The sequence below is a fragment of the Rhinichthys klamathensis genome, unplaced genomic scaffold (genome assembly GCF_029890125.1).
Source record: "Rhinichthys klamathensis goyatoka isolate OS25496 unplaced genomic scaffold, OSU_Roscu_1.1 h1tg000068l_1, whole genome shotgun sequence".
In the NCBI taxonomy this organism is placed as follows: Eukaryota; Metazoa; Chordata; class Actinopteri; order Cypriniformes; family Leuciscidae; genus Rhinichthys; species Rhinichthys klamathensis.
Window position 1 is genome coordinate 5,079,967 of NW_026606611.1, and position 288,358 is coordinate 5,368,324.

At 40.1% G+C, this 288,358-nt stretch overlaps 4 protein-coding genes and 2 long non-coding RNA genes across 10 annotated transcripts; 1 reads left to right on the forward strand and 5 right to left on the reverse strand.

Annotated features, from left to right (window-relative positions):
* Window positions 1-801: 801 nt before the first annotated feature.
* On the reverse strand, window positions 802-21,627 carry LOC130084842 (matrin-3-like). 2 transcript variants are annotated; one of them, XM_056250343.1, is made up of 21 exons: window positions 21,515-21,627; window positions 16,584-17,480; window positions 16,060-16,121; window positions 13,432-13,470; window positions 13,221-13,324; window positions 12,677-12,735; window positions 12,398-12,514; window positions 12,182-12,307; window positions 11,934-12,095; window positions 11,719-11,843; window positions 11,071-11,635; window positions 8,395-8,515; window positions 8,188-8,207; window positions 7,952-8,074; window positions 7,050-7,178; window positions 6,841-6,963; window positions 6,639-6,769; window positions 6,238-6,535; window positions 1,682-1,820; window positions 1,310-1,425; window positions 802-1,126 (listed from the first exon to the last, which is right to left on the reverse strand). In XM_056250343.1, exons 2-21 carry the CDS (start codon window positions 17,349-17,351, stop codon window positions 1,073-1,075), a joined length of 3,381 nt encoding a protein of 1,126 aa, XP_056106318.1. In that variant the 5' UTR covers window positions 17,352-17,480; window positions 21,515-21,627; the 3' UTR covers window positions 802-1,072. The 2 variants fall into 2 exon arrangements, with proteins under 2 accessions (XP_056106318.1, XP_056106319.1); XM_056250344.1 differs by having other exon boundaries at window positions 16,584-17,482; window positions 21,519-21,585.
* Window positions 21,628-30,651: 9,024 nt separating this feature from the next.
* On the reverse strand, window positions 30,652-66,641 carry LOC130084843 (matrin-3-like). Of its 2 annotated transcripts, XM_056250345.1 has the most exons (21): window positions 66,519-66,640; window positions 59,025-59,858; window positions 58,501-58,562; window positions 57,427-57,465; window positions 57,172-57,275; window positions 55,481-55,539; window positions 55,164-55,286; window positions 54,901-55,026; window positions 54,644-54,808; window positions 53,821-53,945; window positions 53,155-53,737; window positions 50,198-50,318; window positions 47,965-47,984; window positions 47,729-47,851; window positions 47,318-47,446; window positions 47,118-47,240; window positions 46,900-47,030; window positions 46,504-46,801; window positions 31,566-31,704; window positions 31,175-31,290; window positions 30,652-30,991 (listed from the first exon to the last, which is right to left on the reverse strand). In XM_056250345.1, exons 2-21 carry the CDS (start codon window positions 59,724-59,726, stop codon window positions 30,938-30,940), a joined length of 3,342 nt encoding a protein of 1,113 aa, XP_056106320.1. In that variant the 5' UTR covers window positions 59,727-59,858; window positions 66,519-66,640; the 3' UTR covers window positions 30,652-30,937. The 2 variants fall into 2 exon arrangements, 1 of the variants encoding a protein (XP_056106320.1); XR_008807070.1 differs by lacking the exon at window positions 30,652-30,991 and having other exon boundaries at window positions 46,904-47,030; window positions 66,519-66,641.
* A 3,873-nt stretch (window positions 66,642-70,514) lies between these two features.
* LOC130084720 (uncharacterized) lies at window positions 70,515-74,112 on the reverse strand. Of its 2 annotated transcripts, XR_008807059.1 has the most exons (3): window positions 73,981-74,112; window positions 70,805-70,893; window positions 70,515-70,714 (listed from the first exon to the last, which is right to left on the reverse strand). It is a non-coding gene; the product is annotated as an uncharacterized LOC130084720 (long non-coding RNA). The 2 variants fall into 2 exon arrangements; XR_008807058.1 differs by lacking the exon at window positions 73,981-74,112 and having other exon boundaries at window positions 70,805-70,905.
* A 2,408-nt stretch (window positions 74,113-76,520) lies between these two features.
* On the reverse strand, window positions 76,521-78,144 carry si:rp71-1d10.8 (uncharacterized). The gene has a single exon (XM_056250419.1). It carries the CDS (start codon window positions 78,129-78,131, stop codon window positions 76,521-76,523), a length of 1,611 nt encoding a protein of 536 aa, XP_056106394.1. The 5' UTR covers window positions 78,132-78,144.
* A 9,705-nt stretch (window positions 78,145-87,849) lies between these two features.
* On the reverse strand, window positions 87,850-228,403 carry htr4 (5-hydroxytryptamine receptor 4). Of its 2 annotated transcripts, XM_056250347.1 has the most exons (8): window positions 228,168-228,403; window positions 201,198-201,279; window positions 175,386-175,499; window positions 170,021-170,221; window positions 150,071-150,224; window positions 139,455-140,011; window positions 120,387-120,471; window positions 88,105-88,207 (listed from the first exon to the last, which is right to left on the reverse strand). In XM_056250347.1, exons 1-7 carry the CDS (start codon window positions 228,241-228,243, stop codon window positions 120,408-120,410), a joined length of 1,248 nt encoding a protein of 415 aa, XP_056106322.1. In that variant the 5' UTR covers window positions 228,244-228,403; the 3' UTR covers window positions 88,105-88,207; window positions 120,387-120,407. The 2 variants fall into 2 exon arrangements, with proteins under 2 accessions (XP_056106321.1, XP_056106322.1); XM_056250346.1 differs by lacking the exon at window positions 120,387-120,471 and having other exon boundaries at window positions 87,850-88,207.
* Window positions 99,886-106,105, forward strand: LOC130084846 (uncharacterized). The gene is made up of 3 exons (XR_008807071.1): window positions 99,886-100,087; window positions 105,397-105,488; window positions 106,038-106,105. It is a non-coding gene; the product is annotated as an uncharacterized LOC130084846 (long non-coding RNA).
* Window positions 228,404-288,358: the final 59,955 nt, after the last annotated feature.

Genomic DNA, 288,358 nt, shown 5'->3' on the forward strand with positions numbered 1-288,358 from the left:
CACCCCTCTAATCACATGACTCTCAGGAAGTAGAATACTTTTTGGCGGCAAACTATTTACAAGCAGAGTAAATATCACTCCTTAATTCACCCTTTTTTCAATGTTTTAGAATGAATAATTTATGTGGTGAAGCATAACATGTCCACATTTATAATGGAAACTGATAATTGTTTGTTATTTTGAAAATATGGTTAACAAACAGGTTAAAAATCGTCCTCAGTGATCACTGCGCACTAGCTTGTTGTTCATCACCACATCAAATTGTTCGCATGTATCTGTCTGGAAATTGCTCTGTTGTCTGCTGTAGAAAAGTACCAACGCTACAGGGCACATCGTGATGCAGACCCTGAAATAAGGCAGATATACCTCAATAAAGAGAAGAAGAGGTGGATAAACATAATTGTAGAAAATAGCTAAGGACCCCTTTTAGTTTCTGTCCGCCTCTGACTGGCCTAATGTTTGAAGAAGTTCTAAATAGGAGAACAATTGACCATTATCTCTAAATAGTGTTGTTTTAATTTTCCCCAAAGCAGAAGCATACCCATACACATGTAGAATAGTACATGAAAAAAAAAAAAAAAAAACCCACCTGGGGCAGAAGTGATCAGGGATTAGGGGCATTTCAATTTAAACCCAATGCACGGGGTCCATGAATAGCGGACATTCACTCATATGTATGCCGTTTTACTGTAAAATGCTAGGTAACTGATTAATTCAATAAACAAAGGGGCCATGAATATATTCTCCTTTCACAGAATACAAAATAAACAAAGAAGAATGATTAAAAACAGTCAGGCAGAGTATGAGGAATGCTGGAAGTTTAATAAAAGAAAGAAAAAACAAAAACAGTACTAGCAATTAAGGCATAAAATGTGTTCAACTTCACATCTAATTTGCTATGACTGAACAGCTAGGAATTGCTTATGAATGCACCAGCTTTCATTACTACATTAAAAGAAGCAATGCCTCAGTCTAATAATTTTTTTAGAAAAAAATCAAACATACTGAAAAAAAGAAAACGCGATCACAGGGACATAATAGACATATTAACAGATGTTCCAGCGTCAATGGTTCATTTCTTCGTCCCGTTACTCTGTGCTTTGGCTTTCTCCTTTTCCAAATATTTCTGATAAGAAGAAAAGAACATGTATGTTTCAAAAACATATACTGAACAACAACAAAAATGTCAATGTAATAATGCTAATATTTACTAATAAAAAAGTGAATCCTCAAAATGTAAAGCATAAAGATCTCAATCCTGCTCTGACATCATTGATCAAGGACAGATGAAGGACAAAAGAAATGTCACCTTAAGTTTATCGTAGTGTGCTTGGCTACTGCAGTGAATTTTCTTAGCAGTGTCCTCATTAGAGTAAAACAGGAAGCAGATTCTGCAGTAGTACCCCATCTTCACAAACTCCACACCTGAAACAGGACAAATGAGATTCATTAATGAGACTTCTTACAATAACGAAATAACGATAATGAAATATTTCCTTAGTCGGGGTTCATAGCTTTTTATAATACATTTATGGTTTGGTTTAAAGCATTTTATAGCAAGCCAAACTGATTTAGTGTCATATATGTCCAAGAAGCTGAAGAAAATTCATATAAAACACTAAATTAATAGCTTGGTTGTGTCAAACTTCTTATTTCTTAGCAAAAAACAAAGTCATCTTACCCACTGGGACATTAGGATCATATGGCTCTAGAGTAGAATGGCTAGTTTCAAGCTTTAATTCAGATGGTGCTGTTGTAATGGTCTTTTCCTCGGTCTTCACACTCTTCTCTGAAGCAACAGTTTCTTCATCTTCAGCCTCCTGGTCAAAGGATACATCAAGCAAAGCAGTGGTTCGATCAAGTATATCCTGATAGCAGTGAGAAAGCATTTTTTTTTTTTTTTTAAGTACAATTTTTGTCTACTGCTTGGGGAACTTGTCTGGGCTGAACTCTAGATTAACATTCATCACAATTCTGAGCTCATGCGAGTCACTTAAAAGATTGTACATACCTGACGTTTTCAAGACAGTTGCAAAAGGTAGAAGGACAGTGATGTGTCAGAACTCACAAGTATTACAATGACAGCTCTTAGTCCAGGTGATGTGTGCACTTTTTCATAAAAGCATGAAACTTGGTACTCTTGTACAGTTTGGGGCCCTGAACATTTTCAGAAATGGAGCCATCGCAAAAACGCCTCGTGGTAAACATGGCAGCCATTTTACCTTCCACCATAACCAAATTATGTATTTTGTATCATATCTCCTGAATCAAACATAAGATGATGTCTACCCCTATGTTTTGATGGTCAAGGATTACAATGATACCATATAAAACATCAAACTGTTCAGGTGAATAGTTAATGGTGAATTCAGGGACGTGAGAAGGAAATCACAGTATCTGAGAACCTGGGCTAGACTTTATAATATCATGTCTGTTGCATGCATGTTGTGTAGAGTTTAAAAAGCTTGATCCTTTGGTTCATTAACCTTGATAATACAGTGACTGTAAAGAGTAGAATATTCAATATGATCTTAGCAAAATAGCTCAAAAAGAATGTGTCAAACACAAAGATTTACTTAAAAAAAAATCTATTTCAGAAACACGTTTGTTTGATTGTTTTTGAACCTATTCTTCAATGTCTCATCTACATTGACACAGAGCTGTGCACTTTAATGGGGTTTTTTTTGCATTTGCAATGCCCCCGGCAGCCTTTCTTGCAGCCACAACTTAAGAGTTCAAGGATGGACGGCTTGCCTGTGGAAGAGTTGAGCACAACGTTCTCCGATTGCTTGGGTCAATCAAACCCCAGTCTGTTGGAGATGGCATGTTTGGTGCCACCTCAAGTGCTTGTCCCCAACAGTGTCCTCCTTGGTACACTGCTCATTTGAGGTGCTGCACTTTGTTAAGAAAGACTACACGCCCACGCAAATACGCATTCATACGCATGTGTTGCCGTTTTCACAGATTCACGTTTTTGAAGTTTACGCAGAGATGAGAACGGTATCATTTTCAAAACTCATTTTCAAGAGCTTGCACTTTGAAACCCATTTCAGAGTTTTGCGTTCTCGGGCCACCAGGGCCCCGTTGTCGTGTGGATGAACGGCTGGACTGTCACAGCCAGTGAAGGCATGGATCACAGTAAGGGTCTTGAATTTTTCAGGACCCAGAGACTTGGCAATCTTATGGGCAGGTATGTATCTGAAGTTCTTGCCAGACCCAAATACCACCCACAACTCCTCAATGTCCAGCTCTGACACATTTGCAATGGCTAGAACCACAACAGTTGGTCCACAGTGCGCAGGGTGATCTTTTTAAATCCTTTTCTTGCAGCATCCGCCACATGGAGTGGCATCCTTGTACGTGCCTCTTCATGTGTGCAAGGGGCAATCTGATCTGATTCTTGTGGGTGAGGTGATTGGGTCTGCATGTCTAAACAACTTGTTTGGTAGTCGGCATTTCCACATTTCCTGAACAAAGTAAAAGAGTTCCGTTTTGTTTTTATCCACTCTCATGAAGCCTTTCCAGTTGGTTTGTTAACTTGTTTTTTTTCCCATCCACTCTTGTTCTTGTCCCCTTTCCCCTTTTCTGGGACTTTAAGCTGTTAATTTCATAGCAGTCCCATACACTCTGTTGACTCTTTCAAGTTTTTCTTTAATATGAGGTATGAAGATCTTAGCTATGTCTTGTTTCAGCATGTTGATGACTACATCTACAGTAGTATTTAGACATTACTGTCTGGGGCACTTTTTATTGAGGCACTGTCTAGGGCACTGCTCATACTGTTTTCTAGGCAGATCAGCCTTGTTTACCAAGCGTAGTCCACCATGAAGTGAGAGTGATTGGAGGCTAGGCCTGATTTTCGTTTTTGAAGACGTTTTCTAGGTTCCCATCACGGGTCTGACAGGCAATATAGAGTCTGGAAAACAGTGAAGTGTAATTTTTCACTGAGTTTTGTCTTGGTCTGTCCTCTTATCTGAGCCGTTTTAAAAAGAGGGAGCTTATTCCTCTTCAAAGGGGCGGTGATGGGTTTCGTTCCCTGCATCCTCTGCAACAAAGAGTTTGTACTGGTCTTGCCCATCCTCTCTGCAACCCGAACAGCATCCACAACAGCTTGGTCTGCAAATTCTCTTGAGTTTAGCTTCAGAAGGTTGTTGCTGTCCTCTGCGAAGGGGTTTCCCATTCCCATCACATCAACCAGAGACACCCTTACTGCTGAACTCCATGGCATTCTCAAACTCATCACTTATGCTGGGTACACACTACAAAATATTCAGGGTGATTTTGGACCAATTTCTCCCCTTCCCGACATACCAGATTAAGTACAGATTATCTTGATGGTTCTACAGATATTCTTATCAGATTTTCCTGTGGTGTGAGGTGTGTTAAGAGTGACTGAATCTGCTCGTCTGCCATGTTTGTTTACTTTAAAGTCACGTTTGATGCGAGATATTTTACGAGATTTTCCCGTGTTCACAGGTGGGACTCTGTTGTCTGTGAATGGAATCTGTTAGTGTGTGGTGTGCTTACCGACACTCCACACACTAGAGGAACAAGAATTATCCATTTATGATTTTTTTTATCATCATGTTTGTGGTCTCTCACATTTTGAAAATATGAAATTTTAAAAATCTTTTTTTTGGGGCGGCAGTGGCTCAGTGGTTCATGTGGGTTGTCTACAAACCGGAAGGTTGGTGGTTCAATCCTCGGTTCCACCTGACCAAGTGTCGAGGTGTCCATGAGCAAGCCACCTAACCCCAGCTGCTCCCGACGAGCTGGATGGCGCCTTGCATGGCTGCCGTCGCCCGTCGGTGTATGAATGAGTAAGTGAATGGGTGAATGTGAGGCAAATTGTAAAGCGCTTTGGTGGCCATTGGGTCTGTGAAAGCGCTATATAAATGCAGTCCATTTACCATTTTTACCATTTTTAGTGTGGCCCCAGCTTCAATTGATATTCTCAGATACTGCGATTTCATTGTAATCCTTCTTACGTCAGTGAATTCACCATTAACTATTCACCTGAACAGTTTATGATGTTGTATATCATTGTATCATTGACCATCAAAACATAGGGGTAGACATCACATTTTCCATGTTATCATGTTTGGTTCAGGAGATATAATACAAAATACATAATTCAGTTATGGCAGAAAGCAAAATGGCCGCCACGAGGTATTTTTGCGATGGCTCCATTTCTGAAAATGTTCAGGGCCCCAAACTGTATGTGTGTACCAATTTTCATGCTTTTATGAAAAAGTGAACATAATTTTCCCTGTTAAAAGTGAACATAATTTTGTTCATAATATCACCTGGACTCTCTGTATACAAGCAAAACATGAGGGCTTGTATCATAAATAAATTAAAAACTCTGCTCACTCTTTTGTATCCTCTTTGTTTTTTATATTGCCTGCGCATAAATTTGCTGGCTTCAGCAGCAGATCAACCTATTAATAAACGCGTAATTGCTTACTTTAATGTCGTCTGTGTTTACTTCCGTATGACAGCATGCTGCGTGACGTCTTTTTATCGTACTTTTGCGCATACGGGTGATCTGTTCACACTGGAATCTGATATTGGCCACATTTAAACAATGTGAAAAAAAAAAGGATCTGAGCAATAAATAGGAATTGAGCACTAAGGCTCACAGTATGAAAGTTTTAATCTCCAAAAACAACCTCCCATGTTGTTTGACAAGTTGTAATCAGATTTAAGGCAGACTCATAATACAACAAGAGTGACGCAGTTTTAAAACACTCCATCCAGTAGACTCCATAGAATATCAAATTAATTTATACGTTTCTCCACCACATTCCTCTCGGTCTGTGGTGCTTCTGGTTGTAGCGCAAACATTTGTGCCAGAGCACTGGAGCCGTCACTAGAAACAACTTTTCACACCCTTATATCTGGACAACTTTCTTTTCTAATGAAAATAAAGATAAAATGTCTTCTTTTGTGTTCCAAAAAAAAAAAAAAAGTCAAAGGTTTGAAAGAACATAAGGGTGAGTAAGTGATGGTAGACTTTCATATTTAAGTAAATGAGAGAATGGGAATTTTTCTTAGAAAAAATTCTTAGTATCAGCAGTTGAAATCATTTTGGAAAATTCTGATATTCTGATTTCATATTCCGGTTTCAAAATGGCAGTGTTGTTTTGAAACAAACCAATGTTGCTAACAACACTAATGTAAGCATGCTACCCTCATCCAATTCATGATACGAACAAAAATAATGAAGTCACTCACAGGTTCAGTCTCCATATTCTGGAGCTCTGATGTGTCTTCGCTTTGTTTCTCCTCTGACTCTTTCTTCTCCTCAGGAACAATTTCTGCTGAAACATTTTGGCTTTCCTTCTCTTCATGACTCTCCATCTCCTTAGCTTTATCAGCGACAGGCTCGTCCACTTTGATCTTCTTGACAGAAGGTTCTTCCTCTTTTTTGTCCTTACTTTTCCCAGAGGAGTTCCTCTGGGCCTCATCCTCTCCGGAGCGTTCTCTCTTGAGTGTCCGTTTATCCTCGGTCTCTGGGCTTGGAGGTCTTTGTCTGTGAGAAGATAATATTATCAAACAGATTCCATGTAACATTCTTTGGAAATCCATTTTATTATTTCCCATTCCAAAAAAAAAAGGCTGAATGTCCAACTGACCCACGTTTGAGCTGCTTATATTTCCTGCTCACGTAGACAACCAGTCGTTTGCCTTCAAATTTAGGTCGATTTTCTTTGTAGGCCTCTGCCATTTTCTCAGCATCTTCCCCTCTTTCCATCTCAATGAAGCACTGAGCAAACATACAAATATAATTTATTTTGTCCTTGTAAATCCAATAGAAAGTACAATTTTTATAATTACCTCATTGCGCAATGGATTCAGAAAATATCTTCTGATGTTTCCAAATGGTTCTGCGATTTTAAGAAGTGATGCATCTGAGCCTTTGAAGGGTGGAACATTACCAATGTAGATGACTCTGCCACTCTGTAGATGTTGCACAGATATAGGCGTTAGATTTAGCTTTTAGATTCACATTTTATTCATGGTGAGTTAATAAGCCCAAATCTTACCTGGATGGTTGCATAGGTGTGTGAATGAAAAACCTTCACAGGTTTTCCGCACACAGATGGTAAGACATTTCCACTGTAGAAACTAACCATTGCTCTGGCCTCTTGTTCATTGGAGAACTCCAGAAATGCCTAACACAGAGCACAACCACAACACTTTAAGGAAAAATCTCTAAGAATTTCTTATTTACAACAGACAGACATGTTCTCTCCAGCTAAATGGCAATTAAATAAATGCAGCTTGTCAATGGATAATAAACATTTTATACATACATTATTAAATGGTCTAGCATAGGGTTGGGTATTGTTTAAATTTTAACGATTCCGATTTTGCTTATTGATTCAGATTCTAATTGATTCCTAATTTTGATTCAAAAAATTTTTTTTTTACATCATTTACATTTATTCTAAGTCATATTGCAATACATTTCATTGCGTCTGAATACCATGAAAAAAAATTAACAGGCTAAAGAGCACTCACACAAGGAACTTTTGCCTATGGTTTAAAAATACCATAAAAACAACTACCGGTAGCCAAATTAATATAAATTTCAAGCATTATTAAAGACAAGTAAACACTCAGTAATTTAAAAATAAAATAAATAAATATAAAAACAAATAAAAACAACTGAACAAAGACACAATTGAAATAAACTGTTTTAAGGTTTTCAGGTATAGAAACTGTAATCAAATGTAAAATAACTGCACTTCATGAATTAAATAAACAGTATACATTACAAATATAGTTACACATGTTATTCAGTCTTTTGTTGTTTGATTAACGTTATTATAGAGAAGGCAGCAGCAATAGTCTAGCATCAGAAATCTGTGTGGATAGCTACAGTAAAGCTGCAGTGAGTGAAGCTGTCTGAACTACCAAGAACAGAATATCTGAGAGCTGTTACCTCAGGCCTCACGTCTAAGACCAGGTGCCGCACCACTTTACCAAATGGCTTGGCAAGATTAAGGATTTCATCTAGATAACCGTAGCCACGTTTAAATCCAACGACATTCACAACTCTCAATCCCTACAATTCCAAAACACACATTAATATTTAATCCAATCAATAAATTAATGCACAGAGATTAGTTGTAAACTATTTGAAAACATTTTAAAGTGACAAAGTAATAAGTGACTTACTCCACTATCCTTGGAGCTTCCTGAAACATTAAAGATGAAATGAGGCATTAATAAATGGACTGACTTTGGTTAAAAAAAAAGCCAGAGAACACTGACATTGTAGTTTATCAACAATATGATAATCTTTTATTATTATTATTTAACACTGTCAACTCAGTCCAAAGAAGGATCACTGCTAAAGCCATTGACATTGCTCAAGGACATTACCTGATGTGTTTGTAGCGTTGGACTTTGAGTCTTGTCTCTCGCCTTCCTCCTCCTCTCCTAGCTCATCAAGAGTAACAAACTCATCCATATTCTCAGGAAAGTCAGTTTCAGTTTGACTGTCCTAGAAGCAGATACAGATAGTCAGCAGATCTGCATGTCAAAATAGTGAACATGCAATTTATATTAAAGGAGTAGTTAGAAGTAGCTCCAAAGATGACAAAAGAACACCAGAAAAGTGGTCCATACGACTGTACAGCTTCAGAAGACTTGGAATATAGCAGCTTATGGAATATAAAAAAAGTTTTTTGTTAACTAAGTTATTGTAACATACACAGTGAAAAATTGCAAATGGGTCATGTCATTTGACAAAGACAGTATATGGTTTTTATATAATGTTTTTTATAGAAAAAACTATAAAAAATAAATAAAATAAAAACAGTAAAATGACATTCCCAGAGGCCTCCACATTACATTTTAAAGTAAAGGCAGAATTTGGTAGTTCAAGAAGATTGATATATTAATGTAATATTGGTTGGTGCCTGTAAAATATACAGGCACCAATATGCCATCCTGTAAAACCACAGTGGCCAGTTTTTGACCATACATTTAATGTCCTCTGGTCACTGTATGCTTTCGTTGTGTGGAAAAGATTCATGAGCACATTCTGCTTTTGCACTGTTTACATGAGGGTGAGTAAATGATAAATGATAATTTAAAGTTTTCAGTGAACTATGACTATCCGCGGATCGTCTGTATGGGCAGGTGGGTCAGAGCCCCACCAAAATATTCATCCAAACATAGACCTCTATATAATAAATTATGAATGTGTTCAGCATTCTGCAAAAAAATATTATTATTATTATTTTCTTGACTATTTTAAGTCATAAAGTGAGCAGGATATAATACAATGTAGTGCATGGATTCGGCAGGCATGTATTTATGATACTAGGAGGGGCAGCCGGTCTCGGAGCCCTCCCTAGCCCTACAGCGCCCTACAAATTTCCAATGTAAATCTGTGGTGAAAACTGGAACTGCACTCTCATATACCCCTTTTCCACCAACAAGAACCGGGTGCTGGTTCAGAGCCAGAGCTGGTTCGGAGTTGGTTCGACTGACAAGCTTACTAAGAACCGGTTTGCCTTTCCACCGGCTAGAGAGCCACAACAGAGCCAGATCTTACATCACTGCGTACGTCTCATGTTGCCCAGCAACGCTAGTGCGGTAGCGCCAAACACAAACACGCCAGGCTTGTTCGAGATGCATCGGCTTCTCGCAGATCGATCGCCGCATGACATCAAAGCACTACGAAAGCGATCCAAAAGCACAAGGAGTCGTATGATCTCCAAACACTCCCGCAGCTCCGATCGGTCCGCGCCGCTCCGATGCATCTCGAACAAGCCATCAACAATAACGGACGTTGCGTTACTATGGATGCTCATGGGTTTGCAAAAATACATCGGAATCCAACGCGTTTGTGCAGCTCGCCGTAACTTACATAGATGGATATTATAATCAAGCTGCTATTAGCTCGACTAGCTGCTATTTAAAAATGGCGGTCACAAGTTTCTATTCGTCTTGTTGGTCACGGTAACCCTGCCCCCAGCCCCTGACGCAAGCGGTTCTTACTTGGCTCTGTTCTAGACCAGCAATGATTTGGTGCTACTTAAGAACCACTTTTCCTGGTTCGGAGCTGGTGCTTTGCGTGTGGAAAAACAAAGAACCGAATTGAAACTAGGCTCTGGCTCCGAACCAGCACCAGCTCTGCCTTGGTGGAAAAGGGGTATTAGAGAGCCATTGGGGCAGATTTCTGGCTGCCCCGCTTATTTTCACGTGATCTTACGTAAACCTTGCTCTATCTATCTTGCTCTAAGACCAAGACGCTATCAGTCCGCTTCAGCTATGTGTCTGCATCTGGTCAGTAACTAGTTGACAAGTCTGTTTTTATGTGGAGTAGCGTATCAACTTAATGAAAGTATAATCCCTTTAGTTTGAACATGCTCATGTGAATATATTTTATATTCAGTAGTTCTGTTGTGTTTGTTTTATGTTTGTTTTTAGAATCGACATGACTTTGTTTCCCTCACTGGAATTTAACTGCCTCCAGAGGTAGCCGAAAACGCATTCGAGTGGATTGCTTTTGTAGTGTAGACGCTCATGTGGTCGAATATGTTCGAACAGCCACAAAAGACCGCCTACTGACCTAATGCGTAAACATTTCGGTAAGCGCACTAGCTAGACGGGATTTAAACTTTGTCGGCTGGAGACCCAAGTTTGGTTTGAAGACAAAAAACGTACCAAGCACAATGTTCTGCACCATTCCTGGTTTCTAACACACACTCACGGCGTTCAGTGTGGTCTTGCGTCTCGGAGCAGAAACGAAATCTGCTGCTCTCCGTATTTTTTTCTGTATTCTCTGTGTTAATATGTAAACCTTATTTCATCAATTAGATCAAAAGATCTGAAAAATTCCATACATTTACCCACCCATAGTAAAAGTACACTGTTAAAATACACTGTTGTTAGGAATAATTTAGTTCATAGGCCTATTATTTATTTCGGTGATCGGCCAATACTGCTTCCAGTGATTTGTAATCGGTGATCGCCTGATCGGTGCACCCTTAGAAAGGTTTGAGCAGAGGCATTTCAGATGATGTGCTAATGTGCAAAAGATCCTACCTGCTCTTCATTGTCCTCTTCAGCACCCTCATCTTCAGGTTGGTCATCATTCTGTTCCTGAGGGTCTTTAGGAAGCTCATCTGTGTTCTCCTGCTCAGCCTCAGATGTCGTTGGTTCCTCCAGTGGAGTCTCTTCCTGTTTTTCACCAGAGTCTTTTTGGTTTTCTGTGGTCTCTTCGCTGGATTCATTTCTGGCTTGCTGCGCTTCAGGGTCCTCCTCATCCTCTATGTTGGCGTCATCAATATCTGGTGCTTGTTCACTGGTTTGCTCTGGATCACATGATAGGTCGACATCATCTGCAGAGGGATCTTCATCAAAACCCTCTTCGTCTCCATCACGTGCTTCCATAACATCAGCTTCATCTCCTGCCCTGTCTCCCAGGGCCTCTACTTCCTCAGGCTTTGGTTCCTCTTCTTTGTCATTAGAGCTCTCTCTGGCTTTGGAAGTAGAGGACCTTTGATTCTTTGATGAAGGTTTATCACCAGTTCTGCTGGTGACACTGCTGCTACCGCTGCTCTTACGGGCTGGTTCTTCCCTTCCTTGGTCGCCCTTTCCTGGTGGGACCCTGGAACATCATGTATAGCACATTTGGTTTTGTTTTCTTACTAATTATATCATTGGTTTCTCTGGATAGAAAGGACAACTTACGTTAGAGTCTTATACTTTGTGCAGATGTTCAGTCGAATAGATCTTCCATTGATAGTCAAAGGATTGACAGTGTAGTACTTCACCAACATCTCTGCATCCTCAGCATTGCCCATTTGAACAAATGCCTGTTTTAAAAATGGTCAAAACATACATTTTAAAAAAGTATGTCCTGGAAATGAATGTATGTTCTGGAAATTGCTGCATATGTAACTTGCCTCATCATTAAGAAAGAGATGTTTCTCAACAGTGCCAAATCTACGAGATATTGTGAGGAGCTCCATTTTCTTGTCACTGCCTCGTGGTAAATTGGAGAAAAACACCACCTGGCTGACTCCTCTCTTAACAGGCCTAGTGTCTCTGCCTGGCCTTCCACTTTTCTGTATTGATAAAGCAAATAAGCCTAATTGAGCCATTTTAACTTATTTATACTTAACTTATTTTTTAAAGATTTTTTTCATCTTACCTCAATTGCCATTAGTTCCTTTGACAAATAAATGTGTATCTCTTTCCCATGCAAAATGGCTGGTTTTCGCTGATAATAATTAGCCATGGCCAAAGCCTCCTCGTGAGTCTGCAGCTCTAGGAAAGCCTTTGAGAGAGAGAGAAAGAACGATTTACTTAATTACATTGTCATGACTTTTGATCTTGAATGACTGTTCATACATGCACAGACACTAACCTTGTTTTTCAGTATTAGATGCTCACAGATGGTGCCAAAGGGTTTTGCCAAGTCAAACAGGCTGTTTGTTGACATCGGTTTTCTTTCGTATTTTGCCACGACCACCCTACTTCTTATCTAAAATAAAAATATTTATGAGTGCAAGCACCAAGATATCATCCACTCAAACAAAAGATCCCATACTGAAAAGGACATCCTAAACATATAAAATATACTAATATTTTAATTGCAGAACTGCAATTTGAACAAAAACAGATAATGCATTCAGTGCATTATTACCTTGGGTGCCGCTGCATATGATGTCATTTTACTTGTCATTCCCACACTGGAATCAGAACCTAAAAAAGTTGTTTAAAAATTGTGTGACTGATTTGAATTAAGCAGCTAAACAATAAGACACAGGAAACTAACAGTGTTAATGTTGCAAAGTTCTTCAATTATGAAATGAATACAATTTCAGCTAAAAAACAGCTCTAAAAAGACTATAGTGTCATCATTATTCAGCTCAATTTAGTTCAATAACACTGTCAATGTTGCAGACTTCACAAGAAAAGTGTTCATCATCTTCAAGTTACTTTTACAAGTTAACACAGTGCACCTTTAAAGATGACAGAAACACTTCTTAGAATACTGAATTAACTGGAATCTTTATTCATCATTTATGACTATTATTTATTGCTTTAGGGGTAAAACTTATTTTACAGGGAAAAATGTTACTTAGTGCACCTTTAATCAAAGTCACTAGTAAAACCCTACATTCAAACAAAAGATCCACTTGTAGAAAGACAGCAGACCAGACTACATCCTCTCACGGATTTATTACCCCAGCTGGAGCTCATCCCTGTTCTCTGTAGACCACCACCAACTGGAGCTGGTCCCAGCAATCCATCCGAACGACTCTTTGAGTCCATGGAAAGGGATGTCGACCTGAGAGGAATTCATTTTTAATATGCTTTTCTATACAGATGCTTGTAATAAGCAGGATGTATCATACTTATGAAAGCCCTATTTAAAAAAAAAAACTAGTAACATACATGCGACTAGAGGGCATTTGAGGATCCCAGTCCGGGTACCTATAAAACAACAGGAATGAGTTTTCAGTTGTTTTTGAATGACTGAGCTCTAAATGACACGAATGAAAAACAGCACAAAATAGCAACCATGTCTAGAAGTCCAACATAGTACATTTGTAATGCACTAGGATTACAGGCTGTCAAATACTATAATCAAATAATTATTATTTTCTTACGAGGTGAGGTTAGCATTTAATCAAATTGGTCATGTTCTTTATTTTTGCTTTTCAACTGAAGCTTCATGTTAGCAATAAAGGTAAAATTCTATAGAGGTGAATGGGAGACGACAGCAATCTAAACTGTTGTATTCCCATTTGCTCCAATAGAAAAAGAAAAATTGCATGATAGCGTTTCCACAACTTTCCACAAAGGGTTAAAATACTGAGATATTGATTACGTTGATCAGAAGAGAGCAAGATGTCAAGATTTCTGTCAATCCTTCAGCCATTGTATTAGAAACAACATTGTAGCTGCGTTAATTCATTTTCTACCATTTACTGCCAAGATAATTCAACAAAGTATAGCATTATAAATGACTGTGTATAAAAAAACAAAAAAACAACAACATTATATATATATATATATATATATATATATACATATATATATATATATATGAAAAACTTGACAAGATTTGCAATATTGATAATTGTTGAAACGCGTCATTGCAGTCTAAAATATATATGAAAAACCTTACTAGATTTGCAATATTGATAATTGTTGAAACGCGTCATCGCAGTCTGTGAAAAGGGTCCATTAAACCACTATGAATTATTTTGAGGGCTCCACTTTGATTGTTTCATGGTGATAATCTGGATTTCTTCATATTTTTTTACTAAAAGGTTTTATTCACCCAAAAATAAATTCTGTCATCATTTTGTTGGTGGAATGCTGTCACTCCAATAAAAGTGAATATGTAGAAGAACAAATGGGGTTTTATATAAGCTCCATAATATCTGTGTGTGAGGAATTTAAGAAGGCTTCAAATATAGCACACAAGTAATACAGGCCAATTTATGACAGGGGCGTAGGAGCAATTTTGAACCTGGGGGGGACAGTAAATGCTAGGGTGGGGGATGCTTTGCATATAAATTTTGTAAAAAAAAAACAATTTATGGGCTTATTTATTGACTTATGGGAACAGACTGTATTACTTAGTTAGGTTCTAAGCAGTGATTAAATTGGGATTTATTATGTGGGCTCTCCCTAGGGGGGTCCGGGGGTATGCTCCCCCGGGAATTTTTTTTGAAAAATAAACCATTAAATGGCACTTTCTGGAGAGTTTTGTGCAAAGAAATTGAGAAAATGAGTCTTACATGATATGTGAAAAACTGCAAGGTTAAGAGCATATACTTTGCATTGTTGTAGTATCAACAGGTATTAGGACATTTAGCATTTACATTACTGTTAATCAGTCATGTACTGATTAACTAAAAATTAATAACTCAAATAAATGGTTGATTTAATTTCCATTAACCACCTAGCTTACCCCCCAAGGATTGAAAAATAAAATCAATCTATCCTTGTGGAAAGGTTCCTTGGTAGCTAAAAGTAGGTCTAGCAAGTCTTATATTTCTGTAATTTACACAGATCAAAAACAAATATGCTGCCTGAATAGATTGCTAGTTTATTTTGAGTAGCCAGCTAGCAGTTCTCTTGGCAGTTTGCTAATAATCCGGTGTCTGAAGTAAAATGCTCAAAACATCTCCTGAGAAAAATCACATGGCCAACCTAGTCTTGGTTATTTCATTTAGATTTAGTCTTATTTTCCTTACCTTGTCATTCAAGGCCAGGCCACTTTATGTACATTTCTGGAACTTTTGCACGCTTCCACATCCCGCGCAACTAGGATCTCCTAGGAACACTCATTATATATCGCTGCGTACATTTATCCGTTTCACCTAGATGCGCATGCGCGAGCGGTGCGCGATCATGGTCGACTGACAACGAGATTAGCAGCTGAAGAATTCGGCCGTTTTTTAAAATTGAATTATGTATTTAAAAGTTGCCGAATGTATTCATTTGGAGACTCCGAAATCGGCAGAGATAGGCAGGCAATGCAAAACAAAATCTTACATTGGGAAATAGTGGGGGGGACAAAACTTCGATTTTGAAATGTGGGGGGGACATGTCCCCCCCACGTATAATGGCTCCTACGCCCCTGATTTATGATGCTGCTTTTGCAAGCTAGACAGCAGTGGAAAATGCTTCTGGTTATCACCATGAACTGAGCAGTCTCCACTGGATAATGTCTGATCCATAGTGGAACTGCACCTACTGAAGGCCAAGTTTAGGCTTGTTTCTAAATTACTATCAAGAGGGTTTTCCATTGAAGCTTATTTCAGCAACTAAATAAAAAATAAAGCTAATTGCTAATTAGCAAATAATAATTGCATGATATAAACTCGTAATTGTAAGTTACAAGGTCAGAATTGCGTGATATACAATTGCGAGTTTATATCTCTGTTGCGAGAAAGTAAATAAAAAATAGCATTTACCTTTTAATTTTTTTTATTCCGTGGTGGAAACAAGCTTCCATAGTTTAACATCTGAACAATCAGTTCACCAGTTTTCACAAAGTCTACTTACATTTGCAGAAGGAGTTTGCGGTTTTCGGAGTGACGAATCCCAGTCGTGTGTTGAGTCCATTCCTTAAACACAAGGAAGGGTGAAAAAAATATCCTTAATAAATATACATGACCTTTATGTAACAGTAATTAGCTGTGAAATCTAAAGCAATTCAAAGCCTTGACATACTGAATAGAAGAGCTAACTTGACAAGCTACCCTTCCTGGCTATGAATGCAATCTACAAATGAGTACTGTAATTGATCTAAAAAAAGGACAAAAAAGAAGAAGTTCTAGATACTAACTGTCCTAACTGGAACCAAGCATAAAGAACAAGTCAGAAATACAGCTAACAACAGTGTATACTATAAGCGTCCAATGAGATTTAGGGCCATTTTCTCTTACACAAAATTGATACTGAGCAAAACTAAGAGGTGCTGATTTAAATGCAACAAATGATGTTTAAAGATGGTCTTCTGAACAAGTAGGACTCAAGAAAAGGAAGTGAAGTGTGTGTGCAGGAGCCAAATAGCTTGAATTACTCACCATGACAGAGTGCACATCAAAATCACAAAGGGAGCACACATGGGGAAACATGAGGGGCATGACTCCCAAGAAATCCTGCACTTTTCTCTGAGACGGGGAGCCCATTCTTCTCTGCATGAACATGTCGTCAGATGTTGATGATGTTGACATGCCAAGGTTGCGGTAGGAGTCACGGGAAAGCTCAGAATATTGGCGGTCTCTGCCGCTACCACTCCTGTAATCTAACATGTCGTACCCTCGACCAGATGTTTCTTGCATGGAAGTATAACCGAAGTCACCTTGTGAGCGGCTTTGAGCCTGCCCACTGGGACGGTCCAACCTTCCACCCTGCATGTCGCCCCAATCGTCTCGGCCGCCTCTGTATGAAGTTTCTGAAGAAAGACTTGGCAGATCGCTAGCAATGTGGCGGCCAGCTTCCATCTTGCGGTTCTTAAGTTGCATGATAAGATGGGGCAAGGTCTCCACACTGATGTTCTCCTCTGGAACCTGTGCTAGTGCGTCCAGATCAGTCGGTGACAGACCTAGGCTGGCGAACAGTTTCATGGTATTGCTAATGTGGCTACCTGCTCGGCGGTGCAGCTGAGAGTCGTGGTCTTTTCCCTCCCCTCCACCCAGACCAGACATGCCACTATGTGACTGGGAAGACGAGCCGTAGGGGTCCGAGTGCGACTCACCCATACTAAAGTTCAAAGTCTCAGCGGCAGCCAAAAGCCCACGGCCAACAGCAAAGCCTTTCTGAGCATCAGAACCGGTCAATTTCTGGGACATGTCTTTGAAATGGTGGTGCTTTGGGCGAGTGGAAGAAGAGAAGAACAAAGTGAATCAAAAAGTCCCCAGAAAAACAATCCGTCAATTTAAGCCTGGATCGAGAAAAGAAGCTCCTCCAGAATGAAACAGCTCTGCAGAAACACAATGGAGCAATGATTTCTAGCATGCTCACAAAATGGTTAGCAGTGGCATAGGAAAGCAAGACAGTGAGCTCCACAAATCCATACAATGCAAGTAACAGAAGTAAAACGTTTTTACAATGACAGAGGTACAAATGGTACGCTGACCAAATAGACCATAAAATGAAGATTTACAAGTACCATGAAGAGCAATAAGTATAATTTACTAAGAAAGTTCAATAGAGCTTTGAAGGGGGGAAAAAACGTCAATCAAATTTAGATCCTTAAAATGTGTATGGGAAAGACAGGGAAAGGATTGCAGTTTCTTGGTCAGGAGAGAACCAAAGAGAGGTAATGTGCATGTCTTTATGTTGTACTGTATGACCAAAAAAACAAAAAAACAAAAAACAGAAATCAATGAGCAAAAAATTTAGTGAAATAAAGCTAATCAACGTTAATGCTTAACTGCATAAATAATTTGGCATCAAGGCGTCTTGACAACAGACAAACCAATAGTCGGGCTCAAGTAAAACATAAGGGTGCAAAGAGAGCACATGGTTATCTGAACAAGATTAGCATCTTCATCCAAAGAAAAGTGAAATTTTATACATTAACTGTGACTTGAAACTGTGGTGGTCATAATGGAAAAGACTATATCAAAATGGTCAAAAATAGAAAGAATATAGACAATCGTGTCACACTTGACAAGCTACTAATTTGTACTATTTTATTCAGATGGAAACAAATGATGCAAAAGTTTGCCATCGCTGTTTTTGGATAATATTGTTTTCGGAAAGCTGAAATAACGTTCTAAGAAAAGTGTATAAAATGGGCTGCCATGCAGACCGTGCCAGTACCATAAAGTAAAAAAAAAAAACACATTTAAAAGGTTATCAAATAATGAAAATGTTATAAAAGTTTAAAAAAATAAAACCGAATTACTTAACATAGAAAAGTTTTGAAGGACATTATGAACAAGTTTCACATGGACAGGAACCATCAAAATAGTAGGCACTATATTGGTGAAAAAATATAAAAACAAAATTACTAAGCAACAGAATTTAACATACCTTTAAACCGAACTCACTACTAGTGCAAAACGCAACCTTTAATAGAAATAATTATATGTTTTACTCCTAGTTATAAAAAGCAATACAGTTCCATATCACTGCATAGCACCCACTGGAGATTGTTGCTTTTTTGCATACTGTTTTTATCTTCGAATTGAAGAACATCACATAAACACAGTTAAAAAAGACTTTAAAAAATCCCAAAAGGAAAAATGCTTCTGGAACCAAGGCCGCTGAAAAATTCCACATTCCAAAAATGAAAAGTGGAAAGAGTCCATTGTACAAGTGGGTCTAGTCGTCATGCCTACGGACTGTTGGATAAACTTCTGATGTACAAGGGGCACAAAAAAAGGGAAACAATTCGGGGGTTTAGTCGTCATCCGATTGGTTGAATTCTACAGGATTTCCAGGAGACTTGCAATGCGTTCTTTAATGGTCTGCCTGGAAACAAAGCCATTGTGACGCCAAGCCCCCTCAAGGAAGAAGAAAGCCTTCATGTTTACAACTGTGACAATGAGCGCTTATCAGGATCAACTAAAGGCTGGATTTTCAAAAGTATGTGAAGTGCATGGCATATACTCTTTAAAAGACATCCAAGAGTTTGAGGCACTTAGTTGAAAAGAAGAGATATTTTAACACTTGCCGATGGGATATGGGAAGAGTATTATTTTCCAAGCCTGATTTGAAATTGTCAGAACAAAGTCTACAGATGTTTCCAACCAACTTAGGTGTTTTTCAAACAGGTCTCTTGATGAGCCATTTGGGCAGTAAATTTGAACAAAGTTCTTGAAAGTATGATTTATTGGTCGCATGCTGGTCTGTTATTGTATGAACATCAACTTTCCATGTTCACACCCCTAAACATGACGCAAAACAAAACAAACTGCAATTGGTTGCTGCTTGTCAGTCAGGCCTCTTGGCTGGTCTTTGGCCAATAAAAGTTGCAAAGTCCCTTTCAAGGAAAGTCTGTTTATTTGGCAGCCATATTTGCAAAGCCTCTGAAATTGCAGTTTCTCCCATTCATAAATAATATGAGTGAATAGTCTTTCTAAATCTATAGTCTTTGATGGAGTCCAGACCTTCTGTCGTCAGTCTGAACGTTTGGCTGTGTGAGACTAACATTTCAAAATCCTTAAGTTTAAAATATTCTGTGCAGTAATGAAATACAAATTGATGTCAAGACCAGAAAGGATGGTGGAAGAGTATAAACACTATGATGCAAGGCATTAATGTAACTACAGCAGATACAACTTTAAAATGTTTTATGGCGTAACTTGCAGAATGACAACTCTGTATCGAGAAGACTGATTACGTTAGTTTGAAATTATATGCATTAGTAAAGAAAAGATATCGGAACAGTGCAAGTCAGAGCTAACAACATGAATCCATGATATTATGAATCTGTATTATGCAGAAATATGAATTTAAAGGGGTCATATAATGGTACATGCACTTTTACAAGTTGATTGTACTGAAATGTGAGTTGGCAGTGCCTGTACACAACCATCATATAATGATAAAAATCCATCCAGTGTTTTTGTTTTAATCTCCTTATATGTTTTCCCCTGCCTCAAATTGAGCCGTTCGATTTTTTGACGTCACACGCTCGGAAGCCCCTCCCACGATTGTTGATTGACAGCATCGTTTCAACACAGACCCGCCCTCGCTCGTGAGCGAGCTGTCAATCATAGTCTGCGCAGACTGCGCGGTCATTGTTGATATGCTGGAGCACTGTCTATGAGCAGAATGGCGTCTAAGCGATTGTGGTGTTCTGTTCTTGGGTGCAATAACGAACACAGCAGTCATTTTAATGTTCCTAAATCCGAACCGCTGAAGACGCAGTGGCTGAGTTTGTTTTCGAAGGGAATATTCCCCACGAGCAACGTCAATGCTTTCATATTTGCGCGATTCATTTCTCACCAGACTGCTTTATAAACGAGGGTCAGTATGAGCTGGTTTTGCTAAGAAGCTGCTCATGAAAAAAGGATCGGTACCAGCTATTCGTGTTCCTGCTGAACCTCTAGAACAACTGAAGTGAGTGTAACGTTTTATTAAACTATATTAATATTTATATTAATCTTTGCAAATCGCTAGCTGCACGCTTCACATTGAATGCGTCTAAGGTTTACACTCAGGGTACATTACAGCATGTTTTCTATGTATGATGTTCTCAATATAATTCATAATCCCACGTTTATACTGAACAACGCGTTATGATTATTGTGTTACAAACGTGTACACACAGAACAGAGAGGCGGGGTGAGCAAAGCTCATTATCATTTAAAGTCACATGCACTGAAACGGCGTGCTGAAAACAGAGCTGTTTTTGACCAGGTAAAATAAGTGTTTTCTTACAATACTAATGAGAATTTTTAATTAAAGTATATTACAAACTTTTAATTTAGACCCTAAAGAATCATACTAGCTTGTACAAAAATGGCATTACATGACCCCTTTAACAGCATAAAATGTTTTTGTAGAGATTGCAATACTATCTAGTTTCAGTGCAGACGAAGAAAATTCAGGAAATATATTAATAACATAAGTCTTCCAAATGCTTAAGAAACATCCCACATCACATAAACACGACGTTTTTTTTTTTTTTTTTACAGCTTTAAATAAGGTTAGTGTCCGCTGAGCGTGAATCCGAGGGTAACTGATACGATAACATCTCACTTACGAACAATCAGATTAACGTTACATTAATTGCAAGTGTAAAACTTTATTTAGGCGAATATGTCTGACACATGGACGATTAAATCCAAGAAAATAGCCGCTTTAAACGCAACACATTGACGAAGTGTGATGAAAAGAACTAAGAAAATACCACGGGACTAAAAATGTGCACAAGGCCTAAACAGCAACCGTTCAGTTATCTAAAATATAAATTCTGTAGATCGGGTGTATTAGTCAGTAAGTTACTTAAAACAAGTGATAACATTATATCCTTTATTCGAATGCAACGAGTAGCTACTTACATTTTTTCTTCTTCTTCTCAACCTTCGGGATGAAGTCCTTTACGTCGCACGAGTAAAATGAGACCAAGCGCTCTGGCAACCGCGCACAACGTAAAACAGGAAACGATTACGAAACAAAATTTCACTTCCGAGGTGAATTTCAAAATAAAAGCACTAATAATAAAATAGGTGTTTGTCAATGCTCTTAGGTGATGCAAACAGCCTTGACTTGCCCCTGAAGAAAACAAGCTCTTATATGGTTCACACTTGCAAATAATAGGCTACATTCTACAAAGCTGGCAAAAATAAATCCCAAAATGAAAACCCATGTTGGTGGGTCAAAGTTATAAATAAATGTTTTAAGATATAGCCTACTGCCAAAATCCCATACTGTGGGGAGGGGATTTGTTTTTTTCAAAGCCACAGCTTTGACTACATTTTTGCTTTATTTATTTATTTATTTACGTTATTTATTGGGGTATAATTTATAGGCCTATTGCTGTAAAATGATATGATACTAAAATCACCCTAATTGTTTTGCTGTTGAGGAATAAAGCTCTGACCTGTGATGACGACACTCAGTGGTGGCTTGTGAACAATATTCTATGTGGGGCTGTTTGTACGGGGGTCTGGGGTTTCTCCAGAAAATTTTGAATTTTGTAGATGTGATTTCCTGCATTCCGGTGCATTTTAGGCCATGTCCCTTGCCTACCAATAAAAGAACTCAAACCAGTATGACCACAAAATCCTCATTTATTAATTTCCAAGGCATCCAGGATAATTTTGTAACATTTTCCCAGCTCTTCTTCATTCATCCTTGCACTGGTGATATAGCCCCTGATTTCGCCTCATAAAGCCCCAGAACCAGTAGAGGACCAGTGAGGGATACACCAGCAGCCGTCTGCAACAGATTAAAGTTGGAACATGAGCATTTTATGCAATTTTCTCCTTTTCACCTTCACAACTAGTTCAAAAGATCCACTTCATACATATTAATCATGGTAATTGATTTGTTTTAGATATACCAAGTGATGAAAGCTTCCACCAAACATGAGGGAGAGGAGGACTAGTCTCTTATCAGGCTTCACAGCAGAAGTAGTTCAGATTTCAAAGTTGACAGTGACAAAGAGCACCACCCAGTCCCATGTGGATCAGAATTTGCTGTTCCTCTTGGACCAAGGTCTAAAGGACGGTACATTGACAAATGATGTATAGATGTATCAACTCTGAATAAATAACGTCAGGGTTGACAGGTCACAGAAAGAAAGAAAAAAAATCAACCCAAAGCTGGCTCAAAACCCACCCAAAAGGAATGACAACTAGCCCAATTTACTCTGATGTTAAATTTCAGCACTTTGCATGATAAATTATTTAAACCTATATGAATATGAATAACATTGTCACAAAGTTATGCTGACAGGCCATCCATAAAATGCTGTCTAGTTTTTGTTTAAAAACGTGTTGTCATTTCACTTCCCAAACACCCCCATGTCCGTCTAAACCCGTAAGACTTTCGTTCATCTTCAGAACACAAATTTATTATTATTATTTTTACATTTGACAGATTTCTGTCCATCCATTAGTTTTCTATTTGAACACAAAATAAGATATTTTGAAGAATAACCAGTATTTTTTTTCCTATCTATGGAAGTCAATGGCTACCGTCAACTGTCTGGTTACCAACATTCTTCAAAATATCTTATTTTGGGTTCAACAGGTTTGGAACAACATAAGGGTGAGTAAATAATGACAGTATTTATAATTTATAATAATTTCATTATTGGATGAAGTGAACTAACCCTTTAACGGTATACGGAACTACCACTTTGGAGTTTCAATAAGTTTATAAAGAGATCAGAAAACCAATCCAAATGAATTGAGCGGTTTAATACACATTTTCTGAAAATATACATTTGCTTTATATGATGAACAGATTTAATTTTGGCTTTTTAATTCACATGAAAACATTCATCATTAACCATTCATTAACCATAACATTCATTAACCATAACACATCAGTTATGGTTAACAAAAGCTCAAGCATGTTCACTTGACGTGCAAGAACCAGTGAGGTTCATTCTCATGTGTTATGCAGCACATTTAAGCTTTGCAAGAACCAATGAGGTTTGTTTTCACACGTCAAGCAAGTATGGTTAAATCTGTTCATCATATAAGGCAATCGTGTCTCTTCAGAAAATTCGAACTAAACCGCACAATTAATAGGATTAGTTTGACGATCTCTTTATGAACTTTTTGAAGCATCAAAGTGGTAGTTGCATGGACTGTCAATGGAGGGACAGAAACCTCTCAGATTTGATTCAAATATCATTTGTGTTCCGAAGATGAACGAAAGTCTTGCGGCTTTGGAACGACATGAGGGTGAGTAAATGATGACAGAATTGTATTTTTTGGGTGAATTTACCCTTTAAAATGGCAGTGTACCAAAGAGAGTCTCAAAAACATGGTTTGAAACCGCCTGTACCCTGTGTCACAAATAAGTAACAAATCCTGTCAACATGCGGCTTTTCCTATAATCCCTATATTGCTCTGAGGGCATTTTAAAAGTGCAGTATGGAATATTGACAGCTAGTGGTTGAAATTCAAAATATTGGAGAGGGTTGTTTCTCCTGCCACTCCATCTTAGACTCTACACTCACGCTGGCCAGATTGAGGACACGCAACAGGAGCGTGACAAGCCTTACACTAAGTTGATGAGTTAATTTCTCTGCGTTTTAATATGCCTCTGGACATAGAGCTTTTTAAGTAGGGTAGGATCTGCAAAAAGGTCACAATTGCTGTCCCTTCCAATGACGATCACTGCTTTTCCTTCTTACCACATAAAGTGAGACTATTGGATAACACTGCAACAGTGTGCTTACTCTGAACAGAAAGGGACACTAAGGAGACCACATCATGCCTGTAGGGAGGTAACATTTGGAGTTACACATATGGATTGACCATTAGAGCTACATATGGAAGGTATCGGTGGTAGATCCAGCCAAGCCAGGGTGGAGTCAATACCGGGCATAGCGGCTCTGCCAAGGGAAAGACATGGGCTCGCCGACAGGGAATACAAATGTGGGATCACCCGTAGGAGAATTACAACACATAGGCACCTAGTCTAGCACAGGGGCTGACCTACTGGGCATACACACGAGTGCTAGACCTAGCGCCAGACGCCTCCCCCACATTCCGTCCTTAGAGGGGAATGCCGCTGCAAACAAGACACCAAACGAGTCCCCTCACTTAACTAGCTACTTGTAGCCAGTACACGGGAGGACACAGGCTCTACATGGAGATTGTAAAACCTTGCAAACGTGTTAGGTGTCACCCAGCCCGCAGCTCAAATAATGTCTGCCAGCGAGGAGGCAACACTCCGAGTGGAGTGAGCTCTCACCCCAAGGAGGCACAGCTGGTCTTGAGCCTGATATACCAAGACTATGGCATCCACTGTCCAGTGGGCCAACCTCTGCTTGAAGACAGCCTTTCCCTTCTGCTGGCCTCCATAGCAGACAAATACCTGGTCAGAGGTTCTGAAGCTCTGTGTGCGACCCACGTACATGTGCAAAACGGGACAAAGCAGAGCAAGGGCTGGGTCTGCCTCCTCCAGGAGCAGCGTTTGCAAGTTCACCCCCTGGTCTCTAAAAGGGAGTGGTGGGTCGAGGTCTCAGGATTATCGAGAGCTAGCCGGCCCGAATTCTAGGAACGATTTGTCGACCGAAAAAGCCTGCAGGTCCCCCCACCCTCTTGACAGAAGCAAGCGCAGTCAGGAGCGCTGTCTTGAGTGACAGGATCTTAAGCTCTGCTGACTGTAGAGGCTCAAAGGGATCTCTCTGCAGGGATGACAAGACCAAGAAGAGGTCACAAGAGGGTACAAGGTGAACCTAATGATCAGGTCGTTCTCATAGAGGGTGCTCTCGCTGAAGTGATTGTGTCTACCACTCCCGGGGGTAGATCACTTAAGTCCTCCATGTGCCATAAGGTGCCTCGTCTCTGAGAAAGCAGGTCTTTCCTCAGAGGAATCCGCCAGGGAGAGGATGTCGTGAGGAACATCAGTTCTGAGAACCAGGTCCGGTTGGGCCTAGGGCTGCACAATTAATCACAATTTTGATTTGGCTGTAAAGGCTGCGATTATTTTTTATGCGCAGCTTGTCATTGATGTACGGCTCTGTAAACGTTGCTCTATCTGAAAGCACTGGGAGTTTGAGTCACTTATAACATGCATTTGAAAAAGCAACACGCGTCAAACATCTTTCCAAACATGAGAAGCATTTATGAACCTCTTGTCCAACAAAAGACAACATTTAATAATATGCTTTTACTCCAAACTTACTTCATAATAACAGTTGAGCATCCTTCTGTGAGATGATGTGGCTTCTTACAAAGAATAAGGCAGTCATGTGTTTATTAGTCATGTTTAATCAAAGCATTTTTCAATCTTCTGTTTGTAGGAAAGATGTAAAATGTTTCTCCCAGCCTTAGGGGGGAGCTGTGTTCTGTGAGTGTTTCACTGTGTGAGTGAGCCTTTCTTCACTGGGTGGAGCTGTTTTTTTAATTCAGTTCTATTTTCCTTGTGAAAAGGTAAGGAGGGTTTTCACTGTTCTCTGTTACATCTATTTAATTTCTTTAATTATATTGGCCATCCCTGTAATTTGAAGAAATATATTACTGTTAAAGATGTTAACTAACATATATGTGCAGTTATTTGCGATGGATGGTTTTGTATTTCTGATATTATTTAATGGGTTGTAAATTCCATGTGGTGGAGTATATATTTCTGTGTATTGTATGGTGTTTAACGTTTGTCGGAGTATTTTGAGTTTTGTTCTTTGTATTTTGGGTGTATGTGACATTTGACATTAATTGTCATATGCGGAAAGTTATTTTTCCAATCTTTGTGAACCCCCGTGATTTGAGTGTTAATATAACTGCAGCTAAGGCTATGCTGTTTCGTTTTATAGTTTTGTATGCATTTTTATTTTTGATATTGGTTACTAACAGTTCTATTTTCCTTGTGAAAAGATGTTGCTGTGTGCTGCATAGTGGCTGATGCAGATAAAGAACGCATAATAAAGCTTCACTACTGTGACGACCACGATATCTGTGTCCTCCTCATTCAATCATCATCCAAACACAACGCAGAGACATTTGGGGGAGCACACAGACGGAAAGGGTTACATGTTTATTCAGCTATAGCGATAGTATGATGCCCGATAGGGATTTCCTGGAATGATGTGTTTTATCGTACCTCTGTGGTGGGGCATATTAAGCGTGTCTGCGTGAGAGTGCCCTCTGGCGTTCAGATGGAGCAGAATTTACTACCGATCAGCCGCGCTGAACTGACAAGCTGACCTACCCTGAACCCTGACCTAATGTTTGCTGAATGGACCGGCTCCATCACGTCCTTCGCCAGTAGGACTGTGATCTCCACACGCAGGGCAGGGGCATCTTGGTCTGCCACTGAGGTGAACCGGACGCAGCTGAACCTGGGGGGATGCCGGGCAAACTGAATTGCACAACCGAGTCTGATAGTACGAAGGAGCCAGTGAGATGGGCTGGGAAGCACTAGACAGGCTTTCAGCCGCTGTACAAGCGGGAACTGCCAACGTACCCGCAGTGGGGCAGCGCGGTGGAGAAAATTTGGGTACCGCGAACATATAAAAAAGCTAAAGAAAATAACGTCAGAAAAGAAATTTGACTCAACAAAAGATTCTCTGCCCAGCCCTCCTCTGGGGGAAGGAGCGATGCGTTCACTGTCTCCCAAAGAGCTGCTTCCTCCATCTTTGGGTCTCCCATCTCAGGGGCGCCACTTTGCCTGGCGCTTAGAGAGCCTGGGAGGGGCAGGGATGGGCGGCATCGCTTTCCTGTGACCTAGGTGGACTAAGTCGCCGAAGAGGGAGAGATGGGGTAGTCGAGAAAGCGAACTTTGTTGGTCTCCCTCATTTCAGCCAGGTTCAGCCAGAGATGGCATTCCTGGATCACGTGTGGACATAGTCTGCACAAGGGACCATGCAGTGACTTCCGGTGTCCATAGGGCGAGGTCCATCGCTGTGTGCAGGTCGTACATCAACTCTGGGTCAGAACTACCCTTGTGAACTACCATTTGAATGCCTTGGCCTGATATGCTTGCAGAAAGGCTATGGCGTGCATGAAGGAGGCAGCCTGTCTAGCGGCGCTGCTAGAAGAGTGGGGGGGGGGGGGGGCGCGGGGATTGACCCCACTGTGATCCTCAGGTCACCCTGAATAGCAGAGGGGACTCTTTCTCAGCACCGGAATGATCATCTTCCAGCAGTGGGTACGACACCTCAGCACGCTTTCAGCTCAGACACGTGAGGTAGCGATCGTGACTGCCAGGTGGGGACAGGTACACAATACTCCATTAGCTGTGCTGGAATGAATCCAGAGGAAAAGCTCTTTTCAATAGCGAGGTCAGAGTTCACCAAACTTGAACTTTGGAACGGTCTGACACACTCGTATGTGTATGAATGGAAGTCAATGGAACAAAAAGTGTAGTGTGAAACACTCTCAAAAATACATCTTGCAGATGCATCACTGTAATAATGTTTGTCTGTATTATGTAACTTACGTCACCTTAATAAAAAATGTTCAGTAAATTTAGCATTGAGGGATATTTCAAAGCACCATCATTTTGACAAATAACAAATACTGTATTTATCGGTTTTAGAAACGTTCAAGTAAATACTGCTTAATAGGGATAAGAAGTAAAAAGGGGAGGCAATTACATTTTAAAGCATCCGTGTGAAAGGAACATGAGGATTTGGGGAGAAAAACAAGAGATTCATAGTGCATTCCAGTGAATAATTTGTGGGATATATCGTAAATTAAATGGGAAGAGCAGACCACAAATGTGCAGTATATATATATAGTCTTTTTTCATACTTTTATAGTGGAATAAAAAATAATAATAATAAAAAACCTAAAGGAAACCAATGCAGTGACTGTAGAGAGCTCTTGCCACAGATATTCTTGTGATTCCATATCATATTAAATACCGAGCTTGATGTCCGAAAATAAAACATGAAGGGAAATTTACTGCTCCTTCAGTCAACCTGCTGATAAGGATTATTTGTAGGTCAACCTTATTGTTTGAAATGATTTGTTTCAGTCTTTTTGAGTGGAGGTTCCCCAAACTGGAAGTGCCTCCCATAATTCAAAATGCAGTAGGCTTGTCAGGAAAAAAGTGGATAGAAGTTTACCCAACTATGTTGACTTCTGCTTATGAGAACTCCGTAAATGTGTAAAAGGTCCATATGTCACGTTACATTTTCCTCAGAAAAGCCCTTCCTTCAGAATGATTTTTTCCCCCCACAAATGTTTGTAAATGCCAGGCTACATGGCTAGGTGCTTGATTTTGTACACCTGTGGCAACGGGTCTGATTAAAACACCTGAATTCAATTAATAAGAGGTATGTCCCAACACACAAGGTTTGTCAGATGTTCTCCTGCTTAGTGGTAGGATACACAAAATATTCACCAAGGAGGCCATTGTGAGTCAGTGGAGTCTGAGAAGGGCAGGAACTTTCTGGCCATATTGGAACAAATAGCAAAACATGACCCAATAGTGAAGAAAAAACAGTCGAGCAGAAATGCTAAATAATACACAAGTATGGCAAAAATCAATCTAGCAGTGTTTGGCGGTGTTGGTTCGATAAAATATCATCCAAGAAATAAAAAAAGTGAAGCATTCAGTGTTCTAGTGAAAAAAAGAACAAATTTCACTGGGCCTGAGATGAACAGCCATGTCTGATGAGTGACCTAGTGACCTGGGAAAACTCAGAATTCAGCTGTTCAAAGGCAAAGCATTGCCTACAGAGAGAATGAGAATGTGAAGCTACGTCACGCCTCAATATGCCGGGGTGGCGGCACCATCTTAAGAGGGTCGCTCTGCTACTGCAATAAATTCCGATACCTTTTTTGTTTTGGCCTTGAAATTAAATATTCACTCTTCATGGTATTGTTTACAGGGAAGACAAGCTAGTTTATTGCATTACATGATAACTTTGTTTTTAATCGCATTTTTTATCATTGTAAATATTCACTTTTCCTCATGGCTAGAGGGAAATCAGAGATTGCAGGTCACATTCAGATGACAGACACCGACACATGGTTTTCTTCAGCATTTAATTCAACAGATGACAACCAAAATCAAATCCCAAGAAGCTTGTAAACAGTTTTGTAGTGGCTGTTTTTCACAATTACAAACTCCAAGAGTCATACTAGCAAAGATAATGTTAAACCAAACGAAATACAAAACTTTTTTATAAACACTCAGGAATGTGAATATTTTATTGAGTGATAGGCAGTGGGTTTAATCAGTAACACTAATAGATTTGCTTTTCTGCATCTTCTTGTCACTCTCCTCAACCTGCTTCCCTTAGTGTATTTACACTAGCGAAAAAACATTACATTGCTCAGTTTTCTCCCTGAACGATGACTATAGCAGTCCAGCTCTATGTATCAGGAATGAACTATGGAGACATTTTTTTTTTACAATCACAACAGAAAACTCGCTAGCAGAAAGGCAGCGTGATCCTCCTAATATAGTTACCCAGAACTCAACATGACGTCAGCTTCACAGTCTCTATTGAGAAAACAGTTAAATGAATAATGAATGTTCGTGTGATGGTTTTTATATTGTAGAGCAGAATGGTGTTGTCCAATCTATGCAAAACAGTTATTCAGTACTAAATGATTTTCAGGCTTTTGTGCAGTGCCACATTTAATTTATTACCACCTATCTTAGGGCACTACACAAGAGTCTACAAATTATGGCTAATGTTTTGCTGCTAAGCTCTTATTTATTCTGATAGAATTTTCACATGCCATCCAAAAAAAAAAAAAAAAAAAAACATTGGATGGGACCAAAGTGATCAAGGGTTTGGGGCATTTAAATAATAGCCAAAAGAAACACTCACAATATGCCCGTTATGTCAAAAGGCCTTGTAGAATTTTATGAGATCTTATATTATAGGGCAGAGAAATTGATTAGGACAAAACTCAAATTTGTGCAGTTTTACTGTAAAATGCTAGGTAACAATGATTAATTACATTAAACAAAGGGGCCATGAATATATTCTCCTTTCACAAAATACAAAAGAAAAAAAGAAAAATGATTAAAAACAGTCAGGCAGAGTATGAGGAATGCTGGAAGTTTAATAAAAGAAAGGAAAAACAAAAACAGTAGTAGTAGCAATTTAGGTGGAAAATGTTAAACTTCACATCTAAATCGCTATGACTGAACAGCTAGGAATTGCTTATGAATGCACCAGCTTTCATAACTACATTAAAAGAAGCAATACCTCAGTCTAATATTTTTTTTAGGAAAAAATTAACCATACTGAACAAAAGAGCTGAACACAAGAAAACAAAAAAGACAGGGACATAATGGACATATTAACAGATGTTCCAGCGTCAATGGTTCATTTCTTCGTCCCGTTACTCTGTGCTTTGGCTTTCTCCTTTTCCAAATATTTCTGATAAGAAGAAAACAACATGTATGTTTCAAAAACATATACTGAACAACAACAAAAATGTCAATGTAATAATGCTAATATTTACTAATAAAAAAGTGAATCCTCAAAATGTAAAGCATAAAGATCTCAATCCTGCTCTGACATCATTGATCAAGGACAGATGAAGGACAAAAGAAATGTCACCTTAAGTTTATCGTAGTGTGCTTGGCTACTGCAGTGAATTTTCTTAGCAGTGTCCTCATTAGAGTAAAACAGGAAGCAGATTCTGCAGTAGTACCCCATCTTCACAAACTCCACACCTGAAACAGGACAAATGAGATTCATTAATGAGACTTCTTACAATAACGAAATAATGATAATGAAATATTTCCTTAGTCGGGGTTCATAGCTTTAGTCGGGGTCCATAGCTTTTTATAATACATTTATGGTTCGGTTTAAAGCATTTTATAGCAAGCCAAACTGATTTAGTGTCATATCTGTCCAAGAAGCTGAAGAAAACTCATACAAAACACTAAATTAATAGCTTGGTTGTGTCAAACTTCTTATTTCTTAGCAAAAAACAAAGTCATCTTACCCACTGGGACATTAGGATCATATGGCTCTAGAGTAGAATGGCTAGTTTCAAGCTTTAATTCAGATGGTGCTGTTGTAATGGTCTTTTCCTCAGTCTTCACACTCTTCTCTGAAGCAACAGTTTCTTCATCTTCAGCCTCCTGGTCAAAGGATACATCAAGCAAAGCAGTGGTTCGATCAAGTATGTCCTGTAAGCAGTGAGAAAGCATTAAAAAAAAAAAAAAAAACCAAAAAACAAGTATAATCTTTTGTCTACTGCTTGGGGAACTTGTCTGGGCTGAATTCACTCTGATTCTCCTAAAACAACCTACCACATCGTTTGACAAGTTGTAATCAGATATAATGTGCACTGTCATAAGGTAACGAGAGTGACGTAAGTTCTAAAACACTCCATCTTGTAGACTTCATAGAATATCAAATTAATTTATACGTTTGTATCTCCCATGAAGTTTCTTCATCACATTTCTCTCACTGTGGTTCGCATGTCGCAAATCACAATGTACATAAACACCTAAAAGTGCTGAATGAAAAGTTAACTTGTTCAATGTTTGCTGGGTTGTGAATGGCACACATATCATATTTCGGATGCTGGAGTATTTATTAATTTTGCCAGAGAGCCTTGGAGCTGTAGCCAGAAACAACTTTTCATGCGCTTATATCCGGACAACCTTCTTTTCTACTGAAGACAAAAGAAGATAAAATACCTTCTTTTGTGTTCCACGGAAGAAAATGTCATACAGGTATGGAAGAACATGAGGGTGAATAAATGATGACAATATAGATTTTTCAGTGAATGACGGAATGGGAATTTTTCTTCTGAAAATGTAATTGAATCATTAGTTAAAATTAGGGATGCACCGATACCAGTATCGGCTCGATACTGCCCTCGTGTACTCGTACTCATTAAAATGCTCCAATACCGAAAACTGATACCACGCAGTGTTTGTACAATACAGTGTTTGTGTCCAGACAAAGAAACACAGACAACAGAACAAACAGAGATATGAAGATTATTGTGTGCCGTTTGGACAAGTCTGTTAGCGCTGTTGCGTGTGCGATAAAGATGCCTATGAAGTAACTGTATCTAATAGAATATTAAGCATAAATTCAATATTTAGTCCTGTATAGCTGCTGTGCACAAGCTGATAAGTTTGGTGACTGTGAGCTACATTTGCATGCTGGATAGAAATTATGGCTAGCCAACAAATCTCTAGCTTTAATTTTGACCATGGCTGTAATTCCATAGTTTGGTGAAAATCTGTCAGTAAAGCATCTATACACATCTTCATGTTTCTTAACCAAAAACTGATGTATTCTTGTTTCCAAAAAGACAACAGAAACAAACAAAAGAGACAGTAGAAAAACCCTGCGCTTCCACAGCTGATCAAAGGAAGTTATGCTCCCTACTTGCTTAAATTCTACATCCTCTAAACATCACCATCCTATTCAAGGCTATACACTCCTGGCCTCTAATTGTATTCTATTGTTAGAAACAATTACAATCAATGAGACTTATCCATAGATACAGTAGCATAGCAATTCTTCTTCTTTCTGAGATTGATCAGTTGTGTCACTGTCTCAATCAGCTTTCAACAAGAGACAGACCTTTGTGATGGGTCTATCAAGCTCACTTGTCTTAGTCTTAACTTGAACTCTTCGTACAAATCCATGTTCATCGTGTATTGCTTTGGTAATTCTTCCCATTACCCATTTCTAGGTGCTGATTCATCTACAAGGCTTATAATTTCAGAATATTTTCATCCATTTTTGACGTCCTTGAAGCTCTGGTTTCAAAAAGGTATTCTTTAATCCATCTTTCAAAAGAGGTCGGCCATGTGTTGCACCCATTTCTAAGGGTGGGTGGCAAAGAAGGTTTTACCTTCATCAACAGCAAGTAGTCAGGTGTGAGAGATTCTAGATCATTTGGATCATAGTTATGGGTCGACTGTTCAAGACAGCTTCTACTTCACAGGGAAATGTTTAAAAATCCTCCTCATCTAGGTTGTGAACCTTCAAAGTGGCATTGAGAATTTTCTTAACAGAATGGATTATACACTCCCATACAGTTCCGTGGTGACATTCAGCCGGAGGATTGAACATCCATGTGATGCCACGTTGAAGCAAGGTGTTCTCTATTCTGCCGTGCAAAGGCAAAAGACCGTAACTTCGTGTTTGGTCAAAAATTAGTTTTTTATATTTTTGGCACATTCAAGACCCCCTTTATCATGTGGATAAGTATCTTGAGTCAATTCCGTCGTTTTTTCGAGAAAATAATGGGTTGTCTTAACAGTAACTTCCAAAAGCCCGTGAGAAACCAAGGCAGAACACCGTAACACCAGTTACCGCTCTTTGGCTTTGTTTTGGAACGCTCATTTTGAGTTACGGTACTCAGCCTTTGTTTAGCCGCGCGTCAATATGAAGTTACGGTGCTGGCGTTCTATCAAATAATGCTGCCTTTCAGATTGTACGGTGTTCTGCCTTTGTTTTGCTCTCCATTAAAATTGAAATTACGATATAGCTTTGTACAGCTGCCATCAGTCCCTGTAACTTCTGATGTCCTCAGAGCTTTGTCCAGCACAAATGCGGTCAGAACATTTAGTATGGTCTGAACCCGCTCCATCGACAAACGTGCGATAGGCTATCCATCGCGAATGATATATGCAGAGTTGACAGAAAAAAATGTTACAGACGCCGTAGCAGGTGAATACAACAAAGAACTAAAGCCCCGCCTCACCCAGATCGGGTACCGGACCTGGTTGAAACAATCATGCATCTAGCTGGCAGAGTGCCAAAACTTTGCCGGCGCCTTCAGCTCCGCCCTGAACACAGTCGGGCCGACGCGGGACTAATATGTCACAGGGAGTGATAATAATGAAGCAACAACGGTATATTGGTGCATACAACATAATGAAGCAAGAATTGCTGGTGCATACAACATCAGACAAGCTGTTACAAGCGGGTTGTACCTACAATCACACTGTCCGGAATAAATCCGCAGACAGCTGAAACCACCGCTACTGAAAAGACGCAGAACACAGAAGGTTGTGCTATAAATGCATTAGTCGTCTAGGTAGTCCAGAGCGCGCTACCCACCGAGTCTCAAGATGGAAAGCACTGCGTTCGTACTTCGTACTTTTCGTGAACGTACGAGGAGCATGACACCTTCGAACACGAATATACTATAAACGAGTCCTCGAATGTGCGCGAGGACCTGTTTTATCGTGATCATTTTGAACGCTCGTTTATCAAGTCTTATTATACTTGAACACGAATATACTATAAACGAGTCCTCGAATGTGCGCGAGGACCTGTTTTATCGTGATCATTTTGAACGCTCGTTTATCAAGTCTTATGCCACTCGGTACCAATTGAAGATCTTACCGCTATGGAGGTATTTTGCCATGTCTCATGTATTAATAATGCCACCAGAATGCAACCAAAGCACAGGGTAGCAATAAGTAGATGTCTATAAGTGTAAATCATACAAAATAAATGCCATGATCACTAGATTTGATACAGGTGTTACTATAATGATTTTGTTAATGGTGATCAGCAACCAAATATTGATAATGTCAAGTTACTGCCTTTTGACTTGGCATGACTTCTCACTTTTTGCTGACAATGCAAAGGCAGAGTGTCCAGTAACTTTAAAATAGTGGTCAAAAGTCAAGTTTGAGCTCAAGATTTTTTTATGTAGATAATTTTCATTACTAAAACATCTAATTGCCAGATTTACAGTGTCCTACCTATAATTAATTTGGAGGGACAACTGAAAATCTTTAAAGTCATTTTTCTCAGTTCCACACTCTGAGTTAAGGTCTTTCTCATTATTTTTTAATTTTGTAATATTTTGTAACTATTGATGTAATATTAACCCTTACTAGACAGAACTTACTAAATGTTATTTTAAGGCTATTGTTGTTATCATAGAAATGTTTGTATAGAGTGATAAAAGCCAAAATGGTCAATAAATTAGAAGTTAAGGTATTTTGCCTTTGTATGACCCATTATTGTTTTGCAGATAATGCAAAGGCAGAATACAGTAACTTCCGAATAAGGGTCAAAGGTCAAGTTTGAGCTAATTTTTTTTAATGTAGATAAATATATTCATTATGACAACTACTTGGCAAATTTTCATTGTCCTACCTATCATACAATTGGCTGGACAACAAAAAAACTTTAAAGTCATTTTTCTCAGTTTCACACTCTGGTGAGTTAAGGTATTTTGCCTTTGTAGGGCAGTATTCTGCCGTGCAAAGGCAAAAGACCGTAACTTCGTTTTTGGTCGAAAATGAGTTGATATTTTTGGCACATTCAAGACCTCCTTTATCACGTGGATAAGTATCTTGAGTCAATACCGTTGTTTTTTCGAGAAAATAATGGTTTGTCTTAACCGTAACATCCAAAAGCCCATGAGAAACCAAGGCAGAACACCGTAAAACCAGTTACGGCTCTTTGGCATATTGAGTTACGGCACTCTGCCTTTGTTTAGCCGCGCGTCAATATGAAGTTACGGTGTAGGCGTTCTATCAAATAATGCTGCCTATCAGATTATACGGTGTTCTGCCTTTGTTTTATTCTCCATTAAAATTGAAATTACGATGTAGCCTGTGTACTTTGTACAGCTACCATCCGTCCCTGTAACTTCTGATGTCCTCAGAGCTTTGTCCTGCACTAATGCGGTCAGAACATTTAGTATGCTCTTAACCCGCTCCATCGACAAACGTGCGATATCGATCGCGAAGAATATATGCAGAGTTGACAGAAAAATGTTACACGTGCCGAAACAGGTGAATACAACAAAGAACTAAAGCCCCGCCTCACCCAGTTCGGGTACCGGACCTAGTTGAAACAACCATGCATCTAGCTGGCAGAGTGCCAAAACTTCGCCGGCGCCTTCAGCTCCGCCTTGAACACGGTCGAGCCGACGCGGGACTAATATATCACAGAGTGATAATAATGAAGCAAAAAGGGTATATTGGCGCATACAACATAATGAAGCAATTAGTGCTGGTGCATACAACATCAGAACAGCTGTTAAAAGCATGCATACAAAACACAGCGTCCGGAATAAATCCGCGGGACGAGCGAAGTGCACGCACAATAATAGGGCAGACAGCTGAAACCAACGCATACTGAAAAGACGCAGAACACAGAAGGTTGTGCTATAAATGCATTAAGGCTTCATTATACTTCTGCGTCAACTCCACGGCGTAGCTACGGCGTCACTCCTACGGCGTCGTGGCCGTTTTATGGTTCTGCGTCAGGTTGCGTTGCATCGCGGTGCATTTCAACGCCAGAACGCTAGGGTGGTGTGTGCTTTGCGAATCTCTTTGCTAGTTTGTTTTGGTTCCGTGCGCCGGTTCCGCTTTCGTTTCCATTACCCTTCAAATTGCGCGAATTGAAATTGCGAATTGAAAATACGCATTTCGCAAAAACTCCCGTTTATCGCAAAAAAAGATTTTACTCGCATGAGGAGGTTTTTCAGGCAATTTGAAAAAGGAATATTTTGAATATATTTGAGTATAATATTTGGAAACAGGTTTTGCGCATTTACAGTCACCTGCCTTAGAAGACGCGGTGTGTTTGGGGTCCGTGTCCGCAAATAATAATAATAATCATAATTATAACATTTATTAGGCTACATATGTAGAAGACGCTTTTATCCAAAAAAGGAACAAAGCAATTCGTCACATCTCATTCAAAATACAGGTTGGACAATAATAATAGGCAGGGCTAAGATTATCACAAATAAACACAAGCTTTGACGCATATCCAAGTGTGTGTGCAGAGTGCGGAGCGCGCACTGGATGGCAGGGAGGCTCGGGCGCGAACACTTGCGTTTTCCTATCAGCGGTGGAAACTACTTAAAATACTCAATCATTTCTGGTCATACAGAAAATAATAATACATTATTCGCAACTTCTTTTATTTGCGTAAACTCACAATAACAACAAAACGTTTTGCTTTTGTAAAATAAAATAAAACAATCAGGCGCGCTTTCATGGTCTCCGTGAACTGAAGCGCGAGAACTGAAACAAAAATAGCCTATGTAGGCTATTGAAATGTCCACTTTAAAACGAACAAATTCGAATCGAAAGCTAATACCTTCTGATTATGTAATCCGTATGAAAGGTGCATTTCTGTCTAAAGGTGCATCCGGAGATGGAGATATGTTTTTAGCCGACATTGATTTAGAAAACAATAGTTTATTAATAAACAATTAAAATGCCTCGTTATTTTTTCAGAAACATTTATTATAACCTATATCTCACCTATAAATCACCTTTCTGTAGGCTCTGTGGTTATGGCTCTTCTCATTCAGCACTCCGGGAAAAATATTATTTCCAGGTTCTAATTTGGCCTTAGAAAACCAGTAAAATCTAAATTTTTTCTATATTAATTTGTGAATATTTTAAATGTTTAATAAAGGGGCAAAAAAATCATAAACAATTAGGCCTATCTGAAAATTCGTTGATATTTTTTTTTTTCAGCATTTGGTGTACAGTTCAAATTTAAATTTTGGTGTTCAACTTTGCGTTTCAAAAATACAACAACCGTTCATTTTTCGTTTTGCAATTACGGGTTAAATAAGGTAAAACGAATGGATTCATAAAATTCATAAAAGAAACAATAATTACAGGAATAGCCTACTGGACTCTAAACCTCAAAGAAATGCCACAATCAAGACCTCGGAGCTGAAATGAGGGAGAACTCCGTGTCTTTCCCTGTCATTAATTAATGCCATTAATGCGTCTCCTTCCATTAATAATAATAATGTCTAGTGCGGTGGCTACCAACGTCCGTTGCCATGATTTTTGGAATGATTATGGAAAAAAAGACGTTTAGTCGCATAACATCGATCATTTGGCAATAGTTTTTTATCGACATTTAGAAAAAAAGGCAAAAGTTTTGCGCAAATCTGTAATGGAAACGCGCGTAATGGCGAGCGAAAGAGAGAGAATGTTGTTGCAGCTGGAACTAATCGACGTTGAACAACAAATTATTTTATTGCAAATGTTTAATCGCAGAAGTGATTTAAAGCTGCTGTCCGTAGCTTTTTTTGGGTTAAAAATTATCCAAAATACATATTTGATAAAATACATAACCAGCCAGTGTTCAAAACTATCTGCTTGCCTTAGCTCGATGCAAAACGGTAAGCTTGTAATAATGTTTTTAATTTTAGTGGTACTGGTGGATTTCCGCGGGAGATTCGAGCATGTCTTTGCGTCATTACGTCACATCTGTACACATAAAGAAGGAGTCTCGGCTAGTATAAGCTATATTGCGCGTGAGGATGTTGGAGGTAGAGATTTATAGCCTTTTCTCACAGCACTTGATATAATTAAACTTATCAATTTGATGGCGGATCCAGAAAGGTTCAAACGACGATCATCATCAGTGACAACTAGAGACTCACCCGCTGTAACATGCAAAAGACTTCGTTCGGACTTCGGAGTGGCTACAGAAAGAGAAGAGACTGCAACCGGACCCATGCGAAAACAAGGATAATATCGGAAGGACATTACATGATGTAGTCACGCAATGCTTGCTGACGTTGTTAACATTAACAATTTGAGAACATAGTATAGCTACTTTGCACGGTTTTGCGTGAAATGATAATTTATAAGCAATTGTTAGATTTAATCAGCGCGATTTACTGCAATGTCAGAACCAGAACAAAAGTGAATGTTTCTTACTAGTTCAGATGACATTTCCCGGTGAAAATTGTTATGTTGGTCATACTTCCAAAAAGAATAATCTGTGATTCTGAATGACAATATCCACATCGGCGCGGTGACTGACAGCTGCACACTCTCCTCAAACATTGTGTTCATCCGCGCTGTGCCGTGCCGAGGGTGTTGAACTACAACCCACGTAAAGTTGATAATTCCGCGAATGACTGCAATTGCAGATTTCGAACAGAGATGGCGACAAAGAGGAAAAATGCCGGACTGCAGCTTTAATCGTTCCTCAACGTGATACATCGTTGAAACAAACTGCGCACTTTAAAAATGGCGGTATAGCGGGAGGGGGAAACCGGAAAAGCTACACTCCCGAAATGATGTATAATCTGACCAATCACAGCCCTTGCGGTCTGCGTCGCCTCGACGCGTAGTTACAATTTTTTGGAGGTGCACGTCGAGCTACGGCGGAGGGGTCGGAGAGGGGTTCGCGGCGACGCAGAGGGCTCTGCGGGGGTACGCCGTCGATTCGACGCAGAAGCATAAAACAGGCTTTAGTCGTCTAAGTAGTCCAGAACGCGCTCCCTACTAGGGGTGGGCGATATCTCGATATTTAAAATATATCGAGATATTTTTTAAACACGATATGGATTTTGACATATCGTATATATCGATATATTGTTTATTTTTAATCCTGATTTCGCCACTTTGCTTGTTTGCCTTCTCTGTGCTGTGCTCGCCCCCGCCTCCTTGCTTTTGTTCCCCCTCACCTCGCGTGTTGTCTCATTCAAAAATTGTCTCATCCGCAACCAGCCCGGAGGCTACAGAACTCCGAGTGTGTCTGCGCGCGAGCGACAGAGCACGAGAGAAACCGAGTGTGAGCATTAATTGCATTAGTAAATTGGTAGCCTACATACTACAATATATAATTACTATATAAGAGGCATGGAAGTTCGATTAATGGACTCCAGTAATCAGAAGGCTACTACAAACGTCTTGTTTTAAACTATTGCAGGGCTCGAATTTCGGCGCGGGTATTGCGCATAATTCTAATCATTCCCGCAGGTCTCCCATTTATAATGCGGGAAATTCCCGCAATCGTAATCCACACAGATTATAAAATCAAATCATTCTTTTAACAACTATCTGCCAGACGCAATTTCACAAACAGCGTGAGTGTTCAGCGGTGCCGCGTCTTCTTTCTCTTCTCTCATAATGTGTTGTGCAAGGCAAGCATCAAGCGCTGCGGCCATAACATACACTCGCGTTTAGGAGTCGGGACATGATGGATATTCACTCGCACAATCGGGCCAGCAGTGCATCGTGACTGAAGTTTACCATTTGCACGTCTTTTTAAGTCTTACCAGTTTAAACATTCAAGCGATTTTAAACTAATCAGTGCTCGCGCGCTCTCTGAGAGATTATTTTCTATGCGCACATTCATAGAAAATCCGCCTTAAGAACAGCTGGCCAGTAACAAAAGTTATTTTTCGCGGATTATATTGCTTTAACACGCAAAATTGTCAATTTCGGTCGTCGTGAGTATACTCTAAACATATAATGAACACAGGATCCGTGCACTAGCTCTTAAAGTGACGGCAGCCATATATGTCTGTCATTAATTTTGTTGTCAATACAACAAAAGATAGCTTTAAATTAAAGGAATCAGGATTAATAACCTATGCATTTAATTTATTCAGGACTAAAATACTACTGTGTTATTTTCCATTTGATTACTTTATTCAGTTTCTGTATATGAATCACGTGATTAATAATGATGACGAAATTCAGGCCCTGTGCTTAATTTTTCTCATTTGGTTACATTCTGTTATGGAAAATTAATTTTCTATTGATTGTAGGCCTATATTTTGAGTTGTATTCACATCCATTTTCCTGTAAAGATATCGAGATATATATCGAATATCGAGATATAGCAAAATATATCGAGATATATTTTTTGCTCCATATCGCCCAGCCCTATTGAGTCCACAGGGGTAAAGCACTGCATATTAGGCTACTTTTCGTGAACGGATCGTGACACCTTCGAACACGAATCTCGGTAAACGCCTGTGAAAGTATGCGTCTTTCAGATCCACCGCTATAAACCAGTCTCCGGGTCGAATGTGCGCGAGGATCTGTTTTATCGTGATCATTACATTACATTATAACGCGTGTTTAGCAAGTCTTATGCCACTCGGACTCGGTACCACTTGAAGATAGTCTTTACCGCTATGGAGGTATTTTGTCATGTCTAATGTATTAATAGGGCCACCAGAATGCAACCAAAGCACAATAACTAGAAGGCTATAGGTAATTGTAAATCATACAAAATAAATGCCATGATCACTAGATTTTATACAGGTGTTACTATAATGATTTTGTTAATGGTGATCAGCAACCAAATATTGATAATGTGGAAGTTACTGCCTTTTGCCTTGGCATGACTTCTCACTTTTTGCTGACAATACAAAGGCAGAGTACAGTAACTTTAAAATAGTGGTCAAAAGTCAAGTTTGAGCTAAACATTTTGTTATGTAGATAATTTGCATTACTTAAACATCTAATTGCCAGATTTTCAGTGTCCTACCTATAATTAATTTGGCGGGACAACTAAAAATCTTTAAAGTCATTTTTCTCAGTCCCACACTCTAGCGAGTTAAGGTCTTTTGCCTTTGTAGGGCAGTATTGTGGAATTGTTCCATTCTTGAAATGACCTTTTGAGTTCTCGATCAGCACCAGTAAAATTAGTTCCATTGTCAGAGCACATTTCCATAACTTGACCCCTCCTTCCTATGAAGCATTGAAATGCATTGATAAATGAGTCTGTATGCAAGGATGTTGCTACCTCTATGCGAATAGCTCTAAAGGCCAGGCAAGTTAAGATGACACCATAGCTTTTAACTGTAGTCCTTCCACGCTTGACCTCAAATGGACCAAAGCAGTCAACTCCACACCTGGTGAATGCTGGTTCATCTAAAAGAACTCCATTTCAGGGTAAATCTGCCATAATTTGTTGACCTGTAACACCAGGATTCTTCTTATCAAAGAATTGGCATTGGGAATCCGGAACATTTGGCACAATCTAGATAGAATACAGTTGCGCCTAGGGATGCTCCGATCGATCGGCCGGAGATCGGTATCGGCCGATCATCACATTTTATGACTCGATCGGTACTCACTCAACTTGGCCGATCTCACAAACCGATCACAATTTGATGATGTCAAAACGTGAGGAGGTAGCCTATATGATGCGTGGGGACTTAAATGATTTGGCAGTCATGTCATCGCCGGTGTGGAATTAGGCTGCTATGACGTGTCGAGAAACAATGAAATTTTTTTGCTATTTGCCGTGTATGTTTCAAAGGAATCTCACATGGAGGATCATTGTCCTCCAGAGAGAGCGCCTTTTTGAAGAGTATGCTTCGCTCGCTCAGTCCACAGCGCCACTCGCTCAGAACGCCGCAGTGACATGCTGGTTAGAAAATATGTTAAATAAGTTGGGCTGCCCGTGCACGACTAAAGTTTTTCTAGTCGACTAGTAGTAGTTCATTTAAGCCATTAGTCTAATTGCATATCTATATTAATTTAATTAATTTATATATGGGAGAAAATACTAAACCATAATGAGCGTTATCGTAATATTGCCTATATTCCGCATATCAAGCGCATGCATAAAGCTTACCACAAAGAACCGGCAAAAGTAATGTTTATGCAGCATGATACATTTAAACTTTTTTTTAATAAACTGCAAAGATACAGTTGGCGATGTTGACGCCATCTTCGCATAGTGAACGCGCGTGCTCATAGAGAGAAATGCACACTTCATACGGATTAGCCTAAGCAGAGAGTAGCCCATTTATTATCGATTTAAATAGTTTTTTTTTTTTAAGTAGACATTTCAAGCCTGAACTATACGTTCTCAGGTATGTGAGGCAAGTTGAGGTTCGGTTCACTTATGAGACGCGCTCCAGTTCACGTGCTGGCGTGTCCGTGTCCTGATTATATTGTCTGCTATATTTCGCTTATTATTTATTAAATCCAGGCAAATGGTTGATGAAACATAGTTTGAAATTAAGATGCAATTTTTACAAAACGAAATTCACTTTAAAGAATGGCTTTCTACAAAACAAAACTTAATTAAGTGGTCAAAATCATGTCTGACCCATTCCAAATGTTTTCCGATATATTGGGCATCTTATGATCCTATCTTACTCATCTCATGCGGTTCCCTTTTAATATAATCAACATATGACTTTTTTAAAAAAAAAAGAACACTATATTAGCCTACTATAAAACATAAATATGAAACGTATATTTATGTTTTTAAGTTATATTTAAACGTCACACCACTCCGCTTTTCTCATGTGTGTGGCCTATATATGCATGTGTGCATGCATATGGGGGAGGGGTGCGATTTTCGAATAATAAGCGAATAATACCCAATCTTCGAATATTATTTTTGCTTGAAATGCCCATCCCTTCTAATGAGTAGCATCAAACTACTCCAATTTGTTCTAATTAAATTAATAATTAATCTAATTAAATTAATTTTGTCCTGCTTAGACTTGTATTAGACCAGGTTTAAGTTACATCAGACTCTCTATTTTAGGTATTTAAATGTTTATTTTGTCCTCCAAAGTTTACTATTGGACAATGTTTAATTAAACCTTGTGGGCTGCATCAGACTGCTCCATTTTGTTTGTATTTATCTTTGTCTTATATTAAGCATCGGGATCGGTATCGGCCGATCACCATGACAAGAAATCGGCAATCGGTATCGGCTGCAAAAATCCTGATCGGAGCATCCCTAGTTGCGCCCACTATGTTTCTTTGTGGATTTCTTGCAGAATTAGCGCTGATATTCTGTGATCCTTTGGTAAAACGGCTGTAAGCTTGGCTTCCATGGGCATGGATGCACAACAGAGTCTTCCGCCAACACGGAGAATTCCGTCTTGAAGTACTGGACATAGCTTGCATGTTTAACGTGTCAAACTGGCGATCAAAGACTTTGGTCAGATTTTGGCCAAGGATCAGAGTGATCTTCTAGGATTCACACAATTTGTCTCAGACAACCAAATCGTGGCCAAAATCGAACAGCACGAACACGGCTTTACTCAGAACATACGAGCAATAAAAATAACAGAATAATAACAGAAGCACATTTACACATTTTAAAAAGGCACACGTTTAGTAAGATTTTTGGATCAAAATATCCAAAAACCACTAGAACAATGTTATATATTTTGTTGATTTGTGTACAAAACATATTTTTTTTATGGATGGGCTTTTTTTCAAAAATATTGCATTCGAAAATTCGGGCTCATAAATCGAATGTTCATTTGTAGTCTTCAGTTTGTTTTTCCTTTTACACAAATACAAACATATATGAGCTGAAAAAAAAAAAAATTACATTTACATTTGTATACGGCAGTATGTTGTGACTTATATCAGTTTTGTTACACGAATTCGCAGTAAATATTACATTATATATACACTTTTATGCCGATGTTTATTTTAAACTCTCCCTTTTTCTTTTTTTGGTCTCCTCTGACAAAATCTTTGCTTTCTTCGCTTTGTTCCGAGTAGCTGTTGATTCAGCCCTGACGACAACATACAGACGCCGGCAATCAAACGCGAGTTGAGCTCTCACGTTAGAATTTGAGGAAGTTGGGGTGGTGGGGGAAGTGACGTATGCCGTAAAGCGGTCGAATTTTGTAGTTCTTTTTGTGCTCGGGTTCCTACCCGAAACCCGAAGTTACATAGTGCTAGTAAAAGCGATACAGACACCTTCAGGCTTCGGCAAACGTGTCATTCAACCTATTGTAAGTCGATGTACCATCTCAATGGGTTTTGGTAATATATTATAAAGGTTGAAAAGTTCCACAGTGTGCCTTTAAATGACGTTTAACTAGAAAGACGTTATTTTTAAGTTTAAGTTTACGTCACCAAAATACTGTTTAGCAATATACACAACAAGCTTACTATATATCTTAAGGTTTTCTTTTAGTTGAAAACATCAAATAATATGTGTAAACAAAAAATATGAAGAACAAAAGCATTTAAGCTCAAGCAGCGCGATTGAAAAAAAAAAGCTCATAAAGCAGACTGTGCAGTTATTGTACAGAACGTACATATGCACTCGAGTCAGCATATGGTTATGTGTTTATATTGTTTCACATTCATGTTGATAAAAACAATATCATCCACATGTTTGAGTGAGAAAACGCGCTGCGCTGACAGACGTTGGAGAGAGACAGATAACGGTGTGCTAAGCGAAGTTTCTAACAGCACTTTGCTTTTTCTGTTCTTAAACCTGTCTCCCTCAACGAAACTTAAAGGAAGCATTTGTCTCAAAATCATTTTGCTATCAGAAGTTATCATCCCGGATCACGATTCCCTCGGGTTACAGCTGCACTTACCTGCAGTCGTTAATGCAGTGATAGACAGCTGTCTTTCCTCAGTCGACTGGTGTTTAGATTTCATGTAATTTCTCATTGTGGAGTTGCATTATAACAACTTTCATCACACTCAAATGTATCTAATATGATAAAACAGCACTGCGTTAACCCACATACTCATGACCGGAAGAAGCCGAGTCAGCGGCATAGTAAAAGCTCCACTGCCTTCGAGCCGTGTGTCGTGCTTGCCTCTCATTAGCAATCGCTCCAGCGGCCTCTTTCCGCTCCAACGGCTTTTGTAATGTTAATAAATCTTTAAAACATTACCGGTCATCCATGAATATGATTTCTGCACGAGTCCTGTCGTATTTTCCACCGGCTGTAGAGGTGAAGACAACAACTCCATGATTCCGCGAAATCAAGGCGTCAGCAAGCTATGGCTTTGTTTTGAATAAATTACCTCTAGTGGCCTAAAAATTACATAGTTTGCCTTAACCAGGCATAATTAAAAGAATAGTTCACCCAAAAATGTAAATTGTCATTCTAAACCCGTGAGACTTACATTCAGAGACTTACTTATTGATGAAATCGGAGAACTTTTTATCCTTCATTGACAGCTTCGCAACTGACACTTTGACGCTTCAAAACGTCCATAAAGAGATAAACTAATCCATATGAATTGAGAGGTTTAGTCCAAAAATTTCTGAAGAGAAACGATGTGCACATCTACGATCCCTATTTGACATTGTGACTATTGCAGATGCACACATCACAATGTCGATACTGAAACAATATATCGTGCTGAAACAATATAACGTCTTGCCCTACATATGAAAAAAATAATGAAGTCACTCACAGGTTCAGTCTCCATATTCTGGAGCTCTGATGTGTCTTCGCTTTGTTTCTCCTCTGACTCTTTCTTCTCCTCAGGAACAATTTCTGCTGAAACCTTTTGGCTTTCCTTCTCTTCATGACTCTCCATCTCCTTAGCTTTATCAGCGACAGGCTCGTCCACTTTGATCTTCTTGACAGAAGGTTCTTCCTCTTTTTTGTCCTTACTTTTCCCAGAGGAGTTCCTCTGGGCCTCATCCTCTCCAGAGCGTTCTCTCTTGAGTGTCCGTTTATCCTCGGTCTCTGGGCTTGGAGGTCTTTGTCTGTGAGAAGATAATATCATCTCAAACAGATGCCATGTAACATTCTTTGGAAAGCATTATTTTCCCAAGAAAAAAATAATCTTAAATGTCCAACTGACCCACGTTTGAGCTGCTTAAATTTCCTGCTCACGTAGACAACCAGTCGTTTGCCTTCAAATTTAGGTCGCTTTTCCTTGTAGGCCTCTGCCATTTTCTCAGCATCTTCCCCTCTTTCCATCTCAATGAAGCACTGAGCAAACATACAAATATCATAAACACCAAATCATTTATTATTGCCTTGTAAATCCATCAGTAATCGTTCTATTTTTACAATTACCTCATTGCGTAATCGATTCAGATAATATTTCCTGATTTTTCCAAATGGTTCTGCGATTTTTAGAAGTGTTGCATCTGACCCTTTGAAGGTTGGAACATTACCAACGTAGAGGACTTTGCCACTCTGTAGAAGTTGCACAGATATAGGCGTTAGATTCACATACATTTTATTCATGGTGAGTTAATAAGCCCAAGTCTTACCTGGATGGTTGGATAGGTGTGTGAATGATAAACTCTCACAGGTTTTCCACACACAGATGGTAAGGCATTCCTGGCGTAGAAACTAACCATTGCTCTGGCCTCTTTTTCTTTGGAGAACTGCAGAAAGGCCTAAAACAGAGCACAATACATTTAAGGAAAAAAAATTCTTACACTTCAGGCCTGAGAATCTCTGAGAATTTCTGATTTACAATGGACAGAACGCCACGAAAACATGTTCCCTCCAACCAAATGGCAATGAATTCATAAACGCAGCTTGCCAATGAATAATAAACATTTATACATACATTCTTAAATGGTCTAGCATCAGAAATCTGTGTGGATAGCTACAGTAAAGCTGCAGTGAGTGAAGCTGTCTGAACTACCAAGAACAGAATATCTGAGAGCTGTTACCTCAGGCCTCACGTCTAAGACCAGGTGCCGCACCACTTTACCAAATGGCTTGGCAAGAGCAAGGATTTCATCTTTATAACCGTGGCCACGTTTAAATCCAACGACATTTATAACTCTAAATCCCTATAATTAGAACACACACATAATTATTCAACACAATCAATAAATAAATTAACAGACATTAGTTGTAAACTATTTTAATACATTGTAAAGTGCCCAAGAAGTTAGAGACTTACTCTACTATCCTTGGAGCTTCCTGAAACATACAAGATGAAATAAGTCATTTTAACGGACTGACTTGGGGGGGGGGGGGGGGGGCATGCTTAATCAACAGCTATTTAGAGAATACACAACCATTTAAAAGTTTGGGGTCGGTAGGATTTTTTGGTGTTTTTGACAGAAGTCTCATTCTCACCAAGTCTGCATTTATTTGATCAAAAATACAGTAAAAATAGTAATATTGTGAAATAGTTATAATTTAAAACATTTTTAAATGTAATTTATTCCTGTGATGGCAGAGCTGAATTTTCAGCCTCATTACTCCAGTCTTCAGTGTCAAATGATCCTTCAGAAATCATTCTAATATGACGATTTGCTGATCAAGAAACATTTCTTATTATCAATGTAAAAAAAAAAATCGTTCTGCCTAATATTTTTGTGGAAACCATTAAACATTTTTTGTCAGGATTCTGATAAATAATGTTCAAAAGAACAGCATTTATCTGAAATCAATTTGTTTTGTAACAATGCAAAAGTCTTTACTGCCACTTCTGAACATTGATTTAATGTGTCTTTGTTGAATAAATGCATTCATTTAAAAAAAAAAAAAATCCCAAACTTTTAAATGATAACATTTAGGGATGCTCAGACCAGAATTTTGCAGCCGATACCGATTTATTTGTCATCATAATGGGCCGATACCGATCCCATTCATTCACACTTTATATAAAGTAATAATTAAGCTCTCTGTTGAATGTCAGTGTTTTTTTTTTTTTCAGATAAATAATACCACAGACGTCATTTACAGTAATGCTATAGATCAGGGATGGGGAACATCGGTCCTGGAGGGCCGTTGTCCTGCAGAGTTTAGCTCCAACCCTAAAAATAAAATAAAAACTCTCCTGCCTGTACCCTTAGTAATCCTGAAGACATTGATTAGCTTGTTCAGGGTTGTTTGATTAGGGTTGGAACTAAACTCTGCAGGACAACAGCCCTCCAGGACCGTCCAGGACCATTCCCCATCCCTACTATAGATTCTTGTTTTAATTGAGAATTTAAAAAAAATAAGCACAGCAAATATTAATTTTGCAATGAAATTTTAAAAGGCCTTTAAAAATATGGCTTATGCAAAACACTATCCATATTAGGATATTCTGGCTTATTAAAGAGCCTACAAGATTTAATGTCAAACTGAACATAACTACAACCCATAAGGTGTAGTAAAATATTGTCCAATATGTGACTGAGGACAAAAACAAATAGAAACACTGCTACTCCTAAATGAACAAAATGAGTAGTCTGATTAAATGATCAGGAATATTATTCAGCAAGTGCTGAGTATGTGTCATTCCTTCCTACATCCTATTTAAGTAGGTGAGGCAGGATTCTCTTTATAAATTCCAGCTTTTCTGTATTTTGGGGAGACAGTCCATTCCTTTTTTAATCCAAAACATATGCGGGTGCGCTGAATAGTCGCTCACCATTAACACTCCAGCACTAAACATCAAGCACCAGAAATAAAAATACAACATAAACTGCATAAAGTAATCAAATGTACAAAAACTGCATAATCTTCACAAGTGATTTAGTTAAGAGCAATGAGAGACTGTTTGATTAACATGAATGGCAAGGACGGCAACAGCTTTATTAGCCAGCTTTTTTTAACTTTAACACCAAATGCACCGTCTACATTCACTAAAGACATAAACAAAGATACTTGCAAAGATGGACATTTTGAAACACAAGTGTGTGTATTTGACCGTTCAAGCCTAGTAAGATAAGTACAGCAGATAGGCAGATTTATGTGCGCGCATTCCAGGTGTGCGCTGACTGCGCTCACACATATCGAATGAGCACTGAGCAGCGGTTTCAAATCACTTGTTCTTACATCACGACGCTAAAGTCTGACGTCATAAATTTGCAATCGGATGGTGAGATCAGCCTATTTTAGTGTCTCCCAATTGAGAATGTGATTATCGGCCGATACCAATCTGCGGCCGATTGATCGGAGCATCCCTAGTAACATATCATATGACAACATATGGTAATGCAAACATTTGATTAATTTTTGGGTGTCATCCTCCGTTCTTGCTACAGTTATAGATATCAAAACCAGAGGGCGTAGTAGTTTTCACAGAAAATATGACTAACCATTTTTTTTTTATTATTTAACACTGTCGACGAAATCCAAAGAAGAGAGCCTTGTCATGGATCACTGCTAAACCAACTGACATTGCTCAAGGGCATTACCTGATGTGTATTTAGCTTTGGACTTTGAGTCATTTCTCTTAGTGTCCTCCTCCTCCACTAGCTCATCAAGAGTAACAAACTCATCCATGTTCTCAGGAAAGTCAGTTTCAGTTTGACCCTCCTAGAAGCGGATACAGAAATAAAATAGTGAACATGTAATTTACAGTTGTAATCAAAATTATTCAACCCCCATTGCAAATCAGGTTTATTAGCAAAATTTACAGATGTACGGCTGTTTGCAATGAACAAATCAAACAAAATGAATTGAGGTAGCTCAACAAAACTAATGTTTCAAGTGGTTTTCCTAAATTCAACTGAAAACCCAACTTTTAATGACTTCTGCAGTCTCAAAATGATTCAACCCCCTGAATAGAATCCCTCACAACAGCACAAATGTGCTAAACAGGTGTTGTCTCAAGCACACCTGATGCAACTAATCAAGGGCTTCATTAGTTGCACCAGGTGTGCTTGAGCTAGAACACATGAAATACCTGAACTGGCTAGGTTAGTTGAGTGTCACGTTTGACTGCATGTTAGAAATATGGATTAGTCAAAAGAATGGTACAAAGGGTTAAGAGAAGATATCACTTCCCTTCACAAACAAGGAACAGGATACAAAAAGATAGTAAAGGCACACTAAAGGTTCCTAGAGACACCGTTGGAAGTTCAAAGTTAAAGGAACAGTGGTTACACTACCTGGATGGGACAGAAAAAGTAAGCTATCAATGGCTGCAAACAGATTTCTGAGAAGGCAGGTTCAGAAAAACCCTTGAGTGACTGCAAAAGACCTGAAGCAAGACTTGGTGGCAACAGACACTAAGGTTTCAGGTTGCACAGAAAGGCACGTACTAAACGCATGCGTTTTCCATGCCGGAACTCCAAGACGTTCACCACTATTGACCCAAAAGCTCAAGAAAAGTCAGCTCCAATTTGCTCAAAATCAAATAAATAAGCCACATAAGTTTTGGGATTATGTTCTGTGGAGCGATGAAACAAAACTTTTCGAAAAGAACACTGTCTACAGTTAAGCATGGTGGGCTCGGTGATGCTCTGGGGCATGTGGAAGGCAAGATGGATTCAGTGAAGTATCAGGAAATCCTAGGAGAAAACATCATGCTGTTAGTGAGGAATCTGAAGCTTGGGCGTCATTGGACCTTCCAACAGGACAATGATCCCAAGCATACCTCAAATTTCACCAAGGCTTGGTTGCAGAAGAAGTCCGGGAAGATTCTACAGTGACACAGTCACCTGACATGAACCCCATTGAAGATCTCTTGTGGGATTTAAAGAAGGTGGTTGCAGCACGCAAACCCAAGAATATTACTGAACTGGAGGCCATTGCTCATGAGGAATGGGCTAAGATTCCTCAGAAACGCTGCCAGAAGCTTGTGTCTGGTTATACATCTTGTTTGCAGTAGTTCATAACAGCAATGTTCTACTAAGTACCAAAGATCATTGCCATGACTTGGACTTACTTAGATCACCCCTTCCTGTTGGGCATATCGGGGTCTCTCCACCTTTGAAAGTTCTCTGCCAGCACTTAAGCTTTGTCCCAGGATACGCTGGCAAGATTGAGAACATTGATAAAGGTTTGATGCCAGGTGGTGCGCTTGGCCCCCGGGGGGCACCAGTTTATTGCCATCCAGGGAAAGTGATGTCGTTGCATCCGTAGAATATGCCATGGCTAGACTGAGTTGTCGTTGCATGATTGTGACTTGAAGGCTGTTGGAATTTCCGTGCCGCAAGACTTCTTCGTTGGGGATACGATCAATGTACCGGATCTTGAGAATCCGCCAGAGACATCGCTGGCGGAATGTGTTTATCCTCCGGACAGTGTTCGCCGTTAGCTTCCACGTTTTGCATGCGTAGATTACAGTCGGGACGACAAGAGAGGTGTATAGTAGTAACTTGATCTTGAGGGATATTGAAGTTTAAGTCCAGATGTGCTGGAGGCGACGGAACACGGCCGAAGCTTTCCCAATTTGGCACCGGACATCTGTCTTGGTAGGTGATTTTTTTTCGCTGTCTCCAGTTGTGTCGCTTCACGACGTTGTTAGCTGGCACACGTGCAGGTCCGGTCTTCATGATCTCCAATTTTTCTGTGCTGATACGCAGGCCGATTTTACTGGCTTTGTGGGGAAGTCTCTTAGTTGAGTCTTGGAGACAAGTTTCATCATCGGCGAACAGCACAATGTTGTTGGCAAAATCTAGATCTGTCAGGCGATTTTGGTCCGTCCAAGGGATGCCTGCTCCAATATGCGCAGTTGCTGCCTTCATGACAAAGATTGGTTGAATTGCCATGAAGGGGTTGAATAATTTTGAGACTGCAGAAGTCATTAAATGTTATATTTTCAGATGGATTTGGGGATGCCACTTGAAACATTTGTTGTGTTGAGCCATTTCAATTACTTTTGTTTGATTTGTTCATTGCAAATAGCTGAAAGTGTGTACATTTTGCCATGTGGGTTGAATAATTTCGATTACAACTGTATATTAAAACTCTAAAGAAGGCAAAACAGCACCAGAAAAGTAGTCTATGAGATTATACAACTTCAGAAGACTTGGATTAAAGCGGTTTATGAAATATATTTTTTTTTTACATAAAATATGATATAAATGATAAAAATTCTAAGTTACCGTACCACGAACAGTGGAAAAACCTTATATTTACATATATTCTATTAGCAGACGCTTTTATCCAAAGTGACTTACAATTGAGGAATACGACAAGCGATTTATCTATAGAAGCAATAAACACGAGAAGTGCTATTAACAAAAAGTTGTATGCTTTCATAGTGTGGAAAAGATCTGCATGCACATTCTTCAAAATATCTCCTGTGTTCATGAGGGGTGAGTAAATGTTAACACAGAATATACTTTTTTTAGTAAACTATTCCTTTAAGAAAGGATTGCTCAGTGGCATTTCAGATGATGTGCTAATGTGCAAAATATCCTACCTGCTCTTCATTGTCCTCTTCAGCACCCTCATCTTCAGGTTGATCACCATTCTGTTCCTCAAGGTCTTTAGGAAGCTCATCTGTGTTCTCCTGCTCAGCCTCAGATGTCGTTGGTTCCTCCAGTGGAGTCTCTTCCTGTTTTTCACCAGAGTCTTTTTGGTTTTCTGTGGTCTCGTCTTTTTGGTTTTCTGTGGTCTCATCGCTGGATCCATTTCTGGCTTGCTGCGCTTCAGGGTCCTCCTCATCCTCTATGTTGGTGTCATCAATATCTGGTGCTTGTTCACTGGTTTGCTCTGGATCACATGATAGGTCGACATCATCTGCAGAGGGATCTTCATCACACCCGTCTTCGTCACGTGCTTCCATAACATCAGCTTCATCTCCTGACCCGTCGCCCAGGGCCTCTACTTCCTTAGGCTTTGGTTCCTCTTCTTTTTTATAAGAGCGCTCTTTGGCTTTGGAAGTAGAGGACCTTCGATTCTTTGATGAAGGTTTATCACCAGTTCTGCTGGTGGCACTGCTGCTACCGCTGCTCTTACGGGCTGGTTCTTCCCTTCCTTGGTCATCCTTTCCTGGTGGGTCCCTGGAACATCATGTATAGCACATTTGGTTTAGTTTTCTTTCTAAATATATCATTGGTTTCTCTGGATAGTAAGGACAACTTACGTTAGAGTTTTATACTTTGTGCAGATGTTCAGTCGAATAGATCTTCCATTGACAGTCAAAGGATTGACAGTGTAGTACTTCACCAACATCTCTGCATCCTCAGCATTGCCCATTTGAACATATGCCTGTTTTTTTGTTTTTTTAAAGAGAAGAAATATGAGCTATGTCAAATATCTGCAATATATTTGAGTTGTCTATAGACTGTGTAATTTGATTAGTTTCACAATCCCTTCATTTTTAGCAATTTTCAAGTATTTTAGATTGTAAAAGCATCCCCTTTTGAAACTTCACTAGAGTTTGTAAGCTCGATTAATTTCTGAATACCAGCTTAAAGTTTTAATTAATCATTTCAACATTCTGATTTGTTAGCGTCACTCAAAATAAGTTCATAAAAGTCTCTGCATGACAAAAGCAAAAAAAAAGTTAAAGTATGTAGATGATTACTGCCATCTATTATAATATACTGTTATATTGGCACATTAATAAATTATTATTATTTAAATATTATTCTTTGTCTTCATTAAACAGAGCAGTGAACAAAACAGCATGGAAAATGCCTGGATTACAAGACATTTACTGTATTTAACATGATTCCTGTAGCTCAAATAGTAGAGTGAGGCTGTAAAATTATGGTTCCTTAGATAGTGATAGTGTAAATTAATTTATATAAATATAATAATAATTATTCACCCTTTAGTCTATTGAAGATTATTTTATTATTATTATTATTATTATTGAGGTAATAAAATAATATAAAGAGATCCATGAAACAGGACATATTTTAAAAATACATGTTCTGAAAATTGCTGCATATGTAACTTACCCCTTTATCTACAAATAAATGTTTCTCAACAGTGCCAAATCGACGAGCTATTTTGAGGAGCTCCATTTTCTTGTCACTTTCCCGTGGCAAATGATAGAAAAACACCACCTGGCTGACATCTTTCTTCTCTCTGGTTCTAGTGTCTCTGACCGGCCTTCCACTTTTCTGTATTGATAAAGCAAATAAGCTTAATGGATCTGATTGCTTGATTTGCTTAACTTTTAACAAAAGGAGAGGAGGAAGGCAATTAATCTTACCTTAATTGCAATCAGTTCCTTTGACAAATAAACTTGTATCTCTTTCCCATGCAAAATGGCTGGTTTTCGCTTGTAATAATTAGCCATGGCCAAAGCCTCCTCATGAGTCTGCAGCTCCAGGAAAGCCTTTGAAAAAATTAAACAAATAATGAATAAATAAAACAGACTTAATGGCATGATTTACTCAAAATATACCAATTATGGGCATTCTTATTCCAAATTGCGAATGGCTGCTCATTACATACACACTACACAGGCAATACCTTGTTCATGTTCTTCAATACTAGATGCTTACAGATGGTGCCAAAGGGTTTTGCCAAGTCAAACAGGCTGTTTGTTAACTTCGGTTTCCTTTCGTATTTTAACACGATCACCCTACTTTTTATCTAAAACAAAACAAAAAAACATGAGTGCAAACACCAAGATATAGCCATCCACTCAAACAAAAGATCACATACTGAAAAGGACATCCTGATTATATAAAATTAAAAAAATATTTTTAATTGAGGGTGCATTTTCAATGCAACATTACTGATGGACCATTTATAACAAAAACAGATAACTTTCAGTGCATTATTACCTTGGGTGCCGTTGAATATGATGTAATTTTACTTGTCATTCCCAGACTGGAATCAGACCCTAAAAAAGTTGTTTAAAAATTGTGAGACTGATTTAAATTAGCCAATGCGTCAAGTCAAGTGAATCACGTTTATTTATATAGAGCTATACAACACAGATTGTTGGAAAGCAGCTTCACAGTAAGAAACGGAAAAATAACAGCGTTAATGTTGCAAAGTTCTTCATTATGAAACTAATAGGCCTACAATTTTAAAAAACTGTCCTGTCCATACAGATCAATTTAGTTGGATGCTGATTCAATTTAGGTTAATAACACGGTCAATGTTGCAAAGTCACAAGAAAAGTGTCCGTCATCTTCAAGTTACCTGTACAAGTTCTTTGTTAAAGCTGCTGTAGGTAACTGTTGTAAATTTTTTTTTTTTTTTTTTACATATTTGTTAAACTGTCATTATGTCCTGACAGTAGCATGAGACAGATAATCTGTGAAAAAATCAAGCTCCTCTGGCTCCTCCCAGCGGTCCTATTGCCATTTGCAGAAATACACGCTCCCAGTCAGAAACGACCAATCAGAGCCAGGAGGAATGTCTTAGCAGTGTCAATCACGCTTGTGTACACGCTGATCACACCCCTCTCTTGCACAGCGCGTACCGTCGTTCAAACTCAAGATTGCCGGTGTGCCGCAGCTGTGCTAATGGCGGAGAAACAACCTAAACTGCCAATTTCTCGAGTGACACCTTCTCATAAAACAAAGACGGGTAAAAGGAAAAAGACCGATGACGATAAACAAGCGAAAAAGAAAGAATTAGACAGAGCCCATTGACTCGGTGTCAAAACTCTAGCCGCGTAACATGTAGATCAAATTTCACGCACTGTGCAAAGCAACAATTGAAACCTGCTAATTCACTGGCTTGTCATGTTGCTGAAATATTGTACTAGCAAACCTTATCTAGCATTAGGCCTTCATATCGCTAGAATAATTACTTACATACTGTTAGGTTAGTTACCGTTATATTATCTTACTAGCTATTTATAACTTATAGAAAGGGCGCAACGTTATAAAGTTACATTACATGTATTGCAAAATATGTAATGATTTGAGGAACAAGTTTGTAGTCAAAGTATGGGCAGGCCTTAGTCAATGTAAAGTATATTGTTGATGTTTCGTCCCTACTAGTGAATGTGCCATAACTGGTTATCCGCCGTCAAAGGTGGCCCTGCTTACTAGCCTGCCCGTTCACGGCAGGCTCCGCTGTGGGGGAGGAGCTGTGGAGGGAGGGCTGTAGCGCAGCAGAGAGCAAGGGGGTGGGACCTGTAAGTTGTGCTTGTTCAAATTTTCAGGCTTATAAGTCAACGTTTTCTCAAAACTCCTACTGCAGCTTTAACACAGTGCACCTTTAAAGAAACTTATTAGGATATTCATGTGATTGGAATCTTAATTAAAATTAATTTTGACTATTATTTATTGATTTAGGGGTTCAACTTTCACAGAAGAAAAAATGATTCTTAGTGCAACTTTAACCAAAAAGAATTGACCAAACCACTAGTGAAACCCACAGGAAGATAAATGCATTCCACACTGCTCTAAACAAGACAGAGTTCAGTTGTTCTATGAAAGTGGATTACTGCTTCAACAAAAAGATTAACTTTTAGAAAAATAGCAGACCAGACTACATCCTCTCACAGATTTATTACCCCAGCTGGAGCTCATCCCTGTTCTCTGTAGACCACCACCAATTGAATCTGCTCCCAGCAATCTATCCGAACGACTCTTTGTGTCCAAGGAAAGGGATGTCGACCTGAGAGGAATACATTTTTTAATGTGCTTTTCTATACAGAAACTTGTAAAAAGTAGGATGTATCATACTTAACAGAGCAGTATGTATATATATATATATATATATATATATATAAAAGCAAAAAAAAAAAAAAAAAAAACTAGTAACATACGTGCGACTAGAGGGCATTTGAGGATCCCAGTCCGGGTACCTATAAAACAACAGGGATGAGTTTTCACATGTTTTTAAATTACAGAAATGTAAATGTTGAACAAATGCACAACAAATTCATTTTTCAAAAACTGATACAGCTTCTTTATTTTTGCTTTACAACTGAACCTTCATGTTATAAATAGGTTAAAGACTGTTTAACCCACTTAGAACACCTAGAAGGTTCATAAAAGAATAGATTCATTAGCTTTATGGACCCTTTTCACATTTCTGGGGTTCTCAGAAGCAGAAGTTGTCATATTTGGGTAAACCTCTATAGTGGTGAATGGGAGACGACAATCAATATTTTAGTATTTCCATTTGCTCTAACAACAAAAATAAATAGATAATCCATGATAGCATTTTAAAAACTTTTCAAAAGAGGTAAAAATTAGATAGTCATATTATTGTCATATTATGTAATCAATGTCAATTAGAAGCAACATTGTAGCAGCGTTAATTCATTTTTTTGCCATTTACAAGTATCGGGTTAAATGTGTATTAATTAAAAAAAATAATAATAATAATGAAAAACTTTACTAGATTTGAAATATTGATAAATATGAAACCCTGGAAACACATCGCAGTCTGAATTCTTCTGTGGGCTCCACTTTGAATGTTTCATGGTGATAATCTGGATTTCTTCTTTTAACTAGACAGAATTTTAATTTTTGGGTGAAAAATATTTTTATCATTTTTAAAAGTGGAATGCTGTCACCAATAAAAGTGAATATGCAGAAAAACAAATGAGATTTTACAAAAATTCCTCTTCCACAGCTATTATGCAGCTTAAAGAAGGCATCAAATATAGTGAACAAGTCATAAGTTTATGATGCTGCTTTTTCAAGCTAGACAGCAGTAGTAAATGCTTCTGGTTATCACCATGAACTGAGCAGTCTCCACTGGATAATGTCTGATCCAAAAGATCCATAGTGGAACTGCACCTACTGTAGGCCAAGTTTAGGCTTGTTTCTAAATGACTATCAGAGGGTTTTCAACATCTGAACAAACAGTTCACACAAAGGAGTCTACTTACATTTGCAGAAGGAGTTTGCGGTTTTCGGAGTGACGAATCCCAGTCGTGTGTTGAGTCCATTCCTTTACAAACACAGGGAAGGGTGAAAAATATCCTTAATAACAATAATAATAATAAAAAACACCCTCTATGTTACAGTGAAATCTAAAGCAATTCAAAGCCTTGACATACTGGATAGAAGAGCTAACTTGACAAGCTACCCTTCCTGACTATGAATGCAATCTACAAATGAGTACTGTAATTGATCTAAAATGAGTTCTTTATACTAACTGCCTTAACTGGAACCAAGCATAAAGAACAAGTCAGAAATACAGCTAACAACAGTGTATACTATAAGCGTCCAATGAGATTAAGGGCCATTTTATCTTTTAGGGCTATTTTATCAAATTTAATACTATGCAAAACTATGAGGTGTTGATTTAAATGCAAAAAATTATGTTTAAAGAGGTTCTTCTTCAACAAGCAGGATTCAAGAAGAGGAAGTGAAGTGTGTGTGCAGAAGGCAACCAGCATGAATTACTCACCATGACAGAGTGCACATCAAAATCACAAAGAGAGCACACATGGGGAAACATGAGGGGCATGACTCCCAAGAAATCCTGCACTTTTCTCTGAGACGGGGAGCCCATTCTTCTCTGCATGAACATGTCGTCAGATGGCGATGACGCTGACATGCCAAGGTTGCGGTAGGAGTCATGGGAAAGCTCCGAATATTGGCGGTCTCTGCCGCTACCGCTCCTGTAATCTAACATGTCGTACCCTCGACCAGATGTTTCTTGCATGGAAGTATAACCGAAGTCACCTTGTGAGAGGCTTTGTGCCTGCCCACTGGAACGGTCCAATCTTCCGCCCTGCATGTCGCCCCAGCTGGCTTCCATCTTGCGGTTCTTAAGCAGCATGAGAAGATGGGGCAAGGTCTCCATGCATAAGTTTTCCTCTGGAACCTCTGCCAGTGCATCCAGATCAGTCGATGACAGACCTAGGCTGGCGAACAGTTGAACGGTATTGATGTGGCTGCCCGCTCGGCGGTGCAGCGGAGAGTCATGGTCTTTTCCCTCCCCTCCAACCAGACCAGACCGGGACCGAGATCGGGACCGGGACGAGGAGCCGTAGGGGTCCGAGTGCGACTCACCCATACTAAAGTTCAAAGTCTCAGCGCCAGCCAAAAGCCCACGGCCAACAGCAAAGCCTTTCTGAGCATTAGCACCAGTCCGTTTCCGGGACATGGCCTGGAAATGGTGGCGCTTTGGGCGAGTGGAAAAAGAGAGGAACAAAGCGAATCAAAAAGTCCCCAAAAAGACAATCCGTCAATTTAAGCCTGGATCGAGAAAAAGAAGCTCCTCCAGAATGAAACAGCTCTGCAGAAACACAATGGAGCAATGATTTCTAGCATGCTCACAAAATGGTTAGCAGTGGCATAGGAAAGCAAGACTTTCCTGCATTATATACATTTATATATATGCAGGAAAGAGAGGGAAAGCATTGCAGTTTCTTGTTCAGGAGAGAACCAGGGAGAGATATTATTCATGACTCTAAGTTGTATTATATGCCCAGTGCTAAATTTGTAAATGAATAATTGCTGGATCAAAAACAGCAATTAAAAGGCGCTGTGACCGACACCAACCATATAACTTCAGTTTACCCAGAACATACAATAATGTCACTAAACTGTGACAGCACAACTGTAAAAGCATCGTTCACAAGTTTCTGCATGGCCCTAACTATAGCCTAGTGTATTATTCTGTCAAGGCACGTAGGCTATATCGCTACATTGAGATCAAAAAGGTCAGAGCCTTTTCCTTTAAATCGATTTCTGATTCTGACTGATCTATCTCGTTGCTTGTGTCTCCCGCTATCCTAATTAGTATTAGCAGCAATTCCACATTCGGGATCTCTTTTAATTAGAAACACCATCAGCTTTACTTGTGGATATGTAAAATGAAAGTATGAATAATTCATCAGGTATACACTCTCTTCAAACTTTATGCTACTCTCCAAAGTTTGCGCTTTACTGTGTGCAAAACAATAAGTAGTAAGCATCAACCACCAATGAGAGTGATTTGAACTTAAGAAAGCTGATCAAAAATATATGCTGAGGTCCAATAGCAAAACATAACCTCCAAATACATCTGCATTAACTCGCTCGGTCTCTCACATGCACACACTGTCACCATGAAATGTACTCGTGTATGCTGGATCGTTTAAACCCAAATGCTGGAACGCAAATATCCAAAATCTTGACATTTTCTGTAACAGGACCCAGTTCAAATTAAGCACTGTATATGACCAAAAACCTGTAATCCATTAACTAATATATATATATATATATATATATATATATATATATATATATATATATATATATATATATATATATATATATATACACACACACAAGTGTTTTTAGGGCTATCTGACACATGGCTCCAAACAAATGCACTTCCAGTCCAGTCCTGCATTTATCTTCTTTATTTGTCTCAGTTCTGATGCTCAAACACATTGCAATCACAAGTTAGCATGTCCTTACATGATCTGGACACGGTCAAAAATTGTTTGCTTCCCTCATTCATTACAGCTAACGTCTATTGCTCTCTGGTTACCTATATACCAAGTTAAACCCATACTCCAGCCAGTGTTTCCCAGTGGAACTAAAACAGACATTGAAATAGAGCATAATGGCTCTTACAACACATATTATCTGTTGTGAAGATATTTACACATCTTTATAATCTTAGGCTAGATTTGAACAAATGTGAGTACTTTCTAATCTCCTCGCACAATCTCTCATTCATGTAGAAATCCATTGTTGTTGTTGTAGCTTACAATGCACGTGTTTCTGTTGCTGAATTTAGAACTGCATAGTAGGACTTGAACTAATGATTATTTTTCAATAGATTAATCTACATTGCGACAGTATCAAACATGGCGTTGTCCATAAAACCGTGATTTTTTACCACGATATAACCTATAACAGCATTAAATGTTTTGTAACCGGTTGCAGAGAGTACGTTTGAGCAGTGTGACTCGCCGTTTGTAACAACGCCTGGTTTTCAGTATGCTCAGGAGCCGCAATCATTGAGAAGGGTATAACTGCAGCCTGGAGATCTCCAAATAGGGGTGGGAACTCCAAAACGGGGTGGAACCTCCAAAATAGGGCGTGGCTTCCTCTCATTTGCAGTTCAGTGCAAACTCAGCCCAACAGCCGATTCTACAGTGCTGATTTCCTACACAATGCTATGCTACAACAAATTCCAAACCCTAAACATACCCTACACCTAGTCTCGCGTAGCCAGACCTTCAGACTGACGGCAGAAGGTCTGGACTCTATCGCAGCTTTTCTTGACACAGGACCGCCCAAGCAGACGTTTGACTGACATGTAATGCAACCAATCACAGTTTGTTTTGTTCCGCGTCATGTTTAGGGGCGTGAAAATATAATGTCTATGTCTTTACAATAACAGACCGGCTTGCATCTAATAAACGATCAATTGAAGAACGTGTAAGTTTTCTGCAACAATGGAGCCGCAAACTTTACATACTTTTGAAAATCCAGCGTTTAGTTGATCCTGGTAAGCGCTCGTTGTCAAGTTGTAAACACAACGGCGTTCTTCTTCCACGAGGGGTTTTGCAGTCACGTGGCATTTATTTCCAGGCGGACTGTTAAAGAACGCGATACACATGTCTCCCGGACATCCTGTAGAATTCAACCAATCAGATCGCGACTTCGAAACTCCTGAAGAGTTTCCAGAGAAGTGTGCCATATGCATCAGACGTTCAGCCAACGGTCCGTGGGCGTGACGTCTGAGACTGGGCCACAAAATCACCTCCATTCAAAATGTTTAACAAACACTCTTCTTGTTCGGGCTTCAGTTTGCAAATGCCGGGAATATTCTCCACAACAGAGCAAATTGCATCCCGTGTCTCCATATCCACGGTCGTTTTCGATTTCCCTAACCTAAAATACAATCTTAAACTCGACGCTTAGCGTCTACGTCACGGCTCTCAGCCCGCCCTCTGTTCGTTGATTGGCCGGCTGTTTTCAAGCCGGAGGAAAACTGAGAGAATGGTCACTATTTTAGACTGAGTACAGAAGCGAACTGAAATTGAGCAGTAGGGATGCACCGATCCGATACTCAGTATCGGTATCGGCTCCGATACTGCCATTTTTGCCGGATCGGGTATCGATCAGACGAGGCCGATCCAAATCCGATATTGTGCGTATACTATTCTGTGGTATTGTTAAGCCCCACAAAAGGCACAAAAACATTCTAAAGTACCATAAAGGTTTCGAGCACTCTATTATAAGTGTTCTGAAGCCATTATGTGAGATAGAAATTAATATTTAAGTAATTCAATTCAAGATCACGTAAACTTTTCCCTCCGCTGTGGCTGTCAGTCATTCTCCATTCACATTCAAACAGCGCGTCGAGTTCGGTTACAGTCAACGATGAAACTCTCTTCAAGATGATTCAATGTTAATAATATTATTATACTTGATCTGTAGATAAAGGTCTATGGTTTCGCATAAAACAACTTTATCTTACTGGACTTTATTGCTGTAACTTAATCATGTTACTTTCTACCGGGTGTCGGTTAGATCTAAACACTAGAGTACAGTCAGAGCACTATAATTGTTCTTCACGCGCACAGTAACTGAAATTTAAAACTGTTAAAAGAAAAGGCTCAATAAACTATTGCATAGATAGATACTGTATAATACACTAAGCATCAATATGTATTTCCTTTGTGCTTTGAACTTTTCAATGCGGGCTCGACGCGCTGCGCGCTGTGACTCCCTGTGGCTTCAAGCGCATCATTCTGCGCTCGGTATGCGCATAAGCGCTTTGTGCCGCACAGTATTGGAGCCTTTTATATCATAATGCAGTGACGCAATAAAATATTATTAATAGCCTTTCTTGTTCTGTCCTATCTATCATATGTTGTTGCCTCATTAAACAGCTGTGCTATACATTTAAAACATGTCTCAATTTTATAGTAGCCTAGGCTATCTAAAATAATTTATCTTTTTGATTTTTGTTTATCTTGTTTTTCATGAATGTATTTTACAACAATACAAAGAGCAATGTGTATTATCCACTAATCTAGTTTATAATAGCATTTTTGTCATAGATTATGATCATATATTTTTTTGATTTGTTGTTTTTCTTTATAATGAAGTTGTCTGTATTAAGTAGATTGTGTTTAACACACAAAAGAGTGATTATCAGTTCAACACACAGAGTTATAAAAATTCTACTTGATTTAAAAAAAAAACTGCGCTGGTATCGGATCGGTATCTGTATCGGTCAATACTCAGAATTTTTGGTATCGGATCGATTCTGAAAAAGATGGTATCGGTGCATCCCTATTGAGCGGAAGTACGAAGTCTGACGTAGTCAGGCTAAAACACAACAGGAATTATATGAATGATTATACCAATTTTTTTGAAGCACGAAAAAGTGCATCCATCCATCAAAAAAGGAATCTATACGGTTCCAGAGTAAAGGCCTTCTGAAGCGAAGCAATGTGTTTTTGTAAATGTCAAAAAGAAATGTCAGAGAAGCTTGAGTTTGTTGCCCAGCCCTATTTGTTTGAATCGCGAGAGTCGTCAACTCTCACCTGCTTACGCTACTCTACATCATGCGTCGGGTCAGAGGTTCCTCTTCCGCCGGAACTCGACTCTCTCATGAACGCATGGAGCGCTCTTACCGGAAGCTAGTAATTACAGTTTAAAGTTATAATTATGGATATTATTTCTTACAAAAACATATTGCTTTGCTTCAGAAGGCCTTTATTAACCCCCTGGAGCTTTATGAATTACTTTTATGATGGATGCGCTTTCTTGGGCTTCAAAAAATTGGTATCATTCACTGCCATTATAAAGCTTGGAAGAGCCAGGATATTTTTAAATATAACTCTGATTGTATTTGTCTGAAAGAAGAATGTACACCTAGGTTGGCTTTAGGGTGAGTAAATCATGAGATACTTTTCATTTTTGGGTGAACTATTCCTTTAAGGCAGGGGTCTCAAACTCAAATTAACTGGGGGCCGCTAGAGGTAGAGTCTGGGTCAGGCTGGGCCGCATCAAGTATTCCACAAAAAAATAGTATTCAAGTATTCCAAAAAAGGAGCACAACTGATCCAATCTTCTCAATATTTATTAACGTTTCTTCTGAACAGTTCCTCTGAATTTGAACATTCCTTTCTGTACATGATTGGTTCTTCATGAGCTGTCCTTCTGACAGTTGAAGTTCATTTTACAAACTTTCTTTGTCTATAACACATATTTGTGATATTTATATTTGCTTATGTCCTTTTTATTTTCTTTATACAACACATTAATGATATTGAATGTTTTTTTTGGAAGGCACATTTCCTTTTATTATACTTAGAAAAACAATTATTGCTTTTGAAATACAAATATTTGCAGTCATGTCTGCCCGTCTTATTGAATTCTTTGTATAGTGTCTCAAATTACTGACTGCACAAATCAAAGCAAACCTTCTTATGAACCTGTTGGACACATATTACAAGCTCAAAGTGATTATTCTCACATTGTTTTAGAGCAGGGTCTCTCTCCAACACGTCGCTCGCGAGCTACCAGTAGCTCGTGGCCTGATTGGTGTTAGCTCGACAAGGGGCCGTTCACATATCGCGCTCACATATTTTGCGCGCTCAAGTTCGTAATTTCAAATGTAGGCGCGCGGCAAGCGCGCTCATAATTGAAGCGACGCGCTCATTTTTTCCAGGCGCAGTATGTTTGTACTTCGCGGTTGTCTATGACAACTATTGACAACAAACCCTCCGTAAGCTGTCACGAGACTATCTGTGGTAGCTCATAAGGGATACATTTTTTTTTTTTTTTTTTTTCGCGGCACACGCAACGACGGGCCGCACTAACATTAAACTTTAATGTCAAGTAGGGGGCCACAAAATATCACCCCGCGGGCCGCAAATGGCCCGCGGGCCGCGAGTTTGAGACCCCTGCTTTAAGGTAACTAAAGAGATGAACAGGCGTATTTTTATAATGCATTACATCATATTTAAAGTAATTATTGAGGAATTGTTGTATGTTAAGAGAATTGCATTACTAAAAAAAAACTTTTTTTGCATGGATCGGACATAGGCAGGATGTCAATAGGGTTCATTTCCCAAAGCCAAATATGGTAGCAAGTTTCGCCTTTACTGAGTTATGTATATATTTTTTTCTTCTTCTATTTGACTATATTTTTAAATGTTATTTATTTCTGTGATATGGCAAAGCTGAATTTTCAGCAACCATAACTGCAGTCTTCAATTATAAAATGCCCTTCGTAATCTTTAATCAAATTAACGTCCACTCCATCTAGCAATCCCATCTTTGATTACGCGTTTACTGGCGCTGTCACTTACATGACATCACAGCAACAACAAACTACAACTATCAAAAAACAACAACAACAACAACAACAACAACAACAACAACAACAACAAACAAGTTCAGCCTACACTTTTTCTTGCTACATAAGCCGTTTGAATCGGATCTACGTCACAATAGGGAAAGAAAACACTATCGCAACTTCCGTTTTGGAGCATTCTGTGCAGTAATTAAATGCAAACTAATGACATCGTGAAAGGATATAATGCAGAATATTGGAAAGGAACCTTCCAACGCTTAAGAAATATCCCACATCAGATAAACACGAAGTTATTTTTTACAGCCTTAAATAAGTGTCCGCTGAGCGTGAATCCGAGGTTAACTGATACGACAACATTCATCTCACTTAGGACAATCAGATAACATTAATCGCAAATTGGTGTAACTTTACTAAGGCGAACATGAAGCACGTTCTTAAATCTAAGAAAACAGACAAGTTAAACGCAACTCATGGACGAAGGTTGATGATAAAAACTAAGAAAAAGAAAGCAAGCCACGGGCCTAAATGTGAACGACAATGCCGGGTTTATTATAGTCTGTACTTAAAACACAAGTGATATAATTGTATATATTATTCTAATGCAGTGTGTTGTGTGCTTACATTTTCTTCTTTTTCTTCTTCCCGATCCAAAACTTCGGGTTGAAGTCCTTTACGTCGCACGAAATGAAACGCTCAGTCAACAGAATCACGTGAAGTTGGAAACGACTACGAAACAGGATTTTACTTCCCACTCCGAGATGAATTTCAAAATAAAAGCACTAATAATAATAATCCAGAGCTGTGTCCTAAAGTCGTTCCCTATGCCCTTAAATAGGACATTATTTGAGAGGACAGCCATTTGTATTGGTGTCCGAACCAATACTATATAGTGGACTTTATCAAGTGCACTCATTCAATCCCATAATGTACTGCAACTACAACCGATGTACACTCAACCGGCAGTTTGCATCACACCGGTTCACACGACAAAAAAAATAAAAAATAAAATAAACTCTTGGATTAACGCAACAACAAAAAAAGAAGCTATGTGATCAACAAAAGTTTATGATACTTACACGTTTTGTCCATCAAGATCATTTTCAAAGATTAACATAACGTACATAAGGAGCTGTTAAAGCGGATTGACTCTGAGTTTACCTGTTCGTTCGGCGTGATGACGTTTATTCTCCTCGACAGCCTAGTGCATGAAAAAAAAACACTTGATAGCAACCGACCCCTCACGGTGAAGTTAATAAGGTTTGGTGTTTGTCTGGAAAACAAAGAGTTTGATTTTGTTATTCATTTCTTGTTATGTTTTGGAATGTTTTTCATTCATAAATCCAGATGGTTTCAATCAGAGCCGTTAAATATGAGAGTTGCGACACACTTTGATCTCGCCGCGCCACGCGGTCACGTGGTTTATGTAGCTCTCAATAGTTCCAAACAAATCCGCGTTGCCAATGATTTTAAAGCGGGGCAGACAGCAGCAGCTGTATTTGCAGCAATTATCGGTAAATATTGACGCATAATGTACATTGATTTTTACGTTGACACTTAAATGGCTTGCATATAATAACATATTTTTTCTGGGGAGTAGCAGAAACTAGTGATGGCAAGATGAGGCTTCCTGAACCACTGAGACCTCGCAGGCCATTGCTTCAACCAAAGGTTCATTACTCGAAGCTTCATTCAGCATTGCTCACTAGTGACACCTAGCTATTGTGCAAAGAAATTGCAGGCAAATTAATTCATTCTGAACCAATGACCCGCCCCCCTCCCGCAATGTTTTATTTATTTATCTTCTTCTAAATATGAGTTAATGTCTCTGTAACCTTTCATTTGCAATAATAAAGAGATCTGTGCAGACATTTTTCCATTGCCTGGGTATGAAATGAAACGTGTATATTTCTCTGTCTGCATTGTACAGAGACTGTCACACACACAGTTAATTAATTATTCCAAAAAATATTGGATAGGGACAGTATGAACAACAAAAGTGACTGTGTTGAGTGCAGTGCTTATGGTGGAGGGACTCGAGGAAGTGTAATAAAGTAAACTGCAGTAAACACTGCAGTTTGTGGTGGATGGAGGAAGGATTGCAATAGATTTTTATTGAGAAAATGAATTTTTTGAAGTGTTGGGGTCTAGACAATTCCTCTTCTTGGACAAAACCTCACCAGCCTTGGAAAAATATCCTTTCACAAGGAACAGAGGATGCAGGGGAACATAAAATGTCAGTGCCAGCGGGTATAAATGAAGATACTGATGCTTCTGTTGAGCCCAGACAGGGGAGGATTTCCTCTTTCTTGCTGGCTCCATTACCATGAAAAAGGAAGATGTCATAAAAAGCAAACAAATCCAAAAGGGCAATCCAAATTAAAAAGCAGTCCAGTCCAGATCCAAGAATCTAAGCTACCAAAAATCCAAAGCAATCCAAATAATCTTATCTAATTAATATAACAAGACTATAATATAGCTACAATAATTAATAATAACAATTATTCATTATTATTAACAATTATTCTAACCTGATATAGTGTAATAATATACAGCCCTAACACATATATGACACAATAACAACAATGAGATTTCTCTAACTCTGACTCAGACACACTACACCTGCTTCTACTACTCCTGCAACAGCCACAAGGTGGCGCGAGTTTCGAACCCCCTTTATCCAGAAGCGACACTCAGACCGAACCGATGACGTATGCACACAAACCGAGGCCTCGTTTGTCATTAGTCACGTGATTTTCACGTTAACAACACAAGCCTCGAATCGCGGCTTCATCTGGCACGCCCATTTTTTCTCGACACAAGCTCCGATGCCTCGGTTCAAATGTCACATCACTAGCAGAAACGGCATTAATACGTTTTTGTGTTTATTGTTGGAGGGAAATGGGGTGCTCCCATAACGTAGAATACATTTACAGCACAGCAACGACCATTTGCAGCAAATTTCTGTAAATATGATGGAGAGACGGCATTAACGCTAACAAGTGTGGTCAGTTGAAATGAAAATGGAGATATGGTTACTGATACTGACTGGAATAATTCATAACATTAACGTTATTGTTAACGGGATTCATTTAAGTATACATTTGCATACTGTACACAGTACATAGTATGCATGTATTTGTGTGTGTTCTGATGAATGGTTTGAAAGGATGAAGGGGTACATTAGCCATACTAAAATTAATCCTATAACGTTAATGTTAGATCGTATTTATAGTTGTTTCACTCAGTAACCATCTCTCCAGTTACACGCACATGTGTATAGCCACACACACACACACACACACACAATACACATATATATATATTGTGTGTGTGTGTATGCATACTCTACCAACCAATGTTTTGAATCAGTAGGCTAAGATTTTTAATGTTTTTAAAATAAGTCATCTCTTCTGCTTACCAAAGCTGCATATTTGATTAAAAATACACATTTAAAAAAAAGAGACAATTTAAAATAACTATTTTCTATTTTAATATATTTTAAAATCTAATTTATTCTTGTGATCAAAGCTGAATTTTCAGCATCATAACTCCAGTCTTCAGTGTCACATGATCATTCAGAAATCACTCTAATATGTGGATTTGATGCTCAAAAAACATTCATTATTATTATCAATGCTGAAAACAGTTGCGTACAATTTATTTCAGGATTTTTTTATGAATAGAAAGTTCAAAAGAAGTGTTTATTTGAAATAGGATCTTTTGTAACATTATAAATGTCTTTACTTTAACTTTTGATCAATTTAATTCATCCTGAATAAAAGTATTGATTTATTTTATTTATTTCCCCCAAAAAATAAAATAGCAATTCCTACTCACCCCAAAATTTTGAACGGTAGTGTTTAATGTTACAAAAGCTTTCTATTTCAGATAAATGCTGTTCTTTTGAACTTTCTATGCATTATATAATCCTGAAATAAAAATGTAAATAACTTTTTTCAACATGGATAATAATGACAAATGTTTCTTGAGCATCAAATCATCATATTATACTGATTTCTGAATGATCATGTGAAACTGAAGACTGGAGTAATGATGCTGAAAATTCAGCTTTGATCACATGAATAAATTGCACTAATAATAATAATAATAAATTATATATATACCGTATATATATATATATATATACACACACATGTATATACATACTCGCATAGAAACAGTTGTTTTAAATTGCAATAATATTTCACAATATTACTGTTTTTTTCTTGTATTTCTAATCAAATAAATGCAACTTTGGTGAGCAGAAGAGACTTCTTTTAAAAACATTAAAAATCTTACCGATCCAAAACTTTTGACTGGTAGTGTATATACACATTGTTCTTGAAACTTTTATGTCAATAAAGCCATTTGAATTAAATTTATTTTTTTGTGTTTTGAATTTTGGAGGGAAGGGGGACTGCTCCCATAAGGTATAATACATTTCCAGTATTTACTGTATATATTTTTCTTATGCTTCTATGGTCATAATTAATAACATCCTTATGTTATGTTAAAATACATTCACATAAACCTGCACAACAAGCAAATATCAATTAAAGCTCAGTTTAAATCAAGAAAGAAGTTTGGTCAACAGTAAAAAATATACAAGGCAACCAATTGCATTCAACAAAACATTTAATTATATATTATATCTAGGGAGAGGGTAGGTAAGTTTTCCTTGAATCTTCTGTCTTCAAAGAAACTTGTTCGACTTCCTACAGGGAGAGAACGATGGCAGAAAGCCGGCCAGAAAAGGAATACAAGTGTTCACAATAGCCATTACATTCTGTCCCCGAAGCTGATGACCTGGAGACCTGCTGGTGAATCGAGAATCAGTCAAATGCTTAGCCATACACTGATAAATAACAAAAGCATTCAAACTTCACGCAATAAGTAATACTAGTTACTTGTATTTGTGTGTGAGAGCATTCCCCTGCCAGAAGCAGAGTGTGTTATAGGCCCCAGAGGAGACCGGGTCTTGAAGAAAAGCCTGTTGCTGTTGGAGAGAAACGGTGATAAAGTTAATACATTGAAGGACAGATTAAATACACATTTAAAGCCTATGTTTCCTAAACATTTTCATGAGGTTGAGAGTACACACCTACTGTTAGGTCAATACCTACTTGGACATTTATGATTTCTGTTATTTTGACTCTACTCCTGTACATAATTTGAAATTAAATGAGAACAAAAATATCTATATCTATATACAAACCACTATTGTTATTCAAATTGCTATTCTTACACAACACCATTATGGAAGAAGATGGATGATTATTTTGCTCATCTTACAAATTGTGCAAATTAGGGAAAATATAATTTTATATTTGTATTGCATTATGATACCATATAAAGCTCAGCCATACATTCTGCTTTTCTATGATGTTCAGGATTTTTTATACTGTCATAGAGGTGGAAATTCATTTTCACGTTTTAGCATTGAGGTATTATTTGTGGGGGTGCTGCTGTACTTATTTGCTTTAGATGTATTTCTAATATTCTGACCACCTCATGTATGTAAATAGTAGGGGTGCACGAATCAGAAAATGTCACAATTCGATTCGATACCGATTTTTTGTCTCAAGATTCGATTCAAAATCGATTTTCGATTCAAAAACGATTCTCGATTCAAAAAACGATTCGCAGTATATAAATGTAGTTTACTTTTTCCTATGTGATTGATTGTAGTAGACACAATTTAAAAGAAAACAAAACAAATTAAATGTAGTTTGATATTACTTTATGTCTTAATACAAAAATAAAAACTTTTGCAACTAAAAAGTGCAAAGTGCCAAGCTTTGGCCAGCTTTCAAATACATTTAATTCAAGTTTAAAATAAAACTTAAATAAAAAGCTTTTACATTTAGCTTTAAAGTGCTAGTCAGATCAAACAAACAATTATGCTAAATGTGGTTTAAGGACTAGGCCTACTTCAGCTACCAGGCTGACTGTTGAAATGTGAACTCGACTGGGCACATTGAACTTCCTAAAAATATAAACTAATGTCATAGAACCCTTGCGAAATAATTTTAAATAGATTTTAAAAAGCCACCGCTACTGGTAACATCTATGGTTAGATTGATTTGTTTAGATCCAGTGAAGTCGTTCATAGGCGTAATTTTTCGGGTATCTCCAGTTAACTAGCAGAACATTCATTTAGTTCGCTATTAAATAAGAGATCTGTTGTTTTTGAAATCAAGCTGAGCGCTGACAGCGCTCGTTGCCGCTGCTATCAGTGTCATGGATACAGTGTTCTCTGTGGCTCGCGCAGTCTTCACTCGGGCGCGCTTCATATCGCCGTTGTGATTCCGGTGAAATCTCAAAATAAAATGCACACAAACGTGAAGAACATATTCGGTTTTGATGAGAGAGAGAAAACTATACGAGGGCGGTTTAGAACCCGTAACCTCTGACACGCTTGGCAAAAGATCTACAGACCATTAAGAACTCAAACATAATCTGCGGATCGATGCATTTATTTACGGGTTGAGCAGAGAGGCTGCACAGTTTGACCAGCGGGCGGCAAGAACTTGCAATGTAACTATTTATCAGACCGGCCCTCGCAGCCTCGAAACACTACCGAACCACCGGTAAAAGTCCCGACTCACCCGATTGCCACTTCGCCCGTGCACGCAGGGCCGGATTAAGAATTCAGAGGGCCCTGGGCACAATGTCTTGTAGGCCCCCCCCTTAGGCAGGCCAAATGTAGTTTGTCCAAGGACATTTTAATTTGGCATTAACTGTATTACTGACTTAAAAGGAACTTTTTTGTACATATTACTTCATAAATGATCTGTGTTTCCCATAGGATTTTATAAAACTATGTTGGGTGGAACTCTATCCCTCTAGGGGGGTTCGGGGGCATGCTCCCCCGCAAGAATTTTTTTTACATTTTAAGGTTAAATGCATCAATCTGGTGCACTTTGAGAGCTCACAATTAAGAGCTTCAACCGGCTTTAACCCATGAACTGTGCACATTGAACAAAGAAAAAGCATTGACTTACCTGGACATTAAAGAGGGCTCAAACATCTTTTTAGTTATGATATAGAGTCTCAGTCTGCATTACATTATCACTGGTGTTTTAGGATGCCAAACAATTATTATAATAATGATTTATATAATTATTCCTATGACGTAAAATCATATACCTCCTATAAATGTAGCCTAAAAGTATTTTGCATTACATTACACAGTATAGGAAAAGTACAATACTTTTGTCCTAATTTCTTTAATTGCCAGAAATAAACCCTTGAGCTTTCATTTTGGAGAAAACACCAGATCACCATGCTGATCGCGTGAGCAAAGCGCGCACTTCTATTTAAATCACGCAGCACAAACAGAATGCCTAGGCTACTTAAAGTATTTTGCTGTTTTATAACGGCACGAAGCAATATCACAGTTTCAATTTGACTTCGTTGGCAAAATATAACGCTAAACAGTCGAGACCTTTATGTTAGGCAACCGTAGGCAACTGCTTCTCCATCACTTCAAATTTCAGAGCGTCAAGTCACGCGACGCGAGTCGACATGATAGCTCGCTCTCGCTCACTGCGCAGGAATACAGACGCTGTTTTTGACGCGATTTAACATTATATTTTGATCGAATGGGTTGCAAAAATATGCATATAATTAGGAAAGTGAGGACTGCGTTTATAACGTGATCTAACATAATATTTGACGGTGCGCAGGGCCCCTTAGATGTCATGTGCCCCTGGGCAAGTGACCAGTTGCCCTAATGGTTAATCCGGCCCTGCGTGCACGCCATAAAAAAATAAAAAAAATGAATCGATTTTTGGAATTCTATGAATCGATTCTGAATCGGTAAAGATTGAATCGCGATTCAAATGTGAATCGATTTTTTTGCACACCCCTAGTAAATAGGGTTAACATCACATTTAACTATGACCTCTCTGACTAACGTTAGTGAAGTGTTGGTCACGTAAGCTAGCTGCAATTATCTATTATCTTCCAATAAACATCATTCAACTAAAGTTGGCTACATAAATTAAAACTACTGACTAGACTCATGAGAGCACGGCTAATGCGTTCAAATATAAAAAATACAGTCATTTCATGAACTTACCAGCGAGCGTACTTCGGAAACACTGAAAATGAATGGGGTTCAGTGCTGGAACTATCGGCTGCTCCACGACACGCGTTACTTCCGCATTCCAAAGTTCCTATGGCGGTCTATGGGAGTGTCGCAACTCTGTTTTTCAACGGCTCTGGTTTCAATCTAAACCCAATTTTTTAAAATCAGTGGATGAATGAACTCTTGCGCAAATCTTTAAAATTTGTTAAAAAACAGACAGCCCTTAAATTGATTTATCTTTTGGATACATTTAGATTAATTTAAAAAGCCCCTTTTGATTTAATTTAATTTTGTATTTATTTTTATTTAATTATTTGTTTGTTCTATTGTGATTTTTCTGTTTTTGTATGCTCAACCTAAGGCTGAACAATAGCGGTTATATTCAGAGATTTGATAATGTACCTCGTTTGTTTGTTGTTGAAGCATACACAAATTAATAAAAAAAAAACTTAACAACCGCCTTTTTCAAGACACAACACTAGATTAAAAAAATCAAGAGTGGGGTAATACTGATGTATTTTATATCGGATAAATCGTGAACATGTCTTGAGCTTTTGTTCACCACATACCTTATTTCAGCCATTTAACCAAAAACCCATTGATTTGGTGAACTGGTTTCATAAATCGGGTCTCCCCAAACTTGTCTGTTAATGATTATCCTAAGTAGCCTATATATACAAATGATATTAATTTAAAATAGGTCTCTACCATAATGTGTACGATAACACATTAGTGCATAACCAATTGGATGTCATTTCTTGATTAACTGTTAATTAATAAGTAACAATAATAGCCTATAAAGTGAACATCATTAATTTGTTTTATATATAACTGAAATATTTGGACGTTTATCACTTAATTTAAGACATATAATTACATTAAAGATGATTGGGAATAGCCTATAGGCTATGTAAGGTAAATGCAAATGTGTGTATAAACTAAGCTACCACCAGGCAATCGCTTATCTGTTTGCTATATATAAGCCAACTAATTCAGACATAAATGGACATCATGATGAAAAGTAACGTAGATCATAAGTAATCAGGTGGTAAAGAGAGTAATTTGAACCAATATGGGATCGCCTGGGGTCCTAAAGAAGACCCGATTTGTCACTACACAAAGTGCTAAAATGCTAAATCGTTTCCTTGTTTTGGCCTACAAAGTGATGTCATACATGCACTGTGAAGGTCATGTCAAACCCATGTCTCGCCAGAAGATGGCGCCCGCGGCTAAATCATCCATCCAGTCATTTTCCAAGCTGTTGATCTGGCTACAGTGTAATATCATAGAGGTGTAAATTAATTTTTAATTGATTATTACATTGTTTATACATAGTTTCCATGACAGAGTTAAAGATACAACTTTTAATCTTACCACTGGAGCTGTCAGTTTGCCTAGTTTCACGATTATTAAACAGCAAGCACAAACTATGCAAACGTAGCAGCCCTTTGGCACACTTATTGTCTAAATTCACTCACTCGTTTTCATTCACTCATTCAGTCTTGACCTGCCCCTGAATAAAACAAGCTTGTATATGGTTCACACTGGCAAATAATACAATTCTACAAAACTGGGAAAATAAATCCCAATATGAAAACCCATATATGCTGGAGTTGGAACAACAGGTGCTTAAACAAATATATATTTCCCATGTGGGGAGGATTTTTTTCCAGCCATTACATTTTAGCCTTTTATTTATGCATGTTATTTATTAGGGTTTAATTTATATTGCTATAATTTATGATACTAAAATCACCCTAAATTGTTTTGATGTTGAGGAATGATACTGACCTGTGATGATGTCAATATTCTGAGCAAAGCTGTCAGTTTATATGATTAGCTTGATCTGACTGAGGCATCCACACAGCAGTTGTGCTCTGTAAAGAGCTTTTTGAGAATAATCTATCTTCTTTTAAGGACAATCGAAATGACAGCATCCTACGATTGGTTTTTCAGGTGAGGATATCGGTCAACCAAGGGGTCATCATTGCTTGTAAATAGTTTGCACCCAGATGTGACCGAACGAGTGTTGCATACAATATACCACCCATTTGGACCACATTCTGTGTACGTGTGCAGAGATACAATAACCAACAGGTCTCGTGGATATGGTTGTGTAACCTTTGAACACCGTGATACAGAAAATGCCTTGGCCTAGAGGCTCTGAAATGTTCTGATCTCATGGGCAAACCAGTGCGCATCATGAGGGGCCAAGACATGACTAATAAGATCCTAGCAAAGGGCAAATAAAGCAGCTCCCATGACAAATATGTTGAAGAAATAGACTGGACCAAACTAATTGAGCAATCACAGGGAAGAAGGGTTGCAAATACTAGTACAATACTTAGTCAATTTAATTTATTTAATTATAAACAAATGAAAACAAGGCTGAGACACAGTCCATTCGATGGGTCATTCTGTCTTAAAAGCTGATATCTAATTTTCACAGGACAAGAGTTTTATTTTAACACCACTAATCTGTGATTAATTTTTTCTTGTTCTAAAATCATGCTCGGTTTCCATGCTTCAGTTTATTGATCATCACCATCTACATCATAAACCCATTCATATATCCCATCCTCGTCTACACAAGACTCATGGTAGCAGGCCTTACAGTTGCTGCATCGGATCCATGCTTCAGAAGCTTTCGGATCATCATCTGCGCCGTGTTTTACGAGGCAGCCCCTGCAGGAAGTAGTTTTAAATGGTTTTTGATTTAAATGTTCATTATAAAGAATGTGTTCTGTGTCTCTGTGGAAATGTGGTATTGTCTTGGCTCTGGGTGTCTTCGTAGCCCTGCTACATTTTTGTATGACCACAAAGTCTTTGAATGAATTCACTTCAACAGCTGAAGGCTCACCAGAGCCGCTTTCTGTGCTGCAATGTGCAGCGTCTTCAGTGGGCGGCTCATGCTCAATGAAGGCCAACTCATTCAATGGGAACATCCCCGTTGTCCTGAACCCATCCTGGGCTCTTTCCACAGTTGCAGTTGTCTTCCACGCTTCCGTGAAAACAGAACAATAATGTGCTCTGGGTAACTTCATGCCTGCACATTGCGGACTCCACTTGCGACTCACTTCACACCAGTTGTGTTTGAGACTCCTAAACAGACCTCTGTTTTCCAGTTGCAGTGCAGGATAGCATATGACTTCCACGTTGTTTTGTTTCATTAGATTGAAAAAGCCAAGGTTGAATACGTGGCTGCTTTGGCCATCGAGGAGCAGAAGGTGGGGTCTGGTTTCATCTTTTGGGAGCTGTGCCACAAACATTTCGCCCCACTCAACAAACAGTTCTGCTGTTATCCAGCCATTATTCGACGCTCTAATGCAAACGTTTTCCATGGATTCGTTCAACCACTCACTTCTCACCCCATTTTCTTTTAAAATGATAAGCGGAGGAGCAAATGCACCACTGGCATTGAATGCTGCTAGTACCGTGGTGGCAGTTTCCTCTTCCTCCTCAGCTCTGATCTGAAAGCAGGGCTCTTCTCCTTCCCCGACATTTTGCTGAGAGGAGAAGTCGTCTTGTAGTCCTGATAAATCACACTTCCAAATACGTGAGGGGACGTCTTTAATTCTCAAGGCATCAAGGGTGATTTTGTACATTTTAAACCATTTCCCCAGCTCTTCTTCATTCATCCTTGTCGCTGGTGATATGGCCCCTGGTTTCTTTATTTTCAGCCCTGGGTTTCGCTTTATAAAGCCCTCGTACCAGTGATAGCCCGCCTTTTGCTTCTCTTCTGAAAACCCACGGATGCCATTTATCTTGGCAAACTCAAAAGCAAGAGACTGAACATCAGACCTCCTCAACGGGAAGCCTCTCTGTGAAAGCAAGGTGAGAAGACGCACTAACTCCTGCTCAGATTCAACAGGGATGAATGGCTTTCTTCCAGACGCATGCTCCGATCCCTCAACAAGCCCTTTCACGCGTCTTTGAAGGGTTGTTTTTGGCACGTTCCACTTCCTTGCGAGCAATCGCAGCGCAGGCCTCCCTGACCCGACCTGCTCTTTATATTCCTCTATTGCAGCTTTCATTTGGTCCTCTCTCCACTGATTCATCTTCAGCCCTTTTCTTCCTTTATGCTCTCCTTCATCTTGCTGTTTTCTCTGCAGTTTTCCTGACTTCTTTGGGTCAGGTGCCATTTTTCTATAAAAAGATAAAAGCCAGAATGTTGTTGAATAAGGTCTAATATTCTGGCCCGACTACTCCAATTAATTTATTCATTAGCACATATAGTATACACACAGTATCTATCTATCTATCTATCTATCTATATATATATAGAGGCTATATATATGCAGTATACACACAGTGTATTGTATGTTTCTAAACAATTTCTTACTCTAGTTATACCTAGAAGGTAAGAATATGTGTTAGTGCGATTTTGATAGATCATTTGATGGTTTTACTGGCACAGTATGCTGACACATTCATTATAATGACAACAATACAATCATGTAAAGATGTCAATCAGACATGTTAATGAAACATTTTCCCTTTATATAGATTTTAGACATTTAAAAGTCATACATTTAGTATTTTATATCAAAACAATTGTTATAATAATTGCCCCAAACAGTCTCATATTGTAATGTGACGAGACTGCTTCCAGATAAAGCTGCAATTTATATGTTCAAATTCAAACTTCAACCAGTGTAAGATAAACATTAGATATCATATTAGCATCCGGTTTCACCTAGCATTGCTACAGTGGGACTATTAGAAAACATCGGGCTTGTGACATAATTGGTCATGTAGGATGACGAACGATCATATTTTCAAGTGTCCCACATTAATAGACAGCTAATGTCCCACTTTACCAAACGCCTAAGCTAAGCTAAATGGGTCACTACTCTAAACATCCTTACAAATAATATTATGCGACTTTTTTTGTTAAATAGTCCATTAAATCATTATTTTGAAAGAAAAGCACACAATGCAATATTTTATGAATTATTGCTATTTTCATGAAAATTATTTTAGGCAGAGCATTTGTCTTACCATGTGCTTGTTGCGATCGTTTGTTGAAGCTTGACCACGCCCACCACACAGTGATGTCAGGCCAACGAAAACAGCACATTGCACATTTGGGGTAATTATTCATGATTGTTTAAATATGATTGGCTCCTGGTATTTAAAGAGCACGCCAGTGTGAAATGTATTAGACCCACTTTACCTGATATCTGCAAATGCAAAGATTTGGTTTTCTGCAGGACCTTTTTTTTTTTTTTTTTTTTTTTTTTTTTTTTGCAGTCACTACAAACCGGATTGCATTCAAGGTAGTTATGACGTATACCCTTATTAACGAGGATGGAAAGGCCATACAAAAGGTTTCTAAATGGCACAATCAATTTACAGGCCCTGAAATTTCTTAGTTACATACTATTTACCAGACACTTTTTATTCAAAGTATCTCATACTGCATCTCAAGTGCATGAACAATCCCATTAGAACAACCTGTGGTAAGTGCATTATTACAGGAATAATGATGAAAAAAGATGAAATGATGTAGGCCTAAAACAAAAATTAATAGTAGCCTATACAAATAATAGTAAAATAACAATGGATTAGGAGGATTAACATTCATGAATCATATCCTCATATACATTTCAAACACTGTCTATATGAAACATTATAAGGGTTAAATTCCATACACTATATCCTAGAGAGTTTAAAAAAAAAAAACATTGCTTAATGTTCCTTGAACTTTGCCTGCATGTGCTTTTTTAAAATGACACATTTCACTCTAATGCTGACCTTTTACTCTACTTTGAACTTTGTATTCTCTGCTGACCTTTTACATCATTGACCCAAACTGTAAGGACAAGTAAATTGCCACAATATCAGACAATACAATGTCTAAAGTACAAGCCAATTAATGCGACATCTATACATTAAGATAATTATTGATGCATGTGTGAGACTTTTATATTTTATTGATCCAAGTGTAAAATAATTAGAGCGGTTTCACTCCCAGGATGTTTATTATTAGGGGTTAGAAAGCAAATACTGTCATCTTGAGATCATCTGAGATGTAAAAATGTCAGTAATTTGAACTGAAAAGAAAAATTAATGCTACATTAAAAACCTGTTAATTGGTTAACCATAAGTTACCTTATCATACACAATAAAACATATATATTATTTGCATGTTTGTTTATTTGAAATGATGTTTTATATTGATAATCTGTCATGTTTCTTGTAAAGCCTCTGTTACTGAACTTGAAGTCATCACGTAGGCTGAACCAGCAGAGGGCAGTGTAACACTTTATAATATAGCGGTCAGGTGATGACATATGATATTACGTATAAAGTTCGGTTAGTTTTTGAGAATACTTTTAAATTGGCCACTCTATGTTAAGATATATGCAGCTCTGCACACTTTCTCATTGATTTACCCATCCTATAAGGTCCGTCCTGTGATGCTTTTAAACAGTATTGAAGGGGTTCACTTAAATTCTGGAAGGTAGGAAGGTTGCAGAATGTACAGTAATGCAGGCTACATAAAACATCTAATGGTACAAAATGTATACAAACATTTGACATGCAAGTAGTTCTTCTCATCTGCACTTTTGTGAAAAAAATCAGGTGGAGAGGACTAAACGGGTCTATCCTTCATCATCGGTAACACTTAATAAGGTTCATAGTTAACATTTGTTAAATGTATTAACTAACATGAACTAATAATGAGCAATACATTTGTTACAGTATTTATTAATCTTATAATGTTATAAAAATACAGCTGTTCATTGTTTGTTCATGTTAGTTCACACACAGTGCATTACTAATGTTAACAAATACAACCTTTGATTTTAATAATAGCCTATTAGTAAATGTTGAAATTAATATTAACTAAGATTAATAAATGCTGAAGAAGTATTGCTCATTCTTAGTTCATATTAACTAAGTTAACTATAATGAACTTTATTGTAAAGAGTTACCCCTTCATCCCATCTCTTTCTGCAGATCTGGGACATGCATAATCTCTCGGTCTTCTTTATAAAATTAATTTTGTTTATCTGATGTCATGTTTATATGCATATTCATGGATAAATTCATTCATTATACATAATGACTGATTGTGCCGCCTAGGAGTTCATCCCAGGTTTCCACTTCAACAGAGTCAACTTTAAACTATATTTATGATGGTGATTATTGACTTGTTCTATCAACTAAAAAGTGACTAAAAAGAAAGATAATGAATATTCAAAATAGAGGCAGTGGGACTGAATGAATAGGTAACAATTTTTTGACTCAACCTTGCAAATGACAGAGCACTTATAAACATAACAGTTAGTACAGCAATTCAACATCTAACTTTATGTCAAGTTCAATATCACATTTATGAACCTTTTACATCCCTCCCCCAAAAAGTAAAGCAAAAATCCAGACTCCTGTCCCGCCATATTTAGAAAAGCGGTCCATCAATATGTGCTTCTCTATGATTCTTAAATTCATAGATTTGTTCCCTCCAGTCTTGAACATTCGGTTACATCCCTGCTTTGATCTTTATTACCCAGCAGTCTGAAGGACTCATCCGCCGTAAGTGACTTACTGTAAGTCTCTCTCATGGAAAATCAATTAAATAAATAAATACTGTGCATTAGGTTAGAAATCAGCGTGAGAACAGCTTTGAAAGCCACTTCCCAGGAGAAGGCCACTTTACTTGCAAAATTGATGGTGTGCATTCCACATTTTCAGAGATATTTCGGGATAAATGTGAAGATTTTTCACTTTTTCTCTCCCCTTTTCATTCTCACGATTTGCTTATTGCTGCTTATGCGCACGTTTAAGGTACACATGTTTGTGAACAGTTTTCCAGCACCGAAAGTGTGTGCTGTATGAACTGATGTCTTTCCAGTGACTGATGCGGCCTGGGCAAGACAGAAAAGAAAAGCACCATTTGATGTATCAAACAGCAGCCCCATAAAAGCGAGATATGAAGAAAAACCGCTGTGTCTCACAGAATCTGAAAGCATTTCAAGCTCAGGTCAAAGTTATAAACCTTTGAGAGGATAACAACCACCTATTCAGTTTCCATTGCCTGCGTGCCTTGCTGCGTAAGCCTTATGAGTTACTCTTAGGGGAAATACCGCTTTTATCCCAAAAGGACTGAAAAGCATGCAATACTCATATGAAAAGTCCTTTAAGTCCGCCCGCATGTAGTTTGCCTAAAACAAGGCTAACCGTCGACATTCCTTTGTAAATCATCTCATTACAGGGCTTCTCAACACACCTCAGTCTACCTCCGGTGACTTTTTCAACTCTTCAGTCAGTGCAAGACGTCAGATTTAAAACTCGGGCTTAAGGCCTAAATTTCTCCCCGCATTTAAAGGTTAGATTCATTATTAGCATCCCACGAGGGACACGAAAGCTTCAAATATGCAAAAAGGCCAACGCGAATGAGCAGAGGTCCCACAAGCACATTAAGCGGGAGGAAAATAAGCAAAATAACCTCATAGCTAAGTTGCATTAAAAATTGAAGAGCTGAAAAGCAAACTGAGAGCTTCACACGGAATTGCTAGGCTGTGTGTTTGAGTGCTAATTGCTATGTTCGATTTCCCACAGGCCGGTCGGCCGGCGCTCCGCTTAGACTTTGATTAAGCCAGAGCTCACCAAGCACAAAGGCCATTATCACACTTGACATTTGAGTTGTGTAAATGAAGCATTTTGAGAATTTCACCTAAAAAAAAAAAACGCAAAAAGTCTGTTCTCCAAGGCTGATGAGGGAGCACTTAACTCAGCAAGTCACTCCAAAATGCAATCAGGGGAAAAGACATTCCTCAGCCCTTCAGATAACTCCCTCAGTATGGCTCCCGTGATCAACCGCAAAGCACGGGTCGCACGGATTTAGTGATGATGGCCGCGATGATGTTTTTAAGACCACGCTTGAGTTATCGACCCGACTGCGTCACTATTACTTCGTCAAAGTCTGAGAAAAGTTCTACGAGTCCGAAAGCTTCTTGCACCCAATTTAAATTTGACAGCACACCGACTTGGAAACGTTGACGCATGCTCTTAAAAATATACATAGACGCCATAATGCCACGGTGAGAGTTCAATGAACGTGACTCAGGAGAGCATGGGGAGAGCTTTTAAAGCAGTTTATGGTCCATCAAATTGGTAAAGGGAAACGAGCTCTGGCATGGGTAGGTGAGTGTGGAGCTGTACGCTCTGTTGGGAGTAAACTTGAGCAGTCTGCTGCACCTCATTACTGCCAGTCTGTTGTTTTTCACATTGATGAATTATTAAATGCTGGGCTTCCATCTCTCAACAAGAAAGGTGGAGAATGTAAGCATCTTAATGGGGTATGACAGAGAGAATGAGGATATTCAAGAAAACACAAAACACAGGATTAATAACATCTCGTATTAATTATCATTTTATTTAGAGCTGTCACATAGCAACAGAAAAAGTAATACACATAGCTCCCTGAAAGAGAAGCCTTACATGAAAATATCAATCTTAAATCCACCGAAATAAATACTGAGTTTACAAAAGTTCTACAACTTCTTGGGAGATTCACAACACATTCATGCTTAGCACTTCTGCCTTCAGGGCTCTGAGGTGTTCGATTACGCTTCACATGTGAGGTTGCCGGCCAGGGAATTATTTCCGATGAAATCCTGATTGGAATGACTACCCTGAAGGTTTGGGGAGAAGGTTCTGAATGTTATTTATGTCATATCTGACACGCATCTTTTGGCCCGCTCATTTAGAAGCAATAACTCATGGCTCATATAGTAGTGTTAATCCTTACATATCCATCGGTGCTACTTTTCATAACTCGAGCGAAATCTTTTTCAGCTCACGGTCATGGTTCCTAAGCTTCAAACATCACCAAATCTCCATCTTTAAACAACATAATGACATCCAAAGAAAGGAAATTGTGCAAGCTGTTCACCGCTGTCACCAACAAAAAAAACAACAAAAAAACGCTTATTGTTAAATAAGCTTTGAATCAAAGGGTGCTACATAATCGAAAGTGTACTAATGAAATGAAATCAATAATTTGGACTTTATAACTCATCAAAGCCCTGCAGTTGGCTGGGGAAATCCTTTGATTGTACATTATAACCTCTTACAAAGGACTATTTTCAACCACAACCAGCATTTATTGGTGTTTTACTTGCACAGTTTCACTGCGAATCACAATGCTCTGTACATCCTGTGAAGGCACGACCATGTACATATTTGATTGTAAAAAAACAAAAACAAGTAGCCTAGCATACAGCGTACTTGGACATTGCTTTGAATGACACTGTAGATTCATGGTCAGCATTTTGCAGATACACCAGACTGGAAGAAGAAACGCATTCGACTAAAGCATTTAAAAGGAACTCACGGACCACTATCAAATCTTTTGCATAAAAATATACTCCTATGTACAGTAAAATCAAACTAAACTCTACCTTTAGAAATGAAATATCGCTTGATAAAAACATGAGAAGAGGAGAAAAGAAAGCCATTCTCTCAAGCTGGGTAATGTAGCTCTGTTCGCATTCAAACAAATAAAGCCATAATAGACTGGTTCCACTGGTTGACCGAATCTCAGTGTGTCTTATTTGTTCCATCATCACGTCACCATGCCGCGTTTATGAAAACTGATCACGCAAGTCAAACTCATTCCTCGACTTTCAACATATTAGTGACCAGAATACTGAATGACTTGTGGATGAATAATCTTCATATTATAAAAGTGCTACAAGTGCTTTATTTGCAGGAGAGGTCATCATTTTAAAATAAACAGGACACTAATGCACGAGGACAGTGCTGAGCTGTACAATGTTTGATATTTTTAGTGTTGCACATGTTACACTGCCTGTTCATCCCTGCAAATGAGCAAATCAAACCAAACCTGCTTTTCTGATGAAACTGGCTGACACATAAATGTAATTATTTAAAAATATTTACATCTTTTAGATCGATTCAAACAATTGGTGTTCCCAAAGGTAATTCATTTTCGGTAGAGGCATGGTTTCAGCAGACTGGCAAATGCTGAAATGAGGGATGGAGATTGTTCTGGGTCACTTCTGCTATATCGAGGCTCTCCTAGGAGCAAGTTTGATGTTTATTGGGGTCCTCAGCTCTGGAAGAGAGCTTTATTATGGCACATCACTGCTTTGAGAGGTTTTAGTTATAAATGTCAAGGAACAAAAATACTTATTTTTCCACCATGAAAAAAAATGAAGAAGCTGTATTTCCTCTCCTGATGCCTGGAAGCGTTCACATCACGTACTCTTAAAGGGATAGTTCACCCACAAATGAAAATTCTGTCATCATTTACTCAACATCATGTCGCTCCAAACCTGTATTGGCTGTATGTAACTTCGCTGATTTTCAACCCGCTTTATATTGTTGCCAGTAGTATATGTAAATTAACAATATTTACTCATTCTCCGTGTTACCTGGACCGAGAAATTCACATTTATTTGTCAGCAAAAGTTGGTCAGATGATGAGACTTTTGTCTATACTTGTGCATTTTTGTATCCCCGCCCACGGACAGTTGGATTGACAGAGGGTTATTAACCAAACGGTTATTGTATATATACAGTATATAGTATATACGTGACAGCGTTTTTCTTCGGGGGGTTGGATGGAACTGACAGAATGGCATCCAGTTTGACTAAAAACACAGAGTTTTTTCCGATTTTCCATTGCGCCATTCGCTCCGTATTTACGATTCTTTTACAGCCTTTAGCCACTGCCTACAACGCACTGAATCCTTCACTTGAAAGCTAAAGTAACTCACAAAAGTCAACAAGTGGTATTACTCTGGTAAGCGTATCCACAGCATACTGGTGGAAGTAACCTTGGACGGCAACATGCCCAGTGCATTATGGGTGTTGAAGTTTTCCTACCTATTAGACAAAAGGGAAGACAACGGCCCTTTTTTCTCTGTTTTCTCTAGTCAGGTTGCACTGATTTAAATTTTTCGCCTTTCGACTGTATAGGCAGCCAAATATTACTGAAAGCCAATTTTGCCAGCAGTAAATTACTTTAATTTCTTCTGTGAAACATGAGTAGAGAATTTCCTCTTATTTCCATTAACATATTTCCACTAGAGAAATTTGGCCTAAATATTTCAGGCAAAAAAGCAAGTCTATTGTCAATAGTGTAGAGATGTATGAAGCACAACTCACACAGAAGTCCCTTTCAAACCAAGTACCAAGCTTTCTGTTGGTCAACGCGGTGAATTTGCGACTGTTGCGAAATCTGCGTGGGGAATTCTCGATCGCATTGATTTCTATCGAAATGACTGAAAAATGAGCTGAACGTCGGTAAATGTGACTGCACCTTAAGTTGTTATTCCCTTTGAATTACTGGCGTTTTGCAACATAAGCCATGTATCCATCCAAACGTTTTTATCCGAATTAAGTGATATCGAATGAAAAAATGCCTTATGGAAACAGTAAAATTCGATTGAATTTCATGAATATCGACTCAAATGAAATACGTTCGGTCTCATCGGATTTAATCTTGATCGATATACGGCTTATGCGATAAAGGCGGATGGAAACGTTATTATGGTGCGATCCATTTTGCCTAGTAAATCTTTGTTCGCAAATGTTGGCTTGAATGTTGTGCAATTCGGTGAGAAAATGAATGGAAACACCTTAACATGTCTCAAATCAATTCGATATACCAATTTGATCGCAAAACAGCATGCGACGTCATTACGCACAGGTTTTTATCCGCTTTAAAGCTGTTTGATGGAAACACACTTTCACCAGCTTTATTCGCATGAGGTTTTTTACCGGACTTGAGATAATTCGATTGACAAGTGGATGGAAACATGGCTATTGACATCCTTTTTGTGTTCCACAAAAAACCCAGAAGCCCGTATGGTTTGAAATAACTTGAGGGTGAATAAATAATGAATTCCCACTTTTTGGCGAACTATCCCTTCAAGTACTTTTGGAAGAACAACTTCAGGCTATTTCCTTTCCTAAAACCATTTTATCCTTGCAGCAACCGATGGTCATCTTCGGTCATCTTCAAAACAGTTTAAGACACGGTATCTGGGAGAACTGGCCCTGGTTGCTGTCACCAAAGGTTTTGTTTGGAGTGACCTGACACATTCTCAGTAACAGGCAGAGTCAGCAGGCATCACATAGTTTTAACACTCTCAGAAAATCACTGCGCTGTTTATGCCGGTGAATCACGTCAGAGGAGATCCTCGTAACGGAAATCGTTGTGGAAATGGAAGCATTTATGCGAAGCACAGAGCTGACCTGACTGAGAACGGTCACCCGCGGATCTGAGCTCAGAGCACAACTTTGTGACCAGTGCATCTCATTCCCCAAAGAGCTTTAGAAGTCTTAAGTACATAAATGAGATTTCAGTTCACAATATGAAAATGATCCAAAAAATTAGATAGTATGTTTTCATCAAACCGATTTCAAGGCTGGAAAAAAGAGCTAATTTCCTATCAAATCATTTTGAGGAATTTTATGCTGTGCCTTTGAAATAGACCGTATTCACTGAAAGATATATATATATATATATTAAAGAATAAAAGGATATACTGTATATATTATCGTTTAATCACGATTAATTGCATCTGACATAAAAGTTTGTGTTTATATAATATATGTGAATATATATGTACATACACATATATTATATAAACTCCAACTTTTGTCAGATGCGATATATATATAATTTTGCGGGGAAAAATTGAGAAATCACTCCTGCAATGCTCCCAGCTCTACCTCTTAATACTGTGATGTGAATCTTTATTTTTTTATTTATAGAACAAAAATAAATCTTTATTTAGCGTTTGTGCCGTACCTTTCGGGAAGTGTTATCCTGACTCTAAAGCTAATGAAAGATGTATTTTTGGTTTGGAAATAATATTCCCAGGAGGACCAAAAAGGAAATAAACACATTTGGGGGGAAAAAACAACAACTTACCAACATTCCTTTGCAATGGAAATTCATATCCTAAAATATAGACTTTTGGCAACATTGTTCTTTCCTTCATTGTTCAGCAGCTCTTTGAGCAAACAGTTCAGTCCAGCTCCCAGTCCTCAAGTCCTGAAATGCTCCGGTGGTGTCTGAGCTGCAGGCAGGGCGGTAAGAAATGGCACCTTCCAGTGATGGTCCTCATGAGAGTGTGGCCTGTGTCAGAAACATGACTCCTGGGACTCTGTGTCGTTCTGTATTGACAGTTTCTCCTGTTCAATGTTGTTTCCATTGTGAAGAACTGAATACCTGAATGAAAAAAAGAAACCAGGACACCGCTTCAATTACAGTGACACATGTAAAAGCACCCCAGAATCTCATATTCGTCTCTCTACAAGCTTTTAGAAGAATTTTCAAGCAATGTGGAGAAATATAAACCACCTCACCTCATTTGACAGAAGAGCCATTGTTGGCCTTTTCACTAATACGAAAAAAGGTTCTTTAGCAAGGGCAAAATCTTTACATCACCTACTACTGCTAATGGCGAGGGCCAAAAACAGCACAGGTTTAAATATGATATCAAAATGTGGCTTTTATAGCTTTGAGGCCAACTATATGACAGAATTATCTTTTAGCAGATGTGCACAATTACAATCTTGCTTACATGACTTTTTTTCTTTTTCATTTCATTTATTTATAAAGTACTTTTAAACTAGGCTACTCAGTAGAGCCAAGTGCTGTACATAAAATGATACACAATATAACAATACCATACATATTAAAAGACCAGAGAAAACAAATAAGTGTTTAACCAACCTTTAACCTGTTAACTGTCACCCCCCTTTTTTTTTGAATAGACATGAAAATGCACATTTCGAACATAAATGGTTGTAATTCAAGAATGCTTTGGAATATAGACGTAAGGTTGGTCTTGTTTTAAAGAAGACATTTGGTAGATTTATGTAGAAGTGAAATAAATTAAGTGAAACAGAAAAAAAGTTATAGAAGTTTGAGTTTATGGAAATGTACAATGTAAAAAAAAATATTATTCATATTTTATATAAAATATATATTTTCAAAACCTGGGCTACTCTAAAACTGCAGAAAAACCAAAGCCAAAAATCTGAACAAGTTGTGTTTCAAATTTTAGGTTGATATCTCAAAAAATGAGCTTTCAGTAAGATTTTGTTTGGGCGCAGTACCGAACTTTTTCACTAGGTCACAACCAGACTCCATTACTGCCCATATAAGGGCGCCTCCATTTCCATATGTGTTTTGAGTGATATGAACCATTATTTCCAGAATTTTCATACAATTTATGAAGTAGAGATCCTATTCAGAAGTAGTATGGGAAGTTTGGCAGATTTTGATATGAATTCAACCTCTAATAAACACATACAAAGAACACGCATGTGCGTCATAGCTCGCTGCTACATCACAAATGGTGAATTTATCATTTTTTCTTTATATTTAAAACATTTTCAGACCTTTTTTTTAAAAAATAATTGAATGGATGCTATCTTTTGAACTCTTGGCATGAAAACAAACTAGGTTTCTACAATTTTTTTCATGATTTTTCATGTTCATTGCTATTTCAAAATAAAGGTCTGAACACGCCTTATAGGAGTATGAAAATATTCTTGTTGCAAATTGATAAATTACGGCTCCTTTGTAATTTATTTTGAAAATCAATCACCAAATATGGAAACTAGAGATTGTAATCTTTCAAATGATATATAGTTTGTCAATATTACTTGTCAATATACTCAATATTACAATATTACTAAGGTTTTTACTAAGATATTATTGTTTTAAAAATATAATGGCAAACGTCCCACCTGTGGGACGGTGACAGTTAAAATGGTACAAACAGTAAAAGACGTAGAAGCTCGGACCAAAAATATTTTTGTCCAATCAAATACTTTCTAGAATGAGAATAAGGTCCCTTCCCTCATTACTGAACAGCAATGGCAAGTAGAAAATATATATTTTTTAATTGTTTAAATATGGAGACACGGCATTCAACAGCTCGTATTCCTGTATCTCAATAAGTAGAGGGTTAGATTCCCAGGGAATGCAAGAACGGACAAAACGTACACCTTGAATGCAATGTAAGACAGGCAAATGCATTCAAATGCAAGAACATGAAGGTTACTGATGTTGATGGAAGGTTACTGTAGTTTGTGCATAGTTAAATCAGATATACATTAAGTTCTTCAGCAAAGAAATCCTCTTAAAATCGTATGGATTTCAGCATCTTCAAAGGAACCGTAACACTCCAATCATTTTTCAATGATTTAATAAAGATTATTGGAGTGTTTTACAAGAAAATACGATTTCAGTCTTTAAAAATATTTACACTTAATTAAATGTGTTACTTGCCATTTCTTTATAACTATTTGTAATATTTACTAGCAATTTCTGGGTGAAAATTGTTTCAAAGGAAATCATACATCAAATTGTGTTTTAGTGTAGCCTGACAAAAAACCCCCCAAAAAACTAAACATACATTTGTTGTGCATCTATAGACCTCTGCTCCGTTTCTTGTTTTGTTAAATTACTGAGACAGAAAACATTGCCCCATGCGATTGGTCCTTTTCTGTCTGTAGCCGCACCGGCCATGAACCTCCTTTTCTTCTAGAAAAAAAAAAAAATCATTACAATCTCTATTTATAAACAAACAAACTAAAGGCAATTCCTGCAGAGCAACTGGGCATGAAATTTACCTGAACAAAAGGAAACCGCACAAAAGAAAAACCTCTCAAAACCTCAACAATGTTCCGGGATTTTGAAAGGAAACATGCGTCAGCTTTTCAATGAAGCAGAACCCAAAATGACTGCCACATTGCCACTTTCTAACTATACTGTTCACTGAGAGACAGCTCTGCACAGCCCGAGCACAGCCTGAGACATCTGTCAAATGAACATGATTCACTGCAAACATACAATGCTCCCCAATAGACTTCAGTAATAATTTCTTGATCATGCTGGTACATCCAATCTAGACATTAGCTGGTCGGATCAGAGGCAGAGCTCCTTAATTTACATGAACATGAACATGAACACACACATACACACACACAGAGAGGAAGGATCTACATCATTCTGACAACTTCATTCTTAATTATGTGTGTCCGGGCATCAGGGAAATGCACTAGAGCCCCAAAGACTGATGGGAGAGAAGGCAGTGGTGTAGGGCTTGATTTAACCCTATTTTACTACATACACACTGAAATGTATTAATTACAACAATTTTTAACAGTAACTTATTTACAGTAAATCTAGAGAGATAAAAGTTCCAGTTTATTTTTGACATAAACTGCAACTATAGATCATGTTGGAGGGCTGGTGTGAAATAAACACACTGGAGTTTCAGGCTTCTCCTGGGAAATCATTTAGAAACGTAAAGGCGACTGCAGTAGAAATACGCATTGTCGGTGTAATCTTTCTGTGAAGGCAAACAAACATCATGACTTTAATTAAATCATTTCCAGTAGGTAAAATAGTATTTTTTAAAATTGCTTTAAATAAATGCTTCAACTTTAAATGTTTTTGTTTTTTTTCTTAAAAAGAAAACGAAGAAGAAACACACTATACTTTTCAAAAATTTGGGGTTGGTAAGATTTTTTATGTTTTTGTCTCTTATGCTCACCAAGGCTGCATTTAGGCTATTTGATAATTAATACAGTTATACAGAAATATTATTACAATTTTAAATAACTTTAAAACATTTTTTTTATACATCTTTAATGCAATTTATTCCTACGATGGCAAAGCTGAATTTTCACCATCATTACTCCAGTCTTCAGTGTCACATGAACCTTCAGAAATCATAATAATATGTTGATTTGGTGCTCAAGATTTTTTATTTATTTATGAATGTTGAAAACAGCCGTGTGTTATGGGTTGGTTGTGTGTATGAATCGCATGACGAAGGTGAATCAAATAAACAGCCTTTAATTGACAAAAGGGTCAGTTCTTTCTTTTGATATATTGCATGTTTAGATATTCATATGTTTCAGATGTTTTAATAAACCACAATATAATATACTGTGTGGTGCCACTTATGAGAATAAACATTAAATATATTTTCGAAATCCTTTCATGTATATTCATACACAATGGCATTCAAAAGTGGCATCCCGATAGTGTTAAGAAAAGCAAATGTGACACAAAAACGCAATCGTAATTAGCTTGTTTTTGAACTCTTGTTTTTGAGCTCTTTCTATAGTTACTCTTCCACCGTCAATCGATGCGTCTGCTAGTTATTTCAACCGATAAAGTTTTAAATATGGATATTTTTCTTACACGAACGCATCGCTTCGCTTCAGAAGGCCTTTGTTAACCCCCCGGGAGCCGTGTAGATTACTTTTATGATGGATAGATGCACTTTGATGGACTTCAAAACATAAACGGCCATTCACTGCCATTATAAAGTTTGGAAGAGCCAGGGCATTTTTTAAAAATAACTCCGATTGTATTCTTCTGAAATAAGAATATCATATACACCTATGGCTTGAGGGTGAGTAAATCATGGGGTAATTTTTATTTTTGATTGAACTATCCCTTTAAGTGATGAAAACTCCAAAATAAATTTGTTTACAAATCATGCACTATATGGTAAAAAGTGTTTTGAGGTCATAACGTAATTGTGGAAGGAGCTGAGTGAAAACAAATATTTATTAATTCATAATCTGCCCCTGTAATAATTGTGTATGAAAACGATTAAAAGTGCTTGCTGTTTCACTGCCTCTAGTGTTCATTTTGGTTGGAAGCTGCAGTGATATGTACGTATTGGTACGTATTTAGCGTTTTGCTAAAAATTTGCCACAGGTATATGTTTTTCAATGAGCCTGTGTTGAAAAATTCCATGTTTGGCAGGGAAAGAGTTCATTTTCGATACCAGTAGCATGCATTTGAAATATGATTTCACAGCTGTTAAAATCACTCCATTACCACAAACCACATGTTTCTTTGTTTGTGCCATCTGCAAATGCTGCTTTGATGGACTTGCCGTACTTTGAGCAATAAATTATCTAATAAATACAGGTCCTTCTCAAAAAAATAGCATATTGTGATAAAGTTCATTATTTTCCATAATGTAATGATAAAAATTAAACTTTCATGTATTTTAGATTCATTGCACACCAACTGAAATATTCCAGGTCTTTTATTGTTTTAATACTGATGATTTTGGCATACAGCTCATGAAAACCCCAAATTCCTGTCTCAAAAAATTAGCATATCATGAAAAGGGTCTCTAAACGAGCTATTAACCTAATAATCTGAATCAACTAATTAACTCTAAACACCTGCAAAATATTCCTGAGGCTTTTAAAAACTCCCAGCCTGTTTCATTACTCAAAACCGCAATCATGGGTAAGACTGCCGACCTGACTGCTGTCCAGAAGGCCATCATTGACACCCTCAAGCAAGATGGTAAGACAGAAAGACATTTCTGAACAAATAGGCTGTTCCCAGAGTGCTGTATCAAGGCACCTCAGTGGGAAGTCTGTGGGAAGGAAAAAGTGTGGCAAAAAACGCTGCACAACGAGAAGAGGTGACCGGACCCTGAGGAAGATTGTGGAGAAGGACCGATTCCAGACCTTGGGGGACCTGCGGAAGCAGTGGACTGAGTCTGGAGTAGAAACATCCAGAGCCACCGTGCACAGGCGTGTGCAGGAAATGGGCTACAGGTGCCGCATTCCCCAGGTCAAGCCACTTTTGAACCAGAAACAGTGGCAGAAGCGCCTGACCTGGGCTACAGAGAAGCAGCACTGGACTGTTGCTCAGTTTTGCATTTCATTCAGAAATCAAGGTGCCAGAGTCTGGAGGAAGACTGGGGAGAAGGAAATGCCAAAATGCCTGAAGTCCAGTGTCAAGTACCCACAGTCAGTGATGGTCTGGGGTGCCATGTCAGCTGCTGGTGTTGGTGCACTGTGTTTTATCAAGGGCAGGGTCAATGCAGCTAGCTATCAGGAGATTTTGGAGCACTTCATGCTTCCATCTGCTGAAAAGCTTTATGGAGATGAAGATTTCATTTTTCAGCACGACCTGGCACCTGCTCACAGTGCCAAAACCACTGGTAAATGGTTTACTGATCATGGTATTACTGTGCTCAATTGGCCTGCCAACTCTCCTGACCTGAACCCCATAGAGAATCTGTGGGATATTGTGAAGAGAAAGTTGCGAGACGCAAGACCCAACACTCTGGATGAGCTTAAGGCCGCTATCGAAGCATCCTGGGCCTCCATAACACCTCAGCAGTGCCACAGGCTGATTGCCTCCATGCCACGCCGCATTGAAGCAGTCATTTCTGCAAAAGGATTCCCGACCAAGTATTGACTATTGAGTGCATAACTGAACATAATTATTTGAAGGTTGACTTTTTTTTTGTATTAAAAACACTTCTTTTATTGGTCGGATGAAATATGCTAATTTTTTGAGACAGGAATTTGGGGTTTTCATGAGCTGTATGCCAAAATCATCAGTATTAAAACAATAAAAGACCTGAAATGTTTCAGTTGGTGTGCAATGAATCTAAAATATATGAAAGTTTAATTTTTATCATTAGATTATGGAAAATAATGAACTTTATCACAATATGCTAATTTTTTGAGAAGGACCTGTATATGCATGCTGTTTGCATTATTTTAAATGACTTTTTTTTAATGAATGCATTATTTGTATATTAAATAGGAAACACAAAGTTCTCAGTCACCGAGCCGTGGGGTTTGCACCTAGACCCTGGATCAGGATTTTAAATGTGATCACCAAACGTGACGACAACTCGCAGGTCCAGGCAGTGATGACGTTCCAGGCATCTGCGTTTCTCCACGCTCACTGACGTATGAAATTGGCAGCAGCTTACCTAAAATGCCTACAAATTCAGATCTGAGCTGCAGCATAACTCAGTCACGGAGAGAAACCGGTGTAACCACAGCAACCAGAGCAAAGAAATGACCAACCAACAGTGGCAAATTATGTTCAAGTTCATCACAAATACAGGATTTTTTGACATTGATATGGGAACGATCCCACCACTGTTTCCTGTAAGCTGCACGCGTGAAGGGTCACACGCTTCTGATGTTGCTGCAGCCCAAACAGAAAATGCTAGACTCAGAATAAAATGTGTAAAAAATAAATAAATAAATAATTTCCTGAACGAATGGATGCGGCATTTCAACTGAAGTCCATTTCCATGTCCATTGATTTTCAGTACGGAACTGAAGCTGTCAGAAATGTTGTACATGGAAATATGCAGCTCTGATTAATTTGCAAGATAAGTGTCACACCCTAGAACAGAATTTCGTAGCGGCAATAAAACAGAACAGCCTAATGATAAATAGCCAAATAAATAAAGGAACTGCTCCACATTAGATTAATTTTTCTATTTCTAAAAAGTAGGATTAGGCTGATCAATCTTGACATATCAATACTTTTGATACTGATGTATATAAGCAGGACGTGATTTTATAATGATTTCAATGCAACATTAATGCATATGATGATACCACTCAAAAGTTTGGGGTCAGTGTTTTTTTTGTCCAGAAATTAACAATTTTATTCATCAAGGACACATTAAATTGACCAAAATTGACAATAAAGATGTATAATGTTACAAAATATTTCAATTCCAAATAAATGCAGTTCTTTTTAACTTTCTATTCACCAGAGAATCCTGAAAAAAAAAAATGCATCATGGTTTCCACAAATAAATTTTAAGCAGCACAACAGTTTTAAACATTGATAATAATAAGAAATGAGCAGCAAATCATCATATTAGAATGATTTCTGAAGGATCATGTGACACTGAAGACTGGAGGAATGAAGCTGAAAATTCAGCTTTGCCATCACAGGAATAAATTACATTTTAAAACCAATCAAATACAAAACAGTCATATTAAATGGCAATAATATTACTGTTTTTACTGTACTTTTAAGCTTTTGAACTTTTGGTGAGCATAAGAGACTCCTTTCAAAAACATTTCTTCCCCAAACTTTTCAAAGGTAGTATATTTAAAAGTGAAAACTCTGACTTTGAGGTCAACTTGTTGCAAAGGAGTATAATCATCTCTCCTTTCGCTCACCTGAACATCATCACAAATACTGAAAAGATCAAGCAGTCAGTCAGTATTTTTGCCTTGATAGTTGTTACGTACTCGTACGTATTCAAAGTGTTGCAATATGGAGATGTGGGTAGTTTGGTGTTGTTGTTGTTGTTGTTGTTGTGGTGGTGTGTGTGTTTCAGGTGTTCGTTGAATCAATCTTCCACCTGTCAATCTTAATGAAGGATGATGACGTTTCGGTTCACCTCATCCAATCACATCTCACCACTTCATTCAAATGCCCGTGATCACTTCCATGTCAACAGCTGTCTGCTCACTTTGTGATACTTGTTTTGACTCGCTGTCTTTGATAATCTGTGTGTTCTATCGTTGTTCAATCTAGTGGTTAAGTGTTCGGTTGTTATACTGTTCGTCCTTGTCAGTTAACACGGATTGTGTAAGGCTGGGAAGGAGGGAGCAGGTTAGTAGGTCGCGCGATATGTTAGAAACACTAGTTTAGGAGAGTGTCCATCTTGTAAGTTTTGTTATAATATAGTTAGTGTAGTTTTGTTTAGAGCGTCTTGACGCCAAAGACTTTTCTTTTCTATATTTTTTGTTTGGTAGTTAGTTTAGTTGAATTAACCTATAGCTAGTTTGTTCTGTTTTATTGATTTGTTTAATTTGGCATCTCTCGTGCTCGCCTTCCCACCTTGGGTTTTGTTTGTGTACAAAATGTTTATCTTGTTTATTGTTCTCATTCATTGTTTGTATATATTGTAAATATTATTTTCTTCACTCACTCATCATGGCACTGTGGATTAATAAATCCTTTCGAGCTGAGTTTTGAGGTAGGCTTCTTTTTCTTGCTCTGTCCTGTACATTGAGGTACGCACACAATTTTTAAAAAGTGTTATTCCCTCATCGTAAATAGGGACGTAACAATAGTACATGGTAACAGATCAAAATGAAGTGTTATCGCCCATTTCCACTAAGAAATAGATTTTGTTTAGCAAGAACAAAGAGGGAATATTTGTCCAAACTGCCCACTGTAAATCTATAACTGAGAGAGAGAGAGAGGGATAGAGGGCAGAGAGGAGAGAAGGAGGGAGAGAGATTTGTTCATTCTCACTTCTATTCCACAGTTTCCTGACATCATTAAAGTCAGAACGCTCTGTTTAGCTGTGCAAGTCACAGTCGCACCAATCCATGGCCATCTGGAGTGCAGAAAAGCAGAAAAGCAAAGCGTGAAATACTGTAGTGGCGAAGAAATGATAATCTCTGCTTTATTTAAAACTTCAAAGAACGCCTGGGCTTACTGTTATAATCAGGGCTAAATGTAAACTGTGGCATCTTTTTATAAATTATTTTATTCATTATATTTTTTATTTATTTTTTTGTTATGCCTCATACTGGGTTTTAATGAATTTAACAGACACACAAACTAGTACTTTTCCATCCTTCCATGTAAATGAGGTTTTATTATACGGCCTGCCAGTATTAGGACAGACACATCTACTGATTTATTTAGTACCAAGGGATAATTCAATGTTTATGCTTCTGTTTATTCCTACTTTAGTCTGTCATTTTGTGTTTGGCACCATACTGAAGGGAGGGGTTGTGTCGGGCACTTTAATCATTTTGTTTCTATTATCACTGTGAAAAAAATAGAAAATATTTTTTTTTGGCATCATCATAAGTTACAGTTTTAAATGCAGGTGATTGGTGACTAATGCTAGATATTTTAGTCTGAAATCTGAGTGCAAATATTGGCACAAAACCCAGAAACATGAAAGTTTAATTTGACTGCTGATACAATAGGTTAACATCCACTATTGCCAGAATCTTAACAGTTCAACAGTCTCAGCAGAGAGGTGAAAGACAAACTATTCTTCCATTTAAAACACATATATCTCATGCAGCTGCTGATAACAGAAGACTCATTTAATTGGAGCCCTGAAGCCAGTTTATCAAGCCCTCCTATCTGATAAAATGACCTCTTAGTGATGTAGTTTGTGACATGCTCACTATCATTTGAGTTTGAGAGAGGAGGCAAACCAGGAAAATCTCTCCTAGCTGAACTGTTTAGGATTAACCAGTAAAGGCAGGGCAAGATAACTTTCTTTGGTGTCTGATACCATCTGTAATTCCAGGCCACTTCACAAGAAGAGTGGCTAGGCAATATATTACGAACTTATCTATTCAGACATATTCCAGTTCGCGTCAGGTCAGAAAGGGCACTGCAAAATGAGTCCAATCTCATCTCGGTGCCTGACGCATCGCAGCACTCATTCAGTGTCAGACTAACAGGCCTTGACAGTCCTCAGAAAATCCCTGCGAAACACTACTCACTAGTACTTTTATGACTTCTTGATGTGAACTGGAAACATGTTACCATGCTTTCATAATTTATTTACACTACCATTTTTTGGGGGCAGCAAGAAATTAATACTTTTTATTCAGCAAGGATGCATTAAACTGATCAAAAGTGACAGTAATCTATCTATCCATCCATCCATCCATCCATCCATCCATCCTATAACTATTTATAATATAATTAAATACTGTGCATCATTCATAATCAAACTGTATTTGTTAATTTATTCCAAATTTTGTTTAATTATATGCATTTAGAATACAATGCTTGCATGAAATTAGCTTATTAAATCGAGACAAAAGATACAACAGATAATTTTGGAAATTATATTGTGGTGGAAATATTTATGACCGAATTTCCCAGAGGTGCAGGTATGTCCACAGGGCCAATACACCCTATGGTCTCTTTGAATACCATAACTAACAAAAAAAAAAAACTAGCTTAATTAAAAATGGCATAATACTGTGTTTTCAATGATTTCTCTATATGTGTTAACTGAATGAATCTGCACTCGAGGCCATTGTCTAGGCTCAGTAACTAACTTCCACTGTTCAGGGACCACAGCTACAATTAGCACTTTCAAAGAAAAAAATAGTCAATAGATTTGTCTAAAAATCTGCAAAAGATATTGATGACCACCAAGAAAAATAAGTGTGGTCAGTCAGACGGCCCCTTCCAGTCTAAATGCCCTTGTGAAAAAGAAGTGTGCTTAATTGTATTGAAAGCGTACTTTTTGTGTGCTTAAACTAATAAAAATATACTTTTTGAAAAGTGTACTTGCAGATAATATAATATAATTAAAATTAAAGACCACTTAAGTGTACTTAAAGGGAATACACTTTAATGACAATATTTATTAACTCACTTAAGTGCACTTTTTACAAATGCACTTTGTAATAATATCTAATTAAGTTTAACTTAAAGTAAGTACACTTTCATCACAATATTTATAAACACAGTTAAGTGCACTTTTAAAAATGCACTTTGTAATAATATGTAATTAATTTTAACTTAAAGTAAGTACACTTTCATGACAATATTTCTAAACACACTTAAATGTACTTTTTAAAAATGCACTTTGTAATAATGTCTAATTAAGTTTTACTTAAAGAAAGTACACTTTCATGATCATATTTATAAACACACTTAAGTGCACTTTTTACAAATGCACTTTGTAATAATATCTAATTAAGCTTAACTTAAACAAAGTACACTTTCATCACAATATTTCTAAACACACTTAAGTGCATGTTTTAAAACAATCACTTTTTAATTGTGTCTACTTAAGTTTTACTTAAACATACATTTTAAATAATTATGATTTTATATTGTTTTAAATTTATTAAAGTTACAAGTTATTAAATGAAATTAATTTTGATGTATTGACTAATATACTAAATAAAATAATATAAAACATGGAAAGTAATTCACTTTAATTTCAACTCAAGTGTGTTGTCCAAAAATAATTTGTTCATGTATTTTAAATGTGTTTAGTCTATAATATATACTGTGTGCATTAATATTGAACAAAAATATTGACTTTTAGTTAGGTGAAAGAGTAAAGTTTTGTTAACTTACAGAGTCTAACAACACAATGAGTTAGAACAAATTCAACTTAAACAGAAAAGCTGAAGTAAAAATATACTCGATACGAACATGGTGTTTAATGCGCATGCGCCAGAAATACTACGTCATGATGACGCACTACTTCACTAGAGTTTGAAAAATGCGCTGTTATGTTTCTGTAATGGCGGTGCATGAGGAAACGTCTCAGGTTACGACTGTAACCGTAGTTCCCTGAGAAAGGGAACGAGACGATGCGTCACTTGACGCTTTGGGAACGCCCCCAGCGTGCATGCGTCTGAGCATCAATGTCAACTAGTCCAATGGAAAGAATGAGCGTCACGGGCGGGTGACGTCATGACCAGGAAGGGATAAAGGCTCACCCGGTGAAACGCGGCATTAGCTTCAAAAAGTCGAAGCAAGCCGATCACAGGGAAGCAGGAAGTATGGCAGGGTGACGCATCGTCTCGTTCCCTTTCTCAGGGAACTACGGTTACAGTCGTAACCTGAGACGTTCCCTTTCGAGGGAACTCTCGATGCGTCACTTGACGCTTTGGGAACGAGAATACCCAAAACGCCAGAATTCCAAGTACCTGAGTGTCAGTCTGTTGAAACTAAGCACTAAGCACCTGAGAACCTGGGGCAGCATCCAGGTCTAAGCTGTAAAACCTAACGAATGTGAGCGGTGAGGACCAGCCTGCCGCATCACAAATAGTAAGGCTTTAGAGGCCGCCATACCCCTCGTAGAATGAGCTCTGACCGCCAAAGGACACGGCAGGTCAGAGTACTCGTATGCAAGTGAAATAGCCTCAACTATCCACTTACTAACCGTCTGTTTAGAAGCAGGAAGACCCTTCTTAGGTGATCCAAAGCAAATAAATAACTGGTCGGACTTCCTCATTGACGATGTCCGATGAACATAAGTATCCAGTGCTCGCACTGGACACAAGAGGTTCAGCCTTTCCTGGTCCGCAGATGTAAAAGGAGGAGGACAGAAAGCCTGCAGCACAATAGGCCTCGGAGTCAAGGTCGGCACCTTAGGGACGTATCCCTGTTTTGGATATAAGAATGCCTTGACCATCCCCGGTGCAAACTCAAGGCAAGTGGGGGAAACCGAAAGGGCCTGAAGGTCTCCAACTCTCTTAAGGGACGAAATAGCTAGCAGAAAGATAGTCTTAAAGGTAAGAAACTTCTCTGAAACCGAATCTAAGGGCTCGAATGGAGCCCTAGACAGGCCTTCTAGTACTAAAGCAAGATCCCAAGCTGGCACCCTAGTGCGAGTTGCAGGCCTTAGCCTCAAAGTGCCACGAAGGAAACGTGTAATCAGGGGGTCTCGACCCAACGATGTACCCCCCACCAGGGCGTGGTAAGCCGCAATGGCCGCCACGTAGACCTTGAGCGTGGAAGGACATAGACCTGACGTAAAGCGCTCCTGCAGGAACTCGAGTACTGTGTTCACAGAACAGTTAACTGGATCCCACTGATGTCGGTGACACCATACAGAAAAAACTCTCCATTTAAGCGCATATAGTTTCCTAGTAGCTGGAGCTCTGGAGCTTAGAATGGTCTTAGCAGCCTCAGCTGAGAGACCACTCTCTATGAGTTGGGCCCCCTCAGAGGCCAAACCCACAGGTTCCAAATTTCTGGTCGAGGGTGAAATATTGTGCCCCCGGCCTGAGACAGAAGGTCTCTCCTGATCGGGATCTCCAAGGGAGGACCGTCTAAGAGATGGATCAGGTCCGCAAACCAGATCCGACTCGGCCAGCGTGGTGCTACTAGCAGTAGGCTTATTCCGTACTGGCGGACTCGTTCCAGAACTCCTGGGAGCAGAGCAACAGGGGGAAATGCGTACAGACGTAGCCTCGGCCACGTCTGCACCATAGCATCCAGCCCCAGGGGGGCTGGGTGAGTAAGGGAGAACCAAAGTGGACAGTGCGTCGTATGCTGAGACGCAAACAGATCCACCTCTGCTTGGCCGTAAAACTCCCAAATTTTCTCCACCGCCTCGGGGTGGAGTCTCCAGTCCCCTGGCCTCAGCTCCTGCCTCGACAGGATGTCTGCCCCAATATTCTGGTCCCCAGGAATATACACTGCCCTCAGGGAGAGTACCTTCCCCAGAGACCACAGGAGGATCTGGTGCGCCAGCTTGCAAAGCGGACGCGACCGCAGACCCCCCTGACGGTTCAGATAAGAGACCACCGATGTGTTGTCTGTACGGACGAGCACATGATGGCCCCTCAGGTCTGGGAGGAATTGCTTCAACGCATTGAAGACGGCCATCATCTCCAGGCAATTTATGTGCCAAGAAAGATGATGACTCCTCCACCGACCCTGAACCGAGCGGCCTTCCATTACCGCTCCCCAGCCGGTGAGGGAAGCATCTGTCGAGATCGTAACTCGATGGCAGAGAGCTCCCAACACCGGACCCTGGGTTAAGAACCAGTGTTTTCTCCATATAACCAAGGCACGAAGGCATCGCCGCGTGATCTTGATCATACGAAGTGGGTTTCCCCTCGGGGAGAACCCTCTGGTCCTGAGCCACCACTGCAAAGGTCTCATGTACAGCAGGCCAAAAGGAATCACGTTGGACGCTGCCGCCAAAAGACCCAACAGTCTCTCGAACTGTTTTACAGTGCGTGACTGGCCTAGCTTTAGCTCTTTGGTGGCTGTCAGGATAGCAGCTACACGAACGGGCGATAGAGTGGCCCGCATCGTCACTGAATCCCATACCACACCAAGGAAAGTGGTTCTCTGTACTGGAGAAAGCACACTTTTCTTGGCATTGAGCCTCAACCCCAACATCTGCATATGAGCGAGAACGACACCTCGGTGCCGAACCGCCAACTGCTCTGATTCCGCTAGAATCAGCCAGTCGTCGATGTAGTTCAGAATACGTATGCCTGAAGCCTGAGAGGGGCTAGAGCTGCATCCACGCATTTCGTGAACGTGCGGGGTGATAAAGCTAGACCGAAAGGAAGAACCCGATATTGGTATTCTTTGCCCCCGAAAGAAAACCTTAGGAACTTCCTGTGCTGAGGGAGGATGGAGACATGGAAGTAAGCGTCCTTCAGATCTATCGTGACAAACCAGTCCTCGGATCTGATTTGAGTCACGATCTGCTTGAGTGTCAGCATCTTGAACTTGAGTTTCTGTACTGAACGATTTAACAGACGAAGATCTAAAATGGGACGCAACCCTCCATCCTTTTTTGGAACAATGAAATAACGGCTGTAAAAACCCGACTCTCTGTCGGGTGAGTACACCTGTTCTATAGCTTCCTTTGCTAACAGGGCCTTTACCTCTTGCTCCATTACCAGAGCCTGCTCGGGATGCACCACTGTGGGCAGCACCCCGTTGTAACGAGGAGGACGAGAACCAAACTGGATTCTGTATCCTTTCTCTACAATCTGCAGGACCCAACGAGAAATATTCGGCAGAAGCTTCCACTCTGCCAGAAAATTTACTAAGGGAACCAGCCTCTCGAGGCTGGTCTCTGGTGTTATCGAGACGGCTAATTCCGGAGCCTGAAACATAATGGCAGGAACTACCTGAACTGGCCGCTCTAAGGCCCCCCTCAGAGGGCGCGAAACCGATGCTGTGCCGCAGCATAGCATCAGCGACTCGCTGGAGACCGCTGCGCCCTGAAGCACCGAGGGTGGCAGGGTTGGCAGAACGGTCTCGTGAGGACCCCGAAATGGAACGGGCACCGTATAATGAGGTGTACACCGCTCCACTTCGGTCGGGGCTGTCCTCACAGGCCTGATGCATGAACATCAGGACCTTTTTTTTTTTGAACCGAAGTCTTCTTCGCCTGAAGAACGGTCCTCAGATCCGGCTTCGACTTAGAAGACTTCGGTTGAGAGGGTTGCGTCCGTCTCCAGTCTCTACGTGGAGGTGCACGAGACGCAACACTCTCTTTCTGATGCACACGATATGATGAGCTCGACGGCTGGGGCTGCTCACGCCCAGCAGCCCCAGGGGGCTGGACCCGGCGAGGGATAAACTTTTTAAAAACGTCAGCTTGTTTCTTTGACTCCTGAAATCTCTCGACGATCGCGTGGACTGCGTCGCCGAACAGACCAGAAGGTTCAAGCGGAGCATCTAATAAAAAAGCTCGATCTTTTTCTTTAATTTCAGACAGATTTAACCATAAATGTCTCTCAGTAGCTACCAAGGCTGCCATAGACCGCCCAATTGCTCTGGCGGTCTCCTTAGTAGCCCTGAGAGAAAGATCGGTAGCCCGACGAAGTTCACGAATATCGTCATGACTGACTCCCTCACTACTATCCAGATCCCCCAGCAGGTCAGCTTGATAAGCCTGGAGCACTGCCATAGTATGCAGACATGCTCCAGCTTGACCTGCTGCCGTATAAGCTTTGCCCACTAACACCGAAGTGGCTTTGAGCGGTCTAGTGGGCAAAGCCGAGGCTTTCAGAGACGATGCGGGACCAGGGGAAAGATAACTGGCTAAATTCTCTTCCGCCTGGGGCATCGCCTCATAACCATACTCTTTCAGCCCTCTTATTCTCGAATAAGTGTTAACTTGAGGGCTGAAAAGACGTGATGAGTAAGGTTTATTCCACGATTTAGATATTTCATTGTGCAAATCGGGAAAAAATGGAAGCCCTCGTGGTGGAGATAATGTGGTGGAAGATAAAAAGCGCTCATCTAATTTGCTTTTAGGACGAGCGCCCTTCTTCTCAGATGGCCATTCAATATTTAATTTCTCTACAGCCCGCGACATAACATCCACCAGCTCATCATATGCTGGGGAAATAAATTGTGAATCTCTTTCCCCCATGTGTGTGCTTTCACTCTCCAAACTCATCGCATCAACCTCCTCGGAGGAAGAGCAATAAAGTAATGGAGGGCTCTCTCCCCGGGCGGAAGAAACCGCAGAGCGTGCTTCCGACACCGGGGGGAGAGCGTTGGATCTCTCGGGTAAGGAAGGAGAAAGAACCCTCGGACCCGTCTCCAACCCCTCCGAAAGTTCCTTTTGCGATCCCCAGGAATGCATTCTCCGCGCTGCCTCAGCAGACGCGGGTCCTGATCCCTGCGGATCGCGAGCCTGCCCACTCTCTTTATCAAAGAGTTACAGGCGAGAGCGGAGCATGCGAAGCGGTAACATCTCACAATGCTGGCACTCAGCCCCCTCGAAGGCTGAGACCGCATGCTCCACTCCCAAACAAACGACACAAAGCTCGTGTGTGTCCCCACCCGTTAAATAACGCGGGCAGGGAGAAGCACACTGTTTGTACACTTGTTTAGTTTCCATCCTTTTCCGCAACAGACAACAGTAAATAGACAGAGACAAAATGACACAGATCGCTTGCTGAGACACAGAAGCTAATGCCGCGTTTCACCGGGTGAGCCTTTATCCCTTCCTGGTCATGACGTCACCCGCCCGTGACGCTCATTCTTTCCATTGGACTAGTTGACATTGATGCTCAGACGCATGCACGCTGGGGGCGTTCCCAAAGCGTCAAGTGACGCATCGAGAGTTCCCTCGAAAGGGAACTGAAGCTTCCCAAACAAGAAGAGAACAAAAGGAGCGCCACGTTTGGCTGTTTGCAGATGAGATGTTATACTGCAAATAATCAGTCAAGTAAGTATATCTTGATGCTTTCTTTATTTAATTTTTTTTCACCGCAGTTGATTTTGCGATTAAGAGTGCTTTTTAATCGCAGACAGTAACGTTATACGCAATAGATTCGGGAGGTAAATTAATCATGTTTCCAATAATTTATCTATGATTGCATTCAAATAATGTCTTATATCGTAATGTGCTCGGGTGTGTGGGCGTGTTCGAGGAATTTGTCTACTGAAATGTGTTTTTTTTAAATATATTTATTCATTTATTTATTTTTACTAAACCGACTTTTTAAATAATTTTAAACAAACTAAATGAGTATGACTTAAAGTTAAATTTGCATGCTGAATGCTGATCCAATATTGTAACTCTCGAAGACATTTATATATTAATCAATCTTAACCACCATACATATTTAATATATCACCCACCTCTAGAAATAATGCTTGTAACGTTAATGTATTTAATTTCGTTTTACATTTGAAGAGTGAGTTGTTCAGTTACTATTTGTTTTGGAATATGTAATATGTTTGTGCTTATCTGGATTAAACATTCATTTTGCAGGATCAGTTCACATTTGTTATTGGAGATACAGGACAAGCGGTGTGGAATCACAGACCTGTATTGATGAGGTGATGTTACAAGATTTATTATGAATTTTTGCCCAGCCAGCACACCTCTATCAAGCTAAAACACTGCTATCAAGTCCCTAACTATCCCTATAGCTTTTAATGCTTTGAATCTTTTCCATTTGCAAGTAATACATTCCCACCTGTGCATTTACATATGCCCCTATAATCATCATATATTTTACAGGTAACAAACCAAATGAAGAAGGCTGCCGCATTACTGTGTCAACCGTGGTAAATACAGGAACATCCTTCATGAAGATACTAAGATGCAAGCTTAAAATTCAAGATTACCTTTCTCAATTTGCATGGGTCTTGGGTTTGCATGGGTCATTAACCTATATTTGTGTAATTGATAAAGTTATGTTTAATTCCTTTTAAAGTAGCAAAATAAATGTTCTCTATTTTTAATGACTTTAAGCCCAGTGTCAGTGAAGATGGCGTGGTCAGTGCAATCCTGGTGTTTGTGGGAAATAGAGGAACCTTGCCCAGCTTTTTACTATGGTGGGACCCTGATGAGGTAATTCATCACATCACACATTCATCAACAGTTAGCAGTCAAAAGTTTACGTACACCTTGCAGAATAAACTGCTTCATCAGGGTAGTTCTAAATAAAAAGACAACATATACATTTTTGTGTTCCCTCTTATTGCTAAAATAAAGACTAAAATACTGCAAGGTGTATATAAACTTTAACGGGAAAATATCTATCACTTTCATTCATTTGAGCCAAATATAATAATGGACTGGATATGTTTTATAAACAAATGTTTTCCTTCACTTTTTTTCCCTCAAGGTATTTTTTCTGACTTTCCTGCCTCTTTGGAACAAATCCATTCACATTTACTTTGGAGAGCACCGGGACATTGACATAAACAGCACTTTCCAACTACTTCAAAACATTTGGTGACAAATGATTTTGGTTTTCTTGTTTTTGTGCCTTTAGATTTCTTCAGTTTTAGTTTTTTTGTTTTTAGACAAACTTGAAAAGGTTTAAGAGCTAAAATTAACAAGGTTTGGTAACACTTTAATTAGGTCTCATTTGTTAATATTAGTTTATGTATTAGCCAACATGATCTAAAAATGTGCATATTTTTACAGTATTTATGAATCTTTGTTAATATTAGTTAATTAAAATATAGTTTGTTAAAGTTAGTTAATACAATTTATAGTCATTGTTCATGCGAGTTCACAGTGCATTATAATTTTAATACACAACTTTTGAATATAATAATGCATTATTAAATGTTTAAATTAACATTAACTAAGACTAATAAATGCTTAAAGTATTATTCATTCTTAGTTCATGTTAACTGAAGGAGTTAACTAATAATACCTTGTTGTAAAGCATTACCCGTTTGAATCTTAGTGTTCACATTTTGCAGTAGAACGTCACATCACATTTTGTTTGTATTAATTCATGGGTTGTGTGTTTGATGTACTGTGTGTTTGCTTCTAAAATGATGTTTGTACTGGTAATCCCTAGGTTATGGGGACCAAATTACCCCAAAAGTATAGTAATACCAGTAAATTACATGGAAATAATCTTATAAATCATACAGAATGATGTTTTCTGAAAATGTAAAAACACAATAATGTTTTCTGTGATGATAGGTTTAGGTTTAGGTACCTTTGTATGAGGGAGAACATGATTGTGCATATAAGCATCATTGCCCTCCAGACTCTTTCTAAATGAGAGTTAAAGGGATAGTTCACTTTAAAATGAAAATTCTGTCATCATATACTCACCCTCAACTTACACTTAAGTGATCTTATGAATCACTGACAACTCTTAAATAACTGGTTTGTAAATAATGCTATACTTAATTTAGAAATTATTAATTGATCATTAACAAAGTATGAAAATATAATTATTAAACACATTATAGATATGCTTATAAATCAAGAAAAAGCATTTATAGCTGTATTTATAAACTTATTATTAATGTCTATTAATGCTTTATAAATTATGAATTAACTGTTAACTCATGCTTAACTAATGATTAATAGTGTGGAGTTATTATAAAGTGTTACCTTTCTTTCTTCTGCTGAACACAACGAAGATATTTTGAAGAATGTCAGTAACCAAACAATTAACTGGTCCCATTGACTTCAATAGTAGGAAACATAATACCATGGAAGTCAATGGGACCAGTTAACTATTTGGTTACTGACATTTTTCAAAACATCTTCGTTGTGTTCAGCAGAAGAAAGATTCATACAGGTTTGAAACAACTTGAGGGTGAGTATATAATGACAGAATGTGTCATATGTGTCAAAGTGAACTATCCCTTTAAAGTGTTGTAACTGTTTATGTATAGTGTTTCTTGGGTTTTTTCTTGTGCACCAACAGAAAGGTTTTTATGTATTTATTTTAGAGATTGTTTTGTCAGTAAATGTAGAGGGTTTTAAATTGAATTTGTGTTGATTGTAGCTAGGTTAAGACTTTTTTTTTTTGTCCAAATTTGAAAATATTTGCAACTATTTTTTTTTTAATTACAAATGTATTTAATTATATAATAGTGTACATGTATATTACATTAAAGTATATTTTAGTTCACATTAATTGCTTGTCAGTATATTTGGAAGTACACTTTTACCATATTTCAAAGTTCATATACAAATGTATTAAAATCCCACTTAATTTGTTCCAAAAAATCACTCTTAATATCAACTAATAGCATTTAATTTGAGCTTAATCTGTGATACATTTGAAATCAATTACATATAATATGCAATAAGTTTGTCGAAAACATTACACTTAATTCACATTTATTGTTAACTGACATTAAAGTACATTTTAGTTTACATTAATTGCTTGTCAGTGCATTGTGTAGTGTACTTTAAATACATTTTAAATAGACTAGAAGCAATTATGAAAGTAAATATAAAGTTGTATTAAAGTCCCACTTAAGTGGTACCAAAAAATCACTCTTAATGACAACTTATTGCATTTTATTTGAACTTAATATGTGATATATTTGAAATCAATTACACTTAATGTGCATTCAATGCGGCGAAAACATTGCATTTATTTCACACTTAAGTGTATTGTTAACTGACATTATAGTATATTTTAAATCACATTAATTGCGTGTCATTATATTGTGTAGTGCACTTTAAATATATTTTAAATACACTCGAAGCAATTATTAAAGTAAATATAAAGTTGTATTAAAGTACCAATTAAGTTGTACCAAAAAATCACTCTTAATGACAACTTATTGCATTTTATTTGAACTTAATATATGATATATTTTAAATTAATTATACTTAATGTGCATTCAGTGTGGCCAAAAAATTGCATTTAAATTCACACTTAAGTGTATACCTTTAAAGTATATTATTTGTGTAATAAGTACACTTTATAAAAGTACACTAAAGTGCACTTTTTTTTCACAAGGGTGGGCATTTCTGTTATTTATGCCTAAAGTCAAATGTCTGGCTACGTGACTCTAGACCTTCACTGTCAGCCAGATGGTAATGTCAGTCCACGGCAGATCATGCCATTTCCTCAGCTGGCACGTTTATGTGTGTGTTTGTCATCCTAGAACTGTCTGAGGCTTTTCAAACACACGCGTTCACATAGAAGACCTGATTATTGTGGAGTTGAGTGGCACCAGAACAGGACCATGACCTGATTGTTTTCTGAAAGAAATAAGAGACAGATATGGTGTGGAGGAGGCTGGCGGCAGGATTGAGAATGAGACAGAAAGTTATGAAAAATAGAGAGGAAAACAAAGGAAGGAAGGACAAATGCACTTATAGGAGATAAATAATCCTACAAGGAAAGTAAAATCTGAATGCATCTGCACCACAAGGAAAATGAATAAACATGATATATCCCTAAATGAAAACTTCAATCAGAATTAGGGGACTGAAAAGTATAAAAACAGTAGAAGTCACCATGACAGAAAATCAAACTTGTGTTTACGTCTGTCAGAACTTAGTGAATGAACCAAGACCAGAAGGGAGTGCAACTCCATCTAGCTCAATATCCGATTCGTTTTTCCATGACATAGACCAGAGCAAAATCTGATAATACAATTTCTCAAGTCTTTCTTCTGGCGAAGGCTGAAGTTAACAGAAGGACAGCATCAATGCAGAACTCATAATACCACACTGCATGGCAGAGATGGGTTTGATCCTAACATCCAATCTCAGCAGGCCACTCTTTACTCTTTATACTCTTTACACTCTTTACACAGGATTATCCAGCAAGCCTAAAAGGCAACTGCACCAGCTAAGAACCAGCGACTATCGCATGAATAATGGAAATAGCTAGACTAGTCTGTTATCAGTGAGGAAAGCCCTGTAAGATAGCAGCTGGTGTGTACCTGCCTGTACCGTCTCGGGTAACAGCTTATTCTTAGCATTCATAATTCAAAATCAACAACACAAATGGGTAACCCTTTAATTTTGATGATCCCTTTCGAACATTCTGTTGACTATAAGTAACTTTGCAACTACATGTCAACTAACTCTCATTAGGAACCATCAAAATAAAGTGAAACCCACAAATGTTTGTTTTGCATTTGTAACAATTTCAACCTATGAATCACTCACACTTCAAATGTTTACAAGGAAATGTTTTCTTCGTTTGGTCTTTATCCGATCTTTTATCCCGTGTTACATTCATTTTTTTGCATGACAGGTTGAGTTATTTTATCACTCAGCCCTAAATGTTTCTTATGATTCATTCAAACAGTTCTTAAACAAATACTATATAGATAATTTCAAGACCATCGCTATTGGAAAATAATGAATAAACCTTCATTTTTCTCATAGACAGCAATGATATTGAATGGAGTGAAAATTGAACGTCTCCTGCTTCTTGTATTTTTCTCTCCAGAAAAAAATGTGTCACAACAATGTCTAAGTTTAAATACATTTCATTCATACAGTTCTCATCAGTTGCTCCAAGATCTAGCTCTGCTCTCTACATTAATTTATACCCTTGTTTGTCAACAGCTGACTCATTTTGTTCTATTTATTCAGGCTCTTAAAATTGATGTATTAATGCATGTGCTTAATTACACGTGTTTAACATCGGTAAAAATAACAAAGCATTTATACCATTAGACATCATAACTGATTTATTCTGTTGTTCTGTGTGATTTATAAACACTGATCAGAACTATCACAGTGCAATATTTGTGTATACGTAATGCAGTATCACTCATGAGTGAAACACTAGAAATATGAATGTGAACACCATCAGAGGACTGTAGTTTTACAAAATGTAAATTTGTCATTCCTGTCATTCCTCAGATGTAGCAAACACACGTTTGTAATACAGAATATTACAAACATCATTATCATTATTCTGTAATGATAAAGAATACTTGGGCTTCAGTTATATTCCTGGAATTATGATTTCAGTTCACAGCCTTCTATTCCTGTCCAGTTCAATCTTTCACAAAAAAGAAAATCTGAAAAATAGATCTCATTAAAAAAGAAAAGAAAAGAAAAGAGAGATCTTTACATGACCTGCTTCGTTTCTAGGAAGTGTTCATGTTCTAACCATCAGCCAAGGATAATTTAGATTGTATACGGTATTTCTTTCATCTGAATGCCAGTCTTCTTCTTACACAAAAGCCAGTGATGGAGATGACAAAATTGCTTGCCATTTTTTACAGCGATTTTCATTTATTTAAAAGCAATATTACATGAAAGCAGCAAAAATAATCCCACAGTATATTCATCCTTTGCTATAACGAGAATCAAAAGGCCTTTGTGCTTTATGACTGAATCAATTAATAAGACGAACCTTAAGATATTTCCCAAAGGATAGGCTTGTGAATTTGGGAGACATTTTAGACCATCGTATCTATTGTATTTTCAGTAGAGTAGTTATTTGAAGTGCATGCCTTCATAAATATCCCTTTAAGCTAAATTAATCTTAATGAATGCACAGTATTTTTGAAGCGCAATTTCAGTGGCATGTGCTGGTCTAATAAATACCAGAGCACAGGAAGACAGTATTAAATACAGCAATAAATACCTATTAAAAGAGAATCAATAAAGATTGTACTTCACATTTTTAGTCTTATCAAGGCCGTAACCATGTATTGAACATTGAGACCATGTCTCAAATTTTTATAAAGGACAACTAAATAGAACAGTGAAGGAAATTCTAGGTCTAATTCTTGTTGGGAAATAATCATTTTTAACTATTTGCAATTATTTTTGCATTACAATATGAGCACTTTTATTTGTGTGCCTAATATGTCGAAACTAAAAGCATAAAACGTTTCGTCTCGTCACACTCAGTTAGGAGTTACACGAATCACGTAAATTTTCAATTCAAAACAGACATATTTGAGGAAAAAAAACGTCAAGTCAAGTTACCTTTATTTATATAGCGCTTAGATATTGTTTCAAAGCAGCTTTACATTGATAACAGGAGAATGATTCAATGATGCAAACAGTTCATTTTGGCTGTACAGCAGCTTTTAAAGAAAATAGTGTCATTGTTCAGCTGAAGTCAGTTCAGAGTTGTAAAGATCTTAAGTTATTACATTAGTTAATTTCATAAAGCAGTTCTGCAGAAAAAAAGTCGAGTAGTTTGCATCACTGAATGTTACTGTCAATCGTTTAACATTTATATTGTAAAACAGTTGACACGTATTAATTGTTTCGGCATTTACAAATTACCTCACTCTATTTCAACGTAAAACTGACGCTTTGCGCTGGAATTCACCCTCTGCTTCTGTGAAAGGTAAACCCCGCCTACTTTGATTTGATTGGCCATGTCAATCATTTGTCATCCTAACAACATTCAGAGTGCTGTATAATGGAGTACAGCAGAGCAGTGCAAGACTTTCAAATATTGGGTGGGACAATTTCAGTAGCACCTCGTTGCAGTACATGAGATCCAGGGGGCGGAGTTGGATCCAGATCTAAGGGGTGGAGATGGGTAGGATTAGCGGTGGGGTTAGAGATCAGGGGGTGGAGATGGGTAGGATTAGGGGTGGGGTTAGGGATCAGGGGGTGGAGATGGGTAGGATTAGCGGTGGGGTTAGAGATCAGGGGGTGGAGATGGGTAGGATTAGGGGTGGGGTTAGGGATCAGGGGGTGGAGATGGGTAGGATTAGGGGTGGGGTTAGGGATCAGGGGCGGAGATGGGTAGGATTAGGGGTGGGGTTAGGGATCAGGGGGTGGAGATGGGTAGGATTAGGGGTGGGGTTAGGGATCAGGGGCGGAGATGGGTAGGATTAGGGGTGGGGTTAGGGATCAGGGGGTGGAGATGGGTAGGATTAGGGGTGGGGTTAGGGATCAGGGGCGGAGATGGGTAGGTTTAGGTATATGTAAGGTGGGAGGAGTTGGATCTGGATCTAACTCCTCCCCCTGGATTTTGTGTTCTGCAGTGAGGCCATTTCTAATTATTGTCCCCCTCAATGTCTATGGTGGTTACATAGAGTCTTATAGTGATGTTTGCGGGAGACATTGGTGGCAATGACTGCATCTGAAATGGAGTTAGTTACAGTTTTTCTCAGTCGCTTTGGTGCATTTCTCACATCACTATTTACATTTGCACAACAGTTAGTTCAACCTCCACAACATTTAGTCATTTGTGCACATCATAGCAGTTTCTCATTCCTTCCAACAAATTGCAAATACTTTTGGACATGCATCAATTGCTTTCATACAACTCTCTGCTGTTTTATAACATTATCATTTGCGTATGTCATGCCAGTCAAAATTAACTATACTTGTGAATGGTGAATAGTCATTCCATATAAAACTAATAGTCCTCATTTCATTGCTCGAGTCATCACATACAAAAATGTTGAACTAGTTGTCAAAATCTGTCAAGCAAATTTTACAATTTTTTATTCTTTTTAAAAAATCTTTTTTGAAAAAAAAAAAAAATCTTTTTTTATCCTAAATTGAACAATTTCTCTCAGGTGAACCTCAGCTTTCACTGATGAGAAGGGATGTGCATGAATGATTTACAGTACTATGTATGCTGTATGTTCAGTTCCAATATGTAGGCCTACTGCAATATTGTTTACAGTTGTGCACAAAGGGAGTTTATGTTTGTTGTAAATAAGGGTGTATTTTTTCTTTTGCACAATGCTGTGAACAAATTAGAATTGCAAAGAGCATATGCAGTAAAAATGTGAAACACATATTCAGTGTCTTGTACTCAGTCACCTCACTATACAGTAATGTGCAACTTTACTGTAGTTTTCAAGAGGCTGTGCAAATAGTATATAGTGTTGTCTTGAGCATTTTCAGGTAGTGTCACCAAGATCTGACTTTTTTTGCATCGGAAAACATTTACAGAGTAAACTGTCATAACGAAAACATGACAAAGCCATTTGACTATCTTGTTCAGAAACAATGGTGTCAGGACTTTTCATCTTGATGACACTGACACTTTCATTGACATGAATACTTTTGAGAAATGAGCTATCCATTTTGAGCAAGTGACACGCTTTTGCAGGTTATCAACTAGGTTTTGCAGTTTGTACTAATTGTTTTGAGAACTGCATTAACTGTTGTGCAAATGTAAATAGTGATGTGAGAAATGCACCAAAGCGACTGAGAAAAACTGTAATACATAAAACTCAGAAAGAAACTCGAAAAAAATTAAAAAAGCAACATTTAACGTGAAGTTAAATGGCAGATGGAGTGATCACAAGAAATGCAATTAGAAGTAAAATAGTGGTTAACGAGAGCAAGAGAGCAAAAGAGGAGAATAATGCACCTTTTGGAAAACAAACAATCACCAATACTAAAAGTTTGGCTGAAATTCCCTCAGCTGTGAAAAGGACTGCTGGATGAAAACAAGGAATGCTGGGCATGGCTGGACTCGAAGTGCCCCATTATTCTCCTGCAATGATTGCTGTTACTTATAAGAGCCAATAATAGAGCTACCTCTTTGTTTTTACTTTATGACCTGATATAGAAACAGCACTCAACCACAAAAACTCTCGGTTTATCAAGGTTCGCCCCCTTCTGCTTGAGTTAATGCACTCAGCGGGGATTCACAGCGCTGGGCATTTTCCTGAAGTTTCCTTTTAACTGCAGAGATTTGAGAACACTCTGAGCAGTTTACTGTGAACAATCCTAATGCTCACCACATTGTTCCACTCCTCGAATACTGATTTCTTAGCATTAGTGAACAAAACACAGGAGGTGCCTCTTTGACTGATATGACTTTTAAAAGCGGTGATGTTACCTTTGGATATAGTGGTGATTGCGTCGAGTTGTTCAAGGGTCAGATTTGCTAACAGCTTGCGCTAGAGCAAACTCTCTTCTGGCGTGAAAAACTACTGTCAGGATTTACTAAAGACACGGAGTGAAAAATTAGCGCTGAAAAGGCGTGGACAGGGTTATTTTTGCGGCTGACTTTATTGCACATGCATTTGCAGGAGTTTCTCTTTCACAGGTGGACACTGTAATAGTGCCTCAGCATGCTACAGTAAATGTTCAGCCTTTTTTAAAGCTCACTTAGAGAGAAGTAACTAATTTGAGAGCACCGACTAAACTTTTGCATTTTCTGCAGAAAATGTGAGTGGCGCTCGCAAAACTCAGCCAGGGTATTGCTTATGTGTTCGGATGGCTGTTAGGCTGTTCTGAGGTGAGTGAGTTTACATTTGCACAAGGGCCTCTGAGAAATGTAACAATTGGATAGAGAAAAAACACAAATATGAATAAAAAAGGAAACAAACTAATTAAGAAACAAAGGTACAAACAGATTAAGTACTTAAATGAAATAAACGACTTGCACGAAAAAAGAGATAAACAGGTGGAGCTGCTCACTGAGGGAGCGAGATGCTGATAGTTCAGTGCATATGGCAGTACCATTCAAAGAGCTATGATGACCATGATGCTTATAGCTCTGTAAATGGCGCTGCTATCTGCACCACACAAGTTCTTCCTGACCCTCTTCCTGTGGGTCTTTGCTGCGTCTTGGGTACACAATAAATCCACTAACAGCCATGAAATTAAAAAACACAAATCAAATATGGTACACCAAATGCTCTACATTTGGCTTTTAAGAGCAATGGTGTAACAATCAGCTCCTTTGAGCTGGACTAGTCCAAGCCGAGAGGGTGGAAATGAAAAATTGCAATGCCATACAGAGTTATGAGTACTCTATCCATGTACACCCACTCAAAGGCTCCCAAAATCCACACTTTAATCCAGCTGTTTACAGACGCAAATGCAACGAGCCGAGAGACATAATTTTCTCAAGTAGAATAATATTCCTGCCAGAAGCCACTTTCACTGAGCTTGCATTCAAATAAATGAAACATTAAATAATCAAATAATTTGAGCTCTCTTACCACTGTGCAAATATATATATGTTCTATCAGGCAAATCCAATTATTTTAAAAGAAACTATCAAATACCACACACTTTTGAAAGTCATTGTGGAGCGACGGTGAAGACATTTTCCCTGTTCAAACAAGCGTGACATGTTTCAAGATTAGTTAAACCAGGCTTGAACATATGAGTGTATCTCATGTAACATAGCAAAGCAAAATTAAGCACAAATAAGAACCTGTCATTTATGCTGATTTAAATGAAAAAAGAAATGGCCTTAGCTACTATGTACTTAACCATTTGATGTTGGTGCATTGTAATTACATTTAAAATAGGCTACATGCATTTAATTAACATTTACAGTTACACTGTTAACTTTACCCCGAACCTGTAACTCAACACTTACCCAAAACCTCTATAACCTCCAACCCCTTTAATTCTAAACCTAACTATACATCAAACTTATTAGCAGTAAACATGAGAATTTTCTTTAAACAAAATATTAGTTATTATTTTTGAAAAATGGAAAATAAGAAATGGCTATATATCTCAAAGGTGTCTCAAAAGAAGCTGCAGTGTTGTAATTGCAGTACTTATACTGTGTTTTGAACACTGGGTAAAATCCATGTGCTCTCAGTTTTTTTTTACCTTAAAGAAACGTAGAGCTCTTGTTAAAAGCACTTAATAAAAGCCACTGCTCCAGTCAAGCCAATACTACAGTCAAGAGATCAAATACACTGACACATCTCATAGTCAAAGCTGTCTACTCACCTAAAGGATTATTAGGAACACCATACTAATACTGTGTTTGACCCCCTTTCACCTTCAGAACTGCCTTAATTCTACGTGGCATTGATTCAACAAGGTGCTGAAAGCATTCTTTAGAAATGTTGGCCCATATTGATAGGATAGCATCGTGCAGTTGATGGACATTTGTGGGATGCACATCCAGGGCACGAAAATCCCGTTCCACCATTTTGATATTTATATCTGTAAGTCTCAAGTGATATGTCAGTAAGTAGGCCTATGTTAATGGATTTTTAATAATCTTAGTATGAAATACATTTATTTTAAATACATTTTGGTATATTTTTACTAGGGTGAAAGCAGCATGTCATCAAAAAGCAGGAAAAGAGCCAAAGGTCTGATCTTTATGAACCTAACAGGACTTTATAACATTAGGACCAAAGCGAGAGAATGAAATCTGACTAAAATTTTTATTGTCAGTCCCATCCCGCTAACCTCATGTCCGCTGACACATCTGTCCTCGAATGGCACAGTACCTTGTGTCCACAACGTCCGTAATAAGCCATCTGCCCTGCCAAACGTCCTATTAGAAGCAATGGTCTCTCGGCTCTGGTTATGATCCTTTGTTTTCAATAACCTGGGCCGCTAGGCCATTGATTTGCTATAATAACAGTCAAATTACCAGAAGCTCAAGGCTGTGAACGTTTCATAGCTCTGGATACATCAGCCCAGACAATTAGAAGAATATTGATGTCTGATGTGGGTTCACTCACGGCCCTGCACGATGCTCCTCTGAGGTACGTTTGTGCATGTCACGTTGAACAAAGTCTGTTCCACCGGTACAGGGAGATAATCATTCACTCACAATGCTGAATAATAATGGTCTCTTATGCTAACACAGAACTAGCTGCCCCTCACTTCCTGTTTAAATACCGTCTTCTCAATTTATCGCACCTATTGATCTTTAGAAACTTGTGAACTGAGAAGAAAGCCTCAAGTTTCTGAGGTGATGAGACATCAACACTGCAAGTAAACATGAGTGAAACTGCAATTATTGGCAAAAGATAATTTAGCCAGGCCGTGTTTTAGAGGCGTGCGGTCCTCACATGGTTCAACCACGAGCGTGTGCTCATTAGAAGGAAAGCGGGAGCCTGTCTCATGGAAACAAGCTATGAGCATATAGCACCTCAATCATGATACTTAGATCTGTTTTTTAATGCTTTTATATAGAGGTGGGCGATATGAGCAAAGCCAGACAAGGCTGTACATCATGATAGTACTTTTAGCTGGAAACTGATGAAAAAAAATGTTTGATAACTTTTTAAAATACAGTGCTTAGCATAAGTGAACACACCCATGCTAAAGTTGACTAAAAAGAGGAATAAAAAATCATCTTTTGGAAAGTGATCTTAATGCCTCAATTAAAAAAATGAGGAAAAATCCAACCTTTAAGGACACCAATTTTCTTTGTGAATGAATAATGTATCGTAAATAAATAAATGTTCTTCCTTAAAATACAGGGGGCATAACGCCGCCTTCACACTGGCAGTTGAAATCAGCTCCGTAATACGCAATACGCCCCCAACGGACGTCGTACTACACCGTGAAAAGCGTCGGAAGCGGGTAGAACAAAAATGGCGGAGAGATTAGAAAGGTTGATTCTGTCAGTTCTGTATGATCTCTCTGATGAGGGTTATAGAGATATTAATAGGAAGGCTGCTGCGTGAGGAAAGTTGCTCAGGACGTTGACATGTCAGGTCGGCTAAAAAATGTGATATAGTGGTATAATGTCAATAGTTCGATCATGTCTGCCTACAATTTAATTGTATTAACTGCCCTAATAACGTTATAAAATCATGAAAATAAAAAAAAATGACATGACAACTTATCGTTATAAAATCATTATTAATTAAAAGTTAAGAATTCAGGTTTGTTTATCAGTATCATAGCAACGCTAACTTCCGCTGGAATTGTCGGATAGGAACCGTCCGTAGCTTTTCGCAAGAGTTCAATTTTTTGAACGCATCCGGATGACCAACGGACACGATTTTCTTCGCACCGCACTCGGTCGGACCCGTTTCGGACCCATTCGCATGCGGCCTGCGAATCTCCATAGGAAATGAATGACTTCCGGTCGTTTCGGAGCCGTATTGGAGCTGATTTCAACTGCCAGTGTGAAGGCGGCGTAAGTCAGGACACCCCTATGTTAAATTCCCATAGAGGCAGGCAGATTTTTATTTTTAAAGGCCAGTTATTTCATGGATCCAGGATACTATGCATCCTGATAAAGTTCCCTTGGCCTTTGGAATTAAAATAGCCCCACATCATCACATACCCTTCACCATACCTAGAGATTGGCATGGGGAACTTTCCATAAGATCATCTCTCAATGCAAATCAAACCAGATATTAGGCTAACTGAAATAAAACCATGCCAATCTCTAGGTATGGTGAAGGGTATGTGATGATGTGGGGCTATTTTAATTCCAAAGGCCAAGGGAACTTTATCAGGATGCATAGTATCCTGGATCCATGAAATAACTGGCCTTTAAAAATAAAAATCTGCCTGCCTCTATGGGAATGTAACATTATGCCCCCTGTATTTTAAGGAAGAACATTTATCATTTAACACTGCATATCATCTGAATTTTACAGTAATTCAGCCAGTTGTGATGTTGCTTCTTCATCCCGCTCACGTGTAAATTGCATGAAGGAGACTTACACTGAAAGCAATGTACCTATAGCATATTTACTGCACTATAAACATGCTTAGCACAATCCGAGGTATCATTCAAGGTGTTATAAGGAGTTTGTTCAAACCCCTAACCCTCAGAGTGAATACTATCAGAAGTGATGTTTACCTTTAGAGACTTTTAAAAGAACACATTATTTCAACCTTTTGAAAGTATCATAAAGAACATGATAATTGGATTGCACGATTAGAGACTATGATCCACCTGTGCAGGAATACTGAATGAATGAACCGCCGTTCGCAGCGGTAAACAAAAAAGCTGAATAATGAAAGCGTCATTATTGGCTCATTAAAGCATGAAGAAGTATCTAGCGCAGAATAAATCTGCATTTACAGATACATAAAGGACACACACAAATACACGCACGCATTACAAACCATTAAGCCTTTTAAATGGAGATGACAGATGCCATGCTGAAAGAATATGAGGCGAAGTCAGATGCTGAAAGAAACCTTGAAGTGATGGGAAGGAAAAGAGTGTGTGTGAGTGTGAAAAGGACTCACTTGAAAACTCCCCACACAGCACTAGACAGGAACAGGCCTAGTGTTGCAGAACCAGAGGAGCAGTTTGGAGGCAGAGGAGCAGCCGCTGGAGGAGAGGAGGACAGGGGGCAGCAGAGGGCAGCAGGACACATGAAGGACAGAGAGGAAGAAACGGGAGGAGAGAACAGGATACGCAGGTTATTTCCATCCGGATTGATTCATTGCATACTTTCAAACAACAAAAAAAATACTATAGGAGGGAGAATTAAAACTGCAAATAGAAGGTTTGAGGATTATATTGGCCATACAGACATTGATGCTTGTCTGTGTTAACTTTCTGACATTTTGATTTGGAAAACATGAATATCTGAGTGAGAATTTGAACAGTCTGTCAAAGTACAGTAAGTCTAAAATTCACAGGGGCCGTTCCCAAAGGACACATTCTCACATCAGTGTGCGCAGGTTTTCTATGTAAATACACACAGATGGACGTCTTTGACCATTACACAAATAGTCTTTTGCCATGGTTTCCACATTTTTGAGATCATGTTCAGTTAAAAACAGTCATGGATTGCTCTTAATCTCAAGGCCGTGTTTTTGTCTGTTCTATTTCCCGTCTACCTATTATTACAAGCGTTGTTGTGTGTGAATTACCCTTAAATCAGAACAGACCGGAGGTCTTCGTTCAGTTGGGTGGACAAACACTACCAATCACATGTTTGTGGTCGGTAAATTTATTTATTTATACATATTTTTTAAAGAAACTAATACTTTCATTAAGCGAGGATGCATTAAATTGTTCAAAATTGACAGTAAAGACTTTAAAATTGTTACAAAAGATTTATATTTCAAATAAGAAAAATGGGTTCCACTTTATTTTGATGGTCCCCTTTACACATTCTGCACTGTAAACATATTTTAGCAATTTAGTTATTTCAACTTATTTTTTTGAGTAGAGATAACTAGATTGTCCAGACAACAAGACATTTTAAGTTTTCTTGTCCTCAACTTATCGAAATAAGTTAGTTAAACTAAAAAAAACCCATGCAAAAAGATAACACAAAATAATGAGTTAAGTTTTTTTTACAGTATATCTATAAGTAACGTTGCATCTACATGTCAACTAACTCTCATTAGAGTATTAGTAGAATATTAGGAGTAGAGGGTTAGTTGAATAAGGGTGATATGCACTTAGTCAGCAGAGTGTCTGTTGGGGATCATCAAAATAAAGATTTAGCAGATTAAGCAGAAAGTCTACTAATATTATGCTAATACTCTAATGAGAGTTAGTAGACATGTAACTCAACAGAATGTGTTAAAGGGACCATCAAAATAAAGTGTTACCGGAAAAAATAATTCCATTAAAATATTAAGCAGCTCAACTGGTTTCAACATTGATAATAAGACATGTTTCTTGAGCAGCAAATCAGCATCTGAATGATTTCTGAAGGATCATGTGACACTGAAGACTGGAGTAATGATGAAAATATTAAAATAGAAACCAGTTATTTTAAATTGTAATAATATTTCACAATATTACTGTGTTACTGTATTTTTGATCAAATAAATGCAGCTTTGGTGAGAATAACAGACTTCTTAAAAAACTGTTGAATAGTAACATAGCTTGAATGCTATAGAACAAGTTACAACATAAATATTGGCATTGGGTTGGGGATTTAAAAAGTCCTAACCCCAAGTTTATATAAGAGTATGAGCTTACAAAAACAAGAATGAGAGATATTGAAAGAAAACACAGAGAAAGAGAGAGAAATATTTTATAATTATAAAAATCTGTTTCACTGTAACAAAAGAAAGTGTTATTCTTTGGGGTGTTGTAAATTATGCTGTATTCTAAGTTTATTAGCTGAGAAAGCGTAAGGTTATTGTAATAAATTAAGTTTAAGAAACAGGCTATAAACAAACAACCAAAACACATGCAAGGCAATGTAGGTTGGGCATGACGGTGAACAAATTGGGACAGCTTTGATATGTCACTACTTGCTACTCATGAAAAACAACTCAATGAGGTCAACGCTAGACCTTGTGTCAATGTACACACACACACACACACACACACACACACACACACACACACACACACACACACACACACACACACACACACACACACACACACACACACACACACACACACACACACACACACACACAATCAATAAGATATATATATGAAAAACTTTAGCATAAAGTTTATCCCACTTTATGCAAAGTAAACACCTCTCAATGAATGAGAACTTGACAGATTGCCATGGCTTTTATGTGCCATGTAAACAGCTCTTTTCCGGGTTTTAAGTAGGTGGCACTTAAAATACACAGTATCTATGGTTCCTCTTTGTTGGCTTCATAATAGGCCCATAACATAAATTACTCAAACACAGATGCTCGCAAGGGACCCAAGAATAATTGCATGACTCACTGTGCTGCCTCTCATAAAGGTTACGGATCAACATTCAATCTCCAAGCTGATGATAAGGACGCCATTCATATATGTGCGCGTTAAAGCAAACAGTGCTGACGCGTAGACTTATAGACCTCTGTAATGAAATCCTAACTCCTGTCTTTAAAAAGTCTGGCATCAATAAATAGTGCAAGTCAACTCTCCCTGCAGAAACCTTAAGCCAAGTGTAATAAAAAGTGATGCACACCGGGAGTATGAATATAAGAACTCTGAAGGTGCACTTGTAAATTCCCTCATCTCAGACGTCACATCTTCAGTAAAAACAAAACCAGTTTCAATACACTGTCTTTGCACTGTAAATGTGGCTATATGGTAGAGATGCAAGACAGAAAAGGCCAATCACTATTCAGTATGCAAATATTGCAGTAACACCTATGACTTGATAGGAAAATGAGAATTTGATGGGCTTAATTGTGATGCAAATAAAGTCACAATGCATAAAAAAGGCCCTAAAACAGGCTGCTATTTTTTTTCTTGGTTGTCTTTTTGGAGAAAATGTGACCATGGTCAAGGTCTTTTCCTAAATCATTTTGATTAATAAATCAGAATCCATAACATGGATTTACTAAATTTCAGTGAGAGCACAACCCTAGTTTCATAATCACATAGTATAATAATGTACTATAAAAGCCACAGGAGTATGTGGTGAAGGCACTGACAGCACCAATCAGGAAAAAACTCACTAAAAATGACAAATAAGATAATGCTTCCTTCTCACTGGGTATTTTGTTTGATCTGGCTGTCAGTCCTTGTTTCATTTCGAGGAAGTTTATTTTCAAAAAGCAAAGCACTCGAGGCATGCTGCTTGTCTACGTCCGAACATTGGTAAGAGCGGACATATGTGTGTTGTGTACTTTCAGTCTGAGGTTTGTTGAAGAAAACATCCTGTCCCGAGTGAGAGATCGCTCACCCAAGATAACATATGCTTATCATCAAAATCCAGACCCAAGAGCGGGAAAATACTTAATCAAATGCAAAACCAATACGCTGGCCTCATTAACGCCGACCCCTCTGTAACTTGTACGACATGTATTAACGATAACGACACAGGTGAATGATATTGTTGAAATCACTTTCAGAATTATTTTTTCCAGCTTTTTCATTCAGAATCCATCTGGCTTTAAAGAGCTTGAGAATTTAAAGCGGCAGACGACATAACTGTAGTTTGGACTTATAACAGCTTAAATAGAGCGTTATCATATGCTGGTGTGGACCATAGACTGTAAAAAAAAAACGGACGTAGTGTCTGTGACGTCACCCATAGGTTTCTGAAGAGCATTTTTGAAGCCTAAAGTGGGCAGAGCCAGCCAACGCCATATTAGCAGTGCGTCACCGCGCGTTACTCCCGGATAAACGAAAATGGGCAAAGAGGCGGGATTGCAGAGGTGACGTGACGGCTAACAGACCACAGACAAACGGCTAGTAGTGACAGCAGCGGCAATCCACCTGTCACTCAAGTGGCCACGCCCTTAATTATGCAGAACTTTAAGGCTTAATATAATTTAAACGGATAAGTTATAAAAAAATTCACCCCCCTCACATTTGTCATGAATGGCAAAATTAGCTATAGAGACCAAAACCCCTTTTTGTACCAGGCTGTAAACATATTTTTTTCTGCTGTAAAGTTGGGCATATTAACATGGGATTGACTCTCTTTTGCAGCCTGTCACTTCCGTGTTGGCTTCAAGAGAGAGAACAGAAGGTTGCCGCTTGGTGTGGACGCTAATTTAGTTATTAGGCATGTAACGGTACATGTATTCGTTCCAAACCGTGTCACAGTTCGGTGCATACAGTCAGACAACGAATACAGTCAGTCACAGGCGATCCACAATCCAATCCAGAAGGGGGCGGTACATTACCCGCACATTACATTTGCTAAACACCACAACAGGAAAAAGAGCAGAAGAAGAAGAAACGATCTATGCAAAAACCCAAAACATGGGTTCATATGGCAACAAGAGTCTGCTATAGCCTATACGCTGAGGTTCGATTCGTTTTTGTGATGCGCTCCATAAACTTCACGAACCCAGGATGGCAGAAAGCGGCATCCTGTTTGTTTTCTTTATTTTACAAAAGCACAATGTTTTGTTTTTATTGTGAGTGTACACAGATAAAAATAGTTTACAGTTTTGAATTATGTCTTACTCTTATTAGTATGTTTTAAGTTGTTAAGTTAGGTAGAAAAAGACTACAGAAGTGCAAAAAGTTTTATTTTTCATTATTTTATTTATTTTGTACTTTTATAACAAAAGAGATGCTTTTCAGTTTTGTAGCTGATTGTGACCAAATACCAAATACTCTTTTGCAAGAGTGCATTGTTTTATTGCTTAGTACACTAAAGGAGGCTGTACTGCACCAACTGCCTCAGGGGGGACTAAATGCCGCTAGTTGAAACAAATAAATAAATAATAATAAACCGAGCATAGGGAATTTGTTTGTTTTTTCCAGTTGTACCAAACTCCTATCGAACCGTGACCCCAAATCCAAGGTACATACCGCACTGTGACTTCTGTGTACCACTACCCTAATAGTTATCATTACAGTTTTCTTTATAAAGTACTTTGTGTGAAAGGGCCTTTGCGTAGTCCATGGCTAAAGTCATCAAAAACATAACAGTTTACCTTCATAAACTCAATGATGTTACAGGCAAAAACACTGCAAGCTGGATGGTTTTATAGGGGCTGGAGACAAGAATTATACCTTTAAAATATGAGGCATGAGTTTGAACTGGCATCAGTGGAAGTGCAATGCTCTATTACTGACTGAGTTTTGAGTTTGCTTCTGAACGGCTGATGATGTGCACAAAAGCCAACTGTCATCGGCACTGGCTGTGTGTTGTGCCGTGAAACGCACTTCCATCATTGCAGACAGGACTCACTCGCGCAGACATGCATGTAATCTGTCTCTCACTTAAACTCATATATCACTGCAGCTCAAGCGCAGCTAACGCATAAAACTGCTGTTGGTTTTAGTAGCGCCACCCGGGTGTTATGTAGCTAAACTTTGCTTTGCACGCACACTGTGTGCTAAAGTTTGCACAGGGCAAAGCTTTTCACAACCAAAACCTAATTAGCTGCCTTGCTGTTTAAGATTTAGAGATGGCGAGCATCAGCTGATAGCAATTGAGTTTAACATTAGCATAATGCTAAGCTAACAACACTACAATTATGCGACCCATCTTTCTACAGCATGATGACTTAAAATGCTGTCTAGGTAAGAAGAGCACTAGGTTTTAGTGTAATCTACAAGCGAAACTTCTGTTAAAATCAATGCATCACAAACTTGTAGTGTAAACAGCTTTGTTGTTTATAGCTAGATTGGTCTAGTTTTGTTATCTAGGGGTGTCAGGGTGAGGAAAGGACTAATCTTTCAGGAAGAAGCTTTTAAACAGACTGTCACTGAAATGTGCTGACTGGTTCATCGTGATGTGCCCTATGAGACGTTTGAACGATTGATATCTCAAGTGAATACCAGCAGACTGTGCAGAGGCTCGTGTGTAATATGTAGGTTTCATGCCTCCCCAGACCTCATTTCAGATACAGCTCAATGCCCTCATCTCTCACAAACCACTAATGTGTTCAGTGCATAATGAGTTTATGGGTCAATGACAAATAAGGATGTCTAGGATGCTGGGAAGGTGAAATCCTTGAAAAATCTCCTTATAAATATGTGTGCTAGGTTGTTAGGAATTAAATCCTTTTTTTAATATTGGTTTCATTGGTACATTTTTCAAAAGCATCTGTATCATTTTCAAATAAAAAACAAACAAAACATATACTGTTTTTATTTACTGACCACTACACAATATATATATATATATATATATATATATATATATATATATTAGAAATGTAAAACTTAATAAATTAGATAATAAATATATAGTAAATATTATAAATAATTTAAAAAGATTAATAAATAATTAATCCATCTGACTAACTAATCCCATACAAATTAAAAAAATCTAAAATCAAACCACACTGACTATGATTTGGCAGACAATCACAATCAATCATATTGATTATTTATATTTGATATTGATATATAGATAAATCATATGAATATATAAATATTCATATTAATTATTAATATGTAATATTTGAATAAAAAAACTGCGTCAATTCTTATTTTTAAAGAAGTAATAATAATATTATGCCAAACTACAAATGCCAAAATTTTGTTTTCAGGAATTTCAGTATTTTATGAGATTTTTTTTTACACCACCTAGACATTTTTAACTTTTAAGGCCATTAACCATTAAGGCCATATTATGGCGTGTAATCCATTGTTGGTGATGTTTTATGTTTCAAGTTTAGTTCATGTTATTTCAAGTAAATTCACGCCAAGTCTTTAGTTGATTTTGTATCTGTTAACGTTTTCAATAAAACTGCACATGGGTTCAACTCGCCTTCAGTGGACTGTGTTACACATACTTTAATTCAGAAATTGCTAATCATAAAATATGACTGTATTCAAGCCACTGTCTGTATGAATTCCATTGAATAATCCAGATGAAAACAAAATGATTGTCACATCATTGACTCATATATAATAGCTCTGCAAGTTTATTTTAGGGATGGATTTTGATGCAGTCTGTCAGAAATGATTGGGCTTCCTCATTAAGCCAACCATAACTTTCACATATAATTCTTAATAGGGGTGATTTATGACATGCTAACGAGCCAGAGACCTCAGCCCAACACAAACACAAACCTCTCAGAGCAGCAGACAGTTTTCACATCTACACATTTACTTCTCCGCCTGGCCTCCCAGTAAATCACCCACACAAAAGTTGCCATTTATTTTGAAACAGGTGTATGTGCTCTTGTCCTGAGAGAGTCATACTGAAAGAACAATTAAGAATCCACTAGATCAAAAAATAGTGCTGATGTTAGATCAGGACCCTGGAGCATTTCTAGGCATTCATGACTCTGCATTTTTACTAAATCAAGTTTCTAAAGCAAGTGCTGCTAACTCAGTGAATATTTCTGCTTTGCATGTGCTTCAGTTAAACAGCCGAATCAAATTAAACACAACACAAAAACAGAAAAAAGTTTTGTTGAAAACTGAGATCTTTTCACAACAATTTGAAGTAGCTGATCTGTGTGTTTGGGATCCTTTACATTTAGTGTGTACTCTCTGCACTAAAGCTGAACATGAAAAATAATGAATATATGAGGATTTACAAACGAAACCCTGCTTTTATTCTACGACAGCTCAAGGGACAAGCATTAAACAGCGGTCATTAATGCCTGAACTACATCGCTACTGATTATTAATTAAAGTAATGCTGCAGCTGATGCCAGTTATTAGACAGATGCATTAAACACTCCACAAAACAAATTAGAGTCTTAATGTATGCATATACAGTATACATAATAAATACAGATGTTTTACATCTTCACAGGGGAAGTAAAATGCAATACAATTATTTTTTTGTCTAGTACACTGCAAACACATTCAGTGCTTTTTAGATTATAATCAATAACACCCACCTACACACACATACATACACACGCACACACACACGCACACACACACACACACACACACACACACACACACACACACACACACACACACACACACACACACACACACACACACACACACACACACACACACACACACACACACACACACACACACACACACACACACACACACACACACACATTCAAATAGCAAGGATTTTTGAACCCAGATTTGTAACTTTTTAACACTGGTTGACCACGTTGTCAACCACGGCCTGACGCTGAGGGAGGCTGGACTGCAAGTACAGCCAAATCTAAGCCGATACAGCGAGAGACCTTGCGAGTATGCCTAACCCTAACCTAGTCAACCCTACACCCCCCCGTCAACAATCGGGTCGACCGAAACCCCCCCCCCCCCCCCCTCCCCACGTCAACAATCGGGTCGACCGATTCCTCAACCCTATAGAATAGTTTTTCTCGGCATGGCGGTGGAAGGTATATGACCTCCGTTTCCAGGCTGAGGTACCCCTCATCCAAGCCATGGAGGAGGCCTGTGACCAGATGGAGGTAGCACGTAGCAGCAATGCAAGGATGGATTCGTCATTCAAGACGTTTCTTTCCAAGGTATCTTGCTAATGACAACATTGCCTGCGATGTTGATGAAATTCTCTGGCCAGATCCAGCTGGGCGAAGAGACAATGTCTAGTTAAAAAAAAAAATTACAGTAAACTTACAGTACAATACGTAAAGTGACATTTTGTTACAGTATTATGAATCTCCATGTCAACATTTTGGGCGTGTTGAGAAATAAATGAGTTTCTTCAGTCTGCAACATTGGTCTTGTGTAGTGTTTGGTGAATTTACATTATATTTGTACTTTGTTGATGGTAGCCTACTCTAATCATAGGGAAGTAGTAGTGCTAAAAGCGTTTTAGGTTTATCACAGCAGAGTGTAACTCGTGCAAACAGAGTATAGTAATGTGAAACGTGTGTGTTTCATATGGTAACAAAGTGTGGTTTTTAAACAGAAGTGTATACTTTTTACAAGAGTGTTTAATTATGCAAAGGATCTGTAGTGTTTTGCTAATTGGGTGTGTGGTTGTGCTAATTGTGTGTAGTGTTTTGAAAACACGGGCCCTGTTTTGAAAAATCGTGCTTAAGCAATCCAAAAAAAACTGTAAAGAGACCTGAATCCACGTTTGCCAGTGCTAATTTGAACCTCTAAGACATTCAGACAGAACCCAGAAGAGTCTTCATTGCCCAGATGAGTTTAACATCTCCATGTTGAGCTGCGGGTGAATTACTAAATAATTAAGACGGAAGACAGCAGGCCTGTGTTTAGATCTGTGTCGTCTGTGTTAATCTGCCCGGATCCCTAAACTCATTTGCCAGTCCCACAGCTCCTGCCTCCAGCGTCTCCGGCAGAGCCCCTGAGATCCCAACATACTTCACTCCAATGTTTATCAGCCAGATTAACATGTTGACAGCCCCACCATTTGGAAACAGTTCCACGATTTATGTCCCGGGCAGGTTTCCAAAGGGCTGTGAAAAACAAAGAGCGGTAGGACATACTGAAGAGCCGTTCCAGTCATTTGCACAGCCTGATCTGGACCCGTTTTCAGTGGGACATGTTTAGACAACAACTTCTGTGGTGGAGAGGCCTTTGAAGACTTTCAAACATCTGTGGGTTCATTGTTCAAGCTGGGTGAACAACCAGTGTCTCTGATCTTGTGTGTTTGTATACTGTGGAGGTCTGGAAGGCTATATTAATATCTTGAGTTTTAACATTGATAATGAACAAGGAAACGTTCCTGCTATCTGTATTAGTTAAGTATGAAAAAATTGCTCTATCACAGCAGTTGATATAAGTTGGACTGCTTTAATTGTTTAGTTAAAGGTGCACTAATGATTCCTGTATATAACCATAATAGATGACGTTTGGACTCGTTTGGGGACGAATAAAAGCTGTTAAGTTCACACGTCTCACACGCACCAGCAGTCTCCACCAGTTAAAGCAAACATCCTGTTTGCATTGTTTGTAGCTGATGAAGCAACTGAAGCACAGCTGCTTATACATGAAGATGGATTTGATGAACAATTAATCCAAATATATGTATCTCTCCCTCAAAAATGTATTTTTGATTCATTTTTAGTTTAATAACAGCATAAATAAATATGGTGAATCATTTAAGTGATATTATGTATACTGATACCATGTATTTGTTTATGTGCTAGCACCTTTAATTTTTTCGAAGCTGAGAATGCAAAAATAAATAATAATAATAATAAAAAAAATAATAAAATAAGACAAGGAGAAAAAAATAGCAGTAAATTGGGACATAAGGCCTGTGACATGGAAATGACAGTGACATGCCACTCTGTAATTGCTGTCCCTATAAGGCCCACACTGTTGACAGTGCAGTGTGTCTCATTCCCATGAATCATTTGGTTTGAGTGGTCACTGAGAGACCTGAAGCAGAAAGGGCATTGGACACTGTCAAAACACATTATTCTGACCATGTCCAACTAGGTGTCACAGATAAGGGAAATAGCAAATGGCTTTTCTGGACATACACTGTAAAACTGAACGATGAAATTAACCAAATGAAATGAGTTTATTTCACTCAAATATTGTATCACTCAAATATCACTCATTGTACTTTATAGAAAGATAAGGGAACTCAATAACAGATTATATAAAGCTGAACTTAACCCTTGTGATCTGTTCGATTTCTGTGTACACCCCTTATGGACCGGGTCAAATTGACCCTAATTGGATTTAATACAATTCCTCAAAAATCACACTATGAAAAACAACAAAGATTTAGATACAAACTGTAAACTTTTAATATCAACATTTGTCAAACATTACAAAAACATTATATCTGAAAATATGATTTATGAAAATGTTTTTAAAACATTTTTTTTAAAACAGTTTTGTTTAGAAAAAATTGGAAAATAAACAGTATACTGATTTTTTTTGCATATATTTTTTTGTAATTTTTTTTTTTTTGTTACATTTTATGCTTTGAACATCGTAACTGAACAAAAAATTGCTGTATAATGAAAATGTTTCATTTTCCCAAGTTAACTTTCCCTAGTTTCCTAAGACCTATTTTCCTAGTTTCATTATTCACTCACGGGGAAGTGAGAAACCAAACATAACAAAAATATACATCAAATAAATGTTTTTTATTTATTTTTTGGCTCTGTGAAGCTGCCTTTGAAAATCCTACATAAAAGTTTTGGTTAAAAGCTAGGTATTTTAGATATCTTGAATATTGAAATGAGAGCTTATTTTACTATCTGTGTCTGACAAAGATTTTCATCTGTAATTTGCAAATAATTCTGAACACTGTAATTTTAGCTTTTTCAAGTGTGTTTGGTTAGGGTTAGAGCACTTTTAGATGCACTTGCACGTTAGAACTGGAGTTGAAGTGCCCTGACATACAGAAAATAAATGTTTTTATTTTGTGTCTGTACAGTTGCTTTTGAATGGCTGTCTATGAGGGTCAAATTGACCCGCGAACATCACGAACGTAATAGTAATTTTGTTTGTATATGTCAAAACACATCAGCATGTTGAAACTTTGCATGCATGTTCATCATGATAAATGAGAAAAAGTCACAAAATATCAAGAAAAAAAACAAAGGTTAACCAGTATTTCCAACAACTTGAAAATCGAAACGGGTCAAATTGACCCGCAACATAACACAAGGGTTAAACAGTAAACTTGGAGTTTGTTAACTTAAAAAAAAAACTGATTGACTCAACTTTTTTGAGTTCTGCCAACTTATTAGGGTTTACAGTTTACATTTGGAAAAAAATATTCTGCAAGAAAATTAAGGCTGTTTACCCCAAAATAATTATCATCACTGTAGGAGAGAGAGAACTTTTTCATAAAATCAGCATTTAAATGCAGTACAACAAATAATACTGTAAGGTGCATAAAAGTTTGGGGTGATCGTGTAAGATATTGTTTTGAAAGAAATACTATTCAGCAAGGACACATTAGATTGATCAAAAGTGACAATTATAATGTTATAAAATATTTATTTTTCAAATAATTGCTGTTCTTTTGAACTTTACATTCATTACATATATATGTGCTAACATGTAGTTAAAGGAGAACTCCGGCGCAAAATGAACCTTTGGTTTAATTACACATTGTTACCTAGTCAACCGTTATCTGAGATTTGTTTTCATGATTATCGAATGTAAATAGTTTTATCTCTACAAACAGTTTAGCCTATAAAGCTAGTATAACGCTAGTATATTGGGCATAGTGTAATGACAAATAAAAATCGCTTGTTAATACCACTAACAAGGCTCAAAATAGCCCCACACTAGCACGGTAGCATAATGAGGGTCCCTACCTTCAAACCGAAGCATTGCGAACTTTGTCAGTGTCCAGACAGTTTAATAAGAAGATATTTTAAACATACAGTCAACTTCGCGTATACAGGCACAAGCCATCTTTGAAATACAGTCTCTACCAGTCGATCTACGAACGCCGATCCAAGCCTGCTGTTCGCGCTCACCTTATCACAACTTATAGCTCGTTCACATTCTCACCAGCGCACTTGGATCGGCGTTCGTAGATCGACTGGTAAAGACTGTATTTCAAAGATGGCTTGTGCCTGTATACGCGAAGTTGACTGTATGTTTAAAATATCTTCTTATTAAACTGTCTGGACACTGACAAAGTTCTCAATGCTTCGGTTTGAAGGTAGGGACCCTCATTATGCTACCGTGTTAGTGTGGGTCTATTTTCAGCCTTTTTAGTGGTATTAACAAGCGATTTTTATTTGTCATTACACTATGCCCAATATACTAGCGTTATACTAGCTTTATAGGCTAAACTGTTTTTAGAGATAAAACTATTTACATTCGATAATCATGAAAACAAATCTCAGATAACGGTTGACTAGGTAACAATGTGTAATTAGACCAAAGGTTCATTTTGCGCCGGAGTTCTCCTTTAAGGTTACCTATGGTTGTCTATGACTCCGGTCATATTTAAGGTTAGCTCTTGACTCATTCTTCACTCGTTCATGTGTTCACTTATCATTAGTTTATGTTGAAGTAAGTATTAATTCAGGCATTAGTACATGCTTATTCATGTAAAGTGTTACCATTATCATTCTTTTTTTATACATTAGAGTGGGCTAATACAAATTACATACAGAATTGCACTTAATTGTAATGAAAATCAAAATACAAATTAAATACAAAATACAAATAAAAACTTAAAAAAGCTTCATTAATTTAAATGAAATATGTATCTTGTCAGTTTTCGAATTAATCCGTGTGGAGTGTTACATTTGCTAACCAAATTCCATTTTCTTCTAAGAACAACTTCCATTTCACTCGTCCTCTTTAAAGGGTAACTAAACCCCTGGCCAGAGCCTGACTCCACCCACTGGCAATATTTGAAAAATGCTAGAAAAGTGGGCAGAGCCCAGCGGAGATAGAGGGGACGAACCGAGGGCGGGACGACGGATTGATTGACAGCTGCTATCAGACTCTAAAATGGAGTGTGACTGGAGTGACGCAAGTAGCTTTGCAACAGATCGGTCACTTGAAGTCGAGGACCTTCACCTGAAGTGGAGGAGGGTGAATTGTCTGTGAACACAGGGCCACATCAATTCCAGGCGCTGGCTCAAACTGCGGTCTTTACTCCCGCATCGCGATCGGGAGTTTTGTCGAGTTGATGTCAATAGCGCGCGCTCTCCGTAGGCATAAACGCCGGCGAGTTTGTCGACCCCAGAGGATTAATTTTAGCCTAACCATAAATTGCGATTAAAATATACATGATCACTCACATCAAGACGCCGCTGCGGTGGTGAGGTCCATGCATAGACAGGGTCCATGCAGGAGGAGCAGCGTTTGGCACTGTCGCTTTTCAGCGCGAGCTGTGTGGAGAAGCCCATCTCCACCTCTATTCCGTTACCATCCTGATCGCACTGCACTAAATACAGATAAATATACGCTAACTTGAAGCTATCCTAACTGGTGCAATACTATGCTCCTATGCTTCTAACAATACTATATTATAACAACTATGCTAATTACTTAAGCTGTACGAAATAATCTTATAAAAATAAATGCTATAAATATAGATGATAAAAAATACTCTATCCTGATCGTTTTCTCCTGACTCGCTAGTGGTTTGTTTTGATGAAACAAGATGTTTTTATACTGTCAAGGGCGTGGTAGCTCGTATCAAGGGCGTGGTGAGCTGGAAGCTGCCTATGTCACCATCAACCATATACGTCACGAACAACCGCAAACATCCAATAGGAAAATTCAACTGCAGTAGCCACCGTTCAACCTGAAGAGGGCAGCACTCAGACGTTTTTGGACCATATACTGTAGAATTAAAACACTTTTTACCCAAATGTCAAAAAAGATACTCGAATTAATGAACAGCACTAATAAAGCCCCATTCTTACAGATCATTAACTAAAATAAGTTGGTTTAGTTACCCTCTAAAATGCAGAAACTAAAGGATAGATTGACAAATGCATTATAGCTGCCTCCCTATGCCAAAGTGTAGTGTGAGATGGCCAAACATAAAGACATTGTCTAAATGGAGGTAATCCATTGGAGTCTCCATGGAAACAAAATCCACAGATCTCTTTTGATGAAGTGATTTAAAAGACTTGCAACATATTATTAGAACGAGAACTGACAGGACACCAATATTCACGGTGTGCTCATTATTACCACAACTGCAAGAAACGGTCAGAACTGTAAGGAGAAGGCAAAGCTGAAACAGCTTCAAATTAAACTTTGGCCCTGCGGACTTGGACTTTTTTTTTTTTTTACGTGCAATTGCGAGAAAAAAAGTCAGAATTGCGAGTTATGAAGTCAGAATTGCACAATATAAACGCACAATTGGAAGGAAAAAAGGCAGAATTGTGAAATGAAAAGTTGCAATTATCTTTTAATTATGTTTTTATTCTGTGGTGGAAACAAACTTACATATACAAAGGTTCAAGTGCTGCATTGCAAAATTCAGATCCAGATTTAAATCTATTAAAATCATCTGATAATAGATCTTTGTGAGCATTTAAATACACCTAAATGAATGTGAGCATCAGATTTTAACCAGGAAGTTCCTATTCTACTGGCTGTAATGAAGGGCTATAGAGCACATGCAGGTGAACATGGGTGCTTCTCATTTCTTATTTGTGCATCCTCGTTTCCTTTCCTCGCTTCCTTTCCTCGCGTCTCAGCTCCACCCCCTGTAGGACGCGAGGGAAGGCTGCAAGGAAAATAAATTAGGACGGAGGAATTGAATGAAAGCTTTTTTATACATTGGAATACTTGATCACTCGAGCGTCACTTCACTGCGTCATCAGCAGTGCTCAAAGGATCTGCCCTTATGTTGTTAAAGTTTGTTTATTTAAGAAATTCATAATAGATAATAATAAAGCAAGATACCTTGTTGAAATATGTGAGTTGTGTGGTTTATGTAAACTACAAAAGTAAAGTATAAATTAAAATGATTGTGACAGATGTGAAGGGGGAGGAGAATTGATACGTGCGTCATGTTTAGTCGATAAAACTCTTCCGCAAAGGGTACACCTGTGTATCCTCGCTCATAGCTCCTCTGGAAGCCTCCTCACTCCTCGATCCTCGACTCCTCGCGGTGCAATTAGAGAATTGAGATGTCCTTCAAGATGGCTGAGCTCGATTGGTTTCCGGGTCATAGGATGGAGGACGGAGGAGCGAGGAGACGAGGAGGGATATTGAGAAGCACCCCAAGATTTCACCAAGTGCAACATGTTCCTGGATTAACATCCTTGTTTATCTGGGAACACCATTCCAATCAACCAATCAGATCATTTGAGTCACAAGTTTACAAGTTTACAAGGGCTTACAACCAGGGTTAGGTGCTTCTACATCAGTGTTATTCACCTATCATTTTCCTCTGATTTTAGAGATAGGTTATGGGTAGGATTAGGTTTAAGGATAGGGATATGATTAGGACAACATTTTCAGACAGGAATGCAAGATAGCCTTATGTCATGCTGTACATTTTACTTGAAAAAAAAGAAAAAGAAAAAGAATGTGTCACTGCTCTGGTCGGCTGTAAAATATAATCTTTACTCATAGGAAAAAAATTATATTTGAAATGAAAAATGGTCAGTTGCTCCCACACTGCCACTATGTGCTCCTCAACAACACAATAAGTTACATCATATTAATGTATTTTATTTATGGCCTTCATTCAGCATATTGTACATCTTTCTTTCATGTCTGGTTGCATTAATAACAAGTTACATCCTTGCATTCTAGATTTCCCTTGAGAGATTTGACCATCTGTCTTAAATCTTTAATCTTTGCTGTATCAAAAATATCATGCAACATTGTGGTTAGAGCCAGAGGGAGCTCCCCTCCACAGACCCCTCACAGCAAAGAGCATCTTTCGCTCCTCTCATCCTCTGATCTACACATCACCTCTATCAGAGCAGTCACCACCAACATGCCAGCGACGTTGTAACCTACATTACTACAGGAAAGTTTAAAGGGTCAAATCATGACAGATCAAATAGTCCTTGACCTTTTGAGATAAAATAGTTTGTTGAATTATGAAAACTAAATGAGCTCCTACTTCAGAGTAGGGTCTAAACCAGTGCTATAGGAACTACCAGTGACGTTAGTGTACTAGGCTGACTAGCCGAATGCATGCAAAACACCAGCACCCGCCATTTTAAGAAAAAGCTGTGTACACACACAGATTATAGCCTATATATTTATTCCACAAACTAACTCTACAAACATGGAAACCAGTGATAAATAGACCTCTCAACCTTTAAGCTAAGGAGAACCTTTAATACAACGCGACTTTGGACCAAGCAAAGCATGATTATGTATTTCTGCTCAGCTAGCAACATTGGGCATCAACCACACGGCAAACGCTAATAATTTTTCATATACTGTCTACTTTCTCTGTATAACAGTTCTATCTAATAACATATTAGACAGGACTGTTAAACAAGTCGTATATTAATGAAGACAGAGAATGGGAGCGCTGTGTGTTCAGGCTCTGGCATTCTCAGCACCTTCAAAATAAATGTCGGCAAATAAAAGTTACAACAACAAGCACGGCTTACGTCACTTCAGAGTTCCTACCGGTGGTGCGAAGGCAACCAGGAAAACGTTCCTAGGGGAACTATTAGTTCTCTGGGAACCACCCTGGTGGCTAGTTCCTAGAACAAGCCAGTGCAAAAGCCACTACTAGAACCTATTGAAAGGATACTGACCCAGTGACAACTTTTGTACCTTTTCTTTTCTGAGAGTGTGTGAATTTTGAGTGAGTGTGTGAGTGTTCCCACACTAAGATTAAACCAATCTTGTACCCTCATTAAAATGACTGACCATCATTCCTGCCAAGTAAAACCCAATAGCATAAATACTATTATCCTAACAGCAGAACCATTTATTAATTCATTAAAAGCACAGCAGCAGCTACGAAATTAGTCATATAAACTGTTCTTTGGTTCCAAAAAATGTCAGAAATGGACCTTTGCAAAATATAAATATTTTTTAAATAATATACAACTCCTTTAAGACATATTGGATAACTGCATAAAACAGCAAAAGGTTTTATGAGACAAGACAAAGTTTTGTGATAAAGTAAATGGATGAACAACACTTAAAGTGGGATAGTGACAATTTTTCTTAGTTTTACGCCAAAATATTGCAGGACAGAAAGGCTCTTTTTTTGTGAAACAATAACCCTTCTCTGTCACAATGTTTCTGAGTATAGTTTAAAAATAAAGCAGATGGGGAGCAAGAGTTTTAAGAGTTCTAGCAGACGTGCAGTCTAACTGAGATGACCAAAGCTCGGGTTTATGTTCCCATGACACATAACAGCAGAAGCTACAATATACAGATGTTCATGCTGTGCTGTTTTCTGAGTAAATGTTGTTAGGTCAAGAGGTGAGGAAACTATAAATGCCTGATGAAGTAGTAGAAAACTACACCTGACAGTGAATGTGAAAGGTGTACACAGCAAGACATGGACTTATTCTTTGCTGCCTGTTGCTCCAAGAACGTCTACAAATGACCACCAGAAGGCAAATACAAGCCAATACACCAAGCAACCAATGAAAAGAAGTAGTATATGCAAATGAATCAATCTGGAAGTCTTCTATACTTTACTGATAATTAGTAGCTCGCCTCACTTTTATATTTTGGTTTTTGAACCTTTGGTTTTGTTTCTAAAGCGTCATCTATCTGCCATGAATGCACTGCAAATAAAAACAGGAGTCCATTTCTGCTAAAGGCAAACATAAATTAGATACACATTCTCTCTTCTTGCAGTGCATCAGTCCCAGTGTTATAGAAACATACGTTCATTTCCACAATGTAGTATGGTTGGATTCATATCAGCAGCAAACCGTACCAGACATCATATGAACCGTACACCAGACCACCTTTTTAAATCGGGGTACAGTTCGGAAAACAGCGTTCACATCAACCAAACAAACCCGGGTAAGCACCAAAAGTGCTAGTGTGAAAGCGTTCTAAATCAAAGAAAGATTATGGACCGGGCAATTTTTTGTCTTTTCTTACTGATTGGATTTTACGATGTGGCTGTTTAAATAAATAAAAAAATAATGCGAGCTTGCAGTTTATTATGGGTGGGTTTAAGCAGACTAAATGATTGGAGAAGTCCTTCATAAGTCAACAGAGAGAAGTCAGTCATTTTCACAAAACGATTGACCTTTTGATTAAACATTAATAAACATTTACAAAAAAAGAAACATAGTCCTGGACCAACTGTTCACAATATTATCTATAACATGCATTTACAAAATACCGTAGATAGGGCAAAAACAATTTCAAGCTGACTTAAATTTAGTCAATATTTCGTCATGTTATATGCATTAATTTTAGTAAAATTTTCTCTGAATTGACTACAATTATTTTTTGTCTTGTCTACGTTATTGTATCAACAGAAAATACCCTTTTAAGGGACATTTTTGTCAGTATTTTGTTGATGAGATGTTCCTGACCTTGGTTCCTGACCATAATCTGTCCTTTTTCCAAGTGTACACGTTACCAGAGCCACCTTAAAAAAGAGAGAACGAGGGAAATATAAATCTTGTCTCACTTACTTCAGGACGTGTGTAGAGCCGTTGATCTGCGTGGCCGTGCAGGTCGTTCCAGGGCCTAGAAGTGAAGGTCGGCGGTAGCGCTTGTGTCCGCAGCAGAGAATGATGAGGAAGGCACGACGGAAGGACTTGTTGAGGAAGGCGTAGAGGATGGGGTTGAGCATGGAGTTGATGTAGCCCAGCCAGAGGCAGGCCGCCCACAGCTGCTCAGGAACACTGTAATCTATGAAGGGGTCCACCACGTTCGTGATGAAGAAAGGGGCCCAGCACAGGCAGAAGCAGCCCATGATGATACACAGAGTCTTGGCCGCCTTGGTCTCGGTACGCATGCGGTGGTTGCGCTGGTGGTCTGCGCTGTTTGCGTTCGCTGCTCCTCCGGCCCGCTGCAGCATACTGATCTGTCGGGCATGTGCCCGCGCCGTGACGTAAATGCGTTGGTACGCCAGTACCATCAGGATGAGCGGTACGTAGAAGGCCACGACTGAGCAGGTCAGAGCGTATGGCTTGTTCACCATGAACACACACACAGTGGAGTTGCCGGAGAACTTCCGCTTCTCTATCTGTCAAGAAGATGTTAACATATTCAGCTTACGCAAACACAAAAGAATGTACACTAAAAATTACAGGTTCCAAAAGGGGGTTTTCACAGTGATGCCATAGAAGAACCATTTTTGGTTTTCTGAAGAACCTTTAAAAAAAAAAAAAAAACTTTTTCCACTATAAAGTAGAAACCTTCTGTGCAATGGAAAGTTAACATGGATGTTAAAGATTCTTCATGGAACTATAGATGCCAATGAAGAAGCTTTATTTTTAAAGGCTACTTGACACTGCACCGTCAGACAAGGATCAACATTGACAGTCACCAGATCACAGTGCATCATTTCTCAGACATTCCAAGACAAATTCCAATTTAATGTTAAATCAGCGAAAACAAGCATCCACCAATGCCAACAGATGCTGTCAGGGGTAACAGGCTGATTGACAAAACCTGACAAACGTGTCTGTTGGTGCAGTGTGATTGGCCTTAAGAGTTAAGGAAATTCTTTTACTAGGTTTCTAGCGCTCCCTCTGTGTCCGTTCATTATTTACCATTACCATTAGGTTGGGCCCTGCATGTCTTTGGCTTCAGGGAACAGTCATTTGAGGAGACCTTTATAGAGCAGAGGTGGCTACTTACAATACTTCTTCTGGTAAAACACAAGGACCTCTAGATGTGGAAGAGAACTTAGCTAGAGGGCATGAGTCTATAAATAGCTTGCTCCCCAAATACACTATTTAGAGACTCTCACCTCTTCATATTAATGAAACATGCTTGACATTCAAATACTATGATGTACAGCACTATATCAGGTATATTAAGTTTGTAACTGGTAAATTAATTACACTCCTCTAGAATTAATTTAAATTCACCCTCTGATGCATGATGTCCTTTGGAGTGGAAATATTTTTAAAAGTCATATTAACCTTTCAGGGTGTGATGATTTAAATCATGATTCAAAAAACATTCAAAACATCATGAGTGATGACTTTTGACCCTTAGCCATAATTATTTTTGAATTTCATCTTTATGGCCAAATATAAGTGAAAACCATGGCGATTTTTTAAATATTTTTTTAAAATAAATATTGGCATTAGCCGATAAGTTTTTCTGTTTGACCGATATGTAGGAGGAGTGACTTTTATTTTGTCACTGGGCATGCATGTTTGACAAACTTTAAATCCTTGATTTAACCAACCTATGCTGCGCTATATCCAGTGTGCCGCTATATCATATTCATATCATATTCACTGTGTACTGTATATAAAATTAGCACTACCTTGTCTTCATGTAAAAATATGATTCCCAGTGTGCACAGATTTACCAGATTACCGAGTGCACTGTGGTTACAGTGTTTAGTTCCTTATCTATCTCTAAATTAAATAGTGTGATACCATAGCTATCTGCATTATATCGGCCACCCTGCTCTCTAAGATATTGGTTGTAAAATAATGTATATTGTCAGACCATTACCTACACTGTAATGAATTGCTGTAAAAATTACAGCATTATTTTACAGCAGCTGGCTGTATTCTAATAATACAGCATATTGCTGTAAACTGCAATGCATTCTGGGGTCGCGCGGCGGTTTGATTCAAAATACAGAATATTGCTGTAAATTTCAAATCTTCGGAGGCATTGTGATCTTCAACGGTCGTGTCATCGGCGGCAAGAGGAGTGATTCTCAACTCTGTGGTAAGTGACTTATTATTTCAGTTTCTTATTTTTCATGTTGGGTTACTCGTAGACTATGAAGGTAACGTTATATTCGCGGTTCATATTGGTAACTTAACCCCGGATCACACATCCTCCGACCGCGGGGCGCGAGGGAGACTTGCGCAGGGCTTTAGCAGCGCGGACGCGGTAGTATTTCACACATTCCTCGGGATCTAACGTTACGGACTCCTATGTTAAGAATTACATGCTTTAATGACAACAGTCGGTATTCACACGAGCTTCGTGTTGATCAGCACACTTCGTCGTGATTATTTTATGGTGTAAATCAAATCAAAATCAAGTTATCTGTTAAAATGGGCGCCGAAATTAAAACGGCGTTGTTAAAACCTTGCGTCAGACTCACAGAGGATGTGTGTCATATAACGTTAGCCTACATTTTGAATGGTGCTGTGTAATACCAGTTTTGTCGCATGTTTAATATGCCGGTGTAAAAATCCCTTACATTTCAGTACATATATATATATTAGCTATAGCCTACTCTGTGTGTGTAATTAGCTTATTGTTTGTATAATGCCTTTGTTCATTTTATTTAAAAGAAAGAGTTCCTGCACTCTGAATACTAAAATATAGTTTAAATGTAAAAAGCTGAAAAATAAAAATGGTAGTAAAAAATAACTTTTGCCACATGTGCTATTGTTTTAGGAGACACTTTGACAAGTGGACACTGGAAGGCCAAGTTGTGTGTGAGGAGAGCATTCAGCCCAGCTTCCTGTCTGGCCTTGCCATACTGTTCACTGCATATTATATGCAATCAGGAGGAGGCACTTGGAGTTCATTTAAAGGTAATGATTGAATTCTTAACAACTTCAGTACCTGCATTTTACACATGTATCAGAACTTGCCTTTAGATATATTATCTGTTGAGTTAATGAGTATTAATTACATATTTTCTGTTTCCTGGCCTTTTAGGTGCTTTGTATGTATCAATCCGGAGAGAGGAACAAAGAAGTCCAGAGGAAAATTGCCATCTAAAACGACAGGGCAAATGGTACAGAAGAAACAGGTTGCAGTGAACCCACATGTTGCCACTCTTCCCAGCAAAGTGATGGGTTATCAGTGGAATTTCTGAAATGTAAGTAACACACACACACACACACACACACACACACAAAGATCTATTTTTTCTTTAATTGTAACCTTTTAATATTCTTTATCTGTCTCTAACTGTATCTGTCATCCCTCTATCTGTCTCTGACTATATCATTATGTTTTGTAATTTATCTAATATATTGTCCTTTTCAATATTTCTAGCCACTCTTTGCATCCTGTGATGGAACAGCATCTGGAGCTGAATTATTCTCCATTTTTGATCAGAAGTTTGTTGGACTCACTTGGGGCCTTGTTGTTTGGATATGTTTGTCTGGTAATGAAGTGGTGAAAATTCATCCGTGTCTGTGTTTTTCAGAACCATTTTATTATGATCATGTTGGTCAACTTGTTTTAAATGTATGTCGTTTGCGTATTTCTTCTTTGTGTGAAGGGCCATGACGGCTAATTTGTTTCAAGTAATTAAAAAATATTTAATTTCATGTCCATTTAAAAAAAAATACAAGTTTGTAAATAAAAATTAAATCAAAATATACAAAATACACTGTTTTATTACTTTTCTTCATGCATATTTTAAAGTTATAAATTAAACAAATGTTGACCTGTTTTTCAAGATTAGGATGTTGAATAATTTGTTTGTTTTAGGGGAATTAAGTTGTGCATTATACAACACTTAATGTATTTAAAAACAATTTGCATTTGATGAATAATTAACATTTCAAATTCAGCTGCCAGTCATTAATATTCAGCCATCAGGAAAATATATTGTATATACTGCATTTTACATATTTCCTCTAGATATAGCAAATACAGAGAATAATGTAACTTACTGTAAAAAATACAACAATTTAAAAAATACTGTAATCAGAGAATACAGTAAAATTCTGTAAATTAAATTACAGACGCTACTGTAAAAAATACAGTAACTGGCTGGCAACCCTGCTGCCAGTATTTTACTGTAAAATTTACAGGTAATTTTTAACAGTGTACATTGCAGCTACAGTTGTCAGCTACAGCAGCTCATAATATATGCCTAATCATGTTATTTGGTTATTTTTGGGAGTGACATTCACCTCATTAAATCCATTCAGGTTGTCACTGCAGTGACGTCACTCTCTATTGGACTTTGATAGCTCGTCTAAGGTGCTGCACATACAAATCAAAGAGGCAAGTGTCTCAAAGTCTGTCTCTCTCTTCTATATAGCTGCTCCTATCAGCTCTACTGTCTTGCAGTTATCCATACTGTACAGTGCGGATCATAAAGAGGACACTGCCACACCTGCAGCCCTCTCCACAAATTTTACTTTTTCACACACCCCTCGCCTGACTGGAAAATTTAATTCTTTACCATCTCTGTGTGACACTAGTTCATTTGAATCGCATGCAATCAGTATCACCATCCCTATTAAAATCCATTTTGTAGTTGTTTATTGCCTCTCAGGTCAGCAAGGAAATTTCTTGGAGGAGTTGGATGTGTTACTCTCATCCTTCCCTGAGGATGGTACTCCTCTGGTAGTTCTTGGAGACTTTAACATCCACCTAGAAAAACCTCAGGCTGTTGATTTCCACACTCTGCTTGCCTCGTTTTACCTCAAGCGAGTATCTACTGAGGCTACTCACAAATCAGGTAAACAATTGGACCTTATTTACATGCGCTACTGCTCCACTGACCATATAATGGTCACTCCACTGCACACTTCAGATTACTTCCTCCTCATTCTTAACCTCAACCTGGCTCAGAAACCCACACACACTCCTTCGCAGGTCACCTTTCGGCAAAACCTACGCTCACTCTCACCCTCCTGCCTATCCTCTTTGGTCTCATCCACACTTCCTCACCCTAATCAGCTCTCATCACTTGATACTAACAGTGCAACTGATACTCTTTTCTCCACTCTAACATCGTGCTTAGACAACTTCTGCCCCCTTTCCTCCAGGCCAGCCCACGCCAACCCCTCTGCCCCCTGGTTATCTGATGTTCTCCGCGAACATCGTTCTAAACTCAGGGCTGCAGAGAGGGAGTGGCGCAAATCAAAGATCCCGCTGACCCTCGTTTGTATCAATCCCTCCACTCTTCCTTATCTGCTAATGTCTCTACTTCTAAAATGACTTACTACCATGACAACATTAACAATTCTTCTGACTCTGACTTTTCAAAACCTTCTCCTCTCTTCTTAACCCTCCTCCTACCCCTCCTTCATCAACCCTAACAGCTGATGACTTCGCTCCATTCTTCATCAGCATCCAATTTTCCACACCACAATTCGCATTGCACATTTTAACAGCTGACACACACATTCTCCCCTCTTTCTCTCCGCTCTCGAAAGGCAGAAGTCTCCAAACTCATCCTTTCCAATCATTCTACTACCTGTCCGCTTGATCTTATACCTACTCATCTCCTTCAAGCCATTTCTCCTTCAGTTGTACCTGCACTCACTCATATCATCAACACCTCTCTTCACACTGGTACCTTTCCCACATCGTTTAAAGGAGTCATATAATGGTACATGCACTTTTACAAGTTGATTGTACTGAAATGTGTGTTGGCAGTGCCTGTACACAACCATCATATAATGATAAAAATCCATCCAGTGTTTTTGTTTTAATCTCCTTATATGTTTTCCCCTGCCTCAAATTGAGCCGTTCGTTTTTGTGACGTCAATAAAACGGACGCCCCTCCCGCGATTGATGATTGACAGCAGTGATTCAACACAGACCCGCCCTCGCTCGTCCTGTCAATCATAGTATGCGCGGACCGGCGCGGTCATTGTTGATATGCTGGAGCACTGTCTATGAGCAGAATGGCGTCTAAGCGATTGTGGTGTTCTGTTCTTGGGTGCAATAATTAACACAGCAGTCATTTTAATGTTCCTAAATCCGAACCGCTGAAGACGCAGTGGCTGAGTTTGTTTTCGAAGGGAATATTCCCCACGAGCAACGTCAATGCTTTCATATTTGCCGAATCATTTCTCAGTGGACTGCTTTATAAACGAGGATCAGTGTAAAGCTGGTTTTGCTGAGAAGCTGCACCTGAATAAAGGATCGGAACCTATTCGTCTTCCTGCTGAACCTTCAGAAGAACTAAAGTGAGTGTAACGTTTTATTAATCTTTATATTAATATTTATATAATCTTTGCAAATCGCCAGCTGCACGCTTCACGATGAATGCGTCGGTTTACACTCAGGGTACATTACAGCATGTTTTCTATGTACAACGTTCTCAATAAAATTCATAATCCCACGCTTATAATGAACAACGCGTGGTTATTGTGTTATTGTGTTACAAACGGTGTATGCGCAGAACAGAGAGGCGGAGTCAGCAAAGCTCATGATCATTTAAAGTCATATGCACTGAAACGGCGTGCTGAAAACAGAGCTGTTTTTGACCAGGTAAAATAAGTGTTTTCTTACAATACTAATGAGAATTTTTAATTAAAGTATATTACAAAGTTTTAATTTAGACCCTAAAGAATCATATTAGCTTGTACAAAAATGGCATTATATGACCCCTTTAAGCAGGCACGGTTAACCCCACTGCTTAAGAAACCCACTCTAAATCCAGCACATCTAGAAAAAGAATAACTTTTTTCAACCTCCTGGACAACAACCAGTCTGCAGCCACTCAACTGAGACTGCCCTGCTCTTGGTTATTGAAGCTCTAAGACTGGCAAGAGCAGCTTCCAAATCCTCAGTACTCATGTTGCTGGATATATCTGCAGCTTGACAGATCCTCCTTGTCAAAGATGACGGGAATCTCAGGAACTGCACTCCAATGGTCCAAGTCTTACCTCTTAAGTAGATCCGTGGAGGGGTGAATTGTCTCAGTCACAACATCTAGCTACTGGTGTGCCTCAGGGCTCAGTGCTTGGACCATTTCTCTTCTCCATCTACATGTCATCACTAGGATCTGTCACTCAGAAACATGTATGTTTCTATCACTGCTACGCTGATGTCACACAACTCCACCTCTTATTCCAACCAGATGATCCGACAGAAGCTGCTCACATCTCAGCCTGCCTGATATACATTTCTTGCTGGATGGAAGACCACCACCTTCACTTAAAACACAACCAGCTCAACTTCTCCATTCAGCTAGGTTCGTCAACCATAACTCCATCCAGGGCAGCCGATTTGTGATTGATGAACAGTTGAACTTCACAGACCACATTGCTAGAACTGCCCGGTTCTGCAGATATGCCTTATTATACAACACTAGGAAGATCAGGCCTTTCCTATCGGAGCATCCTACACAAATTATTGTCCAAGCTCTTGTTCTATCCAAAAAAAAAAACACTTGCCCTGTTGTTGGTTTAATTGCTGCTATTGCTCTCCTCATGTGTAATATCACTTTGGATAAAAAATGTCTGCAAAATGATTAAATGTAATGTAAATGTAAATGTATAAAGAGTGTGCTGTTTAAAAAGCCGGAGCTTGTGTCAATTTGTTTGTTTTATGACAGTAATTTAGCAAAAGTTTGGGGTAAGAAATTAATACTTTTATTAAGCAAGGATGCAATAAATTGATCAAAAGTGAAAGTAAAAACATTTATATAGCCTAATATTACACAATATATTTTTTTAAATAAATGCTGTTCTTTCGAACTTTCTATTTATCAAAGCATCCTGAAAAACATGCATCTTGATTTCCACAAAATACCAATCGGCAAAACTGTTTTCAACATTGATAATAACAAGAAACATTTCTTAAAGGAATAATGTGTACTTTTTTAGGTATTTTATTATCTAAAATCAATATTTTTATTCATAAATATGTCCTCAATGGTGTACAAATACCTCTGCCAATTACCAGACTTATCCTTGTAAACAAAGAATTTATTATCTTTATATACGTGGGACGGGTAGGTCCACGGGGGCTTCCATGTAGTTCCGCCATCTTGAAAAACTATAATAGCAAGAGAGGGACAAAAAGTACTAGGCCAACGCGTTTCAAAAATGCGTTTTCGTTCAGAGCCAGCGTCACGTAACTGAAAGCAGCAGAAACAACAGAGGAGCAGCAGTGAGAGGCGCTTGTCACTGCCCCGGCAAGTTTAAAAGGCTGCATTGCACTGTTATTTTTAATGGCGAACCATACATAAAGTGCAAAATAGAACGTAAAAGGAATCATGACCGGAGATTACAAAAAACTATGACGGGATAGCTTTTTCCAGGTGGAAAGAGCTAACGTTAATGCAGGAGAAAGATTTCAAAAGAGACGCTGAAGTCCTGCTTTCTTCTCGACAGGTAAGTCAATGTTACAGTCTTAATTACAAGCTTTTTTCATTGCTTGGTTGTGTACTTTATTATATAGACAGTAGAACATTTATAGTTAAAAGTTAAACAGGCTATTTGATGAATAGCAGCTATGTAGAGAAGGCGCTAAAAACAAGGTTTGTAAGTTTACTTTTTGTAACCTAGAAATTCGATAAGAATATATTTTAATAGAGCATATGATTGTTCTTGCAACCTGTTCACCCGAAGGAAAACTCGACGAAGTGCTATTAGAAGACATCCTGTCATAGCTCATAGCTCTTGTTTGAATGCAAAAAACTATTTCACCGCTAGATGGGAGAAATTCCTACACAATGTCCCTTTAAGCACCAAATCAACATATTAAAAATGATTTCTGAAGGATCATGTGACACTGAAGACTGAAGGAATTCTGATGAAAATGTAGCTTTTCCATCACAGTTATCGCATCAAATCACATCATAGTTATTTCAAAATTACATTTTAAAATATATTCAAATAGAAGCCAGTTTTTTAAAATTGTAATAATATTTTACAATATTACTGTTGTAATGTATTTTTGATCAAATAAATGCAGCCTTGGTGAGCATAAGAGACTCATTTCAAAAACATTAAATATTCACCACAAACTTTTGATTGGTAGAATACATACAAACATATTCCTGTTTTTTGGTCATATAAGCCCTTTAAAAATCACAGAAAACCATTTCAGATTTTATGAAGCCATGTTCCAATTAGAAATGTTATTGCTTTAAGTAAAGTGCAATTAGTGACAAACATTAGAAACATGCTTAACCCCACAATTAACATCAACAACAACTAAGATTAAATGGCTAGATATTGTAAGTGAAGAGAGCTTGATGAGAGTAATTAACACAGATTTTTTCAAATCTGATCTAGGTCTGTGAGAATCAAAGTATACTCATGGATACAGATATATACTGTTTACAGACTGTTATTGATTTGATCCACAGAAGGAAGTGTTATGATAAGAAACATTAATCACTGTTCATTTGAGCCTCTCTCCTGCCTGCTCCTCACATAACTCTGAGCCCTCCAAACCATAAACCCAACACCAACCCTATCATTAATAATGAGAAACTTTAGTACATTTTTCTCTCATGGACTGCAAACAAATTTCACATCAGTGTCAGAATGCTTTTTTCTTTTTCAGAATAAGCTGGACTTTGGCCCGTGCTATCATTGATATTCAATATCAAACTGCTAATTAGTTCCTTTGAGAAGAGCTTTTGGCGGAACAGGAAGCTTCTGTGAAAATGTGAAGTATAGGTAGCTATTAATGTAATGCCTGTGGAATAACCCAAGGTACTCCAGACTGCAGAATGCCAAGTGTTTACTTTAAAGAGAAAGCATTCATTCATTCTTTTAGATTCTTTTTCTCATTAAAAATGCAGTTTGAAGGAAGCTAAAATGAATACACAAATATTATCCTATAAATGTGGGCAGAGAAAACAACTCAGCTGTTTCCAAAGACCGAAAATGGCAAAGTAAAACAGAAATGGTGTCACATGAATCTCATGAAACATTACATTTACAACATGCACATGAAAACCAGAGAGAATTACTTTCCGCGTGACATTTCCTTTCTCTAGCATGCATTTAATTATGGTGCATCAGCCAGGACCGTTTTTGTTTGTTTACTGGAAAGTAATGAATTAAGTTCCCTACCTGAGACTGTGGCATTTAATTTTCTCCTCAATCATCCCAACCCTCAAAGCTGATCTTTATGAGAGCCCCTACGTACTTCAATTGCTTTCCTAGAAACATTTACGTTGGGTTCTATGCATGGATGGATAATTGCCTTTTGAAAACTGCATATAGAGCGGAGAAGATGCCTGAAAAAGACTTTACATGCGTCGCAAGTTTCTCTCATAATCACTCCCTGGATTTGTTATAAAGCATTTTTATAATCCACACTTGATTGCAAGGTGAGAGAGAATGAAAGAAACGTCATTACAAGAATCAAAGTCAGACTGCCTTCACAAACCTTATCAGCACAAACAGTCTACCATCTGATGGTTGTGACTCACCAAATCATTTATTCCAATACTGTTCCAGCCTTGCATTATGGGTAAGAAGGAAATAACGGTTGGGATTATCCAGCAACCTCCGATCATTAAAGTCACTCTCAGTGGTGTCATCTTATTCCTGTAGACCAGTGGCTGGCAACAGATGGCATAGTACCTGTAAGGAAGGGTAAAATAAACAGTATATGTTGAATATTCTTCATTTGGCCACCCATAAAGTGTATACAAAACAATTAAGACAAAATAATTGTAGATGAATATGTTGCTGAAAAGTGTTACGATGTGCAGGTGAAATACTACAACCTTGAAAAATCGGAAGGATGATAACCTGCAGTGCCCCTGACTGACAAAATGTCAACCTATCAAGCATCTGGAAAACAGATTCCGTCAACCTGCTATTCTTAACCTTTCTGATCTGCCAGTCTACCCAGCTCAAGGTTGTTGGTTAAATGACACTGTTGACATAAACCATTAGTATTCTGAGGTACCAAAGAGTCCTAATATGACATCAACACAGCCAGACCTGTACAGAATTCCATTTGGCCCTAACAACAACACCGTGAAACAGTTGTAAACTGATATTTATAGATATTTAAAGACAAACTACCGTTCAAAAATTTGGGTTCGGTAAGATTTTTTAAATGTTTTTTAAATGTTTAAAAGTTCTTGAAAGTCAAGAATTGAAAGACATCTCTTGGAGAAGGCTGCATTTAATCAAAAATACAGTAAAACTGTAATATTGTAAAATATTTTTTACAATTTAAAATAACTGTTTTCTATCTTAATATATTTTGAAATGTATTTTATTCCTCTGATGCAAATCTGAATTATCAGCATCATTACTCCAGTCTTCAGTGTCACATGATCCTTTAGAAAACATTCTAATATACTTTTTTGCTGCTCAAGAAACATTTCTTATTATTATCAATGTTGAAAACTGTTGCTGCTTATTGTTTTTCTGAAAATATATTTGAAATAGAAATATTTTGTAACATTAATGTCTTTACTTTCACTTTTAAATAATTTAATGTGTCCTTGAAGAATTAAAAGTATTATTTAAAAAAACAACAACAACAACTTACTGATCCTAAACTTTTGAAAAGTAGTGTATGGTGTATATCACATGGAATATTATTGAAAATTCATTCACACAGGTCTATAACCATTTTGTTTCCCCAAGCAATACTGCAGGTCATGAAGAGAAAAAACAGACTGACATGCAGCAAATGTCAATCTGAGCATTCAATTCAATAATAAATCACTTGGGAAAAAAACAACAACTCTTGACTTTTAAATAAATGGCACTCAGTTAAAGGTGCAATGTGTAATATTTCTGAGGATCTATTGACCGAAATGCAATATAAGATCCATAACTATGTGTTCAGTGGTGTATAAAGACCTTACTCAATGAACCGTTATGTTTTAATTACCTTAGAATGAGACATTTATATCTACATAACCGCAGGCACCCCCTTCTATGAAGGTCGACATATTGTGACGTCATGTTTCTACCGTAGCCGACAGCGAACAAACAGCGCTACAGAGCACGTTTCGTTCATACCTTGAAAGAGAAGCCGCAGAAAGCTAGAAGCTAGCCATAGACACCGTGAGTAGTGACTTTTCCCTTGTCAGTGGTGTAAAATATGTAGTTGGATTGTTTCATGTAACTTAGTTCTTCTCCCTCGCTGTGTTATGGCTTTGACAATCAGCTGATTAGTACTATTGACCGTAAAACAGTAACGTTACAGGAGTTACCAACCCGTCGATCGCGGTCGACAAGTTGATCTTGGAAGCATTTTAAGTCGATCGCGAAGAGTTTTCAAAACCAGAGAAAAAAAACAATATTTTTATGCATTATTATTTATTAATTTGTGTGTAGTAAATGGTGTCTAGGGGATGCGGAGGTGCGCGCGCTGTTACAATCACATCATTTTTGCCGCGCGCACCTTTGCACTCATGCGGACGTGTCGAGTATAAACAATGCTTTACGCTTTAACCAGCTCAGCCACAGCCCTACAGCATAACAGCTCTTATTAGCCAGCTAAACTTTTACTACCCTGTTAGAAAAAATATGTAGTTGGATAGTTCTCTTACGAGAGTACTCTCGTGTTGCGTAAGCTAGCTTATGCTACGGGGAAACCTCTTTTCTCGAGAATACTGAAGCCAAAAATTATCCTTATAATTTGTATTAATTTAAAACGCATTTGCTGCAGCGAGCTGACCTAGGCAAGGCAGCTCGCTCCGTGTGTGTTCGCCGCTGCGACACTCACATTTTCTCTATCTAAAAGAGCCGAGGCGTTGCTACAAATGCCTCGTATTTCCTGTGGCTCGTGCAGAGCCCCTCTCGCCAACGGGGACCGCCATATCCTGTGCGCTTCCTGCTTGGGCCGAGACCACGTGGACCACGTGCTGTCCAAGGGCGGATGTCCCGAGTGCGACACCATGGCCTTGTCGACCCTGCGGGCTTGACTGGCCATCTTCAACGTGGATTCTGCGCCTCCGCCTCCCTCTTCTGCGCCGCGCCGTAAGAAGTGCCGCTCTCAGAGGCCACCTGAGGAGGTTCCAGTAGACAAGTGCACGCCGGCGGGATCCCCGCTTGCATCGCTTTCCCCCGTTTCACTCACGGATGGCCAGCGCCCAACTTTGGTCGCTACCATCTCCCGTGACGAGTCGGACGACTGTTCTCTTCTCGCCTTGGGGAGTAAAGAGTGGTCGGGTTCCGTTCCGGTCGTGCTTTCCAACTGTTTTGCCATCGATGTGGTCGTGATAAGCTGAAATAGCAGCAGCATGGACTTTGAGGGTGGAGGGAGACAGTCTTCGCTCCAACCCTTGCTGCAAGAAGGAAAGCACGGAACCTATCGAACATCTTCGGGGGTCTTCTCGGCGAGAAGAACACCACTCTACGAACAGGTTCCACTTCAGGGCGTAGACACGTCTTGTGGACGGCGCCCGTGCTGAAGTGATGGTGTTAAGTACCTCTGTGGGTAAGTCACCTAGAACCTCCGCGTCCCGTCCAGGGACCAGACATGGAGTTTCCAGAGGTCTGGACGCGGGCGCCATAGGGTGCCCCGTCTCTGTGTCAGAAGATCCTTCCTCAGAGGAATGGGCCAGGGAGGGACTGTCACAAGGAGCATGAGTTCTGAGAACCAAGTCCGGGTGGGCCAATAGGGAGCCACCAGAAGGACCTGCTCCTTGTCCTCCCTGACTTTGCACAGTGTCTGTGCAAGAAGGCTCACTGGGGGAAACGCATATTTGCGAAGGCCCCGGGGCCAGCTGTGTGCCAGTGCGTCCGTGCCAAGAGTTCCCTCGGTCAGGGAGTAAAACAGCTGGCAGTGGGAGGTCTCTGAGGAGGCAAACAGGTCTACCTGAGCCTCCCCGAACTCTCTACAGATCAGCTGAACCACCTGGGGGTGGAGTCGCCATTCTCCCGGGAGCACAGCTCGTGATAGCTCGTCGGCCACACGGTTGAGCACGCCGGGGACATACATGGCTCGAAGCGACCTCAGATGCTTCTGACTCCAGAGGAGGAGATGGCGGGCGAGTTGCGACATGCAACGGGAGCGTAGACCACCTTGCCGGTTGATATACGCAACGGTCGCAGTGTTGTCCGTACGGACCAGCACATCCCTGCCCTGCAGCGGCCTTTTCAGACGGCGCAGAGTGAGGTGTACTGCTAGCAACTCGAGGCAATTGATATGCCAATGCAGATGAGGGTCCGTCCACACCCCTGATACTGCATGCCCGTTGTACGTGGCACCCCAGCCGGTGGCAGAGGCATCTGTGAATACCACAGCGTGCCTGGATACCTGTTCCAAGGGGACTCCTGCCCGAAGGAACGAGGGATCTGACCACCGGCTGAAGGTCTGACGGCAGGCCGGTGTGATTGCCACCCGGTGAGTGCCGTGATGCCACGCCCATCTCGGGACTCGGCCGTGAAGACAGTGCTGAAGCGGTCTCATATGAAGCAGGCCGAGCGGGGTTACCGCTGCTGCTGCTGCCATATGCCCCAGGAGCCTCTGAAAGAATTTCAGTGGGACCGCCGTCCTGCCCTTGAACGTGTTCAAGCAGTCTAGCACCGACTGAGCGCGCTGCTCTGTGAGGCGCGCTGTTTGTGCGACCGAATCCAACTCCATACCGAGAAAAGAGATCCTCTGCACGGGGGCGAGTTTGCTCTTCTCCCAGTTGACCCGAAGACCCAACTGGCTGAGGTGCCTGAGCACAAGGTCCCTGTGATCGCATAACTGATCTCGAGAGTGTGCTAGTATGAGCCAGTCGTCGAGATAGTTGAGGATGCGAACACCCTGTTCTCTCATGGGAACAAGGGCCCCCTCCGCGACTTTCGTGAAGACGCGGGGGGACAGGGCCAGCCCGAAGGGTAGGACCTTGTACTGATATGCTCGACCCTCGAACGCAAAGCGCAGAAACGGCCTGTGTCGAGGGAGAATCGAGACATGAAAGTACGCGTCCTTCAGGTCGATCGCTGCAAACCAATCTCGGGGACGGATGCATTCGAAGATGCGTTTGTGCGTGAGCATTTTGAACGGTAGCTTGTGGAGGCTCCGATTTAAAACTCGCAGGTCCAAGATTGGTCGTAACGCACCACCTTTCTTGGGTACAATGAAGTAGGGACTGTAGTGCCCTGACCTCATATCGGCTGGAGGGACCGGCTCTATCACGTCCTTCGCCAGTAGGACTGCGATCTCCGCGCGCAAGACATGGGCATCGGCTGCTCTCACTTTAGTGGAGTGGATGGCCCGAAACTTGGGGGGACGCCGGGCGAACTGAATCGCATAGCCGAGCCTGATGGTCCGAATGAGCCAGCGAGACGGACTGGGGAGCGCTAACCAGGCTCTCAGAGACCGTGCAAGCGGGACCAAAGGGACCGTAGGCGTACCCGGAGTGGGGCAGCGAAGTGGAACACAGGGACCTGGCTGGGGGGGGCTCTCTCTGGGAGGCAGCCCCCAGCGGGGTCTGAGTGTGCTGTAAAGCGCTTACCTGGTTCCACGGGGCAGGAGGTGCGGGAGGCGGCTCGGTGGCGTTCTCGAACCATACACTGCTGCCAGCTGGCAATAGAAGAGGAGGATGAGACTGGTAAGGATTTTGTCCCCCCACTGCTCTCCGAGTCCTCTTCGGACCCAGAGATGATAGAAACTGCTCTTTTATTGAAAATTTGGGTACCGCTGGCTCTGGGGCCAGCGGCGGAACAAAACAAAACAAAAGATTTTCCACCCGGCCCTCTTCCGGGGGAGGGAGCGATGCGGCCATCGTCTCCTGAAGAGCAGTCCCTGCCATCTCTGGGTTGCCCGTCCTAGGGCCGCTTGGTGCTGGCTTTGCCGCCCCTCTTGGCGGGGGCCTGGACGGGCGGGGCGTTCTGCCTGCGACTGGCTCCGCGCCGCCGCTTTGGTGGAGGCTGCTGCTGCGGCGCGGGAGCCGGGGAGGGCGCAGGCGGACGCCCCCGGCGACGAGCAGACTGAGGAGCCGCCGGCGGTGGGGTGGAGGCAGCAGCTGACCGCCAAGGCAGGATGTGTTTGATGGCCTCAGTCTGCTTCTGTACAGCCGAGAACTGCTGGGCGAAGTTCTCGACCGCGTAGCCGAAGAGGCCGGTCTGGGACACGGGGGCGTTGAGGAACCGGAGCTTGTCGGTCTCCCGCATGTCAGCCAGACACAGCTAGAGATGGCGTTCCTGGACCACCATTGTGGACATCGCACGGCCCACTGAGCGAGCGGTAACCTTCGTCGCACGAAGCGCGAGGTCCGTCGCTCGCCGGAGTTCTTGGAACACCAGTGGGTCGTGACCACCCTCGTCCAGTTCCTTCAGTGCCTTGGCCTGATGGACCTGGAGCAACGCCAGAGCGTGCACGGCAGAGGCAGCTTCCCCACAGGCCTTGTAAGCCTTGCCGGTTAAGTCCGACGAGTACTTACAGGCCAGGGAAGGGAGACACGGTTCTCCGCGCCAAGTGGAGTTAGGGCACAGCTGCATAGCAACGGCCCGCTCCACCGGCGGGATGCGCGCGTAACCCTTAGCTGCCCCGCCGTCAAGGGTGGTGAGGGAGGAGGAACTACTGGAGCGGTTTCGGGCAGTAAAAGGTGCCGTCCACGTCCCAGTGAGCTCCTCATGCACCTCCGGGAAGAAAGGCACTGGGGTGGGTTGCTGAGAGCCAGGACGCGCCACCCCGAGATACCAATCATCCAGCCTCAAGGGTTCGGGACCCGGTGGAGGGTTCCACACGAGTCCGACCCTCTCGGCGGCCCGGGAAAGCATGGCCATCATCTCCGGGTCCGTATCGGGCACCGCTGGCACCCCCGAAGGAGGCAGCGGCTCCGACACGTCGTCCGCAGAGACATCTGACCCACCCTCCGATGCCGCGATCGACATCTGTTCATCGCCGGGAGCGCCAAAGGAAACGGTTGGTACACACCTCGTGGATGGTCCAGCGCGCTCCTTTGGCAGCTCACATGGTTGCGGAGGCTGAGAGGAGTGAGGGTTCCTGGTTCCCCGAAGGAAGCGCGCTCACTGTAATCCTCAGGTCACCCGCGCCAGCGTCCGAAGCAACCCTCGCAGGAGGATTGGAACGGGGCGCCGGCACGGGGACTCCGCCCCTTTGCAGGAACGAGAGTCTCTACCTCAGCTCCGAGATGGTCATCTTCCCACAATGGGTGCATGACTCATCCACGAACGCTGCCTGTGCGTGTTGTAAGCCCAGACACACAAGACAGCGTTCGTGACCATCCCGCGATCCCAGGTAACGACCGCATCCAGAAACACACAGATAGAATGTCATCTTTAAAAAGACGCAAACTATCTGTGTAAGCTCTTTTAGGAACTGCTCTCGCTGATACTGAGGCACACAGGGGGACAGATGCAGACGATCACGGCCGGGAATGTGCGCTGATCAGCTCTCGTGCTCAGTTTACCAGCTGTGAAAACAGCTTTTGTGTTTCTTCGCCGGAGAGAGGAGATCTGTTCACGCTGTCGCGCCGTAACACCCGTACCAGAGAGAGAGAGTTTGCTTGAAGAAGTCACTCTAAGCAGAGGCATCGAAGTTTAGGCTCCGAAGCAAAAAGCTGAAGTGCAATCACACAGCCGCTCGTTATATATCCACGCTGACGAGGACGCGCAGCTGTTGCAAATGATTGCACGCCAATGTGCATTGGCTTGTTTTAGATTCACTCGAAGTAAATTGGCTCTCTAGCGAGATTCCTATTGGTCAGTCTGACCTACGTTGTAGTGACTGACCGATAGGGAACCCCATTTCTCATCATTATCAATGTTGAAAACTGTTTTACTGAACGATTCTTTACTGTCATTTTGATCAATCTAATGCTTTGCTGAATAAAAGTATTAATTTCTTCCAAACCTCCCCCTCCCCAAAAATCTTACTGACCCCAAAATTTTAACGGTATTGTAGTTCAAATTTCCTGTGACTTTACCCAGGACGTCTGACTTTGAAGGCAGTACACATTAGCTCTTTTTTTTCAGTTATATTGTGCCTGTTTTGAATTGAATCAATTTGACCCATAATAAAAGTCATGCACTATATATCTTAGAGTATTCCCATTTCTCTAAACAGCTGAACTGAGACAGTATAAATAAGGCTAATGGGCTTAATGTTCTCTCATTGTTCTGGCTGCATTTACTCCAGCCAGTGTTAATAAAACGAAACATAATTAAAATGAGGTGACACAATTACAGCAATTTCTTTATTGCATAAAACACAATATGTAAGATGCTCATAAAAATCATCAAATGGCCAAGATTTCCTTAGGGATTTGGACCTTATATTTTCATTTGTGTGTCTGGCTGATATTAGAGTGATAAACAAATTACTGTACCACTGCTTGGCCTTTCACAGCTATCCTATAGTCTGCTGTGAAATACTGTGAAGAAATTCTGGCTGGAAGACTTGTGATGCTTGGGCTGACTGTCATCCATGGTCCATTGCTGCTAATGACAACCACAGCCCTGTCAAAGACGGATGTCACAGAGCCAGCTCTGTGTACTTGCTCAACCATCTTATTGATTTTTCACCATAGAAAAAAGAAGGCAGGCTTGAGACAACATTACAGTTCCAATAAACAGCAGCGGCCCTGACTCACATGGTGCCCGAGGCAAGGGATGAGCTACCTTTTTTTTAATAGAATAAATAATCAACTACAAAGTAAGATTCAAAGATATGATCAAATGTAATACAACACAGTTAAGGAAATCCAGGGTAGGGTTGCACCAGCCATTTGTAATTTGTTTCTTAAATTGGAATGTTAAGTCCACACTAGAGACTTAGTAACTAGCTAGCTAGTTTGTCACTAACTAGCTAGTTTGTAGTTCTTAAGGCAGAACGTAGCTAGAAGTTCGTAAGCTCTCCGTAAAGTAATGCGTAGTCGCATAATATGACGTTTACCCTCAATGATTCATGCAGTCTTCAAATACGTGAGCAGAAGTTGTGTTGAAATGCCGTGAATTTCAGTTTATCCTTCATTCTAACTTCTTCTGCCTCATGTACGTTTCCATTCAACATGATACTTAATCATGGATAACATAATAAGGGCCAGATTTACTAAACAGGGTAAATTAGTGTAAGAGCGCAATTCCAAAAAAGCGCATATGGGAGTGGAAAGTTCAGCGCGTGATCTACTGACGACGCACAAATTAAAGAACACAGATGCAGTCGGATCATTTCCATAATGACCAACACAATCTACCAGTTAGCGTCTGGTTTAAGACGTGCTTTTTTTGGGCGGTGAATAATAGTGCAAACACCAGTAAATTGACGAGTGCAAACCTTTGTAAATCACCTTGCATGATTCATTTAAATAGTCTCCTCCCATAAATTTTGAAAGGGAAACTCCTACAAATGCATATACAATAAGGTCAGGCACAAAAATAACTGTCCACACCTTTTCAGTGCTAATTTTTCATTGTGTGTCTAGTAAATCCTGACAGTAGTTTTTTAACGGCAAAAGAGGGTTTGCACTGGCGCAAGCTTCCGTAAAATATTCCGTAAAATATACAGCTGGTGCAACCGGCCCCATGTGAATAAGGTAAAAAATGTAACCGATATCACCATACTTCTCCATTTGATTGTTTATAAGAATTGCAAGCCTTGTGCAAACAGGCTTTCTGAAATGTGGAGATTTCTCACTCAGTGCATGAAAAAAACCCCCCTCATTTTGAGAAAACAGCCTTTAAAATATGTATTGTAATGTGAAAACTGTGGTATCTGTAAGAATTTATTAAGCAGAGAAACACATGAAACAGGAGTAGCAATCTTCATCAATCTTGTTTATACACCTCCGTTCTCACAAACACATCAGAACACAACACTTCAAAACAGGCTATCAATCCACAACTAAATTTACTCCTGAACACAACAAAAACCTCAGATGCAAACAGATAAAGTGCAATAAACTAACACTTAAAAGTGTAGTTTTGGTGTTTTCATTCCACTAGTCTGAAAGAATATGTGATGAAAAGCTAAACAGCCCAAAAACTCAAAATTGATGTAAAATTGATGGACAATTTTACATGCAATGTCATGCCTTTAGCAATAAATGTAAGTGATGTCAAACTGCTCATTGGTCATATATATGATTATCTGTAATAAATTATAAAAGTTAAAATTTTAAGTTTCTAGTATTCTAAGAATGTAGAAAAAGCATAAAAATATCGTAATATGTTTGCAGATATTTAGGAATCATGCTCATGCTGCAGTACCTATTTCAATCACTAGCTGTCAATATTAACCTTTAAGGTACAGTATGTAACTTTGTTTTGTTCAAAATTAACAAAGATTGGTAACACTTTACTTGAAGGGGTGTGCATAAGACTAACATGACACCTTCATAATCATGACATGACACGTTATGAATATGAAGGAAGTTTTATGCATGTTTATGACAACTGTCATTAAGTGTCATTCGCTCAATTATGACATTTTTAATGCAAATATGACATTGTTTGAGATGTCTTTGTTATGACACCTTGACATAAACCATAACATCATAACCTGTCAGTGTCTTTGTCATGACAACTTGACATAAACCAATACATCACAACCTGTCATAAACATGACATAGCAGATTAATTATCAAACTTAAGAAACCACTTAGCTTTATTGGTTAACATTACAGGGCTCTAGAGTGCGACCAATTTGGTCGCATATGCGACCAAAATTTGTAAGGGTGCGACTTAAATTTTTCCAAGGTCGCACCGGTGCACCTAACGTCCTCGTGTCCGCTGCCTCTCCACGAGCGAAGCGCTTGTTCTCCTTTGTCGGAACTAACACTCATGGTTGGATCATATCGTGGTCTAAACCAATCAGAGACGGAGATAGGGCGGGTCTTTGCCTCTGATTGGCTGTGGTAGGCCTACACTGCTCCGTGCTGTGTGACTGAAATTGCGACCTGAGCACCACGGCAATCAGCATCAGCAAAAGAAACGCAAGAAAACAGACGACGAACAATGAAAAGAAATAGACCCATAGAGTTTTTTCTTTAAGAAAAGTAGGCCTGTTTCCCCCAACACTCTCCCCGGCGGTAGGGATGGGTACCGAAACCCGCTATTCAACTTCTGAAAGACCGCTGTATCGATCAGCTCGGACGTGATCGGTTCTGATGTCGGTAGCTAACTTACTGGAGAAAATACACATACTATTTATTATTACTATAAAGACGTTATTTAAAAAAATAATTTATCTTGCGAGCCTTTTCTGTGTATAATAATAACACCATTTTTGCTATTCGCAGTCCAAGAGAGAAAGACAGATCTCTCACGACAGCTCTGCTTAATGAGTGACGACGCAGAACTAAACATTCAAACGTAGCCTGGTTACACTTTAGGTCTGTGATATTAGTCTGATTTTATTTTAGATGTCGGCTTCCAAAGATTATAAAAAAAAAAAAATTGAGGTAAAACCATTAAAAACTACAGCCGCATTCGGTCTTGCGCAGCTTCCTTCCCTTCGCAGCAGTGCGCGGTCATTTCTCCCTAAAACTCAAACTTAACGACAGAATCAGCTCGTGATTGTTGTAAAATGCAGTCCAGCTACTGTTGCTAAATGCGGGACGCGTTTAATAATAAAAAGAGCTATTAAAAGCACAAAAGTCTGCACAACAGATGCTGTTCCCAAGGCGACGCGCGCTCCGAAACAGACCGTAACGAGACAAGCAAATTATACCTTGGGTTTCATGTGCGTGTCTAAACTATCAAATGTACACAAAAATATATCAAAATTACCGGCTTGTATTCACAGCTCTTGAATTAATAACTTCAGCTTTAATAAGCATTATCTATCTATGATGATAAAATATGCAGTGTTATTTTACATTTGATTACTTTATTAGATTTCTTTTTAGACCATACTTGAACAGTAGCTAATGTTAGTAGACCTTCCTGAAATTAAAGCACTGTGTAGGCCTATATAATGTGCATCTTTGTTTAATTGTTTATAAAACAAAAAGAACCGATAAGAATACTGTTAAAGTACCGGATCGAAGCAGTATCGGTAAGAGTAGTAATACCGTTAAAACCTTATGGATACCCATCCCTACTGCCCGGTCAATGCTCTGACAAAAGCCCAGACATGGAGCTACTTCAGCCACCCGTCTCCCCAGTCCCTGTAAGATGCCAAGCCCTGGTCCTTCCTCGGAGATGGCATCCGACTCAAGAGGTATAGAGCCTACCGAGCCTGAGCTAGAGACTCAAAATAGTTAGTTTGGCAGCTCAGTGAAGCAAAAAAAAAAAAAAAAAATTTTTTTTTTATATATAGTATAATTGTGCTTCAAATAAAAAAAAGTATTTACCTACACCTTATTCTTGTTTAAAATCATTTACATAATATATATGAATGTATATGGAGCATGATAAAAAGCTGAGCTTGAAATTGTGGCGTTAAAGGCGACGCGAGCCGAGGAAACATTTGGATGCACCTAAATTTTGTGCTGGTGCACCTAAATAAAAAACTTAGGCGCACCAGTGCAACCAAGGCAAAAAGTTAGTCTGGAGCCCTGCATTACATTAAACTGTCAGGTGGTTGGTTTTGACATTGGCTGTCATGAAGCCATTATAACTGTTTAATGACAAATTCAATTTGTACCACTGTAGTTGAGGTCACGAAAAATATTCATGACACAGTTATTATGGCCTCATGACAGCCAGTGTCAAAACCAACCACATGACAGTTTAACTTAATTTAATGTCAAGTTGTCATGACAAAGACACTGACAGGTTATGATGTTATGGTTTATGTCAAGGTGTCATAACAAAGACATCTTAATGTCATATTTGCATTCAAAATGTCATTATTGAGCGAAAGACACTTAATGACAGTTGTCATAAACATGCATAAACCCTGCTTCATATTCATGACAGACATATGTCATGTCATGGTTATGAAGGTGTCATGTCAGTCTTATGTACACCCCTTCAAGTAAAGTGTTACCCAAAATTTTAATAATGAGTGAATGCACCATCAATCCTTCTTCCAAAACATCTTTTTGTATGACCCTGATTCACTAAGCCTGTTATAAGTGTTTATATTTTAAATCTGACGGGATGGTTTTCACAGGAAGTTGCATGCATACGTCACTCGCCCGTTCGTGTCTCGTCATATCCGTAAATAGAGAAAATTTGCTCCTGGCTACTTTGACGTGTGTATGGTGTGGGAGTGGCATAGGTTTGTTGTCACAACGAGCGAGAAATGTTGACAAGGAGCGCGCTAAATCTCGAACCTTTGGGGAATCACTTGTTTAAAAAAAATGCCGAACAGAGCAAAAAGAGAACGCGACAGAGCTCGTAATAAAACCAGCATCAACATTGACTTGGGCTTTCGGAGATGACGAGAACTGCGGGATTTGAAATTTTGTAAAAGCAATATGGAGATGGCGTTTTTATTACTCAACAGATAGTGAGGTATTTTATTGAACAGATAAACTGCCATACAGTATGTAGCTTTCTAACAGAGTTCATTGTAAAGCATTATCTATTGTGAAGGGTCATTTCATTATGGTTGTAGCACTGTGCTGGAATTTATTTTCAAGGAAGCACTGTCTATTAATGAGTATAGCTACAGTAACGTCTTCAGCTAGTCAGCTTGAGATCCTTTCCATCAAAACTGGTTATTTCTCTTATGCCAAGTAGTGAATGTTCTACAAGCAGTAACAGTCATTCGGAGTCACGTACAGTAGATCCGAAGCACAACCAAAACAATGTTCTTCCGCAAAATTCATGCAGTTTTGTTTTTTTAGCCGCTAGAGGGCCAAAAGTTATATAGTGTACCTTTCAATATAAAAAAAACATGACACCATGAATCACCGACCCTTCTATAGCAAGCTGCCCATCAGGGATATGCATGGCTTTCCCCTGAGAAGTCAAATTGAATTTCAAGAAGCACTGAACTACTGTCCTTTTGGTGCTCATTGGCTTTACATTGATCAGTCAGACAAATCAAGTCTGTGATCAGAATCAACAATACGCAGTTCCCAAAGCATGCATGAACGATCAGTCATGCAAACGTGTTTCCCTGAGGGTCGGGCACGTGGGGAAATAGTATCGTGAAAGTCTGCGTACAAATCCAATTCCAAGCTTGGCTGGCATTGGACAAGCTGTGATGTGGAGAAATTAACCTCCAGTCAAATGAAAAGCAAACGTCTAGGCTGAATGAGCAGTCACCCAGTTCTAATGACTATAAGCTCATAAGTAAGATCCACCTATATCTCTGTTTTCATAGGCCAATGTCTCTGCGGATCATTTCCTGCTCTCTATGGCTCTTTCAAGTGACGCTTCATTCATAAATGGAATAATATGAATGCAGAGCTGTTAAAAGAATTGCAGCTATTTTTGAGGGGGTTTATAAAGTGGCTCATACAAACACTCACTCTCAAGATAGTTGTAGAGATCTAGTAGTCTGGATAGAAAGCCCATGTGATGTCCATATAGATTCAAAAAACATTTATGGATTCTGTCAGTAAACCAGTGTGATGTATCAGGCATGCTTGGAGAACACACTTTTTATTGTTGTCATAAAAAATGCACTACAGAGCAGTGCAAAGTTCTTCACATTAAAATTGGAAGCTGAGATACAAGGGGAAAGTATCACACTCATGCTGCTTTGCCAATAAAAATGACATACTGAAGTATGCATTTTTATTTAAATGATTACTACCTAAAATTAAATCTTACAGGAATGCATCAGCTTAATGAGGAATAACACTGCAGTCACATTGCGCAAGAGTGTACAACATTTTGTAACCGCCGCAGAAAGACCTCCAGACAGCACCCCTGTTGCTCTTTTGTTCCCTGTGTCGAGGCTGATCAGGTGCGGCACTCAACATTTCATTTCTGTAGTGCCATCTGGGTCTCTTTCTTGCATGCTGCTGAGGAGTGCAAACAGTTGTGACAAAAAAAGCTCCTGGATCAGTTTACAACTTACAGACATTTTCTTGCAAGGTCAAAGGCTCTGTGTCAAGCTCTGAGTATTTTGTCTGCTTAATGCAGTGTTGTCAGTGTACTACAATACACACTCCAGAACCATTCTTTTATATGGAAATAAATCCTATTTTCAAACTTTTTTGTCTTGTTTTCCAGTAAAAATAACTAAACATCCTTAAAGGCAGTAGATACTATGACTTGTTGCGCATGTATCCTTAACTAAGTCAACATGAACAGCGTTCGCAAGCCATTTTACTTATGTAATGTATGACGTTTCCAAGTGAAAATTTCCTTTTTATCTCTTGAGAATTGATTGGTTCATGTAAAGTGGGTGTCATATCAAAATAGAGCCAGACCTAGAAATTTGGAGTCAATTGTGGAGTAGCAAAAACTTTACAGGAGGGTTTTAAACCAGGATTAGGAGGGCTGAAGGTCAAGTTCACCCCGAAGACGGATGGTAACAGTTTGTCTTCAAAAATATCAATATAATTTATTGCTGTTACCTTCATAACATAATTGCCGTTACATTTCTGACTCTGTTACTGCAATTTAGGCAGCATTCAATTTCCTAAGTATTAGCTATCGGTTAACGTTAATTACAGCACTAAATACTGACAAGTTTTTAGAATGGTTCATTTATCAGGAGTCATTAACAAATGTCTAAATAGTTATTGTCTAAATAGATGTATGTTTAAATAGATTATACCATGGTCTGTATGAATGTCTTTATTTTATTTCAAAATGTCTAAATAGTTATTGTCTAAATAGATGTATGTTTAAATAGATTATACCATGGTCTGTATGAATGTCTTTATTTTATTTCAAAATTCTAAATCTAATGACCTGTAGACAGGGCTTAGTCAGTGAGAATATGAAACAGTGTCAATCCCCAGTGGGTCTGTAACATTTTTATGAATTCTAACAATGCAATGTTGTGAGAACATGAACGCAACCAACAAATGTGGACGACGCTCGAGACAGTTGATAGGCCAGCGCTGCCAATTAAAATATTCAAGCGCAAGAAGACGCAAAGGGAACTCAATTTGTTCCTCGCTGTGTGAAATGTTTTGTGTGCACACACATCCAAAGCGCACGCCCTGAAAGCTGTGACTCAGACAGAACGCAAATACTGAATTGAGCTCACTTTCACTGACACGTTTTATCCCAGGGATGAAGAAGGTGGGCGAAGAAGACTTAAATATAACTTGATTTATTAACAAAAAGAAAACTAACACAATGCAATAACAACAAACACAAACAAAACTGTGCCATGCACAAACAATACCAGACAATGACTTAAATACACAAGGTGACGAACTTAATTACAAACAGGTGTGGTCGTTAAATGAATATCCATGACAACTGATAGTGGCGGGAAACTAGAAAAAAGGAAACAGGTAACTGAAGAGAAACAAACTTAAAGTCCTTGAAAATGCAATTAACCCTAACTAAACGTGACATTCACATTAATGGACAAATTGACAATTTTTTCTTTTCAAAAAGTGCCCGTCTTGGCAAGTTCCTAGTAAACATAGTTGTTTAGGGCTTAAGTGAACATAAACAGTAGAGAAAGGTGTGTATCAGTATCAGGGTTTCACTTTATTTGATGGTCCCTAGTTGACATGTAGTTGCAAAGTTACTTACAGTCAACAGAATGTTCAAAAGGGACCATCAAAACAAAGTGTTACCAGTATCAGTGTATTGGATCCATTCATTAGGTCTTAAAGAGACAGCAGACTAATATGTCTGCTGCTGTCTGTGTTTTTAATATTAATCAAACAACAAAGGACAAAGAACAAATCATTCATTGCTCTTGACTGAATAACTTTTGTAACTGTATATAAGGATTAATCTGTTTAATTTATACAGTGAAGACTATGCAGTGTTATTTTACATTTACCGGTAATTGCTTTATTCAATGTCTCTACCTGAAAACCACTGTTACTTGTCTTTATTAATGTTTTAAATGCATATTAGTTAGGCTAGTAGTTTTAGCTGTGGTTTTGTAATTGGAATATAGAATGGTGAATTTTCACTGGTATCTACATTTTTTGTGTCATAACTGCCTCTTTTTTGCAAAAATAGTTTCATGGTTGGTAAAAAAAAAAAAATATGGCTGGTAAATTTCCCTAGCCACCAGCCATTGACAGATGTAGCAAACAGTTCGTTTAAGGCCCTGCCTCTAGATACAACTTAAATGTATTGTTATTTTTATCCATCCAGTCAAATTTTGTATTGTAAGCAACAATGACAATTTTAACTTGTCCATGAGACAATACACGGCTAGGTGTCCATTCACATTGGGTGGTTATTTATCTTCATGTTGTGCATTACAATCATTTATCATTAAAATAAGAGTGAACAATACAGGCAATATTAAATATGCATTCTGTGAAAAGAACTCTTAAAGGGATAGTTCACCTAGAAATGAAAATTCTGTCATCAGAAGATATATTTATATACAGTATATTTCTAAATCAATAGAAAGAAGACATGTTAATATTTTTGGACATCTTATTCAGTTATGCTTCTCAAGTAACTTTATACTTGTTTTTATACTTTATAGGATGTCACAAGGCAAAGATGATATTAATGAGAACAATCATTTTTGTGCTATGATTAGAATGTGTTTTCAGTTAAAAAACACATTTTCTCTATGAAAGCATAATGAAAGCACAAAGACTTTGGGACAGTTTTGTGCATGTTGTATTCTCTAAGTGTACCTTTTTATAGTGCCATAAAGTATATGACCTTGCTTATCGTGGATATTGCACCAAGAAGACTATTCTCACCTGCTGATATACACAGCGATTATCAAGAAGAACTACAGAGGCTTCGAAAACATATGTAAGTGGCGGCTTGTGACGCACTAATAACACAGCTAATGAGCACATACAATTAGTATTCAACCAGAATGAGTCAGATGAATGGAGGCATAATAGAGAGCACTAAATTAAGCAGTAAATCAACACTGAGACTGCAAATCATCTGAAGAGACTCAAGCTGTATAGCAGACTCTAAACACATGCTGCTCGGTGAGTGAGGTTTGTGTGAGAAATGAGAAGAGACTGCTACTAACCCGAAGGCCGAAGAAGAATTACATTGGAGAAAGCAGCTTTTAAGAACAAGGCGGAGCGCATTTCACACAGTTTAAATTGAGATGACATGGCTATTACTGCTGTATGTGCTAAGTGAGTGCCTGAAGGACACCCGGCCAGCCTCATTGTCAAAACTCAGAGAGGCAAATGACTTGAGAAATAGCCAGAATGGGTGCCGTTTCCTTTCCACAAGACCCATGATTGTCATAAGTGCCGCCTGTAGCCGAGCTGACTGGAACCTCTTCATTCCTTCGTACTCAGGAAAACATTACTGTCTTGATGAAAATCACGGAAGCAGACCCCAGTGGAGCGTGAATGCAAGGTGCGATACATAGTGATAGTAACGGGAAAAGATGAACAGGAAAAAGATAGATAACAAACTGACTGCCATAATAGTCTCTCTAAAAGTCACATAAAAAACATCTTCCACATTGCTATTAACATTTGGCTATTAGTGGGTTAGAGGAAATATATTTTCCATTCAATGAAAGTGTTTCACTGTCTTTAACATGCAGTATTTAATATAATAATATACTGTATTTCTTTACAGTTTATTATTCCCATAGTATGTATTCTTTTTAAAAGTATGCTTAAGTGTACTCATTCACAAGAAATCATCGTAAATTGATTGCTATGTTTTTTGGGTTTTTTTTGCATTTAAATTATGGCTGTTGCATCAAAAGCAACTCATGATGACATAACGTTGAATCAGTTACTTATACTTCATATGTTCTCAAAACTAGAAGTAAGACTATAGTACACACAGACTGCAATGCTGCATGTTTGTTTGTAGGCAGGGAATGTTCTGTAGCAACGAGATAGTTACATCATTATTTGACTCTCAATTCAGTGGAACCGTGGGCCAGAATAAAGAAAGAGAGAGAGGTGCACACGTCAAACGGAGAAAGAGGTACATTTTGTAACAAACCAAATATTATCAGTCCCCCTCCTCTCAGTGTGCCCTCATGCCCCCTTTAACAAGCGAGGCATTGGAAGGCGGTCTGTGTGACTGCAGGGGCCGAATGACGCAAACTAGGGAAGCAGCTGAGCACTCAAAGCTCATCCTGAATATCAGTCCTCTGGTCTAATGCATCACTCTGGGGTAAAGGACTGGAGCTGAAAGGGTGGTTCACTTCGGAGGGAAGTGCATACTAAGGCTTAGTACTTTATTGAACTTCTAAGTGGAGTAGCCTTACAATGTGCCAGTGTACCACAAGACGTTTGAGATACTAAACCATGTTCAAGTTCTCCTTTTATTATTCACGATGGAGCATTTGCTGCAGACGGGAACAAGGTCATAAACTAAATAGAATGTCAAAGCATAAAATGTATTACAGCTGAATGCCCATTCACAGAGTTTAGACGAATTGTCCATTATAGTTATGTGCAGGAAAAAAAAAAGATAAGATCAGACAGGGGCAAACATGATGGTGTACACGAAGCCAAGTAGATGGAAGCAGAACAAAATTGCAGCTACTTCCACAAACAACCTTAACGTTTCGCAAAGAGCAACAATCTTTTATGAAACCTTCTGTGTTTATGGATCGTAAATCATAAACGTGTGCCAAAGCGAGCTTAAGAACTGTTTATTCATATTTATTTGTCACCACTGTGCCTTTGAGCAAGGCACTTGACTCCGGGTTGCTCCAAAAGGATTTTTTTTTTTCAATAATAGCTCTACTGCAAGTTACTTTGCATAAAAGCATCTGCTACATATGAGGTTTTCAAACTTTCTGATGTCAAGCACTATCAAATATGATGATCCCCTGCAGGGGACCCATTTCTTAAAATATAAAGGTATATATTTGTAAATGTTGTAAAAATATATTGATCATTGTAAGTTCATGTTAGTTAATACATTAACTAATGTTAACAAATTAGAACTTATTGTAAAGTGTTACCAAAAAAATGCATCACGGTTTATAAAAAAAAAAATATACATAAAAAAATGAATACAATTATTTTTTTTCTCTCTCAAATGTTCCCTGAACCCATTAGCACCTCTTTGCGCTCCCCTGGTGTGAAAAGCCCTCTCTAACATGACTATTTGCTTATTCTAAGTTGTCCAGCAACAATATGTTTCTCTTTTTAAAGGTTTGCCTGTTGCTCGACTTTAAGAGTTTGTTAGGTTCATAATCACATGTGATCACTGCAGTGTTGGTGAACGATTTACTTGGCAAGGGACTTTGTGTGGCCACACATAGATCACCATGGAAACAGCATCACTACACAGTCCGCAGAACTAAACTCTCAAGTGCTTGTCCTCGGTGGCGAAACAATTTATGGCTGCCATGACAACAGCAACTGCAGTCATGTGTCAAGACTATACGTTTATGGAATTTCAATTAATAGCACGTGATTTATACACAACCAAGACGCCTCATGAGCATCCTGAACTGAAAGGGCAAGGTCTTTTTTCTTGTTTTTTACCTGTCAAGGGATATGCAGCACAGGTGTAGGATGGAGGCGGTGGTCAGCAGAACGTCCAGAGAGGTGCGGACCAGGCAGAAGGTCTCTCCGTAGATCCAGTTCTGATGGATCAGTTCTATGGCACCAAACGGCATCACCAGCACTGACACCAGCAGGTCAGCAAACGCCAGTGAGACGATGAAGTAGTTGGTTTTGATTTTCCTGCAGCAGAAACAAAGATATATTACTTTTGGTAACACTTTAGTTTAGAGTCCAATTCTAACTAGTTGCTTATTAGCATGCATATTATAGGATATTGGCTGTTTATTAGTACTTAAAAAGCACATATTAAAATATTACTTATTCTGCATAACCGTATTCTACATCCCTTAATCCTACATAATACCTAAACTTAACAACTACCTTACTAACCATTAATAAGCAGAAATTAGGAGTTTATTTAGGCAATAGTTAGTTAGTGAGAATTGGATCCTAATCTAAAGTGTGACCTTACTTAAATTCAGCTAAATACAATTTCAAATGTTTATTTAAAAAAAAAAGATTTTTAGGGGAAAACAATTAGTAAACAAGCATGGACACAAATGCTCAAAGTTGCAATCAAAACTTAAATAATTATAATTAATAAAATCCGTAATTATTGAAGTGTTTTACAATAAAATACTTCAGTCTTTCTACTGCAAAATTTCATGTTTAATTGAATTGCCGTTTCTTTGTAATTATTTGTGAAATTTACTAGCAATGTCTGAGTGAAAAAGTGTTTCAAATCCTACTACACCAATTTGTGCTTCAATGTATTATAAATATTGTCCATGCGACTTGTGTGCAAACTAAATTTTCCTTTTTGAGTGAACTATCCCTTTAAATTCAATAATGAATGTAGCAGCAGCTTGACAAGATGTGTTCCCTCATGATTAGAAATTAATATTCACTATTAAATCATTTGGAGAAAACAGTATAAGATATCTACTGAACGTGTCTGCGTGTGTCTGTGCTATGTGTGTGGTACGTTGCTGATAGGTTGTCATAATGTTCGCTCCCCTTGATAATGTCCAGAGCTCTGGGCACCCTATTAATGAGTAATAAAACTCTTGCTTGAGCTTCTGAACACAGATATCTATATATAGCTCACTGAGAAGCATTAATAGGCTCAAATCATTCTGTCACGTAACCATAACATGGCATAAAATCCGCATACCAGCTGCCTGTGAACAATATACATCTTTGAAAGAATGCAGAGAGGGGCACTGATTGGCTTTCATGAACATTTGACAGCAATTCTGAAGAATGAAAAGCAACATGCATCCAATAATTACACCATCAGATAGTGTGTCAGTATTTACAAATCCCTTTTGGATGCATCATTGAAGCAAAATGGCACCAGATGTTCCATTTGACCCTAGCAGCCTCTTTTATAGACATTTGTCATTACTATCACAACATAATATTTGGCACGTGATTCAAGTGGTAACATTGAGATTATTTTTAGATTATTTTTCTCAGGACTTCTATTATCAGATAAGCATTACACAGGTGGTAGAGTGGAAACATGACCTTTGAGTGAATGAATCTGGGTGGTATGGGACAGGATAAGCAATTTATAAATCAGAAGGAAGTATAGTACGTGAAATAGAGGAAGGAATGTATGAAGTGATGTGTGGCATGACGTTTGAGGAGATAAGAAGCCTAGCGCTGCCTCCTGCCTTTAGACACAAAAGAAACCAACAGCTTTTTCAGTATAGAGCTCCCTAAACTGTTTCTTCTCTCCTTCAAAAGTGTTCATAAGACATAAAACATGAAGGCAACAGTTTGCAAGTGTGTATATATATAAATGATCCGTTTTCAAGGGGCGGCTCCTTTAAGGCTTGTCAGTAAATGGCCACTGTTATGATTTGCTAACGTCATTGCATAGGAAACAGTATCAACATCCACTCACTATTGCATGCCAGTAACTGTTTTGAAACCTTATCCACCATGCCTTGTTTACAAAACAATCTGTAGTCAAATGCTCCGAACAAACAAAATACTCAGACGTGATTCAGGATGCCACTAAAATACACCATCCACTTGTTTTCCGAAGCTGGAATCCTTTTGAAGTCTCTATAGAGAGATTCAAACGAGCTGTTTAAATTGGATGCCTCAAAGCGAACATTCGTTCCACCTTCTATTTCTCCTGTTGTCAACAGACTTAAGTGGAGTATGCCAGAAACTGAACTCATATCTACTATGTCCAGTGTAGACAGCATCAGTGATTAAAATGGGTTCTATTTTCTTTTGACGCGACACTAGGGCTGGATATCGAGTTCGAAACTTTTTAGGCACCGACCGAATTGCCTCAATGCCATCGAGTATCAAAAAATGTCTTGTCGTTTGGTACCAAATTTCGATACCTAAGGGGTTAATCTCGTCAACGTCAGTGAGCCAATAAGCATGCAGCATAATTGGGTGTGGCGAGGCATCAAGGAAAAAACTAGTTTACACCGGTTACGTCCAGACGTGGCTCACACGTGATGGTGTAGTGTTTAAGCGTCCCAATCCCCATAGATGTAAGAGACGTGGAAAAGATCAAGTAAAAGATGTGGAAAAGATCAAAAGTGTGGCTACGTTTCAACAGCGCATGATGCAATATTTGTGACAAGATAATGGCTGCCAAGACTGGCAACAATACAAATCTGATGAAGCACTTGACACTGCACGGAATAAAAGTTGCTCTGTCTTTGACTGCAAAAAGAACTGGAGCGCGCCACAAATGAACCGAAACTCTGCGTACTTGCCTCACATACATGAGAAACAGGCATATAGAAAGCTTAAAATGTCTACTTTTAAACGAACCAATTCGATTCGAAAACAAATATTCTCTGATTATGAAAGGTGCATTTCTCTCTATAGGCTTGCGCGTTCACTATACTGCAGAGATGATGAGTCAGCAACGTCAACTTCATCTTTGCAGTCAACACTGACTCAGAAAACACTAGTTTATTCATAAACAATTAAAATGTCTCCTTGCTATTTTTTCCCCGACACATTCATAATCATTAGGCTACTTTTGCCAGTGCTTTGCGGCAAGCTTTATGCGTGCTGAGGCCGTGGCATATATTCCGCCTATATGACTCTTTGAGTCTGTAAAAAAAATAAAACCAACGTTTTTTGAGGTAATATCTAATGTAATTAAAACAGACTTCATAAAATTGGTATCGTAAAAAGTATCGTTCAGGAACCGGTATCGGAATCGATATCGAAAATGATTGAACGATACTCAACCCTATGCGACACTCACATCCAGTGTAGGCAAATGTCAGCCGTTAAACTATTTTCCGATGTCTTGCTCTGGGGAAAATCAAAAACAACTGTAAATTAAACGGGTAAATGGTCAAACAATGCAACCATATTATTTATTCATGCTCTAGTGCATGCTGGGAATTCCAGCACTCTGAGTAACCTGTATCTGTGCTGCTAGTTAGCACCTAAAAAAAACTACTTATACAATTTATAATAGAAAAGCTGCTTTGACATGCATTACTTTCATACTTCAGTTCGTAAAAGTATAATAATATAACAATAATAACAAAAGAAAAACCCTACAATAATTGGTTATTTTGTCTGCATTGAAGGGAGAGTGGAAGACAAAAGAAGGTATTGTAAGAAATGTCTCAGTGTTTTTTTGTCCATACAATGTTAATAACCAACATGCTTGAAAATATATTCTTTTATGTGCCACAAAACAGGAGAGCGAGTAAATAATGACAGAATTTTTGGAAAGACATTTTTGGGTGAATTAAGAACCTAAGAATCGGTTTACAGATTCAGAAGGAAATTGGCTGTCTCAGAAGGTCTGTATCAGCGGCCTCATTCGAATTTCACATTCGTGATGGTGTTGGCACTTTCTAGACAGTCTGAAAAATGGTAATTACTGTAAGATATGATACAGTGTGGGTGGAGATCTGGAGCTTAAGCAAACAGCCACGTTTATTTCCTGTCAGACTTGGACTATTTCTGTTAAAAAAGGACTCAGAGCTCCATTCAGCCAGTGGCTTTCATTGATATAAAAACAATAGCAGTATAGTTTTCCAAGAACCCAGCAGGACTCCAAAGGAGTAATTAACAAGCTGCTAATTAACCCAAAGAGGCTTTGTAGAAGTGTTTATGAGCTGTTGAACTGCTTAACTAAAAAAAGAAAAAAGAAAAAAGAAAAAAAAAGAAACGCCCACTGTTGATGAGCTTCTTCACTGTTAAACATTAACCTGTTGTGTGTGAAAGACAAGATTACATGACGGTGGAGTGTTCGGACGGCCTATTTTAAGGACATTTATCACTATCATCATGACATAACGTTTAGTGCATCACTCCCTCTTTGACACTTCAAAGAGTTTCTTGGTAACCTTGATGAATGTAGATAATTGACATGACTTCAGAGATTTCATGACAAAAACAATGCCTACAGGCTTGAGAGACAAAAGAAACCTACAATGTTGTTTTAATTACTGTTTTTACTGGGTGAGCATAAGAGACTTAAAAAAACAGATCACTAACTTTTGATTGATAGCCTACTGTGTCTTAATATTTTGGATAAAATATTAATCTTGCAATTCATCTAATAAGTCATATTGTATCATATTGCTTTTTTATCACAGTTTAGTGGATATATATTCAAGAAATTCCCAGTTCTTTCTTCACTTTTTTTTTCTAATCAAAATGTGTGTTTTCTCAACAGAACATGTTTTCTTGTGAATACTGTTTTAATTGGTAAATGTATGTTTTCCCCCTGCAAGGTCTATGATTTCACTTTCCCTTCTCTTAGTCTTTTGTAAAATCCAAACTAACAAAGCACATCCTCCTCCAGGAAGTGAAATCATTTTCTGTTGGAAAACAACACCACAAACACTAGTAATTATTCATTAAATTATTAATTTAATTAATTCGGTGATGTTTGTGGTATCCACTGGTTTAAAAACATCCCAATTAAAAAAGCATTCCATCTGTGTGACAAAAAAAATGTCCTCACTCATGTAGGCAAAGCAAGCAATGAGTAATTTTAGCTCTTTATTTGTCATCCTGTAAAGTTATAATGAATAAAGATTAACTGTCTGAATTTGATCTAAATATTTCTGAAAGTCTGCTATATCCTTTAATAGAAACACATGAATTATCTAATTAAAAAAATTGCAGAGTGAGAAGAAACTACATAACAATGTCTGCCATTCAGATTTAAACCCTGCAAAACCTAAAAAGAACCATCCAGTAAGAATTACCTCGAACATGAGTCATGTCAGTTCACTTGAGCTGCACAAATGAAATGCTAAAAAGGGATGTTTCCCCTGAGGTGTCAGATAAGTGGAGAGGGAGTGGGCGGAGATGGGCGGTTTCTGACCTGAGCTGCCGGTCCTTGCAGACGGCCACCATAACCAGCAGGTTGCCCAGGACGCTCATGAGCATGACCAGTGACAGGAAGCTGATGAGAGCAACCGTCTTCACCAAGCTGTTGCTGTGGTAAAAGAGAGAAGACACAAACTTATTGAAAATCAGTTGATTGCATGGAACGAAGAAAATCCTGATAAGTGTCATAGTCTTGAAGGCAACTAACAATAAGCATTTCAGTTCCAGAAGACACGACTGGTGCATAAATTTCAGTGAAGAAATGCTGTCTTTAAAATGCATTTAAAGTAAGTTTGATTTGCTAATTGTTAAATGTTGACATTTAAGAAAGGTTTTGCCACCTCAATTCCCATGGAAACAGCTGCGTAAGAGCACTGCCCAGGAATAGAAAGCACATTGCCCACACAGTGTGGTCGAAAAAGACAATTCCTCCTCGTGAAAAATATCATTTTTTATGTTACTGATGACGTGAATCTTACCAACATGTAGCATTGTTCGTTTCTAATCAATGGTGCTATAATGATTGAAACATTTATATTTCTGTATGTGCATTCGTTTTCAGTTTTTATTTACATTAGATTTAGATCACTGCAGTAAATCTGCATATTATTATGCTTTGTGAAGGATCATGTGACTGAAGACTGGAGTAATGATGCTGAAAATTCACCTTTGTCATCACAGGAATAAATTACATTTCAAAATGTATGAAGTTCCTAAACGTAAGTCAGGGAGGAGCGAGCCCATCCAATCTTTCAATCAACAAACAGAGTATATAAGCAGCCGCTTACCTCTCCCTAGTATCAGCTGTTCCAGTATCCCTCCACCTCCCCAAACTCCACCTTCATCTTAGGTACCTTGCCCTTTAATTAACAGGTCCTACATTTAGCCACTGGGGGGTATATCAGAGCTCGAGTTGAAGCTGCTTCATCGAGCCCCTCTCCAGCGGACAGCAAGCCAAATAAGTTTAACCTAATATCTTAAAGATTTTATGGGCAAACGAACTTGTTAAATTAACATAGAAATTTCAACTGAGGCACGGAGTGAAAGTAGTTCATATATGTATGTATATATGTGTGTGTGTATGTGTGTGTGTGTTTATATATATAAAGTTTATTTTGCTTCAGTGTTCTATTACAATCATTCTATTTATTTTACTTCCTGAACTTTTTTGGACACATCTAAATTGTCAGTAAATAAAAAATACCAGCTTTTCACTGAAAATCGCCTATAATATTGTTGTAATAAATGGCTATAACTTGCTTAGGGATTGTTACATGTAGTCAAAATTACATCTGGAAATGTAGAATATCCAAGAACAGCTTCTAAAGGAAAACAAAAAAAACTTCAGGAGGATTTGTTTGAGTTAAGTAAAAAAAATCACTAAAAATATGCTGCCGTTTTTCTTAAATCTGGTAAATTCATCCATTCTAAGACAAAATAAATGTAAAATTGGATTATTTAAATTAGATAGATTAAAACTTCAAGTTCTCCTGTTTTAAATTATATATGGCACTTGATGCTGACTGTTATAATGGGTTAGAAAAACAAAGAAAAGAACAGGCGGTGCAGGTGCTCCAAAAATGGTCTAGGTCTTTAAGGGTTAAATGGATATAATATTTCACAATATTACTGTTTTTACTGTAATCAAATAAATGCAGTCTTGGTGAGAGACTTTCAAAAATATTAAAAAAATCTTACCATCCCCAACACTGTAAAAAATGTTTAAGTCATTTCAACTTAAATTACATTAAACTGACTTTAAAAAATGAGTTGAATCTTGTATAACTTATTAAAAAAGTAAAAAATTGCGTAACTTCTTTTGATGAGTTAAAGCAATGTGAAAAAAAAAACATATTTTGTCATAACTTATTGATCATCTATTTTTTTTTCAGTGAAACATCTGAATAATAGTGTATATCTTGATTTTTTGGATAAAGTATTAATCTCACAATTCAACAAATTAGTCATATTGTATAATAGTTTTTTATTTCATCACAGTTTAGTGGACATAAAAGTATATTTTTAATATTTTATATTGCTATAAAGATTTAGATGGTAAATCGCATCGTGAAAATTACCATAATGCCTCTTGTATAACCTATAAACTCAAAAGTAGCTCTTATCCGACAATGTTTTCCCTCAAGATTGACTTTGACTATGTAATTGTAGGCTAAAGCGTGTTATTTTGACTGCAGGCTTTAAGAAGAGATAACCCCCCTACTGCACATTCGAGACAAATGAACGGCAGGGAATTTGAGATAACTGATAGAGTCATAGAGAGTCAGCTCAACCGCAGAACGTTTGACACTTCTTTTGTTCATGAGCTATAAAGCTCTACCTGTCTAAAGACATAGTAGAAATCTGGGTTGATCTTGCAGTGAATGTCATGTCATGCCTAACGTGAATTTGTTGTTTAAAAAAACAAATTAGAATAAATCAGAAAAGACATGACAGCATGAAATGCCCAGTAAGAATTTATTAAACTCTAATTAGATCCTTCACTTAGATTACTTGGATCTGCTACTTTCTGTGACATTATTTTGTTAATTTCAAGAGTATATATAATCCTAGAGTGAGATACTGTAGATTCAATTGGCATTCATCCATTATGATGGGGCTAGAGACTACTGGAGTAAAGAAAAAAATCAATATAGACAGAGAATTGAATATTATAGGTGCTAAGAAGTGAAGCAGGAGATCTGAATGAGGAGGGAGATAGAAGAAAAATGATCTCTGGAGAGAGGTAAGCAGTTGCTTAGTCTTTGAAATATGACTGGCGGCCGGGATTAAATGAACACGCTCCTCTAGAATAAAACTTTTGTTATATCCATAAAATTGAACATAAGTCTACAGTCCATAGAAAGTTTTCTCAGTGGCACTTTTGCAAGTCATCACATCAAGACATCCTCTTATGCAGAAGACTTCTTGAATGTATTTTTTGTTTCTTTTTCTTTTTTTCACCAAATATCCTGCGTTGGAGTTGGAGATCTGTTAATAAAGTAAAATGTCTACTAATGTCAAGTTTTAGTTTGTGTGTTGATTTTCTGTTTGTATTTTTGATCAGTTCCTGTGTTCATTTGTTCTGTTTACAGCCACTCCTTTGTTTCTATGGTTACTGTCATTATGAGTTCATTTGTACTAGCTGTGTCTGATTAATTATCTCGTTTCTGTTTGCTATTCAAGATGCACCCTTGCTTTCAGTCTTTGTCTGGTCTCTGTTGTGTTGGTGTGTGTCTTCCCTGCCTGTCAGCTTGTTCCAGAGTATTATTATTATTATTATTATTAAAGTTTGAGTTTGCATCTTGAATCGGAGTCTTCAGTCTGTTCCTGAGATAACCACAGTGTGACAGAAGACCGGACCCCTAAAATGGATAAAGCAGCACAGTTCACTGCTTTGGCCAGGAAGGGTCTCAACTTTGTAGACTACTCCGTGGAGTTTTGCCATCCTCTCCCCCTATGATGATGAGACCCTCGGAAAACTATATTGGATGAGGGCCAACTAACACCCAGTTGAACTTTTAGACACTAGAGGACTACCCTGGAGGATGCCATTCTCAAGTGTCTGGAAGACATGTACCCCCAATCCAGAAAACAGCCAGCTCACGTCTCGTCCCAAGATGGCCGCCCTTCCAGAGTCTCGTCCCGTCATCATCATGGCTGCCCTTCCAGAGTATTGTCCTGTCATCTTCATGGCCGCCCTTCCAGAGTCTCGTTCCGTCATCATCATGGCTGCCCTACCAGAGTATTCTCCTGTCATCTTCATGGCCGCCCTTCCAGAGTCTCGTCCTGTCATCTTCATGGCTGCCCTTCCAGAGTATTGTCCCGTCATCATCATGGCTGCCCTTCCAGAGTATTGTCCCGTCATCATCATGGCTGCCCTTCCAGAGTCTCGTCCCGTCATCATCATGGCCACCCTTCTAGAGTCTCGTCCTGTCATCGTCATGGCCGACCTTCCAGAGTCTCGACCTGTCATGGCCGCCCTTCCAGAGTCTCGTCCTGTCATCGTCATGGCCGCCCTTCCAGAGTTCGACCTGTCATGACCTGTCATGGCCACCCTTCCAGAGTCTCATCCTGTCATCGTCATGGCCACACTTCTAGAGTCTCGTCCAGTCATTGTCATGGCCGCACTTCCAGAGTCTCGTCCCGTCAGAGACTCTGGTCTGCCCTGGTCCCCTGAGTTGCCGGCACCACCCTGGTGGCTGTCTGTTAACCCTAAGCGTAGGCCCACCCCAGTTTGTGGCGAGTGGACGCGCCTTTTGGGGAGGAGGGAGTAATGTCACATTTCAGTTTGTGTGTGGACTTTCTGTTTGTATTTTTGATCAGTTCCTGTGTTAATTTGTTCAGTGTCCCGCCACTCTTTTGTTTCTTTGGTTACTGTCATTATGAGTTAATTTGTCCCAACTGTCTGATTAATTATCTAGTTTCTGTTTTCTATTTAAGATGCACCCTTGCTTTCAGTCTTTGTCCGGTCTCTGTTGCTCCATTTTATATAGGTAAAATATCAAACCAAGTGGCAATCCAAGGGGGTGTTGAAACAGTCAGTTCTCCTTAAAGCTGGAATACACTATGCAATTTTAAAAGTATGAGCAGGTTTTAAAACACTAGGAATCATACACTTGCCAACTTTATAAATGGTTACAGAGACAAATTGGACATCATACACTAAACGACTGAGGATCATACACTATTGCTGTTCCGAACACAAACTCACACAGCAAAAAAATATGACTCATTGTTAGGAGACTCATGACAAACGAAAATGTGTTTTAAAACACTACGCAATTTTCTGTGAAAAATGTCAACTCCGACTGGCCAAAATCTACAGATTGGCCCTGACTTTTGACTACTATCTGAGAAATTTATACAGCAGCTGTGGTTGCCAGGAATTTAGCATAAAAATACAGTAGTAACATTTTAGGTTTTATTTTAGATTTAACTTAAATTTGCAGTAAAAAACATTTAATTGACTAATAAAATGCTAATATACCAACCTGTACTAATATCTGTATTGTACCTTTGTAATACACTGACAATCACCTAAAACAGGTGATGAGAAAATCACATGAATCAAAGCTCATCACATGCAGATTTTCCACAAGCTGATAAGGTAAATGCTAATATATAAGATGCACTGTGTAATTCACAAAAATACTAAACACCATCATGGTAACACACATGACACTAAAATAATGCAATAAACATTAATTTAACAACATTAGATGTAACAAAATCCTAATGTACATTACTGATTAGAAAAAAAAAGAAACGTCTCGGTTACGTCGGATGACGGAGAATGGGGGTTTCGCCAGAAAGCCTATCTTCGAGTATTAAAAAACGAGCCTATGGCAATGAAATGCCATGGGTTTGCGGAATTTGCATAATGTATCTCCGCCCCACCGCGCGGGTATTTAAGGAGAGACACCTGCAACAGTAGATCATGTCTTCGCTGAGGAGCCGAGACTGAACTCAGGCGTCTACCCAGCGGTACAGCGGAAGTGGCAGGGAGACGTAACGTCTCGGTTACGGATGTAACCCTCGTTCCCTGAGTAGGGAACGGAGACGTTACGTCTCCCTGCCACTTCCGCTGTACCGCTGGGTAGACGCCTGAGTTCCCTTTCGTAGTCACTCCGAGTTACGTCGGATGACGGAGAATGGGGGTCCCCGTGTAATCACGCCACCTTCACAGCTGTCTTCCAGTGCCCTGCGAAGTCTGACCTCCCTGTCGTGATATAGGCATGGACGAAGGAGTCCTACTTAACACAGGAATACCAAGGTACACTGGGAAGCATATCTCAGGGGAGATATGCCGCAGCATGCCTACCCATAGGGAGGACTTAAGAATACACATATGGCCGAGGGGGCTTCATATGGAGGAACACTGGAGTGACCAGCCCGTGGGGTGGCAACTTTCAACTCCAGGAGTGGCAAGGTGGCTTGCCGAGGGAAAGACACATGCTCAAAGAGGCTTACAGTGGAAATACACATGTGGGGGTTACTCAGAGGAGGAACCATGCACACGGAGGCACCTAGCCGACGCACAGGCAATAGACACTGGCGCCAGCGTCAACAGTGCTGGAGGAACTCAGGGCTTCAGAGAGGAAGGCTACCTGAGGAAATATCGCACGTATCCAGTCCGTGGATTGGAATGGCGAGCAAGCGAGACACCTAACGGCTCCCATGTTAGCTTGAAAAAGACAGTACATGGGCGGAGACTGGCTCCACTCGGAGATTGTAAAATCTGGCGAATGTGTTGGGTGTCGCCCAGCCTGCAGCTCTGCAGATGTCTGTTAGCGAGGCGCCACGCGCTACAGCCCAAGAGGACGCCACACTCCGGGTGGAGTGGGCGGTCACACCAAGGGGGCACGGTCGACCTTGCTGCTGGTATGCCAAAGCAATGGCGTCCACTATCCAGTGGAATAACCTTTGCTTGGAGAGAGCCTTTCCCTTCAGCTTCCCACCATAACAGACAAAGAGCTGGTCTGAGGTCCTGAAACACTGCGTCCTGTCTACGTAAGCACGGTGGGCGCGTACTGGACAGAGCAGTGCCAAGGCTGGGTCTGCCTCCTTCAGGGGCAGCGCTTGCAGGTTCACCACCTGGTCCCGGAAGGGAGTGGTGGGAACCTTGGGCACATATCCAGGCCGGGGTCTCAGGATCACGTGAGAGCAGGCCGGCCCGAATTCCAGGCACGCTTCGTCAACGGAGAGTGCGTGCAGATCCCCCACCCTCTTGATGGAGGCCAGTGCAACCAGGAGCTCTGTCTTCATTGACAGGAACTTAATCTCCACTGATTGCAGAGGCTCAAAGGGAGCCCTCTGCAGGGCATATAAGACCACTGAGAGGTCCCAAGAGGGTACGAGAGGAGGGCGAGGAGGATTCAGTCTCCTCGCTCCTCTCAGGAACCTGATGATCAGGTCGTGCTTTCCCAGAGACTTACCTTCAACTGCATCGTGATAAGCAGCGATAGCGGCCACATACACCTTCAGGGTGGAGGGAGACAGCCTTCGCTCCAACCCGTCTTGCAGAAAGGAAAGCACGACCCGATCGAGCATCTCCTGGGGTCTTCTCGCCGAGAAGAGCACCAGTTGACGAAGAGGTTCCACTTCAACGCGTAGACGTGTCTCGTGGACAGCGCTCTAGCGGAAGTGATGGTAGCCGCCACCGCAGGTGGCAGGGTCCTCAAACCTGCCTCATCCCGTCCAGGAGCCACACGTGGAGTCTCCAAAGATCGGGACGAGGGTGCCATAGGGTGCCCCGTCTCTGAGAAAGGAGGTCCTTCCTCAGAGGAATTGGCCAAGGAGGTGCTGTCGCGAGGAGTATCAGTTCGGAGAACCAGGTCTTGGTGGGCCAGTATGGGGCGACCAATATGACCTGCTCCTCGTCCTCCTTGATCTTGCACAGAGTCCGTGCGAGAAGGCTCACTGGGGGAAACGCATATTTGCGTAGGCCCTGCGGCCAGCTGTGCGCCAGTGCATCCGTGCCGAGCGTGCCCTCGGACAGGGAGTAATACAGGGCGCAATGGGATGAGTCATGGGAGGCAAACAGATATCTCTGTGCGTCCCCGAACTGGTCCCATATCAGCTAGCTGACTGGGGATGGAGTCGCCATTCGCCAGAGGTTGGCCGGAGCCGTGACAGCTCGTCGGCTGCAAGGTTCCGCTCTCCTGGAATGTAAATAGCACGAAGGGACCTCAGGTGCTTCTGACTCCATAAGAGGAGGTGGCGTGCGAGTTGCGACATACGGCGAGAGCGTAGACCACCCTGATGGTTGATGCATGCTACTGTCACCGGTATTGTCCGAACGGACAAGTACGTGTTGACCCTGGAGCAGCGCGTGGAAGCGGTGCAGGGCAAGGCGTACTGCCAGCAACTCGAGGCAATTGACATGCATGAGGCGCTGGGGTCCTGTCCAGGAGCCCGCGGCTGCATGTCCATTGCACATGGCGCCCCAGCCCGTGGCAGAGGCATCTGTGGAGACAACAACATGCCTGGAAACTCGTTCTAGGGGAACTCCGGCCCGTAGAAAGCTGAGGTTCCGCCACGGGGTGAAGGACTGACGGCAGGTCGGAGTTATTGGAACTCTGAGCGTACCGCGATGCCATGCCCACCTCGGGACCCGATCGCGAAGCCACAGCTGAAGCGGTCTCATATGAAGCAATCCGAGTGGCGTTGCCGCGGCTGCGGATGCCATATGCCCCAGGAGCCTCTGAAAAAGTTTCAGTGGGACCGCACTCTTGCCCTCGAACTGTCGAAGACAAGTCAGCAGTGAGTGTGCGCGCTCGCTCGTAAGCTGCGCGGACATGGCGACCGAGTCTATCTCCATACCGAGAAAAGAGATCCTCTGCACGGGGCAAAGTTTGCTCTTCTCCCAGTTGACCCGAAGGCCCAGACGGGCTAGGTGCCGGAGCACTAGGTCTCTGTGTTCGCAAACCTGGACTCGAGAGTGAGCTAATATTAGCCAGTCGTCAAGGTAATTCAGGATGCGAACCCCGTGTTCGCGCAGGGGAACAAGGGCTGCCTCGACGACCTTCGTAAAGACGCGAGGAGACAGAGCCAACCCGAATGGGAGAACTGCGTACTGGTATGCCTGCCCCTCGAAAGCAAACCGAAGAAACGGTCTGTGTCGAGGTAAAATGGAGACATGAAAGTAGGCGTCCTTCAGGTCTATCGCTGCAAACCAATCCTGTGGCCGCACGCATTCGAAAATGCGTTTGGTCGTGAGCATCCTGAACGGCAGCCTGAGAAGGGAGCGGTTCAAGACGCGCAGATCCAGGATTGGCCGTAACCCACCGGTCTTCTTGGGGACAATGAAGTACGGGCTGTAAAACCCTGACCTCATTTCGGCTGGAGGGACAGCCTCGATTGCACCCTTCGCCAGCAGGTGGCAACCTCCGCTCTCATGATCGGGGCATTGCCACCGACCAAAGTAACGGACTCCCCTGAAGCGGGGAGGAGACCGTGCGAATTGGATCGCATAGCCGAGCCTGATAGTTCGGGCGACCCAGCGGGACAGGTAGGGAAGCTCTAACCAAGCTCCCAAGAACTGAACCAGCGGAAACATCCGAACGACAGACGTCCCCCCGGAGGGGCAGTGAAGCGGAGTGACCGGCCCAGGCGTGGGTGGCATAGCGGCCCGGTGCGGGGGCACGGTCATGCTCCGCGTCCTGACAGAGGAGACCAGGGAAGGACCAGCGTTCCACGGGGGTCTGCTCTGCCAGGGGTCTGGCGACAGAGGGGGACGAGAGTGGTGTGGTCCGGAGACGGCACACACTGTCATCCGCGCCCTCAGAGACAAAGGGGGACGAGAGCGGCAAGGCCCGGGAGCGTCGCGCACTGTCGTCCGGCCCTCTGAGGGCTCAGAGATGGGATGCAGCTCTTTGGTTTAGAAAGATTCTCCCCCAGCCCTCCACCGGGGGAAGGAGTGGCCCTGCAACCACTCCCTGAAGAACTGCAACCCACATCTGAGCTGCACGTAACGGGAGCGCCGCAAGCCTGGCCTTGGCGGTACGGTACGGGCAGGGGCGCCTTCCTGCGACCACCTCCACGGCGTGGCCCGGTGCTGCTGGGGGCCGGGCGGGAGGGGGCGGAAGTCGCAGGAGGGCGCATTCGGCAGCAAGCGGACTGGGGCGTCTGAGCCGGCAGCTGGAGGCAGCAAAGCCGCGGGGTCAGACAAAATAGCCACAGTCCACTTCTGGGCGGCCGAGAACTGTTGGGCAGAGTCCTCGACCACGTCGCTGAAGAGGCCAGCCTGGGATATGGGGGAGTTGAGGAAACAAAATCACTCAGCCTCGCGCACATCAACCAGGTTAGCCAGAGGTGTCTGACCACCTATGTGGACATCACCTGACTCAGGGAGCGTGCGGTCACCTACGTCGCTCGGAGAGCAAGGTCGGTGACGGCAGGCAGCTCAAGGATGAGCCCTGAATCAGCCCTACCCTCGTGCATGTCATTGAACACCCAGGAGGATGGCAATAACACGCAGTGAGGTGGCAGCCTGCCCCGCAGCTCTATAGGTCCCCGCCACCGGAGTAGACAAGAACCTACAGGCATTGGAGGGGTGCTTAAGAGTCGCCACGCCAGGTGGAGGCGCTGTGGGGACACATAAGTGTTGCCACAGAACACTCCACAGGGGGAACCCCAGTGCACCCTAGGCCGCGGCCTCTACAAGGGCAGAGAAGGCGGAAGAGGCCACTGAGCAGTCGCGAAAAGTCAAGGAGACTTCCACGATCTCATGATCTCTTCATGCACGTCCAGGTAGAAAGGATTTGGGTTCACCACCCCCAAAAACCAATCACCCGGGAAGCATAACTGTGCACTCTGGATCAAACTCGTTATGCTAGCACATCCGAGGACGGCAGCACAGACGAGCCATCATCTCTAGAGGACTCCAGCTCACCTTGTGATGCGGTGATACATGATTTCATCAGCCGGGGTACCGAATGAGACCGCGGGCCCGCGGGCGGGTCGGCGAACTCACCTGGGACCACGCAGGTTGCAAAGTGAAAGACGGGGTGTGGACCGAGGAATTTTTCGTCGGTTTAGTTCCAGACCTGCCGTCTTAGGTCACCCTGGCCACCAGCCGAAGTATTATCTCACGTGGAGAAAAATAGATCGGGGTGTGGATGAGGGAACTCTCACTCATTGAGCTCATCGAGTCTCGACCGTTACATTGCGATGGTCACGTTCCCAGTGAGAGAACGTGACACACCCACGAGCGCTGTCTGAGTGCGATCAAAGCCCAAACACTCAAAACAGCGCTCGTGCCCATCAGCTGATTCTATCAGAATACCACACTCAGAAAAACACGGGCAGATCGTCTTTAGAAAGACAGCTCTTTAGTGAGAGGAAAAACTCCGCGGATGTTGAAGCGACCAGGGAGAACACACAGACTGGCAGACCACTGCTCAGCTCGCAGGCAATGTGAAACTCGCTGGATACCGCCGTCACACCAACACCGGAGAGTTCGCTCGTCTCGAAGAGATGTAGTCACTGAGAAAACTCAGGATTTGGCTTGTGGAGTGAAGAGATGCTCTTGGCTCCGAAGCGAAAACATGATCTGCTGTTGCAGGTGTCTCTCCTTAAATACCCACGCGGTGGGGCGGAGATACATTATGCAAATTCCGCAGACCCATGGCATTTCATTGCCATAGGCTCGTTTTTTAATACTCGAAGGTGATAGGCTTTCTGGCGAAACCCCCATTCTCCGTCATCCGACGTAACTCGGAGTGACTACGAAAGGGAACCGTTATTTCAACGAAAATACATCAAATATGAAATAGGTTCGATCTACAGGTTAGATCTATTACAGTTAAGGCCTCGATATACTTCAAGCGAAATCGAAGAACGAAGTACCGTGATGCCATTTCGAACAAAATCAGGCCAAAACGAAGTTCATTTGGTGTTCGTTTTGGGAGTTCAAAACAGAAATATTCGGGAAAAGTTACGGCTGGTAAACACATTCAGACTACCATTGGTCCGTTGTCATGATGTAATAGGTAGGTGTGCCCTGAGGCCCCGCCTTCTTTGACATGACAATCTTTCCCGGATAATTTCTTCTGTTCAGTCACTTGAGGTCGGACACTGACATTGTTTTTATTTAAACAAACATGACGTGATTTTACTAGTGCGATTTTACATTGCTAAAATCCGATGCTTTCTTACTGCTGCTTTCTCACTGCTGTCATTTTTGCTGTGTATTTATTTTGATATGTAGAGGAAAGAATGCAGCATATATTTACATATTCATCTAAACTCAGCAGCGGCGTTGGGATGTTTGCTAACAGTATATTTCTGCGCACGTACTTGGAAATTATTTTTACCCCAAAGCAAAGAATGGAAAAGAATGTTGCGCTTTTTACAGTCTTAAAATTTCGATAATTTTTTTACAGTGTGCACCTGGGCTGAAAATCTGGGCAGAAAACTGGGCAAAAGTTGAGCAGTGTATTCCAGCCTTTAAGTTCACGCAGGTGTCTGACTCATAGCAAGGTAACCAGTTGTAGTTTTTCACATTGACTGTGAAAATGATCCACTAACCATTTGGATCAGAAATTGTATATTGTATAAAATGTATACACTTCGAATGTATCAATGTAATGCAATGACTTAAGTGTCCAAAACATTTTTGGGACTAGTGTATATGCAGATATTTATTAAAATGTCAACTTGTTAATTATAATAATAATAATAATACCTTTTATTTGTAGGCGCCTTTCAAGACACCCAAGGACACCTTACAAAACAAAAATGGACAAAACATTAATACAAGCCCAACAATAATATCAATAGTAAAATCAAAATAATAAGTACAATCGAAAATGTTAAAAACCATAAAGTCCAGGAAATTAAGTTGGAATGATGAAATGTATGTAGGATAAGGTAATCTAAACAGATGTGTTTTAAGTTGTGATTTGAATTGATGGAGAGAGTCCAGTTGGTGAATGTGAAGTGGGAGAGAATTCCAAAGGCGTGGTGCAGAGCAGGCTGTAGGCTCTAGCCCCCATGGTGCTGAGTCTGAACATTGGTACATTTAAAATTGCAGCCGTGGAGGAGCGAAGTGTTCGTGGAAGATTGTAGGGAAGAAGCAGGTCTGAGAGGTATGAGGGGGCAAGGTCATGGAGGGCTTTGAAGGTAAGCAGAAGAATTTTGCAATAGTCAATGCGGGATGAGACCAGGGCATGAACAAGGACCTGTGTATTGTGTTGGGAGAGGGAGCGGCGGAGTCTAGAGATGTTGCGGAGGTGAAAGTAAGCAGTCCTAGAGATTTTGCTGATGTGGGGGCCAAAGGAAAGTGCACTGTCTAGAATGACGCCGAGACTTTTGACTTGGGTGGAGGTGGGAATCAGAAAGCCATCAACTGATATGGGGAACGGGTGACTTTTGGAGAGTGTGGCCTTTGAGCCAATGAGGAGAACCTCACTTTTATTTCCATTAAGTTTGAGAAGATTTATTGACATCCAGTTGCTGATAGCTTGTAGACAGGAGGTGGGGGCGGAGGGGGAAAGAGAGGTGTTTGGTTTTGTGGAGAGTGTGTCATCAGAGTAACTGTGAAAAGCCGGTGGAGTTCCGCTGCCGAGTAAGACAGCCGTGGAATGGCTGTTACGATGGTGACAAGCAGGATAATCCAGAGTAGCATTTTAAACGTCCACATATTGCCGCCTCGGTAATACTGCCAAAAAGGCAGGAGACCGGAGGCGTTTACCGTTGACGTGGAAACAGTCAGCACCAGGGTAAGCCGAGAATATTGCCAAACATAGACAGCAAATACCACAGCGGTAAAGGTATAACAAGTTAACTTAGCATATAGTCTAGCAATAATTCAAAACAAACGTCTGGTGAGCAGCGGCAGGAAGACACACCAGCGTTCACTCAACCGGTGAGATAAAGACAATGTAAAGATATAAAGATATTGTTGACAATGTGTGCTATTTTCCTGTGGTAAAGTCTGTTTTCCAAATGCTGCGGGATGTTTAAATTGCATTGATTAAGGAAATCAGCCAAAGAAAGACCAAAGTCAATGCCTGCAGATGGCCGCTCCCTCGGCTGTGTTCACTTTGTGTAATGACTGGTGAAACCTTTGACCTCTAGAATGTAATTGAACTGAGGGTGCAATCAGAACATAGCAGCTCAATCAAAGCACTCAGTGAGTCAACCCTAGGTCATCTGGTACTTTGGTTAGCTCCTGCTGCAAAACACCACATTTCTAGACAGCATGTTGGAATGCTTTATAATTTCTCATTTAAACTAATTAGGAGCTTTTGTGTCACAAGTGCATATTATATGAGTCTGAAAAGGGCCTTAATATAAAAACTCTACATTAAATGAAGTAGACATCAGTGTTATTGTTACCTTAATCTAAAACTAAAACTATTACAAATAATTGTCTGTAATTTATATAAAGCTGAAATAAAAATTAAATAAAAAAAAAAAACCCACTAAACTTCAATGAAAATTATAAATGTTGTCTTAGCAACAAACTGAAATAAGTACTAACATTTCTAGAGCTAAAACTGAAATAAAAAATCAATTTAAGCCAAATAGAAATACATATAAAAACGTATATACTACAAAGGTCTTATTTCTTTTTTGGGACATGGACTCTTGATTTTCCAAAAGCAGAATACAGACTCACATCTGCTGTGACTCAGTAGAGGGACTTTGACTTTGAGTAGTCTATCTGTAATATGATGTCATGTAATTAGGCCAAACAGTACTTAAGTCCAACCTGTTTTCTTTTTTTGGTGTGAGAGCCGTGTCAAAAATCCCAGACTCCAGACTGAACTCTAACTGAAAACATGCTTTTCCCTGAGAACAATGGCAACAGATCAAGTTGAATTGAAGTCCTCCTCAATCTACTTATTATATAATAAACTATTTATTATATAATTGTACTATTCATAAACACTACTATTTTAACAATGAATTACTTTCTCTGCTAAGAGAAAACGTCTAAAATATGGAGCCAGTCAAAAAGGGGGAAGTACGCTTTTTTTGTTGTTGCTGCAATCTCTGGTTTATTTATTATATACAGAGACATTTAATGCCAGAAAAGTGAAGTTATGCAGCCCTGTGTAAAAAAATGAAAAAATAAAAAATTATCCACCAAAAATGGAACAAAGACAGCTGGTGAAAAAACACAGTACTCTGAAAGCCCAGCACTGCAGCGTGGCCGGTTTGAACATTCATGTTGTCTGCCATGTCACGTATTCAGCCCTACCTGTTGTTTTTCAATTGCTAGTGATATGAAGGTTAGAAGGAAATTTGTCCTCAATTGCTGGGAAACCGTCCAAGAGTGGAACCGCTGACAATCTAAACCTGAACGCAGGCCCTTCATTTTCATTAATTCTCTGTGCAAAATGGGCAACAACGTGTTCTGATTTCACAGCAACACTTGTGAAGGACAAATATGCTGATTAAAGGCACAAAGTGCACAGTGTGAATTTACCAAGATCAATGAACAATTGACCCTCACAAAAGCAGGCATTTGCAATTCTGAATGTGCAGCGGTGAAGCGAATTCTCCTAATAAACCTTAATATGATCAGAATCTGTGAGTTTTTTAATTGACTAAACAAACTTGTTAATAGTGTGGATAATGAACAACATTAGAACATGCAGGGGTTTTGATCATATGGCTTTTAAATCATAAACTGCTTCGTTTGAATGTATAGTATAGAGTGAAGTGCAACAGTGCCTCTCAACTTTTTCAACGGCTTTGGTTTCAGAAGTATTTTTCCCATAGGGATTAGTATTAGTTTAAAAGTTAGAAGCCATAAACCAAACCAACCAGCTACAAGATCAATCACAACATGATGTTAAACTTATTAAACGTTTATATGTATAAACTTTGATTTGAAGTGATTTTTCTTTTGTTTTGAAAATTGTCAAAAAGAAAAAAGATACAAGATTGTGTACTTAATGTCTTTAATGATGGAAATAACTACAATTGCATTTATTATTGTGGATGATAAAAAACTATTTAAAGATACTTTAGGCTATAAACATTATATTTTAAATTGACAGTATTGCAAATATACAGAGCATATGGAGACCGACTCAATTGCATCATTCACAATGCTTTATGGGAGTGGGTGGGTGCTAAAGATGTAATTTGCCACAATTGGTCAGGTGGAGATTTCCTTTGCAGAATCATGGATAAGGTATAGTTTTTTCACCAGGAATCCAGGTCTTAAACATAATTATTTAAAAAAACTTCTTGAAATAATGCAAGCTAACGGTTTTAAACAAAAGTATATAGCCTACCATCATTTACCAACCTCATGTCTGTTGCTTAAGGTTTACAAGTTATTGTTAAAAATCAATTTCCCTATGGAGAAAAATGAATGGGATTTTTACTTCGGGAACCCAACTGTTGGCCTCTATTTCAGTCCTCACGCTGCCATCGAGAATGGTGGGACATGTAGTTTTGTCACATAAGTGTCACTTTATCTAAATAAGAAGTCTTTCTGGCAAGCCTATTATTTATCTATAGTGCAAAAAAAGCTAAATTGTACAGTTAACATTGACTAACTAAATGATGGCCCATTCCAATCAAGTGTGCTGCACAAGTCCTGAAAAGTGACGCCAGAATGGATCCAGTATAGATCATAAACCCCGCCCTCTCCATGTAATCTAATGGGACGTGAGACAAACAAAAACAATCAAATTATACTTCCAACACATTTTTTCCATAGATGGTTTCTGCCATTTTTTTATCACGTTGATGTAAGTTCAAGTGTTCGTTTTTTAAAATAAGTTTGTTTTTAGTTAGTTATTTGATGCTATAAAAACGGGAATGTGACGTCATGATTGACAGCTTCTCTGAGCGAAGTAATCACTGATCCAGACTGTTTTTCTGGATTTTCAGGAGGAGATTGGAGAGTCTGCAGGAGTGTGGGTGAGGCCTTGAAACCACGGCTACTTCACGGTCACTACTGCGCAGACTCGGGTCCTGAATCAGCGCAAGATGTCAGCACCATATTGGGACATTGGCGGCTTCACTTTTCTACAATGGAAGAGAGTGAAGGATAGTTGTCCATCTTTTTTTACAGTCTATGATTCCAATTCACATTCTTCCACCATGATTTGTTTCATTGTCATGTTCCCAACTCAGAAAGCCAGGGACATTTTCCTTCACCATGCAAACTTTGCCCAAAGTAAACTTTGGAAAACATCTTGCAATTTATCCTGACATGGTGCCCCAATAAATCAGCTAGTCCTGGCCTTTGCTCATTCTTTTTTTTGTTTAGACAAATGTGCCTTTGCTCTCCAAGACCAGTAAGTTGAGCAGACACCCTGCAGAATCATGAGAAAAATCAGCAGCCAGTGACCATGCGAATTAATCTAGATATTCTCCATAGGTCAGTGAATATCAGACCTCATTCGGCTATAGATTTGTATACAAGGCCACACATGTACACGACCTTCAGCAATGGGAGGGAGGGCAGATTGAAATACTCTTGATGTACAGTAAATCAGTATAGATTCTGTATAATGCATTCTATAATATAATAAATCTAAGTGTTTTAAAGGGTATAAATTCAGTCCATTCAAGGCTGTTTATCACATGATATGCATCAGCCTGGTTTCACTGGAGCACTACTGCTATTTGCTGAATGCCTCAGGTGAAGTATTTCAAGAGAATAAGAAAATTCACATGAGATAAAGAGCACACTTTTAGAAGTGCAAATACAAGGAGTACTTTCCATAAATCCAAGATGTGATATCATTTCCCCAATTCCATTTGCAGATGAACACTTCGCATCCCTGAATGAATACGGCATCTCAATGGAATTGAACTCTCATCCAATAGGCGGCATTGGGAAATGCGTTTCCTGACTATTATAAATCATCATTTATTTATTTTTTTTCCATCCTGTTCTGCAGATTGACAGTAATTAAATGGGAAATCTGTTAATAACTTGCACCTGGGAATGGGTTGGGCTACATGTCAAGCATGCCTTTTCTAAGGGCACATGTGACTCTTCCATCCTTGAGGACAAAAGAGTCTTTTGGGAAGAATGTGAAAGAGTGTGGATCTCCAAAGGATGACTGGCATGGACTCAAATATGGATCATTTAGGGCTTGTAAGCTTCATACTTCTGGGTAATTTACAGGCATTTTGAGATGTCAGAAACCTACCCTTGATGAGGAGTGTTTGAAAACATGTAAAAGCTCAGATTTTCTCCCCATTTTGGCACATGTCAGACTCATTTGAGAAAGAAAATGGGCATATGTGTGTGGCCAATAGATTTATGTACTGCAATTGACATGTTAGGCCATTTTTCTTGTCATGCTGAGTAAAACGGTGTTCTATATACCCTAACTGTTATCAGTGTTACACATAACATCATGATAATAAATCTGTTTTTTCTGTTCCACTTTATGTTTCTGACAATGCTGAAATGCTGGAGTTAAATCACTTCTTCTAAATTCTAAGGCCATTCATTATGGAATCTGTATAATTTAAATTTAGTATTTCACACTGTTTACCCACAATAATAATCAGAGGTAGGTCTATGTATATTTGTAGGCAAGCCTTAATATTACTATTGATCTTACCTAATCCATTTAATCCCATGAGTTACATTTGTGACCAATATTTAGTGGACCATTATTTTAAAGTGAAAAACTTTTTTTTTCACTTTAAAATAATAGTCCAGATCACTAGTAGTTCTTGTAGATATAGGTAATACTTGAGTAAAAAGTGATACATTTTATGACCACATTGAGAGTAAATAAACTGTTCACACTTAATGTTGTGATTAGCAATTAATTAGTAATTCTTTATAATTTGTCATACTTACTGTAGTTATTCGATCTTAATTAGGCCAATCTCATTCAGTAATTATTGATTACCTAATAAGGATCTATCTTAGTCCTAAATTTGATATTACTTACTGATTAGTTCATCTTGTTTCCAGTTAATAGTAGTAGCTGAAGTGTTATTGTACTACTCATTTATCCTGCATTACTTCCTGCATAGTTACCTGACGGACCATTATTCTAAAGTGTTACCAGATGCATATTAAACATTTACAACAACTACTTTTGACATGTGTTAGACGTAATAAAGTAAATAGGTTAATGTGTGCAGTAGTCTATAGATTTATGTACCTGTACCACATATGTTGGGCCCAAAAAAAAGTATGCCAAACCTGTCATAAAACATATTCAACATCCACTGTAAAAGTATAATGATTAAACAGTCTATTTTTAATTTATTAATAATATATCTGGAGCTTAATAAATCTTGCTCACAGCACAAATGTTTACAATGTAAGTGGTCACAATCGAGACCCATGGGAAAAAAGAGAGCACCATTTTTGAATAAGTAACTGATTATGTCTCATTACATTCTAAAAATGATTTCAAAGTATTGTTACAAAGTATTGTTAAGTATTAAATAAATTCTAGGGAAAAAAGAGAAATATATATATATATATATAGAGAGAGAGAAGAAATGACTTTATTGTGTGTAATATTCTACTGGGCCATTTTGGATTCAAACATTTCCCACCAGATAAGACTGTGGCCAAGAATAAACCACATACTTTCACTTACTTCATAAAAACTTTTTTAGAAAAGGCATGTTTGTTTCATTGGTCGATCCGAAGGAGAACAAATGCATGAGGCTGGTGGGAACAACAATTTGATATTAAATGGGTTCACAACAGTAATTTGAACAAACACCTATATATTTACAATACATTAAAGTATAGACCTGAACCATAGTGATACCATATATATCAGAATATTGTCACAGGTCGGGAGGATCGACTAGGTCTACCCCCTCCCTTTAGAATGTACCACTGAGGAGCAAACCAGAAACCAGGCGGACAAGGAAAGTAAAAATGTAACAGACTTTATTGATTAAAAGAATTTGTAGATCCTAATTAAAACTCCTCCTTCCTCCCCAGCATCCAGTGGCCGCCGGGACGTCGGCCGGACAACAGGCGAGGACTCGGTCCACTCAACCCCTCAGACTTTTCGGATGCCAAGGCTCTCGGCTATGGAGGGGACGTGGATTGGACAGCAGGTAAGTACTCTAAGCACGGCTTATCCTTCTCGGGCTCTAAGTAGAATGTACTCTTCTCGATCTCTCAAGTGCAGAAGTTTACAGCGGTGAAGAGGGGCGTCGACTGGACAGCAAGTAGGTACTCCAGGTACGGTTGGTTCTTCCCTAGACGGTGGGTGCGGAGAGCTTACAGCTGTGGAAAGGCGTCGACTAGACAGCAAGTAGGTACTCCAGGTACGGTTGGTTCCTCCCTAGACAGTGAGTGCAGAGAGCTTACAGCTGTGAAAAGGCGTCGACCAGACAACAGGTGAGTATTGCGAGTACGGTTGGTTCTTCCCAGTATAGTAGGTGCAGCAACTTACGGCTGTAGAACGGCGTCCACCAGCCAGCGGGTGAGTATTTCGAGTATGGTTGGTTCTTCCCTATACAGGGGATACAGGGAGCTTACAGCTGTAGAAAGGCGTCGACTAGACAGCAGTTGGGTACTTCGAGTACGATTGGTTCTTCCCTATACCGGGGGATGCAGAGAGCTTACAGCTGTAGAAAGGCGTCGACTAGACAGCAGGTGAGTGTTTAGAGTACGGTTGGCTCTTCCCTGTAGAGTAGGTGCAGAAAGCTTACGGCTGTGAAAGGGGCGTCGACTGGACAGCCAGTAGGTACTCCAAGTACAATTGGTTCCTCCCAGTATAGCGGATACAGAAGCTCACGACGGTGACAGACGTCGACCGGACAGCAAGTGGGCACTCCAAGTACAGTAGGTTCTTTCCCATACAACGGGTAACGGAAAGTTTTCGGAGGGCTGGCGAGAAGGCTGACTGGGTGGTCAGATCGGCAAGTCCGGACAATCGACCAGCTCCTGGAGTCAGCAGGCCTTAGGGGTAACACCCCGAACAGCAAACACTGGATTTCCTTCGCTCTCCACGGCAGTGTTGATAACACAGAATGCAAGCGGCTTTAGATGGGGGACACTCAGAACAGCAGATAACTGGATTTCCTCCGTTCTCCAGGACAGCATCAATGATGAATCAGAACACAGCAGGCTTGGAATGTACAACACTCAGAACAACAGTTAACTGGATTTCCTCCGTTCTCCAGGACAGCATCAATGACGAATCAGACCACAGCAGGCTTGGAATGTACAACACTCAGAACGACAGATACCTGGGTTCCCTCCGCTCTCCACAACAGTGATGATGGAACAGTATGCAAGCGGCTTTAGATGGGGGACACCCAGAACAGCAGATAACTGGATTTCCTCCGTTCTCCAGAACAGCATCACTGATGAATCAGAACACAGCAGGCTTAGACTGTACACCACTCAGAACAACAGATAACTGGATTTCCTCCGTTCTCCGGGACAGCATCAATGATGAATCAGCATACAGCAGGCTTAGAATGTACGACACTCAGAGAAACAGATACCTGGGTTCCCTCCGCTCTCCACAACAGTGATGATGGAACAGAATGCAAGTGGCTTTAGGAGGGGGACACTCAGAACAGCAGATAACTGGATTTCCTCCGTTCTCCAGAACAGCATCAATGATGAATCAGAACACAGCAGGCTTGGAATGTACAACACTCAGAACAACAGATACCTGGGTTTCCTCCGCTCTCCACAACAGTGATGATGGAACAGAATGCAGCAGCTTTAGACGGGGGACACTCAGAACAGCAGATAACTGGAATTCCTCCGCTCTTCAGAACAGCATCAATGAGGAATCAGAACACAGCAAGCTTTAAATCCCACCGTCACTTAATCTCTTCCTCAGCAACTCCAAACTGCAACACAGGGCAAGGCCGATGGGCACGTGACAGAATTCGGTATAGTAAGCATGCCGTAACTTCACTTCAAACACACACGGTGGGGCACAGCATCAACACACGTCACTCTCAACCACTCTGTGAAATATAAGGCCACAGCCCACCTCCTTGTTCTGAACAGCGGGGACAGTAAGACGGAAGAATATATAGCGACCCCAATCATGCATCACAACAGCTGTCTTCTCATTACGGTGTCTAGACTCCTTTTCCTAGATCGCTTCTCTTCATATACAGTGTCTTTGTGTATAAATCACATACCGTACGGCCAGTAAAAGGTTTGCACTTATCTCTACCCAAGAAGGGGACTTGATATCTCCAAGGCGACTCCTCCTCCGCTTCTCTGTTCCACACCACCCAATCCTTCGTAGCGGATTCCCTTCCGCGGGTCGATCTCACCAGCCGATTTGTCCCACAGAAACTCTCAGCCCACCTCGACGGAACAAAGTCAGGACACAGCACCCGAACACCGAACACAGAACACTGCACTGAACTGAACTCGACTTTTTTCCTTGGTCTCCCAAAGCTTGGTTTTCATCTGCTTCAAAGCACTGTGTGTCCCAATCATCAAACAGCCCCTTGATGCGCCGCACCTGCTGTCACTCTGTCATCAGCGGCTGCTGTTGCCATGGTAGCGAATGCATACAAGACTGGCTGGTGTTCCGTTGGAAGCGCTCCGGGTGGAAACATCCCTCCGTGGAATATATAGTTCCGCTGCTGGTTCGTCACCTTGTGACAATATCATATATCTCTTAACCAGCTTTTTTATAATAAGCTAGTTAACAACTATATAGCGACTACCACAAACATCCAAGGAACCACGTAGCAAAGCCCTGGAAAGCACCCGGTGTGATTTTTGCAGGGCAAAACACCACAGACAAACACAAACTATAATTTTAATGGAGAGGCTTCTATTAATCAACATGTTGCTTATGACTAAAAGTGTTCGAAAAGCTTATCTTTTGATCAACTAAACTAAATCATTCCTCCAGAAACAGCGTCAAAGGCTCGCTGTTTGCTGTTTGTTTCTGATCAGGTTATCATTATTACAGCTGGAAATCACCAGGGTGAGGTGGACTATGCGCCCGGGTAAATTTATTGCAGCTGAGCAAATCCAAAAAAGCAGGGCTCCCGTTTGAGCAGCGCTGGGTTTCCCTGTCCCCTGAGGCCTCCCTCTGACTGCTCTGAGCCGCTGGAAAAGGGCCAGCAGCTCACATAGAGGTTTCTGGTCTTTCTTCCTGGCTAACCCAGAACTGTACATAACACACAAGAGACCGTGCACCTTTAGTTACAGAGATCGCATGAAAAGCAGAGCTATTCTTATGTAACAAAATGAAATTGTATCGTATGAAATAAGGTTTTACCTGCTATTTCAAACAAAGGACATAAATTGTGCAAGACTTCTCGCAACTGCATCTCATTAAGAGAGAGCCAGGTCGTGTATAGATCCGTTGCCCCGCTCATAGCAGCAGTTCACAGGTCAGTTCAATAGTAAAGTTCACAACAGCCGAGTAATTTGCAGGGTGAGTTGTGGAGATCATAGGGCAGTGACATCTCTAAAATAGCATGTCTGAACATGCTATCAACATGTTCAAGTAGAGAAAGGAAGAGCATCCTTCTTTTGTGTCCTTTGTTCTCATTTAATGTTCGCTTTACATGTGTCTCTTCTGTGGGCACTTCGGGCTGTGTGGTCTTTTTAGAAAATCCATTTTAAAAAACAAAAAAAAACAATTATGTTTGTTTCACTAAAAATCAACCACTGGGAAATAAAAGTCCCCCAACCATGCTGAAACATTCATTAACATAGATTTAGCTGAATCTTCCTGCATGCTGGGATTTACCTCTTATGATGATGCAGAGGACAGGCTCTACTTATAAAATGATGATCTTCAAATTTTATTTTGCAGTGGTACCATCATTCTTTCTTAATTCATGCCTGCTCTGATTAAAGCTACCCCACGATGATAATCTCAAAACACTACATCAAAGACTTCCTCATCTAAGCACGCCACACACCCGGAATACCCTCCGCTGTCTTCTTCAGCATAAACTGCAGTCGCTTCCAAGACACTCTGGAGAGATTCTTCAAGAAGAGTGGTGATCCAAAATGGCATACACAGTGACAAAGGGATAAGGAGTTCGGCCTTCCCCAGAGAGGACATGCTGCAGATAAACAACTGAAAGGAGGGAGATATTGCCATGTGGCTTGTTGTGATATAGAGCACACGGGGAAATCGGCGATGTTAGCCGGTATGAATGAAAATGTTTGGAGAGACATCGCATCATCCCCGATGAAGTGTGACACTGCGGGTGCAGTAATAATCACACACTCAGACAGCAGTGTTGTGTTTCCCCAATGGGGGATCTGACACTTTTGTTATGGAATTCTCCGAGGCTTGGATCGCTGCCGGGGCTGTCTTGCTTTACCATACTTTCATTTGAATTGTAAGAATGACATTGTACCTGAATTAATCTCCCTTTCTTTTTTCATATTTCACATTCAGTAGTGGAATTTGAATTGACGGTGGAGTTGACACTACGAAAAAAAAAAGCTCACTATCAACAGTATAACTTTTTTTAGCCTGCTGAAATTCAATTAAACACATACTTTATGATAAGGTCCCATTAGTTAACTAATGTTAACATCTATCTTTCCATCTATCTATCTATCTATCTATCTATCTATCTATCTATCTATCTATCTATCTATCTATCTATCTATCTATCTATCTATCTATCTATCTATATATCTATCTATCTATCTATCTATCTATCTATCTATCTATCTATCTATCCTTTTAAAAGCAATTATTTTTGTTTAAAAAACAGCTGATTATCAGGGCCGATTACATCCTGTCAATAAAAAGGGGGCGGAAAAACATGTTCAGACTGCAACCCATACTGTGTGTGAAGAAAATCTCTTGAGTTGAATTCAGGGCAAGTTAACGCGACAATAGCACTTTGACAGTTAAAAAACAGCAACGTTAAAGCAGTCTTTATTTGACCCGATGAATAACTCGTAGTTCAAGCCAGGGTTACCAGGTCCGCGGTTTTCCCTACACCAAACATTATTTTTGGCGTGCCTTCCATCCAATAATCGCAAAGAGCTTTGTGCTTTATTACTTCTGATAAGAAACAAAGTCTTAGCTTTCAAATTCTGTGACATGACAGATCGCTTTAGCGCCCAGTTCAAGCAGCAGCACGGAGCGCAAATCATCTCTTCCTCTTAATACAAATTAAAGCACGAAAAAAACATGCATGAACATCAGAAGGTATGTTGAAAGATATAGTACAACTTTCCAAAATGAATCATGTCTCATGCAATCGCATAATCACTGTTTCAATCACAGAGAGACATCAATAAAACAGCTTGTGAATAATGTGTCACTTAAAGTTGCATTTGCCTCAGGAAAGTTATCCAGTGTTCAGTTAGTTAGTTAGCTATGAAAAAAGCTAGAGAGGAGCTTATTTACTGTTAATTATATATGTATGCACGAATAAATTGAAAAAACTACCTTATGTGCAACCCAAGTTGCATACAAACATTTCACTTTTTATTTGAGTGTAATTATTATATCTGAAAATAAATACCAGTTGAATATATTAACTGTTCTTAATTATAACCTCTAATATTATAGTAGTATACCAAATGAGAGGGTTCCCTGTATGGTATGCAGCATTATTTTTGGAGAGGTTTTTTTCCCCCCCTAAAGAAACCCAAACTATCGATATAATTCTGAATATCGGTATCTGCAGAGAAATGTATTATCGGTGAATCTCTTTATTTATGAATAAAAATGAGTATACATTTTTAACAATCCAAAAATTATGAACTATCATGAAAAATGTGTTTGTCAAAAGTCGGTAAAAATCAGCCGATTACAGTGCCAAAACATTGCTTATCAGAACACCAGTAGTCAGCATTTTGAACATAAACAGCAACATAACAGCACTGTAACATCTCACTGACAGCAGCGGACCTGACAGCAACACAAATAAAAAAAGAACACACACATGCTATTTATGAGTGTCATTACTGTGTTGTTTAGTGGGTTGAGACTCCTGTGATGTTACAGGATACTGATGGTTTGTAAGTAGAGTACCGGAATGCAGAAAGCTAATACCAACATAGAAAGACCATATTTCATCTGTCCTGCTGAGCAAACAGGCCCACATCCTCTGGAGACCTTCAAGTCCCCCTGATGCTGTAGCTTCCTGAGAAGTCCCAGAGACATTGCATTCCTGTCATTTCTGAGGGAACCAGTGCATTTGCAGCAATGACATTTCAAAAAAGGAGGTGAACATATGGTAGTATGTCAATATTGCGCCAAGCGAGTGAATTCATGCAAAGGTCTCAGGCGGGGTTAAAACACTTTCATTGATTTATGCATGAACCAAGTCTATTTATAAGCCATCTTGGGGCTCAAGGTCGGCTAAAACAGTTAAAGGAAAAAACTGATAATGGTAGTGGTGCTCTAACCTCTCATTGGTATCTACTTCTTCCAACTCAGGCATCTGGCCGATGGAACTCAGATTCATGTACCCGTAGATGCGGAGCGGCCCTGCGAAACGAGGAGAAACAAGGGTTACGTGATGGAACTGTCAGGACACAGCATTTATTTTACCTCATAACCCATCTGTTTATTTTATGTAGGCTGTTGTGATGATTTGCTGTTTGTTTTTTTCTGTACAGATAACAAAAAATAGCTGCACAACGAAATTGGGTCAGCCTAAATTTAGAAGGAGGGAAAATACAGTATTTCAGTGGATGATGTGTGATATCTATTAACCCCGGGAACAATGTGAGAGACCGGCTGTAACGTGGCAGGTAAAATTTACAACTGTTGTTGAATGTCATGTGTCACAGAGGAGGGTAAAATGACAAATGACCTCAGCAGCCAGTTTATATGAAAACAATAAATGTGCTAGTATGGTAAAGAAAAAAAAGAAAGGATCTCTCAATATATAAGACCCAGACAAAGTTATCCATGACAAATCCAGTTTATTATCCAAAAATTATTTTACAAAGAATGCACAAAAATACACACACACACACAAAGATCAAAAAGAAAAATTATATCCACTCTAGAAATTTACATGATTTTTCAGGCCTGGAAATCGAAACTGAAGAACTGGTGTTATATGTATATTGTATCTACTGTATGTAGGAACCCTGCTCATAGACCCTCCGTTTTTATTGGTTTAACTCATGTAACAAACACTGCTGATTGCAGGGGAGTGGAGAACATAAGAGTTAGCGAGTTAAAAGTAACTTTTTATGTCTGTTCCCTTTCAGTCGAGAACGTCAGACGTATAGTCGACGTCGACAGAATGGGGATCACGCCAAGGAGCCAATCGTCTTCGAGTACTATTGAACGAGCCAATGGGAATTGGCGTGCGTGATGACATCACACACTCCGCCACTATAAATACGGAAGTGGATGCACGCACTAGTTGCCTTTCGCTTCGGAGCCGATCGTTTGATGTCTCTGAAGAGTGCTGTTGTTTACAACGAGGGAGTGTGTCGGTGTTCTTCTGGAAGACTCTCTCAGTGCTGGTGGTTTCTACAGCTTTGAGCTCTCAACTGCTGTTTTAACAGCAACAAATCTCTAAATGTTTGTGTGTTGATGGCTGGTTAGAGGGCGGAAAAGTGAGTGCTTCACTGTTTCTGTTCAGTGTTGCCGCGGTCATTCCCCTGTGTGCTCCGGAACTGGTGATGGATCCTATTTCCTGAAAGAGCAACACCGGTGCGTTTGCGTCTTTTTCAAGATGTCATTCCACCTGTGCGTTTCTGGATGCGGTCGTACCCTTTTCCACTCTGACGGTCACAATTGTTGCATCATGTGTTTGGGCTTACAGCACGCTTACAGCACGCTTTTGTGGATGGTTTATGTTCCCATTGCGGGAATATGACTGTCGCGGTGTTGAGATCGAGATCGAGACTCATGCCCCACCCCCGGGTGCCGTGTGGGATGGGTGATCGGAGGATAGTGATGGATGTCTCGCCCGGTAACCATTCCCTGTGGGCTCCTCATTCCTCCATCACACCGCAGCGGATGGAATTCCTGTTAAACGTACTGGTCCCTCTGTAATGGACCGATCAGCTTTTTCCATTTGGGGTTGCCCCAGAGGATAAGATGTCGATAGCAGCATCGGGGGGTGAGCTGGCCTCTGGAGACGACGACTCGGCTGTATTATCTCCCTCTGGGAGTGTAACGTTGCCCGAGCCCGATCCAGAAACGTCAGCTGAAACGGGCCGCCCAGGCTGCCGGGCTCGAGTGGAACCCTCCACCGTGTCCCGTTCAGTCTTGGTTGGAGGATTGGTATCTCGGGGTAGGCCGCGCTGGTTCTCAGCTCGCCGCCCCAGTGCCTTTCTTTCCCGAAGTGCATGGAGAGCTTACCAGATTGTGGACGGCACCTTTCTCTGCCAGAAACTGCCTGAATAGCTTTTCCCCCTCACTACCCTTGATGTGGTGAAGGGTTGCGAGGTTATCCCTCCAGTGTAGCGGTCTGTCACGACTCAGGTGCACTTGTGTCTGGCGGCCACTACCTTTTGGGGGGATCCTCGTCTCCCCCCTAAGGCCTGTGAGTTCTCGTTCCGACGGGCAGAGCTCACAAAGCCAGTGGGCAAGCCACCTCCTCTTGCGTGCCATAGCGCTGCTACAGGTCTGTCAGGCCAGGGCACCCATGGACATGCACGAGGGTAGCCCAGACCGTGCACTCATAGGTGAGCACCGCACTGCTTCCAACCTCGCCCTCCGGGGCACGCGTGTTGTGGCGTGCGCGATCGGTCTGGCGATGTCCACCTTAGTGGTCCAGGAGCGCCATCGTTGGCTCAGCCTGGTTGATATGGCGGATGCAGACAAGGTTCGGTTCCTGGTCTCCCCAATTTCCCAGGTTAGGCTGGTCGGCGACGTGGCGGAGAACTGCGTCCAACATTTCTGTGCCACCCAACCGCAGACGGAGGCCATCCGGCACATCCTGCCCCGGCGGCCTGCTGCTGCCTCCACCCCGCCGCCGGTGGCAGTTCCTCCGCCTGCTCGTCGCCGAGGGCGTACCCCAGCCGCCGCTCCCGGTGGGACTCCGCAGCAGCCTCCAGCCAGGCCTCAGCATGGAGCCGGCTGCAGTAGGGACGCCAGGTGGCAAGCGACAGCGAAAGCATTCCGGAGCGGGCCGCTCAGGGATGGAGGAGGATGCTCTTGGAGTTGGTCACTGATCCACTCCCTCCCCCCGGGTGAGGGCCAGGTTGTTTGTGTGTGTCTGTTCCACCGCTGGCTCCCAAAAGAAGCGGAGCAAGCGGTACCCACACTTCAAAGAAAGAGCAAATTCCTCTATTCCTGGGTCCCAAGAGGGCAAGTCTGGCAGTGTGCGACCCTGTAAAACCTTGCACCCCTCAGCCCCCTCTTGTTCGCCAGCACGGCAGCTGGGTGCGGTTCGAGGACGCGGTCATCCGCCTTCTCACGCACCCCTGGCCATCTTGTGGAGACAGGTAAGTGTCATGCACCACACTCAGACCCTGCTTCGGGCCGCCTCCGGGCCTTCCGGGTCCCTGTCCTCCACCTCGCTGCCCCACCTCGGGTACGTCTGTGGTTCCTTGCCCCTGGCACGGTGTGTGTAAGCCTAAAGATGCTTCCAACCGCTCCACCTGGCCCGAAACTACCAGCAGACTCGGCTTGCGATTCATTTCGCTTGGCTTCGCCCCAGCTCAGTGATATGCATCATACCTAGGTGTTGAGCTGAGATGCTCCTAAGTTTAGTGATATTTACCACACCTACGTGTTGAGCGCTGCTCCTGTCCTGTGTGTGCACGTCGCAGTCCTACTGGCGAAGGACGCGATGTAGCCTCTTCCTCCAGCCGATATGAAGACCGGTTTCTATAAACCTGTACTTTATTGTACCCTAGATATGTGGTGGGTTATGGCCATCTTGAACCCGTGTCAATTGAAATGGGCCCTTTTTCGAAAGCCTCCGTTCAATTACTAACACAGAGATGCATTTTCAAATGTTCCGTCCCCAAGGTTGGCCTACAGCGTTCGACCTGAAGGACAGTACTTCAGCGCTCTATCCTTCAGGTCAACTGGGAGAGAGTAATCTTGCCCACGGGGTGAGTATCTCTTTTCAGTTCAGTAGAAGGACTCAGTCCAACACGTCTCTTCAAGAAGAGTGTGTTCGGCTGGTGCTAGAAGTGAGAAAGGGATATTCTAGAGTTGGGGGCTGGCCGACACCTTAGTCGAACCGCTGCTTCCCGTGAGCTCCTTTCACATGAAGCCAAGTTTCAATGTAAGCCCGGTTCGTTGTGTCAACTTGCTGCGTCATTCCCCTCCTATGGATTGGATACGTGCGCATGTTTTTGCTCCAGTTGAGTTCCCCTTTTTTAGCCGAACCCTGTCGAGTTCCTCCATACCCTTCGGCATCGGACGTGGCGGAACGTCCGAAGCCAGGCCTATCACTCGTATGCACTGGTGGGACCTGAATTAGGCTGGGTCCATATCCTGTGATCCCTACGGCGATCCCATATGTGCATTCTTCCACGGTACGGCTCCCTGCGGCGAGCCCGTGTCTTCCCTTGGCAGAGCCTGCTCTGCCGTCACTGTCCAGTTAAGTCTCCCCCTGTCTTAGGCTGGAGCCACCCCAGTGACATTCCATATGTTGTACTGCCCGGTCTTCCCAGTCCATATGTGTATTCTCCACATGTTACCTCCCTTCGGGCAGGATGTGACTTCCGCAGCGTCCCTTCCTTCCATGTACAGGGAACACTTTCCCAGTGGTCCTGTAGGAACAGCAGTGACTTCCCTGGCCTAAGCCCTGTCCCTTCCCCACCTTAAATTGCGGGGGGGATCTGGAGGCTTTTGTCTAGGCACTGGAAGGTGGCAGCTTTAGTGGCGTTTTCAATGGTTATCCCCATTCAGTCGACGTAGACTACGTCTGACGTTCTCGACTGAAAGGGAACGTCCTAGTTGCGTATGCAGGAGGGAAGGAGGGAACGGAGGACGTTGGCCCGTTGCCACTACCGCTGGACCATCGCTGACTACGAGTTACGCTCAGCGAAAAACAAATAGTGCATGCATCCACTTCCGTATTTATACCCGCGCCGCGGGGGCGGAGTGTGTGATGTCATCACGCACGCCAATTCCCATTGGCTCGTTCAATAGTACTCGAGGACGATTGGCTCCCTGGCGTGATCCCCATTCAGTCGATGTCGACTACGTCCTCCGTTCCCTCCTTCAGGAAACAGTGGGTTGCATATGCAACCAGGACGTTCTGTCTTCACCCCTACTGCGCCAAACAATAAATTCACGGCTTACATAATGCCCAAAATTAAAACCAAGTTTTACTCTGCATGGTCAAGGTAAATCATGTCACTTACTGTATTGTATTGCACTTTATGGTGACACATAATCTCTTTCAAATAAATGTAGCCTTTTTCCTATATTCTAACCTGGCAAAAGGAACAATATAATCTCATTTAAAGGGATAGTTCTGCCATCTATTCACCCTCATATTGTTCCAAACCTGACTCGTGGCATATTTGAATGTACATTCGACCCTATGATTTCCACAATGCAGAAAATGCAGACTGGAATTGTGGAATTTTGTGCCAATTTCTGATGAAAAAATCTAAAGTAGGGCTGTACAATTAATCAAATTGTGAAATGGACTAGAATATTAAAGTGCAAAAATACCACTATTTAAATATAAAGTCTGCATGTTCTTCTTGTTCATGACTTCATGTTTTATGAATTCAATTGATTAGACATTTTGATTATTACAGTGCCATAATTATGCTATATTAAATGTTCCTAATTTTGTTTCTCCTAAAAATAGGTTTACATGCAATCAAACACATGTCAAAAAATCGCAAGTCGAAAACATTTTAATTTCTATACATTTCTATAATCACCTCTTTTCTCACATTGTCTGAATCGTTTCAATAAAATATCTGGTCTCTCTAAACCCCTCCTTTCTAAGAGCAAACTCTGCTCTGATTGGTCAGATCGATCAGACTGTTGTGATTGGTCTACCGCTTACAGCACGTTTTGGAAATGAAATGGCCATTATCATATCTGATTTTCAGTTCCTATGTAGGTTTGTACAGGAAGTGAGACTGGAATTGCTGATGACTCGTTTTGGCATTTTAGAATTGATTCTTTCGAATATGACAATACATTTATTTGTTGTGCATAAATGCTATACAAAATAGTTATATTACACTGCATGAAAGGTATATTTGAAAAAGCATAGTAAAGGCACTTTAAAAATTAATTAAACAATTAAATTGGAATCCAGATTAATTAAAAAAGTAAACAGAACAGAACTTGGGAAAAAATAAAACATTACATAGGACATAGCATTTTTTGTTTGTTAAACGTTTAATAAATTGTTGTTAAATTGTATACATTTTATGACTTCAATTAATTAGACATGCTTTTTGACTGCTAAAATGACTAACCATTAAATTGGAATCCAGGTGGAAAAAAGCAAGATCTGAAGGTAAAATTTTCAGCGAACAACTTTTAGTCGATTAATCACAAAAAGTAATAAGATGCATTAGCGCAAGAGTGCTTTTTTGTTCTTTTTGTAATTCAACAGAATCGCCCGCCTAATAAAATGTATTCATTGTGTGGGAAAGAACACAAAAAAGCGTAACGCAGCGATACACTGGGAGAAGACAAGAGGCAGTTTTGTTTTGAATAGTCAATAGAGGAGAAGTCTCAGTATGCTGAATAAATTGCTTTTGTGAGAAACGGCTTATTTAATTAATCAACAGCCTATCGGCTGTTCATTAATATATTTGCTTTTATTTTTTTATTTTTTTGGGATTGATCTAATTTTGGAGTTTGTTTACAGCACTTCTCATTCATTTCTATGCTCTCCGCAAACAGTGACTGACTGCTTTCAAACTTCAACAAGTCAATGACATTAAGCCCATAATGTTGTTATCTAGGCACACATGATCCAAGTTGAACGGTACACTTTCTCCAATAGAGCCGTGGAGGTTGAGATCTCCCCATAATAAGAATATCTCTGCTCCTGTGTTTCACAAAACAAGAAAGACATAGAAGTCTGGAATGACATGAGGGTGGTATAAATAATAATGGAAATATAGACAAGACACAGCTAGTTTTCTTTTTTCCCCTAACTTGACATGAACATTAACAAGGTTAAGAATGTCAGAAGAGTGTCAGAACTATAAGAGTGTCAGAACTATAAGCTCTTAAGACTTCACTCAAGTTCCAAGGGCACTTATGAGAGGGTTGATTCATTCTGCTGGAGAGCGCTCCATGTCAAATGAATTGTCTCCTGTTTTCTTTCACATCTGAAGCTAAGAGATTTGTAACAGCAATAAGTGTCTGCGTTCGGCACATGTACAGACGTATAAATCCATGCTGGCACAATAACAGCAGCTCTGCAGTTGGGAAGCGTGCCCACATTAAGAACACACACACGCACACGCACACGCACACGCACACGCACACACACACACACACACACACACAGAGAGAGAGAGAGGGTCTGGTAAAGGTTTACAGTAAACGTGGCTGGACTGGTGGGATTCTCATCAGCTCTGCCAGAGAGGAGAATTCCAGCATGAGCCCACCAACAGGGATGTTAAACCTCCAGACAGGACAAAATCCTCCCGGTTGGTGCCCATTATGTGTTTTACATTCTCCTGAACGTACAAACAGCAACATGAGGAGCTCTACTGATACCTGCAGCAGGCAGATAGAATGACACCCATTTAAGAGAAGTGCAATCATCACTGTCAAGTTTAAATGACTACACATCGACTGCAACATACATAAACAGGATAGGAGTTCTGACATAATCTAATAAGCACCTGAAACAGTTTGCCAAATGACATTAGTTTTAGCACAACACATGCCAAACATTTGTCTAAGTCATAAAACACAGACACAGTTTGTTCTAACTCAGAGCACCTTTCGATTTTGCGAGCAAGTGACTTCAAAAGCCTTTTCAATTCTGAGTGAATTAAATAAACCGGATAGTTATGAAATCTGAAAGCTACAAAATGAGTTTGGCTCACAAGGGAAATTCTAATCTAGTTTAGAGTGGCATGTAAGAACTGAAAAGAAAAAAGGCTCCTCAGTATTTACATTTTACGCTCCTTTGGAAGCAAATCTGGATGTAGTCAATTCAGAAAAACTACACACATCACACAGTACAGTTTAATTAAAATATTACTTGTTTTAACCTTCAAATAGCCACAAAACTTTCAAAAAGGACAAGCAGATGATTCACAGGACATAAGATGTAGAGGTGTCATTGCTGCTGTTAGGTGATACTGGACAAAGAATAATATTTCTTTTTTTTTTTTGCAGTGATCAATGTCTTATCTGTGCTGATATGGAGGATCATTCCGGTGGTAAAACTTTTCTTCTGTCTGCCTATATCCATCTCAAGTTACACTGATGGAAGTAGTCCCAGTTTCAGACGGCATGCTTACAGACCAGGGCACATTTTGATATTGGAAGCTGGTGAAAATGCTAGTTCTAATCTGATTGGCTTAGCACTAGTCATTCCTTGTTCTATCTATTCCAAAAAACAGCTTTGTGAGAGAAAATTTCAAGTTGTTACCCGCTGAAAATCTTCCCTCCTGCCGTAGCCCTCATATCTCATTTGTGCATGCGCAAACTGGGTTTGTCACGAGTCACAGCAGGTTTGACGCCAAACATCATTGGTTCTTGAGTGTCGCGTATGCAACAAGTATGAATATAGACAAATGTTAATGGTCTTATATACTGTAGGTTTGTGAAGATGAGAAAAAAATAATAATGACAGAATCTTAATTTTTGGAAGAACTATCCCTTTTTTGAGACACTTGCTGTAATACCAAGTAAATAAGATATTGTTGAGAGCACCTGCTTATTCAACTTTTTAAAAATTGTCCAATTGTCTATAAGAGACTACTTTTACATATAGGCCTACTGTACACTAACTTTTAAACAATAGCGTGTGTGTACATTATATAATATTGTTCATTATCACCACATAGATGTTTACACCTGTTTTTCCAATAGTATAAGACACTAATCAGAGGGACAGATCAGTCTTTCATGTAGATCACAGATACACTGCTCCTCGCCAGGTAGACTCAATCTCCTGGATCAAAATTGAAGGCTTTTTTGAATTTCAAGCGCCAACTCAGCCACCCACTGAAAACTGAGATGGTCTTTCAAACTTTCTTCCATCTCAATAAAATAAGCCTGGCTGAGTCAGCCCTCTTCACTGGGGAGATTGAATTAACGCTGGAGAGACCATCTCCCAGATGTGAGGAGGGTCTCCAGCACATGAGGTTCTCCCTGTATAGCACTCTGCAAGTAATGGAGAGAGAAAAGAGTGCAGAGAAAGGTTTCCCTTTCCAAATGAGTCTCATCATTATGCCTTAGGCTGTGTAACGCTCCGAGGAATTTCACATTTCATTTAAATGCAAATTTTGGGTTTAATGATGATCTGGGGCATCTACCTTTTTAAACTCTTGTATCTGCTGATTCTCTGGATCATATATTTTTTGGGCCATTCATTTGTTGTTGATTTGCACTATATTGTTGAATTTTTTACATTTTCACCCTTAAACTAACGTCAGTCATGTGTCTCTTTTGCTTTGTAAATTACTAATGGCTTACAATTGAATGCCATAATTTCAGCAACTAAATCACTGTGCACTTTCTTCACCATTGGAGATATAAAGAAGAATTTACAAATGTTGCCAAGACAAGCCAATTAAATAGCTTGTTTATTTAAGTGTGCGCTGTTCAAGAATGAAATGTTATTTTAAAACATATGGATATGAGTCTGCTCAGGAATGGTTGTGTAATATCTTATTGTAGTCAGTCGATAATGGTGAGTGCTAACGGGAAATAAATGATGGGAGATGAATTTCCCACAATAGCAGGCACAACTTAAACTGCACTCAAAAAACACTCAGCATGCTGTTGCTCTTTAGAAGAGACATATTAAACCTCTCCATGCAGTGATTACTGTGCAGTGACCACAGGTTCTTTGGATGGTAGGAAAAGAGAAAAACAAAAATCAGCAATGAGATAACTGAAATGTCTTTAAAATGATTTCTTCTTGACACTACTGAGATCAAATTCAGAGCAAAATTGAGAGAGAGAAAAAAAAAGAGAGCGAGAAATAGACCCCAATAATAGTTTCTGGAGAGATCTCAATATGAACAATAACATTTGTATTGTATCATTATATACAAAAGAGCAATGTAATTTTCTGGGAGGCCTCCCATGATGGGAAGCATAAGATGACTCATCCACAGAAAATCTGACCTAGATGAATCGAGACACTTGATCTGGATTTTAGGAATGCACGTAAATAACTTCAAGTGTGTTAAATCCTCTAAATGTCCAGGCCAAAGCTGTATTAAACTGAGAGATATCTGTGTCGATCGAAAATAAAAATACAAATTCCGGAAAATTAAACACTATATGGTAAATAAATAGATTGTAATAAATAAAATAAGATTTATTATAAATTTAATAAATTGTTAAAAAACACCTTCTGACAGCATGGTACAGCAAGCACATTATGTTCATAGAAAATAAATACAATGCTGCTTACCAACAACAGACACTATGCACAGCCCACAGCTGAACTTTTCAGTGAACAAGGTAATTTCTCCAACCTGTGATTAAATACAACTTCGATGTACCTAACGTCCTGAGGGCACAAATCTCTCATTTTAAAGACTTTTATCAGATGTGCAGAATGTAGTCTTGGTAAATTATCCAGTAACACTCCAGATCTAACTGCTTTCTAGAGAGGCCTGTAAATAGCCCTGCCTTGTGCCAAAATCAAGTCATTTCTCTGAGAACAATATAGTCACCATATCTAATTCAATAGTGGATGCAATGGTTTTACAATCTTAACACCCACTGGAATTTTACGACCAATTACCGCCCGTCTGGGTTCCTTGATGTATCAGAGGCTGAGAGCAGAGTCCAAGGACTCATACTGTGTAGCGTTTCCTTTGTGCAAACCACCGTCACCAACCACACACTCTACTACTATAGGCCACAAGTTTATCAAAAACACAATCAAATGGCATCAAATACATGTTTGAATTGTTCTTTTTGTGCACTATGCTCATTTGATGCATTCAAGCCTAGAGGGCAACCAACCTAGACATAGCATCAGGGATGGAAATTAACTTTTTTGTCCACCGGCCACTGTGGCTGGTGGATTTCAAAATCTACCAGCCACTCAATGTTTTTTACCAGCCACTTTCTTGTTTTTAACCGACAATGTGTAACTGCATGTGAAAATTAATACTACAAGAATACTTAAGCAGTTTATTTAATCTCAAGTCTCAATGAAATGCTGACATTTTCTCTTTCTCTCACCCTCGGCCTCATCCACCTAATCTGCCATTTATTTTTGTTTTGATGATAATTTGAGCCAGCCTCCAAAAGTAATTAACCTGTCCTGTGATTTTTTTTCTCTCTCACACAACACTCTCCAGACACGGATTTATGAGCTATAGTATGTTGGTTGCCTTTACATTAGAATAATATTTAATATAATCTAGATATGAAATGGAATAAATAGCATTCAATACAAAATGAATATGTCTCATATATTGAAATCAAGTTTTATGTGATAAAATATTTGCTTTGTTGTGCATTAGAACCACATCAGGCATTTAGTACAAAATAATTTATTGAAGCATCCAGATACTTTACCACGTGACAGCAGCTAGGCTCCTGATTGGTTAACGCGGCGCGAATTGACGGCAAAGTTCAGATTTTTCAACTCGGGCGGCAGACGCGAATTCGCGTCAAACGCGTGAATGCACAAAAGCACTCAATAAAATCATGCGCGCGGAACGCGTCAGACGCTCGAACTTGCCGCGCGAATGAGGCGTATTCGCATCTACCACGGCGCGCTCTACACCTCATTCGCGCCGTAGGAATTTTTTACGCGCGTAACGCGTCTTTGCATTGACTTAACAATGAAATCACTCGCGCCAGACGCTCTATTCTCGTCTGGTGTGAACGCACCATGATGTTTTCTCTGCAGACCTCTACGCCTGCGATGTAACGCCACATTTTTGTTTGAAGGTGTGCCTCCTCTAAAAGTGTCCGCCGTCCGGGTGAAACAGTATGCTATTTTTATTTACCCGCCACGGTGGCCGGTAGGTGAAGCGAGTTTACCCGCCACAACACAAAATCACCCGCATTTGGCTGGTGGCGGGTGCTAATTTCCATCCCTGCATAGCATCAGCCCAGCCACTTCGGTTACTGAATAAATTTGAATCTCTCAAACCCTACCTAGACAGGGGATCATTGGTATGTTATGATGCCCAACAATGCTGTTTAGATTGAAGCTTAATGGGCTTTGAAACAACCACTGACTGTGGGGACTCTGAACTGTATGAACATGACAAAATCCAGAGATACTCTAGTTGACGAATTATTCATCACAGCGGCGAGTCATTCTGAAAGCATGTCTTCTCAGTGGGTTTTAACTCAAGATGGACTGTCATCCTGCCCTCAAAAGCACAGTGAAAAGCATTTCAAAAGTAGAATTTTTTTTACTTTGCGTCTTGGAGTTGCTTTATGGTTCAGTTGGTCAAGACAAGGGTGTCCTTGCTGTGATAAACCAACCCGATCACACTAAATGCGTCTCTATAGCACGCAGTGTGTTTGTCGTGTAATTTATAAGCAAAAATGAGTTTTTACGTGCATAGGATACGCATGGGTTGGTTAGGGTAGGTTTAGTAGTGGTGTGGGGTGCGTGTGTATTATACGTTTGGGTAGAATTAGTGGTGTGGGGTGCGTGTGTATTACACACAAATGAACTGCGTATCAAATGCACGCGAAAACTGCGTATCATATGCACGTAAAAACTAATTTTCGCGTATAAATTGCACGATAATACACAATGCGTGCTATAAAGACGCATTTACGTGAGAACAGGCTGGATAAACTTACTGTCCTGTGCATGAACTCAAGGCAAGCTTAATTTGTACTGTATTTTTGTACTGTATTTGTATTGTATTTAATTTTTTATTCTAAACTGTTTTTAATTATTCTTATTTATTTTTGATTATTTTAATTTCTTCTATGTAAAGCACTTTGAATTACCATTGTGTATGAAATGTGCTATATAAATAAACTTGCCTTGCCTTGCCTTGCCTAGTTTGATCTGCACCCACAAAGTAAATGCTTTATACCTCAAACAGACCTCAAATTAAAAGCCTTGGTAATAAATTGTAAGTTTAAATCCCAGAAAAATGGGATTGTTCCAAAGCTGCAACGACTGCCTCAGGCAGGCAGAGAAAATGAAATACTGATTTGAAATGAGAATGCTGATTGTCTAGCATCTTAAATGAATGAAACGGATAGATGTACCAAAAAAAATTATGCTCTTCCGAAGTCCTCTGGTCAAATTATAACCTTGTGAAATGTGAGAATGAATGAGTGTCACATTCCTCCATGTAGTCAACAAATTTCCTCTGAGAACACACTCATATTACTATTCTGCTAACCAACTGATGCTGTCCATGAGATAACTCATCTATTATTTGAGCCAATTATTTGCACTAAAGTGTAAAAGCAAAACTGAAGTAATGTAATTCATGGAATTTGCTGAAATTAATTTCAGAATGTTTGCAGTCATCATTTGCACATCGTTCTGTCTAGGGTTGGCAACTTTTTACCACGCAGGAAATGGAATACTGGCAATTTACATATTGTTCCATAAATTAATTTTTACCATTTAAAACATGCTGAACATTTTAAACATTTATTGTTGAGGCTATATTCATAACAAGCTTCTTATGTACATCCACACTGTTAAAAATTACAGTATATTCCAGGTTAATGATTGCATTACTTTCACAGTAATTCCATAGTAGGACTTCTCTTGTATCTAACTGCACTCTTGGAAAAAGTCTAGTAAAATCTACAATATCATACTGTACTGTATTTCTACAGTGCATATGCACTATGAAGCAGGGACGTGCACAGGGGGGTTGCTCAGGTTGCCCGGGCAACTGCCCATATGCCCTTCTCGACTCAGGTTGCCCTTCCGAGAAAAAAAAAAAAAAAAAATGGTACAATGGATGCAGAATTTCACGTAGGCCTATATTAAAAAAATAATTAAAAAAAATAAAATCGCAAAGCCTCATTCACTTCCATTCGGGCACCGAAAGTGAAAGTCAGTAAGGGAAGGGTACTGTAACATGGCTGTAGCGCTGCACGCGACCATAGACTGCACGCGACCGGCGTAGGGCCACGCAAATTACTTAAGGCCCCGCCTCCATCTCGTGTCATAGCGCGTCAATTAATGTGTACAACATCCATGACAAAATGAAGCGAAACTATCCTTCTGGTCACGAAAAGAGGAAGAAGAAAAAAAACCATGAGAGTGAATTGCGGGAACAACAATCAGGTAAACTTGTGTTCTCTCCTCTCTAAGTTTGATGTTAGCAAAGTTTGATGTTTTTCGGTCTTGCTAACCTAGCTGGGCAGGCAGTGCATCTCTTGCATCACTTTGTGCCTGACAAAAGTGAGAGTAAAATACAATTATTTATTACGTTTGTTTTTGATAAACGACAAAGTGCAACGGTGTTTGTTTACTGCAGCTCGGAAAACATAACCGCGTCGCGTGTGTTATCGTGCGTTCAAATGCGCGTGCATGAAATGAAACGCGCATTTTTCAAGCAGAAATATGTGGAGACCAGACATACTGTACAATATATGCACGTGAATGATGGCACTCCCAATCAAAGTACACATTATACTTTTAAAACAAGACACTGATTATCTAGTCTCAGTGTTAAAAACTCTAAACAACTACACTAATTATGCAAGATAGAAAGCAATGTATTGACAATTTGACATTGATTGACTATTGATTTATAGGCTATATTGAATTTAAAATGTTGATTAGCTGGACATACTGGTCAATATGGATGCACATCCCTCAGTAAATAATAACCATAAATCAAGAATGGCTTCAACATGCATAATAAAAAAAAAAAATCATACTGATGCCGAAAATGCCCAGGCTGTAGAGAGAACCAAAGTTAATCCCAAAAGCCAAAGCTCAGGGTTATAATTTATTATTTTCTTCTTATTTATGTTTACGTTAATATTCACTTACTTAATAATATTCACTTGTTATCTTAACATTCTATAGAAAATACTCTATTCAATAAATATCGTTTGTTGGAACTTCATTCTGTTCTTTGTTGTACTTATTCTTTGACTGTTTTGTTTAAAGGAGGGAGGATTGTATTGGGAGCACTGAAGTGTCAGGTGCGACTGTGGCAATGGCAAATGGTTTACATAGCTCATGACATCACGGGTCAGGTAGAGGCCCCTTAGCAGAATTTTGCTTAGGGCCCCAGGGAGGTCAGGATCGGCACTGGGTTTAGCAGTCGATTCTGTTCCCTACCGGAATTCCTGTTCCCTTTACGCAATCATACTACAAATCATGCGTAGTTGCCCAGTTACCATAGGTACCATCAGAACTGAATTCAAGCAAAAAGCACAATTGAATGTACGGGAAGCCAAAAGGTTAAAAAAGGATTGTATTTTTTCCCGAAATCTAATCGTTTTTTTTTTTTATTAGAAGCGAGTTTTTCCCCATCTGTCAATTCAATCCAGATTATTTATTTTCAAATTAAAAAATAAATAAATAATAATAATTAAAAAAGACAATAAACAATAATATGAGGAACTCTTTTTCTCATGTGTATTTTGGTGACATTTAACATATTGTTAATAAATTTTGTATACTGTTTACAAAGTTGTATATCATAAACCTGTCATCTCTGACGTTTTGCAATCTTTATAAATAATAATACCATAATATGAGGCATTGCGTTTGGACATAAACACGATCAGATAAGGCAATTTGTATGGGCAAAATTCAATTTAATATATTCCTTCATATAGCCCGTGAGTTTTTTTTTGGGGGGGGGGGGGGGGGGGGGGGTTGGTTGTGCCTCTTTTTCAGGTCAGAGCAACTGCCCCACGAAATTCCTGTGCACGTCCCTGCTATGAAGGAACCCAGCATGCAGTGTGGCATGAATAGATAATGCTGTGGAGTTTCTTGATTCTTGTTGGTTTTATCTGTGCTGCTGAAATTATTTTTGGTTCACTTTTAGCAGTTTGTGTTTTTTGTTTATTTTGTAATGTTCAGAATTGTGTAATGTTTTTTATTATTATTATTTGTTGAGTGTCACCATTGTTGTGTTTTGTATGTCGAGTGTTTATGTATGTGCATCATTATGTGATGGAATAAAACCTTGTGCTGCAAGATGGTCACACCTTTCAAAGATAAATCTCAGCAGCTGCTTTACTATTGTGAAATATCCATCTACAAACAATTATGAGTTTGAAATAAGATACTGGTAAATCTTTATGCTGAAATAACACTAATAATAGTATTGTTTGGTTTGACTAATGCCGAGTTCAGACTGCACGATTTTCAAAATAATCGGGTCACTGTTGTTTTCACACTGCATGACTATCTGGGGTAACATTCAGTTGCTGCTGTGTTCACACTGCACGATGGATCGGCGACAGGAGGTTTCACACTGCATGACTTTACAAAAGAAAGAATCGCCGACAACTTCTGCCTGGTCCGCAAAATACGTTTCACAACCAAACAAACGCGAGAAGTGATAGGAAATAACGGAAGATCACGCGTGCGTGAGACCGGAGTTCTCGCGCGACACTGAATTTGTTATTAAAAATGATAGCCTACAAATTGTCTGTACACTGATTTGTAGCGAAAATTAAAAAAAAAAAACAGTTTATGCAGGAAATGGTTGGGAAGACGAGGGGAGCAAGGACTGTGTTTTGCAAAGAGAGTTGGGGTAAATAAATAATTTTGCAAACGTCTCATAATTAATCTCAAGCATGATCTTTACTAACACTGTTGCCTCTTTGGTAAACAAGTGCAATTTAAAACAATATTACTCAGAAAGAATGTTGGTTGTAGTGATGACGCCACAACAGAGAAGTTGTAAAATAAATTTCCTACAAGAAATATTGAACATATTCAATAATGATTTATGTTTATTTCATTTTTGTTTAAATTATCAACATTTTAAAGTTGCCATTTTTTTTAATAATGGAATATTTTACTGTAAATAATCTGAAAAGCTGCTAAAAATAAATGATGAAATCATGGTAAAGTTTCCAAGACAGTTTTAAAGAGAAGAAGAAGAAGAAGAAGAAGAAGAAGAAGAAGAAGAAGAAGAAGAAGAAGAAGAAGAAGAAGAAGAAGAAGAAGAAGAAGAAGAAGAAGAAATATGTTAGTTTTAGTAAAAATCAACAATTAGAACATACAAATACAGTTGAAGAATCAAAAAGCAAAGTCCTGCCTAATACATGACAGTCTGCAACGCTTTTTGTGCCCCACACAAATTCACACAGATCTGACAAAATAGCATAGATTTGAGAGTTGACAATCTGTATGTGTCCTTATAATGTTTAAGCAATCCTTTATTCTTCTTCACCAATAACTATAATTACTATGGAAGGTCTTTTGTCATTTTCTGTCATTTCATTTCAATTCATGGAGGGTTTAATAATAGCAACTGTGTTTCTCAGCTCTCCAATCTACTGGGTAGATGGAAGAGCAGAGATCTCAATTTGCAAGCATTCAAGGTGAGCTCCTGCCATTTTCATACATCAGTGAATGTGAAGAACCACTGACGTCAGTACAGATATTGCTCTAGCCGACCTGTCTGGACTGACATGGTAGACTAATGCAAGAGTTGTCAGTGATTTTCAGTGAGTTAAAAAAAAAAAAAAAATCCCATTGAAATTATACTCAGCAGTATTACTGCAGATATCTAGAGAATTGCTTGTGTATATTATGGATATAATTCTTAACTGAGTTTGACCAAAGAAGTCGCTGTTACTAGGGAAGTGAAAATCACGACAAAAGAGCTCATCAATGACCACTCAATCCGATGAAGCATTGCAAATGAAGTAAGTCTACTCTCACTGCTTGCTTCAACACAAAGTTAGTAATGTTGTGATTCATCTCAGAGCTGGTTGGTTTGGTTTGAAACTCTTTACTGAAGAATTGACTGAAATGGAGAAAATGAATGAGAAAAATGCTTCCAGAACAAAGACCGCTGAGGAAGTGGGCGATCACTGTAATGATCTTTTGTCTGTTCGAGTCTACCTGCAAACCTCAATGCTTTTTGACAGAGAACTTGCATCTTGTATAATCTGAAAATGAATTGATTGATTGTCGTTCTCACATAGTAGAGCAAGTTCGCACATGCACAGTCTTTAAAAACGGTGCTTTAAATCTCTTGACAAACTCAAAGACGTAAATGACATTTGTATGTATTCTAAATAAAAGACACAGGTTGTACTGAATGTCAGCTTGCTTGTTTGGCTCAAGATAAGGATTTATTGAGTCCACATGTCATGCAATCTAGAAACTATGCTTCTAACCACAGGTCGAGAGCTGTCGTTCCAAACACACAATTTTGCGATGCTATTTGCGAATGTTCATTGGAACGATGGTTTCAGGAAACATCAACTCGTTGAACTATGCTGATAACGACGGAACTTGCGACCATAGTCGGCTAACGATGCTTTCGGGAAACGCACCACAGAATGGTAGCCTTAAAAAAACTAGAAGCGTAATGGTGTGTTCACACCGAACGCGAATAGAGCGTCAAATACGCGTCTATCGCGTCTAGTTAGACGCTTGAACATTCGCTCGAGTTAAACATTTTCAACTTGCGCGGAAGACATTCGCGTCTTTGCATTGACTTTGTACTCGCGCAAATAATTAAAATCGCGTTTGGTGTGAACACACCATAAGAAGGATTGTGTCTAGTTACCAGTCTACCATTTTTTTGGTACCATTTTTTACCAGTCAGACTAGTTTTCTAGTCTAATATGACAAGAAAATGTTATTTATCAATATATATTTTTTTGTTTACTTCTTTAGAATTACCAAAGTAAACCCATATGAAAGTTTATTGGCCGCAATGCGTAGGTGTGCCGTTGCTTGTCACCTGTTTTTAAAATCTAAGCCATGAAAAAATAAATGCTTTTTATATTTTTCTAAAACTAATTAATCGAGTGCCTTGGATTGTTTTTTCTTATGAGTGAAACCCATGAGAATTTCAACACATGCATTTCTCTCTTTTTTTAAAAAGTGGATTCATAAAGCAGAAGGTGAAATGATGCATTTAATATCATGAACATAATGCAAGGAATAAAGTGATGTATGACGCGGTAAATACTTGCTTCATTTATTTCATTTACAACATACTGTAATGTTTTAAATATCATGCTGAGTGTACAAGGAATGATTTTTCTATTTATTTTCTAAGAATCACAATGACGTATGGGATGTATCCATATATGGAACAGAACAGTAAAAGCTTATTTTGAGTTGTTTGGAGTATTTTATTCCATCTACATTGTAAAACAAATGTGTTTTTTTTCTACACATTCAACATTTTTGGGGAATTCGTTCATTAAATCAAGTTTTTTTAAGTGAATTTGCACAAAGCAAAATGCCGGACAAAATAAGCCAGTCCGCAAACCCCATTTGTGCCACATCCAAATGGATTTAATGGATGAAGCCCAGAAGGGGGGAAAAAAGCTTGGGGGAATCCATTTTCACATTGTAAAAGTGGGCTGTAGCTCTAAGTGTTTATTTTTTGGAGTCAGCGGGTGTGGAGGACGTGGTGGCATCTGATATATGGGTTATAAAGCTGATGCACTTCTGCCAGGGTAAACTATGATGATTTCTCTCTTGCCTTTCTTCAGAGGTAAATACTTCACAGTTTGCTGTCTGGGATTCATGTAGTCCTAGTCTAAGTGTCAAATGTGGAGCTTTTGGATTGCAGCAGACCTGGAATTCAGACTCTGTGCAAACTCGTGTGCAGAGCAGACGCGGAGGACTTGGATGGATTGCGGAGCGCTGTTTTTGTTAGAGTTAAAGCCAGTCTGCTTCATCTGAGCTAAGAGGGGTTTGCAGAGACAAAGCGATGTGCAATGCGGCTGCACAGCACTGTAAAACTATATACATGGATCAGGTACAAGCAGCTAGGGGTGCCGGATTTACCAGTCAGGTGGCAGGCTTTTCCCTAACTCTTACTACAATACCCCGTGGCATTGATTTACATATAACCCTGAAATAATGACTTTTTTTTTTTGGAATCAGCTGAGATAATGTCACAGCTCATTGCACTGCATGCATTAAAATGACAATGCACAGAAAATAAATGTGACTGTTTGCAGAGGTCATCTTCAAGAAAGAGCATATCATTTTTATCTGATTATTTACCACACTTGAATTTAAACTGGTTCTTGCATGGAAATAGAAATGGCAAAAACCTGAGCAGAATATCAAGTTTGCTTTCTTTGGAGAGAAAGGCATCTTTATGGAGCCTCGGTAGCAGTAAAACTACTTGTAATAAAAACAACAAGCCTAATTATTAAGGTCTGCAGAACAAATATTATCCTTACTGTGTCAATACCCTACTAATGTCAAACACTCAGTGACTTCTGCCTCCATAAGTCCACATACTTCTGCATCTCTGCCTCCCCACCATGCAAATTAAAGTAAGATTTACATTTGCATTGGTTACGGCAAGACAAATTGATCTGATCTAAAGCATACGGAACGTTTTAACATTCCCAAAGAAACTGTATATTTCTTCTATTGAGTCCAGAGACGACTGACACAGATAAATCACAGTCAGGGCCGGCCACATTTACGCAAGCCAGGAGAGCATGTGGAAGCGCAAGTGCTCTGTTCCTGCGTTTGTTTTCTGTCCACCGGCAGGAGAGCTGACAGCAGCAAGCTTGTTTTTTTCTTCAAATCTCCTAAGTAGCCTCATGTCAGTGTTGTTGCACGGCACAACAGCCAATTCGCTGCACGAAAAGAGTGAGACTTTAGTTAATGCTTCTTTTTGGTTAAAATAAAAATCACTAATGTGCAACTCTGGAAAAACTCCTATAGTGTTTTATAAACAAACCTAGAGTAAATTTCCTGAACTAATATGCACACTCACTGGAAATCAATGTCAGGTGCTTAATTGTCTAGTTTTGCATCTTTGTTACTATTGATTTCCATTAAGCACACATTCAAACCCACACAAGCAGTAGGCCTATCTTGGAAAATGGCCCAGATGCTACCAAATATGTCCTATCGTTTCAGTTCACAGAGGGATTGGAGTGGATGTTTGAGCGAGCAAAGCCAAAATTCAAAACATATGACGCCTTAGTACACACATTTGGTGAAGACCAAGAACAATTTGAAATAGTTAAAGTAATAGCGTAATTGTGTCCATAAAACAAGTCTGCTTAGTATGTACTCCAGTCTCTGAGCCACTGTAAAAATGTACTTTCTCAGAAATAACTAACTAGAGCCTTTTAGTCCCTCTCAAAGTGCAGCGTTGGTAATAACAGTGCTTTCGGGGCTCCAGCACTGCAGGAGATGGTCTGCTGTGATCTTCAATGTAATTCTGGTGGACATCATAAGGCTAATGAAGAGAACTCCAGGTATTTCTGTGGGTTCATGCCTCCCGTGAGTCCCACTCTAATACCGGGGCCATCAGTCCTCTGATATCTCACACTAGGTGCCAGAGCCCCTGGACATTTTTTTAAAAGCTGTGAATGGCTGAGAAACTGTAACAGGACTCTTGGAACATCAATAACCTATAGCACACGGCGGCTGTTAAGGTTCATAAGATAGATCTGGTGTTTCTTCTCATTTTTTAAAGCATATTAAAACAATTGATATGTTCCTTAGTAATATGTCACATTTAATTGCATGTTATAAAGCAAATTCACACTATTCTATGTGATTTCAAGAAAAATGTGTTACTATGGGCTGAAAATTTTTGTCTAAATTTTGAATAATTAGAATAATCAGTAAAAGGTATACATTAATTTTATTCATTCAATTCTATGTTCATTAAAAAATAATTCTGATAAATAGACAAAGAAGTGAGACGAACCACAACCCCTTGTTTACATTGAGAGAATCGTTTCGGCACCTCATTAAAACTTCCTAAAAGTCTAGCCTAATACTGCAGTAATCTAAACACTGAGAAGACCATTAACGGTGCTGTAACACATTTACATTGTGATTGACAGCAGTGAGCTGGATCTTCAAGTTCTTTCTCTAGAACAACTAATGATCCTTCCTCTACAAGCTGCTCAACACCAGGGACAGAACGAAATCACCCCAATCTCTTCTTCAGTGACCTAAACTCATTAATCCTTAAAGATTATTTATGCCAAAATCGAACCATGCTTGTCATGGCTCCCACTGAAAACGGAAAACTTTATTCAATGGATTTACACCTTCAGACCAAACATCTTGTCTGTTTTGTCTTTGTTTCTCCATGAATTCAAAATCGACGTTTTCTTTGGCTTTTAGAATGAATATGTTAGCCTTAATGTTATCTATAGTGTGCTCCAAAACAATGACAGAATTCGCATTTAGAAGATATAAGCATTCAAAACTTACAGTCTCAGACTTCTGCCAATATGGATAAATGATTTTGACTCACTCTGCACTTCAGCTTCTAATCAGATTTTCTGTCCAATCAAATCATCTCTAGAATATGAAGCATCCCGCCCCCTACATTATAAGATGCTGAAACTGCAGCTAAAATCGGTCACTTGTTCCCTCATTTACTATTTTCTACATGGTGAATGGTACATAGTGCACTATACGAATGAAATCTGGTTTCACGTCAGTGTCACTGAACCGCCGCAGCGCACACAGTCTTCTCCGGTCCAGAGACACGATAGCACAGAGCGGATCATTATGTGTGAGTCTACGCATAGGCTACCAGAAAACGTACCTGACCCATTAGAATTCTGCACAGAACTGCGGCTTTAAACGCTAATTGGGTATTTTTTTAAAAGGGGTAGAGCTGTTTGATGTGTCGCTCCCTGTCTTCCTGTTTCAGTGGAAATTACGTAAACACATTGAATAATGTTGCGCGTTTCAAGGCACTTCAGTGGTACTTTAATGTTTCCTTGTTTGTCCTGTGCTTGAGCACATGGCTCTGCCTTTGTTTGTGTTGGCCATGTGCTTCTCTTATCCCACCTCCTTGTTTCCGTTACCATGCCCCCTTGTTTAGTCGTTGTCCAGTCTTCGTTGACCTGATTGTGTTCACCTGCGGTCATTGTGTGTGAGCATTTCTTGCTTGTCTTCAGGTTTTGTCAATCACTGCTATAGGTTTCCCTGTCAGTCCTAGCTTTGCATTCTTGGACCACTCCTCTTCTCCATCTACACCACATCATTGGGACCCATCATACAGGCACATGGTTTCTCTTACCATTGCTATGCTGATGACACACAGCTCCACCTCTCATTTCAACCAGATGATCCCACAGTAGCTGCACGGATCTCAAGCTGTCTGGCGGACATCTCGGCATGGATGAAGGAACATCACCTGCAGCTCATTTACATTTACATTTATTCATTTAGCTGACGCTTTTATCCAAAGCGACTTACAATTGCTATATATGTCAGAGGTCGCACGCCTCTGGAGCAACTAGGGTTAAGTGTCTTGCTCAGGGACACATTGGTGTCTCACAGTGGCTTCGAACCCGGGTCTCTCACACCAAAGGCATGTGTCTTGGCAAAGACTGAGCTTCTCGTCCTCCCTGCCAATCCGTCTCTACAGCACGACTTCACTATCCAGCTAGAGTCATCCTCAATCACCCCATCAAGGTCAGTCAGAAATCTTGGAGTGATATTTGATGACCAGCTGACCTTCACAGTCCACATTACAAAGACAGCTCGATCATGCAGGTTTGCAACGTATAACATCAGGAAGATCAGGCCTTTCCTAACTGAGCATGCAACACAACTTCTCGTCCAGGCCCTGGTTATTTCTAGGCTTCATTACTGCAATGCTCTTCTGGCTGGACTTCCATCATGTGTTACTAAACCTCTACTAATGATCCAGAATGCTGCAGCTCGTCTTGTCTTCAACGAGCCCAAAAGGGCCCACGTCACTCCTCTGTTCATCTCCCTGCATTGGCTACCACTCGCTGCTCACATCAAATTCAAAGCTTTGACGCTTGCTTACAGATCTACCACAGACTCAGCTCCGTCCTACTTTCACTCCCTACTACAAGTCTACGTCCCTACCAGAAGCCTACGATCGGCCAAGGAGCGACGGCTCGTGGTACCATCACAGAGAGCCACAAAATCACTCTCCAGAACATTCTCATTCACGGTTCCATGCTATTGGAATGAACTCCCCACCCTCGTCCGTAATGCAGAATCCCTGACAGCATTCAAAAGACAACTGAAAACTCATCTCTTCCGTGAGTACTTAACATAAAACAAATAATAATAATAAAAAAAAATCTTCCCTTTTAAATCTTCCCTTGACTGGCTTTTGCTACTCTGAGCAATGCCTGAACTTTGTATTTTGAGCACTTCTTGCGTCGTTCTTCCCTCTTCACGATGACTCGCTTGCTTTAGTCCTCAGATGTAAGTCGCTTTGGATAAAAGCGTCTGCTAAATGACTAAATGTAAATGTGTATTTATTTCCTTTGTATTTTTTTTTCTTTTTTTCTTTGTTTCCTGTTTTTTTATTCTATAAGTTCCAGTCTTTATTTTGCTGTAGTTCTCCCAAGCCTTTTTTTTTTTTTCTCTTGACTTTTATTTTATTGCTAACTAATCTTTCATTTATTTTCTCTCCAGTTCTCAGCAAGGTTGCAGTCTTGTTTTATTTATCTTTGTTTGCAAAGTCATTTTTTAGATAGCCGTTTTTTTTCTTTTTTTTTTTTTTTCTTTGCTAGCTCGTTATAATTTAGTTTCTTGTTTTCTGTAGTCAAAGTATTCTTTTTTCTTTTGTGATCTCTCTTTTGTTGTCTTGTCTTGTTGAATCTTGTCATGTTGGTTACAGCTCTGCTGTGCTTCCTGTGTCTTCCCTGGTCACTGACTCTCCTGACCTGGCAGCCAGTCTGATGCTTCTGCAGTTACTTTTAAGTGTTGAGGCTCTGATTTCCTGAGCCGCTGCCTTGTCTCCATCATTGCCTTAGCATCAGGAGCTGCCTCATCCCCGACTAGCCTGTTCTCCTGTTTTGTGCCCTGCCCTTTTGTTTGGACTGTGTTCCTGCCTCATCTTATGCTGCATCTTCGCATCAACTGAGCTTCACCTTTGTTTCTCTGCATAGCGCTCTAATGCAATGTAAAAGAGAGCTTATTGATCTTCTGGCTACAGCCTCTTACTAAGCCATCTATCAAAACACATTCGTTCCACGCCAATATTGACTGCTGAACCCACTATTGCGTGAAAGCAAATTGACCTAGGACCCCTCTGGATTAGTGATAACTCCTCCCATTGCTAAATGTCCATAGCACAGAGGACTAGTTTCTGCACTCTTTTTTTTAGGACACACTACGCAAAGCATCCCACCAGAGCTTTTCTGAATTATCTGTATTTCTGTGTTCATTTAACTTAAAATGAAAGCTTTAAATGAACAAATGACACTGTGTCCTGCAAAATGCCTCAAAGAGTCCCCCAATCTGTGACACTCCCATAAGGGTATATACATGATATAAGGTAATTGTTTTGAAAGAACCCAAAAAGTTTTGTCTCATCCGACTGTGGTGAGCTCAAAAAAGCTGTTGGTTTCATCAAGTTGGCTTTGGCATGCTTCAAATGAGTGCAGAAGATATTTTTAGAGAGCAGTAATTTCTTCCCTGGTATGTTCACATACACGTCTGTCTCTTTAGGTATTGTCTTTATCAGGGTCTTACACATTTGGATTGCTTAGCAATTGCAAGAAAAAAAAATGTAATAAAACAAAAACCTTGAATTCTGAGAAACCTCCAGTTCTCTGAGAGCTCCTGAAGTACAGTATTATGCATTTAATATGATGCGTAGCTGCACACTAATATGAACAGACACAATGCTGTTGGATTTCCTCATTTGAACACTATCTGGTTGACCGGTGAATTTATGGAGGTCAAAGTCTTTAGTCTTAAGAATGGTTTTGTAAGTCATTCCAGTCTCATTAATATCGACACATCTTTTTTTGAAAGTCTCATTTAATCATGTCATGACTGAGTTCATAATCGTAGTTGGGAGCATATTCTGCGATAGCAACAGCCAAAGTCTGTGTTTGCTTTAGGGAACGGCGCTGAAACTTGCACCTGATTGTCATCTCACTGATTGGAACATCTAACTGAAATTACCCTTTTTAGAGAGACGAAAAATCTAGATTCACATTTGTGGTATTTACAAATAGATTGTGAGTAAAAACATGCTCTGTGACTTAGATGACGATTGGCTCACAATTTAAGTTACATTCAAAACTGATTACAGTTATTCAAAAGGGTTAAAAACTTTCTACCACCACTGTATGAGGTTTACAATCATTCATATATCAAAAACAGACAACTCTAAAGTGTTCACTCTCTTCTCTCTCTTTCTGCGTCACTGGAGAACTTCATAATTGCAAATCATGGAGAAGGATTTCTGCCTGGTGAGGGGAAAGAGCACTTTCTAAATGTGACAATCATGAAATTACCTTGCCATTAAATTTACCGAACTGTCAGCATCTAGTCAACACAGCTGATTATGTGGAGTGTAAGCCACTAAAATCCACAGTAAAACACTGAACATAGAGGTGAAACTTAAGACATTTGAAAAATAGGTTTTGCTATGCAAAAGCTTAAGTTGTCATCAGCTAAAAACTATTTAAATAGAATGATAACATGATGCTCTATTTAAGTGCCTGTTGTTTCATTACAGCCTCTTAATATTTAAATATGATAATGCATCAATATTTAATGGAAGCTTTAATTAATCCACATTTCAAGCACCTGAAAGTCACACCGTCTAGGCCAGTCAAGTTGCTTCTTGCACCTTTGGGCAAGGTACACAGATCCACTCTGTCCTTAGAGACAGTTTGTGTAGATTACATAACGCTATGCCAAATATAAAGAATGTCTGTCATAGCCTATGACATTTGTATTCATGAATAATAAATTATCTCCACAGACATGGGAAGCAGTAACAGTGTTATTGCCAAGCCACTTGTTGAAATTTCTTATAGAAAATGAACATTAAAATGTGTTTCAAAACGGGATTCGCGTGAGTAGCCAATTTTGATTAGAATATTATTGAACGAAATACCAGAGAAGTTCATAAAAACAGAATTAATTATGCTTCATGTCACAAGAACTGAAACTGACAAATGTGAGAAAGTAATGTCTCTAAGTTTATGATTTCTTTAAAGACTGTGACAAATGGGCACACAATAATATATAGCTAACTCCCATATAAGGACACTTTTCGCTTTTAAGCTGTGTATGTTTCACAGCAGTCCAAACATTTCTGTGTAGGCTATTCATCTTTAGCACAGAAATAAGTGAATAGTTTTTAGTATTTCAGGGTATTTCAGTTAATGATGAATGAATCACTCACCATTTCTGTGAGGAGCACGCAGGTCAAAACCATGGCACGACTCTAAATCCTCCTGTGGAAATTCACATCCTCGCATGGAAGAGAGTCGATTGCAAAGAAAAGGACAACTTCTATAGTCTTTACCGGGTTTGCGGAATGTCCACTGTCGGCGATGGGCACAGTTGTGAGAGTTTAACGTGTGACGCTTATGTCAGAGCAAACTAGATACGCGCGTGAGAAGCGCGCGGGCAGTTCCGTGGCTCGAGCACCCTTCAGTTTCCACAGTGAAAAGCAAACTGAAGTCTCAAGTCCCTCCTCTTTCACACCACTTCCACCTCCAATGTGTTTATTGCCCTTTTCAAGAAACGCGTGTCCAGTGTCGTTGTCGTGTGTACAACATTAGGAAGCGCGCGCGTGCATGTTTCAATTAGGCGTAGGCACGTAATGTATGCAACTATGCATATTCTTCACAAACGTATTTGTTAAGTCAATGAAACTAAATTATTAATAATGATAATTTAGATGTTTTTGTGAAACTAACTCAATTTGCTCATGAGGATCTGCCACTATTGTGCCTAGCTCATTATAGATACAAGCATCTGCAGCTTGCTATTTACGTTCTAAATATAGGCTATATATTTATTTAGAACATCACCGTGATATTTACCATTACCAATAGTAGATTATATAGATAGATAGATGGAATATTATTTCCCCCCTTTGTTGGGGAGTATGCTAATTAAAATGTCAAATTAAAATGTAAAAATCGTTTCATGTAATCAAATCTTAAATTTGATCAGTCTTTCCTGGAATGTCATATCTACAGTTGAATAAAATTCAGATGATGATACAAAATGGACACCTATTCATTTTTGGCTCTGGTTAAAGTGTGTGTCTCACTGCTTTGACATAAACTACAATAAAAAGTACTTGTAGGCTATATAATACAGTTTAAAAATGTATCCACAACAAGAAGTCGTTAAATATTACTTAGATGTGGTACTGAGGAAGGTAAAGACCATAAAGGGAACTGAAAATAGCACACAATTGAATAGAAACTGCAAATGGAGACACAGCGTGAAATGTCAGTCATTTTTTTTCTCAGTGTTGCAGTTAAACATGGATTTGCTCTCTACTCCCTTGATCCTCTGTATCTAACCTTTTTAATCCGCGTGTCTCACAGCCTCTTTTAGCTTCTCTAATTCTCTAATCTATATAGCCTATAGTTTAAAAAATACATAGCCATACAAATCTTCACTTACAAAGCTTGAAAGGCCAGGTCCAACAACAACTCTGTTTACATAGCCACATTGCGTGACAAAACTAAGCTATAAAAAAAAAACTTGCAGAGAAAATATATCTGTAATAAATGATTCTCACCACCAACCCTGATGAAAACACCAGTATATGTTGTGATTTGAATGCTGATGTGCGTTTGTCCTCTAAACCAGCATAAATCAACCTGAACCAGCAAGGATATTCTTCTTTACCCAAGATGCTTTTAAAGCAGGAATGGTTTATATATATATAAAGAAAGAAATATAAGAAATATTTATGAACAATTGTACAAAAGTCAGAAAACATAAACACCAAGACCCCTCACAGTCTTGTTAAAGAGCCAAGGGGGCATGAGAACGAATCGGTTACCTAACGTAACCTCGGTTCTCTCTAGAAGAGGGAACGAGTATTGCGTAAGCTAGCTTACGCTGCGGGAAAGATTCATCTTTGCTGAGATATTGAAGCCAAAAATTATTTCATAATTTGTATCCATACACAACGCAGTTCCTCTGCGGCAGACCTAGAGCAGGCTAGCTAGCAGCTCATTGGTTCGCTCAGAGAGAACTGCTTAAGCCTATGGGAGAGCGGGGCTGAACCCGCTTCCAATGAGAGGCGCCCGCGCGCTCATTGCGTCATGGACCGCCAGAATGGGCGTGGCCATGGTGTATATAACAGTCTCTCCCAGGCTTATATGTTGATTTATTTCAGCGTGAAGCGAAACGCTAGTAGCGCAAGCACGGCCGGGAACGCAATACTCGTTCCCTCTTCTAGAGAGAACCGAGGTTACGTTAGGTAACCGATTCGTTCTCTTACGAGAGGTTCTCTCGTATTGCGTAAGCTAGCTTACGCTGCGGGAACACCTGGTCAACGCCGTGCGCGCTATGAATCCACTCATGAATCCCAGGGTGATACCGGGGGATTTTTAACGTGGAGTGAAGTATTTAACGTGGAGTGAATGTATTATGAGGCCGCTCTGCAAGCTTTCGAAGGAAGCGTGGGGGAAGAGCGCCATCTAGCAGAGGGCGGGCAGAGGTGTGCGGCGACCAAGTCCTCGACGGGCGGCATGGCTGAGTAGCCTTTCTCGGCGGCTCCGTCCACCGAGCGCAGCGAGGCGGATATATCAGAGCGGCTTCTCCTCCGCGGCGTCATCGGAAGCGACAGAGCGGCCACTCGGCGGCAACTGTATGTCCGGCAGGGGCGGGGAGGGAGAGCGGGAAGCGGGAGGCGGCGGCGGCGGCCCGCATTGTTCCGCTGGGGGCTCCGGCGGCCTCTGGGAGCGGTGTTTTTTCTTACGTGGCGAAGAGGAAGGCGGCGCGGGAGCGGATTTTGCTGCCAGAAGTCGTGCCCGCAGGGACGACAACGGCAGGCTCTCACAGAAGTCGCATCCTCCATCCGCGAGGGCGAGTTCTGCGTGCTCGAGTCCCAGGCAGAGAGCGCAGATGACATGGCGGTCTCCGTCCTCGAGACGAGCGCGGCAAGAGCCGCAGGAAAAACGAGACATCTTTAAAAAGACGCTCGGCTCTTTTAGATATAATAGAGAAGGATACAGTCGTCGGATGGCGCTAGCTTGCAGGGCGGCTGAAGGTGGCGAAGACGGCCGGCTTCTTCAGGGTCCGGGAGCTCGCTAGAGTGATGCCTTCTCGACGGCGACGGCTTTTCTCAGGACAGCAGAAGCGTGCAGCTTGCTGAAGATGAAATGAATCAACATATAAGCCTGGGAGAGACTGTTATATACACCATGGCCACGCCCATTCTGGCGGGCCATGACGCAATGAGCGCGCGGGCGCCTCTCATTGGAAGCGGGTTCAGCCCCGCTCTCCCATAGGCTTAAGCAGTTCTCTCTGAGCGAACCAATGAGCTGCTAGCTAGCCTGCTCTAGGTCTGCCGCAGAGGAACTGCGTTGTGTATGGATACAAATTATGAAATAATTTTTGGCTTCAATATCTCAGCAAAGATGAATCTTTCCCGCAGCGTAAGCTAGCTTACGCAATACGAGAGAACCTCTCGTAAGAGAACTGGAGGTCTCCCTAAATTATTTCCTGGAGGAATGAATGATATATTTTGAAAAGACTTCATTAAGAAAATTTTTCCATGCCCTTGAGCCTCACACATTTCCCTGTCTCTAACCCCAGTTTTCTCTCTGTACAACCAATATTGCTGTCTAGTCCAGTCATCAGCCAGAAAGGATCATTATTATGCCTCTGTACTCTGTCATGCCATATAAAAATGGAAGGCACTTACTAAATCAACAAAACAGAGGCTTGTGTGCCGAGACTGAGCATGCGCTCCTTCAGTTCACTATATGTATTGAATGTGCCTTCACCTTAGACCATGCTCTACAGTAAGATATTCTCTCGCAGTATATAAAGTATATAATTCCATTGCATTCGGATCTTTCTGCTCTTTCATGTGTATAGCCAAATTACTAAGGCACCTATTCATTGTTCCTGTGAAATCTCACTCCCACTCCTCCTGCAGAGTGGTAGAAAAATGGAAAAAGATTCCTCTTCAAAATAGTAATTTTTCTGTTCTGCATCCTGGTACAATGCCTCTTGCATTACTTTCTCTTTGTTATGGAAAATAGGTCGACTGCTTCCCTCTAGGTGTGTGTAAAGGGTGAATGAACAGCTAGTACATTCAAATGTTAGTCATACATCTTTCATGAATGTGTGTGCACCTGTTTGTGCTGACATGAAGTATATATTCAAAGTTTGCTCTTGGAACATATTCATGCCATCAGACAAAGCAATTATGAACCGTAATAGAGTAAGTTAAAATAAACTTTTTTATTATACATTTAATTCAATTGATGCCAGGTTAAGGCAGAAGCATCAATGCGAGTACAAGTATATGAATGCAGATGCTTCTAGCTACACAAGCATGTCGAGAAGCACACATTTCAGTTACATATTGGTTATTAACTTCTCTTTTATTTTATATTTATCGGTATCAGCTGATGTTAGATATTGAACTGTGCAATAAATTAAAGTAATATTGGCCATTTAACGGTTATCAGTCTTAACGTGAAAATAATTATCGGTTTTATTATCACCAGAATTTTAATATCACTTGCAAGCTCAATTTCATGTGTTATTACCAAAATATGCCAGACCATAATTCATAACACAATGCAAGTACATACTCCATTACATACTTCATAAGTATAACAGTTATTATCATTTAAAAAGAGGGCACAACAGCCACAAAAGGCCACCATAAAATGACAAATAGGACATCCCAATTTTGTGATCAACTGCAGCATTTGGGAAGTGTTTATCACTATAGGCTTTTTTCTTTGGCATCATTTAAAATATAGTGTTAAAGGGATAGTTAACTAAAATAATAAATTTTTAAATTACAATTCTGTCATCATTTACATGACCCTCAGTTTGTTAATTTCACCTGTATGACTTTCTTTTCTCTGAATATTTTGAAGAATGCTGGTAATCAAACTTTGGTGTCCATTGACTTCCATTGTATGGACAGCAAATATTCCTCCTGAACTGTGAGAGTTTGCTGTACCCAGAGGAATCAAGTCTGATTCAGAAGTAATGCTGAGCAATATTATTGGCTTTAAGTTCTCATCATAACATGTCTATAAAGGACAAACAAGGAAGGACTTGAAGCTCATTCACTTGAACTTGTTTAGACGGCCACAATTTTCCATCTCACTGTACTATGTGAGCTCTTCGCTTATAATGCACACCGAGCACAAAGTGATAACCAAACTGGATAATGCGCTTGTGTATTTGCCCAGACTCCTAAGTGACCAAGTGGCTCTTTCTTAATGATTTTTAATGTCTCACCCAGACAAATGCACTTAGACTAGTGAATACTGGCTTTTATCTTATCTAGATGACAGCTGTTGCAGTTTTATGGAGCATCTTTCCTTTTCAGAGATTTCACTTTGGAATTTGTATTGCACTGCATTATTTTAAGTCTAAACGGGGTATTTCGTGCAAGAAGTTTATGAGGACATGCTCGGCTACATCAAACGGTTGTAGAATAGGGCAACGTTTCTTTGGAAAGGTAAATGAAATGTATGTGGACTGAATTCCCACAGTGCATCTTAAAAAGGAGAAATCGTGAAAAATAAAATTAAAATAAAATAAAAAACTACTGCACACAAGCCTACCTCATGAGTCTACAGACATGGACTGATGCTGAATGTTTGCATGAATATTTGTTGCGTCTGGTAGCCTAGTTGGCTTTAATCATCGTTTTTTCCCTTTTTTCCCCCTGAAGTTCACAGCTGTGTCTGCGTCAAGATCTCTGGTCTTTTAAAGCAAGCTGATCAACATCAAACAAATCGTCCTCTATATAACAAATGGGCTCAGCTTCTCAGCATCCACCCAAACATGGCAGTTTTGCCTTTGTTTGTGTGTCCGTCTGATCCAAATTAATGTCATTGCACATGCGGTGTGTGTTTGATACATGTCTGGATGCCAAATAGACTTTTTAGTAAATTGATAGGGGAATGTAAATACAGTTTTTGATGAGCTAAGATTACTGCACTTGTCATTCACTCAAAACACAGAGGTGATTGTGATGTTGATTAGGGAGTAAGATAAAAAATAAAATTCTGTTAAAAGATAATACACCACATTCATTCACCAAAAATGACAAAAATACCAGCACAGTTAACAGGAGAGGAAAGTGACATACTTGACATTACTCATTTACTGCAGCTGCAGAGCTTGTGTTGTGTATTATGACAAATACAGACTCTCACAGACGGTCTATGATAAAGCTGAAATGCTTCAGTTTTATTTGTGATCATTTCACGGCTCTCTTTTAACACAAGGCTGTTTCTTTTATACATATTCGCATACTTGCAGCAGACTGGTCAATGTATTCAATGAGAAAAATAACAACCACAAAAATAAAATGTACAAGCTGTCACATTCGCTTTGCACACTAGAGTCTTCTAAGTATCCAGAACACAATGTACAAGATTTATGTCTATAGAAAGGCAGTTGCCTAGACTCCAACACTTTCCCATGTCATTATATTGGCGCAATCTGTTGGTGGGCAGCAATACATGAGGATAATTAACTCTATGATCTAACTGTGCAAGAATGACTAAGATCTGTAAAAATACCTTCTCTTTATGAGCCCTGTTAGCTGTGTACTGAGTTTACATAATTGTTCAAGAAATTATACTCACCCCACATGCACTTTCAAAGACTGAAATGATATATATATATTTTATTTTTCTATATCAGTGGTTCTCAACTAGTTTTGTTTAATTTATATATATACACAGTATATATATATATAAGGACCACCCGTCAGACCAACGATGGAATCCAAAGGTGTGGGCGAATGTATAATGCATATACGTCTTTTCAGCGCTTCTGTGAAGTTCACTTAATTTATTAGAATTTAGTTTCAAATGTTATCTGACTCAAATTTCAAATGATTATTAAATGTAGACTTTGTTTATAATTAGGAGCTAACCATAAATATTGGTTATGTTTTAAAACATTTTGTATTTGACTATTCTGGGCATTCCATACAGAGGGTGCAGGGTTAGCCATTAGCTTTTTAATCGGTTTCTTACTTCTTACTTATACATAAAAGTGTAGTTTATTTAGCCACCAAACACCTTCACGAGATTCTACAACCTCTGGGTTGAGCCGGTTTCTTCTCGTGTGTTGAGTACAAACAGGTAATGTGCGGGAAAACTGGCTCGGTGTCTCGCTTGCTGCGCCAATTCCCTCTAGCAGGGGAGACGAGCGCCTTGCTCTTCAGGTGAGTTCCCTACTTGGCGAACCTTATCAAGTTCCTCCAGCATCCTTCAGGAGTCCAACGCGGCCCTTGACGCCAGGCCCAGTACTCGTGTGCATGCCCGGCCAGTCAGCCCTTGTACTGGGCTAGATACCCATATGCTGTGGTAATTATGAGTACTGTCCGGTATAGCTGACAGCTGACGGTATAGACTTCCATAGTATTTTTTGCCTATATGGAAGTCAATGGCTACCATCAATTGTTTGGTTACCAACATTTTCTAAATATCTTCTTTTGTGCTCAACAGAAGAAACTCATACAGGTTTGGAACAACTTGAGGGTGAGTAAATGATGACAACATTTTCATTTTGGGGTGAACTATCCTTTTAAGAATAAAAGCTATAGGAAGTTTAGTTTAGATTTAGTTTAGTTTTGTTGTCGTCCTCCAAAGCTTCTACGTTGTCTGCAAATGTTATCTTTTTTTCCAAAAGAAAAACCTACTAAAAATAGGTTTTAAAAAGCATTGTCTCCTCTTCTTTAAAAGTAAAAGTCTTTATTTATTTGGATGTCCTAATTATTCATGATTATAGTTGTATTTTATTTTTTGCCCCTTTTTAACTATTGTCCATGCCCACCAAATGAGAACCACATACATAAAACAAACACCTTAGAAATTCACCCAATTCAATTTATGTTGACTGAAAGATTCAATGTGTGTATATTGTTCTCTTTGGCAGAAACTATGAGCTGTACACTTTTCTTTGACAGAAAACCTCTCATCATCCATTGTGATATGAGTTGAGGTCAGGGTCAGCACAGACACTCATGAAGCTTGCCGATTTTTAATAGGTTTTTCACTTCCATGGACAAAAGATAACATTTGCAGACAACGTAGAAGCTGTGAGGGACGACAAAATGCAACCTTGATAGGGAATATGGTTAGAAATGCTGAATTAATATTTATCTATGAAATTATCCAGCAAACAATGTGTTTTGTTCTGCTGAGTTAATTGGGTGTCATTTATCAAGCGTGGACAAACAACTGTGCTGACATAACAAGTGCACAGTTGTGCCAAAAGACTAACAAAGAGATGTGACAAATTCACATGCAAGAGCTGTGTCTACACAACAAAAGGCTGGACTAGGTCTACAGAGAGGCTGTTGAGACCAAACTGAAACTTTCACACTGATGAGCTTGTGTAACTTGTTATTATAACTCGCCGGTGTTATGCTAATGTGAACACATAAACTGAACACTAAGGGCACTGTTACACAACAACGATATGCTTAAAACGGAGAAGTGTTTCCTTTGAGTTTTCCGTGTACAGACGACACCATTGTCAAAACGATCAGATCCGCGAAAACAACTAAAAACGTTGTATTCTGCTTCCAAGCCATTAGGTGATGATAAAACACCATAGACTGAACATGTAGCACGAATGTGCATGATGTCATCGTCTTCAAAGATTTGCGTTTTTGCTGTTTACACAGAGACCTTTTTCAAAAACTTGCACTTTGAAACCCGGTTTCAAAAGTTTGCGTTTTCAGGCATCCAAAACGCTTTTGTCGTGTAAATGAATGGCCAAAACCCATAAAAAGTTTTACGTTTTAGTTGAAAATGGTGTTGTGTAAACAGCCCCTAAGTACGGTGGCCGAGAGAGCTCAACGCGCTGCAACTGAAGAAAACACATGCAAATAGAAAAAAATGCATGCAAATAGAAAAAAAACGCGTGCAAATAGAAAAAAAAAACACATGCGAATAAAATAAAACACATGCAAATAGAAAAAAAACGCGTGCAAATAAAAAAAACACCCGCAAATTAAGAAAACATCTTCATCAGTTTCACAAACACACGTGTGCTCCAAATACTCACAACACCACCAAATACAGAAACGCGCTGCAAATAACACAGACCACAACGGAAATGTTTCCAGGGGAACCAAATAAGCGACGAAACCCGGCTGGGACGTGCTGGCATAGATATCCATAAATCTATGCATGCTGGTGCTTACAGCTTAAAATTATACTTTATTTATTTATTTATTTATTTGTGCAAAACATACAGAGATTTTATTTTTTTTATGACACACAACTTGTATACAATGTACAAAATGTATTAACAATGTCATCAATGTCATCAGAATACAAATGAGAAAAGAACAATGAGCTGGAAACTAAAATAAATAAATAAAAAAGTTAAAGAAGAAAAACATGAAGGAAAGATATTTATCTATACATCAGTTACACTGTACAAATTGTTTCATGTTATTACATTTTCATAAAGAAAAGTTTCGTAAGAAATGTTAGGTAATGAAGGGTCCAAAATTTTAAATTTGAGACACACAGATATATAAAGCATATTTTAAAAGCTTTTTTGTAAACTAAAAATAAAAATGTATTTGCATCCGTTATGTTAACAGCATTATATTTCTGTCGTGAGACCAGCTGATGGACACCGTGCTGCGTTGTCATGGGAACATCCCAGGTGAAAATAATGAGGAAAATACGTTGTCTTTCATTGCTCCCTTCATCAAGTGCGCTCCACACGGCTGCCTAACAGCACACTAGAGCCCTGCTCACTCCACAGTCCCACTTTAAGGGCTCTGCAATCTGCCCTTCGAAGGGAGTAGGGCATAGGGAAGCTCACGAGCAATAAGCACGTCCCAGCCGGGTTAGTCACTTATTTGGTTCCCCTGGAAACATTTCCGTTGTGGTCTGTGTTATTTGCTGCGCGTTTTCTGTATATGGTTGTGTTGTGAACTTTTGCAGCACGTTTCTGTATTTGGAGTACACGTGTGTTGTGAAACTGATGAAGATGTTTTTTTTTATTTGCAGGTGTTTTTTTTTCTATTTGCACGCGTGTTTTTCTATTTGCATGTGTTTTTTTCTATTTGCATGCGTTTTTTTTCTTTTTGCACGTGTTTTTTTCTATTTGCATGTGTTTGCTTCAGTTGCAGCGCGTTGAGCTGTCTCGGCCACCGTATCTAAGGCTACGTTCAAACTATCAGTCCAAATCCGATTTTTGTGCTACATTTATGTGTGGTTTGAAATTCAATTCAAATCCTATTTCAGGAATTTCGTTTCAGTCTCCCCACTCAGATTGGATTTCACATGGTTTATGTGACTCTCTCACACCACATAAATGTAGAATGTCAGATGTTATTGTTGGAAACATGCTGAAAGTCGCTGCAGAAACAATGGTGTGTTGTTACAAAGTGCCGGTGTTATGCCGAAATTCGAATGCCTGCCAAATTATTACCCCCCTCGTTGAAGTCGCTACCTGATTGCCTAATCCTAATCCCACCTATAATACTAACCCCTGCCCCACAACTAATCCTAAACCTACCAATACTAGGGAGGTATACTGGACAACACCGGACGAGAAGGATATTACAAAATAAAGGAGACAAGGGGGGAATCCTTCCACTAGGAGACTGTACAGCCTAAAGTGGAATGTGTTTTCCACTTGGTGTAGAGAGCGTGAGGTGGACCCAGTTAACTGCCCAGTGGCTTCAGTGCTCTCAGAGTGATATCTTCCAAAAAAATAAACAAATAAATACAAAGTATATACACATACACACACACACACACACACGCACACGCACACGCACACGCACACACACACGCACACGCACACGCACGCACACACACACACACACACACACACACACACACACACTCAAGTTCCCTTTCGAGGGAACTCGCTATGTGTCGATGGCGCTTTGGGAACGCCTACAGCGTGAATGCGTCTGAAGCATCTATGTCAACTAGTCCAATGGAAAGAATGTCACGGGCGGGTGACGTCATGACCAGGAAGAGACAAAAGTGCATCCGGTGCAAACCGGCATTAGCTTCTGTTGCCTCAGCAAGCGATCTGTGTCTCGCTGTCTGTTATATTTACTGTTGTCTGTATTTATATATATATTGGGAAAGATGGCGAAACACATTTACAAACTCTGTGCTTCTCCCTGCCCGGGTTATTTAACGGGTGGGGATACACACGAGCTTTGTGTGATTTGATTGGGAGTGGAGCATGCGGTTTCAGCCTTCGAGGGGGCTGAATGCCAACATTGCGAAATGCTTCCGCTTCGCATGCTCCGCTCGCGCCTGTCACTTTTCGAGGAAAGTGGCCAGGCTCGCGACCCTCAGGGTGCAGGACCCACTGTTGCCGAGGCAACACGGATAATGCATTCCTGGGGATCGCAAAAGGATCTTTCAGAGGGGTTGGAGACAGGTCCGAGGGCCTTTTCTCCTTCCTTACCTGGAAGATCCAGCCCTCTCCCTCCGGTGTCGGAAGCCCGCACTGCGGCTTCTTCCGTCCGGGGAGAGAGTCCACCAATGCTTCAGTGCTCTAGCTCTGAGGAGGTTGATGTACTAAGCATTGGAAGTGAAAGCACACACATGGGGGAAGGAGATTCGCCACATCCTTCCCCCGCATATGAGGAGCTGGTGGAGGTGATCACTCGCGCTGTTGAAAAATTACAAATTGAATGCCAGCCGAGAAAAGGGGCGCTCGTCCCAAAAGCAAATTACACGAGCGCTTCCTTACATCTAGTATTTTACCTCCACCACGAGGCCTTCCCTTTTTCCCCAATCTTCACAGTGAGCTGTCTAGATCGTGGAATAAGCCATACTCTTCATTACTTTTCAGCCCTCAAGTTATATTCAGGAATTAGAGGGTTGAAAGAGTATGGATATGAGTCGATGCCCCGGGCTGAACAGACACTCGCGAGTTATCTGTCGCCCGGTCCAGCATCGTCTCTGAAGGCCTCGGCTTTGCCCACCAAGCCATTAAAGATAAATTTGGTGGGCAAAGCATATACGGCAGCAGGTAAAGCTGGAGTCTGCCTTCACACGATGGCAGAGCTTCAGGCTTATCAAGCTAAGCTGCTGGGGGATATTGATAAGAGTGAGGGAGTAGGGCCCGATGAGGTTCGAGACTTTGTTGGCCCACAGATCTGTCTCCCAGGGCTACCAAGAAGACAGCCAGAGTAATTGGGCGGTCTATGGCAGCCCTTGTAGCTACTGAGAGACACCTCTGGCTTAATCTCATGGAGATCAAGGAGAAGGGCAGAGCCTTCCTCCTTGATGCTCCGATTGAGCCTTCTGGTCTCTTCGGCGACGCAGTGAATTCTGAGTCAGAAAAGTCAGAGGCTTTTAAAAAATTTCTCCCTCACCGTATCTTACCCCCTGGGGCTGCTGGGCGTGAGCAGCCTCAGCCGTCTAGCTCCTCATATCGTGCGCAGCAGAAAGAGAGTGTTTCGTCTGGTGCACCTCCACATAAACACTGGAAGCAGACGCAACACTCTCAGCCAAAGTCTTCTAAGTCGAAGCCGGATCTGAGGACTAAGAGGCTAAGAAGTTCTTCAGGCTAAGAAGGCTTCGGCCCAAAAGAAGAGGTCCTGACGCCACTGGCATCAGACCTGTGAGGGCAGCCCCAACCGGGGTGGAGCGGTGTACACGTCAGAATACGGTGCCCGATCCATCTCTGTGTCCTCACGAGACCGTTCTGCCAACCCCACCACCCTTGGTGCTTCGGGGCGCAACGGTCTCCAGCGAGCTTTTGTTGCAGTGTCAACTAGACATTGCGTCAGACTCGCACCCTCTGAGGGGGCTTCAAAAGCAGTCAGTTCAGGTAGTTCCTGTCGGTATGTTTCAGGCTCCTGAACTGGCTGTCTCTATAACACCAGAGGCCAGCCTCGAGAGGCTGGTTCCCTTAGTAGATTTTCTGGCAGCGTGGAAGTTACTGTCAAATATATCTCATTGGGTCCTGCAGAAAGAGGATACAGAATCCAGTTCGGTTCTCGTCCTCCACGCTACAACGGGGTGTTGCTCACGTTAGTGGATCCCGAGCAGGCTCTGGTAATGGAGCAAGAGGTAAAGGCCCAGTTAGCGAAGGAAGCTATAGAACAGGTGTACTCACCCGACAGAGAGTCGGGTTTTTACAGCCGTTATTTCATTGTTCCAAAAAAGGATGGAGGGTTGCGTCCCATTTGAGATCTTCGTCTGTTGAATCGTTCAGTACAGTAACTCAAGTTCAAGATGCTGACACTCAAACAGATTGTGACTCAAATCAGATCCGAGGACTGGTTTGTCACGATAGATCTGAAAGACGCTTACTTCCATGTCTCCATCCTCCCTCAGACGGCTGAGGCTGGAGCCTTTTCCAGCCTCAGCCGTCTAGCTCCTCATATCGTGCGCAGCAGAAAGAGAGTGTTTCGTCTGGTGCACCTCCACATAAACACTGGAAGCAGACGCAACACTCTCAGCCAAAGTCTTCTAAGTCGAAGCCGGATCTGAGGACTAAGAGGCTAAGAAGTTCTTCAGGCTAAGAAGGCTTCGGCCCAAAAGAAGAGGTCCTGACGCCACTGGCGTCAGACCTGTGAGGGCAGGCCCAACCGGGGTGGAGCGGTGTACACCTCAGAATACGGTGCCCGTTCCATCTCTGTGTCCTCACGAGACCGTTCTGCCAACCCCGCCACCCTTGGTGCTTCGGGGCGCAGCGGTCTCCAGCGAGCTTTTGTTGCAGTGTCAACTAGACATTGCGTCAGACTCGCACCCTCTGAGGGGGCTTCAAAAGCAGTCAGTTCAGGTAGTTCCTGTCGGTATGTTTCAGGCTCCTGAACTGGCTGTCTATATAACACCAGAGGCCAGCCTCGAGAGGCTGGTTCCCTTAGTAGATTTTCTGGCAGCGTGGAAGCTACTGTCAAATATATCTCATTGGGTCCTGCAGAAAGAGGATACAGAATCCAGTTTGGTTCTCGTCCTCCACGCTACAACAGGGTGTTGCTCACGTTAGTGGATCCCGAGCAGGCTCTGGTAATGGAGCAAGAGGTAAAGGCCCAGTTAGCGAAGGAAGCTATAGAACAGGTGTACTCACCCGACAGAGAGTTGGGTTTTTACAGCCGTTATTTCATTGTTCCAAAAAAGGATGGAGGGTTGCGTCCCATTTGAGATCTTCGTCTGTTGAATCGTTCAGTACAGTAACTCAAGTTCAAGATGCTGACACTCAAACAGATTGTGACTCAAATCAGATCCGAGGACTGGTTTGTCACGATAGATCTGAAAGACGCTTAATTCCATGTCTCCATCCTCCCTGAGCACAGGAGGTTCCTGAGGTTTTCTTTCGGGGGCAAAGAATACCAGTATCGGGTACTTCCTTTCAGTCTAGTTTTATCACCCCGCACATTCACGAAGTGCGTAGATGCAGCTCTGGCCCCGTTCAGACTGCAGGGCATACGCATTCTGAATGACTGACAACTGACGACTGGTTGATTCTAGCGGAAAAAGCTGCTCGCAGGAAAAGCTGCTCGCACTGGACACTTATGTTCATCGGACTTCTCCGTGGAGAAGTTCCGACCAGCTATTTGTTTGTTTTGGATCACCCAAGAAAGGTCTTCTTGCTTCTAAACAGATGGTTAGCAAGTGGATAGTCGAGGCTATTTCACTTGCTTACGAGTCCTCTGACCAGCCATGCCCTTTGGCGGTCAGAGCTCACTTTACGAGGAGTATGGCGGCCTCTAAAGCCTTACTATTTGGGGTTTCTCTCCAAGACTTTTATGATGCGGCGGGCTGGTCCTCACCGCCCACATTCGTGAGGTTTTACAGCTTGGACCTGGATGCTGCCCCAGGGTCTCAGTTGCTCTCTAGTCTAATCTCTAGTGTTTAGCTGACAACAGGCTGACACTCAGGTACTTGAAAGTTTGGCGATTTGGGTATTCTCGTTCCCAAAGCACCATCGACACATCGCGAGTTCCCTCGAAATGGAACATCTCAGGTTACGACTGTAACCATAGTTCCCTGAGATAGGGAACGAGACGATGCGTCGCCCCGCCATACTTCCTGCATCCCTGCGATCAACTTGCTTAGGCAATTTTCGAAGCTAATGGCGGTTTGCACCGGATGCGCTTTTATCTCTTCCTGGTCATGACGTCACCCGCCCGTGATGCTCATTCTTTCCATTGGACTAGTTGACATAGATGCTTCAGACGCATTCACGCTGGAGGCGTTCCCAAAGCGTCATCGACGCATCGTCTCATTCCCTATCTCAGGGAACTATGGTTACAGTCGTAACCTGAGACGTTTTACAGCAAATTCCAATACAATTTGAGTAAAAAGTCTTAGGCCCGGTTTTAAAATTAAGCCAGGATTAACCCTTAGTTCATTTAGGATATTTAAGTAGCTATATGTGCCTTAGAAAAAAAAAACATTACTGGTGTGCATCTTGAAACAAAACAATGGCACTTACATATTTTAAGATGTGTCAGTGCAAGTTGCTTTCAGTTGAAACAGCTCAAACATGCATATTAGTCTTGGACTCGGCTTACGTTTGGTCTGTGAAACCGGAGGTATGAGTTTCTGATTTTAACAGTATTTAAGTATTTAGGTTCAAAGATGCAATAGTCCTCAACATGCCAGAGACATGCTAGCGAAAAACTAGAAACAGTTGATTTATGAGAGAAATAATTTGATTATTTCTATCATATAATATCATATATCATCATGTCATGTGTTTTATTTGTAAAATTTAAATAAAACTGAAAATTGCTGTAAATCAAGGTCGCACAACAGCCTCTTAAACGTCTATAAATACTCTAGTCTCAGTTAAGCTCAGTGCTCAAAAGGGCCAGTAAACCAATATCCTTCAAAAAGGTCTCTTCAATATAACTGATAAATAAAGTAATGAAATAGTCAAAGCCTACTTGCATTACTCATTACAGATGTATTGGAGTAAAGAGTACATAATATCTATCTATATACTTATACATATACAAATCTAGACGAACTACCAAAATCTCCTTTAAATGTACCTTAAAATGTACTGATACCTTCCACATTAATACAAGTGGTATAAGAAAAAGCCAACACATTCTCATCCTTTGGCGTCATATAGGTGACGCCATATGACATTTCGTCGAAATCTTATGCACATGGCATCCTTTAGCGTCAATATAACACGCACTGTTATGGGTAGGTTTAGGTCTGGGGTAGGGTTACGGTTATGACGCCTTGGGATCTGTGTCTCATATTGACGCTAAAGGATGCCATGTGCGTCGGATTTAGACGAAATGTCAAAAGTGTCACCTGTATGACGCCTTGGGATGAGAACGGGCTGCAACAAGCATGATGAATCAGAGTTCATCATAAGCGGTCATCGATAAAACATGGCCAATATTCAACCAGAGACAGAGTCAAACACAAAGACAAAACATCAGTGTAAGGGTGGGCGATATGGCAAACATATCATATCCCGATTTTTTCAGAAAATTCACGACGATTCACGATTTTATCATGATTTTTTCATGTTAGTTTTATTATTTTGCAAGTGACTGAGCAATACAACCCAATACATTATTTAAAAAATGTAGCCTTACAAGGAGACAACATATAAAAGAAAAAAGAATGACAGACCATTTAGACAAAAGGGTGGGTGAAGATGAAAATCTATCTTTTATTATTTTATCTTTGTTATTAAAAAAAGAACAAAATATGCACATTACACATGCAATATAATTTACAAATTAAATGAACAGTGCTTTATTTTTTCAGAGTATGTGTATTTAACAGTAGTATTAAAGTAAGAAATTGATGAACAAATGTAAAAATAAAACACTACATTGACTTCACTGTATAAATTGTATATACTGTGGCGCTGACACTGTTTATTCTCTGTTGATTCACCTGCTGTTGGGGGGAGGTGTCCGGGAGGGATATAGTTAAGAGGGAGGGGCTTAAGGACGGAGAGAGAGAGAAAGACTGTGAGCGGTACAGAGGAAAGTCAGTCTGACATTACATCTCTTTTTGGGTCATTCTTCTTATGAGGCGTTCCGGAAGAAGTTTGAGCTGGTGGCCGGGGCTAATGGCTGGGATGAAGCTGAGAGAGTGGGCCAACTCGCAGCGGCTTTAGATGGTGATGCACAACAGGTACTGCTGGATGTCCAGGGAAGTCAGGTGTATAGTGTTCACGCGTTGCATCAGGCTTTGTCTCGCCGCTTTGGGGACACTACACCCCCGATGGCCTTATGGCAGCAGTTTCAGGAGCGTATCCGTCAACCAAAAGAGCCCTTGGGTGTGTTTATGGCTGACCTGCGACACTTAGCCCATCGCAGCTACCCAACATTCAGCGAAAGCGTGAGGGATGTATTGGTTCTGGACGCGTTTGTACGGGGATTGACCCCAGATCGGTTACGGCAGCAAGTACGAATAGCTCAGCCATCTAACTTTGACGAAGCCCTTGATCAAGCGCAGGTTATAGAGGGGATATTGGATGAACGGCTAAGCGGAACGTTAAGCAACAATAATGTTGGCCGCCCCAGGGTTTTTGCTGCATGCTCCGGGGAGCAGACTCAGTTACAAACTGTTAAGGCGAATACGTCCCAGAGGGAGCTTGTGGTTTGTTGGCGCTGTGGAAAAACAGGTCATTTGCGCCGGGAATGTGCGACCCTGGATGTGGCTGTGTCCAATCCGCCGTCAGGAAATGGACAGGGGCTGGAGTAGAGGGAGGTGCTCTTGGCCCATCAACCATTTCAGAACCTCCCTGTGGATCGTCTGTAGCTTTGGTTAGTCCAGTAGAGTGCTGCCGAATAGAGGCCAAAGTGGATGGACATCTGGTGCGTGCCTTGTTGGATACTGGCTCTACAGTCACCATTATTCATCCTAAATTCTTGACAAGGAGGGTCCTTCAGACCACTCGTTTTCCCCTAGTCACTGTCATGGGTGAGAAAGCAACTTTGACGGGCCGTTGTGAGGCAGAAATCTGTGTGGAGGGACACAGTACAGTTATGTGGGTTTGGGCTGCTGAGATTCCGGAATATTGTCTCCTGGGTATCGATTTCCTACACCAGGCAGCTGCGGTTTTGGACTTGAAGTCAGCGACCCTAACCCTAGCTGGAAAATGTTCAGCTCCAATTCACTTTAATTCTATTTGGCCGGGTCCTCAGTCGCGCTATGTGGGACGTCCGAATCCTAGCTCACAAGCCCAGGGGGTCCTAGGTCCAAACTCTTCCATTTTGGCACATACGTTACAGTCTGTGGAGACACCATTGTCTGGCTCTGCGGTTGGGCTTTCCACCGTTCCACCACCAGTCGTCTCTGATAGTGGGAACTGCAGTCAAGTTGGGGGGAGCCCAGTTTTGATGCAAGCGGCAAGAGCTGTTTGGGAGAGAAGTAGTGAGGGTTTGGTGGAACTCCAGAAGCAGAAATTATGGCGGGTGATGGAACGGCATGATAACCTCTTTGGCGCCTTAGCCAGTGATGTCGGGCAGACAAAGTTGGTACAGCATTGTATAAACACAGGGAATGCACCCCCCATCCGGCAACGTGCGCGACGGTTACCCCCCACAAGGCAGTCAGCTGCAGATCACTGCCTAGAAGAGATGAAAGCTTCGGGAATTATAGAGCCATCAGAAAGCCCGTGGGCCTCGCCAGTGGTATTGGTCCCTAAGAAGGACGGTGGCTGGCGTTTCTGTGTTGACTTCAGACGCCTGAATGAGGTGACTGTCAAGGACTCCTACCCACTTCCGCGGGTTGATGAGTCTTTGGATCGGATCGCTGGGTCCAGGTGGTTCTCTTCGCTAGATCTGCGTAGCGGGTATTGGCAGGTCCCTCTCAGTGCTAACGCGAGACCGAAGACTGCCTTCACAACAGGGACAGGCCTCTGGCAATTCAAGACCATGCCCTTTGGTCTTTGCAACGCTCCGGCAACCTTTAAGCGGCTGATGGAGCGGGTGCTCCAGGGTATTCCGAGAAGTGTGCCTGGTCTATTTGGATGACATTTTAGTCCATGGAAAAGACTTTGAATCAGCCCTGAGTGCTCTCGACCTTGTCATGACCAGAATAGCCCACGCTGGTCTGAAATTGCACCCAGAAAAGTGCCAGCTGATGCAGAGAGCCGTGACCTTCTTGGGCCACTATGTGAGCGAGGCAGGGGTGGCCACTGATGAGCAGAAGACGGTAGCTGTTCTCGATTGGCCAGTTCCGTGCAGCCTTAGGCAATTACGGGCTTTCCTAGGATTAGCGTCGTATTATCGGAAATTCGTCCCTGGGTTCGCCACTGTTCCTGCTCCCCTCCATGAGCTGACAAAGAAATCACAGTGGTTCCAGTGGGGGCAAGAACAGCAGCAGGCTTTTGAAAGCCTGAAGGAGGCTTTGTGTCATACGCCGGTCTTGGCCGCCCCAGACCCTAGATTGCCATTCATCCTGGACACAGATGCCAGCAATGTAGGTCTGGGTACGGTTCTCTCACAGGAGGCGGAAAAGGGAGAAAGGGTGATTGCCTACTACAGACGGGCCTTCAACAGGGCAGAGCGTAATTACTGTGTGACCCAACGAGAACTCTTAGCCGTGGTGGAGGCAGTCAGCCATTTCAGGCATCACCTCTGCGGTCTTCATATTGTGATCCGAACAGATCATGCTTCCCTATGTTGGTTGTTGTCTTTCCGGGAGCCAGAGGGACAGGTGGCACGGTGGATAGAACGCCTGCAGGAGTTTCAATTCACCATTCAGCATCGCAAGGGGGAAAGTCACCAGAATGCGGACGGGTTGTCAAGGCGCACCTGTATGGCATCCTGCCCACAATGTGAGCGACTGGTTGGATATGTGATGCAGGAACCGGCTGACATGACCCCGGAGATGGGGATGCAGGCGTCTTGTTGTGCAGTGCTGCCTGATTCAAATGTAGCATGGGCCGCTGAGCAGCACAAGGACCCCGAGCTCCAGGTAGTCATCGACTGGGTGGAAGGCGGGAAGAGGCCTACGTGGGAAGAGGTCATGGCTTTTGGACCAGTGGTGAGCTACAACACCGCTACAACAACGGTTGGTTGGCTGTCCAATGGATCGTGTGGCCGTAGATGTACTAGGACCTTTTCCACAGACCCCTCGAGGTAATCGGTTTGTGGTTGTCGCGATGGACTACTTTACAAAATGGCCAGAGGCCTATGCTGTTCCCAACCAGGAGGCGAGGACAGTGGCGGATGTCTTGTTGGAAGGTCTGTTTGCTCGCTTTGGGGTTCCCTCTGAGATGCATACTGATCAGGGAAGGAACTTTGAGTCCCATGTGTTCTCTGAGTTTTGCCGGCAGTTGGGCATCCGGAAGACAAGGACAACTCCCCTACACCCCCAGAGTGATGGGTTAGTAGAGAGGTACAATCGAACACTGGCCACCCAGCTAGCCCTGTGTGTGAGCCAGGATCAAAAGGACTGGGATCTTCAGTTGCCGATGGTTCTGCTTGCAAGTCGGAGTGCGGTGCAGGAGACCACTGGATGTACGCCAGGTCTACTCATGCTGAGCAGGGAATTGCGAACCCAGTCCTCCCTGTTGATGGGTCAACCGCCAGATGCACCAAAGGCTCCGCCCGGATTGGAGTATGCCCATCAGCTAGAGGACTGGCTGCAGTCAGCCCATGAGTTTGCTCGTCGTCAGGCTTTACAGGCGGGTATACGCCAAAAAAGGGCATATGACCATCATTGTACGGGACGTGATTTTAATGATGGAGAGCTGGTGTGGATCTATAGTCCGAAGAGGAAAAAGGGACGTTCACCTAAGCTGGATTGTGCCTGGGTAGGACCCTGTTACGTTGTGAAGAGGCTTGGAGAGTCTGTTTATCGTGTTCAGAAGAGGCCTGGGGGACAGGCTGTGGTGTTACACCGGGACAGGATGGCACCATATGGGGGAGAACGGCAACCCTTCAAGTACAGAGGACAATGGCAGACCACTGGGGCGACCCACCCTGCGGACAGAGGAGCTGGAGACGCAGCGTCGGACAAGGGGTGGGAAACCTCAGCGGGCTGTGAAGAGGGTGACCCTTTGACCCAGGCTCCTGGGGGCACTCTGGATACTCTCGGAGGAGCTGGAGACGCAGCGCCGGGAGGGTCTGGAGTTCTTCTGGGTCGGTCTGGGTTGGGGGTGCCTGAAGATCGCACTATGAGCCCTGATCATCGTTCAAGTGCCAGCAGACATCGCAGTGGAGGCCGTCGTATCACCCCGGAGGTGGAGTATCGGCCAACTACTCCCTCGAGGCAAGGGCTACCTGCCAGTGGGCCGCAGCAGACCCCAAGAGCAAGGACTGGATCACGGCTTTGGCCCCGAGAGGCACTTCGGATGCCCCTGCATTTAATGGATTTCACCTTCCTCGGGGACGAGGAAACCTGAGGAGGGGGCAATGTGGCGCTGACACTGTTTATTCTCTGTTGATTCACCTGCTGTTGGGGGGAGGTGTCCGGGAGGGATATAGTTAAGAGGGAGGGGCTTAAGGACGGAGAGAGAGAGAAAGACTGTGAGCGGTACAGAGGAAAGTCAGTCTGACGTTACATCTCTTTTTGGGCGATCATGTCGTTTTTGGGGACAGTTAGGACACCTCCTGATACCCGTGTTAGGCTGTACACGTTCAGGAAATAAACCTCCAAGCCGTTTGGTGCTTGTAAACCGGAACTTCATCTCCTGTCTGTTTCTCTGGGAAAGTGCACGACGTTACAAATATACACTGATACTTGTTAAAGCTACTGAAGTTATTCAGTGAAGAGGAGTAAGTGGTTTTCTCTATTTGTCTTTTATTGTTTGATTAAAGGGGTCATATAATGCCATTTTTGTACAAGTAAATATGAATCTTTAGGGTCTAAATGAAAACTTTGTAATATACTTTAATTAAAAATTCTCATTAGTATTGTAAGAAAACACTAATTTTACCTGATCAAAAACAGCTCTGTTTTCAGCACGCCGTTTCAGTGCATATGCCTTTAAATGATAATGAGCTTTGCTCAACCCCGCCCCTCTGTTCTTTGGGGCTTTTTGACACAACACACGTGGAGTGTTGCCTTGACAACAGTTGAGGGTATATTTTGGAACAAGACTGGCAGCAGGAGTCTCTGAGGACACATCTGTGCAACCGTATCAGTTTGAACCGAAGTCGGACTCGGAACAAGATGACGGCCGTAAAGAATTTCGACAATTAAGGCTCGAACAGGACGTTTCTGAATGGTTGGTTAACGTAATGTCACTTTGATCTATCTTTCTATGTACTGGCAGGGTAGAGTAGTGAGATACGAACGCTATGTGTTTACTGATGTATAGGTTAGTTCGTTGACAGATTGATGTTACAGTTAATGGTCATGAACAACTTTTTTTCGCGATTTGCAAAGATTAATATAAAGGTTAATACAATTTTACACTCACTTCTTCTGGAGGTGCAGCAGGAACATGAATAGTTGGTACCGACTCTTTTTTCAGGAGCAGCTTCTTAGCAAAACCAGCTTTATACTGACCCTCGTTTATAAAGCAGTCTGGTGAGAAATGATTCGCGTAAACATGAAAGCATTAACGTTGCTCGTGGGGAATATTCCCTTCGAAAACAAAACTCAGCCACTTCAGCGGTTCGGATTTTGGAACATCAAAATGAATGCTGTGTTCGTTATTACACGCAAGAACAGAACACCTCAATCGCTTAGACGCCATTCTGCTCCAGCGTATCAACAATGACGGGCTATGATGACAGCTCGCTCAGGGCGGGTCTGTGTTGAAACACTTCTGTCAATCAACAATCGTGGGAGGGGCGTCCGATTTAGTGACGTCACAAAATCGAACGGCTCAATTTGAGGCAGGGGAAAACATATAAGTAGATTAAAACAAAAACACTGGATGGATTTTATCATTATATGATGGTTGTGTACAGGCACTGCCAACACACATTTCAGTACAATCAACTTGTAAAAGTGCATGTACCATTATATCGTCGCTGCCCGATGAAACTCACGTATGTCCAAAACGGTTACTTTTCAGGAAGTGAAAAAAACACGTAATTTCAAAAGCAGTTGAACGTAGCGTTGTCATTCTTGGTACGACAACTTTAAATGTAACCATATTCTTGCCAGTGTAATGATATAATCCACATTTGACCAAAATTGAGTTTAAATGGACATACGTGCATATTTTACAGTAACGGTGGTCGATACGCGTTTTTCCAATCATTAATTAGAATGACCCAGTCGCGTTTCATTTTGACAGATGAATAGGCTACGCTCAGTTTATTAAATAGCCTACGTCTCAGTTTATTAATACGCTCAGTTTATTATATGTCTCTTGCAAACTATGAAGGGACAATGAATCAATACACTGACATGGCAATGATAGACTGATACTATGAGGGGGAAGCACAGGCGGAGCAGTGTTGCCAACTATTTTCAAAGGAAAGTAGCTAAGGCCTTCCCTAAAAGTCGCTAAATGTCGCTAGATGACGTCATACGTCAATTAGCATATTAATGACGTCATCGCGTCGTACTTGCGTTCTGTCAGCCTAGTGCGTTTTCTCTCTAAATTAATGTTCTATTCAATATAATATAGCCGAATGTCAAATAAAGCTGTTCTCGTTTCCTATTTTTTTGTTGTCAGACAATTGAACGAGTAGCTAATATAGTGAATGATTACATTTTTTATAGGCCTATGTGTAACATTATCTGAATGGGAACCGGATGAACTAAGCTCTTTGATAGTGTTTACAAGTAATAAGCACAAGAAAAGAAATAAAATTAAAATGGTCAAACTAAATTCTTTAAATATAAAACAAAAGAAAAGCAGATAAGTGATAAGTCCATGGAAAAACACACTGCTCATTCGCGTCTGTCAGCGGCCGTGCGCTCCTCTCAGCCATTCACTGAACAGGGGAGACGCAGCTAGAGAGAGTGACGGCAGGGAGAAAGCAAGACCTCGCGCTCGCAGGACAGTACTGGCAACATTTGGAGGTTACTGGGGTTTGTCCAAAAAGTCGCTAAAATTGTCGCTAGTCGCTTTTTTGAAAAAATGTCGCTAAGGGGGTCTGAAAAGTCGCTAAAAATAGCGACAAAGACGCTAAGTTGGCAACACTGAGGCGGAGCACTGCTACTTGGGCGCAGAGATCAGCTATCAAGCAACACCTGAAATAAAGCTTGCAAATTTGTTGATGAAAACATTGATTAAAATGAAGATACAATTTATACAAAACGAAATTTTCAAGCAAAAATAATATTCGAAGATCGCTGGGTATTATTTGATTATTAGCATGTGAGCAAAGCGGAGCGGTGTGACGCTTAGCCTATAAGTTAAAAAACTTAAACATACGTTAACGTTTCATATTTATGTTTAAATAATACAATGTTATTTTTTTTTTATTTCATCTATGTTGATTATATGAAAACGGAACCGTATGAGATGAGTAAGAGGATCATAAGATGACCAATTAGGCCTATATCGGAAAACATTTGGAATGGGTCAGATTTTGATCTACTAAGTTTTGTTTTGTAGAAAGCCTTTCTTTAAATTTTATTTCGTTTTGTATAAATTGTATCTTCATTTTAATCAATGTTTCATCAACAAATTTGCCTGGATTAATAAATAAGCACTTCATATGAAGTGTGCATTTCTCTCTATAGGCGCGTTCACTACTGCGAAGATGGCGAGTCTGTATCGTCAACTTTATCAACAATTCAAATGTTTCATGCATAATCATTACTTTCGCCGGTTCTTTGTGGCAAGCTTTATTTCAGGTGTTGCGTGATATCTCGGTGCCCAAGTAGCAGTGCTTCGAAACCATGTTCGAAACTTCACGAGACCGGCGAGATGCATCCACAGGGTGGGAGATACGCGGCGTGATTGACAGCTTTGACACCAAATGGATATACGTGAAAATCAGATGACATGATTTCACAACTTTTCATTGGTCATTTAGATAATGTGAAGCATGCTGTATACGGAAATGAACCTGGACATTATATCCGTCAAAAAATCTCAAAATCGGCAAAATGGACATACGCGGTTTTCATCGGACAGCGACGATATGACCCCTTTAACATTAAGCAATTAGGTTGCTGTCACGAACACCTCATGCACGGGTCTAATATATAGATACACATCCGGTTTTCTCCCAACTGTTTACATTCACTTAAGTTATAACCGACTGTGCTTATGTAAACCTTGTGTGTATTTGACAATTTAAGCACAATGAGACATGAAAGATAACTTAGTTTAGTAGTCACGTGCTGTTTGACATGCATTTAGTTTTAAAGTGCACCTCCACGTCTGCCTGCCTTTTTTTCCCACAATCTCCACACTGAGGTGACAAGATCGTGGAAGAAACCATATTCTTCTTGCATATATGAACCTCAGGTTTTGAATTATTAGAACATCCTAAGGTTGGGAGAGTACGGTCATGGGGCGATGCCTAAGGGTGAGCAGACGCTTGCGAGCAATCCCAGCAAACATTGGTCCGACGGCAACGTCGTGTCCCTGGCCAAAAATAGTTGCGGCCAGGACGTCATAAATCGGTAAAAAATGTAACACAGAACATTTCCTAAAAATGCATTCAGATACATTTGTACATGTCTACAGTTGCATGTATAATTGTTATTTTAACTTTTAGCTCGTGTAGTTATGTTTAGTGTATCGGGTGAGAGGACGTCACCTGGCGACGTCTTTTACACGTGCATTTATAGTCCATCATGACCCTCTATGAAATCCTTGTTAAATATGCAAAAGCTGCGCTTAATCCTCGCATGGTTAATACTGCAATAATTAATGTAGGCCTAGTTGCCCATTAAGTTTTTAAGAGGTTGTGAAGAAGACGTCCACTGGCGTCCTTTACACGTCTAGTCAGGCTGTGAATACTCCACTGGCGTCTTTTGCACGTCTAGTCTCAAGACAGAAAAAAATTATCAGGATTTATAATTCTTTATAAAATACACGATTTAAATACAAATGAATATATATTTACTTTATCTTGTTTTTATAAATTATAATCACAAAATGCACAGTATAGTCAAGTGATTGCAAAGCCACTGCCTTTTAATCATTATTTTAACCTGTTGTACCTGATGTATTCGTTGTTATTTTTTTATGGAATGTATATACATATAAAACAGAAATATACCCGGTCACCATTTATGTCTGAGTTGGATGTAATTACCCAAACCCTCTGCCCAAACCATAAACTGTGCTGCCAAGATGTAGTAACAAAAGATCTCGCGATATTACAAAATCATGCGATGGGATTATCTCGCGAGATGTTAACGCGTTCTCCCCATAGATTCTGGAACTTTGAACAAACACGAGGAGAGGAGGGAGTTGTGTCGATATTATTAAAAATCTACTGTTGGGTAAGTACGTTTTGTATTAGATTAACGTGCTTGAGTTTTACTTGTGTGCCATGAATGAACCGAAAGAAATTATGCCCACATTGCAGACATTGTCAACTGAAATTTACTGAGTTTGGCTAAAATTAGCCAGTAGGCTAAAAGTAACTTTGAACGTATACAACAACGGTAACGTTATACCAAGTATATTGTTTAATGATACAGTCATTGTAACTTATTAATGTAGACTTTTGAGAGTTTCTTTCAGAAAGTAAATTATTTGAAATGGAATGAAATGTTTAGCTGGATTTTAACATGTATGTTTTCAGTAACTCTGCTTTAAAAATAAAAGCAGAACATATTTTATACAATAAAATAAAATGTAATGCATGTTGATTACCTTTTTCTAATGTGTCATTCATGATTCATTCATCTTGTTCCATGTTTTTTTGTTTTTTTATTTAGCTGTAGACCATAAAAATATTTAGAAAATAAGTGCATATCATTTACCTCAAATTTTAAATTTAATAATAATTTTATTTATTTAAATATATATATATTCTCTTCCCTTAGATGCTGTGAAGAGGTGGAGCCCAAATGCTACAGACTCTGAAATTGATGCAGCAATGGCAGAACACCTGAAACACGCTCCAGGAACAGCTGGTGGATACAAAAACTGAGCCAAACAATGTGTTTAAACGGATAGTTTCCCCAAAAATGAAAATTGTCATCATTTACTCAACCTCATGTTTCAAACCTGTATACCTTTCTTCATTGAATTTTCATTTTTGGGTAAACTATCCCTTTATATAATAATTCAGTATTTTGTAATTGGTATTTTAGTTTGGTTAACAAATGTTAAACATTGAAAAAATATTAAGATACATTTTGGCTGTTCAAGATCAATAAAATGTGCTAAATCAGAACATGATTCTTTTTTTCTTATGTCCACAAATAATGTGTTCTTGTTTGTGATGTAGGCTACACGTGATTAAAACGTTTTATTGACGGTCAGGTCTGACTAGACCAATTTTGGACCTTTTCAGAACCTTTGTCAAGATGTGTAAACTTCAAGACTTGATTGCCTTTCACTATGTTACACAATATGTGTGTGATTATTTTAAATGCAGGCTTATATACACTTAAATTATGCAGCAACACATTTAAACACACAAATGACGACGCATTTGGACGTCCAGGGACGCGCTGAAGAGACGTGGAATTCACGGCCAGAAGAGACGTGGAATTCACGGCCAGAAAAGACGTGGAATTCACGGCCAGAAAAGACGTGGAATTCACGGCCAGAGGACGTCAAAGACGTCGGTTCAACTTTCATTTTGGAACTATTTTTCAACCATGACGGGACGTGTCGGACGGACGTCTTTTCAACGGTCATTACACGTCCAAATGTTTGCTGGGATCTATCCTCTTACATGGCATCGTCCCTCAAGTCCCCAACATCGGCATTGGTAGGGAAGGCTTATGTGGCCAAGAAGCTAAAGCTCAAAAAGCTTAAAATTAACTTTAAAGCAAATCGTGACTCAAATCAGATCTGAGGACTGGTTTGTCACAATAGACCTCAAAGATGCCTACTTCCATGTATCCATCCTTCCACAACACAGGAAGTTCCTCAGATTCGCTTTTTGGGGTAAAGTGTACCAGTATCGGGTTTTTACTTTTGGCCTCCCATTGTCACCTCGCACTTTTACGAAATGCGTGGATGCTGCACTGGGTATGGCGTTATATGTGTGCCTTAATCCTGAGCGAGTAATTGTAAGTTTTGAGCACAGAGAACTATATTTTGCAAGCACAGTGCATTATATTTTGAACAGAAATTAACAATCGCAAAAAAAAAAATTAGTTTGAGCAAAGAAAAAACAATTCCGTGCTCAATAAATGTATTTGCTATTATCCATATTAACGTGCAATAATAACCCCTCTCACGCAGTTTACAGGTGCTCTCTCAAACTTATTCTCTGCGCTCCTGTCAAGTCCCTCTCTCTCTCGCTCTCAACCTCTTAATTCTGTGCGCGCTCAACTCATGACACACACGCTCAATCAACTTGCAACAGCGTTACAAGTGTGCCACAAAATCAACCAATCGGAAAATGAAAGGTCAATTGTGATTGACTGTTGGTCTCCAATCAAATCGCTAGTAGAACCAAAGCCCGTCTGGTAGAACTATCTACTACAGCATCCCGGAAGCTTACTGAAAAAAAATCTGGGGAATGGAGACTCCACTCCGTTAGGTCTCAAATTTGAGTTACACATGTTTGAGTTTGCAGATGATGACGCAAACATTCACCTCCATCCTCCCCACCACCACCAGGATTGTCCCTGTCCTTAACTCATCATTCAATATTTCTGCTTTAATTTTCTGGTCTATTAATTAATAAATGTCATCGTGATATCATCTCGCCTTCCGAGTCTTTTTAGTAGAACTGGGTTTGAGGCTGAACGCCAAGAAGAGAACCACTTTTCTAGGGATTATATTGGATTCAATGATGATGCATTTAATCCTCTCAGCTGTAAAAGAACTGAAACTAGGACAGTCATGCACTATCAAACCGTTTCAGAGACTGTTGGATTTGAAGGCAGCAGCTGCCAACACAATACCTTTTGGCCTGCTGTGCATGAGACCTTTGCAGTGGTGGCTCAACACCAGGCTTTTCCACGCTGAGAGCAGCGAACATTCCTGGATGCCTAAATCAAGGAGAAGACATCCTGTCGAGACAGGGGCTGAGGCCTGGGGAATGGAGACTCCACTCCGTTGGGTCTCATATGGAAGAGGTTCAGCCAAGCGGAAGTGGATGTATTCATGTCTCAAGAAACAACATACTGTCCGTTATGGTTTTTTCTTAAGCATCACTAGGGTTGGATGCCATGGTGCAGACGTGGCCGAGGCTTTGTTTGTACGCTTCGGTCTGCTTCCGGGAGTTCTGGAGAGAATTCACCAGGAGGGTGCCCGTCTTTAGCTCTTTGTACTCCTTGGGAGATTCCGGTCAGGTGGGGTCTTATATCTCAGGTGGGGGGCTCAATCTTCCACCCCCTGCCCAGAGTTATGGAAGTTGTGGGTGTGGCCCCTGAGGGGGCCCAACTCATAGAGGCTGGTCTCTCAACTGAGGTTGTTGAGATCATTCTTCACTCCAGAGCTCCTTCCACAAGGAAACTTTATGCCTTGAAGTGGAGAGTATTCACATCATGGTGTGAGAATCATCAGCTGGACCCAGTTAACTTCACAGCTTGTACAGTGCTGGAGTTCCAACAAGAGTGGTTCTCTGCTGGGTTATCTGACGATATATTTCGCCCTGACGAAACTTACCAATTCACAAAATTAACGGAATGCATAGCTGATATAAAAAAATTGCATGACTAGTAATTTCCTTCTACTTAATTCTGAAAAAAACAGAGATTGTAATAATTGGACAAAAAACTTCCTCACACAATAACTCAGAATAAGGTTTAACACTTGGTGACTGCTCTGTCATGTCTTCGTGGTCGGTTAGGAACCTGGGTGTGCTCTTTGATAGCAATCTTTCATTTGAAAGTCACGTGAATAGTATCTGTAAAACCGCATTTTTTCATCTTAAAAATATATCTAAATTACGTCATATGCTCTCATTGACAAATGCGGAACAATTAGTTCATGCGTTCATGACATCAAGGCTAGATTATTGTAATGCTATTATGGGTGGTCTCTCCCCACGGGGTCCGGCCGGGCTCAGCCCGAAGGAGCGACGTGGGACCGCCTTCCCGTGGGCTCACCACCTGCAGGAAGAGCCGTAAGGGGCCGGTGCAGAGAGGATCGGGTGGCAGTCGAAGGCGGGGACCTCGACGACCCGATCCCTGGACACGGACACTAGCCTTAGGGATGTGGAACATCACCTCGCTGGCGGGGAAGGGGCCTGAGATGGTGCGTGAGGTTGAGAGGTTCCGACTAGAGATAGTCGGGATCACCTCTACGCATGGCTTGGGCTCTGGAACCACACTCCTTGAGAGAGGATGGACTCTTCACCACTCTGGAGTTGCCCATGGTGAGAGGCGACGGGCTGGTGTGGGTTTGCTTATAGTCCCCCAGCTCAGCCGCCATGTGTTGGAGTTTACCCCGGTGAACGAGAGGGTCGCTTCCCTGCGCCTACGGGTCGGGGATAGGTCTCTCACTGTCGTGTGTGCCTACGGGCCAAACGGCAGTGAAGAGTACCCGGCCTTATTGGGGTTTCTGGGAGGAGTGCTGGAAAGTGCTCCGACTGGGTACTCCTTCATTCTACTGGGGGACTTCAACGCTCACGTGGGCAACGACAGTGACACCTGGAGGGGTGTGATTGGGAGGAACGGCCCCCTCGACCTGAACCCGAGCGGTGTTCAGTTATTGGACTACTGTGCTAGTTACAGTTTGTCCATAACGAACACCATGTTCAAGCATAAGGGTGTCCACCAGTGCACGTGGCACCAGGGTCGACCAGTGATCGACTTTGGTCGTTTCATCTGACCTGCGGCCGTATGTCTTGGACACTCGGGTGAAGAGAGGGGTGGAGCTGTCAACTGATCACCACCTGGTGGTGAGTTGGATCCGATGGCGGGGGAGGAGGCTGGACAGACTCGGCAGACCCAAGCGTACTGTAAGGGTTTGCTGGGAACGTTTGGCCGAGTCTCCTGTCAGAGAGATCTCCAACTCCCACCTCCGGCGGAGCCACGATCGGAATCCGAGGGAGGCTGGAGATATTGAGTCTAAGTGGACCGTGTTCTCCACCTCCATTGTTGAAGCGGCTGCTCGAAGCTGTGGCCGTAAGGTCTCCGGTGCCTGTCGAGGCGGCAATCCCCGAACCCGGTGGTGGACACCGGAAGTAAAGGATGCCGTCAAGCTGAAGAAGGAGTCCTATCGGGCCTGGTTGGCTTGTGGGACTCCTGAGGCAGCTGACAGGTACCGGCAGGCCAAGCGGACTGCAGCCCGGGTGGTTGTGGAGGCAAAAACTCGGGCCTGGGAGGAGTTCGGTGAGGCCATGGAGAAGGACTATCGGCTGGCCTCGAAGAGATTCTGGCAAACTGTCCGGCGCCTCAGGAGAGGGAAAGAATGCCCTACCAACGCTGTTTACAGTGGAGGTGGGCGGCTGTTGACCTCAACTGGGAATGTCGTCGGACGGTGGAAGGAAAACTTCGAGGATCTCCTCAATCCCGCCGTCACGTCTTCTATTGAGGAAGCAGAGGCTGAGGGCTCAGAGGTGGACTCGTCCATCACCCTAGCACCCTAGGGTACTGGAGAGGAGAATACGGCCGATAGTGGAACCTCGGATTCAGGAGGAACAGTGCGGTTTTCGTCCGGGCCGTGGAACACTGGACCAGCTCTATACTCTCTACAGGGTGCTGGAGGGTTCATGGGAGTTTGCCCAACCAGTCCACATGTGCTTTGTGGATTTAGAGAAGGCATTCGACTGTGTCCCTCACGGCGGCCTGTGGAGGGTGCTCCGGGAGTATGGGGTCCGGGGTGCTTTGCTAAGGGCTGTCCGGTCCCTGTATGACCGAAGCAGGAGCTTGGTTCGCTTTGCCGGTAGTAAGTCAGACTTTTTCCCGGTGCATGTTGGACTCCGGCAGGGCTGCCCTTTGTCGCCGGTTCTGTTCACAGTTTTTATGGACAGAATTTCTAGGCGCAGCCAGGGGCCGGAGGGTGTCAGGTTTGGGGACCACACGATTTCGTCTCTGCTTTTTGCGGATGATATTGTCGTGTTGGCCCTTCACACCAGGACCTTTAGCATGCACTGGGACGGTATGCAGCCGAGTGTGAAGCGGCTGGGATGAGAATCAGCACCTCCAAATCCGAGGCCATGGTCCTCAGTCGGAAAAGAGTGGCTTGCTCACTTCAGGTTGGTGGAGAGATCCTTCCTCAAGTGGAGGAGTTTAAGTATCTTGGGGTTTTGTTCACGAGTGAGGGAAGGATGGAACGGGAGATTGACAGACGGATCGGTGCAGCTTCTGCAGTAATGCGGTCGATGTACCGGTCTGTTGTGGTGAAGAAGGAGCTGAGCCGTAAAAGGAGCAAAGCTCTCGATTTACCGGTCAATCTACGTTCCTACTCTCACCTATAGTCATGAGCTTTGGGTCATGACCGAAAGGACAAGATCCCGGATACAGGCGGCCGCAGGGCTTTCTCCGCAGGGTGGCTGGGCGATCCCTTAGAGATAGGGTGAGAAGCTCGGTCACTCGGGAGGAGCTCAGAGTAGAGCCGCTGCTCCTCCACATCGAGAGGGGTCAGCTGAGGTGGCTCGGGCATCTGTTCCAGATGCCTCCTGGACGCCTTCCCGGGGAGGTGTTCCGGGCACGTCCCACTGGGAGGAGACCCCGGGGAAGACCTAGGACACGCTGGAGAGAATATGTCTCCCGGCTGGCCTGGGAACGCCTCGGTGTCCCCCCGGAAGAGCTGGAGGAAGTGTCTAGGGAGAGGGAAGTCTAGGTATCTCTGCTTAGACTGCTGCCCCCGCGACCCGGCCCCGGATAAGCGGAAGAAGATGGATGGATGGATGGATGGATAGATTAGGTCAGCCGGAACAGGAACCCTTCCCATAAATCCTGATGTACTCATTACATCATAAGAAGAATGGCATCTATGCTAATATTAGTCTCTCTGTTGATCCTGAGGTTTACTGCAGTCCCCGGATCCAGGCCGTATCCAGATCTGATGAAGGACCTGCTTCTGGACGCGACGACAACGCAGTCCTGAAGTGTCAACTAGTCCCTCACCTATGAAGGCCTCCCTCCCATCCCTTACCTCTCTATAGATAAAGCGTTCTTGGGATAGTTCCGGTTCTACGCCGAAGCGATAAAAATTCTGTATTATAAATTTTAAGGCCAGACAAGTAGTTTGTTGAGGGTTGGTTTTTTAGGGAAGGACTACATGCCTGCCAGAGTTGGGTAAGTTACTCAAAAAAAGTAATCCACTACAAATTACCAATTACTACTTTAAAATTGTAATTTGATTACATTACTGATTACTGCATGTAAAAAGTAATCTGATTACTAATTACTTTACTTTCAAGTTACTTTGAAAACATATTAAAACTGCACAAAAATACACTACAAAGTGAAACTCAGTTCTTTCCGTAATTTAATTGGGCGAGCTCTGTGGACCCATAGACTATTATGTCTATGTGTGGGCCTCCCCCCCTTCTGCCCGCGAGTCGTCAGGGAAACGGGCCAGCCCGCTGTAGTGCCGCGCCGTTAAAGCGCCGTACTCAGCGGGTCCCCGAGCCTTCTCCAGCCCGTTAAAGCTCGCCGGTGCGCCTGCCAGCTTCACCAGCTTCACTCGAGTCGCTCACTGACGGACAACGGCCGCCGCGCGCCGCCGCTTCCGCCTTTAATGACAACGAGATAGCTGCATCTGTAGAGAAGGACCGCGGCTAGCTTTCTTTACGTTATAAGAAAGCTACCCCGCCCCCGCCCCCCGTAGACGTCTGCGTCCATTTTAGCAGCCGCGTTCTCCGGTAATTCATTAAAGCGCATGCTCATTAACTGACGCAGCCGCGCCAAACGTGATTAGAAATGTATTTTACTTAATATTTTTTCTTAACAATACATTTGTAACGTAAGTAACTTAATTTTATTGACATTAGTAACTGTAATCAAATTACATACATCTTAAATGTAATGAGTTACATTACTGCGTTATCACGAAATGTAATTACACTACAGTAACGCGTTACTTTGTAACGCGTTATACCCAACTCTGATGCCTGCACACATATTCAAACGCGTATACCTGTGGAGTGGGCTCTTAATATGCGTGTGCGCACCATCAGCGTTCTCACGGGTTCTTTTTTTTAAAGTTTACGTAGAGAGAACTTAAGAGTTTTCTGTTAAAACGGTGTCGTTTAGCGGCCCCTAAGTTAACCGTGTTTGCATTTTAATGCATTGTATTTTTAGGACTTTTATTTTTATGGGCTGAAATTCAGTTTAGTTGAATATTTAAGCAGTGAATATTTAAATTCAAAACATTTCACACACATTTTCATTATTAAAAATTCAATTATCCATATTCACCTTTCAGATTTCACTTCCAAAATGTTAATTCTGTTTAGAAAATACAACCTATAAAATTCGGCAGTCAATTTTCGGTCCATTTTATTTCACTTTACAAATTCACTTCCACAAATTCAGTGGTTCAAATTCAACATGCAAGCGCTGTTGACAAAGACCAGATAAACGGGTGAGAGAGTCATTCATTCATAAAAACTGATTTACAGAAATGGAGCAAGTAAGTAAGTAAGTATTTGTGATGATTATCAGGGTCAGTTAATGTTATGCTACAGTAAAATGAATGTGATGTCAAGCCATTTATACATAAAACGTGTAAAAAACAAAACAGAATTTGGTCAGCCTTATTAGAAACTTCAACACAATACTTGATGGTTTAGGTCGAAGTGTCAGTGAATGTAAATGAATTGAGTGCTTCCAAGACATACAGTAAAACATTCAAGAAAACATTGTAAAAACTGTTGTTTGTTTGCATCTTGTAACTTTCAGTAAGATATGTACCATCAGAAGTTTATCTATTAGCCTATGTCTTATATGTTTTTCCCCCACCAGAGCACCATGTTTCAATAAATCAACCAAAATGAAAACTGTATGCATAACAAAACCGTGGTGTTGTGACAGGTGGAGCATCATTTTAAGAAAAAAATGTAAATGGGAAAACTTATTTTGCAATATAATAAAATGTATATGCTGCTTGCAAAAATAGTTTAATTCATCAGAATTCACAGCAACTTTTGAATCTGTCTTCACAGAGCACTTAGACAGATACACACAGGAGCGTTTTAAAGCAGGCTTCTATCAGCGGATCCCTATATGGCTATATCCACGGATCCGATTGATGGATCTGCTGATAGACGCCTGCTTTCAAACGCTCCCGTGTGTATCTGTGTAAGTGCTTGCCTCTCGGTGAAGACAACATGTTTTTAAAGGAGAACTCCGGTCAATTTTAACATTGAGCTCATTTTTTTGTAAATTTGGAGTGCTGTCAGTACAGACAAAAACGACAAAAATCGGTGTTGCCTACACCGTGTTATCCTCTTTTTAAAATTCGTACCCTGTTGACTTCAATGGGGCAAGTTCTAAACCTGCTTTTAGCCTCTTAACAACCTTAATGTGTCATTACAAGTGCACAGCCATGTGAGTGGTGTTATTAAGAGTGACACATTAAGGTTGTTAAGAGGCTAAAAGCAGGTTTAGAACTTGCCCCATTGAAGTCAACAGGGTGTGAATTTTAAAAAGAGGATAACACGGTGTAGGCAACACCGATTTTTGTCGTTTTTGTCTGTACTGACAGGACTCCAAATGTACAAAAAAATGAGCTCAATGTTAAAATTGACCGGAGTTCTCCTTTAAAGCGTTGATCATTGTAGCCAATCACAGACATATATATGTTGAGCGAGTGAACGCAATGGTCAATCAGAGGTGCTTAAGAATCCGTTAAACAGCGCTTAAAATTATAGAGGGAAATGCTGGTATCGTCACATTTTTTAAATTTCATTACCGACTTGACAACACTAGTTTAAAGGCCCACTGAAGTGCCTTGAAACGCGCAGCATTATTCAATCTGTTTACGTAATTTCCACTGAAACAGGAAGACAGGGAGGGACATATCAAACAGCTCTACCCCTTTTTAAAAATAGCCAATAGCGTTTAGTTTATATCACAGTTCGGCCAGAGCCGTTGAGCTTGGTAAAGCCGCAGTTTCCTCCTAATCTCTAACCGTTTCTCCTCCTAATCTCCTACATATTGCTTTAAAATATAGCATTCTGTACAGAATTCAAATGGGTCCGATTCGTTGCGTAGACTCGTGTTTATGATCCGATCTGTGCTATTGTGTCTCTGGACCGGAGCAGACTCTGTGTGCGCTGCGGCGGTTCAGCGACAAAGACATGAAAACAGACTTCATTCGCCCCAATGAAAACATATTTACACTGTCTGAATCGTTCCCTATCCCCTATATAGTGCACTATGTACCATTCACCATGAGGAAAATAGTAAATGTATGAAAAAGTAACTGATTTTAGCCACAGCTTCACCGTCTATTTAAAATGTAGGGGGCGGGACGCTTCAGATTCTAGAGAGCATTTGTTACAGAAAATCTGATGAGAAGCTGAAGTGCAGAGTGATGAGTGATGTCATCAAAATCATGGATCCATATTGGCAGAAGTGAGAGACTAAGTTTTGAATGCGAAAGTTGTCATTGTTTTGGAGCACACAAGCTTATAGATAACAGTTAGGCTAATGTAGCACTTGTCTGAATTATTAGCAGTAATTTAGTAGATTTTCTTTTGACTTTAGTTTTATAATACAGATAAGATTTGAATTCCGTCAGAAGAATTAGGGGTCACTAAGGAGACAGCGGGTTAACATGAGAAGTAACAGACAGACACAAGTTTGAATCAGAAATATAATTGGTTTCACTTGAAAGGAAAAAAAAAATAGAAAATGTATAAAAGTAAATTACAAGATCACATAAACAATAGACAATAAAATTGACTATGAAAATTTCCACCACGAGTGCACTCTTGTCAGTGTTTTCAAATATATACCCACATAGTCAGTTCAACACTCAGAAAGAAAATAGAAAATAACAAACAAGATACAACAAAAGAGAGTATAATCTCTCTCTCTAAAGACCCTCAAGTATCTCTCGTAAATGTTCCAAGGGAACAGATCACTAAATTGTGTATAAATTAAATTACCTTTATTTAACCTGTGTTACACTAACATATACTGAAAGCTAAAAAAACTAAAATTTAGATTTCATGGGGACTTTAAAGAGCCCATTATGCTCTAATACACACATCTATCATTTAAAAGACAACTAGAGCTACCGGTTGTGATCTCAAGCTAATTACACTGGCACCAGTTCAGGTCACGCAGTGTTTGCGTCTTTATTATATGCCTTTGTCAAAATCATTCAACCAAATGAGCCACCAGGCTCTTCAATAACAATGACTGTTCAAATACATGGGAGCTTGGCAGGTTTTCAAATATATTTGCATATATATCAAAAGAGAGAAAACTAAATGTATGCAATTTAAATGATCTTGCCTTTTATTTTGTCTCATATTAAACTAAAGAACACCTGCTCCAAATACACCTGAAACAACATCAAGGCTCTTCACAGTTCTAACTCTTCACTCCTCTAACTTATCATCAACTGAATTATCAACTGAACCCCAAACGCTTATTTTCGCATTTTTAGAAAATCAACATTTAATGTCTCCACTCTGCTAGATTGGGAACATAAGGGTTCCACATCCTCACCAGCATCTCTTAAAATTGAGCAAACATTGGGATGACTTTAAAGTAGCTAAACATGCTGCCAGACTTGTTATCTCAGTGAACAGGCTGCCGCTACTGACTCCAGTTACTAATTTGTATTCTGTGTGAATGTTTCCCTGGAACCAAACCCTCTGGTGACACAGGTCAGGGTGGAAAATTTGAGTTGGTGAGACTCTGGTCTACCTTCAGCAACCCAAAAAGGAATGGTTAATATACTCTGAAAACATAGCCTACATAAATAAATATTATAAAAAAATTAATATTTTTTAAGCAACATTTTTCCATTAATAATTAGCATCTAACAAAATACATTTTTAGATTTTACATTCTTGTTATATCTAAGATATATTAAGTGAAAGCAAGTCTTAATATCTTATGCAAGTTTGCTTTTCAAGAAATTCATCTTGTTAAGGATGTTTAGATGTTTCTACTGGTAAAAAAAAAAAGAAAAAAAATCTGCAGAGCAATTACACAAGCCTCTGGAGTGTAGCTCTTTGCTAATGCTGACAACAGAACATTAAAACCAATGAGTCTCTAAATTGTGCAATACGAACAATAAGCTAAGTGCCTGTGAATTAAAAAAAATTGTGTGTGTGTGTGTCTTAAGGCATTTCAGACGTTGTTAGCACTGTTGCTACTTGGCAGTTGGAAGTAGATCTTGTCTGTCTCTGAGTAAACAGGGTGACAAGACTAATCAGGCCGTGTGGCTTCAAACTGCAGGGGAGATGGAGATGGCAGTCCAGACGCTAGGCTTGCCTCCATGTCAACCAACTATAACTGTGTGGCAAACACAAGCAGATTATATTTCGCAAAAGCTGGATTGTTGGTTTTGACCAAGTGCAGAAAAAAGGACATGAATTGTTGGTCAGAAAAACGGTTCAACAATTGATCCGAGTTTATGTATTAAACTCTAAGGTCTGAAAAATGCAATTTGGTCCCCACAGACGCTCGATACAGTAAAGGAGAGTGAGTTGAGATGTGTCAGTGGATAAGATGCAGCATCACCCCCTTAATCCATCAAACTGCATCATTTTTACCATGTGACCATAAATTAAAAATCATATCGACCTGCCTGAAATGATTAGACATAAATTGAGGAGAAAAGATTTGCTGAAAACTATTTTGAATGTCACTAGGCCTATAACTTTTTTTTTACATGGCAGGTAAAATTCTTAAAATTATGTCAGTGTGTAAATTTATAGTACAGTATAGGTAAATAAGACCTACATTTATTTGATAGAAAATACAGTAAAACAGTAATATTGTGAAATATTATTACAATTTAAAATAACTTTTCTATTTTGAAAATATATATTTAAAGTGTAATTTATTTCTGTGATGGCAAAGCAGAATTTTCAGCATCATTACTGCAGTCTTCAGTGTAACATGACATTCCATAAATCATTCTAATAGATGTTATTCGATCTGCGTCATCAATGTTTGCGGTGGCCATATTGTTGACATAGAAACCACGGCGAGGCAGCGTCGATATAATCCATGGTATTATCACTGTATTTTTTTTTTTAAAACAGCGCGATGGTGTCTTGTAATACACGGCTGTTCTAACAACAGCAAGAACCCCGAAGTTAGTTTTTATGCGATAAGTTACCGACTGTCAGAAAACGTGAAGGGAAGGAGACAAGCGCAAGAGTTGAGCCAGCGCAAGAGAGGCTAGCTAGGATAAATAGGCTAAACTTTCAGCCAACTCCCCATAGAAAAGTCTGTTCCCATCATTTTACCACAGGTTTCACACGTAATCCGTGTGCAATGCATGTGCGGTGCGTATACGGTATGAAGCAGGACGCGCTATTGTGCTTTATATGCTGCGTTTGCAGTGCGTAACTGATCCGCGGCTGTAACACAAACACCCTGGCACTCACTATTTTTATTTTAAAACATACTCACTATTTCAACAACGTAAGCCAATTATCCCATGCATTACTTCTATATATTAAGTTGCTCAAGCAAGTGGTCAAATATGTAACCATGTAACTTACTTATATTAAAATCGCAAAACATTTTAAATGAAAACTTAAAATTGACAAAAACAACCGACTCTCATGCCTTTTCTTTTGCATTTACATTTTAATACAACAAATCTTGCATGTCACAAAGAACTTGTTTTTCCACCTCCACGAATGAGACGAGTGTCGTTCATTATGCTGCCTTGTTGAGGTGCATTGTAGTTTGTATACGGATACTGTATGAACGAGATCGTTATAAATATCCGGATAAGTTACGGCTGGCAAAGTGGCAATAAGGACGGATCTTTACTTAAGCTTCATTGGTGTGGACCCACATCAAATAATATCATTATCTTCTCTTGATACCGACGAGATGAAGCCAGGCTACTGCTCCCCTCAACTCAAATCTGCGCGCGGTTAGGGGCAGCAGGACAGATGTCATGTCAACAATATTGTCGCGGTTAGCTACTTCCGGTGTTTGCGAATAAGGTCTATGTGATCATTTGCTGCTCGAGTACGATTTCTGGTTATCAATGTTAAAATCAGTTATGCTGCCTACTATTTTTGTGGAAACCATGATACATGGTTGTGTCATGGTTGAATGATTTTACTGTCATCAACAGTAAAATCAATTCATATCAATGTAATGTATCCTTGTGAAAAACAGTATTAATTTCTTACAAAAAAATACTTACCTACCCCAAACTTTTGAATGGCAGAGGGTAGTGTATAATATACATATTGGCACATCTTACCCCACACTCCTCATCTGCACTTACACTTTACACTCTCTTTGCATAAAGAACATTGCAAGATCAAGAAGTGTCCTGTCCCTGCTATTCATACGAGACATCCTGTCCACCCACACTTACCCTTAATGTGATCCATAATGTAAGGAACAGTCACTACTATTAACCCTGATCAGGAATGTAAATGCACAATAGTAATAGACCAATCAAACTTTCCATCAGCGTAAAATGCACAAAGGCTCCTTTTGACTCCCAGCTGAGCGCACATGTCTCTCCTTGAGGCGTCCAGGCTGAAGCACTCGCTCTTTTACCATCTCGAGGGGATAGGGTTTCTCCGATTGCACTTCTAACTCCAACTCTCTCCTCACTTTCCAGCTAGACAAATATTTTGATACGCAGACGCAATCATTTTTTAAAGAATTGCAGGAAATTATTTCTGGAACTTAACGTGGACCAGAAGTTTTCAAAGTATCTCATACTCATTGTAACATGTGATTAAACAGTCTATTGCTAAGAACTTGTAACATGATTATAGTGCAGACTATTCCAGCAGACAAAGACTCAATAGTGTGTGTGGGCAGGTTGCAATGTAGGTGGCTAGAGCGAAATGAAATGCCACCACCTGTAGACATCATTCATCTATGGTCTGTAAAATGGAGGAAAGTTGAATTATAAAACCTAGTCTAATCATGAACTCTGCAGGGAGTGCAAATACTCATTTTTCACACATCTCTCACACACTGATCTTCATCTGTTCTGCAGCAAATATTCACCATAGATTGTGCTTGCTATCAAATCAGTTTATTTCTCTCTAGCCACAGCTTTAGTAATTCAATAACTTGTACTCATTGCCTTTTAACACAATGTGCATGATTTCAATTACCAACAAAGCATTGTTTAACCATCCAATCTATATCGGATATCAATATGACGTGGCTCCCATGCGAACGAGACGCAGAAGGAAAACAACCTTGCTGGGAGGCAAACAGCAGAAAAGCAGTGTGCGGTGCGTGTTTTATGAGTAAGGGTAAAACTACAACCGTCTGAACAAGGGTCATGTCTTTACAAAAGCTACAAGCATCCACCGCTGCCAGGCTGTGAAAAAAAAGTGTTTCTAATGTATCCCGAGCCCTTGAGACATTGCTATTCATAGTCCATTCAGCCAAATGTCACTGATGCAGGGTTACGTATAGGCCAGTCAACTGCTAATGTCTCGTTCCTTTAGGTTAGTCAAATTGAAAAGAGCATAGTGGAAACTGTGTTTTGATGAGGAACTTGCTGTTTATAGGGCTTCAAGAATTCAGATACCTGCCTGCATCCTGCATGTCGGAGGGCAGATTCCTGCAGTGAAGAATATGAGTCAGACACTATTCTGGGCCTTTCTTACTTGTTTGAGGATGCTTTTACACTAGAGCTTATGGGGCGGAGAGGTTGAGTGAAGTGAAAATGGTTTTCTAATAATAGGCAAAAAGGTTGTCTGGGGTTTGGTTCGTGGTTGTTATGAACGCAATCCACCCTAAATAGCAAATTTCCAACGTAAAATGGTAAAGGAACAGTAGAATTTATGATGGAAGCTTGGTGGTCAGTAAAACGGCAAGCTAATGCGTCCATTATGGTTGGGTAGGTATGAGTTTTAGTGAGAAGGACCAATCAGGTACTAGCCCCCATCACTCATAATAGTCTATAATAAAAACACATTCTATCTACCAGTATCCATGGATGGCATGTCTTTAGCCGTAATGAAATTATACTTTTAATATGAAACTAAACCATGAGTAGGTGGCGGCAAATCCTTGTCTTAACGAGTGAGTCGTTGAATAATTCAGTAAAGCGATTCGTTCAAAATGTCTGATTTATTTAGCGACAAAGGATTTATGAGTGAATCGTTGAATCATTCATTGGAACACTTCATTCAAAAACGGCGATTCATTCTGTAACGAAAAATTACTGTGTTGGTCCCAGAGACGTGCAATGCTACTTTGGATTTGTTTTTCATTCTTGCTGGTATTGCTTAAAAATATCCTTTACAAATGTTAAAAACAAAAACTCACACAGAGGTGTTTTTGCCCCAAGCCCCTGTTAATTTCTACGTCAGTGTGGGGGAATAAAGTGGAAAAAACATTAACCCCATTAACATAAACATATTTTTGAAATATATATAATTTTTCATTGCATCACTCTACTAGCTTTTGTTGTTCAAAATTAGTAATATGAGTAATGGTATCAGATGGTAATGCCATGCATTGAATGATATTCATGTACCGTGGTACTCCAATGTACATGTTAAAGGGTTAGTTCGCCCATTTAAGACATGAAGTTGTATGCAATCCTTACCAGCACTATAGTCCATACACACTGACCCACTCTGTAGTCACCTCCCTGGTCAGAGTTCTGGCCGCTGGAAGTTTTTCAAGAAAGTACTCCCGGTTACTTTTTTCGGGGCCTCAAAACTGTGCGTTTTTACGTGAAAAAATTATTTGCGTTTCAAAGCTTGATTAATTTACCACACAAAAAACACGGCAGACAAAATTCATACCTCAGTTTTAATCTGCACTATTTTCTTTCCATTTCTATCAATCCGCGCTGCTGTCAGCATCAACAACGTTCCGATCAGCTGTTGATAGCGCGACTCGCTGACAACATGTCTGACTGTGAAACTTCTGATGATGAAACCAATTTTAGCACTATGTCAGACGGAACAGATGATGATGAAAGTAATTTTAGCACAACGCCAAAGGATACCTTTATGAACCGGAGTATACCGATGCCGAACTTCAGCAGATGGAGATAGAACGGGAAGAGAGAGCGAGAGGACAGAGATTGTGTGTTCAATCAAATAGTTTTCTCAGCAAATTGTACCTATATCCCTAAAAAAATATTTATATTAGACATCTTTTCACGTGTTTTCCACTGGAGTCTAAACATCAGCTTGTTTACCGTACAGTTTAGACATGGGATCATAAAGTTAGTAAATAGAGCTTACCTTTTAAATACAGCAAAACTTTTTAAAATCTGTTTTTTTTTTTCTTTTTCCTCCTTGGTTGGGGATGTAATCGTCTTCGCTGAAGTGAGCACTGCACACACGATAATCCTTGATTCTGGATATTTTAGCTCCCGCAGAGTAGCCGATGGCAACCAGCCAAAGCTGTCTCGTAACTTAGCTATATCCGAAACAGGAAAACGATGGAATCTGAACGGTGATCCCGGCACAGTCTTGTGGTCACAGCCTGGGAATTTACAAGTTCGCACCATTGTTCATTTTCTACTTTTTACGTCGTTGTCAATCGATTGTGTAAACACTATGGAACAGCTGATCGGGACGTTGACAGCAGCGCGGATTGATAGAAATGGAAAGAAAATAGTGCCGATTAAAACTGAGGTATGAATTTTGTCTGCCGTGTTTTTTGTGTGGTAAATTAATCAAGCTTTGAAACGCAAATAATTTTTTCACGTAAAAATGCACAGTTTTGAGGCCCCGGAAACTAACCGGGAGTACTTTCTTGAAAAACTTCCAGCGGCCAGAACTCTGACCAGGGAGGTGACTACAGAGTGGGTCAGTGTGTATGCACTATAGTGCTGGTAAGGATTGCATACAACTTCATGTCTTAAATGGGCGAACTAACCCTTTAATGCTGTTTTTGTGTACTGTTTTCATACTCTACTTACCTGTAGTGAGTCGTTTACAAGCTGCATGTTCAGGTAAATTAATACATATATTATTCGGCGCTGGCACAGCTGCCATAGACACAATCAACTGTCACCCGCTACAACTGGAATGGATGCTCCTAGCAGCTTATTAAGGTTAATTATAACATAAGCGCAAAAGGCAACTTACACTCATTGGTGGGCACGCACTGCCGATGATGTCACCAGTTGTCGGTGCGACGGGAGGATGAAGGCCGAGGCGGGAGATAGTCGTTTCGGCCCCATTCACCAGTAACAGCGGATTATCAGTGAATCCCAGTTGCCTCCGACGAAAGTTTATAAAACTATCCCGTGTAAAATGATCACTACAGGGGCGGGTTTTGGTGGTGATCCTTAGCTCTCCATCAAGGTGGCTCTTTACAAAATTAATCCACCTCTTCTTGATGTGATCGTATTTAGGAAATTTAAATAAGGACACCGATTTGTTTTGTACGTGATCGCATCCAGGTAGTACGCATTTCCGTGACGAAGACATAGCTAACTAGCAAACTGTAAGCTGTAGTAACTAATAATACTGACAGTAACTCGCGATTGAGCGGCAAACTGATGCGAATGTGCTATATTTATATTGTTAGGGGAGTGGCCAGCCTCAGGGGCTCCAGTGCATCATCAGGTAGGGGCAGGGCCAGGAGCTCAGGCACTCTAGTGCGTCATCGAGAACCCTTTTAGCCCCGCCCAAAAAATCCTTAAAATATCAATGGTGAAAAACTGTTTAACGGTCTAACTCCACAATTCAGTACATCACGGTTCGCAGTCTTTGTAATGTGTTTTAGCAATACGTTTCTAACATTTATAATGTGTTTAGAATTTTTTTTTTTAAATTGCCTTTACAGGGACTTTAAGTACATTTGAAACCGCGCCAAACGATCCACTGCGTGAATAAACTGTCTGGGATTCAGTCTGAAACGCAAATCGATTTAGACCCTACATCTGGTATTAAGATGCAATTTGGACTTGTCCACTTTTGACCACTTCCAGAGGTAGTCGAAAACACATTCAACCGGAATGCTTACGTAGTGTAAACACTCATGTGGTTGAATGTGTTCGCCACAAAAGACAGCCTACTCTCCGCCTACGGACCTAATGTTTAAACGTTATGGGAAGCGCGCTAGCCAGACAGAATTTAAACTTTGTCGGCTGAAGACCCAAGTTTGGTTTGAAGATGATAAACATACCAAGCACAATGTTCTGCACCATTCCTGATTTCTAACAGACAGTCATAGTGTTCACCGTGGTCTTGCGGCTGTCAGAGCAGAAACTAAACCTGCTGCTCTTCGTGTTTTTTTACGTAGTCTCTGGGTGCCTTCATATGTAAATTGCACGAGCTAATTTTGTCCATTAGATCAATATCTGAAAAAGCCCATACATTTACTCACTCATAGAACCACTATGGGATCAATATCCCGTAGAACTACCCTCAAAGAAATCAGTACAGAAGTGGTTGAAAGTGGACAAAAGAGATGGATTAAAACACCAGGTGTAAACGGGAATGTCTCCCTTGTCTACTTGTGATCTGATCGACCAAAAAGCATGTTAATAGCAGCTGTAAACAGGGGCTTGGAACGTATAGCTAACCGTAGTCTAGCTGATCATTCCATATAAAATAACTCACTCAAATGAATGATTCATTTCTGAAGAAGGCATCACAAGTGATTCTAAACAAGTATTTTGATAAAATAATTCTCAGGTCAGTAAACCATAATCTCGCCAGACAAACGTAAGTTTTGATGGTAAATCCAACATGTCATAAATAAAACAATGGTGCAGTTTTGTCTTGAGTCATTACCAGGTTACACTAGTTAAACAGTGTAGCTACTCACATTGATGGCGCAAGGATATAGGTTTTTTTCAGTCCTACTACGTGAAATAAGTCCAGCAGGGGCAGGAGAGGGGGGTGTTATCATACTCTGATTCACACCAAGTAACCAAAAACAGCCTTGAAGTAAATTCAGACACTTCGCTAAGCCACAGGAGAGGCCAACGTCAGGCATTCAAAGATATGACAAGGTGCCTTTGACATTTCTGGATAAGGATTGCAGATAAACAGTTCTCAGTTAATCACACAGTCTATGTGGGAGTATCTGCGCGAGTAGACAAGCCTAAATGTCAAGGGTCTCACATCAAAGCCTCCTTCTTTGTCCAATCTGACGGGCCCTACTTATACCAGAATTTCATTACGCCAGATGAGGGACGGTTTGGCAGAAGGCTTGCTCATGCAGATAGTTCGGCCTGCGCTCCCACAGTTCTGCCTGACTAATTCAAAATCCGAAATACAACTGCTCATTCTTTATCCCTGTGAATGACAAGACACAATACAAAGGCAATCTGTGAAGCTTGGTTGTTATGAATGGGTCACTTATGAATTTACATGACATCCTGCAGTGCGACAGGGAGAAGAACATTATTGGATTGCACATTGAACAATATGGCAGTAGCTACTGGTAGGGGGGACTTGGCAAAAGGGCAGCCCACTCATGTCTCAGACCTTTAGTCAGCCAGAAATAGCATCAGTAGAAAAGGAATTGAAGGAGGCAATTAATATGCCAGGCTCTAAACAAACATGTTGCAGTGGCTTCTAAATGTTGTGGTTAATATCCACAGCTGCTGAACACATATGCCTCAATGAGCCTTGCTCTATCAAACAAACACTGTATATTTGATAAACCACACAATTACCTTTTAAAGGTCTTCATCTGACAGACATTTCGGTTTAATTTACCTTCTCTCCCTTTATCTGTTATGTTTGTCTCATGAAAGGGTTTGTAGGAAGAGAACCCTTTAGCATGGCCTCTTTAACAGTGGACGGAGTGGGATACTACAAATTCCTATTGTGTAGTAAAAACAAACACTTTATCATTAGGCTGTTGTGTCATAAAGGGGTTCTTGTGTGCCAGTCATGGACTATCAGGTGGATTTGAACTGGAAGGGAATGAATGACGTTGTTTCTAAATTTGAATTGGGTGCACATTGGGGGTTAGGGGACGCTTCACCACATTAATCATTTTCCTGACACAGACTCCTGCACCTCTCTTTGTCAACAGCAAAGCAAAGGCAATTAGGAGGGCAGTTTAATTATTTGCTGAGATAACCGAGGACAGAGCAGCCAGAAACATGTCGCAAAGCTTGTAGGGAAAAACACAATATATTTTGTGTAAATTACAACTTTCACAGGTGCTAAAATGTTATAAATAATGTGTTTGGATGCAATAATATAGGCACTCAAATGTTATTCCTCTTTTTGATTATGTTTGCAGACAATAAATTGTCAGTATATTTAGTAGACTGCACACAATTGTGTTATAACTATTGATTCAAATTTACAATGGCACATTGAAAAACTCAGAAAATCAAACAAACTGTGTTGTGAAAACATATTTACCGATTAATGTTCTTTCATTCTCTTAATATTTGCCTTATAAAATTCTATGATAACGTATTTTAAGAACTACATTTGTGCAAATTTGAAATATTGAAAATTAAATATTGAGCAAATTATAGTGTTTAATTTGCTCTTTAAATGAAAACAGTTAATATAGACTCATGTCATCCTTGTGAAAAAGTAAATGCCACCATTAAACCTGCAATGGTTGGACAATGGATACCATAACAGCAGTAACTACAAATAAACATCACATATAATTTGCATTGAGCAAACATCTCTGTTGAGGAATCTTGGGCAATTCTCTTTGCAGAACTCTGACAGACTGGTAGATACTCAAGAATGAATTACACTTTTCAGGTCCTGCCACATCGCCTCTGTTGGATTCAAGTCAGAACTTTGACCACTTCACAACCTATGTTTCAGATGTGGAAATCCTTCCGGGCTTTGGTTCATTTTGTCTTGCTCACCAATTACACTATAGCTTCAGCTCACACACTGATGGTCAGATATTCTCATTAACAATTGTAAAGCAGAATTCATGTGTCCAGGATTCCAGTGCAGAAAAACATCCCCTTGCAATCACACAGTGGAGTGCTGCATTCGCTTGACTCCACATGACTCGCCTCCTACGGAAAGATCCATTTCGACTCATCTGTCCATAGAATATAGTACTGTATATACTCACAATTCTTGGGGATCATCCAGGTGCTTTTGAGCAAACATGAGATAAGCTTTGATGATCCTCTTGGTGGGCAGTACTTTCTGCCATGCTACTCTTTCTTGATGCCAATATTTTTTGTCTCTTTCTTATGAGTGAGTCATAAATAATGACCTTAGCTGAAGCTGGAAATGCCTGCAGTTCTCTGAAACTTTTTAAAGATTTTTTTAAACTTCCTGGATCAGGTGCCTCTGTGCCTTTTCGATTTGCCACTTCTGCAAATATTCACCTCCATTTTCAGGTACTGGCTCAGTCCAAAAACTTTCACCTAAATACTTTGTTCCCTTTCCAAACATGATCCTAAGTATATAAACATGATCCATATATATATTATATAATTAGGATCATGTTTCTTATTGTAATATGATTATACTATTCCTTACTGAAACCAGTTCAATTTTAAATTCTCTTTGGGAACACACAGCTACACATGATGTAAGAAACAGGGCTTCAGCAGCCAAATAAAAGCTGCTGATGCCCTGAGGGCAAAACTGTCCTGTGCTCTTCTGTATTAACTATCTCTGCATCCCTCTATAGCCTTAGAAGACCTAATTACACATCATAAACCCACTTGTTTGGAAATTCATTCAACGGCTGACGTCCCCATGTGACCCACTTATTAAAGAATATGTGTGCTGGTGTTTTTGCAATTGTGTGAGTGCATTAGCGTGTTTTTTTATGTAAGTGTCTGCATAATTAATCATGTTGATGGCTAATTCATAATGTAAATGATTTGCATTAACTTGCTAAGTTCAGAAAAGCTCGTCATAGCATTTTCACATAAACACACAAGATGAACTGAGAAATTCTCAACTGACAATGGACATCATTAAAAAAAAAAGATTTATAGATTTTTTTTGGTCTTATTTTAAATCATCCTCAAATCCACAAGATAAATTAAGATGTTAAGACTTGTTTTCATAGGATATATCTTAAAATAAGTTTAGTCTTTTTATTGTTTTAAGTATTTTTTACATTTCACCCACATAGGCTTCCACAGTGTCTCGTGATGTTGAAGCACATTCCCTAACCACAAGACTTTGACACTATTCAGTTTTATTCACTAATATTTTTTTTACCTTTGTCTCCAAACATTATATTTTCTGGACAGCTCAAACTCAGAGCCTTACCCTGTGATTGAAGGTTCAACTGACGGCCCATTTCATATACAGGAGTTAATGGCTCAGATCTGGTGTAATCAGGAAGCAAACAAATGAATGCATAACATAATGATCTTCCAGTAAGGCCAGGCCTACTATACACAACCTCACTTTAAGAGCCCTGTTATTTATTTGTCACAAACTGAACTATTTGTATGTACATCTAGTTGAACCTTGAATCACACTGAGGCCTTTCACATTACACCTGCTACTGGAGAGACAAAGGTGTTTTTTCCCCTCTTATTTCCGACCAATGGCATATGTCAGTGGAGATAAGGCAGGCTGAGTCGAGATCTAAGAGATCGTCATCAAAAGCACTCTGCCCAGAGGAAAAAGGTTGTCTGCAGACATCACAAGGGAATATGATTATGCTGGCTGGAAACAATGTCAGACAGACCTGGACCTGGTGAAAAGACACAATGTGAGGTCTAACTGTTTATTAAAAGCTGTTATTTGCACAAAAACGCTAGAGATTATAATATTTCATCTAAATGTATTTGGATAATTGGGTGTTGGACAAGCTGCGATGCTAATGATGTAATTATCCTTCATTTTGTAATTATAATTCTTGCTTTTTCCACATTATCACAGTTTGTTTATTTTTTTATTTTTTTTAAGATGATATTTTGATTGCAACCGTTAAGCTGATTAAAAATCATACTGTTTCTGTCATAGAAAGATTATTTATAATTCTCATAAAAGCAGAGCCCCAAAACCGACATCACCCCCCATCGTGCCAAGAGCCTGTATGGGCTGCTCTCAAAGCATTCAGTTTGAGCATTAAAGCAGTTAGCCGCGTCGCTTTGCTCTGCTCTCTGATTTTCTTATAATGCTCATCTGAGCCAATTCACTCAGTGTTCGTATGGGATAAGAACAGATTCCACACCGATTTAATTCTGGGTTTTTATTGTCAGTAGCCTACGTTTTTTTTTAAAGAAGTTAATACTTTTATTCTGCAAAAGGATGCAAAAGTGATTAAAAGTGACAGTAAAGGCATCAATAATAGGGGTGTAACAATACCCTCATGTCACGATTCGTTACATATCACGACGATACTGAACTCACGATACAATATTATTGCGATACTCAAAGACATATGATAAAAGGTTAGCAAAAAATTAACTGTTGATTAAAATGCTAAATTTGGTATTACATTGGGTGTGTAAATGAATAGGCTTGGACTTGTGCTGATAACCCAAAGCACAGGACAATAGAGACACCAGAATACAAATATTCATGATTCTGAAGCTGAAAACAGATGATTTCAGATAATTGCTTGCACTCTGTCACTGACTAGATATATTTAAAATAATGTAGGACACTTTTTACTGGTAACATGAGATATTTGGCATTGTCAGGAGCCACAAATATTCCCCCATTGCATTATTATACATTATATTCAACACTATATAGTTTAATGTATACTGACACTAAACCTCTGTAAACTTGAATTTTTTCACAGAAAGTGACATTGAATTTTTCCAAAAAAATCTCATTTTGCGTGAACTATACACAATATATATTGTCACTATCCACGATATTGTTGCATTTTGTATTGCGATATATTGTGACACAATATATTGTTACACCCCTAATCAATAATGTTTATATTTTAAATAAATGCTGTTCTTTTGTACTTTATATTCACTAGAGAATTCTGAAAAAAAGTATCACAGTTTTCACAAAAATATTAAGGAGCACAACAGTTTTCAGAATTGCAAATCTTAGCAAATCAGCATGTTAGAATGATTTCTGAAGGATCATGTGACACTGAAGGCTGGAGTAATGATGCTTAAAATTCAGCTCTGCCATCACAGGAATAAATTACAGAATTTTTAAAATATATTACAATAGAAAACAGTTCTTTGCATTTTAAATAACGTTTTACAATATTACTGTTCTTGCTTTGATCAAATAAGTGCAGCCTTGGTGAGCATAAGATACTTCCTTCAAAAAAAAAGTCCATCAAAGTTGTCCTAAGACAAGAACGGGTATTGCTCAAAATTCATGTATAAATTTGGTGAAAGGTTTTGATCCACTTCAAATGTTGACTACTGTAGTTTGGAGAGATATCCAAAAAGAGTCCACAGTGCCGGAACAGTTTGACTTTTTCACTCAGCTTATGTTGTGTTCTCCGCTTAAAGAGTTCAAGATTTAAATATTAATTTATCTGATATTTAGAAACAAACAAACAAACAAACAAACAAACAAACAAAAAATAGACATGACAGCTAGGATTTAATGCTTTGTGCATTTGTTCAATTCTGCATGGCTGTTAAAACTCAACATTCATCAGTCACAAAGGCTTGTGGGCAAACAAGTTAATTTCCCATCCTGTTTGTAACTCATACTATTAGTGTCTACATTTTTTTACGGTGGATGGTTTACTGGTGTTACATAATGGTTATGATTGACAAATATAGAGTTTAATTTCAGATTTAAATATTGATCGCCTTTTGATTGCATTGAGCATTACAGTGCTTACATTACTGTGGTCTATGGTGTTATTGCTGGGATGGACTTGACATTGTCAGTATGCTTTATCTCTTGCGTGTGGCTAATCTGAGGTTGATTTCCATCAGTGAGCACTGATTTGTAAAGCCTCTTCTCTGTCAGCACCATCAGGGCCAGTTAGCATCAGCCTTTGGCATTCACCGAGGGTCCCTTGCCCCTTCCTGTCCCTATCAATCACAGCCTATACTGTCAGACAAGTCGAGTTGTACTGGCGGCTGTCCTTGTGGAGGAGGAAGAGGAGAATATGTGTCCCAGTGTGCTCTGCAGATTCTTAGATGACCTGTAAGACTGAAGACTGTAACACTGTAAGAACATCTTTTAAATCCGCAGGGACTGGACTCAGGGTCAACTGAGACTGAAGTATCCATCGAGACCTGATGTGTTACGATGGAGAGAGTTGGAAAAAGGAAAGAGAGTAAGAGGATAGAAACAAACAGATAGAAACAAGCCTCTGATGCCCCAGTAGACCATTTTCACCTGAATTTCTCACTTTCCTGGTCGTTGAATTATTAAAATAGTGGGAATATCTTAAAGGAATAGTTCACCTATAATTAAAACTGCCATTATGTATTCTAGAGATGTTCCGATACCCTTTTTCCCTTCCCGATACCGATTCCGATACCTGGACTCAGGGTATCGGCCGATACCGAGTACTGATCCGATACCTGGGTCTGTACAGTATCTATACAGCTGCAATTCATACTAGCACTGTATGAATTGATAGAATTATTTTATGGTGTGCTTCAGACTTATCCCTTAATTAAACATGAACAAATACATAGAGTGAACTAGAGTATTTTTATTATCTGACATACATTTCACAGCAATATATTATTTATCTTTCTTAAGTGAAAAAGAACTTAAAATGCAGCCACACATCTAATACTGTAAACTGAAAAAAGGTATTTTAGATTTACAATATATAACTGTATAAAAAAAGTGCAACAAATAAATCTAGGAATCTAAAAAAATGATATATGAATAATATAAGAAAATTATCTCTTTATAATTTAAGGTCCATAAACAGTTTTGTTAAATAAACGGCATTTCAGTTTTGACATCGGCTGGTCATCCAGAATAATAAACTTAATAAATTACATGTTGTGTCGGTTATATTTATGATCGCTCGTTGGCTGTCTTTTGAAAACATTTCTCTTCGTTTGAATGAAGCTTTCAGAGATTGTTGATTCTGGTGCGGCTCATCCTTCTCTGCCCTTGCCTTTGTGTAATCGTGTTCTGCGGGGTTACTCTGTGTTACTTGAAGTTGCTAATACTTGTTCCACCCCTCGAAATTGGAGTATATGGCATATGAGACATGTCGCCGTTTTACTACCTGGTTGTCCAGTCTGAAATACTGCTAAACTGCGGACATACTGCAGGGCGCGCGCGCGTTTTATTCTTCGCTGCTCTAAACAGTGGTTGCTTGTGTGGCAACAGCACGACTTCCTGTGTTGCCACAAGCAACCAGTTCAGTTCAGGCATTGCTCAGAGTAGCAAAAGTCAGACAAGGGAAGATTTAAAAGGGAAGGAAAGATTTAAAAGAGAATATTTTTTTTTAATTTTTTTTAATGTTAAGTACTCACGGAAGAGATGAGTTTTCAGTTGTCTTTTGAATGCTGTCAGGGATTCTGCATTACGGACGAGGGTGGGGAGTTCATTCCAATAGCATGGAACCGTGAATGAGAATGTTCTGGAGAGTGATTTAGTGCCTCGCTGTGATGGCACCACGAGCCGTCGCTCCTTGGCCGATCGTAGGCTTCTGGTAGGGACGTAGACTTGTAGTAGGGAGTGAAAGTAGGACGGAGCTGAGTCTGTGGTAGATCTGTAAGCAAGCGTCAAAGCATTGAATTTGATGCAAGCAGCGAGTGGTAGCCAATGCAGGGAGATGAACAGAGGAGTGACGTGGGCCCTTTTGAGCTCGTTGAAGACCAGGCGGGCTGCAGCATTCTGGATCATTTGTAGAGGTTTAGTAACACATGATGGAAGTCCAGCCAGAAGAGCATTGCAGTAATCAAGCCTAGAAATAACCAGGGCCTGGACGAGAAGTTGTGTTGCATGCTCAGTTAGGAAAGGCCTGATCTTCCTGATGTTATACATTGCAAACCTGCATGATCGAGCTGTCTTTGTAATGTGGTCTGTGAAGGTCAGCTGGTCATAAAATATTACTCCAAGAATTCTGACTGACCTTGATGGTGTGATTGAGGATGACTCTAGCTGGATAGTGAAGTCGTGCTGTAGAGACGGATTGGCAGGGAGGATGAGGAGCTCAGTCTTTGCCAGGTTGAGCTGCAGGTGATGTACCTTCATCCATGCCGAGATGTCCGCCAGACAGCTTGAGATCCGTGCAGCTACTGTGGGATCATCTGGTTGAAATGAGAGGTGGAGCTGTGTGTCATCAGCATAGCAATGGTAAGAGAAACCATGTGCCTGTATGATGGATCCCAATGATGTGTAGATGGAGAAGAGGAGTGGTCCAAGAACTGAACCCTGAGGAACCCCAGTGTTCAGTTGATGTGCTTTGGATACCTCGCCTCTCCATGTAACCCTGAAGGACCTACCTGTGAGATAGGACTCAAACCAGTGGAGGGACGTTCCTTTGATGCCCAGTGATGAGAAGGTGGACAGAAGGATCTGATGATTCACAGTGTCGAAGGCAGCAGAAAGATCCAGCAGAATGAGAACTGAAGATTTGGAAGCAGATTTTGCGATCCGCAGGGCTTCTGTGACCGACAGTAGTGCAGTCTCGGTTGAATGGCCTTTCTTGAAGCCAGATTGGTTGACATCCAGCTGGTTGGTCAGAGACAGGAAAGATGATACTTGGTTGAAAGCAACTCGTTCAAGTGTTTTTGCAATGAATGGTAGGAGAGAGACAGGTCTGTAATTCTCTAAAAGTGATGTGTCTAATGTTGTTTTTTTAAGCAGTGGAGTTACCCGAGCCTGCTTGAATGCTGTAGGGAAAATGCCAGTGTGGAGGGATGAGTTGATGATGTGTGTGAGTGCTGGTAGAAGTGTGGGAGAGATGGCTTGTAGAAGGTGTGAGGGGATGGGGTCTAGAGGGCAGGTGATAGGATGACTGGAGAGGAGAAGTTTAGATACTTCTTCCTCGGTTAGCGATTGCTATACATTTTTGTTTTGTAAATTTAAATATTGTTTGGTCACCATTGACTTCCATAGTACGGAAACCAGCAGCTGTCATCACTGTAGTGGTCATCATACATTTAGGGGTGCAATGTAAAGAAAGCCAATAGCAATCTGTAGTTCAGCAAAGAATATGCCTTTTTTCATCATGTTTACCTATGACAATTGTTATCAATTTATAAGATAACATAATGTAATAAAAAAATTATGATATCGGTCTCTGTAGAAAATAATACAGGCCTTTTAAATGACTGAATAATGGTTAAATGTAGGTAGACAACCTTCCCATCTCCACATACACCACCCTGCACACACACGCACAACAAACTCATACATAGGCTCATTGTGCACATTGTGTTTCTAAAAAATTTAAAACAAAAAATAAAAACAAAACAAAAAATCCCTGTGAAATGTTACCTGATCTGGACCTCGTATATAATAGAGGCGCATATTTTAGAGGTACTTGGTGCTTCACGACTTTCATCAGCCATGTTGAATTTATGTTGCCATAAATGAAATGCACAATGTCAAATAAAGAGGACAGCCATATAATATTATGGGTATATGGGTAAAATGTGGATGTAAAATCACAACCTGAATGGTTACATAAGGTTTTAAATATCTTTTTACTGTAGTGGACACCAGCATCAGTTAAACAATCAGTTGCCCCCAAAGAAATATATAATTTGGGTTCTTAGCATAAAATCATAATATGTTAAATAGATCCAGAGATCTTTTTTCACTGATTTATTTGATAAACATTCATCTCTGAGTAGCAAACATTTCATAAGGTCAATGCATTTGAGTAGATCATACTCAAGTCTTTAGAGGATCTAATATGAGACTTCTAATAGGAGATTTCTGAAAATAAATCCTGCTCCTTAACAGGAAATGTTTTGTGCATTCATGGGCAGATGTTAATAATTCTTTTATCCACTCCAGTTTCACTCCATTGAGCATAAACAGTGATCCAGTGACCTCACAGAAAAGATGTATTGGAGTTTTCGCATACAAATTAAAGGACATTTTCATACTTTGTATTCGTTGAGATTATGTGTATGACTGAAAGATATCCATTAATGACTACTCCTTTATCTAGCAGCTGATGGCTTCCAATCTTTTCTCTAGTGGCGTAATATTCCCATCTGACTATTAACTTTATGAGATAAAGTCTGGCCATACAGTAATAAATGAAGGGTGAGCTTCTGTAGAAGTCTTGATTAAGACACACTTCTGTAGGTATCTATTCTGAAAGCAGCACCCCAGCTGCCTCACAGTAGGGGTGATCTGATTGCCACAGCTGTACGTCTCAATGCTTGAACTATAGCCCATTTTTCTCACTAATCTGCATGCATGGTGTAAAAATAACACTGGTTTCTTTGAATGCCTCAGAAATATGGAATAATCTGAATCTTAAGTGATTTCTGAAGTGATTCATGTTAATTCTGAGATATTGACATGCTTCGGCAGACACTCAGACCTTGAATGAGTCCACTTTGACTGCTGGCATCAAATAGAAACCACTGTGGTGAAAGACTGCATTGTTCAGAATGGGGAAGCATGCTTTGAAAGTAAGAGAAGCAAAACACTTTAAGCTGCTGCAAGGTCCAGGCGTAGTGTTGTCTGTGACTGCGGGAGGTAAGAAGGTGTTGGTTCTTCACAGGCGAGAGGAAAGGTTGTGCCCTTTATCTTCATGATGTACTGGGCGCACTTGAACGATTATAAGACTTAGTCCACTTCCATCACTACTGGTGGTCTTAAGCCCAGACTTGGCCTTGTGAAGGCCAAATACCTGTCCTGTGCATGAATTAGTCACTAGACCACCACATAATCATATCTCCAAGCTCTTTGCTGTTCCAGAAAATTCACCATTCTGACATTGAAATAGGACTTACAAATCTGATAAGTTTTGTTTTTGTTGGTGGGGGGAGGCTTCATATGAATCTATTTCTGAAGGTAACATGTTTTGATGACTTTTTTAAATGTCTGATTCAATGGTGTGAAACACTGCTTTGTACAGGCATAATCACTTTATTTCTGCTTTTAATTAAAGTCAAAGTCATGAAATGGAAGTTGCGATCGTCTTTTCTTCCCTACTGTAAAGTATATCTAATGGAAACGGCTTCTTGAAGAAGGAAAATTACGGGACTTGATTTTGTCCATGGGGAATTGTTTGGATGGTTGTTTGGTATTGCTTATGTAAGTGACAGGTTGTCCTGCCTTCGCGCCAGTAAACACGTCATCAGAGAAGAGAAGAGATGCTACAAAAGGGTTTTGACTGGTTTTGAAATGCTTTAAAGGCTTAAATGTGAGGTTTATCATTCTATTAAACGTGTTGGTCTTGTCAAAACTTGTATTATTTAAACTGTAAAGTTGTTTAAGTCATTGCTTTTACAGTGATTTTACAGTTTAGTATGTTACCATAGATGTGTTATTTCAGAACAATGTTGCTACCAAAACAACATGCAGTAAATTTAATAATATTATTAATGAGTATTATTTGTATTAGAATTGATCACCCCCAACTTATCTACCGTCACCTTTTTCCCCAGTTTGGATTTTGCTGCATAATGCTCTGTGTGGATTGGGTGACATTTGGGTCCATCTACAGCATTTTGGTTGGGAAAATAAACAGGAAATTAGTTTAGTAGAATACTGCGTCAAAATATTGTTTTAGTTCCCCCAGAGAATGTTTTCATAGTTGAGGTTCATTGTTTCACATGCCAGATTTTTAGTTCCGTGGATAATTGCTGGTAAACCAAATAAAGACCTTTAAGTTTCTCAAGCTAATTGTTGGCAAATGTCCATATTCAATAGTTTTGAAGTGACTCCAGTGATGTATAAGTCCCAACTGGGCTTATCTTGATGGTAAGGTTTTTGTGTTTTATTTGTATTCTTTCTCAGAAACTTTATGATAAGCATCTATGGGATGTGTTCAGTGACATAGCATGCTAATTAGCCATCTCTAACCGCTAAGTAATGCATGCAGAAAACAAATAATGAGAAGGTTTTGAGATTGTGTCCTACAGAAATATGAACAAAAAGTCGGATAGTTTGATATACCTTAAAAGTTGAGCAAAGAGCTGGTCGAACATTCTATAACGATGTTCTCACCATTGCAAGTCCTAACAAATCAATGTATTCTCCACACAGGAATGGTTCTGGCTCAAGACCTTAACATCAGTTAGCCTGTTGCATGTCTGTGTCTTTTTAAGGACAGCGTTTGCTTGAACCGAGGAGCACAGTAATTGAAAACACTTGCCTACGATAGAGCAGGAAAAGTCATTGTGCCCTCACCCTCCTTCATGTAAACTATACACATCTGCAAAAGAAGTCAAGCACTGTCACATAGTAACAATCTGACAGTCCTTTCACGGGAATCTATCCATGCAAAACTCTCTGAATCTTGAAATGATTCAGAGAGTTTAGTAAATGACTGTTTGTGGCACTGCATACAGTCTTCACAGTATCTCAACTGGATGTATTTCACTCAAGGGCCTGCAGTTCACAGATCAATGTGGTGTCATTCTATTTGTGGCTCTCTCTGACTCCAGGGCAACATACCATTGATGCCTGTCCAAAATGTGGCTCCCAGCAGATCAATAACTTGACCTGTTACTAATATCTGGCATATATTATGTCATGCAAATCAGTTAATTAAGATAAATTGATGTGCACTTTCGATGGAAAGCCACTGCTGGAAATAATGTTTTAGGGGATGTCCCATTGTGTAGGCTACTCTGAGATCAGGTTGATGTGTCCCGTGGGAATTCATTCAACTTGCATGTTGATAGTTCTCAAATATCTATGTATGTAAATGGATCAAATAAATGTAATCTTATGCAAATAATGCAACCATGGTGCATTTCTATACATACATATACAAGGTTTACAGTTGTTATCGAAATTACTCAACCCCCAGACTGATCTCATGAAATGGCGTATGTATGACACGCCAATTCGTATTTCCATTTTTGGCGTGCTATCAACACGCATAATCGCTTTTCAGCGTGTTTATCAACGCCTTTGACTTAACGTTATATTACTGTATTATGCATATATAAATATATGACCTACCCCAACCCCGTCCCTAAACCTACCCGTCACTGGGGTTAATACCATTTATGAGTCTTCTCCTACCATCCTAGGAAAAGAAATATCGCTCCACAGATGTAGATATAGATTTTGCTTCGTTTCGCTCGGACATTTAACGGCGTAGACATACACGCGGAATCACTCGGACATTTAATGGCGTAGACATACACGCAAAAGATTTCGGCGTGGACATACACGCGGATATTTCAAAATGCGTATAGATAACACGCCACTTGAATTGAAAGTGGCGTGTATGTTTACGCAAAGTCATGATGTCATGTTGCAACCCCCATTGCAAATCAGGTTTATTGGCAAAATTTACAGACTTTCAGCTGTTTGCAATGATCAAATCAAACAAAAATATTGGAATAGCTCAAAAGCAAATGTTTCAGGTGGTTTCCGCGAATTCAACTGAAAATGCAACTTTTAATGTCTTCTGCAGTCTCAAAATTATTCAGCCCCCTGAATAGAATCCCTCACAACAGGGCAACTCTGCCAAACTATTGTTGTCTCAAGCACACCTGGTCAAAAGAATGGTACAAAAAGTTAAGAGAAGATATCATAGCCCTTCACAAACAAGAAACAGGATACAAAAAAAATAGCGAAAGCACTAAATGTTCATAGAGACACCGTTGGAAGTTCAAAGTTAAAGGAACAGTGGTTACACTACAGGGCAGAAAAAGGAAGCTATCAACTGCTGCAACCAGATTTCGGAGAAAGCAGGTTCAGAAAAACCCTCAAATGACTGCAAAAGACCTGCAGCAAGACTTGGAGGTCAGAGGTATGTCTGGAGGAAGGAGAATGAAGCATATGCTGAAAAGAACACTGTCTACAGTTCAGCACGGTGGGCTCAGTGATGCTCTGGGGCTGCTTTGCATCCTCTGGCACTGGAAACCTGCAGCGTGTGAAAGCAAGGTTAATTCATTGAAGTATCAGGAAATCCTAGGAGAAAACATCATGCCGTCAGTGAGGAAGCTGAAGCTTGGGTATCATTGGACTTTCCAACAGGACAATGATCCCAAGCATACCTTAAATTTCACCAAGGCTTGGTTGCAGAAGAAGTCCGGGGAGATTCTACAGTGACACAGTCACCTGACATGAACCCCATAGAAGATCTCTTGTGGGATTTAAAGAAGGTGGTTACAGCACGCAAAACCCAAGAATATTACTGAACAAGGCCATTGCTCATGAGGAATGGGCTAAGATTCCTCAGAAACGCTGCCAGAAGCTTGTGTCTGGTTATACATCTCGTTTGCAGCAGGTCATAACAACAAAAGCGTGTTCTAGTAAGTACTAAAGATTATTGCCATGAAGGGGTTGAATCATTTTCAAACAGCAGAATACATTAAAAGTTGCATTTTCAGTCGAAATTGGGG

Bases quoted from the DNA above. Each gene is read 5' to 3' on its own strand.
- LOC130084842 (XM_056250343.1), bottom strand. From the start codon at position 17,351: ATGTCCCAGAAATTGACCGGTTCTGATGCTCAGAAAGGCTTTGCTGTT. The intron at 8,075-8,187 runs GTAAGTCACTTA...TTGGAATTGTAG, and splicing joins GAAGCTCCAAGGATAGTGGA to GGATTGAGAGTTGTGAATGT. The intron at 7,179-7,951 runs GTAACAGCTCTC...GCTCTGTGTTAG, and splicing joins TCTTAGACGTGAGGCCTGAG to GCATTTCTGGAGTTCTCCAA.
- LOC130084843 (XM_056250345.1), bottom strand. From the start codon at position 59,726: ATGTCCCGGAAACGGACTGGTGCTAATGCTCAGAAAGGCTTTGCTGTT. The intron at 55,287-55,480 runs GTAATAATGCAC...GTTTTGTTTTAG, and splicing joins CATATTCAACGGCACCCAAG to ATAAAAAGTAGGGTGATCGT. The intron at 47,241-47,317 runs GTAAGACTTGGG...CAACTTCTACAG, and splicing joins ACACCTATCCAACCATCCAG to AGTGGCAAAGTCCTCTACGT.
- si:rp71-1d10.8 (XM_056250419.1), bottom strand. From the start codon at position 78,131: ATGGCACCTGACCCAAAGAAGTCAGGAAAACTGCAGAGAAAACAGCAA.
- htr4 (XM_056250346.1), bottom strand. From the start codon at position 228,243: ATGCGAGGATGTGAATTTCCACAGGAGGATTTAGAGTCGTGCCATGGT. The intron at 175,500-201,197 runs GTTAGAGCACCA...CTTTTACCACAG, and splicing joins GAAGTAGATACCAATGAGAG to CAACAGCTTGGTGAAGACGG. The intron at 88,208-139,454 runs GTAAGTGAGACA...TTTTTCATTCAG, and splicing joins GGCTCTACACACGTCCTGAA to GTATTCAGTTCTTCACAATG.